The following is a 288,358-nucleotide window of genomic DNA, read 5'->3' as shown; positions in this document are numbered from 1 at the left end:
AATTTCAGTGTTTCTAACGCGATACCATTAAAGAGCCCGTCATCGGCAGCATAGGTTGCGAGCGAAAAATCGAGACAACTTGATGCAAAAATTCTGGCAGGTCCCACGCATGGTGGGAACCGATGTCATGCGAAGCAGGTACTCGGAGCATGTGCTTTTCCTTGGACCCAATCGTTACCAGGTGGATCAACGTATATGTGTACGCTAGGTACTTGCCGGCATATCGGCGGCTTACTAGGCAAGTCGACTACGTTGGCGCCTAAAGGGGAGCTTATGAAAGACCGCTTGTTGGGCTAGTTGGTCTGACATTACTGCAACAGTAAAGGGCAGCTCATGGCCCCATGTAACGTCGGCCCTCGCATTACAGCACATGAGTCTGTTTTATCGAAACGAGCAGAACATCATAAGTGATCTGATTTGCACATCATAGGCAGCGGTCGTTGGCGCATTCCTACAGGGTCAAGCAACGTTTGATTGTACCATGCTGAGTCATAGGTGTGCATATGAAATGTTTATTTCATATGCACTCCTATATAGCCAACACGTGAACTACAACTGACGTTGACACGATTGTGTTTTTCTGAAGCAGCTTCAAGCACTGGCGTGGCTCTGTGGTAGAATATACCTTACGGCCACGCTTGAATGTTCGGATTCGATTCCAGCTCGAACCATGATTTTTATCATTAGCGTCCGTCGGGATTTTTGGCTCTCCGATAACGCTGGCAATGCCGGCACCGGATTTTCTGCAACATAGTCTTCTAAACGCTATCGCATCGAGATTTCCAGTCTATTCTCGCTGTGCTTGGGTTGATACAGGCAGGGAATCACCTCTGGTGGTGGTGGTGGTGGAAAACATTTATTAAGCTATATACAGCGAGAGGTGTGGATGGGGTAAGCCGGATGGGCCCGCCCTACACAAACACTAGGAGGGATCCCTAGTCCGGTATCCCTGTAGCTGCCGCGGCGGCCCGGGCTCTAGCCACCAATGCCTGTTGGGCTTGGAGGTCGGAGCAGCCGAGCAGGACAGCTTCCCAGTCCTCTCGGGTGGGGTGGGAGTGGGGTGGGTAGGCAGGATTGGAGGGGCATGCCCACACCATGTGATAGGTGTCAGAAGACTCCTCCGCACAGTGCGGGCACGCGCCCGAGAAGGCCGAATTGAAAGGTTTTAATACCGCCGGGCACAGCACAGTATTGGTGAAAAGGCGCGCGTACCCGTATTCCATGGGACATGGTATGCGGGTATGTGTCATACGTTATGGAGGGAAAGGGTTTCGTGACGTACGCGACAAGCATGCCATGTTATTCACGTGATAACCACTTAATCGTGTTCGTGATATACCAATGTCCTCCCATGTTAATTTTGGTATTTGCGCACATTCTCGTCGGCATACATACATACGAGCCGCCTCTTGTGCTCTAACGCAGCGAGAAAGGCAGCTGCTGCTGCTATTTTTACTCTTCCCACTAATACACCTGCTACTGATAATATTACTAATACTACCCCAAGCTCTGCCACTGCTTATAAAACTACTACTCCGGCATTTGATGTTAGACTACTGTAGCTACTAGGCTGCACACTGGAAAACCTGTTTTGATTTCTATTTCTACTGCTGCTGCTACTACTACTACTACTACTACTACTACTACTACTACTACTACTGCTACTACTACTACTTTATTCTGCTATTTTTACTCCTCCCACTACCACTACTGATATTATTACTAATGTTACGACTAGCTCTTCTACTACTTATACAACTCCTGCTCCGGTAGTTGATATTACACTACAGCTACTTGGCTTCAGACAAGAAAACCTGCTTTGATTCCTACCTTTACTTCAACTACTACCACAACTCATAGTGCTGCGTGCTAGTGTTGCTGTTGCTACTTTGGCTGCTAGTGCTGCTGCTAATGGGTTCACTCGCAAGCTACGATTGCGCTGCGAGGCTGTGACCGGTGCACCCAACAGCACGAACGGTCCAGCCGCAGCGGACGTGGGGGCACACAGGGGGCACACAAACAAGGCTGCCCGCTGGTGCGAAGATGGGGGCATCCACCGTGCACGTATGACAGGACGCCGCCGTACATTCGCGTCGACACACACACGAGCCGCCTCTTGCGCTCGAACGAAGTGAGGAAGGCAGGTGGCCCCTCGTCGGCGCTGTTTGCCCCGCGATGCCGGGAGTTAAAGGACCGGTCCAGTGTGCGCAGGGCCCTCCCTCCTCGCTCAGCGTGTACACCCTGCTTTCGAAAACGTCGGGCATTCTCTCTCCTCGGGTCGCCACCTCGAAAGCTCGTTACAATGCGCACGTGTCTATGCCCTTTCGCCTCCTGCAGCAGCACCTGGACGTGTGCCCCTCGACGACCTCACGGTCGATTTCGAATGTGCTCGAATTGAACGGTGCAGGTCTCGTATGGAGAAATTCTCAAGAGATCAAAGCCAGTCTCAAGCACACGGCTTCGCTATTTTTGCAGTCACGTGGTGCTTAAAGGGACACTAAAGAGAAAAATGGTTTTCTCGTATTAGTAAATTATAATTTTGCATTCGCGAAAGAAGAACCTTTACATCCTTGCCTACCTGCCTACCGAGAGAAGACGCGCAAAAAGAAAATACACGTGGCGATGAAGTATTGAAGATCTCACACCGGATCGCTCTGACGTCGTAGATTCTGACGGCGTCTGCTAGGACCTCAGCAGTTGTTTATCGGTAAAAATCATTTACATTGCGTTCTAAGGTACCCAAAGTCTCACACAGCAAGTTTCAGAAAATTTCCTTGAACCAATGTGGCCAAAATACGCATAAGGACTGAAATTCATGACGTCACGCTGACATTCAAGTGTTCAACTTTTGGCGTGAAACTCAAACATAAGACTCTGACCCTCAATTCCTCTTTTAGCAATTAAACTATGATGGTGCAATCAATGACAGTAAGCTATGGAATAGTAATTTAACTGCCTAAACTGATTTTACGTTTCACTTTAGTGTCCCTTTAAGGAAACGCCATGACTATGGCATTTTTAACGCGATAGCGTTAAAGAGCTCGTATCACAGAAATTCCGCCGTCGGCGTCGGCACCGTTGGTTGTGAGCGAAAAATCATCACCTTGACCGTGACTGAAAAATCGAAAAAGCTGCAAATAAAATAAATAATAAAAATGTTCTTTCTGAGCGAGAATCGAACCCAGGTCGTCTGCGTGGCAAGCAGGTGTTCAACCTCACAGCCACGCCTCTGCTTGGAGCTACACTGAAGGTAACTTTCACGCTCCCCAAAAATACGCGTCCTGTATACAGGTGACACAGTACGAGATTTAATATCGCAGTAATATTGCGTGGTACAAGCGTACATTCCCATCGGGTGTCACACCATGTCAATATCCTAACGATTTGGTGGTTTAAAGACAGCCACCCTTTACAAAAGGCACACACATTACTGCGCGTATTCCCTTAAGGCCACGTAGTGGGTGCATCACAACTACGAAAAAGTTTCTGGTTTAAAGCATGCTACCTATTACATAAGGCACACACCTTAGTGCGCGCATTCTGTTAAACACTCGTAGTGTTCGATGTGCGCAGGGGCAGGATATCGCTATCACGTTCAACTCTTAAAGGCGAAGCTTAAGCGGCCCCCAATTTTTTTTAGGTCCGTAGCGCTGGGACCTCCTGTTTTCACGAGTTGTAGTGAAAATGATCATCATCAACTTATCTTATGATCACTGCGGGGCAAAGGCCTGTCTGAATTATCGCCAACTTACTGCGTCTTGCACGAGCTGGTTCTTTGAGCGCAGTTTGTGCGCAGTTTGAGCATACAAATTTCTTAATTTCATTACCTCGGCCACCTAATTCTCCTCTGCCGTCTTCGGCTACATTTTCTATCTCTCAATATTCAATGCGCCGCTATAACTGTCCACAGTTTATCTGCTTCAATGATCACGTGGCCTGTATTATTTCTTTTTTTTTGTGCGACCCCTGTGCATATGCTTTCTGGTCTACTCTGCTGTATTCCTGTCTCGTGATGTATCGCCTGTCATTTACCGTTCCATCTCACTCTGTGTAGTCCTTCATTTTTCTCTAGTTTTCTTTACCTGAGACTAATACGATCCGTTTGTGCTTTAGAAAAACACTACATGTGTTTTGACTGCCGTTGTACAGGAAAGTGCACTGAAGTTCCCTCAACAGCTTATTTCAGTTCAACGCCTATACAAGCACCAACGCCACAATAGTAAGTATATGTCGTCACAGATTTGAAAGTATTTTCGCGCTCCTTATCCATTACAGTTTGTCAAAAGTCTTGAAAATCTGTGACTGTGTTTACTGATACAGTCCTTGATTTCTGTATCAATTTGTTCTGTATCTGATTTTTTAAATTTCATATGAATCTGTAGTAAGCAGAAAAATACTAATACTTAATAGATAGAAAGTTAGAAACTGCCAAATCGGACGTTTTGTGAACCGATCAACAGCTTTCTCATTGGAATTTTTCACCCAGCTTGGTTGCTTAGAAAGTCGGCTAATTAATCTTGCCTAATTGAGCAGAACACAGAAAGTGCGACTTACTCCATGCAGTAGTCAGCAACATGCATTCGGTCGCGTCGTCACTGAGTGCGTCGGCATATTTTTAAACTCAGGCTAGAGTTAGCTGGGGTCAGTATCTCCAATGAACAGGCCAGTATCTCTAATGAACACTGGTGTAACATACGGGATGGCTTTTACGAATCTCAATTGGTTGTTTACAATTGGCTGTTCTCTCCGCACAAGCTCGTTTTCCTCCTCCTTCTTTTACACTGAGGGTTGATGAGCCCGAACTAGGCGTAAATAAAAACGCCACTAAGGAAAGTATAGACACAGCCCTACAGCGAAGACAAGTATCCGTGTCAAGTCCTTCTGCAACGACTTTTCATTACTTGAGGCCGCCATCTCCTGAACATTTGTCTTGTTTGGACGACACGTGACGTCATTGAAGCCGCAACCTAAACTACTCTTTTTAACTATATTTATGCTTCTATGTACTCGCCTCGCGGAACACCGCAAGTGTTCATCGCATTCTACAATCTTGAAGCCGCAGCCCACACACCCTCAGCTGAGTCGTCGTGATCCCGCGTCGTCGCATTTCAAGTTGGCTGTGACAGCGACCATTATCGGCATGTTTTTTTTTTTTTTTTTTTTTTTTGCGTATTAGCAGCCGACAGAGGGGCAGCGGACTCAAGTGGCGCCGGGGCGCGCCAACTTGTAGCAGTTGGTCGGAATTCCACGCGTCACAGCTTGGCTGATCATCGCGCTGTTATATAAGGGACCCCCCGGCATGGGCCCAGCCCCTCCTGACAGTAGCTCGTCTCGTAGCATGTGCGAGCGTTATCTTTCCCTTACCCGTCTCTCAGTCAGGCGTGTCATTAGATCGTGAGCGTCGGCACCGACATCTGCCTGCGCATCCGGTGTGTGTATATACGGTGGAGAAATTATTTTGTTGGGTCAAGTACTGTGCAGCGTGCGTAGACCCTTCGTATGACGATACATTTATGACGTCACCAGCTCGAGATATCGAGGGCACACACTGGTGTGCCAGGGGGTTGGTTTGGAGGTTTTCAAACTCATCCCCACCCCCTTGGAAATTTCTACATTTTGTATGTATACATATGTGCGCACACATACAAACATAGGCGTGAATATGCATAACTCCAACCCAAGAAAATACTTCTGACCACGTTCCTGAGAGCATATATCGATGTTCCTGTACGAACTGTGGTAATATTAATAATAATACCTTGGGCTTTACGTGCCAAAACCATGATATGATTATAATGCACGCCGTAGTGGAGGACTCCGGTAATTTTGACCGTAGCGCAGTATACGAGTCGCTAGCATTTCGCCTCCATCGAAATGCAACCGCCGCGGCCGGAATCGAACCCGCGACCTTCGGGTCAGCAGCCGAGCACGCCTGCTCAACCGCTAAAGTGTCACGGTGCTAAACTGGAGGATGCGGGTATGATTCCTGGACATGTTGGCCGCGTTTCGATTGGGGTGATAGTCAAGAACACCCGTGTGCTTATCCATATAGATGCGCGTTGGAAAACTCCGGTGGTCAAAATTTTATCCCCTGCAGCGCCCCTCTCATCACCGTGTTGTGGTTTTGGCAGTTAAAACCCCGGAAATTTTTAATCGATGCTTCTCGACGTTTAGGCGACACGCATTTGGACTGTCTGCATGAAATAGCAATGCAAAGGACTCACTAAACTGACTGCTCACCAGGATTTCAGAAAACTTTTCTGTAAGCACCACGGAGAACGAAATGAGCATTACGTCACGTAACCTGTCTTGGCGAACGACAACCCTCCGTAATATCATTCAGTTCGCTTTTTTTTAAATTAAATTTAGCATTCATTTTTGTTTTCAATCGTGTTTGGCTGGATAATAACAAGGCAGACACTAGGAGCAGTATAACAAAAGTACGTGAGGTGTAGAAGCAGAAGTAATACCGCAAGTTATTATTAATTCATTTGCGATTACTGCGACCAGCGCATACGAATGCTCAGTTATGCACACCCTATCATGCCTTACGGGTGGATCTCTGTCTGCACTCACCTAATTTTCATGATAATTAAATATTCAAATTCGCTTACTTATTTGTATGTTTGTTTTCTTTGTTTTGTGTGCTTAACTTATATCTCCCATCAACGCACATTGGTTGACTGGAGGCCAACATAGCTCCTTGGCGGTGTGTGAGGTTGCAATTTTGCGCAATATTGCGGTTCAAAAGGCCACGTGGTGAAGACGCCTAGCCGACCGCTGGCTAAACATCCCGTAAGTGACAGGTGGCAAAAGCAACGGAATGACTAACGTTTAGCTATAATTGATGCTAGGGGCAGCGCCCTGGTAAACATACAGCCGAGACCTATCGGAGCTGAAAGCAGTAGCTACGCAAGTTCTCGTTGAGTGACCATACATATCGGTTCATCTCGCAATGGGCGCGACTTTAAACTGGTCCCGCGGTTTGTGAAACTTGAGATGCCTGTTCTTTCACCAGCAGCTGCAGCCGTTTGCACGTAGCACTTCTAGCAGTACTAAGCTTAAGCACTGGTTAAGACAGTAAGTTGACCGAGCTGTAAGATGTAGAATGATAAAACAGCGATAGTTGAGGGGTTTTTCTGTGTTTGTTTTATTTGTCACTGGGCAACTTACTGGGCGGCTACTTGAGCCTTGAAGTGATATCCCCTCTTCAGGTATGAAAAAAACAAAACAAGAACTACTCAAGTCTCTGGTCGCGTGCGTACTACAAGCATCACAGAGCAAATGTTTCCTTATAGCACCGCGCATGCGTTACATATGCTATGATGGTTGTCAGTCGTTCTATCTCAGGTTTGCCAATAGGACACGTATTCTGGATAATTTAACTCCTTTTTTTCCCTCTCTCGTTCTACAAGCTGTCACAGCACCTGCACTTTCGTCTGCACTGCACACATTTATGGAGACGGCGCTTGAAATACAGGCCTTGTCAGCCTACTGGGGCGCTGTGTCAGCGAGCGACGCCCCATGGCACGCAAGTCGCCCGCTCTTTCGAGCGAGACTGGCTGCCACTAGCACAACTGGGAAGCAGTGACGGCTGGGGACTGGACGTCACCCCCCCCCCCCCCCTCGCTCCCCCAGTCGAGGTTGAAGACACCCCACCCCCCTTTCATGTCTGCCTCCAGGAATGGGGGTGGCAACACTAGGCGCGCCTTCATGTGGACCCTACTGTTAGAGCCGCTGACAGTTCCCGGCAATGGTCTGAGGCAGCCATACAGAAAAAAAAAATCTAAGAGGAAACATTACGCAACAAAATTGAAGCCAATAAAATTACTTATCCGAAAATGGGTGCGGCAGCATCGTACAGCTGCCGTGCAACAGCTAAAGGTGTTCAATCTGTAATACGGTCGTAGTAAAGGAACTAAGTTGCACGAGCAATAAAAAAAAAAAGAAAAAGAAACTCTCAGGGTCCCTTATGCATTCGCCTAAGGCATCTCGAAGGCGAAAGCGATCTTCTTTTTCTTCTCAGTCCATGTATTGATCGTCCCATCACTGAACTTGAATGGTTAGGCAGCTTGTTGCCAGGCGTAGTAAAAACCGTACAACGCCGTGTTGGTTCGCGTGTACTTTCGTAAAGACTGGCAATCCAAATACCAAGAGATATTAAGCTTTTTCTAAAATATTGCTGCTCCCAGACAGCGAGATTTGAGAAGACTATGACGACAATATGGAAGCCAGCTCCTCCCCAACTTCGTATCTGTGGAAGGCCTGGTTATTTTCGGTAAGCATTCGTTGCCACATGCTGATTGCGCGCCCATAAGCATACAGTGACAAAAAATACGTGCATGAACATGGTATACAAAAAACCGGAGCAACATTTAGAGCAGCTTGAATGTTCTTATCTGACAAATCCAGTATGAAGATGGAGGCCAGAAGATATAAACATAATGTGTAATAAGAATTGCATAAACAGGGACAAGGTGCCAGCTTGTCTGATGTCCCTGTTGATACAACATTTATTCCTTGTCACACTCAAGATCGCAGACACGGAGCCAGATAACAAAGTTTTGACGGAGACACTCTAAGCAATATGCACACTGTATCTTTCAGCCCGCACATATATATTTACACGCCAGTAAACTTGGCTCGGTGCTCAGGCTTCGTACCATCAGCGCGCCTCGTGTCAGACCATAAAGCGACGCACGACTGCAGCTCGTGACCTTGTCGTCAAATGTTCATCTTGGCTTCGGAGTTGACAAGAGACGACACTTTCAACTCGTCGCCGACTCCCCTCTGGGCCCGAACTGTCAGAGACCGCATAGACACTCCGCAGTCGATGGCCGAAGTACGCTTCCGAAACGCAGAGCTCAGCGGGGATTAATTATGGAACGAAGTCACGATGGTGCATACGCTCGAAGCGTGTCGCATGCTGTTGGCAGCTTTCATAGACGACGGACAGGCAGGCTTCCTTTTGGTCTCGTCTAAAGAGAGCCACAAGTAAGCGGTCGCCGCTGTCTGCCAAAGTCAATGTGCAGGGCAGGACTAGGACGCACGAAATGTTGGAGAAATATGTCTGAATGGAAGGTCTAGAGCGCTGGGCAGTTTTCTCAGAAGACATGTGACACGAACAGCTAATCTGCAACTTAGCTGAAGAAACGTTGTGCCACATGGCAGAAGAAAATCGCTACTCTCGAATAGTGGAGGACCTTCCTAAGCGGAGACGAATAGACCGTCGCTGCAAAAGTTGCACTAACTAAAAAAAATGCTTCAAAAGGAGGCCTACTTCATATCCTCCCATTCCCATGACCCCCCCCCCCCCTTTTCCGGAAGTTTGGGCATTTTAAAATTATGTCCACCTAATTACCCGCCTGAGAAGGCCTGCTTTGTGTACTAACACAATCAAAATGTACGTTTGGCCCTTTCCAACATATTGTCTCCTCCAAAATGGAGCAAACACCGGAAAGTAATTCAAGGTCTGTGATGTCATGCTCGCCCAGCGCTAATAAAGATGCTGCGCGGAATTATAAGTGCTTGGCCTTCATTTCGTACATAATAGGCTAACCTATTCCAGTCAAACGAATGGAAATGTGAAGAAGGAATGAACGTTTTAAATCTTTACTAGCCTATATTGTCACGCGCCATATATGAGCCATCCACGGTCTCACGCAATGCTTTTAGACAGTGACTTTGTAGTGTAGTTGCAGACTCTCTCCTCCTCTTTCGTTCTTTCGTACCCCATTTCCCCTTCCTCAGTACAGGGCAGCCAACCGGAGTATATTCCTGGTTAACCTCCCTGTCTTTCCTCTACCTTTCTCTCTCTCTCTCTCCCTTAGCCATCCCCGCTGGCGTGTAGTACACGCTTGGGGTGAATTGATGAGAACCTTTCTGGTCTGCCTCTTTCATTCCCCCCGTGACATTACTGGTAAAGTTGTTTGGTGTGGGCATCTTCGCTGCCAAGTTTCAGCCGTCACTCCTAGCACACGTGGACACTTGCCACGTCCTTCCCTGAACCAGACCAGAAACGCCCTCTTCCTCCACTAGGGCATGTACTACATACCAGCCTGGATGGCTCATATATGATGGCATGTAGCAATATCCATACAAGACAGGAGTTGCCAGCTTTGGAGGACGCGCACGCAAGAGGAGGAGGAGGAGCGCGTGTGCGTGAAATTTTCTCCTCTTGTCTGCGCGTCCTTCAAGGCTGGGTTCGTCGATTTTTCAAGCCACGTACCAACAGGCCCAACAACAGACTCTTCTAGGAATATTTCTAGGCCGCTAAGGTAAGCAGTCACTGCACGTCACGTAGAGAAACCCCTTTGCCGAAATGTTAGCTCCAGCGACATTTCCTGTTCGAAGACTTGTCGGTGTTCTCATTACCTGCCTAGGGCTATTCAGCAGCGTCGTTCTTCAGTGTCCCCTTTCAACGTCCTCTATTACTTTTCCTTTTTCAGTCTACGACGTATGCCGCAGGTGTCGCCGCAAATCTGTCCAGGGGCCGAACGACAAGCCTGCTGCAGGCCTGCAGCTCACGGAGCCGGGAGCAGTTCCTTCGTGAAGATGGCTGGTGCAGAGCCGCTACGAAAGAGCCAGAGGGCTGTGCAGGGGGATATCCTTCGCTTTTTCGAACAGCGTTGCCCCCCCCCCCCCACAGGGGTACGGAGGGGTCGTCATCAGAGCGTTTGGCCGAGGGCAGGAGGAGGAGGGTGTGCTTCTTCTTCATCCCAGTGAGAAGAAGGAGGCAATGGAAGAAGTAGAAGAAGGAGCGCCCTGGCGTGGCGCTCTCTCTCCTTCAAGCGAGAATCAAGGTCAGCAGGGGCAGAAGCAGCGCTCCGTTGCCGCCGCCCGCCGGATGGTAGGTCGGCTCTGGCTTCTAGACCTCCGCCTCCCTCCATTCCCTTTTGGAAAAAAGAAAAGCGGATGTGTACATGCCGGCGCTTTCACTCCCTCCTTCCTTCCTTTCTCACGTTTCTCCTCCTCTTCGTCTTCGCTCCGTTGAGCTGATGCTTCTGCCGCACGCAGCAGTCCTGCTGCTGGAGCAGTGGAGCAGCGAGCCTCGGCCCTCGAACTTTCCGCAGGAAAAGCGTGCCTGCTTTTGCACAGTAGCGCGCTCACTACATAGCACACGTATTTATTTAACCTCTTTAGACCCTGTGTCCACGGCCGAACACAATGGCTGCCTTCATTTTCAATGCTAGTGAGTATTGACGTCATTTGTCGGCTACTCCATTAGTGTGTTAAATAAGATTCCCGGAATTCGAAGCCATGAAGACATAATAAATACCGCCAAGCCTTAAAGCACCCTCGTCCTAAATAATACAGCAGTTTCTTTTACAGCAAGCTTCGGTTTCGTTTCCGGAGGCTACACAGAATCGTGATGTCATGAACCAGAAGGTGGTCACGCAAGAACCCCGTGAAACAAAACCAAACCTGGTTGTAAGAAATGATGTTGCATTAAATTCATTGTGATCTGAGGCTTGGCAGCTCACTTCTATAGTTAGTAAAGCCACAGACATTAATATAAAGTAACAACAATAGGTAGTATTAGAAGAATATTGTGTTGGTACGCTTTTAAACCTTGACAAATGGACTAGCATAATCAAGTGTAAAAGGAAATTTGCATGCAGTGGACGAGGTATGGCAATCTTTCAGGTTTCTTTCAAGTTTCTTTCAAAGCGCAAACGTAGGTATTTCTTCTTTGAATATCCAATGCGGAACGGCATACCACGATATAGTACATCGCGTCTAGCAGCCTACGACTTTGTGCCCTCCTGGCCATTTCATTAATGGGATGTATACCAAAATTGACATGACATAACGTGACTGTATGGCGAACATAAATGAGCAGTACTAACATGAAAATCATGACATTCATGTCATGCGCGGCATGATTTACATGCCACGGTCTCGGTGCTCCTGCGTCCGTTTCGCTTCCTTGATTTACACCAAAAGTGGTACTGCGTGAGGTGACCCTATGGCGAACATAAATGACAGGTTATAACAAGAAAATCACGATTTGCATGTCCCGCACGGCATGATTTTACATGCCACGCTCATGGTTCGCTAGCGGCCGGTTCGCTAGCTTGATATACACCAAAATTGGTATTGTGTGACGTGACTGTAGCACGAACATAAATGGCAGGTGGCAACATGAAAATCATGACATGCATGTCATATACGCTGTGATTTACATGCCGCGCTCATGGTGCGCTCGCGGCCGTTTAAATAAACGGATATATACCAAAATTGGCATGACGAGACATCTATGTATGACGAACACACAGGTGCTAACATGAAAATCATGACATGGATGTCATGTGCGGCATGCCTTACATGACACGCTCATGGTGCGCTCGCGGCCGTTTCGCTAGCTTGATATACACCAGAATTGGTGTTGCGTGACGTGACTCTATGACTAACATAAATGGCTGGTCCTAACACGGAAATCATGACATGCATGCCATGTACGACATGATTTACATGACAATGTCTTGGTGTGCTTTCGGCTGTTTTGTTAACTGGATATACACCAAAATTGGTACGGCATGACATGAGAGCGTGATGAGCAGGAATGACAGGTCATGCAGTGTATATACGAGAATATACGCTTCATTAGCATGGTATATACCAGACTGAACACGCATGAATGCATGACAAACATGCAATATATAGTGAACTAGATATCATGACATGAATCACTTTATTTGCCTCAAAGACAAACAAGGTGATGCATGCAGCACTTTGCTGGTTGCTTCGCATTACATCGATTCCCACAGTGCGTGGGATCTCCCAGGTTTTTGTGTGCATGATTTATTTACTTTTGCTAAAGTGTCTGCTATTATTTAAAAAACTTGTATTGCAACTCAGCCTTTGTGTACATGTTATATTTACTTCTGCTAAAGTGTCCGCTGCTGGGTGGTGGTGGTGGTGAAAACATTTATTACCAGAATATCTGCGGAGAAGCTCCCAGGCATTCGGAGGTTCTCGGGAGGTGGGGCCAATCAAGCTACATGCATGCAGCCCTTTTTTCCCACCTTCACAACCACATATCATGCGCAATTTTAACGCGACAGCGTTAAAGAGTCCAGATTGCATTTTGCGCAAAAAACACGAACTCGAAGGGAAGAACCACGAGACGAGCGCAGACTAACGACTGAAGGTTTATTTTCAGAAACCACACATATAAAGAAAAAGAAAAAGGAAAGACACGTGGTTATGATTACAGGTTCGATTACAGGCTCGTCTCGTGGTTCTTCCCTTCGTGTTCGTCTTTTTCGCGTAAAGTGCAATCTGGAATGCAATACCAACTCGTCCAACACTCAGTTCTTCTAAGCGTTTAAAGGGGTACTGACACAAAAATTTTGGCCTCGCGTTTTTTTGATGCAATGTGTTGCTGGGGGCCTGTTAGTCATAACACAGCACATCGTTTGCTGCAGCGCGCGACAGATAATTAATTACAGGCTCCTCATTACCGACCAGTGTCAGTTTCGGTTTCAACAACGACAAGCCTCCGGGTGCAACTATCACCACCTAGCGGCTGCAGCGCTCGATCACGTCAGCACACAGAAGTGTGACGCACTTCCGCGCTGTTCGCGTCGTCTCCTCGCATTCGCACGCTTGTCGCACGTGCTGCGCGATGTCCGTCGCCATCATCGTCCTCGTTGTCGTCGTCCTCCTCATCGTCGTCTGTTGGCGACGATTTCCTTGAGACACCAACAGCGCAGCGGCGAGCGCGTCAAAACAAAACATGGTGGCTACGACGTCATCACAACTTGTTGTACCGGCTACAACGGTTACGTAGGGGAAGTAGGGGGGTCACCTCGGGTCACCTCCGAGGGTGTCAATGCAATAGGTGCGCCCTGTAATGCTGGATCGCGCACGCGAACTTCAATATTCATATAAAATACCTTCCAACTTTATTCGCTGTCGATATTTCGCAGATGGTACACGCACGTACACGGAAATCGTCCAGCAGGTCGGCCGCGAAATTTTGTTGTAGTTTCGCAGAAATTCCGGTGTCAGCGTCGGTGTGGCCGTCGTTAGTTGTGAGCGAAAAATGATAATCTTGTCCGTGACCGAAAACTCGGGAAAGATGCGAATAAAATAAATATTAAAATCTTGGGTTTGAGTGAGAATAGAACCCAGGCCTTCTGCGTGGCAAGCAGGCGCTCTACCAAAGAGCCACGACATTGCTCAGAACTGCTACCTAAAAAAAAAACATATACGAATGTCACGTAATGCAAAGAGTGTCCTTAACGCGGTAATATTGCGTGGCAGAAGCGTAGAATCGCGCCAGGCGTCAAAACATGCAAATTGCGCAACGAGTAGATGTGTTTAAAGGCCCTTACATTACAAAGCGCTCAGACATATTTAATCATCATCAGCAGCAGCAAAAGCATAATCAAAATGAGCAGCTGCGTAGGCTCATGTGTTGCCTTACGGACGCGTAGTGGGCCCTTCGCTGATTCGCAAAAGGAAGAATTACGGCGCAGTGGGCACTGACAACTGTACTTGCAGTAGGAATTCTAGGATAGTTTGAAATGGCCAGTGTTAGCGCACAGTCGTTCGTTTCCTTACGGCCCGGCATGCACCGAGAACCGAAGCCAGGCTAGTAAGGGAAAAGGCGATGCGCACGGGGCCCGATTACGCTATCGCGTTCAAGGCGAAGTTCAAGCGTCCTCCAAGCTTTCTTTTTTGTACTTTGTGTGGTAAAATAAATCAACTTCAACTTCAAGTATGCGTTGTCGCTGACGGCGTACACCGCCGGACGGTGACACTCGCCTTCTCGTGAGCCGCTTGAGGCTTTCGCCTTAATGTATGTGCCGTTGGCTCCTTTAGACCGACCGGTCCGAGAAAGCGCTGACAGCGCTGAGCGGCGCAAAAACAAAGAAGACGAATGCACTCAAGCGAGAGGATATAAAAGCGAAAGCCGAGAGAGTTGGTGCGGACCAGCCGCAACAGGGCCGAGCACAGAGGATCGTTGAGAAAAGTTTTGTCGGTCGCTGGCACCGGTAGAGAACGACACGGTCCTTGCATCCCGAGCGGGGCCGGCGCACGGCTCGGCGGACCGCTTCCCAAGAAAAACATGGCACGTTCGAGCGTGCGCTGATAACCCGATGGGTGCGCCACGGGTTAAGGAACGTCAGCACGAACTCGCAGCTGATTGCTTCACCAGCCGCTACCGTAATAGACCTGTGTGGTAATGCATTGGCATATAAAAAAGATGTCCGGTCTTCGCTGGAATGCCACTTGTATGGATGTTTCGCAAATGACTTCACCGTGGCAGCCATGTTGGAGTACTAGCGCGTTTAAAAGCTGTTAGCCTGACTTTACATGCATTCCATCTATAGCTTTGGCCACTGGTTTACTGCGTAGAAAACACTAATTGAACTCCTGCTCAACACAGGCCCGACAGCATGGACACATCGAACCTTTTATGGTAGGGGCCTGGTACTGAGGATGTTACTGTGTTTCAGATGACTTGAATGGACAAAGATTCGATCACTTCTATTTTCAGGGAATTAGGCGTACCATGTGATGCAAGGACAGCAGATCTATGAATCACATCACAGTAGGCTCTTATTAAAAGGAAATCTCTTAAACGAAACTGCTGCTTGAGTGGAGCTGCCTCTGATATGATTGGTTTCGTGCTTGAATTCTGCGCCTCTCTTTATTTGTCAGTAAACGAAATTCCTATTAAACGGAACATATTCTCCTGGTCCCTTCAGCTTCCGTTTCATAAGTCTATAGTGTATTTTGATTGTACTTGGGAGGCCACTGAGAGAGGCGACTGTGGTGCTGGTAGTGATGATGATGGTGACGTGGTACAGAAAGTTCGTGGGGAACTTACACCACGGTGCCTCCAGCGCCCTCGTCTTGTTTCGTTCATAAATCTCTCGCCGCCATGCGAAGCTTCGACGGAGCCACCGGCGATTTACCATACTCATAATGCTGCAACAGGGGCTAGTTGGTACATCTTCATCTTGTGATGCGCTGCCATGGTATGACACGGACCGAAAAAATGAGAGACAACACAGGGTGATGCGCAAACTAACAACTATTTTATTTCGAGGATGGACAGAGTTATGTTTCCCCCCTTTTCGTGTTCCTCCTTTCTTTCTTGTACATAAGTCTGTCCTTTCTCGAAATGAAGTAGTTGTTAGTTTGCGCATCACCCTGTCTTGTCTCTCATTTTTTTCGGTCCGTGTCATACCTGGCAGCGCATCACAAGATGAAAGCGATTTACAAGAACTGAAAGACGCCCTTCCTGACTGCCTTTCCATTTCTTTCTTTCTTTCTTTCTTTCTTTCTTTCTTTCTTTCTTTCTTTCTTTCTTTCTTTCTTTCTTTCTTTTTCTTTCTTTCTTTCTTCTTCTCTTTCTTTCTTTCTTTCTTTCTTTCTTTCTTTCTTTCTTTTCTTTCTTTCTTTCTTTCTTTCTTTCATTTCTTCTTTCTTTTCTTTCTTTCTTTCTTTCTTTCTTTCTTTCTTTCTTTCTTTCTTTCTTTTCTTCTTTCTTTCTTCTTTTCTTTCTTCTTTCTTTCTCCAACCCTGGCCCGAGGGTGGTAGAATTTCGAGCTCTGAAAAGGAGCCGTTCGGATGCGCTACAGCCAGAGAGGAGAAGAGGAAGGCACGGGAAAGGGGAGCATAGTCTGAAGGAGATAGAGACAGCACCGGAGATGGCAGCGGGAATGCGTGTCTCTTGTCAGCAGTGGTTTTATGAGCGTTCGCAAACGCCCTAAATCACTTCTCGCCCGCCTGTCCGTGTACGCCCGCTCAAAAGGCATCTCGACCTAGCATGCGGAGACGACTGCTGAGACGCCACGCTGACTACAGAATCAAAACAGCTCCAAATGAAAATCTAGTGAAAGCTGACACTGTACAGTAAGCGTTGATGCACGTCTTGAATGTTCTCGGCAGTGTTCCAATACGGCGATGACAGACTGGGATCCATTCAATCATGTGGTGTTTAAACACTAATGTGACCAATGCCTTTCGGGCTGAGTGAGCGTCGAGCCAAACTCCGGATGGGTTTCGAGCCCAGGACAACGTCTTTCAGGGGCTCCGGTCGCACTGTCATTCCACCTAGCGGATTCGGAAAAGCTCTGGCCCTGGTTCGAATCTCGAAGCCGGACGCATCGTTTGTCGACTGGAAAGCTGTCTTTCTGAGAAATCCGCGAGGATTTCCCTTGTACCTTCGTGGAACAAAGGAGTTCCTTTCGTGAAGATTATTCACACAGTTCACTCAACATTTCGCGATAATGTATTGTTTTCTATTTCTCGCTTTTAATATTGCCTATTCACTCGTGTTTAAATTGTGTGCCTGTGACATAAATGGTCCTTCAGTGGCGCAGGCAGGCAGGCAGGCAGGCAGGCAGGCAGGCAGCAGGCAGGCAGGCAGGCAGGCAGGCAAGGAACATTACTGATGGTTCTCCGATGCCAGTTACATGCTGCAAAAACTATCGGACAGCCATGGGCATCGGCAGGATTTTGTCTTGGGGAGTGTAAACCTGTGCTTACATCGCGGTGATGGAGGGTGGGAGCGCTGGTTTTGCTTGGGTGGGGTGCAAGCGTTGGTGTCGCTTGAGGTGGGTAAGTGCCCCTTTTGCACCCCGCTTCCGACGCCCATGCAGACAGCGAAGTCGTAAATGCAAGAGTGGGTAGCCACTGGCTAACCTCCCTGCCTTTCCGTTAGTTCCTTCCTTCCTTGTATATGATCTAGCATGATCAACATTATCATCTCGAGCTTCATGATCATGGTCATTACGAGCATCGTCATCACCATCATCGTCGTTCTGTTTTAATTATTTCTTTCTTCACTTCCCCCTCTGGTCACGTGACCTGCGTGACAACTACTACTGCTATTACGACTAATAACTACTACAATGACAACGAAGACACTGTAAAAGTCGATAATCAAACTAACGGCCAGTTCGCGAGCCCAGCTGCACAAGGTCGCTTATAAGGGCCAACTACATTCTGAGCGAACACGTTACGTAAGCGGCCGGCAAGCTTCTGCCCTCGCCAAGGATTGCCGTGCGCTCCGGCCAAGCGATGAAACAGGCGAGCGATGCCGTGCACCGTCGTGCGCGGCGCCTGGTTTGTTTGTCGGTCGGTCGGTGGCACCGCGCGCGCGGCCGGCTGCAGGCCGGCAGGCAGCGGCGCGGCGTGGCATCCTGTCGGCGGACGTTGTACGGCAGCGGAGCGTGCAGATCGTCGTCCCCTAGCTCGGCCGACGTCATGCCTGTCGCCGGACAAACAGCTATTCCGCTGCCTCGATTCCCTTTCATGGTCGCCCGACCGCCAGGCCCTCCGAGGGGCCGGCTTCAAGTGCACCTGCCGTCAAAGCAAATCTGGCACGAGAACGAGAGGCTAGTAGAGAGACAGGTTACTCGAGGAGAGCAATGGAGTTCACTAAGGTGACTGTTTGGGCATGTTGGTAAGACGTGGTAGAAACTAAAAGCACACAAGACGAGGACAGAGAAGACGCTTGAGACCGCTGGCGTAGCGCCAGGGCGATGGTGGGGGGGGGGGTGTCCAACCCCCGCCCTTTGGACGCCCGCCCCCCTCCGAAATTTTTCCGAACATGCATACAGGAAAAGAGTAATTTACTAATATGACAAAAATCGTTTTTCTCTTTAGCGTTCCTTTTATTAAAATCGAACAGTAACTCCTCGACACTGTAATCGGGTGTTACGGCGTACCAGCTCGGAGGCCACGATCGGGGACGTCCACCCCGGCGTTCGCTTGAACACCACCTGCCACCAGAGCAAATAAGACGATGACCCGCTCGCTGGTATCGCCGTGACGCCACGCCATCAAGAGAGAGCGCCTCACGCACGGCGCGTCACGGTAGCGCGCCTCGTCAAGGCTAGCCTATTCAGCCCGCGTTGAGGTCGCGCTAGTCACTTCATGGAAAGGACACAACAAAAGCGTGGTCAAAGCCTCGACCTTGTCCGTCGTCTCTGGCTGCCTGGTCAGTGGCTTGACTGGACCCAAAACACGCGTGACCAACAGCACGGCCTTTGAGGTACGTGGAAGTCCTCGCGACCTACGGAATAAGGGATGATTCAAATGGCGCCGGCTAAAGAACTCGTTTTGAAAGAGAGAGGTTTCAAAATAAAGCGAATTTGTATGTGTATCTGACACCGCGTTGAACTATGCCTAAGGACCAGCTTGCGAAGTTAAAAATAATAATAATACACAAACTTCTGATAGTTCACTCGCACTGGCATGACATGAACCTTCCGGCTGTCCGATAACAGTGTTTTCTCTGGTCTTCACGCACGCCTTCCCGGATTTCAAGAATAAAATAAAATAAAATTTTGTTGTTTAACGTTCCAGCACAGCTCACGGGTTTTGCAGACGTTTTGAGAGGAGCGGGACAAGCAGTCAGAGAGAAGCCGCACGAAAAAGTCATACTGTGCATGACATACGTGCCATGATTTTCATGTTACCACCTGTTATTTGTGTTCGCCACACAGTCACGGCGCGCGATACCAATTTTGGTGTATATCAAGCTAGCGAAACGGCCGCGAGCGCACCATAAGCGTGGAATGTAATCATGCTGTACATGATATGCGTGTCATGATTTGCGCGTTAGGACCTGTCACTTATGTTCGTCATACGCTCTTGTCACGCCATATCAATTTTGGTATATATCAAAATAACGAAATGGCCGCAAGAGCACCAAAACAGTGGCATGTAAATCATGTCGTTCATGACATGAATATCATGATTTTCATGTTATGACCTGTCACTTATGTTCGTCATAAAGTCACGTTACGCCATACCAATTTTGGTATATATCCTATTAACGAGACGGCCAGGAGAGCCCAAAGTCGTAGGCGGCTAGATAGATACGCTCAAACTCGCAGAAGTTCGCTAAGAAATGCTTCGCATTTAATAAGCCAGGCTGTCCGCCACAGTGGTACTATGGTTACGGTGCTCGGCTGCTGACCCGAAGGTCAGGGGTTCGGTCCCCGCCGCGGCGGTCACGTATTGATGGAGGCGAAATGCTATAGGCCCGTACGCTAGGCGATTTAAAGAACAGGTCAAAATTTCCGGAACCCTCTACTACATTTGTGCACCATAATAATCACATCGTGGTTTTGGCACGTAAAACCCCAGATATTATTAAATAAGTCAGGAAGTCTGCTCATCTATGCTGAGACATCATTTTCTGCCAAAAATATAAATCTTGTTAAACAGCTCTTGTATTTTCGCTCCCTACACAAGACACTGGTTATCTTTTTTTTTTTTTTTTGTCAGGCTCTTACTTCATATTGTTTCACGTCCTATTACTCCGAAATACATAGGAACCAATCATAGGCTAGCGCCAAGTAGAGACCATTCTTCAGCACACGGAATTGCAAAGATTGAACATCCCGCACACGCTCGTCACGCGCACTGCACGCAACTCTACACACCAGCACGGCGCATCGGGGGCGCAAGCGTTCGAGTTTAAAGATCCCGGCGTGCACCGAGCACACACACCTTGGCCCCATACGTTGTGCGTCAAGATACAATCGGCAGATGCCCGGGATCCTGGCCTCCCCGTATGCACCGCTGTGCTGCGAAGGCGATGCGGAACGTGACGGCGTTGCGCGCGTGTGTGTATGCGGCGGGGGCAGCCGGATAGCTCGGAAGATGCGCGCGATCCCGGGCGTGCTCGTTCGTACGTACAGTACAGACTCGGCCGTGCAAACGAAGTGCACGAGGCACCACACGTGTACGGACGGAGAGAACGCTGCAGTCCCCGTCGGCTTGCTGCTCCTCCTCCGTGTTCGGCGAAGTTCTCTCGGTCCTGCGAGCCCGGCTCTCTTTCGGCGTCGGCGGCGCTTTTGACACGGGGTCAAGGACGAACCACGGAAAACAACGGAGGAATCTCCGGCCTCCCGCCAGCACAAGCATGGCTCGCATCGCACATGGTCGTGTTCGCCGAAGTTAGACGCACAAAACAGGACAACACAGTCACACGAAGCGCCTTCATCTATATCGTTGTGTGTCGTTTATTTCTTAGGTCTTAGAGTGAGTGAGTGAGTGAGTGAGTGAGTGAGTGAGTGAGTGAGTGAGTGAGTGAGTGAGTGAGTGAGTGAGTGAGTGAGTGAGTGAGTGAGTGAGTGAGTGAGTGAGTGAGTGAGTGAGTGAGTTAGTGACAGTTTTGCATGTGTATATATACATGCACACATATAAACGCGCGCACGTACATATATAAGGTAGGTCGAACCCCCCTCACCCCCCAGCACCCCGAAAGAGATTTTTGGCTGTTTCTGAAGTATTAGGTATGGCAGACCTGACCAACGCTTGCTGTCTAGCGCTCGTTGCACCTTCATGTCTTCTCTTGTGTACGTGTGTTAATAATTAGCGCTGCAAAATGATTGCCAGTTCCAGCATCCAACTAACCCGCATTAACGCTTTCACTGACCAACGCCATCAGTCTTTAAAGGGGTGGTGCCATCAAATTTCGAGGCTATAACAAGCCTGTTGTGGGTTTCCTCTGTATGCAAGGACATTCCACACGAAGGGTCGGACACATCAAACGTTTAGAATATATTTTAATTCACTTCCAAAGTTTACTTAAATGCCCATTCTCCCGATCGAAACCCATCGCTAGCGCGCCAACTCTGACGTAGATCTGTAGGAGGGGCAACGAAAGTTGTAGTGACGTCACACCAGATCTGCTGTAGTGGCGTGAGTGACCTCCGGACCTCCGCCGCCTTCGCAACGTACGTACCAGCTGTAGTGAACTAGAATATATTCTAGTTCACTATAGTACCATCGGTTGCTACATCACTCGCAGAGTTTCGATCACTTCCTGGCTAAGTGCGTCACAGCCTTGTGTGTTCACGTGACAAAGCCTCCTACCCTACACTTCTGCGTCACTGCCCAACCTCGGCCTACAGAAACCGAAACCGAAAGTTATCCACATCAAAAGGCGATATTAAATTATTTAGCGAGAATATATGAATCTTGGTGCGCGCATCATGCTTCCTGGAGCTATAGGAAACTTAAATGCAAATCTGCGACAGAGACCGGGGAGAAATTACATAAAAATTGTTGCGTGAAATAAAAATGGAATCTATGCAGCTGTTTGTTTAACTTGGTTGGTGCTGTTCTATAAAGGATCCAACAAACGCGAACAAAAAAAAAAAAGAAAAGATCGGACATTGTACTCCCCTTTTATTCTACGAGAGGAAGGGAAGGCGTCCGGTTGCAGTTGGTTATGAGCACCACCACCGCAGGCGCCAGACGCCGCTCCACCTTCCCATAAACCCTTCCCTACCTCGCCACTTCACCAGCTCTCCTAAGCAACCCATCCGGTGCTTGCTCGCTTCTAGCGCGGCCATCATCTCGTCGGCAAATCTCGTCCGACTGGAACCTTCGAAGTCCGGCCACAGCGGGCTGGGCCACGCATAGGCGATGCTGCACTAAAGGGCAGCAGCAGCAGCAGCAGCAGCAGCAGCAAACCACCCGGCCGGAATATGTGGTCGCTGCCGCAGTGCGAGCACTCAGGCAGGGCCCCGGTAGGCAATAACAAAACAAAAACGAAAGAAAAAAGCCGGAGCAGTTGTTTTTGGCCCCCACCTCCTTCCTCTTAGCGGCATCTTTATTCACGCTTTCTGTTTCTGTGCTTTCGTTACTGTTTTCCTTTTTTTTTTTCTCTCTCGTTCCTCATCTACCCAAAAACAATGGCCCAGCCCGATGCGGCGAGGGATCGACGATCGCCGGGGCGATCACCGCATCCCTCTTTGTTTTCATCATTTCTTTTTTTTTTTTGTTCGTTCCATCCTCCTCGTCTCTTTCACTTCCTTTCTCTCTCTCTAACCTACGCCTCCGTATCGCCCTCTCTCATCTTTCGCTCGCCCTCGTACTTGGCCGGAATACACGAACCGCAGTACCGTGTTTACGCTTTCGTAACGTACCGAGGCAACGTAGCTCAACTGTGGAGTTGAAACGGAGAATTACATGGGTGACGTTAAGGGTTATTAATGCTTGTTGCTGGGCTAGTTGGTTTTGCTGCATATTGGAAACGAAAAACAGTTCGAGAAGCATTGAAAAGCAGCGCGAGACAGGGACGGGCTCCCCATACCTGTCTTCTCGGGCTGTTTTTTTTTGTTTGTTTGTTGGTTTCAACTTGAATATTAAGGGTGACATTATAGAGAAAAATGGGATGATATACAGTCGTCAGTAAAATCACCCTTATGTAAATAAACATGGCGGTCCAAATAAGGCATGTTCAGTGGAATGTGGAATCGTGAAAAGATGGCAAATCTTTGACTAGGGAACGTCGCTGGAGCCAACGTTGTCAAGTTCCTGCCATGAAAAAGGCAAGTCTGCTTGTCGAATCCCTTGTTCCCCAAGGATGTTTCATCTCACAAAACATGGCGGCTGTGACGTGTTTCCTACTCTCGCAGGCAAGTGAATCCCACGTTTACAGCGCTCAAAGGCGATTGGTGGCTGCTACGCTCGGGGAAAGCCCGTACGCGTGAGTTTGAACACCGTGCACTTACACCAAAAAGAAAAGCGAGAAGAAACACCGAAATTCAAGAAGCCTCTGAAGCTTTTTACTCTTTTACTTCAAGGTACGTCAGATGTTCGTAGCATCGTGAAGGTGCTGAGCGTAGAGCCCTGCTCTGCCTCACAGTTTAATGCGAAACACTTCGTGAACAAATAAAGGCACGACTATAAAAAAAAAAACAAAAAAAAACAACTCATGGGCTACTTAACGCGAATAGAACACAGTTCATCCCTAAAGCGATGAGGATTTCAAAGAGAATGTTTACAAAATAGAACATAAACCAATTCCAATTCACCTGAAAAAAGAATGAGAGGCTAGAAGAGGAAGAAAATAAAAAAGACACAAGAGACGTTGCAGAATGTTATCATCATCTCAAGCGGCATACGTTGAACCTGGTACTGAGACAACGAGGATGCCAGCAGCAGACGTACTGAATAAACGTTAAAAAAAAAAATAAGGAAGAACCACGACCTCTAATACTGCATGGTTTAAAAATAACTCTACGAGGTTCTCATTTCCTCTAAAAAGTCAACAAGTGCGTAATATGCCAGTATTTGTGATGTTTCTGTTGATCACGCACTCAAAGTTTCTGCAACGAAAGCCCTTGTTCTTATTTATTTATTTATTTATTTATTTATTTATTTATTTATTTATTTGTTTGTTTGTTTGTTTGTTTGTTTGTTTGTTTGTTTGTTTGTTTGTTTGTTTGTTTGTTTGTTTACTTATTTATTTATAGAGAATCTGCATTTTTCTCGGCTGCGTTTAGCTGCTAGCATGCCGAGTATTTGCTACAGTGTAGGTCAACGCGTTATATATATTTCTGGACTCACAGGAACAAATGAGCCCTTGCTAACCTACTAAAATCATTTTGAGTGGAACGTGCCAAGTCGTAAGCAAGGCATTACCGTTACATGCTGATTACATTACGCCCTCGGATCATTCATCCTCGCATTCGGAGCATTATGTCTTCGGATCAATCTGTTCAGACGTCAAGGAATATTCTTATTTATTTTTTTAATGAAAAGGTCTTGGAATACCTAGTAAATATTTATACTCTTTTACTATATAGACTTCATTTCAATTCAATACAATTCTCTTTATTTACCAGAGTGGAATAGAAAAATATTCTGGATGGGCTCCTAACAGCCGCATGAAAGCAGCTTGACGGGCCCTGCCGGGCAACTTGTGACAGCATGTAAATGTTTACATTTCCACATGGTTATACCAAGTTATAATAATAATAATAATAATAATAATAATAATAATAATAATAATAATAATAATAATAATAATAATAATAATAATAATAATAATAATAATAATGTTTATTTCTCATCAATACATTTGATGAAGGATAGCTGCAGGTAAAAGCTGCTCTCCGAAAGAGGCAGCTTGACAAGGGCCCACAGCCACCTTTGAACACGACAGCAGTGGCAACAGTCAGCTCATATGGAGTATGAAATATATTCCACATAAATATATTTCATATTGCAACATTGCAAGTATTCACCGCACACTGCGGGCCGGAAAACGCGGCAGACCGTTCAAACCGAGCGGCGATTGACTTTCGCTCGCCGGACGACCGGCCGTTCGCTGCATCAGCATCATCTCGTTTGCCGTAGCCACGGCTGCATGAGCGCGGAGGCGCACGCACTCGCGAGACCGGAAAGTGGTCGGAAAGGGTTACGCCGCGCCTCTCTTTCTTTTTTTGGACTCGTTAATATTTATTTCGGCATGTCTTGTTTCGTTTTTCAAGGACAGGGCCGCGCATCGCGCTCTCAATCGCACCCCCTCCCCCTGCAAGGCTTTGAGGAGAGGAAGGAGACACAGGGAAGGCGATGAACCCCCTTGCCCCCCCCCCCCCCCACTACTCCATCCTTCGTGTGCAAAACAAGCCCCCCCACTCGGCACTGCAGCGACACCAGGCGATTCCCACGCCAATTAAAGGGACTCCGCTCTGCACAGAAAGGTGCGCCCCTCCGGGGTTATCGGGAGCTTTCGGTACACGAATTTGTTACGCGTGACACGGGTTTCCGTTTCTCATCTAGTAGCCTTTTTCTTTATCCTTTATTTCAGCGTGCGTTTATCTTTATGTTCCCATTACGGTCTTTTTCATCAGTGCAATCTCCGACGCCTATCTGCATTCGTTGTCCGACGAGGCGCCGGAAGAACCTCGCACGTCGTAAACAGTGCCTTAGCGCAGCTATAGCGAAGGGTTTTCGGAGATACTATCCGACGGCAGGGTACGGCACTCTTCCGAGAAGATGGGGGTCGCCGGACTTCACGAATTCCCGGCGTCGTGATCTCGAAAAGCGCATACATCAAACCACTTTGCAATGCTTTAATTAGTCTCTACCGAAACCCTGCCTTGTGATCGTCACGACGCCTTCCTGTTTGTCGTTAGTCTCAGCATGGCGTGATAGGCCGGATAGTCGCCCACTATCGGAACCATGGGCGTGGGCACGGAGGGGAAGGGGGGGGCAGGCGGCTGCTTCCAAGAGTCGTTTCGTGCTATAGTCGGATACAACTTTAGAAGACCGCAGCATTTCCTCCTCAAAGGTGGATGCACACAAGCTTGCCCCAATGGGCGCGAACTCCCAACTGACGTCATGAGCCGGACGGACGTTACCACATTTCATTGTTGCCTGGATGTGAAACACATTACCATCGTTGTTGCCTGTAGCAACAGAAGTGTAGCGCTGCTAAACATGTGGATGAAGGTCCAATTCCCAGCATGGAGGACGGAAACAGGAGGGAGCATTGTGCAATGCGTTGGGAGAAAGAAAGAAAGAAAGAAAGAAAGAAAGAAAGAAAGAAAGAAAGAAAGAAAGAAAGAAAGAAAGAAAGAAAGAAAGAAAGAAAGAAAGAAAGAAAGAAAGAAAGAAAAGTGGTACGTCAGGCACACAGATTCAAAGCTTCGCCCCATTTTCCCGATAGGGTAAGGACTCCTTGAATTTTTTTATACCCCTACTCGCCACCTCATGCTCACTAAAGCAGATACTCACTTATGGCGTCTGCTTTGTCCTGGTATCTGTCCTGGTTAACCTCTATAACTTTCATCCCTCCCTCCTTCGCCGTCTCTTTCTGTCAGGACGTTAAACCCGCAATTTAAGCTGCAAGCATAATTTGTTTTCGTCAGTTAAAAACGAAGGCCCCTGCCGAGAACCAACAGAGTGCATCGCCCACGTCTTGTCTAGGCGGGTTACAGAGGCAACTGAAGCGCATCATCATACTTATCCATAAGCAGTCTTCTTTTTTGTTGTTGTTTTTTTTTTTGTCCGGGGCAATGGTTCGCGTGACTAAGGGACATATACATGGCCAGACTAAATCCCGCACTTTTCCTGCCTGGCGCCGGAGCTCGACGATTTGTCAGAGCCTTGCACGCATTGCCCGTATATACATACATACTTCGCGGTACCCCGACTATTTGCGTGATCAGCGCAAGCGGCGCAGCGAAAGTGGATGGCTCCAAGGCTGACCCAGTAGTGGTCGTTGGACGGTGCGCCTCATTAAAAACACAACAAGCACGTGTCATCAGCTCTTCGCGATGCGCTCCGCTGCGTTCGGAGCTCGTCCGGTCGTTCGCACTGAGCTGACGTTATGAACAAACTTCGTCCGGCCGCTCCTTGCTCGCGTCCACACCAACATCCACTACTGGGATGAGGCACGGACAAACACTTGCGGTGTCGTGTTTACACGACACCGCAGGTGTTTGTCTGTGCCTTACCCACTTACCTAACTATGGTTTTCAAACTCTACATCATACCTTGCCTTCTCTACTAAAGAACTAAAGAAGTTTGGCTTATCTAACACCTCTGTCCGAGAACTTTATTCTCTTCGAAGCTTATTTCGTTAAGTGTGCATTGCCCCACCAATATATTACCAATTTCAAGACGCCCCGTCTTGAAATTCCTTTGGAAAAAGACCCTATGCAGGCGCAATGTCGGTGCAGCGTCAACTGCAGTGATTGCAGTGCTGGCTATCTAATTTTTTAACGAAGTAATAAACATTGCATATGTACTCCTATGATACAGGCGTCATGCTGGGTTAATGTCACTTGTGGTTCCAGAGTTGGTTGCGCTTTCATAGAAGTTTAATTAACATTACATTTGTATTCCTATGATTCAGCAAGCTATATTCAAGCGTTGCTCGACGCCGGACGAATACGCTAACGAAAGTTACGTATGATATTCACATCATCGCACCGTAAAGTGCACTTCGTTTCGAAAATACTCACGTCTGTGCCCTAAAGAGAGTGCTGACGTTACGTCAGACCATATGTTACCGTTTAAACGCCAGTGTAATCGACGTGCCTGGTAAGGCCACGATGTGCACACAACTATACTACGCTTACAAAAACACGTCGGTCCACCTCGTAACGCTTGGCTCAAAGCCAAAAAATTCAGCATAGACAACAACTCGCTGATTGCTTCGCATGAAACCGATTCCCACAATGTGCGCGATCTACCGATTTTTTTTTTTTTTCTGTAGCGCGAATAACGACAGGACGAAAGAAGGAACACATGGACAACATTGCGCCCTGTGTATTCATCACTCTAACGAAAAAAAAAAAAGAGTCCTCTGACTCTTTTTTGCGAGTCTTGACAGTCCTGTGTCCTGTTTCGTCCTGTCTCTATTCGCGCTGGAAGAAAAACCTACTCAGAAAAGGGCTTTCGAAGTAACCACTCATAAATTTACGACCGTTGGACCGTGAAAAGTACACATTTTTGCTTGCTGACAAACTCTGACGACCCTGTCTTGATGAGCGTTGTCGTATACGGCGTCAACACGCCGTTTTCATCCATTGCAGTAGGGGCGACCTCTAGGGAGCTTACATTTCGTCAAACCAAACAAATATGCCAACTGCGTAGCTCGAGCACTCGATCGGAAGGTTGCAGGTTTGTCTCCCACCGCCGGCAATAGGGATATTCACCGATTTTCGTTGTCCCATTTTCCCTGTTAAAATAAACAGATCCACCGTGCTTTTTTGCAGACTCATGTATACGAGTCACATATATTGTGTGAACCTTCCTGTGACTGACAAATAAATATTTGCCTTTAAAAGGAAACTAAAAAGAAACAATGGATCAGTTTAAATTGATAAACTGTACTCTGAGAACTATAATGTCGTTAATCTAGCAATCATAGGTTTATCAATATAGGAGAAAATGAAGCTCAAAGTTTCATTTTCACGTCACGGATTTCAAAGTGTACTTACCGTATTTTGGCTCCCTCAGAGGACAATGTACTTCAGTTTTACCAGTTGGGAACTACGTAGGCTCTAGTAGGCGCCATCAAAATATGCGACGCCACGCCGATTGGTGCGGAAACCTCAAGGTGGCGTCGCCACCCACATTTTCTTTTTGCGTGTTTTCTTGTTTACTAAGCGCCTTCTCGCAGCGAGCGTGGTGTTTTTGGTATGGTGAAAGAGTAGTTTACTAATACGAGAAAAATCGTTTTGCTGTTTAGTGTCCCTTTAAGTTCTCTGTGCCGTTCTCACCACACTGCTAAGAAGAAAAAAAATGTAATGGCTTGTTTTTTAACCGCATCTGCGATTCACATTATAATGCGTAGTATATTCTCCTTTATAGTCTGTTCGTGTCAGTGGGATAAAAAAAAACCTTCTTTCACCTAGCACCCCGTTTCACAACGACAGACCTTACATAGTTTCGTAATTCGAGCTTGTTACACGCAATCGCTTCTTGGACTGTTTTGTAAATGGAATAAAACTTACGAAACGTACGTCGGTGTTAGTAATTGCTTCGTTTTCATAACGTCGTATCCACTGTCTCGTGTTACGCACCTGAAGTCGCTAAATTGCGACAGCACTTCTAAGGCACACCTTATATACGTCCGCGCATCGTACAATTACGACAAAGGCTCCGCGATCGATCGCCCCTTGCGAAAGCGTAAAACCGATCTCCTCTGAATTGAAGAAAGTCTTACATGAATCGAAGTGTATACTTGATCATTTCCTTCGAACAGCTATTCTTTAAAAAGTTCACGCTTATAAGTTGTACGTCTATACCAGCTCTTTCTCAAGGAGAACGACGACGTACGTCTTTTCGACATCCTCATCCTCTGGGTTCTGATCACGCATTTTCTGTAAGTAGAAACGACCTTAATATTTCCCGATTTTATGGCTATCAGTTCACGAACCAATACCTGCCAGTAAGAACTTGATTGCCCTTGGGGTACTCCCGTTTTCAATTCGTACCTCCACTCCAATAACAACAATAGTTTCAGAGGTTATGCGTGTCAAAACCACCACCTTATTATCAGGCACGCTCTAGATGAGGACACCGGAAATTTCTATCACATGGGGCTCTTTAACGTGCACACACACACACACACACACACACACACACACACACACACACACACACACACACACACACACACACACACACACACACACACACACACACACACACACACACACACACACACACACACACACACACACGCACACACACACACACACACACACACACACACGCCTCTCCACGAAGTGAATCATGACGAGTGAGCGAAGGTCTGGGTATGGTATGGGTGAGTAACCGTACGTTACCCGAGCGTTGCCCCATATAATGTAAATAGAGTGACATAAAGTGACATAAAGAGTCGACGACAAAGCTAGGTCCTAAGGTCCATAATGTGTACGCTGAAGTCGCCGACTAGTATAAAGGGTTTGTGCTTGCGGGTGTTTTATATTGTTCCGTCACAATTGTGATTGATATTAGTCTATTGTTAAACCTGATGTTTCGATTTTACACGGTGCTGTGCCGTGCGCACGGACGCCAAACGGACGGACAAGCCTCGGCCTTAAGGTGCTTCGCCCTATAATATTAGTACACTGACCTACAGCATTTCGCCTCCATGCAAATGCGACCGTCGCGGCCATGATCGAATCCGCGACGTTCGGGTCAGTATCCGAGCTCTGACAGCCCCACCGCGACGGCTAATATCTCCCCTCTTGTTTGCACTATAGGTTACCGTTGGGAAATGTAGAAATTTAGATTTCATGCAGTTTATCGCGCTTCTCAGAGGGAGAGAGAGAGAAAGAAGAGGGGGAGAGGGAGGAATGAAAGAAAGGCATAGAGGATAATTAGACCTTGTCGAGTTTGCTCCCCTGCACGTTGGAAGGAGAGAAGGGGAGGCAAAATGCAGCGAGGGAGAGAAAGCATGCATCTGGATGATTCATAATTCTCTCGAAAGGCGCAAACGCGAGAAAGCGTAAACCAAGTGAATTCAGCGGACAATTAGGCCAAGGAAAGCATAATGAACATTAATCGTTGTCTTTTAACTGCAATGTAGTAATTACGACGTAGATTGAAATGAGATTAAAGTTGAATGAAATATCACCCTTTCCATCGGTAGGATCCGAACCCACAACCTTAGAATTAAGCAGTTGGTCGTGTCTAACAAAGAAACGAGACCCTCGAAAAAAAAAAAAATCCATCGTTCTTCTGGGGCTGTCTGCTAATACGGAGTCCGCATAAACCTTCACGCCGAAGCTTTGCAAAATGTCGCGCTTCGATCTGCAGTAAAAATCTCGGTGATACGAATCTCAAGGCACCACGGAAAATATTCGTATCATCCGAAATTCGTATCACCAGAAAGCATGGAAAATTAGCATGCGACGAAAGGAAGCTGGCGTACATTTTCATTTATTGTTTTTCAGGGCCACAACAACGTCAGGAAGAACCTTGAATGATTGTAAGTTTAGTTTTTAGATGTCGGCAATCATAGCAGCACTCGTAAATATACGGCCCGTACGCGCAATGAACCAGGTGCGTTGTGACCCGCGACAGCAGTAGCCCCTTCCAAATTTTAGTATGCTTTTTTGCATGACACCGGAGTACTGCATCGAAAGTAACAAAAGAAGCACTTTGACGCGATGGATCAAGGCCACAAAATTACAGAACCACGGTCCTGTGTTATGATTTTGTTATCGCAGAGATGTTGGGGATGTTTTTTGGGAGATTTACGGCCGTACAAGTGCGACCTCAGCGGTCGCGCGTGTTGACGTTGTGAGGCCTGACTCCTTCACCAAGACCGTCCTCGCCTTCTTTCGGTCCTCGTTCACCTTTCATTGGATGTCTGACGCATGAGGCAGGCACGTGTAAACACAGTACAACGACAGCAGCGCGCGTCGAGGCGTTAGGAAAAAAAAGTATGGCGCTAATGTCCTCTGTAACCTAAACGCGAAGGCACGCGGAGGCATATAAGAGCCTCAAACATTTGCGCGCACAATCTCGGAAGCCGTGAAGCGTCTCTGAAGGTTCATTCTGACCGTAAGAAGAGTGTTTTTCTTACACCATGATTCTGACGATTTGGCGGTGCGGCGCGCATGCCCACGCTTGCGTGTCCGCGCTCGTACGTGCTTGGCGCGTCTTCCGCGACAGCGCGGACAGCACCCCTTCGTACCTGGGCGGTAGCGTACGTTCGTATCAAACGTCGCTGGGTGAAAATTGGTTCGCAACAACCGTATCCCACTACATTGCAGGCCAATGGGCTTTGGCCGGGACCAACGAAAAATTCGTATCGCCCCGAAATTCGTATGAGCTGTGATCGTATCACCGAGGTTTCACTGTATTTACTATATACCAGGGTTTACCAAATACGAGACCACAGTAGCACATAGCAAGGGTCTTGTTGGTCGACATATTCAATGTTGAACGCAGAAGTTATACTACGGGACGGGACAGAAAGGAACACACACACGTAAGTACCAAGATGACACGCGTGATTTAATTTTGGTGTTTATGTATAATAGAACACTAATGAAAGAGAGGCCCAGAGAGCACAACAACAATGCTAAGAAGGGTTGCGATGGCTTGCTATTCGCGTATGGCGGCAAGTGTGTGTGTTCACCTCGCATTCATGAATGTTCTATTACAAGTAGGAACCAAGACGAAATCACGCGGCTGATTATTAAATCAGCCACTGTGCATGATCTACGCCAAGGGTGTGCCAGCACACCTTCATTATCGTTATCACTAACTAGAAATTAACTGTCATTCCTTCACGCCTCCACGTATACGCATGCCTGGGTGTTTTTAATCACATTTATATTTTTGATACGGCTTCGAATAAATCATTGTTGAATGGTTCTGTGCATTGTTGAATGGTTCTGCTTCTGTGTATGTTTCATCCTATCCCGTCCCTTTCATATAAGTTCTGCGCTTAACAGTGAACAAGCGGTACAAATCTCGTCGCTTGTTTTCAATCTCCCTTATTCTTGCCCATTTTCATGGTTTATATAAAGCTCCAAGCGTGTTCTAACAGGTCACTGCTTCCTTTCAGATGCAGGCAGGCCAATATCCGGCCGTACAGGTTGTGGAGGTCAGGAGCCACCGCAAACCGATGTCACCGGTGACTTCTAATGTAAACTCTTCCCCCTCTCCTATCTATATTTAGCAGGTCATTCGTACACAGAAGATAAGGCCAGCAGACGTCACCCCCCAGTCCATTCAAGTCGACGCACCTGGTGAACCCCTGATGACGTGGCGGGCGCCAATCTTTCCAGCCGTTACCGAATCACCAATTCGCACTGTTCCAGTTTTTTTTTTTTTTTTTATCAGCGGTCACTGCCAGCTTACGTATCGATATCAGGTTCGTATAACCTCCGTATTGCAGGCCATGGCGCGATGTATGTACTGACCTCCCATTAAAGGTCGGATCTATCCGCGCGGGAAGCGACACTACTGACATGGCGGATGAGGTGGCGTCGGTTTAAATATAGATCTCGTGGTATCAACGACACCGAGCCGAACAAACAAATAAGCAAGCAGCAATATCCGACAACAGAAGCGGTAGCTGACGACGAAGCCAACGCCCCTCGAAGAAACCGACAGGAAAAGTAAGCAAAAAAACCGGTCGATATACGCTTCCCAATCGTCTCGCATGCGAACTACCACGGGCGATCGCATTTATTAACGCCGAGCGCATGCCGTTCACGTTCGTACCCTCCGCGGCGGGGCGCCGTCGTCGCTAGCAACGTGATCGTCCCGTTTTGCTGTCGGCGCTGTATGAAAAACAAAAACAAGAAAAACAATCGATGATCAAGAAGGCAGTAAACAACACGAACTGCCTGCCTCTCTTCCAAGAGGCCGAAATGCATCGACGGAGAACTCCCGTGGCGCGAGAATAGTAGTAGTCGAAGTCAGGATGAGAGGATGCTAGGGCGGCGTACGAAGCCCGCGCTGGAAGAAGGCGGCTGGATGGCGCTGTAGAAGTGAAGGTAGATGACTGCGGGACCACGGCGAATTCGTGACGTGTCGGCCGCTCGCACAGCGTCCATCGGAAATTCGCTCCGTGCGGGAGTGCAGGCCAGTGTGACGGCCAGAGGCCCTCCCCACTTCGGCCACCACCCGCTGGTCACGCCTAGCTGGCGACGGCTTCACGCCTACGTGCACCGACCGTTGCTTGCTTGAATGCCCAAGAGAGTCTGATGAGAGAGAGAGAGTGAGAGGCTAGGTCCAGCGGAATGCCTTTCTCTTTCCCAATCGTTCATTCCTGCATTCTCTCCCTTTCTCTCTTTGTCTGTGCCCTTTCCACTCACACGGGCTTTCTCCTTCGATTCATTTCACACCGCAGTGAGTTTTGTTTGTACTCGATGCAAGTTGCAGCGAGTTCTCGAGCCTAGGACAGTACATATAAGTGCTTACTCCACGGCTCCCACAATTTATACCGTGGGCGGCGCGTTGAACCACACCGGAGCAGCGCACGCGCTAAACTGGGACCTCAATGAGAACGACAAGCACGGACTCGATAAATCAAGCAATAAATCAGATTAGAGGCGCAATGAAAGGGCTCGTCTTGATTTAGCTCGCACGGTGGCTTGGGCGTTATGTGACGTCACGCGCCTATTGTCCGCCAGTGGTTGGGGGCACTGGGTTGTGGCAAAACACGGCTATACATATATACGCATATGCGGGTCAGGTATACATTTCCATTTTTTGTTTGTTTTTTTCTGTCATGCAGCGTGTGGCGAAAGAAATGCGACGAGAATATGCGCGCGTAATATAGTACGCACATGCCGACGTCTCTGGCCATTTCTACGGTGCGCGTGGGTTTTCACGCATGACAGAACTTAGCTTTCTCGGCGAAAATGAACCCAGAATAACCGCTGTATAGAGAGGGCAGGCTATGGTAGCGCTGTCAACGGCAGGTGCGCGGTACACGGAGTCGGGGCTCGCGATAAACACGCCTCCGCTTGTGTTTTGAAAGAAGCGATACAGGCTATAGGAGAACACTGGAGAGAGTGAGAATGACCTGCTGCGCGAACGCCGTAGGTGGGGCGGTCGTCGACGCATATTCTCGTATAACATTCTCACTATAGCCTTCTCTTTTATTTGGATGTCTTTCCTTCGTCTGAAAGATAAAGACTCCGAAGAATTCGATCCTGATGCTCATGTCTTGCGCCGCTACTTTCGGCTCCTCGCACGAGTACCAGGTACATAAATTTCTCACGCAACCGTTAGTCAATAGCGCATGTTTCGATTTATTTATTTATTTATTTATTTATTTATTTATTTATTTATTTATTTATTTATTTATTTATTTATTTATTTATTTATTTATTTATTTATTGAAGCATGGTGTAAATTCCTCACGATATTATAACAGAAAGGACAATGATAAGAGTTGCAAGTACACAGCATACAAATTCAAAAGCGTCAAAACCACAACTTCCTTTCTAGGCTATAATGAAAGAACTTATACATTCTAAAAACAGCCGCATTCTTTGGAACGCCTTTTAATTCCAACTACAATAATCGTCGTTTTATCTAGCGTGCCCCTTTCCTTGCTCTGACGCCAGGTGCCCGATACTTTCAGATCACAAAGGCGCACGGGCTATCAGTGTGGCACAGTGATCTTGATAGTAAAGTGGCGAAAGCAGATTTTTCTACAAAGGAAACGCAAGCCGGTCGACGAACAGTATTGTTGCCAGACAGAAATGCACGCCTAAAGGTGCTAATTAATGCATCGAGGGTGTGCCCCATCTCTAGAGTCAAGATATGGTTGCTACCATTTTTTGCCATTCAGGTCATACGTCACTGACTCTGCATCTCATGCCGTCTGTATGCATGGTCATTGGCGTGCGCACGATGCAGCTATGACCATGCAGGTTTTGAACGATAATGGCGGCCGAAGGCCCCTAGTGAAGAACTGCTTACTTCTCAGAGCACGTCATCGCTCCACGTTTTTTTTAAATGCGAAGCATTTCTTAGCGAACCTCTGGCACTTTGAGCGTTTCTATCTACGTATCTATCTATCTATCTATCTAGCCGCCTACGTCTGGGTGCTCTCATTATCGCCTCCTTAACTTGGTGTAGACCAAAATTTGCATGGGAGGGTAAGAGGATTTGACGAATATGACTGCCGGGTCATGACATGAATAACGTTAAAATCCTGTCGCGTACGTCATCAAACCCTTTCCGCTAGACACGTGTGGCACATACCCGTTTACCACGGGCCGCGGTGTACGGGTATGCGCCACAGGTAATTGACAGTTTATATCTACCCACGGACGGCGAGAACAGACATTGGTAACTTATATGCTAGAGCGTTAAGAAAAACCAACATTGGCAGAGTTGACTCAATGAATGGAAAGAATGAAAATTAGGATCCCAGCAGGAATCGAACCCAAGCATTCTGCGTGGCATTCAGGTATTCTACCACTGAGCCACGCCAGGTCTATAAACTGGTTTGGAAAAACAGCCTACGCAGGCGTAATATCGGTGCAACGTCAATTGTGGTTGTGGTGCTGGCTATCTAATTTTACAAGAAAGCAATAAACACTACATGATACTCCTACGATGGGTACTCCTACGATACAGGCGTCATATCAGATTAACGTCTGTAATTCCAGTGTTGGCTCCGCCTTTATAGCAGTTTAATAAACATTACGCTTGTATTCCTATGATTCAGCAAGCTATATTGAAGCATTGCTCGACCCCGGAGGAATACATTAACGAAAGTTACATATGATATCCACATCACCGCACCGTAAAGTGCACTTCGTCCACTAGAACGACGCAGTGTCCTCTTCATTTCTTACGAGGCTGGGCGATGGCCTCATGCTGACCGAGGATGATGCCAGATTGATTGTCAGCCTCTTTGTAGACTAGGCTACGTAGGCCACATAAGCCCAGGTAGTCTACGAATACGACAAACGCCATCCACTGATGTTGGTCTACGAAGCACTATCCAGGCCTACCAGCCTCGACGGCCTATACCTCACCAACGCTTAGTGTGGCTTCAGGTTCCGACATGTCGCCGGCTCTGTCGACAGACAATTTGTCGACGAAATGACCGAGGCATCCACGAATTCTAACAGCTCTACTATACCAAATACTTCACTACACATGGACCCCTCGTTACCACGATCACGACCGGATCCAATAACAAGTCATGACCAGCTGCTGGTGCTCACTGATCACGGTGATGATGCCCTTGTTCAAGAACTGTCAAGAACTTCTTGCACACATGTACCCGGGTTCGTGAAACGTGCGTGCGTTCTCGGGACACGTATAAGCACTACATATCAGCTTACCACTTCTGGTGTTGGTAATACCCACGTTGCCATTGGCAGCGTTACCCAACCGTAAACTGGTTATATAACACATATGCTGCTCTTCAACATATATAAGTGTGCGTATAAAATTTATACAAATCTTTAGCATCATTTTGTAACGTGTCGCTCAGTAAAAAAAGTTACGCCACAGTCACCTACCCGCCGCATGCTTCGCATAACATCGACTCCCACGGTACGTGGGATCTGCCGAATTTTTTTTTTCCAAAGCGTCCAAAGCGGGGGGGGGGGGGGGGGGGGAGGAAGCAGGGGGATGGGATGCTACTATGAAACGTTGCACCCCTAATGGGGAACCCTGCGCAAGCCTATGTGCACGGTCCTCGTATCAAGCACTACGAAGGCGGCGGGCTTCTCGGAATCGGAAGCAAGGGCATGTCTTCACCCTCTTACCTATATAGCACCTAACCGGATTCGCACCGCCTTATCGAACGCCGCACGACGATTTCTTATTAGAAGGGCAGCGATGACTGCCGTTTAGATTTCAACTAGAGCGGTCAGTAGGCTGCTTCAGCTGCCGTTTTTTGCAAAGATATGCAGAGACCGACGCCGTAATGGCACCAAACATAGCCGCATGTCATGCTAGCTCCTTGTGCTATAATTCAAGCGTAAACGGAAGCTTGTTGCTAACGCGAGGTAGCAGTAGTGGACGACGATAGCGTCCACAGCTATGCGCTCAACCGCTCTAAGCAAATGTGATTCCGGCTGTACAGTCCATTCTGTAGTTGATTTTTTTTTTAAGAAGAGCGAAAGAAAGCGAGCGAAGTGCCACGTATTTTTCTCACGGAAGCCATCTCGAAGGGCGGCACCACTATTTATTAAATGGGGGGGTGCGGGGCCGGGTAACTTGTGCGCTTTGTTCTGACGATTATTGTCTTCGGGGGGTGGGGGTGGGGAGGGCAAATATTACGGGGGGGATGGGGGTGCTGCAGCACCCCCGTGCCCCCCTCTGGCGCTGCCCCTGTCGTCAGTAGTGCACAAGGTAAGGTGCAGTAGAAGAGCCGAATGGAGGACAGGAAGGGAGGCAGCAGAGATGGAAACCGATAAGTAAGGCCAGCACCCAGCCAACTCTCGTACAATCTCGCACCCAACGTACACTGCACACTACACAAGACGTGGTAGATCGAGAGAGAGAGAGAGAGAAAAGGAGACGAGAGGAAGGGAGGTAAGATGTCGCGCCCGGGGCGACCCGTTCAAGCGCGCCGCGATCGTTAGCGAAGCGGCAATTACATCGCCAGTTCGACGAAGCGAAGGCGGGGGGATTATCTGGCTGAGCGTCGTTACAAGAGACCTGCCGCCTCCTCTCAACCCGGTCAGCTCATGCGTTCACGTAATAGCACTATCGGAGACGGGAACGGCGCACGCCAGAGTTCGGTGCACAGCCGTGCAGAGGCTGAGACAGTTTTCTTGCGTGGTATAATAGAGAACACGAAGGGGCTGCTCATATAGTTGCATTGACGCCTGAAGCAAGCTCGTTACACGTGAGGCGTGTTTCACGTGTCAGGACAGCAAGGAGGAGTGACGGGAACTTAAACTTCACTGAAGTGACTGAAAACCTGAAACTTTAGCAAACAAAAAATATATGTAACTTGAGCATATTCAGCACTACAGACTCTGTAGAGCTATAGCATATTCAATATTACAGCGTATTCAGCACTAGGGCATATTCTGCTCATCATGCATGTATATTCAACACTAGAGCCTGTGCAGCACCTGTAGCATATTCGGTATACAACAACATATTCAGCACTTGAGCATATTCAGCGCTTGAGCATATTCAGCACTAGGACATATTCTGGTCATCTGAGCACATTCGCCACTGTAGAGCATATTTAGTACTTGAGCATATTTCAGCAACAGAAATGCGCACGCACCGTAGATGGAAACTCAAGGCAGGGAATGTTGACGACCATCCCTGGCTGCAGCATGTCAACATTTCCTATTCGGCAGCGAGGTATTGCGGCGACGATAACTCCCCATCGAGTTCAACTACCGTAATTACTCGCGATCTACCTTCACCAGCTTGCGTTGGCTCACGTTTGCCAATGTCTGCCAATGATGGCTAGTGCCAGCAAGTGGTGGCTAACTATTGACACCTGTTGATTTTTCGTTGTTATAACAACGCCGTCTTCATTCAATCTCAGTTCAGTGATTTGGTTTCGTATACAGTTTTCACTTCTCGTATGACCAGGATTTGGGGACATCTATACGCGCAGCCCATTTCTTCTTCTTGATTTCGACTAAGATGTCCTTAACACCCGTTTATTCCCTGATCCACTCGGCTCTCTTCGACACCTTACTCGAAGAGGAAATGGACGTGGGCAGGGCATGTAGCACGTAGTCAAGATAACCGCTGGTGATTGAGAGTAATAGACTGGATTCCAAGAGAAGGCAAACGCGCGAGGGGGAGATAGAAAGTTAGGTGGGCAGATGAGATTCAGAAGTTTGCAGGAATAACGTGGCAGCAGAAAGCACAGGACCGGGTTGATTGGTGGAACATGGGAGAGGCCTTTGCCCTGCAGTGGGCGCAGTCAGGCCGATGATTGTGATGATGTGCGTGGCGCCATCTCTCGGCAACAGCACCCAGCCGTAACTGAATGTGAAATAGGCGGGGGAAAAAATGATATCTGACGAAAAAAGCTCGTTATCGAAATCAACTACCGGTTCCATACCAGAGAGACAAACAGGAACATTCTGGTAAAATTTTAGGTGAGTGGTGAGAACTACGTAGATCCCTCAGGATATTTATTATTTTAAAATGGATTTGTTCTCGTGAAGGTAGAAACGTCACGAACGGCGTTGTTGCCTTGCCAAAGACAAGTCCATTCGTGGAATCGTCGGTGCCAACGATATTCCCTGTTCAAGATTTTTTTTCATCTCTACACACAACATACAATGTCACGTAATATTTGTTATCTAGTGAGGAACGCCGTTTCATTTCAGAAAGTGGAAGAACATTTGCCATAATGTCCCCACTTACAAGTAGAACCGAAGATAGTTAGATTACGAGTTTACATAGCGTAAGTAAGCAGTAAAGCAGTTGATACCGCGCCATACTGTTCCGCGCCGATATCGGATGCGTGGCGGGATAACAGAGAGATGAATGTTTGCTATAACATACCAGAGCAGTGGAATTATTCCTTACACAGGCAAAGCCTTGCCATAACTTACGTGCTTCGCCGCATAGTTTGAGCGCAACAAGGCGGCAGAAAACATTTTTCAGCGCGAAAACAAGCAAGCCGTGTGTACGCGTAAACAACCACAACGCAGCTATATGCGAGCTGCGCTGCTGACGCGGATAGTGCACAGATGACTCAGCGTTTGTCGACAGCAGCAGGATTATCACAAAACAAGAACAAGCAAAATAAGTTTACGTAATTTGAGCGTGGTGTCAGGACAAGAAATTCTATGTTATCTAAGTTGTATTACTCCACTAGCTCGTATTTCGTGGTAGAGTGCAAAACTTGGCTAGTTATAACAATAATAATAATTGTAGAACGTCCCAAAACCACGATATGATTACGAGGGACGCCGTAGTGGAGGGCTCCGGAAATTTCGGCCAACTGAAGTTCTTTAACGTGCACCTACATCTATAAGCACACGGGCCTCAAACATTCCCGCCTCCATTGAAAATGCAGCCGCCGCGGCCGGGATTCGATCCCGCGACCTTCGGGCCAGGCTGGAGGCCCGTGTATGCTTATATTTAACGTTAAAGAACACCAGGTGGTCGAAATTTTCGGAGCCTTCCACTACGCCGTCCCTCATAATCATATGCAATTTTGGCGCGTAAAACCCCAACATTTCCTTGTATTATTATAACAAAGTGAATACACCACCCACGAAAGACCCCTTCTTTCGTTCAATGAGTTTAGCGGCTATTCGCTTCAATATCACTGCATAAAAAATGCGCTTACCTCTCGTTCTCTGGAGTGCGGAATACTTTTCGCCCTGCTGTTTTCTTGCCGAGTTGGCGCATAACACAGCACACTTCTTGCAGTGTCTTCGGCTCTTTCTTTTTTTTTTTTTCGTGAGAATCGCGCGGCAACACTCGTCGGTAAACAACGAACATAATTCACGCTGTATTTTGAAAACTTAAACTGCTCTCGGGACGAGACACCAGAGTAGAAGAAGACAGGACGAACGCAGACTAACAACTGATTTATTGAATCCATACAAACATGCCTCCTGGAACAATGCGCGTGCGCAATCGCAGTCATGACCACGTGACGATAGTATAAACTCCCCCATCAAGGATAGATCTAAAAATCAACCTCTTTCTTGAGAGGGCCCCTAAACCACTCCAAGGTCAAAGACGAGAGAGCGCTTTCCTTCTGCCTTCACTATACCCTTCCTACAGGCGTTGTCTCCGCCTCGCCACATATTTCTTCATAAAACACGCGGACAATGTCAGCACTAAGCTTCGAGCCTGTCAGGATTTAGCGCTTTTCGGCTACACGCTCTTATCCCCACATGCGCAGTCGAAAACCCACAAAACGAAGTGAAGTCAGTTGATCGTGCACGACATTCATGCGAGGTAAGATGGAACGGAACGGGCGTACCACTGCGTGGCAAAGCAGGATAGTAGACAGTTCACAACTGATATCAACCGTATGCGGACTAATCGAGAGCTCATTTCCTCAAGACGTCACGTGCTGCTGGCGTCACATATTGTGCCGAAAAGACGGCAAACTCCAGAAGAAAATAACGCGCCGGTTCTTTGTATTTTCAGGTGTTCTTCAGGGACCCTTGAAGAGATGCACAGATGGATCGCTGACGCACCCGACCATGTCTCGCTATCCATCAAGTTTCCAAGATTTCACGTGGTCCTTCGCTCGCTGTAACGCATTCGTCTTCAATAACCCTCTTGCACTTCTTGGTATACATGTCCAGTCATGAACTGGCAGGTGCTTCCCACTGCCATATTGTATAGTAACTTCGAGTGCTCCATTAAATGCTGATTAGTACATCCCCCGGTTTGCCCCACAAAGAACGTTCCACAGGTCAGAGCAAACTCACACAGGGGGGGGGGGTGTGGTTTGTACAAATTGTGAGCAAACGTTGCCATTTGAAAGCAAATCTTTCCCCATATCTCCTATACGGATCATTTCTAAAGGTGATTTGGCGCCATGATTCCAACAACATATATCGCTACCGGTCTCCAAAATGACACGAATCTGGACTCGCATTCTGAAATATAGTTTTAAATGCGAAGCATTTCTTAGCGAACCTCTGGCACTTTGAGCGTTTCTATCTACGTATCTATCTATCTATCTATCTAGCCGCCTACGTCTGGGTGCTCTCATTATCGCCTCCTTAACTTGGTGTAGACCAAAATTTGCATGGGAGGGTAAGAGGATTTGACGAATATGACTGCCGGGTCATGACATGAATAACGTTAAAATCCTGTCGCGTACGTCATCAAACCCTTTCCGCTAGACACGTGTGGCACATACCCGTTTACCACGGGCCGCGGTGTACGGGTATGCGCCACAGGTAATTGACAGTTTATATCTACCCACGGACGGCGAGAACAGACATTGGTAACTTATATGCTAGAGCGTTAAGAAAAACCAACATTGGCAGCGTTGACTCAATGAATGGAAAGAATGAAAATTAGGATCCCAGCAGGAATCGAACCCAAGCATTCTGCGTGGCATTCAGGTATTCTACCACTGAGCCACGCCAGGTCTATAAACTGGTTTGGAAAAACAGCCTACGCAGGCGTAATATCGGTGCAACGTCAATTGTGGTTGTGGTGCTGGCTATCTAATTTTACAAGAAAGCAATAAACACTACATGATACTCCTACGATGGGTACTCCTACGATACAGGCGTCATATCAGATTAACGTCTGTAATTCCAGTGTTGGCTCCGCCTTTATAGCAGTTTAATAAACATTACGCTTGTATTCCTATGATTCAGCAAGCTATATTGAAGCATTGCTCGACCCCGGAGGAATACATTAACGAAAGTTACATATGATATCCACATCACCGCACCGTAAAGTGCACTTCGTCCACTAGAACGACGCAGTGTCCTCTTCATTTCTTACGAGGCTGGGCGATGGCCTCATGCTGACCGAGGATGATGCCAGATTGATTGTCAGCCTCTTTGTAGACTAGGCTACGTAGGCCACATAAGCCCAGGTAGTCTACGAATACGACAAACGCCATCCACTGATGTTGGTCTACGAAGCACTATCCAGGCCTACCAGCCTCGACGGCCTATACCTCACCAACGCTTAGTGTGGCTTCAGGTTCCGACATGTCGCCGGCTCTGTCGACAGACAATTTGTCGACGAAATGACCGAGGCATCCACGAATTCTAACAGCTCTACTATACCAAATACTTCACTACACATGGACCCCTCGTTACCACGATCACGACCGGATCCAATAACAAGTCATGACCAGCTGCTGGTGCTCACTGATCACGGTGATGATGCCCTTGTTCAAGAACTGTCAAGAACTTCTTGCACACATGTACCCGGGTTCGTGAAACGTGCGTGCGTTCTCGGGACACGTATAAGCACTACATATCAGCTTACCACTTCTGGTGTTGGTAATACCCACGTTGCCATTGGCAGCGTTACCCAACCGTAAACTGGTTATATAACACATATGCTGCTCTTCAACATATATAAGTGTGCGTATAAAATTTATACAAATCTTTAGCATCATTTTGTAACGTGTCGCTCAGTAAAAAAAGTTACGCCACAGTCACCTACCCGCCGCATGCTTCGCATAACATCGACTCCCACGGTACGTGGGATCTGCCGAATTTTTTTTGTTTCACGGTTACGTTTTAACACATGGTGACCACATGGAACGCCTGTCGAAAACAACGCTTTAGACCAGACATGCCTCCGTTGCTCACGAACATACTTAAGAGAATAAAAAATCACAGCATATCCACGGAGTGAATGATGATGAGTGGGCGAAGCTGCGGAGGTTCATCGGTAAACCGTGAATCTTCCGTGAATTCTGCCCAGTACATCATCACCGACGTGAGATCGGGCGCGTTTATACTAAAGGTTCGATGAGTTATGACGACTTGCAGCTCACTTTAATTTTACATGTACGCTGTGAATTTTCATTGTTAGAAAACCATTGCTTTAGAAAACACCTTGCGTCTTTCGTTAAGCAGCTGGCGTCTTTTTCGTTTTGCTTTAGAAACATCTGGCGTTCTTTCGTTTTGTTTTTACAAAACATCTGGCGTCTTTCGTTGGTTTATTTCATCAATCAACGGCGTTTTGAACAAAATTTTTATTGTTTAATCACGCACAGGAGAAATCTCACCAGGCACTACCTTGGAGGTAAACAATGGCTGCTAATGGGAATGAGAGACAGAAGAAGTCGGTTTTTAGCAAACACTTACACTTCTACAGAGACAGAAGAATTCGGCTTTTAGTTAACGCGCACGCTGCGAATTTTTTATTGTTCAACAACGCACAGGAGAAATCTCCCACCGGCACCACCTTGGAGGTCAAAGGGTAAGACTTGTTACTCACTACTACGAGCACGACGAGGGACGAACGGGTGCCGCCTTAAGGAGCTTCGCCCCTAAAAAAAAAAAAATATGGGGCCGCAAGCAAGATCGAGGTTCGCGGGCCGCATGCGGCCTGCGGGTCGCGTGAGAAACTAGCTTTGACCTTATGGTGACATGACTTGGCAATAAATGACCTCGAACATGATAGATAGATAGATAGATAGATAGATAGATAGATAGATAGATAGATAGATAGATAGATAGATAGATAGATAGATAGATAGATAGATAGATAGATAGATAGATAGATAGATAGATAGATAGATAGATAGATAGATAGATAGATAGATAGATAGATAGATGTAGCCAATTTAGACAGATAGAGAGGTAGCCAATTTATTCGCAGCACTTAAAGTGAAAGAAGATAACCTTGCTTCTGTAACAGCTGACAGCCAGCACTAGCCAAGATTTATTCGTCTATATATCCTTTTGATTTGTGGACAGCCTCTAGGCCAAAGGCTAAAAAGAACGGGGAACTTCAACGAAGAAGCTGTCGTATGACGAAATGAGAAGATGGCCATCAATGGGAAACTTCAAAAATTATTTTCTTCCTTAAAACAAGAATTGTAATGATGAAACTTGCCATATAAGAACTATTTATTTGCTTTCTGTTGAGGTATAAAGCGGATTTTTAATTGGAGCACCATGTGGTGTAAACTGCGTCTCAATGTGAACCGAAATGATGATTTTCTTAGATTTGAGATTTCTTTTCGTAAAGTTTAGAAACATCAGTGGTCTGAAAATATTTTTAACGCGAAATATACCTTCTGTAGAGTAAGTTACTCAGATATTCATATTCATATTACTCAGATATTCATATATAGTGCGATATTACACGGGAAAACATGCAAACACAGAACATTTTGGCATATTTTCTGGAGGCATGCATGACTGAAAAATTGCAGTAATATTAATGAGCTTCAAAAAAACTTAGACAAAGGGTTTTGCTTAATATCTAAGCCAAATTTGGCAATGAAACAAGAAACGATATACTTTCAGAATCATTCTTCTGACCAACAACACTGAGACGCCATTCTGCGAAATTCGGAAGGCTCCCACGTGACAAAAATTTTTTTATCTCCGAAATATTCTAGCAATTAGCTGTTTTCAATGTTAGAAATCAGCGCGATTTTTTTTCGAGTATGGTCGTCAAAATGGCTGGGACGTGTGGCGTGGAATGACCCCATATCATTTTGTATTTGTACCTCTCTCTTTCTGATAAACTAATGAGCGTTCGCCAGCAACTCTGACGTTACAACTGTAGTTGATGACGGCGTCCCTCTGAATGACAAAATAAAATACGGAGGATCCCTTTCGGCCGTTGGTTGACCACGATGCGACCCAATCGTAGCTCTCTCGTCCGAAGTCTTCCACAAGGATCGATTGTAATGGAATCAGGGGTGGGCGAGAGGTGGGGGGAGGGGGTTGGGGGGGAGGCTGTGCACGGTAACGACCATTAAGACCAGGTCGGAGCTTGAAGGGACGCTCCCTGCCGCTCTGCGCCCCACTGCTCCTAGAAGCTTTCAAGTCGAATGTGGTCTACATTCCGTAGGCTTTAGGCACTGGAGAGCGGGAGCGAGGGGGGGGGGGGGCTGTACGGCGCACTGCTGGACAGTATTATACGGAAAGGCCACCTCCTTGCCTTACAGACGAACCGTGAGCTGCGTTCAATTAGCGAGCAACTGAGTCGTGTACACACGCCTGTGCGAGTCGACACCCTCCGAGCCTCTCTCGCGCGCTCTCTCTCTCTCCTTCAAGCCCACATACACATACTTTTGCCTGGACCGGGATATCCGTGCTGCACGACCAGGCTTCGACTAGAGGAGGGTGATGATCATCTTGAAGCTTATCTGTTTCTGCAAGCAAGCCAAGTGGCGAAGCGGTGGGCGTTCGCACACCGTGGGCATGCCAATGGCGATAATTCCCGGGTTTGGTCTGGCGTGAAGACCTGGAAATGCGTGGTGGCTGCGCGATCGCTCCTGATGACGGTGAGAGGGCGCCCGTGTTGTTTTGTTATGCGTGCCTAATGGCGCGGCTCAGGGCGTAGAGCGCGGGCAGTTGTTGAAGGCACGCCTAGCTCCGAGACGTGTGCGTGCGCGCATAGTTTCCCTTTCCAGGTACAACGAAATCTCGTTGTAACAAATGGGCCGGAGCGAAGCGATAGGACGCAGCGATTGGAAGTGTTTGTAATTGCGATTATAAGAGGTGTCCGATTGTAAATGGCCGTGCGAATGAATCATCGCTTACGTTCTCTTTCGATGCTCTGTGCAAGTCATCGCACGCAGTATCCTAGCGTATAAAGAGAGGGGTAGAGGAAAGAAACGAGAAGACATAGAATAATATCTGGGTTTTTACGTGCAAAAAACACGATATGATAATGAGGCACGCCATAGCGGAGGGCTCCGGAAATTTTGACCATCTGGTGTTCTTTAACGTGCACTGACATCGCACAGTACACGGGCCTCTAGCATTTTGCCTCCATCGAAATGCGACTGCCGCGGCCGGGAACGAACCTGCGACCTTCGGGTCCGCAGCTGAGCATCGTAACCACTGTACCACCGAGGCCGACTAAATGAGTAGATATCCAGCCAACGTCGAGAAAATCGGTTTCAGTGTTATCTCACTCTTACTGAAGCGACGAGTACACGAGTCAAACGAATACCTTTCAACACACTTGAGGCTGTTTCAGGTTAGTGTTGAGGGTGCAATACTTGTGACCGTTCTCCACCATGAGCTAGCCATCATGCTCTGGGGGTGGGGTAAAAAGGTATAGTATTGTGAACATTGGGAGATAACAAGAAATGCAAGGCAACGCTGGGGCCCTCAACATGTTCATTAAATTTAATGGGCGCGCTGAAATGCGCATTGGTTCGCCTAAGCAGTATGTTTCGCATTAAACAGTCAATAAACAAATAATAAAAAAAGTTTGGCCAGCGGTGCGAAGGGAGGAGGAGAAGAAAAACGGAAAGACAGGGAGGTTAGTCAGTTCTCAGACCGGCTGGCTACCCTGTGCTGGGGAAAGGGGAAGGGGGAAGGCTGAGCAAGCAGCAGAGCTGGTGGCGTTTCCCTCCTCCACACGATCACTTTCCTTTCCCATCCCTTAATTGATATACTATGCAAGCCTTTGCTACGGTTTACCCTCTCACCTCCTCCTTTCCCTCCTCCTCACCACCATTGATATACCGCACTGTGCACGGCTGTGTAAGCACGACCAAGCATTTCCTAGAATTCATGAGTTATTGATCAAATATTCATTGGCTATCGATTGGTTATCACAATGGTCATGCAGTTATCGGTCATGCATTTCTTGGCCATGCAAAGCGCATCCAAGCATTTTCTATAATTTATTGGTTATTGGTCGATTATAGATTAGCTAATGATTGGTTATCGATTGGCTATCACTAGGCATCGATGGCTACGCTAGGAGCTGCTTGGCACATATCCATTTTCAGTAACACACATCTGCCAAAGCCAGGCAGAGTTTTTGCGAACTATGAACGGACTAACGGCCAGTACTTTAGGACACTGTCCAACATCTATGACAGTTGGTGCAGGGGCAGTGGGGGGGGGGGGGGGGGGGGGCCCGCGGCTATTTCTGAAAATGCACGGAAGGCCTGTCGGCGTAAAAAGAAGCCAGACGAAGCCATCATTGAGAGTCACACAATAAAGTCGGCTTAGCCATTCGACAAACTCCGTCATTTTACCGAAAGAAAAAAAATATATATAGCAACGATGTACTCAGGTTGAACCCCTCTTTCTGCGCGTGGTCTCTCTTTGTGCCTCGCCGCCGAGCCGTGCAATACTGACCTCCTCTCCCAATCCATTTCGGCGGCGACGCACCCGGTTCAGCCGCTAATGCACGACGGTACCCCCGCACCGTGCGCACGCCGTGAGACGGCCCGACTGAGACGCCATCTGGAGGCTTAGATTAGCGGCTCGACGAAAAAAAAGAAAGGGGGGGGGGGTTACGGTGTGCCGGGAAAGTGCAGTCCTGGCGGCGGAGTTATAGAAAAAAAAAGAAAAGAAAACCTTAACACCAGGTACGCTGTGCAATATTACCCGATAAATGCGAAGCATAAGTTTAAAGCTGTCTTAGTCTACCTTGCGCCGTCGTCTTCTTAGTAGTAGTACTAGTAGTAGTAGTAGTTGTAGTAGTAGAAACAGGCATGCACGTCACCTGGCCATAGGGGGAGTGAATAAAGAAGTAACTAAAACTAAATGATGATAACGATAATGATCGAGATGATGTTGGCTTTTTGTACTGAATGTCGTAGTCGCCATCAACATTACAGCTTCGCTGTTCGACGGCTTTCACGGCGTGGAACTGGCGGAATTTTAAATTTTTTTGTAAGGGGAAGTTCATGCCCCTTATATATATACATATATATATATATATATATATATATATATATATATATATATATAGAGAGAGAGAGAGAGAGAGAGAGAGAGAGAGAGAGAGAGAGATGTATATATACAATGTATCTAAACAGGTTAATTCTAAAGCAATGCTTAGCACATGGAGAACGGACAGAGAAAAGAGACGGAGGGGCGCCTATCTCTTTCCTCTGTCCTTTCTTCACGTTTCAGGCATTGCGCCAGAAATAACATGTTTGGCAAACTTAGGCACCCACTCGCCCAGGAACAATTTCTTCTAGAGCTTATGTATCACCCCCCCCCCCCTCCAGCTTTGCACCTGTGTGCAAAGCTGTGCAACGTTGCGCACACTGCCAGAACTGAGTGCACGGATGACAACGTGACGTCAGAGGCGATGACGGTACGACGACAACGACGTGTCAACAACAATGTACAAAAAGTAAAAGTGGAAAAAGAAAGAGAGAAAAAAAAGCGAAGCTCACTCCTGGCAAGGGCATTGGTCCCTGCGCATGCATAGTCTTACCGTATATCTCTGTGAATGCAGGCGATACGCATCAAAAAGACGATCTCTGAAGGTGGCCTTGCACCTTCAACAGGACTCGTGTTTAGAACTGCGACACATTCTGGGTCCATGGCAAAGCAGCACCTGTGCGTTACGCGCCACGAAAGCGCTGCTGACTTTCTTGCGGGCCACAAACCTGACCGAAACTTTCTTGCGGGCCACAAGCCTGACCGTGTGGTTATCAGTGTATATATAATGATTATCACCCAGCACCTGGAGCAGCATGCCAGGCGAATAGCCAGGCAAACATCTCCAGCTTTTCATTAAAACATTTCTCTCTCTCTCTAGTATTACCGAATAAGACATAACAAGCACCACAGTGCCGGTTCGTGACTTTGGTTCTGCTGTGTTGTCCGAAGCCCCCCAAGCGTGGCGCTGCGCGCACCTGACCGGATATTGGTCGGCACGGCACTGATTAAGCCGCGTCATGCACTCGCGAATTCCACACGAGGCATCAAATCGACGGTAACGACGATGTTAGAGAAAGAAAGTAGGCGATATAACAAAGGTACAAAAGTGCCCAAACTCACGTTGTTTCCCACGCGTGCGGTAGAGTATATATAGAAGCAGTTGAGCTCTGTGCGCATGCGCATAAACGTGCCTTACGCGCTGTTTCCGTCGCTTCGGCGTGGCATAACGCGGCACGGCTATTCTGTCTATTATTATGTTAATTCACCCCCCAGTAAGCCACGCGCCCACTTTTCTTGCAGCAGCTTCTTTTCTTTGTAATTGCGTGCAACACTGCTGGAAACGCAGCTGCCAGCTCCAAGTATATGGGGAGAAAGAGGATGTTCTTGTCTGAAGATACTCATTAATAATTACTGGTGTTTAACGTCCCAAAACAACGATATGATTATGAGAGACGCCGTAGTGGCGAGCTCCGAAAATTTCGACCACCTGGGGTTCTTTTAACGTGCACCTAAATCTAAGCACACGGGCCTCTTGCATTTTGTCTCCACGGAAATACGGCCGCAGCGGCCGAGATTCGATCCCGCGACCTGCGAGTCAGCAGTCGAGAACCATAACCACTAGACCACCTTGGCGGTTCTGAAAGCGCTAATTCACAGCATGATCTATAGCTTTCTTAACGCTCCGTCACCCCACGTATATAGTTTTGCAAACTTTCTTTAGTTACCCCTTTTTCACAGAAAACGGACGTCCCGCAAGTGTTACGCGGTGGCCATGCTCTGTTACGCAGAGATTATGTTGCGTTAATTACTCGCGCAGTCGCTGTTACGTCACAGTCCCATCTGGCTTCGAAGCACTCTCGGCTCATTGACAAACTTCGTTCACGCTTTGTAGTTGGTACACTATGTGAAAGAGCCACTGAATTTCAAGGCAATCGCTGCAGAGTTTTCTTTGAGTGGGCGAGCATACATGTAGATCATCGGTTGTGAGAGTGAGCTTACAGAGGCTGTCATTTCCTCATCCGTAACTGAACTTCCCCTGAGGTATCATGTTTGCGACCAGGTTTTCTTGGCGTCATACATCGATTCATGCAATACAATGTACTTCTTCTATCAGTCATTTTTGCCACGTGCCTCACGCGACTGGAATACATCATCATCATCAACCTGACTACGCCCACTGCAGGGCAAAGGCATCTCCCATGTTCCGCCAATCAACCCGGTCCTGTGGTTGCTGCGACTACGTTTGAACGCTAACTTCTTAGTCCCAGCAAGCTTGCTCCCGCGCCCTTGCGCACTTGCCTTGTCTTGGAATCCAGTCGGTTACCTTTAATGACGAGCGGTTATCCTGCCTACGCGCTACATCCCCTGCCCGTCTGGAATTACCTTCCCACAGAAATCATGGACATTAACGCTTACGAGCAGCTTCGCAATGCAACAGCTAAAACTGTATACTAAGGTTGTATTTAACTTCGTCTCTACTGCTTTTTTCCCTCTTTCATGCTGTTAACACTACTGCTCTGTAATGTATCTGGCCCTGAGGGGTAGGATAAGTGAAATGAAATAAAAGTACTCGAAACAAACAAAACATTTGTGCGAATCAGTAAAGGATTCCATAGTGTTTAAATGGAACCGCGAGAGACTGCGAATGTGATGGGAGAGAACCGACTATACACTTGAGTTGTTTGTTCTCGCCCTTCGTATTTGCAATTTTTCGCGCTACTTATTCAACACCAAGGGTACGTATTTCACGTGATTCTGGAGCCGGGACCTTTTTAACTCGCGAAAAACTACATTACAAGCTTTTTGCACCACAAAGGCCCCAGACAACGTACATCCACCCGAATAAAATGTGCTATTATTGTCTATCCAACTTTCATTAAAGCTGTCGTCTCTCTCGATCTCTCCAGTCAAAAATATTGAACTGATGTCTTCGTTCAGTGACTCAGAAATCGTAATGATTCATTTACCAGTACCCTACGACAGTTTTACACAACTTCACTTTCGTAAGTACGCGCACATGATTAGCAGGAGAAAACCAAACGTTCCCGACAGTACGGTACCTTCTTCCAACGCCGTGCCTGATCGATGCATCGCGAATGATAAGCTGCACCTTTAAGATCCCGATATTGCGAGAGCACTGGTTCACGAAGCGTTTTTAAACCCGGCGCGCGCGTTTATCTCATACAGTTTGGTTGCGCTGCACGCAATTATCGCAAGTCCGGAGAGAAGCGCAGTGCACGCACACGCCCGCACAGGGGGAGCAACGCACGTGGGCCCACGGAGCGTGGTTGCGTGTGAAATATGCAGCGTGCAACAGCGAGCGGCGCGCCACCTCGTGGTATGAACCAGGATTTCATGAATGAGGATTAGTTACGCCTGCGCCGTGGGGCTCACGAACAACCCCCCTCACGATCACACGCCCCTCCTTTTCCCTCACTCTTTTACCTCTCTCTCCTTCTTTAACTTTATCGGCTTTTATGGCGGCTTTTCTTTTTTCGTTATTTTTTACTGTCTTGTTTCAAGCCGCAACGGCTGTATCGGCCGAGTTCACTTTCGTGTATGCAACTCTGGTAAGCTTGAACGGAGGAATCAAATAATATGAGAAAGATACACCTTAGGAGTATCTCCTCATACCGACCCTCCTACTAATACCCCCATCCCGCCAGTTCCGCTCACTTCGTTTTTATTACGATGACTTCTTTAACGGGATGGCTTTCGCAGGTGTACAGAAATATCACCATAAAGAAGTATGACGCAGGGAGACGTGTGATAGACAAAAAGAAAAAAGAAAAAAAAACTACCCCCAAGGCAGTTATGAAGCATTGAAGAAGCTATACACAGATAAAAAGGAACGGTGCGATTCATTGAATGCAAAATACTCAAGCAGAAAAATAATAAGTAAAGGAGTACAGGCGTAACTCCTATACGTGAAACCACGTAAAGCGGCTGTAGCATCATCAGCACGATGGGTTCCCTGTGAATGGCGGTTTTAAAGAAAGAGCAAAGATTTTCGCGAAGTAAAGATAACGAACGGAGTTGGGCACGATTAGAGTGTTTGAAGATGCCGGGGGTTAGGAAAGTATAAAGTGAAGCGAATTAAAAGAGATAATAAGAAATAAAGCAGGCGAAGCCGGTGGCTGGAAGAGGATAAGAACACGGGCATCTCCTCTGTATCAAGCGGCGGGCCGTGCCCTTCCCCGGGCGAATTCATTAGATCCGCATTAGAGCGCAGCCGTTCCGGGATGAACACGGTAAAAAAAAAAATAATAAAGGAACGCTTAATTAGAGAGAAGAAGCTTCCAGGTGGCGCCACAACGTAGTGGAGGGGAGAAGTAGTGGAATGTCGTGAGCGCATTCGTAGTTTGCGCACCTAGCCCATTCATTTCTGTCTATTTGTTACTTAGCTGAACTACGCCTCTGATTTATTGAGCTACATAGGCGGTCATTCAATATACTGACGGTATTGCTTCAAATAACCTTTGGGCAGGAGTACCGAAGACCTCATATCGGCTAAGTCATAATGAGCGAGAGTTGGCGAGTTTTCCCTCTCCTATGATGTTGTTACGTCGTGTGGGTTTTTTAAAAATTTGTGAAATTGATGAATATCGATAACCTAAGCGTAAATTTTGCTTCATGCAGTGGGAAAAGTTTCGATTTCTTTCGTAAGTGCAACAAATTTCACTTACGTTTGTTCAGCAGCTGCCAATGAGAAGGGTTCTGCTTTGCACATTTCCTTGATTAGGCAAATGGGAGCCTGCCTGTACTAAGACTTCCTTTCAAGCAGGCGACGAACAGTACCATTACTCGTGGTACCTTCCAGCCAACAGTCCGTAGCAACAACCTCATCAAGCAAAACAAACAGCCTGCCGAGCTCCCTCATTCTTGGATCGGGCCCCGTATACCGCTTCCACGATTCTGAAGCCGCTGATGGCGACGTCAAAGCATTCCGTTCTGCCACCGGCACCACGCTTTCCATATAGTGGCGAAGGATGTGTATGTTTATAGTAGCTCACCCCTCCCTCCCTCGACCGCTTTCATGAGCTGCAAAGAAAACCTGAAACAACACTAACAAACAAAAATGCGCCATGCATTTTCACGTGCGTTGAATGTTCCTGTCACTGTCATCTCCGCACCCCTCCTCTTACCGCTCAGCAATCACCGCTTTTGCCTTTCGCGAGTTTTGTTCGAAATTCTTTCTGGCAAACAATGCGTCGTTAGGGGTGAGATCATCCAGAGATTCACGAGCCTGCGTGCGCCTGCATCCATGAGCGTTTTATGAAAACAGGCCCGAAGGCTTGGATGGCAAAAGGACGGCCGGCCGGCAGGCATTCCGGAGAAATGTTTTTCCCACAGCTCTGGAAGTTCACAAAAGCAGGACTTGATGACGCCAAGTCAGCGGCATCAACGCGCAACTTGTAACATTGTATACGTACAGTGGCCGGCTACATAGAGTTCAAGAGCCTCCGACGTACAGTGAAGGACGCTCCCGAATACTATAAAAGTTTGCGTAGCCAGTGATGGTAGTAAAATGTGGCGGCGCTGCCACCATTTCACTTATTATAAAGGCCAAATTTAAAAAATTCTGATTGATATATTGTGTTTAGTGCACGCAAAGGCCAGCTCTGGCCAAAGAACGCCAAGACATGATATGCAGGGTGTTTCAAGAAATGTGTCAAAATATTCTCAAAAAAGGGGGGAAATAAAATATTTGCTTGCCGCATTCACAGTTACTTTTTCCTGTGGCAGCATGTATTTTAAGACGTCTACAGACATCAATTACGACAATAATTAAAGAATTTATATTAATTAACGATTTAATTAACTGAGACAGATTTGGGTCTCAGTTAATTAACCTCGAGATTTCGGAGAAAAAAGCTGCCTCAGCTAATTGTTGCGGAGTAATGAAATTCGACCAAGTTCATCGACGAAACCGAAACCTAAGTGCCAATGAGCGCAACTCTCAGATTACAGTAATGACGTCACTCTTCACGACAACGATTGCAGTGGTGTTCGTCTACATTCGTTTACTTACGTGCGCCAAGGGTGTTTATAATATCAAGCGCAGCCAGCACACACACAAATCTAAGTTCACAGATGGTTGATATAGAGGCGCTCGTTCGTTTTGGGCGTCTCGAAAGAATATGGCAGTTGCGCTCTTCCGCGTTGATAGTGGTCTAAGATAACATAGTGTTGGCCTCATCACTTGATCGCTTGTCACAGGCATCTCTGGCTGTCACGTGACTAAGCTTGAGATAACGTGTAGCTTCTGCTAGCATCTAAAGCCTTTACTCCAGCTTCCAGGTGGAACTCATTAGAGAAAACTTCAGGTTGGGAAATGTCATTTGAGAAACTGACATTTTCGTGACAAAAGTGCACGAAAACAAGAGCCCCGAAGCGATGTGGTCGACGCGGCTAACACCACCCACCTTCAGTGCGTTGTTCCCGCTTCGAGAGAGCCCGCAAAGAAAAAAAGAAAAACAAAATGACATATGGACAGGGTCGTTGGGTCGCCCGGAAGTGGACCTGTTACCCCCCCTCCCCTCAAGCCCGAAAAAAAAGAAAGAAAAGAAAACATGCCAGTCACGCAGTCGGAACAGCTGCGGAGCGGGTGGCAGACGAAGGGAGGGACCTGAAACCACCGAATCTTCCCTAAAGCCTACAGATTTCGTGCGGGCTTAAAATATAAAAAGAGAGAGAAAAAAAGAACCAGCTTGGAAAAAAAAATGTTGAGAACCGTACGACACAGATAAATAGATTCGAGAGAGAACCCGCGGCTCTCGAAAAAGGAACCTTGCACCACAAATATCACGTTTTACGACGATGTTACCTTTTTATCTTTTTTTTTTCTTCTGTCCCATCTTTCGTTCGGCAATTCCGTGGAGCAGAACATTCGGTAGGTCGGCGCGCACGTCATTCACAGGCGTACACTGGTCGTAGACTAAGAGCGACTAGGGTTGGGTGAGGGTGTTTGAATCTACCGACCGGGCTTTGGAAGAACGTAAACCGAGACGTCGGACGAAAGAAGCTTCGAACTTTGAACTCAAAAGAAAGAAAGAAAGAAAGAAAGAAAGAAAGAAAGAAAGAAAGAAAGAAAGAAGTGAACGGTTCACACACGTACCCACCCTGGGTTGACCTCGCTGACCTCGCTCGCTCTTTAAAGGGCCCCCACCCCGACGAAAACACCAAACCTTCCTAGACAACTCCACCCCCCCCCCCCCCTTGCAGAACCTGCTTTCTGTAACCTCAGCTCAGACCCGCAGTGCAACCCTCCCACGTGAGCACCTCTTTTTCCGTAAACAGGAAAGCGTGCACTCCGCAATGCTCGCTTCCTGATCCTCCTCCATCCCCGCTACAAAACTCATTCCACATTTAGAACCGCGCTCCCCACGATATTGAGGAATGGTCGCACTGTCTCAATGGGTGCTGTAAAAAATAAATAAAGATAAGAGGAAACGAAAATTGGCAAGCACAAATAATACATGTATGCTTGTGGTGCCAAGAATAATTTCTTACATTTAGCGGTAATGACGGAGAAATTCGTCAGCGTTACCTTTAACTACCACCTGTATTTACGTTCTAAGAAAAAATCGAGTATTTGGGGAGTAGTTCTGTCATACAACGATAATCGTCATCTTGCTTGCTCGCGTTTTCTTTCTTCAAAATCCGGCTCTCGTCACTTTCCTATCAAGGATGCTATGTCACGCTGATAACGCGCGCGCCGTTCGTGATCGGGAAGTGCCGGAACTGCGGTGATAACGCGAGGAAAGTACGCGTGGTGGATGCCGATTATGGTTGTGTTGCAGAAATACTCCCCAAATACTCGATTTTTTCTTAGGGTGTAGCCTCAGTAAGCTTGATAGCCAGTGATGGTATTATGCGTGTAACTAGAGTACACAAGCAAAAACAAAAACAAAAAAAAAACAAGGATTTGCCGACGAATGCCAGAAGCTCGATTTTCTTCAAAAAGAAAAAAACGAGAAAAAACAACAACTGAGAAGCATAACACCGCAATCGTCGCACTCGATGATCCTCAAGCTATATAGCTGCAGTTTTGGGTAAGACTCAGTATAATACCCCATTCTCGTGAACTGCGGCAAAGTGCACTTACGCAACACTCCCGTAATGGAAAAGTCGAGGGGAGTGCCCCCTTAATCCTTCGGGATGTCTGGCAAGTGCCCGCAAGCAGATCGAAAAACGGCCGCGCTCTTCGGATCACGCGCTCAGCATCCCAGTCCACAGCAGCATCGGACACCTTTGCCTTATCTAATCTATAATCTAACGTCCCCTGTTTCCGCCAGCTTTGATACATGGAAGTGAGAACACTCATCTTCGAAGTTTCGTCCGACTCGATCATTAGAGAGATATAGATAACGACCATGTAGATTATGCCGTGTTTTTACCTTATTCATAGCCGGTTCCACGTCTTCATATAGAAGCATTCAATTAGCTGGCCATTATGGCTAGATATGGGCGCGTAGGCCCATAGGCGTGCCTATGCGTAGTCCTGTATTACCTTCAATTTGTACTTTTTGTGCTTTTTGTCGGTGTTTCAAATACAGTTCATTAGTTGATTGATTGAATGACAGGGTGCTTCCGTGTCGCCTACGGAAAAATCTCCGGCGTTCATTCGCCACGATTTCATACTCGAGAAAGAACGCAACAAATGACCGCAAAGGCAGCCGGCTGACGTAAAACAGACCCTGAACATCGTAAATAATGTTCGTGCTTCAGGGGCAACGTCAGTACAGCGATGCTTCACTTTCAAGTGGAAACACTCGGGTTAGCAAAGGAAACCACGTGGCCGCTGCGGTGCGACGTCACACTTACGTCGTCTGCCACATAAATTCGAGAGGCGCCGCCTGGCGGTGGCAGACGACAGAAGGTGGCCGCAACGCTAGCAGACGACAGGACCCCGAGACATGCTTCTTCTGTGACGCTCACAGCGCTTCCTTGTGCAGTGGCGGCACTTCAACAACAGCTTGGCGGCTGCATGTTGAAGAGCTCCAGAGACGAGAAGCTTTTGGTTCGTCTCTTTCACCTTCTAGGCGACCCGTATCTTCCCTCAACGCCGCTGTGAGAAGAAACGAAAAGCCTAAAGAAACGGGACAAAACAGAACAAGAAAGAGAGCCTGATGTCGTCGTCTGCTCCTCCGTTTCTGAGAAAAAAACATGGCCGCCGGAGCCTAGCGTCTGTCGCGGCATCCTGTACCGCCTCAGTCGTTATATGAGCACCGCTGTGTAAAGCACCACATGGAGCTCAGATGGAATTTTAACGACGCGAAACACAGATAGAGGTAAAAAAGGAAGAAAGAAACAAATAAAAGCTGGGCGGTAAAAGCCTGGAGTTGGTTTGAAAACAACCAGGCGTCACTGAAACACTCTCTCACTCTCTCTTCAAAAGGCTACATTCTATGGTGGCACTGTAAGTAAAGAACACCGCTCCTGCCGAAGAATGGCGGATACATGAAATCGCCTTTGCCATTTAGAACGACGTTGGCTATTGCCTTTGCGGCTACAGAGGCAGGGTCATGGTCACAAAAAGTGTTGTTATTGTCGAGATGCGTAGCACACCTTCAGCGTGTACAACAACTTAAACGCCGGTTCGATTCCCTGCGGTGACGCCAGGTTTTTGTCGTCCTGAAAGAATCGAAATGTTGAAATGTTCCCAGGCTTATGAAGCTGAACGCATCGATTCCAAGCAAAGTTGCTTTTCCTGCACCAACCCCCAACATTTTGTTTTACGACCTGGTCTTTTCCGCGTCGCTTTAAAGAAACAGCTAAGCTTTTTTGGTCGAGGGCCTGGTACAAAATATAAAACGAACACAATGAACTAGACAAAGAAGTTTGGAGCAGCCGGTTTCGAGATGCTTCGTTTCAAATGCGGGAAAAATAAACACTATAACAAACGAAGAAAAGTGTCTGCGTGCAAGCACGAGCGTGTATTGGGCAAATCTTAAAACCAATTGCGGACAACGCATAAACCACAAGTCGGACCGCGGCGCGTGCGCCGTAGTAAAGGGCGAGACAGACGGTACGATTTTTCATGCGATTCGACGTCCGACACGGCGGAGGGGCAACCGGAATGGTGACCTTTCATAGCATCGTACAGCCACCATTCCCTCTCCCCCACCGCGGCGTCGGCCGTCGGATCGCATGGAAAATCGGACCCTTCTGTCCCCCGCTTAAACCTATCCTAACCTAGCCCAAGCTACGCTATCCTAACCTAAACAAGCCTCAGCAGGCACTGATAAAGAAATGCAACCTCTCTGCCTTCGTCTCAGCCCCATCGTATTCAGTTGGGAGACATACAGCAACATATAAATATCACACTGTCAGGATGCGTAGCACACCTTCCAGCTATCCATTGCGCAGACTGCGGGTGCACTCCGCTCCTGAAGAAAGCCAAATTGTTGCGCCGATAGAAGCACAATCTGGCACGTGAAATTTTTGAAACGTACACCATGATGTGCAAAGGCGTGGATTGTGTCAGTGCCCCTTCGCTCACCCGTACAGACAAGGAATTCCGATATCTCAGGCAGTAATCAGAAGCATCTTGGTATAATGTCATTGGCACACCCATGCGCATAACCCCTCTTCCTTCCATGTCCCCCTTCCTTCTTTTTCTCACCCTCTTTATATATGTGAACGCACAATAAATCAACTGTTGGCAGTCAGCGCCCGTACTCGTTCTCGCCCCATGTGTTTCTGTTCTTTAAGCGCTGCATTCTAATGGACCCGTACCAACGAGCTCGCCTAAACACCCTCTTATATCACGCTGAGCTCCGTTGATCGTGTATTTGCACTAAGTCTTCGTCGTCATCGTCGTCACAATCGACATCATTCGATGCGTTACTTTCAACCACGTTCTTTCCGAGCGCTAGTTCTATGTCTGTCCTATTTTCTTGCAGCTGCTCAGGGGGTCCATCTTGTTATTCCTTTAATGGCGTGCTCGTCGTCCACTTGGCACTCTGAGCCACAGCAGGTGGCGTCGCCACGATTTTGATTGACTTTTTCGTACGTTTGACCGTTTCGTGGAGTTGGGAAAGAGAGAAAGACAGGAACGGAGACTTTTCACATCAGTTGTGGCAACGTTATATGGGGTTGCTTTGCGCGAGGCAGCAAGAGAAATCGCAAACATGCAATGACCTTGGCCTCGTCTCGGCCCCGTTAGGCTTCCCTGATTTCGTTAGCTTTTTCCGCTTCAGCATGACGCCTTGTCCCCGTGTTTACCCGGGGCAAACATTTGGCCACTTTGGGCCGTTGTCTTCGCTGCTGTGTCGCGGAGGGGGGTACGCTCGCGTGCACTGCTTAGCCCTTGGAGAAGCATTGCGAGTGTGCAGTGTGACCTTGGCTTAGTCTCCCTTAGGTTTATTGTGCTCTGGCTTGTTTCGCTTCGCGGGGCGCCCATGCCGGTCGTAGCCACTGCAGGGACCGCTTCCGGCCTGAATGTCCAACGAGACGGAATGTACAACGAGACTGAATGTCCAATAGTGGACATTCAGTCTCGTTGGACATTTCGTCTCGTTGGACATTCTGTCTCGGTTGGACATTCAGTCTCGTTGGACATACAGTCTCGTTGGACATTCCGTCTCGGTTGGACATTCAGTCTCGTTGGACATACAGTCTCGTTGGACATACAGTCTCGTTGGACATTCAGTCTCGGTTGGACATTCAGTCTCGTTGGACATTCCGTCCCGGTCACAAATTTCACTTTTCCGTTTTCGTTCCACACATCCCAATATTTGCTGTGAAAATTTTCGGAATGTGCCCTAACATTTGCGACGTGCGTGAAAATTCGTTTCGTCGTGATAGGACGTGGCGGTGACACTGCGTATTACGCACGGCGCGTAATACTGCTCGATACCCAGGCTTGTACAAATGGCAGTGATATATATATATATATATATATATATATATATATATATATATATATATATATATATATATATATATATATATATATATATGTATGTATGTGGAGAGAGAGAGAGAGAGAAAGCGCAAAGACACGAGGGAATAAAATAAGGACACAAGACGCAAAAGAGAAATATTTAAAAATGAGAAAAAAATATTTAAAAAACTTCCTTTTCCACCCGTTTGCTCGTGTTCATATAACTTGATGCCTTTTCAACTAATCGAGTTGAAAGTTTGCGCTTTTCATGCTTTTGTTATGTGCGTCCTCCCTAAAAATATGTACCTCTAACTTTAGCAAGCACAGTTTAACAATTATGCAAAACCATATAGCCCGGTACCTCACCTTGTTGAGTAATCGATTAGCTTTCAGTTTTTTCTCCGTAATCCGTTAGCTTTTTTTTTTAAAAGTAATTGTAATCGCTGACGCTCCTTCACTGTAATGCGTACAAGTCTGTTCCCGACCCAGTTTTTTTTTTTTCACTTGAGCTTCACAGCACTAATATCGACGCCATTGGAAGAGTAATAGAAAAGCTCGTGTTCAGGCCGGTTCTGAAAAGTTCTCAAATGATTTTAAACATCATAAAAACGGTTTTATTGTCGCCAACGATTACCTGTATGCTATGTGTTGTAATGAAAAATTATTCACGCGAAGCACTTTGCAAAATGCGAGCAAGATTGGCTACTTCGGCAATAAGCTCAGAAAAAAATGAGCAGTTCGCAGCGGATGGCCTGATGGTCTCTTGACTGGCCCGGTGCAGCGGAGCTGTAGGTCACCGCTCATTGCACGTCACTCTAATGTGGTGTGACGTCACTAAAACTTTCGTTACGCTTCCTACACAGTGACGTCGGTGTCAGTCGCGCTAGCGATGGGTCTCGATCGCGAGAATGAGCATTTATACAGACTTTGGAAGTGAATTAAAAATATATTCTAAACGTTTGCTGCGTGCAATACTTCGTGCTGAGCGTCCTTGCTTACAGAGAAAGCCTACAGCAGGCTTTTTATAGCCTCAAAATTTGGTGACACCACCTCTTTAACGGCATGGTCTTTCCTAGACTGGCCTGCAGTACTCTTGTAGCCGAAATGCCATGACATGTTTCCATCAAGGTAGTCAAAACTAAAACTGATATCCCACACTCAGCATGCTTCATAACCATTTCTTGGTTCTGGCGCGTAAAACCCAAGAATTTGATTTTAAAGGAAAATTTCCTCCCTAGCTTCTTCGACTCGCCTTCTTTAAGAGGAAAGAAGAATTGTTCTAGGGGCTCGTAGAAAGCCAACAATTAAGCCAAGGAAAGCATAGGTACGTTATTTGTTGATGTTTTTTTAACTGTAGTGTAACGAATATGACCTAAATTGAAAGGACTTAAATGGCACGAAAAAGCACACTTTCTTTCGGTGGGATTCGAACCCACAACTTTCGCATTACGCGTCTGATGCTCTAACAATTAAGCTATACGACGGAGGGCGCTCCCTCGTCCAATTTATTGGGTATTTACGTGAGCTTGATCTCTGGGAGTGTTAGCAAGCGCAAATGTCCGTCGCCGTAATTATGAGGTTGCGGGTTCGGATCCCACCGATGGAAAAGGTGTTTTCTCGTCTACTTGGATTCCTTTGAATATGGGTTAAAATTATTACATCGCAGTTAAAAGAAAGCAACAAATAATGTCCCCAATGTTTTATTTGGCTTAATTGGCTGTTGGTTTTCTAACTAATAACTGAGTCTCTCGAACTATTCTTCTTTCGCACTTTCATAGCAAGGACTTCGTCCTGCCTCGTGACGCTTTCTGGAAAAAATAGTGTTTCACACTCGCCGCCTTAGCTACGAGTGGCGCTGGTAACACTCTCAGGGATTAAACGCACATAGATACCGCACAGAGTGGACGAGGGAGCGCCCTCTCTCGTAATCCTTTAAGGGGCTGTGATGTCCGATTTATGACAAAGATAAACAGGAACAGCAAAGTATGCAAACAAACAAAATAAATCAATAAAGTAACATACTCAACATACATATGAAAACTAAAACTACAAAATAGAAATAAAACTAACAAAACTTGAAATTATGATAAATGCAGTAAAGTGAATACGGAAACAAAAATACGACGCCCGACGCCACAGACAGTCAATATTTGCAAAACACACAAAAAATGCGATCTTCCGTTAGGCTATCTTAACCCAATGAATCAGTTGCCTGAGAAATTTCAAACGAGGGCACGTTTATCTCTTCTAAATTGGACATTCCGTCTCGTTGGACATTCAGTCACGTTGGACATTCAGTCTCGGTTGTACATTCCGTCTCGTTGGACATTTCGTCTCGTTGGACATTCCGTCTCGGTTGGACATTCAGTCTCGTTGGACATTCAGTCTCGATGGACATTCCGTCTCGGTTGGACATTCCGTCTCGTTGGACATTCAGTCTCGCCGGTCACGTGACCCGTTGGACATTCAGTCTCGTTGTACATTCCGTCTCGTTGGACATTCAGGCTCTGAAGGTGTGGTAATGCGTGATTCCGAGCGGCGTGGTGTGAGCGCCCAGCTGGCTAGGCCAAGGTTATTTAGTCTCAGCCCCCCCCCCCCCCCCCCCCCGGAAACTTCTCGCAAACTATGTGCGATGTGCAGAGGGCTAACTCGTAACAGCAGCCGGATCCATATTTTTTTTTTTCAGAGAATGTGGGGAGGCTCAGCCTTTGTGCACTACCGATACACCCGCGACAGCTTAATTTCAGTCATTTTCGTGCTAGCAGCGATCAGAGGAACCTTCTTTCGGTTTTCTTTTTCGATTGGCTTGGCTTGGCTTACACGACCCAGCTTTATCGCTGCCCTGTCATGGAGTTATATGACGTAGTTTATAACTTCTATGTGGTTTAGGTATCACTCTAAGGCTCCATGGCTGAGTCCCAAGAACACGTCTCGATAACTGCTCGGTAATGGCTGTCTTTGAGGACAATGTCATTGTGGTGCTTTTCCACGCACCTTGGAACGGGTATGTGTGAGGATATCCACGATAATGTCGACGATGATTTCTGACGGAATTTAGCGAGTAGAGGCCTTCCTCAGCTAGTTACCCTAATTACTCGCACACTACCCGCACTCAACGGTGTTGGCTAAATGACGATAACGCTCGCTTATGTTGACTAGTAATGAGCAATGCTGTCTATCTGTTGCTTATAACGGCAACAGTCTTTTTATTCAATGTCGACGGTGCGATTCAGTTGTCTACCAAGTTCTTCTGCTTGTTTTTTTTTAATTATTTTTAATCTCTCATGGCAAAGAATTTCAAACTACGAGTTGCTGTCGCTGTGTTGAATCAGCCACAGAGTGGCTTTGATGTGATCGTTCTGTTATGTGGTCATTCCCGTTTCTCGAGACCACATGGTGGTCTCGAGAAAAGGGAAAAAAAAGTTATTTCTCTCTCCTGAATACATCTTCAAAAGCTTCTAGTGCTGAGTCTCGTCACCGCGTGATGCCCACGGAAAGAGAGGCTGTCTGCTGCACACACATGCGTGTTCAGGTCGTTGCAGCTCCGACCTTCTCCCCCCCCCTCCCCCCATCCTTCCCCCTATCCCCTGCTCCACGAACACGAACCGTCGGGGGGTCCAGGCACGCCCTTTTCGCGCTCGACCATCTGCTCGCGCCTGCGTAGCCTGCCAGCGGTGTAAAGTTCATCGAGAGAGAAGGAAGAAAGAGATAGACTGTATGTCAGAGAAGGAGAGGCTGTGTATGTGAAAGAGGGAGAGAGTTTATGTGAGAGATGAAGCGAGCGATGCCGAACAACACGACGCTTTTATCGCACGGGCCACGGGGGTCGCCTTCTCTCCGTCTCTGCAGCGACCCTGTGCTCCCACAGAGCAGTGCACGAAGAGCCGTATTTATGGACGCGGGTGTGTTGTACCCGAGTCGCGCGACATGGCGTTTTCTCGTGCTCCTAGACGAGGCAACCGTGGGTCCGGAGCGCGTGTGATAGTGCGGCCCTTAGTGATAGGCTTGGTGTGTTCGTGAAGGCCACTGCTGTACATACACTCACGAAACGACCAGCTGGACAGGGCCAGGCTGCCTGCTGCGCGAAACCCCAGGCGTCCCGAGTGTCCCAGAAGCCGGATTAAATGGCTTTGGTGACGGGCGGGCGGGGAGGTGCGTGATGGGATGTCAGCGTGGCGTAAGAAACAGTAAAAACAAGGAAAAAAAAAAAGCTTACAGCCTGGCGCGTAGGTGCGCGTCGTTATTGCCGGGCCCTCGCACGTTGTCCAGCTATTTTATTTCTGGTACTCGGGGTTACAGACAGGAAAGATGACGGCACACTTGAATTAACGTGAATAAACGTTTGTTCATAGCTAGGCTGTCCGTCACTGGAGGAAGTAAACATAACGTTACCATTATATCCTCACTGTTACCTCGGTCTCATTTCATTCGCATGGAGCTTTGCATGGAGGTTGCTCTATGTCCAAACAGTCAGAGACCGTAGACATTTTTAAGCAGTACACAGATTTTTTTACGAAGTCCGTGACGGGGGTTTGACGTCACACCGGAAGTTTGAGTTCAACCATCGGGAACCCGTCGTGTTAGCTAACGAATTGTTATTGGCATTAACAAAAAGAGCTAATTACGTGAGAATGCCCCAAACCACCCGGCCAACCCAGATTACCCAACCCCTCCCTATCAACGTGGGAATCCGCTTTCTCCAGCACAGCCCAGGATGACCAGCGAAGACTGGTTGACCGGGCCAGCCATATATACTGCAGCAGTTAATGGTGCCCTGGACTGAGGGCTGAGCCATCCGGGACTAAATAAACGCACATAACAAATAAAGTTCTCTACTACTACTACTCCTACTACTACAACTACTACTAGTAGTACCACTACTACTGCTATACCATACTATTACCACTACTACGCCCACAACTACCACTACTACTACTACTACTACTACTACTACTACTACTACTACTACTACTACTACTACTACTACTGCTGCTACTACTACTACTACTACTACTACTACTAGTAGTACCACTACTACTGCTATATCATACTATTACGACTACTACGCCCACAACTACCACCACTACTACTACTACTGCTACTACTACCGCCTCCACCACAACTACCACCCCTACACTACTACCACTGCCACTACTACTACTACTACTACTACTACTACTACTACTACTACTACTACTAACTGCGTGCGGAGATGGCGAGCCCCATGCCAGAATTCTTCTGGCAGAAACAAATAAGGCTGTTCAGAAACTCCGGGCGTCGACCCTCGGAAGTGCAACGAACCCCGACAGACCTCCCGGCCTGGGTCTTCCCCATTCTTCATCGCCAGGCTGTCCGGAACCGATCGAGTCACCTGCGGCAGCCGATATTTACGCCTGTCTTCAGCATGAATGGATCCTTCCGTGTTCGAGACGCTCGGAAGAACTTGCTTCCCCCCTCCCCACCTTACTACGCTTATAAACAACAACGAAAGAAGCAAGAGTTACGGAAACGAAGTTTTTTAAACGGAAATAAATAAATAAATAAATAAATAAATAAATAAATAAATAAATAAATAAATAAAAAGTCGACCTTTCCACCGGCGCAGCTCGCTCGCACGTCTGAAGATCAAAGCCGCGCGAAGGGCAAGGGAGTACCGGTAGCGAGTTCGCGACCTATACCCTGTCGGCAAAGGACGTAGAAAAGCTAGAAATACAAACTTCTATAGGCGCCCTCCCTTCTTCTTTCCAAAGCCACTTCGGAGCTTTTCTTCAAAAAGAGCGGGAGGGGAAAAAGGGAGAAGTTGATGGATATCATCGGTCCTCTGTAAAGTCCCTAGATTTTTTCCTGTCTAGGGACTTTAGTCCTCTGCAGGCAAGTACGCTTCAATTCTCACTGAACACACAAGGTAACATACAGACGTGCGCACACATGCATCCTCTCATCGAAGTTGTGTATATATATATATATACCCGTCCTTACTACTGCTATTACTACTACTACCTACTGCTACTGCGTGCAGACATGACGAGCCCCATGCCAGAATTCTTGTAGCAGAAATGTGTATATACATATACACACACACACACACACACACACACACACACACACACACACACACACACACACACACACACACACACACACACACACACACACACACACACACACACACACATATATATATATATATATATATATATATATATATATATATATATATATATATATATATATATATATATAAAAGCCTGGTAAATTTCATCCTGATTAAGATCGGTCTCCGATCGAAACGTCGACAAATAAACAGTTTTTTTAGAAGCGTATACCTTTTTCCTAATTATTTTACGGCAACCGAAGACAGACTCTTCATAATCTATATATATATATATATAGAGGATACATGCTTATGTACACAATATGTGCCCCCTGTCGTAAAAGCGAATAATGAAAAAAAAAAAGGTTTCGCCGGATCTTGCTTATAACACTTCTAGACTTTGTACGTTTAGTAAACTTTGGCGAGAAGCTGCGTACTGCTTTATAGATGGCGCCTGTGACAAATACACACACAGACATCGCGTACTTGATTCATACACAAATACACAACCCTGCGTAAACGTATACGCGCGTGCAGATAGACGCAAATACGCACACTAGGACATACACGTACGCAGGTACATGGTGACAAAGTCGCGGTTAAAGAAGCCGCTGTGCATAATAGGTTTGCCCCAAGTCTCGGGGTCCCCCTCCCTCCGTCTTATTCATCCTCAGAGACACGCGCGCAACGGAGATAGACACGCCGAAGATGGTGGCCGTGACGAGCTTTATCGCGCCACTATTCGCCGGGTGCGCGCTTTTCAAAAATTATTTTATCACTATGATTTTCTTGCGTTTGCCCCCGTTTCATTTTTTTTTTTATCTTTCAAGTGCCCTACTTGGTGCGTTGTCACCTGAGTGTCCCGTACCTTCTCTTCTATAAAGCGCTCAAAGCAAACACTCGATGAACCAGAAGAAAACAAAACATGACAAAAAAAGTAAATAGGGGCCGGGGGTGAATCCGTGTAGAAGACGGCGGGTCACGCATCCAAATGCGCACTGCCACGTCTCAGAGCTCAAGTCCGCTTCTTTACAGGAACTACCGCTGATAGTTTGGAAAGGAATTTACGCACAACCTTTTAAAACGTTATTTTGTACGGATGTGATTCTCGTACGCACCACACGTTACGCGAACTTCGACGTTACAATGGGTAGGTACCTGAGAAGTGTGGAGTCGAATGTAACATGAAAAATAAAATAACGAATAAAAAAAAAGAAATTGTTTGCTCATAGATGGAATCAGCGTAAAGAGGCCGACAAAGAAAATGTTAAAAAGGAGCTGAAAGCGGGGCAACGCAAAGCTGACTGAGTCACGTCATCGGTGCTGTTCGTGTTTGGCTGTTTGCATCGTTCCTGGATGCGGAGGTAAGCATTCTACGGGAGCGGCGTCACAACCGCTAATGTGTGCTTCGCAGCTTGTGAAGTTCACACACGTGCGAGTTGGTGAAACTGCGAACTCGCTTGCGCTTGAAATCAGACTCACGGTTCCTGATAAAATTTGGCAGACACTTCTTACAGGAAAGTGTTTTGTGACAAAGAGATTTGTCATTCACATGAGAGTTTAGCACAAAACTACAAACTAATACCACATGGGGTAATCAGAAAGAAAGCTTTTCTGTGGACGAGAAATCGCTCCTTAACCCCTTGTAGGTTTGCCTATATTTTTTACACGATGATGTAAAAACCGGCTGTGGTATATTGATATAAACTACAAAGAAAGGTATAAAACAAATTTCATCAAAATCAGGCCAGTAGTTTACTGAAAAAAAAAAAAAGTGCGACATACATGTTCCACTGACTCATGAGAGTGTTTTCAAAAAGTGGGAAAACATTGTCCCACTGTCTCATGAAGGCACCATCTCACGATTTCATCATAGGGTATTTGAGATGGAAACGGCCGAAGCAAGTGACACAGGGTATCCCTTCTCAAGTTGTGCTAAGGAAAGTTGTACGGACCTCATTTCCAGCAGTAGGACACCACCTGCACCTGCGCCTCTTGTTAGCCTTCATAAAGCACCGTGGTCTATTCCTGTAGAGCTTACTTCACCGCATGCATAAACCATTTTTTCGTCCATTTGCCTGTCCTTGCTCTGGCTGTCGAAATTTTTGAGTACGGCTGTGGTCCCTGAACATGCGCCTACTTTTCAAGAGTTATATGATATCATCAAGAAAAATATTCCCACGCGCCAATATCTGCAATGACGCTAAGGGATGAGCGTGGCAATTTCGCAGGGGATTGGGTTTCGACGCATTTATCGGTCAAGTTATTGCGCAAATTTACAAAAACACAAGATGACTGGAAGCTAAAGTCGCCTCTCTGAAAAAGCAGAAAAAGAGGAAATTGACCGGCATTTAGATTCGTAGGTTCTTTCTATATGAAGAAGAGGAAAATTCAGAACCTATCATAAAAAATTTGTCGAAATTCAGTGTCATTTTAACACTACTTCCTCCCTTCGAAAGCGTGGTAAAAGATTTTTTCTTGTGATCACGAAGACTTGGGTAAGATATGAGTGTCTTAGCGTTGCCCTAATTGCAACGGGTGATGTGGGATAATTTTTTTCCTGCAGTCGGAAAAGTGGGAGGTATGTGTCCCACTGTCGCACAAAGGGTTAACGGGTAATCGAGCCCGAGACCAACGTATTTTCCAAGCGATCCCAAAAATCACAGCTCGCCGTCACGTGCTTGCACGTTATTTTCATGATAACTCTGAAATTTCGTATGACCATACTTCAAGGTTGTCTTCTGTCGCTTTCTTTCTCACCACAGAAAAATAAAAAATAAAATCTGCGAGAACCAGGCCAAGCGATGGACTGTGTGTTTGCCTGATAACTCTTAATTCATGGTGATGGTCTAGATCATCACAGCCTTCATAGCTCGGGCGGTGGAATTAGCGCACGACCACACTGCCACCACTGAGTTCATACTTACGGCTTCAATACACTGTGCGGTGTGCAACTGCTGTTAGCCTAATACCGTCATTATCTGTCGTCCGCGGCTCCAGGAAAACGCTATTCCGCCGACGGAAACACGTCTACGGACAGCCTGTACTCTTCAACTTGCCATCAACATTCGCGTGAGGCTATTTCACTTAAATGTAGAGAGACATGCGACTGCCGCACCTCCGGCGATTCGCAGTGCATACATCCCTGGCCAGACATCCTTCTTGCAGCGGATGTCTTCCCTCTCTCATGTTTGCCCCCCTTCCCTTTCCCACCATCCTTCCTTAGGCTTAGCTCCACGCCCCTATATACGGGCTGGTGTGCATGCGCCGAGATCACAATGGCCTACTTATGCCCCCACCATCTCCGTTCCTGAATGCACGGCGCCCCGTCCTGCTCTAGACCATAGACTTGCCCCTCGCATCATCAATGTGCTTCCCCCGAAACGTACCTCTCCCCCTCCGTTGCCCCACTTCCATCAAGCCATACGAATAAAAGCCACCCCACGCACACCTCTGGATCGAATGCCCGGCTGCCCCTGGGGCTTGGCAAGATAATAATAAAAAAAGAAAAAGAAAACGCAAACTTTCCTAATACGCCCATAGCGTATCCGGCACCGTTTTCTTTTAAATCTAGGTCGTGATGATTGTCGCGGGCACGACCTCAGACCTTGTTGCCGCCTCCCTTGCGACACGAGCTGCAACACCTTGGCAACAGCACCGCCACGCGAACGTGCGTCACACTATGTCGTCCTAATATCCTCAGCTAGTTTGTCACGAACAATCGTTTTCCGTCAAATTACAAGGGCGTTGAAATGGTAAAATTAGGAGACAGTACCTCCACGTACAGACACTCACACACAACGAATTCGGCAGATCCCACGAGTTGTTGGAATCGGCTTCATGCGAACCATGCTGCATTTTTTGGCCTTGAGCCAAGCGTTGCGAGATGGATCGACGTATTTTTGTAAATGTAGTAGTTGTGTGCACATTGCGGACTTACCAGGAACGTTCACTACACTGGCGTTGAAAGGATAACTCATGGTCTGACGTAACGTCAGCACTCACGTTAGAGCACAGGCAGTATTATCGAAACGAAGTGCACTTTAAGGTGTGATGATGTGAATATCATACGTAACATTCATTAGCGTATTCCTCTGGGGTCGAGCACCGCTTGAATATAGCTTGCTGGATCACAGGAATGCAAATGTAATGTTTACTAGACTGCCGAAAAAGCGGAGCCAACATTGGAACCACAACTTACATTAACCCAACATGACGCCTGTATCATAGGAATGACAATATGTAGTGTTTATTGCTTTGTTATAAGATTAGATAGCCAGCACTGCAACCACATTTGACGTTTCACCGACATTACACCTGCGTAAAGTCTTTTTCCAAAGCAGTTTCAATACCTGGCGTGGCTCTGTGGTAGAATACTTGACTGCCGCGCAGAACGCTTGGGTTCGATTCCTGCTGGCATCCTGATTTTTGTTCTTTGCATTCGTCTCGTCAAGGTTGCCGATGTCGGCATTTAAATTATCAATGTCTCTTCTCGTCGTCCCTGGGTAGATATAAACAGCCAATCCCCGGTGGCGCATACCCGCAAACCACGGCCCGTAGTATACGGGTGTGTGCCACTCCTGTCTGGAGGAAAGGGTTTGACGACGTACCCGATAGGATTTTCACGTTATTCATGTGATGACCAGAGAGTCATATAGCTGCAATACCATCGACGCCTGCAAATCCTCTACTGACGCTCCCCACACACCACAGCCTGCTTGAAGTAAAGGTCGACAATGTTCCTGTGACCGCCCTCGTTGACACCCTCAAGCCCTCTTACCCAGCCATACCAATTTTGGTATATAGACTAAGCAAAGAAGGCGATCACGATGCACCCAGGCGTAGGCTGATAGATAGATAGATAGATAGATAGATAGATAGATAGATAGATAGATAGATAGATAGATAGATAGATAGAAACGCTCAAAGTGACTTTGGTTCGCTAAATGCTTCGCATTAAAAAGATGTAGACGGAAAGAAAGAAAAGCGAAGCTTGCACTAAGTCGCGCAAGGCTTGAAAGAGCGAATCTGGACGTTTCTGAACTCTAGCCTGGTTGCTCATAGGTTGTTTCTAGGCCTTGAAGCTAGGTGACACACGTTCTAGGTTGCTTCTAGGTTGGCTTTAGCTAGGTGATGCTAGGTTGTTTCTACGTTGATTCTCAGCGCAGGGAGGTTCGACTTAAACCACAGACCGTCACAGACACGACACGGATGTTCAAACTCCAGAGAAAGAAACTCGCACTGAAACGTATACCGTTCGCACCTCCCATAGATCTACGGGCACGTCGTCGTTCGCGTAGGGCTTCCATCGCTTCGGGGTCTTCTCGCAGCCGCCGTTGCCTTTTCCGTTCCCTATTCTCTCGTTGTAGTACGTACCGCTGAAGCACTCTGTACGGATGCTTCAGCGAAGCTGAAACGTGCGGCCACGGTGTTTATCACTGGGTTAATTCCGACGGTTTATTAAAGCTTTTCACAATGCGTGGTTACGCCTGTCCAGAAACCTTAATTGGTGTTTGCCGCCCGTCTCTTGCCTTCTTAATTTTTGGTGGACAAGCGGCGAGTAGTGGGATTTTAACCGTTCATGATGATGCTAGTTTTTTGTACACATTTGTACGCACCAAAGTTCTTACGGCTGGCTTAAACCACCTCTCTGTTAAAAAGCTGCAGACATTTTAAAATAGACTATGCAATTTTATGTGCCAACACCATTATGTGATTATGGGGAAAACGCTCAGCTGGTGATAAGAATTGAGCGGTATCGATTTTGGCCACGGCTGGCCCTTCGATCGCGGCGAGGCACTGCGCGAAACCCGTGGCCACTCTGTGAACACGACAGTTAATTGTAAATCTTGAAGCGTATACTGTCAAACAAGGCGATTGTTTCCGGCTGCCGCAGATGAGTTCGTATACAAGCAAAGTTGACAGAACCTGCCGCTACGCTCGTTGTACCGCCTGTACACGTTCACAATTCAATCATTTACAGTATTTCGGATATCGACCCACCGCGATAATGCAGTGCATAATGCGTTGTGCCCGAGAAGTTCATGAAGGAAGTTCACGGCGGTCGTACTCTGAAAAACGGTCTGCAAAAAACGCTTGTGCCTCATGTGTTTATCAGTTTCGCTCCCGTTAAAGCTACGTTAATATGTGCACGCGCTGTCATATTTTAACGAAGCTGTTCTTCTTGTTCTTTATTATCATTCTTGCGTTTCGTACTTTGCTTACGGCAGTATGTAACTTTCACACTACGAACTACTTTCCATGAACAATGTGTTTCGATCTGCACTGCTTCGACGCAAAGAGCTGCTTCACATGGTGAAGACCGAACGTCATTCCTGAAGTACTTCCCCACTCCAATTCGCCGTGTTGACATCGCATGAAATTTAATAGTAATTTCTGAGGTTTCACGCGTCAAAACCACGACATGATTATGAGGCACGCCGTAGTGAAAAGCTCAGCAAATTTCGACCAGCTGGGGTTCCTTAACGCGAACTTGAATTGAAGTACACGGGCCTATAGCATTTTCGACTCCATAAAAAAATTCTACCGGGTACGAACCCACAGCGTACGGGTCAGCAGCCGAGCACCGCAGCCACTGTACCATAATAAACATCTGCTACGCACGAAGTCTAGGTAGCGAACAAAGCAACGAGGGGCGTGATCACAGCTACGTGCCGAAAATGGCACAGAAATGCAGATAAAGAAATGCCGCAGGTTAGCTTACCTGGTTCCCTTTTTGCACTTCGTTTTCTACGATGGCCCTCTCATATCGCTGGACGGCTGTGCTTGAGGCTGACGCTACCCTTCTGCACACTCACTCATACTGCTCACGATGCTACACCACAATGCACAGTTATGCTATTGGCCGCGGACACACCACTGGACCACCGCATCAACTCTGGTGACGGCATCTTGCCACGCTGACAAAGCAGTGCACGCCGCCACGCAGTAAAGGCGGGAAACGTTGGGCACGGCAGCAGTGACGCGAGAAACACCGCTTTCAGGCGGGTGATTTGAACTGGGCTAACGCGATGCGGACCACTAAAACGTGATTTTATTTCAAAATAAGCACTTCCTTGGCACAATAGTAGCACTACAAGGTTTCTGTACCATTATTTAAACAATCAACGTCGACTGAATATTTGCCTTTGGTGTCCCTTTAATGTCTATGCCAATGTGGCAGCATTGCAGTGGTACAATACCGTCGCCTATAGTTGCGGCATTATATCGACCCTCTACGGTTATTTCTTGCGCCACTGTAGATCGCTCTACCAACGTAGCTGTCGTCCAGTCATCTCACGGCTCATCTACCGTAAAATATATAGTTACACGGCTGCGGACAACAGAGGCCCAGCCAGATTTTTCGGGAAGGGGGGTAGGGGGTGGGGTACCATTTTTTATGTAGGTTCGAATGCATTCATATATACAGGGTGTTTCAAGAAATGTGTCCAACCTACTCAAAAAATCAGGAAAATGCGATATTTGCTCGGGGCTTTCAGAACTGCTTTTTCTGTAGCGGCAGAAATCTTAAGGTAGTTAAGGACATCATTTAGGACAGTAATTAAGAAAGTTACATTAAGTAACTTTTTAATTAGTGGAGTTGGGTGATTGTGTCAAATGGGAGAATTGAAGTTCTTCATGCGAGGAACCCATCCGAGCTTTGAGATTTCGAAAAAGCGTCCTCTAGTAATTGTTGTGGCGTGATGAAATTCAACGAAATGCAACGGCTTTTAACAGCGAAAGCCATTGAATTCGGTTGAATTTCATTACTTCGTAATTATTACTAGAGGCCGCTTTTTCGAAATCTCAATGTTGGTATGGGTTTCTGGCACAAAGAGCTTCAATTCCCCAATTTGACACAGTCACCTAACTCCACTAATTAAAAAGTTAATTAATTTAACTTTAATTACTATCTCAAGTCATGTCTCTATCCATCTCAAGATGCCTAGCGCTACAGAAAAAGTCATTCACTCATTTTCGAAGTCTCAGAAGAATATGGCAGTTGCGTTCTTCCATGATTCTGTTTAGGTTTCGCCATTGAATTTGGTTGAATTTCATCACTTCGTAATTATTACTAGATGCCACTTTTTCGCAATCTCAAAGTTGGGTTAGGTTTCTGGCATGAAGAACTTCAATTCTCCCATTTGAGACAACCACCTAACTCCGCTAATAAAAAGTTAATAATTTAACTTTTTTAATTACAGTCCCAAATAATTTCTTTAGCCATCTTAAAATCCCTGCCACTACAGAAAAACAAATTCTGAAGGCAGCAGTCAAATATCGCATTTTCCTGATTTTTTGAGAAGGTTGCACACATTTCTTGAAACATCCTGTATATATATGCACATGCAAAATTTGCGAATTTCGGGGGTGAGGGATTATGTGGTAAACGCACCCCCCACAACCTACCCTGGCGACGCATATGGCGGACGATCTCAACTTACACGATCCATGAAGCTGTCTGAAATCTAAAACATGACACGAAGGCAAAAAAAAAAGTATCTCAAATATGTCACCTTTTATAGTAAAGCGAAAACTTCGTACTAATGCAACATGCATAAGCTAACGAGATACGGTGCAGTGTGCCGGGTAGAATCCTCTATTGCGCCTTATCAACAGGACCTTGAAGCGCTCATTCGTGTCTTACGTGATCCCTGGCGGATTGTGTATTTAGTCCTGCTTCTTTCCCTACGTAGCCGACGCTGCATAAAATATCTGCTGTACAATCAGTTAATGACCCGGGCAGAGACAGAAGCCCGTGCCTTGTAGAATACGTTCTATAAAAGACAGGTTTCCGAAATTTCTTACGCAGACTGGTATGCATGTTGCCATCTTTATGTTGATCTCAATGATATCTGTACGCGTTTATTTTTATCTGGCTATGCACATTACCTCCACGAAACCTATCACCATATCTGCTCCTTAGATACATATCGATCTGAATCGGTCTGTTAACTTAAAACGAAATCTTTCTTACATAAGCATACCTCCGTGGCCATGTTAAGAACGTAAGAACAAAGAAAACACTTACCATCGTGCTTGTAGTTTCGGCTTCAAATCACACCGGGAAGGCGAAGGAAAGTCGAAGAACGCAGAAAAGTGCAGACCTTTTGTAACGATTCACCAAAGACAGTGTTCACATTTTTATTGACTTTTCAAGCAATGTGCAAAGAGCCATTCGAGCATATGGTCATGGAAACTTATCGTTTAATACAATCTATGCAATAATTGTACATCATTGATTATGCCTCATGGGTTATTGCGGCGCGAGGGCCAGGTGGTGAATAACAGTCACAGCTGAGGAACAGTCCGATGTACAAACAGCTGACATAAGAGTTACAGACGACAAATATTCCACACGGCCCACTTCGACAAAACAATATGCTGACCAGATGCCTGATGGTGTGGCGTCTACGACACAAATTGGGTAAGGTTCCATGGTCCAACGAACTTAGGAGGAGGAGGAGAAGAAAAACGGAAAGAGAGGCAGGTTAGCCAGTTCTCAGACCGGCTGGCTACCCTCTGCTGGAGAAAGGGGAAGGAGTGAAAGATGATAGAAAAGATTATTTACCTGTAACAAACAGTACGGAGTGCACAGATTGAGCAGCACGACATTTCAAAGCGGATGCTTGTGCACATCCATCGAAGCGAAATGATTCACAGGAGAAAAATTACGAGCACGGTGGGCTAGCACCGCGAACCAGCTTTATTGCGAGTCTCAAAAAATGGAACCCCTTGCATTGGCCAGAGTGTTTGTTGGTGAGGGTAAGCACCCGCCCCTTTCCCACTTATTCACATTGTGCACTTTTGCAGCAGCGTGTTGAGGTTCTAAATTTGTGATGAGCGACATGCAAAGACACAGGCCATGTAGGAAACTCTAGCGCCCGACAGGAGAGTATACATGAAAGAAACATGTCAGATTAACACGCAACACCAAACGAGCACTTCAAACTTTCGCACAACAGCATCACATTAAACAAATCCACTTAATGTTTCAATCAATCACTCCGTAATCAGACCACTAGTCAAAGCTAAATAAACAAGTGCACTAACAGATTCAAAGGGAGGATGTCAACTGAAAGTGGCGATCACTCCGGACCAGTGTTGTACGGAACGGCGTTCCAAGGAACGACGTTCCAGGAACTAGTTCCTTTTGGGAGGAACGGAGGAACGCCACCGTTCCATTTAGGATCGGTGGAACTGTAACGGCAACTCGTTACCTTTACGAGGGAACGGCAGAGGGAACGGCGTTACTTCTGTAAACGTTCCACCGCATTCAACAGGCACACGCATGCAGCGCATCGTGCAGAACAGGGCGGATGGGCGACCGTGTGGGGCGCAAGAATATACCGCTCGCTAGAGTTACTGTATATGCCTAAAGGTAGCATATACAGTAACTCTACCGCTCGCCTGTCCCGTGACTATGAAGCACCCTGGTTTTCACTTGAAGGCCCTCGCCGGGGCGCAGGGAAACGCGCGACGCCGAGATCGACCATGTACGGGAGCAAATGCGTCCGACAACGTTAAGAAGGACACACAACGGTATGGGATTCGCATCGCCTTCTTGGCGCCTTACAAACTATAAAAGTGCGCCCACTTCTGACAAGAACAAACAAGAGATGTCATGCAAGAAGCACCATCAGACGAAGTTCACCAGTTGCGTTTCTGACGTTATATACGCGATGCCCTTTTCGTGCAGTCGGTCTTACATAGACCAAACAGGCCGATGTTTCAATGAGTGTGCGCAAGAGCACAACCGATCTTTGCGCACCGGCACGGACAGCAATATGGCCTAGGTGCATTGCAAGAAATGCGATAGTAAAAGCTGTTTGCCTGATCTAGAGTATAGAGCTGAAAGGGGAGTCATCAGGGTGTTTTACATCACAAAAAGGCGCGACAGCTGTGTCAGCTCTCCTTCCATATCACTATAAAGAGATGAAATGGAATCCTTAGATGGACACATCAGGTCACTCCCGCGTACGTGATGAGCACGCGTTCTTGTTATTTTTCTTAACATTGTCATTGCGCGATTGTTCCTTGCTCTTATGTTTTGTTATTTTGAAGAACACGTAACTGACATTCTTTCCGCAAATAAAGTCAGTGGGAAGTTCTGCGCTTGTGCGTGCGTATGTGTTCCTGTTTTCGTCCGGTCTTCTTCGCGCAGTTTAAATCCTTGTTGAAGGTATTCCTTCAACATTCGAGTTATTCTCGCGGCTATCGGTCTACAATATTATTAGAGTTAAATTCGACAGCCGTCATACTGGTAACGTCTCTGTCATGCAATAAACAATACGCGTACATCCAGCGTTATATTCTTGTTGTGCCCGCAGACCCTGCCCTCGCCCCTACGACCTCGGTTGACTTTGTTCTGATTTGTGTACAACGCGGTAGTACCCTCAAGCATTTCCATGGAAAGTTCTCAACGAAGTGCTGACGAGATGTTGGTATCCGTCTGACGGATACCAACATCGAGATGCAACTGTTGCTGAGTGCGAAGAAGGGACTTTACTAAGTTGCAAATATGTATCGTGGACATTATTTTCTACTCACACTGCAATATTGAATCAGAACTCTTTAAACGCCTGTATATTGTCCCTTTTGATGAGGTTTCCCGCGCAATAAATTTAATTATGTTTGTGCATCTGTGGAAATTTCTATTTTCATATCTCAAGCGCAGTATCCTAACTGTGCACTTGTAGACCTATACGTGGAAAGTGCCACATGTGTTGCACTTTTAATAGACGAGCACGAAAGTTGCAGTTAGACTGTGTGTTGTATGGCCGGTGGTCTCTAAAGAAATTCGACTAGGAGCGTTTCTTTATATTCTTTTTATGTACAGGTCGGTCCACTGTTAAAGGGAACACTCGAATGAGCCCCCTTCATTTTGCTGGCCCCCTCATTCCAAGTGGATGTGGAAACGTTGTTCGTTCAAGGTACTGGTCTGTCAAAGGGAGTCGGAACTGTCAACCACCAGTAGTCTTATGTAAATCTAAGCCACTGTACTGTTGCAAGAGAGCGATATCCTGACATGCCCTGAACGCAATTGTTCCCTTTAACAGTGGACCGACCTGTACGTACAACCTGCTTCCGGCGATGTCAAATTCGTACTGTATATGTACCTCGATGTGAGCTACATGTTGTTAACTTTATTTCACCTCAGGATTATCCGAGACAATATTTTGATTAAAAAGTCAAATGTAACGTTAATGTAACGACACGTTCCAATTTTCGAAATGTAACTGGAACGCGTTCCTTTCGCGTTAGGGGAACTTGTAACGGGAACTCGTTTCAAAATTGGGAAGGAACGAGGAACGAGCTGTCGTTCCTGTTTTAGAGGAACGTGTGCAACACTGCTCCGGACACTAAACCGCCGTGATGCTGAACACAAAAATGTGGGAACTTCACAAACAGAGCTATAATGACCCACTCAAACATGCTTGCGGACACAGTCAGAAATGTGCGAGGACAGAGGACTTGTATGAAACCCTTGTTATTAACAAGAAAACTGTTTTATAACAATTTCGTCGAATTGACGAGAAACCGCGTTGCAGTACACTATCAAGCCAAAGCCAAACAGGTGCTTCCAACGATAAAAGCACAATGACGTTTTGCAAGATATTGATGCAATTGTCGCAATAACCACCACGAGATCAAACCTCGGAAAAAAGCCAAACAGGCTTCTACCTATGCGACACGACGAATAATGTGCAAATAAGTTCAACAAACGAAAGGCCCGAGTTCTAACCTCGGGACAAAGCCAAACTGGCTTCTACCGATGTGATGAATTCTGGGCAAGCAAGTACACTGAATGAAAGGCCCGAGTTCTCACCTCGAGAAAAAGCCAGACGGGCTTCTACCCATGCGACGAATTCTGGGCAAGTAAGTTCAATGAATGAAAGGCCCGAGGTTTCACCTCGGGACAAAGTCAAACGGGCTACCAACGATGCGACAGGACGAATTCTGTGCAAGTAGGTTCAAAGAATGAAAGGCCCGAGTTCTAACCTCGGGACGAAGCCAAACGGGCTTCTATTGATGCGACAGGGCGAATGCTGGGCAAGTAAGTTCAATGAATGAAAGAGCCCGAGTTCTGACCTCGGGACAAAGCCAAATGGGCTTCTACCGATGCGACAAGACGAATTCTGGGCAAGTAAGTTCAATGAATAAAAGAGCCCGAGTTCTAACCTCGGGAAAAAGCCAAACGGGCTTCTACCGATGCGACAGGACGAATTCTGGGCAAGTAAGTTCAATGAATGAAAGGGCCCGAGTTCTAACCTCGGGAAAAATCCAAATGGGCTTCTACCGATGCGACAGGACGAATTCTGGGCAAGTAAGTTCAATGAAAGGCCCGAGTTTTCACCTCGGGACAAAGTCAAACGGGCTTCTATCGATGCGACAGGACGAATTCTGGGCAAGTTCAATGAATGAAAGGCCCGAGTTTTCACCTCGGGACAAAGTCAAACGGGCTACCAACGATGCGACAGGACGAATTCTGTGCAAGTAGGTTCAAAGAATGAAAGGCCCGAGTTCTAACCTCGGGACGAAGCCAAACGGGCTTCTACCGATGCGACAGGGCGAATGCTGGGCGAGTAAGTTCAATGAATGAAAGAGCCCGAGTTCTAACCTCGGGACGAAGCCAAATGGGCTTCTACCGATGCGACAAGACGAATTCTGGGCAAGTAAGTTCAATGAATGAAAGAGCCCGAGTTCTAACCTCGGGACAAAGCCAAACGGGCTTCTACCGATGCGACAGGACGAATTCTGGGCAAGTAAGTTCAATGAATGAAAGAGCCCGAGTTCTAACCTCGGGAAAATGCCAAACGGGCTTCTACCGATGCGACAGGACGAATTCTGGGCAAGTTCAATGAATGAAAGAGCCCGAGTTCTAACCTCGGGAAAAAGCCAAACGGGCTTCTACCGATGCGACAAGACGAATTCTGGGCAAGTAAGTTCAATGAATGAAAGAGCCCGAGTTCTAACCTCGGGAAAATGCCAAACGGGCTTCTACCGATGCGACAGGACGAATTCTGGGCAAGTTCAATGAATGAAAGAGCCCGAGTTCTAACCTCGGGAAAAAGCCAAACGGGCTTCTACCGATGCGACAGGACGAATTATGGGCAAGTAAGTTCAATGAAAGGCCCGAGTTTTCACCTCGGGACAAAGTCAAACGGGCTACCAACGATGCGACAGGACGAATTCTGTGGAAGTAGGTTCAAAGAATGAAAGGCCCGAGTTCTAACCTCGGGACGTAGCCAAACGGGCTTCTATTGATGCGACAGGGCGAATGCTGGGCAAGTAAGTTCAATGAATGAAAGAGCCCGAGTTCTAACCTCGGGACAAAGCCAAATGGGCTTCTACCGATGCGACAAGACGAATTCTGGGCAAGTAAGTTCAATGAATGAAAGAGCCCGAGTTCTAACCTCGGGAAAAAGCCAAACGGGCTTCTACCGATGCGACAGGACGAATTCTGGGCAAGTAAGTTCAATGAAAGGCCCGAGTTTTCACCTCGGGGCAAAGTCAAACGGGCTTCTATCGATGCGACAGGACGAATTCTGGGCAAGTTCAATGAATGAGAGGCCCGAGTTTTCACCTCGGGAAAAAGTCAAACGGGCTACCAACGATGCGACAGGACGAATTCTGTGCAAGTAGGTTCAAAGAATGAAAGGCCCGAGTTCTAACCTCGGGACGAAGCCAAACGGGCTTCTATTGATGCGACAGGGCGAATGCTGGGCAAGTAAGTTCAATGAATGAAAGAGCCCGAGTTCTGACCTCGGGACAAAGCTAAATGGGCTTCTACCGATGCGACAAGACGAATTCTGGGCAAGTAAGTTCAATGAATAAAAGAGCCCGAGTTCTAACCTCGGGAAAAAGCCAAACGGGCTTCTACCGATGCGACAGGACGAATTCTGGGCAAGTAAGTTCAATGAATGAAAGAGCCCGAGTTCTAACCTCGGGAAAAATCCAAACGGGCTTCTACCGATGCGACAGGACGAATTCTGGGCAAGTAAGTTCAATGAAAGGCCCGAGTTTTCACCTCGGGACAAAGTCAAACGAGTTTCTATCGATGCGACAGGACGAATTCTGGGCAAGTTCAATGAATGAAAGGCCCGAGTTTTCACCTCGGGACAAAGTCAAACGGGCTACCAACGATGCGACAGGACGAATTCTGTGCAAGTAGGTTCAAAGAATGAAAGGCCCGAGTTCTAACCTCGGGACGAAGCCAAACGGGCCTCTATTGATGCGACAGGGCGAATGCTGGGCAAGTAAGTTCAATGAATGAAAGAGCCCGAGTTCTGACCTCGGGACAAAGCCAAATGGGCTTCTACCGATGCGACAAGACGAATTCTGGGCAAGTAAGTTCAATGAATAAAAGAGCCCGAGTTCTAACCTCGGGAAAAAGCCAAACGGGCTTCTACCGATGCGACAGGACGAATTCTGGGCAAGTAAGTTCAATGAATGAGAGAGCCCGAGTTCTAACCTCGGGAAAAATCCAAACGGGCTTCTACCGATGCGACAGGACGAATTCTGGGCAAGTAAGTTCAATGAATGAAAGAGCCCGAGTTCTAACCTCGGGACAAAGCCAAACGGGCTTCTACCGATGCGACAGGACGAATTCTGGGCAAATAAGTTCAATGAATGAAAGAGCCCGAGTTCTAACCTCGGGAAAAAGCCAAACGGGCTTCTACCGATGCGACAGGACGAATTCTGGGCAAGTAAGTTCAATGAATGAAAGAGCCCGAGTTCTAACCTCGGGAAAAAGCCAAACGGGCTTCTACCGATGCGACAGGACGAATTCTGGGCAAGTAAGTTCAATGAAAGGCCCGAGTTTTCACCTCGGGACAAAGTCAAACGGGCTACCAACGATGCGACAGGACGAATTCTGTGGAAGTAGGTTCAAAGAACGAAAGGCCCGAGTTCTAACCTCGGGACGAAGCCAAACGGGCTTCTATTGATGCGACAGGGCGAATGCTGGGCAAGTAAGTTCAATGAATGAAAGAGCCCGAGTTCTAACCTCGGGACGAAGCCAAACGGGCTTCTACCGATGCGACAGGGCGAATGCTGGGCGAGTAAGTTCAATGAATGAAAGAGCCCGAGTTCTAACCTCGGGACAAAGCCAAATGGGCTTCTACCGATGCGACAAGACGAATTCTGGGCAAGTAAGTTCAATGAATGAAAGAGCCCGAGTTCTAACCTCGGGACAAAGCCAAATGGGCTTCTACCGATGCGACAAGACGAATTCTGGGCAAGTAAGTTCAATGAATGAAAGAGCCCGAGTTCTAACCTCGGGACAAAGCCAAACGGGCTTCTACCGATGCGACAAGATGAATTCTGGGCAAGTAAGTTCAATGAATGAAAGAGCACGAGTTCTAACCTCGGGAAAAAGCCAAACGGGCTTCTACCGATGCGACAGGACGAATTCTGGGCAAGCAAGTTCAATGAATGAAAGAGCCCGAGTTTTAACCTCGGGAAAAAGCCAAACGGGCTTCTACCGATGCGACAGGACGAATTCTGGGCAAGTAAGTTCAATGAAAGGCCCGAGTTTTCACCTCGGGACAAAGTCAAACGGGCTTCTACCGATGCGACAGGACGAATTCTGGGCAAGTAAGTTCAATGAAAGGCCCGAGTTTTCACCTCGGGACAAAGTCAAACGGGCTTCTACCGATGCGACAGGACGAATTCTGGGCAAGTAAGTTCAATGAAAGGCCCGAGTTTTCACCTCGGGACAAAGTCAAACGGGCTACCAACAATGCGACAGGACGAATTCTGTGAAGTAGGTTCAAAGAACGAAAGGCCCGAGTTCTAACCTCGGGACGAAGCCAAACGGGCTTCTATTGATGCGACAGGGCGAATGCTGGGCAAGTAAGTTCAATGAATGAAAGAGCCCGAGTTCTAACCTCGGGACGAAGCCAAACGGGCTTCTACCGATGCGACAGGGCGAATGCTGGGCGAGTAAGTTCAATGAATGAAAGAGCCCGAGTTCTAACCTCGGGACAAAGCCAAATGGGCTTCTACCGATGCGACAAGACGAATTCTGGGCAAGTAAGTTCAATGAATGAAAGAGCCCGAGTTCTAACCTCGGGACAAAGCCAAACGGGCTTCTACCGATGCGACAGGACGACTTCTGGGCAAATAAGTTCAATGAATGAAAGAGCCCGAGTTCTAACCTCAGGACAAAGCCAAATGGGCTTCTACCGATGCGACAAGACGAATTCTGGGCAAGTAAGTTCAATGAATGAAAGAGCCCGAGTTCTAACCTCGGGACAAAGCCAAACGGGCTTCTACCGATGCGACAAGACGAATTCTGGGCAAGTAAGTTCAATGAATGAAAGAGCCCGAGTTCTAACCTCGGGAAAAAGCCAAACGGGCTTCTACCGATGCGACAGGACGAATTCTGGGCAAGCAAGTTCAATGAATGAAAGAGCCCGAGTTCTAACCTCGGGAAAAAGCCAAACGGGCTTCTACCGATGCGACAGGACGAATTCTGGGCAAGTAAGTTCAATGAAAGGCCCGAGTTTTCACCTCGGGACAAAGTCAAACGGGCTTCTATCAATGCGACAGGACGAATTCTGGGCAAGTTCAATGAATGAAAGGCCCGAGTTTTCACCTCGGGACAAAGTCAAACGGGCTGCCAACGATGCGACAGGACGAATTCTGGGCAAGTTCAATGAATGAAAGGCCCGAGTTTTCACATCGGGACAAAGTCAAACGGGCTACCAACGATGCGACAGGACGAATTCTGTGCAAGTAGGTTCAAAGAATGAAAGGCCCGAGTTCTTAACTCGGGACGAAGCCAAACGGGCTTCTACCGATGCGACAGGGCGAATCCTGGGCAAGTAAGTTCAATAAATGAATGAGCCCGAGTTCTAACCTCGGGACAAAGCCAAATGGGCTTCTACCGATGCGACAAGACGAATTCTCCGCAAGTAAGTCCAATGAATGAAAGAACCCGAGTTCTAACCTCGGGACAAAGCCAAACGGGCTCCTTCCGATTGGACAGCTAGGACGAATTCTGGGCAAGTAAGTTCAATGAATGAAAGAGCTCGAGTTCTAACCTCGGGACAAAGCCAAACGGGCTTCTACCGATGCGACAGCTAGGACGAATTCTGGGCAAGTAAGTTCAATGAATGAAAGCCCGAGTTCTAACCTCGGGAGAAAGCCAAACTGGCTTCTACCGATGCGACGAGTTCTCGGCAAGAAAGTACACTGAATGAAATGCCCGAGGTTTCACCTCGGGACAAAGTCAAACGGGCTACCAACGATGCGACAGGAAGAATTCTGCGCAAGTAGGTTCAAAGAATGAAAGGCCCCAGTTCTAACCTCGGGACAAAGCCAAATGGGCCACCAACGATGCGACAGGACGAATTCTGGGTAAGTTCAATGAATGAAAGGCCGAGTTTTCACCTCGGGACAAAGTCAAACGGGCTACCAACGATGCGACAGGACTAATTCTGTGCAAGTAGGTTCAAAGAATGAAAGGCCCTAGTTCTAACCTCGGGACGAAGCCAAACGGGCTTCTACTGATGCGACAGGGCGAATACTGGGCAAGTAAGTTCAATGATTGAAAGAGCCCGAATTCTAACCTCGGGACATTAGCCAAATGGGCTTATACCGATGCGACAAGACGAATTCTGGGCAAGTAAGTTCAATGAATGAAAGAGCCCGAGTTCTAACCTCGGGACAAAGCCAAATGGGCTTCTACCGATGCGACAAGACGAATTCTGGGCAAGTAAGTTCAATGAATGAAAGAGCCCGAGTTCTAACCTCGGGACAAAGCCAAATGGGCTTCTACCGATGCGACAGGACGAATTCTGGGCAAGTAAGTTCAATGAATGAAAGAGCCCGAGTTCTAACCTCGGGAAAAAGCCAAACGGGCTTCTACCGATGGGACAGGACGAATTCTGGGCAAGTAAGTTCAATTAAAGGCCGAGTTTTCACCTCGGGACAAAGTCAAACGGGCTACCAACGATGCGACAGGACTAATTCTGTGCAAGCAGGTTCAAGGAATGAAAGGCCCTAGTTCTAACCTCGGGACGAAGCCAAACGGGCTTCTACTGATGCGACAGGGCGAATACTGGGCAAGTAAGTTCAATGATTGAAAGAGCCCGAATTCTAACCTCGGGACAAAGCCAAACGGGCTTCTAGCGATGCGACAGGACGAATTCTGGGAAAGTTCAATGAATGAAAGAGCCCGAGTTCTAACCTCGGGAGAAAGCCAAACGGGCTTCTACCGATGCGACAGGACGAATTCTGGGCAAGTAAGTTATATGAATGAAAGAGCCCGAGTTCTAACCTCGAGACAAATCCAAATGGGCTTCTACCGATGCGACAGGACGAATTCTGGGCAAATAAGTTCAATGAATGAAAGAGCCCGAGTTCTAACCTCGGGAAAAAGCCAAACGGGCTTCTACCGATGCGACAGGACGAATTCTGGGCAAGTAAGTTCAATGAAAGGCCCGAGTTTTCACCTCGGGACAAAGCCAAACGGGCTTCTACCGATGCGACAAGACGAATTCTGGGCAAGTAAGTTCAATGAATGAAAGAGCCCGAGTTCTAACCTCGGGAAAAAGCCAAACGGGCTTCTACCGATGCGACAGGACGAATTCTGGGCAAGTAAGTTCAATGAAAGGCCCGAGTTTTCACCTCGGGACAAAGCCAAACGGGCTTCTACCGATGCGACAGGACGAATTCTGGGCAAGTAAGTTCAATGAATGAAAAAGCCCGAGTTCTAACCTCGGGAAAAAGCCAAACGGGCTTCTACCGATGCGACAGGACGAATTCTGGGCAAGTAAGTTCAATGAAAGGCCCGAGTTTTCACCTCGGGACAAAGCCAAGCGGGCTTCTACCGATGCGACAAGACGAATTCTGGGCAAGTAAGTTCAATGAATGAAAGAGCCCGAGTTCTAACCTCGGGAAAAAGCCAAACGGGCTTCTACCGATGCGACAGGACGAATTCTGGGCAAGTAAGTTCAATGAATGAAAGAGCCCGAGTTCTAACCTCGGGAAAAAGCCAAACGGGCTTCTACCGATGCGACAGGACGAATTCTGGGCAAGTAAGTTCAATTAAAGGCCCGAGTTTTCACCTCGGGACAAAGTCAAACGGGCTTCTATCGATGCGACAGGACGAATTCTGGGCAAGTTCAATGAATGAAAGGCCTGAGTTCTAACCTCGGGACGAAGCCAAACGGGCTTCTACCGATGCGACAGGGCGAATGCTGGGCAAGTAAGTTCAATGAATGAAAGAGCCCGAGTTCTAACCTCGGGACAAAGCCAAATGGGCTTCTACCGATGCGACAAGACGAATTCTGGGCAAGTAAGTTCAATGAATGAAAGAGACCGAGTTCTAACCTCGGGACAAAGCCAAACGGGCTTCTACCGATGCGACAGCTAGGACGAATTCTGGGCAAGTAAGTTCAATGAATGAAAGAGCCAGAGTTCTAACCTCGAGACAAAGCCAAATGGGCTTCTACCGATGCGACAAGACGAATTCTGGGCAAGTAAGTTCAATGAATGAAAGAGCCCGAGTTCTAACCTCGGGACAAAGCCAAACGGGCTTCTACCGATGCGACAGCTAGGACGAATTCTGGGCAAGTAAGTTCAATGAATGAAAGAGCCAGAGTTCTAACCTCGAGACAAAGCCAAATGGGCTTCTACCGATGCGACAAGACGAATTCTGGGCAAGTAAGTTCCATGAATGAAAGAGCCAGAGTTTTAACCTCGGGACAAAGCAGGGCTTCTACCGATGCGATGCGACGAATTTTATGCAAGTAAGCTCAATGAATGAAAGGCCCGAGGTCTAATTTCTTGACAAAGCCAAACGGGCTTCTACAGACACAAACCAATGAAGAATTTTGAACAAGTCAATTCAATTAATGAAGACAGGCAGAGAAACATGTGAAGGGGGACGAAGAAGTAGACAAAGACAGGGAGGCTGGTGAAGTGCCTCAACCGTTTCCAAAGTGGATGTCCATGAACGATAGCGAACCATCACTTCGGCACCCTATACACAACCAGTATGGCCAAAAAAAAAGTGGATACGATTCGCCACTGAACTTTCAACGGGTTATGGTCGTTACCAGCGAAAATGACAAGTGTGAAAATCACAATATGCAGCGAACCCCATTGAAAGAAGTTCGATCTGTTCACGACCCAATAAGACGATCAGAGATTAGCTGCGAACTTAGGCAAATGAAAATGCACATGAACAGGCACCATCTATGCATTGCTGCAAAAGCGCACAGTGTAAACAAGTATCCTTACCCTCACCGCCAAATATTTACAGATCAGCTCATGAGAGAGAAATCAGTGCTTATTAGTTCTTTGGCCTCGTATGATTGTAACTGCTTAATGCCCCAGCCGTTGGCTGAGCGAAGGGAAGCTTTAAACATAGGTTGGTTTGCTACATTGCATTGTTAAAATTTTCCTGCATAAGCTACTGAAAGAAAAAAATTGCAGCACAGGATCTGGTAAGTGATCGAGCAACGCCGACTGCAGTCTTTCGGTTGAACGCCTACACGCAGCTAAGATAGTGCGGGATAGCAACAAAGTTTTAGAAACGCACGAAGACTTGACCGGTCCAGAGTCCCCGGCAGAACGACCAGGCTGGACGTAGTCGCTCTTGGAGGGATGCCACGGTTGTTAGAGGGATGCCACGGTTGTTAGATGTCAATGAGCGGGCTGGATCAATCTTCTGCAGCGCGCCACACGCCAGAACACACTGGGAGCCTGAAACGACACAAGAGGCGTGTTCTTGTAATTCGAGGAATCCGAAAACACACGGCCGCACTATCATTCCTGCACCCAGATAAAAAGAAAAGTCTTAACAGGCAACGCCGCTGTAGCCACCGTTTCTAGAAGCAAGTGGATTTGTCTTGGTCAAGGCAGCAAATAGACGACGTCCAAATGTCGAAACGTCGGCTCCAGCGGCATTTCCTGTCAGAGTTGCCAGTTCCGCTTATAATAGGCGGATTTGGGCTTTTTTCAGCGAGTCGTTCGTAGGATTTTACAGTATCTGGTCGCTTCATTTTTTTTTTAAACATCGGAGCTGATGAAGCTTGGCGAAACTCCGTTGTGGTCCCGAATGAACTGGTTGAGCGAGTAGCAGCCACGTACGTTAACAGAAGGGGAGCCCAGCCTACTATCCCACGGCACGCAATGTCAACAAATGAGCACAGAAGCATAGCAAGGGGTGGGAAAGGGAAGTGAGGGCATGGATGAGTGATGAGGCGAGGAGGAAAGCAATGAGAAGCAGAGGGTGAGGCATAGCATAGCCATGTATATTATAGTATAGCAAGGGATGGGAAAACGAAGTTGAGGAGGAGGGAATGGAGAAAGGATAGGCACCAACTCCACTGTTTCCTCAGTCTTCGCACCACTAGTGGGGCTGCCCAGTATTTTTTTTCTTTTTTTTTTGGGGGGGGGGGGTCTTATTCGCGCTTTTTCTGCAAATAGATTTTTTAGTGCTTTCGCGACCCCTACCCAAAAATTTTAAATATTGCATCTCTATGCATACACGCACGCATATAAACACATGCATCAACTTACACAAAAGGTGGTTTAATGACGCTTAAAAAGCAATTTCGGTGTACCAGGTCATATTACACACCACTGTACATAAAGTTCGTAAATGCAGTCAGATAGTGCAGCACATATTTAATTCCGCTAACAAAAAAAGGCAATTAATAAACGATATACGGAATGAAGTACGGCGGAGTGGCTAAATAGCAGTACTGAGTGATGCTAATTCAGTGGAAACAGATTGAGAAAAAAAAACAAAAATGCAACGCATTTGTGTGCGCAAACAGGTTTTGCGTTCGGACCGTGTTTATGACGGAAGGATCTAGTTGACACTAAGGATAAAATCCTCCGTACGAATGCTCAATATTTAAAAATAAATGGAATGAAAATTTATCCCACCAGCCTCGCAAAGCTCCGACCAACGTTCAATATTTGACAATTAGAGCATAGGTCGAGGAACCTAGGTGTTTACAATAAATATGTACAAACGGAGCTGATAGTCTTCGCACCTGTATTTCATTGACATCGATTGCTGTGTGCGCACTCCAAGGCGAGAAGGAGGGCGAAGTTACGAGGCTCGAGTGTCAAGGGTGGAGGACGATACAAATAATGAAGTCTTTTCCTACCTTCTGCAAACGTAGCAACAACGTCCCATCTCCCTGGATGACGCAATCAGCGAAGGAGTGCAAAGGTGCCAATATAAGTTCGGCCATACGATGAGTTATGCCCCGGGACCTCAGGAACGTAGGCATTCGAACCAGTCTGCAGGAGCCAGCTCCATGTCTTTGTCAAAGGTAGCGATGGAAGACAGGCACGGGGAAGCTGCAACGACAAGTGATGAAATGATTAAGCACATGTAAACACTGCTGAAAAAAAGAGTTGCGCGAATGTGACCCCTACCAACAGAATTCCACGAGTAGCACCAATGCGCAGTCTCCCTCGATGGCGCCATCAGCGAAGCAGTGCAAAGGTGGCAGCTAGTGAGTTCGGTCATGTGACGTATGACGCCCAGGAACCCTCAGGAACGTAGGCATTCGAACCAGTCTGCAGGTGTCAGCTCCATGTCTGTCACGCCGTAGCAATGGAAGACAGGCACGGGGAGCTGGAACGACAAGTGATGGAATCGTTAAGCACATGTAAACACAGCTGGAGCAAGAGTTGCGCGAATGTGACCCCTACCAACAGTAGTCCATGAGTAGCAGCAATGCGCAGTTTCCCTCGATGGCGCCATCAGCGAAGCAGTGCAAAGATGGCAGTGAGTTCGGTCATGTGACGTACGACGTCCAGGGGCCCTCAGGAACGTAGGCATTCGAACCAGTCTGCAGGAGCCAGCTCCATGTCTTTGTCAAAGGTAGCGATGGAAGACAGGCACGGGGAAGCTGCAACGACAAGTGACGGAATCGTTAAGCACATGTAAACAAAGCTGGAGCAAGAGTTGCGCGAATGTGACACCTACAACAGAATTCCACGAGTATAAATAGCATCAATGCGCAGTCTCCCTCGATGGCGCCATCAGCGAAGCAGTGCAAAGGTGGCAGTGAGTTCGGTCATGTGACGTACGACGTCCAGGGGCCCTCAGGAACGTAGGCATTAGAACCAGTCTGCAGGCGTCAGCTCCATGTCTGTCACGCCGTAACAATGGAAGACAGGCACGGGGAGCTGGAACGACAAGTGATGGAATCGTTAAGCACATGTAAACACTGCTGAAACAAGAGTTGCGCGAATGTGACCCCTACCAACAGAATTCCACAGGTAGCACCAATGTGTAGTCTCCCTCCCACGATGGCGCCATCAGTGAAGCAGTGCAAAGGTGGCAGTGAGTTCGGCCATGTGGGGTATGAAGCCCAAGTGACTTCAGAAACGTATGAACCAGTCTGCAGGAGCCAGCTACATGTCCTTGTCACGAGTAGCGATGGGAGACAGGCATGGGGAAGCTGCAACGACATGTTGCGGAATTGTTAAGCACATGTAAACACAGCTGAAGCAAGAGTGTGCGAATGTGGGGCGCTTATTGAAGTTCCTTCTCACAGGAGTATCGGCGGTTGAATGTGGAAGTGCTGCTGGACACGGCCACAGGATGAGTGGTGTTCAGCGCCACGTCCCACTTGACTCGGGCTGGACAGTCTTCGATGCACAGCTCGTTCAGGAACGGGACATCTGGAGGCCCTGGTGTATCTGAAGAGGTGCAAAAGCGGCTTGTTAAACAATTGAAATGAAAAAAAAAAACGCGCCTACACACCATTTCGAGAATAGTGTTCTGCACTCCATCGACTCCTGGAAGGTCGGCTGGACTCGAAGAAAATCCTGGAAGTAAACCTCGAAAGTGCACAGTAAGCAGCATCGTGAATAGAGGGATCATGAGAAACATAGCAACCAGGAAAAGAAGGAATAACTGCAATGGAATCGCACTGTAGGGTGAACAGTGCGTTCTCCTGCACGGCTAAATCATAAGCTGCCGAGGCAATTCCGGATGCCGCTTGCTTCCGCGAAAGCACATTTCGCTCGAGCGCACTATCGCGCGCGGGCTACTCGACACGAAATAGTGGTCGCTTCACAAGTTCATTCGGAACGGGTTCAATGTCCCTGACGAAATCGAAAGAAGACACCTGCCATATCCTGCCTATCGTGTTCGCTAAGCCTGAAGCTATGTGGTGCGCCCCCGACCCACATCCCGTCTTCTTCGATTCCGTCACGGAGAAGACCCGATATGGCTGCAACTGCCGGCCACCAAATCTGGGGGCTCTGGTTAGACACCAGCGTGGTATATCACTCATCTCACTTGCAATATTACTACGAAACTCACCGCAACGATGGATTCACGCGCTGGTGCTCGGATGATTGCAGTGGTCAGATGTCGATGTATGGCAGCCCGCAGTGACAAGGCATCTGAAACTTTCAACCAACAGTCTTTAGAATTTAAGACGGACGTATAAGAACAACTGGTATATATATACTCACCGTGACAGGGTTCGCATGCGTACGTGGGCCGTGTTCCAAGAACTCGACCAAAGCGAGCGGCGCGTCCAACCAAGTGTGCGGGGTGCGTAACACAGTAATGGGCAAACAGACTGCCCGCACACGCACATGAAGTGCAATAAGGTTGACGGCCACTCACATTGGCTGCAGCAGGAAGCGCTGACCTGCAGCCCGAAGAAGTTTCGCAGCACTAACAAAGCTATCGAGATAACGAGGTTAATTCCGCATGCCGTTTGCTTCCTCGAAACCACATTTCGCTTAACAGAAAACTACGGCTCACTTCAACTCGTACCGCGCGCGAAGCACCTAATCCCGAAATAGTGGTCGAGGTCGCAAAGTTATTCGGAACGGGCAATGTCCCTGACGAAATCGAAAGAGGACGGCTATCAAGCTAACCTGCCTAGTGTCAGCTACCTGCCTAAATGTGAGCTATGCCTGTAGGCATCGCTACACCAGCGACGCCAGGGGCGTACACAATTTTTTTTTTTTTTGGAGGGGAGACAGTCTTGACCTGAAGTGCGGGCCGGACAGGCACATGTGGTCAAGTGACATTTTGTGCTGTTTGAGCCATGGGGAAAAACATTCGGGGGGGGGGGTGCACGGGCCTTGTGTGCCACCCCCTGGCTACGCCACTGAGCGACGCGCTCCGTCCTCTCAAATTCCGTCCCGGCGAACACCCGATACGTGGCCGCAGCACGCCCAGAAAAGATTCGGGCTTAATTTTACGACGCAACTAACCTCACGTAACTTTTTGCGAGCGTAACCAAGACGCCTGGCGCGTACCAATTCGAGAAACTGAACTGACAGACTACATAAGCTGCGTACCACCCTCGCGAGCTCGGGGACTCCCTATCTTACTTGTTGACCGGTGACCAGGCACTCCGTGACGAGGGACGTTTCCACTGGTCCTCGGAGAAGTGTCGACCATGAATCAAGGCTCTTTGTCCAGGTGACGCCGACGGTTGGTGAACGAGCACAACGAAAAATGGGTCCACGACAGGCATGACTTGCCACTTGTAAGTTCGTTTCTCCGGCTTCCCCAGTGGGAGCCATTAGCGTTAGGCCTATGATAACGTCGTCGTGAACTTGCCGAGGTTTGGAATATTCGCCGAGCGTCGCATGTATTGCAGAAGCTCGCGTGAAGGGCGAGAATTGTCGTGCGGGAGGAACTTGAGGGTCGAAACAAATGCCCGTGGCAAGTTGACATTCTCTCTTCCACATGTCGAGCAGCGAGCAGTCTCTGGTAGCAACCGGAGCACACTGCCTGCGGCGGTGTCAGAAGGCTTCTCAGGCACAAAATTTTTCGAAACGTTCCTCACATTTGCAATGTTCAGAGGTTGAAGCCAGTTCTTTCGGAGTCCATGTAGAAGACGCACGGAAACACGGGCGCGACGTCGTCAAGAGCAGCCTGTGAATGCGCGTGTACGATAGCAATGCGACGCAGCGCTCAGCAGACAGACAAAGCAACCACCACGGTCGAAAGAAGAAAGCGAAATGGCGGCCCAAAACCGCGGAAAGACGCTCCCCGACCACGAAAATCACGATCTCATGATGCTTGGCGCATGCGCCGACATGCCTGGGATATTGTCTTTCTTCGCGCATTGGTCAACCTTGTCTTTACGTCACTGGCGCACGCCGCCACGACGCCGCTGTTATCACAGCGATCAGCGCGACTGGCGATGTAGAAAAGAAAATCTCAAGAAAAAAAGTCGTGTCAGCGCGCTGCGGCCGAACATGGCATGTTCTAGAAGCTACTCCCGTGTTCTCTGTCAGGAACTGCGTAGTTAGCGCTGTCGGCTTCGTTTTATCGATATAAAACGCAAAAATTCGCGAAAGGGATACATTAACGCGTGATTTTAAATATGCAATCTGGACGTTACCCTTATTTTCGGTACTTGCGCGCGAAAGGTCTGCTTGTGATGTCCGAGAGAGAGAATATATTGCCGAATGTATTAATTGCTTCAAGGCCGCCTTCGGATTCGCGGTGGCGCTCTGACCACGAGTGTTGCCACACATTCCGAATTGATTAAATTATAAGCTCTTTTACGTATCTACCATCCGCTTATGAGGCACGCCGAAAGTAGGTGCGCCCGGGTCAGTTTTGTTAGCGTAAATCTAAGTATACCAGCTAACTCGGAGAAAAGAACAGCAACCAAGACCGAGGCGAAGGCAGGAGGACACATACCAGGCGGTGACTAAGAACCAAGTTTTACTGAGTTGTCATGTTGACACTTATCTAGGAAATAATTAAGTAAACACACACACAAAAAAAGTTGGGGTAACTAAGCTCCTAGACTGGGGTTCGATTCACGGCAACGGCGGCTACAGTAGATGGGGGCCAAATGGAAGAACACCCGTGTATGTACACTATCGTCCGTTATGAAAGGGAACACGCGAGCGCGTGGCCTGCGCTAGGCGGCGGCTGCCTACAGCACCATCAACCGACAACTAAAGAAAGCACGTCTGATTTCGGCGACATCTCCCGTTGCGAGACCCGTTGCGACATCGCCCGTTGCGTAATCTGGGAGCGCTTGTCCACTGGCCATGATTCGTTATTTTGCTTGATAATAGATGACGCCAAAGCGGACGTGCTTTCTTTAACTGTCGGTTGATGGGGCTGCAGGCAGCCGCTGCAGAGCGCAGGCCACGCGCTCGCGTGTTCCCTTTCATTAAGGACGACAGTGTATATATAGTACTTAGATATAGGTGCTCGCCAAAGAACCCTAGGTAGTCAGAATTAACCCATAGTACTTATAACTACAACGTGCCTCATAATAGTTTTGATAGGCGAAATATCTGAGCTACATGGAAGAGATAGGGATAGGCAATATAAAATGGTGCTGTTGTGTGGCATGTTGCATATAGGTGCAAGATTTCATTTTGGTGTAACGATGGTGACGGCACGCTGATCCATTCGTCTCCTTGTTTTGTGGTTCGGAAACGCAGATCTTACGCTGGCGTTGTTCTAGGTATCACCCCAAGGCTGTGCTGCCAGCAAGCAATTCGCGGTTACGCTTCTCGCAGTGTTCAGTTCTTCCAGTTCAGTAATTTGCCGAGATCATTTCAACAGTCTACCGAAATACACCAACATTTTAAGTTAATTCTGTGGTCCATTGAACACGTTAGGAGGGATATACATATGCGAACACGTCGTTGTAATAATAACATACGGGGTTTTACGTGCCAAACCAAAATATGATTATGAGGCACGCCGTAGTGGATGGCTCCGGAAATTTCGAACATCTGGTGTTCTTTTAATGTGTACTGTCACCGCGGAGTACACGGGCCTCGCGATCTAGCATTTCGCCTCCATCAAAATGCGACCACCGCGGTTGGGATCGAGCCCGCGACCATCGGGTAAGCCGCCGAGCACCGTAATCACTGTATTACCGAGGCGGACAAACATATCTTGTCTTCAACATGGCTTACCGTGTGGCTTCGGACTCTTACAGTGACAAGGACTTGCTGTCCATTACGTGCATTTGCATTCCGAATGGCATGGCGTTTTCACGGCCTGCGTCGATTGCAGCTTTCGCGATAAAACTGCAATATCGTGGTTTATATTGGAGACGTACTTCACCTGACTCTCAATTAACTCTTGTAAGTGTGTTTATAATGCCCCGTTCTAAACATTCAAAGATAAACGCGTTTTACAAGGGCACCCGCTTGCGGCCTGGCGAAGAATGGGAGCGTATTGTTGTTTTCAATGTCTATTTAGCGTGTAAAGTAATAGCGTGTAACGTCCAAAGTCACGACATGATTATGAGAGACGCCGTAGTGGATGGCCAGGCTATTGCGACCCCCTGGGATTCTTTAAAGCGCGCTATCATTTTGCTTCCATAGAAATGCAGCCACCGCGGCCGGGAATCAATCCCACGACCTTCAGATTAGCTATGCAACCTGTGACGCCGTAAAACACAGCCCCTTGACATTGCGTAAGCAGCACTATGTGGCTCCTGCTCGTACGACGTAGAGTTAAATTGCTTCAATAAACGCGACGCGCGGCGAGGTCCGCGGAAGGTGCAAAATGGCGGTCCCGAGTCCCGGATGTTAGCTCCTTGACCGGGAAGCCGTGCTGCTTGCCGCACGCATCGATAAGGCCGGACATCATTTTTTACTCGCGCGTATCGCTCGCACGACGCCGTTATCACCGCGATCAGCGCGACTGATGATGTCTAAAAATAGAAGCACGGGCGCAGCTTTCAAACTCAGAAGATTATTTCGCGTTCTTTGTCAACCATGGCGTTAGCGCGGTCGCCGTATTTTTGGTTTTAACGGCACAAGACACGTCAACGGAACATCTCGTTTCCGTGTTCGCATTCGCAGCGGGCTATGGCCGCTGCATAGGCCACGAGCATGACTTGCAACTCGCGGACGCGTCAGCACGTTTAGAGGTACGGTAATTAGACGATGAGGTTTTACGTGCGAAAAGTGCGAACTCATTAGACAGTTTTCGAATAGGGTTCGTAGCGTTAGTAGCATTCGTTGGGTACGACACGCTATTTTCGTAACATAATGTGCGTATCCAATGATGCATGCACAGTGGCGACAAACGCAAGGCCTTGCGTACCCTATTCTGTAACTCTCTATTATGAGACTCGCCGTAAGTGATGCATCCGGATTATTTTTGACCGCCTGTACCCAAGTATACACTAGCGTTTTTGCATGTCGCATCCATCGTGCACTTGGCGGTTTTGCTTCTGAGTGCCATAGCGTCAAGAGCTCGCCGTCCATTAAGTATATACATCCGCATCCCGGCCGTTTTTATCTCTTCGGGGCTTAAACTTTTCGCGTACTTCTGCACGTTGAAACACTAGTGGACTGTGGCATCGCTAGCAATTTAAAGTATACTGTGAATTAAGCCGATGAAGAAGAAAAGGTAATTATATAGAAAGCCTTATAAGTCTTATGCGATGGAATTTGGCCTTGAACGCAAAAGCCGGCGTGAAAGAACTGAAGCAAAAACATATCACGTGACGTCTATTGCGTATCCAAAGCCATAACAAGCGAGTGAAAGCCCGACTGCGCGCATATATGGTGATAAAGCAAGGTAAGTGGGCAGCGAGTTGATTCGTGAAAGTTATTTATAACATGATAATCAAAGCAGATTAAGGCGAAAGCCTTAGATGCCTCGTCAAAGGCGAAAACTGACTGTCAGCGTCGGCATCCGCTGCGTCAGCACGAGTGATGCAAAAACGTCATAATCATCATCACGTGATGGCGTCACCATATGAAGTCATCATGACGACACAGCCAAAACTTTCGACGTCCCCACGACGCCTTCATGACGTCACTCCGACGTCACATGACGACGGCATCACATGGCAGGTACTTGGTCAAAGGTGGGCCGATCACGGAGGCCGTGTGAGACCAGGTGAAGCGCAAAAAGCTTGCAACGGGTGCGATCCTGGAGGTAATGCACAACCACGTTCGTTGCAGAAAGCCTTTAGAGGGGGCGGGGAAGGATCAATAGATCGAATCAGAAAAAGAAAAACGTTAGAAGGAGGCTTTCGCCTTGGAGTCGTCTTGTGCGAATGAATAAAGAAGCGTGTGATTTCTTAAATGAGCACTTAGATAATCACTTAAAGTTAACCAGTAAAAATTATTTGTGGGAGTTAAAGTAGTTAGATTATTAGCGAACGTTAATACGTCGACATAAAGCACACAGTAAAATAACCACACCGCATGGCTTTTGCCTTCGAGTTGTCGTAGCCGAATGCTAGCTTAAGGGATCCTGTGAGACCTATGTCTTATCTTACTTTTTTTTTTGTATAGTTATCGGGGCCATGAGGACCACTTACAAGGGCATCAACATCTCAGAGGTGCACGGAGGAGCGCAAGTTTGAAATATCTCGCTTTTCCCGAGAGAAACATGCCGTGAGAATCGCGTTATATCTCCTTTAATCACGCATGTCACCTCGGATAAGCGTTGCGACAAACTGGACCGCAATACGAAGCAACAACGCGGAAGATCGCGCCTGTTTCGCCGAGCGGAAGGCAATTTTATTTCTTTTAGTTTTTTTAAAACAATTTTCTTCTTGCCGAGTATCCGGCAGCATTATTTTGACGGGAAGCAACAACTCCGTACTTTCACGAGACTCCGCTACGTTGAAACGACGTGAAACAAAAAATAAAGAAAAGAAAAAAGGGAAAGAGATACAAGAATGAGAACAACGCGGGAACATGCAAGCGCCTTGTATACCGCACGAAGGCAACATAAAAGCGTGCAGCGTTGCGGAAGCTACGATACGCACTAACGACCACAGTGTTGGAGTGCGATACAAAATACTGTGCCTGTGCTGTTAACTACACTCGATACTATCTGTAAGCCTTATAGGACAGTAGCACGTTGTCGCGTAGTTTTTTTTCTTGTTGTTTTCTTTATATTACTGCAATGTAGGCTTGCCTTAAGGCATAATTCCTGGTGTGTATTATGCTTGTTACAAGGACTGGGTTGTGTACGAACTGAAGACGTGTTTTGTGGGTATTTGTTGTCACGTGCCTGTATTGTATATGTCTGAGCCCTTGCGCCACAAAATGGCTTTCAATAAGCACAAACTTGCTGCAGCATCACGCCCGGCCTTCCATCACGAATGCCTTTGAAGCCATTCGGGCATGGACATAATAAAGGATATGCGCGGTCGTCTTTATTTCATTCTTCGTATGTTCTCGGGAAAACATTTCCGTCAAGCGGAGGAGCGTGCCAGTATAACTGACCTCAGACGTATACGTTTGAAGTCAGTTAGCTGACAGTTAATTAGCTGTATGCAGATAATTAGCGCAAAAAAGATGAAGGACAAGGCGAAGGAAACGGACAGGACGCAGCGCCTTTCTTTCCTTCGCCTTGTCCTTCATCCTTTTCGCGCTAATGAGTTATTTCTCATGTCAGTAATACATACCAATTAGCCCAACTCTCATCTCCGGAAACTCCCATGGTCCCTTACGCACTCGCCTAAGACGAATCGTAGGCGAAAGCCATCTTCCTTTTTTTTTCTCACTTGATTTATTGACCCTCCCTCGACCCCATCCGAAAGCTTTCTGCACGCCTAACGTGGTTTTGCACTGCCTCCAGGATCGGAGACATTGCAAGCTTTGTGCCCCTCGCCTTGTTTTGCACTGCCTCCGTGATCGGCCCGCTTTAGACTAAGCGACGATGTTATGTGATGACTTAATGGTGACGTCATGACAGCGTGACAAATTTTGGCTATCTGTGATGTCGTTACGACGTCATACGGTGACGTCACCACGCGATGATGATTTTTTGCATCAGTCGTGTTACGCCGCCGACAGTAAATTTTCGCGCTTGATGGGGCATCTAAGGCTTTCGCCTTAATAATGCCAGCATAGCCTGTTTACGCTGCTCCCAACAGCGGACTATTATAAGTATAGGAGACGCCATGCTCATTGGAATACAGTTCAGTGACGCGGATGCTCCTCTCGTTAACGGATGTCATTTCTGGCTTAGCGCCGCGGTGCACCGATTTAGTCTGGAAGAAACACGTTCGCGCAGGAAACACGACATGATAGCGTCGAAGTACCGCGGGCAGTTTGAATAATATAAAGATGGAAAAAGGAAATAAACAACTGGTCGCATTAAAAAAGCACGTCCACGCAGGAACCGGCAGCTATACGGACGCTCACGAAAAAAGAGGACAGAACGACGAGAACTCGCCTCGGGGAATTTCACAGACTTCGCGAAAGGGGCCCGCCACCAGCGACACAAGGTGAACGAAATCAAACAAACAAACAGGACTTGGTTTTTGAAAGGCCGCGCCCGCGTACATTTAGGGCTTCCGTTTCCCGCGATGAATGAAAATGCAAGGACGCGTAATACCCTTCCTTGGCTTTTGGATGTGCGTGTCTTTGAACCGGCTTCTATATCTCGCGTTTATTTGAGCCTTCTTCCTGCCTCTTCTCCATTGCTGCAGTCGTACAGTAGCAGTGTCGCCTGCGGGCACGTCGTAAAATACCGCGCAGTCGCAATGATTAAATTCTCACGAGACTTATATAACATTCCTTCCCAGGTAAAACTCCCCTACCTCCAAGACCCTCAAGGTTCGTTCACACCGGTCTGTGGCTAGCAAAGCTCCCGTGAACAAGTTAATTGCAAAGCGACTGGTCGCAAATCGTCCTTTCGGTCGCCAAGCGACTGCTTTAGCTCAGTCGCTCGCTGCTCGATTTTTCAGTTGCGCGACTGCAGCCACGAAGCTCTGAACCGATCACGTGCGCAGCAACAGGACGTCAGCTTATTTTACGGGGCAATGGCAATGCGAGCCATATGCAAGCAGACGTGAATTCTGTGTCAGCGGCGTATAGCCAGGGGGTGGCACAACTGGCCCGTACCCCCCCCCCCCTCCGAAATATTTTTTTTTCGAAAGTCTGCCCTTAGGCATAATAATTATTGATTCAGAAATACACATACAAATTTGCGTCGTGTATGAAGTCCAGTAATGAGCGGTGGTGAGGTCCACTAATCCAGCGGTCAAGGTCGGGTGGTCGGCCAGGCCTGAGGCCTGTTGCACGTAGGTGACGACGACGGCTTAATCGTAGACCCGTGCAAGTCCACAATAAGTGTGTGACAGTTACATCGTGGATTGGGGCGTCGCAAAATGGGCACGATGTACCATACGGGCCGCGGTACTTTCGCTCTTGCCATAGGATACAGAGCACGAAATGACACTCGACCACACTTACCTGCCCGGACCCCACGTCGGATCAAGGGCGCGCCCCACCCCGAAATAAATTTCTGCCTACGCCACTGGCCTGTGTGTCTGCCACAGTTGATCAGTGGTTATGGTGCTCGGCTGCTGACCCGAAGGCCGCGGGTTCGATGCCGGCCGCGGCGGTCGCATTTCGGTGGAGGCGAAATGGAACAGGCCGTGTGCTGTGCGGTGTCAGTGAACGTTAAAGAACACCAGATGTTCGAAATTTCCGGAGCCTTACACTATACGGCATCCCTCATAATCATATCGTGGTTTCGGGACGTAAAACCCCAGAAATTATTATTGTGAATTCCAGGCGGTGACGCGCTCGCATGCAGGTGTGAACATCGGTCGCTTTGAGTCGATTTTTGACCGCCATTCGCAAACGGTCGCGCGACCGGTGTTAGTCGCAGGTGTGAGTGAACCTTAATTCCATCCGATTGCTTGCCCCTTTCGAATGCGGACCATGAAGAACGACGTCCTTCTGTGCGAGGCGTTGCCTTCTTTCTCGAAGCTGGGAACCAGATCGCACTCTTGCGCTGGAAAAATCTGGACCACCAATTTATGGCAAATCGTAAAATGGTTGAAACAAGGAAATAACAGCGCAAACACGGGACGATCGAAGAAAAGAACACGAGGACGGTTGCCGCTTGTTCAGTTCGTAAAATGGCAAACTCCACTGGGCGGTGCCTACGTACAGAAATGTCTCGATAAATCAACCGTGATTTAGGGACAAATACGCCAGCGGTACCCGTAATTACCTTCGTTTACCCTGCGAGCCAACATCGCTGAGTAGTTATGGTATTTCGCGAACACACATGGTAGGCAATATCGCTGGTAAAATAAGAGAAAATACGGTTAGTTTCACGCACAGGCGTGCGCATAACCCTGCATAGGCATTTGGTTTCTCGCAAACTCGCACATATCCTTTTTTTTCCGCGTCGACATGTCTCATGCATGATAAGCGTAGTATATCGTAAATATAAATTCTGTTCAATATTATCTTGTGTTCATTTATAAGTAACTTCGTAAATCATGTCGGGTTGGTACTTCAATTAGTAAACGCACGTGAGCGCTCGGCGAAACCGATATGGCATCACACGACAGAGGATCTGTTCGGTGCAGTAGGACCGCAAAGCCTAGCCGCACACGTGTCGCCAGTTTGCAGATTGTCACGCAAGAGCAGGCCTCGTGCCGCGATCGATATCTGGCCGCCTAACCTATATGGACATAACCGGCCTGATCACTGCACCCATTTCCAGACCCTCGCATAATATCCGTTACCGCACACCACATCGGTTCGGCCTGGACGAGCTTTCGAATAACTGGTCTCAGAAGTGTCGCGCAACAACTGGTCAATTCGGTTTAGATAAAGTGGATCCATTCGGTGTCTGTACCCTGAATGCCCCCTTGTTTCTGACCTATAACGTCGAGGGTCCCCAATATCAGGGAACCACTACACTCCTTATCGTCTTCCAGAGTAGAGACCGTCTATGCAACCGAAGCGGGACTTGCCGCAACAGGTCGCAAAATGCATTCCGGCCCGATGCACAGAATTAAAGAAAAAAAAAAGAACAAGGACCGTACCGCATGCAGAAGGGTGGCGCGAGGGATGACCGTGAAGTTGTGGCGGGGCGTTGGCCGAAGAAGCGACCGCCACGGATGTATCCGGTCCAAGGCCGAACAACGCGGCAATCCATGCATCAACAACAGGCGTAGCGAAACAAGGTCCACTGTACAGGCAACAAGCGTCGCTGCGCGGCGTGACCACACCGCCGATGCAGCGGCGACCACTGCGCGGTACACACAGGCGCCCCGGGTCGGGTCAGTGTACGAAACTAGCTGGACTCGACCCGGGTAAGGCAGCAAAAAAACAACCGGCAAAGTGTCTTAGAACGAAAGGCTTGGCTTTTTGCCCTTCCGGGATGTGTGTGTTTAGCAGAGGAGATTAAAATTAAAAAAAAGAAAAAAGCCCAGAGAAACAGGAACCAGAAATGAGAACGCCCATGCAGGTACACAAAACAGCGCTGTAAGAACGACAGCAATGCAAGAGGGTCAAGAAGACAAAAGACCGGGAGGGTCTATAGGTTAAGCGAGTGCTGGGTCAGAATAGTCCGCTCACTGTGTTACTGATCAGACAAGCGAGAACGGATCACACAAGTATAGTTGTAGTTAGCAACCACACTAGGGGTAAAGCATAGGCAGAGACCTTATCTACAACAGGCACCATTATTCTTCGAGGACAACACCCATGAATAAAGACGTATCTAATCCATTACGTTTAAAACGAAATGCAGAAAACCATAGGCAGTAACTATCGACGCATGCGTATTGCCGTGCGCCCAAGAAGAGGTTGTGATTAGCTAAAGCGTGCGCACGAACCGTTCTTCAAAGAGGGAATGGAGGAGGAGGAGGAGGAGGAGGAGGAGGAAGGAAATGAATGAAAGGCAGGGAGGTTAACCAGACGCGCGTCCGGTTTGCTACCCTACACTGGGGGATAGCGATGAAGGGATTAAAAGAAAGAAAGAAGAGAGAAGAAGGCACTATCAGGGCACTTATGCGCCTGTCCATTGAATGCCTACAAGCGGTCGCTTAAACCAGTCGATCTTAAAAATAGTAGCAATGCTCGCGTCGCTTTGTTCTGCGCAATGCGCTGAACAAGCTAGACGATAGACCGTTTTCCGAAGAGAAGATCCTCGGATCGTGGCCCTACGCATCACAGGCCAACAAAGAGGGAATGGTTCTTGCGATAAGCAACTGACGTCAACCATTGGCGTGCGCGCGGGGGGGGGGGGGGGGGGGGGGGCTGCCCTCCATACGCGCATAATTATGATGCCAAAACCGAACTTCAAAGTCCGCAGTTTATACGTTTCAGGGTGAGTGGCTACCTTGAATTACAGCGGCAGGACCCGTCTTCTAGATTATTCTTTCTCTTCTTTCAGATGGGAAGATTATTGTAAGTCTATAGCCCGCCGCCTGAGCACACAGGAAAGGAATAAACAGGTGCTATTAAATTCGAGGAGAGCAACCGTACAAACGTGATGCGATGTGTCTGCGTTTATGCAGACCGTCTCTACATGTATACGGCAACAAACTTATTTTGATAGTGGTGGCCTGCACGTAACAAAAGTGGGCCCCCTTGTCGACTTCGGCTGCCGGGATGGCGGAAACGATGGTGCCACCTTTAAGTCGAAGTCCGACAAGCGCGCAGCATCCGTCAGCCTCAAGACAAGACAGGAAGCGGCTGAGACAAAGAAGTTGAAGATATGGAAAGAGTGGCCCATGTTCTTTGGGGGGGGGGGGGTCCTCTGCCTGTTACGGATTTCTGCGGGCGCGGTTCACATAAGATAGCGTAAAGGCCGCGGTTTCCGGTAGTGGAGAAGCAGCGAGCTATACACTGCTCCACACACACAAACAAGTGGATGCGATTACACGGGATGGCATCATGTTAGCCTCAAAGATCGTGGCGGTGACTATAGAAGCAGTGATGTGTATGCACGAAGGGAGGGGGTGCCAGAAAAGCCAGAGAGTGGCTTAAATGTCTTCCTCATATACGTATACGTCGCCTTGTGTGTGTGTATGCGTGTGTGCGCGCGCGCGTGTGTGTGTGCGTGTCCGTACCTTGACGCCGAGTCGAAGCAATTAAAACATAAATGAAGACGATTCAGTGCATGACTAGCTAGAAAAAGATGCTGAAACGAATTTTGAGAAGGGAAACATAAGTACAAAGCTACGCATCTCAAGGGACATTCGAAACAAAACCAAAGCCTAGACAAACCCATCTGCTTCAGCAGTACTAAATGATGGGCTAGTCGGGTTGGTATGTTAACAACAAAAAGAGTAGTGACGTGAAAAACTCAGTTTCCCTTATGCATTCGCTAAGACGACTCGAAAGCGAAAGCCATCTTTTTCTTCTCAGACGATGCACTGATCCACCCCCTGTCACTCTCCAAAAACTTACTGCACCTAACGTGGTACTGCCTCAGGGATCGGAGGCACTGCAAGCTTTCTGCCCCTCACCTGGTTTTGCGTTGCCTCCATGATCTGCCCATCTTTGAGCAAGCGAAGATGTCATACGATGAAGTCAAAATTTTTTGGCTTTCTGTGATGTCATCACGAGATGAATTTTTGCATCACTCGGGTGGACGCTGCCGATGCCGACGGTCAATTTTCTCGTTTGACGAGGCGTCGCTTTCGCCTTAATAAACCGAACAAGTATCTACTTGCCAATCAATCTAAAGCTGCCTTTATGACTGCCGTTAACCCTGCCAGCCATAAGCGCAATACGGCAAATTGCCTTCTAAACGACTAGCGAAATTCAAGGCTGCACGTTGCACCCGGGGAAAGTTCATAGGCGATGGTTCAGGGCGTTCCTCACACGTGTCTATCCTAAGGCGAGGCCAGACACGCACGCACAGTACTGCATTTTTCTTTTCCTTGTCGGCAGGTATAACAGGCAGCAGGCAGCTATCTTCAGGCATGAGCAGAGTCGCAGCAACAAGTGCTAAGGCGATGGGCCCTGCTTGCAGGGTGTTGCACGGCGTCTTACACCTGCCGCTGGGCGGGACAGGCAGACGGGGCAACCTGCTCCACGCGTCCGTGTACACCGTGGGCAATACACGGACGCCCACGCGAACGTCGGGGAGCTCGGAGCGATTAATTCTCGGCGGGAGCCAACGCGAGCAGGGGCGTCGATTTCCGCGAAGCGAAATCTCACGACGCAGCGAGGCTTTCGGAAGGGAGTGCGTGCTGGAGGAGCGTTGAACTCCTTACCGGTTGTTGTCTTCTTCATCATCGACGACACGGAGCGAAGAAAATACAAACTACGGGAAGTGTCGTGGTTATTGAAGTACCGAGCACCGCCGCCACGCATTTATTTTTATTTCGAAAGCCTGCCCTTCGGCATAGTACTACGCGATATCATAAATACACATACAAGTTTGCTTCACGTACGACGTCCAACCTTGTGCCGTAGAACGTTGCAGAACCGTGGCGTTCTCAAACGCCTCGCAGTTTTTGGCCCAGCGAGCGCTGAACGGAATAACATAAGCGGCAGCAGCACACTACTCTGTCCTGTCGTCACTGTGTCGTTTTTTTTATGCTAAAGGTTACTATAATAGTACCACTGCTCAGTGACGTAGGCAGGAGGAGGTGTTAGGGGTCATGACTATCCGAACCCCCCCCCCACCCCTCGAAAATATTTCTCGTGCTTTAGTTTTTAGGCCAATACTGAAATATGTGAACGCCCTCACAGTGAGCACCAGTTGCCAGTCTTTTGCAGACCTATTTAAAGCAACTAATTGAAACAAATTCTCTCATGATTACATGTAAGCAGATTCCTTTACTCACACAAGAAACTAAGTCAGTGCAAGTGTTTCAAAATGGCAACCGTTGTACTCGCAAACGCAACCCCTACGCCTCCACACCCACGAAAAATATTCGTGGGTGCGGCCCTGCTACTGCGACTATTACTACTAATACTATCATAACTACTGCTACTTAGTAGACTACTGCTATTTACTACTACTAGCTATGTTATTCGCAGCACCAAATACCCTGTAGAAGCAGTAATACCCTGGACATCATCGAATTTCGCTATGCTCTCAAATTCTGTAATGGCGGCATTTCGAGCCAATCAGACACGTCGAAACAGCCCTCTGGACTAGTTAGAGCTGGCAAGATGGTGTATGTCTCTCCCCCCCCCCCCCCTTCCCCGCCTACACACACACGCACGCGATGCAGATTGAGAGCGACACACCAGCTTCAAAATTCATATCTGAATGCATATAAGGCGGATAATCATAGAAAACACCATCAGCGAGCACGTGCGAACAGTACCGTCGAAATGCCAGCGTGAATTGAAAATACGGTCATATTTCGCGCCCTTACAGTCGTGCCACCTACAGCGTACGAAAAAAAAAAAATAGGGCAAGAAATCTGGTCATTGCACAGTTCAAAAATACGAAGCAATGGGATGAGGTGTGAAGCGATAATATAAAAAATAAAGTAATAAGGACCATATGTGGTCTCAGAGAAGCGCGAAGGCACTGATCCCTGCAGACTGCCTCGGCAAAGGCTTGTCAACGCTTGGCGTCGCCGTAGGGCCATGTGACGATGACGACAGCCACGACCGCGCCGAACGCAGAACCGCACACGACGTCCAACGAGAAGTGCTGGTGCTGAAGCACCCTCTGTAAGCACACCAACAAGACGAGCGCGCCTAGATCCACAGCCAGGAGTGCAGCACGACACGGCTGGTCGAAGCCAACAAACCTGCGCAGTACGGTTATATATACTGCGGTGAAATCCACTGCTACAAACTGACATCGGTAGCAAATGGAAGTCTATTTGTACCTCAACAGCTCGGGGTCACGTGACACGAGTAGAAACGTCACCTATGACGCCAGTGGTATAGACAGGCACGTCGCTGCCTGCTCTGGCTGTGATGACGTTGGAATAATATAGCGAGAACCGCGAAGCGACAACGCCTATAGCCTACAGCCCCATGCCACACCTAGCGGCCTTCCAGCCTTTCCTTTCTCCTGTGCCTTCCTTCGTTCCTTCCTAGGAACTTATTCGCCATGTTCAATGCAATGAATCTTATAGAATGTTGGTTTGGTGTTCGGCAAAAACGGTGGTTCCGACACACTGCGAATCAGAGTTTAACCAGACAAGACACATAACTACTATTAGTGCAGTGGCCCATCACAGTATGTTTTAAGTGCTGGTTGACGGCGATGTTAAATTCACTTTCCAATTTTTGTTGAACGAGAAGATTCACGCAATACAAAGAAGAAAAAGATTCTGTGGTGATTTAGTAGTAAACGCGAAAGAAATGCCTTACTTTAATGCTTAATCAGATAATTTAATGCTTTCGTTACTTAATGTCTTACTTTAATGTCTTGACTAATTACCTTTAATTACTCCTAACTACATTCGATTACGTTGATAACCACACGACAGTCAGTGCTTGTAATAAGCGAATAAATGCGGTAGCCTTCACGCAGCAGGCTCGCCCCGTCCATTTCTGAGGTCCTCGTGCCTGTGAGCTCCGCGCGATCAAGAAAGTCATCATCAACATCAGTCTGACACGCCCACTGCAGGGCAAAGGCCTTTCAAATGTTTTGCCAATCAACCCGGTCCTCTCTGCCTGCTGCGGCCAAGAAGAGTCAATACTGAACTTTGATACATTTCCAGCGCTTAAGCGAAAAACTTGAAGACCGGCTTTCTTACTTTGCCTTTTTCTTTCCGTGTCTGCACGTTTCTAACACGAAAGTGTTTTATGCCGGGGCCCACCACGGCTCCACTGACGCATTTTCGTCACGGATATGACGTAAAATATGAAGACTAACATATGGAAAAGAATAACTATAAGAAAAAGTTCCATCACCGGGAGTCGAACTTACGACCTCTCGATCGCCAGCGCGCAGCGCGAAACGACTCCGCCACAGACGGCATGTTCTCTGCTATGCTAACGGCGAGCTATTTATGCACACCATTTGCCGGTGGCGGTACTCAGAGATCGGCGGTACAGCGTGTTTTCGTTATCACTAGCGAGATGGCGCGAAGGGCTCGAAGAGCGTTTAGAAGAGCGCGCTTTAAAATTCGTCCCCCACGCGGATTAGCGCGCGCCTCGACAGGGCGTGGTCGCTCGTGCGGGCGCTTATCTCGTGATCTCGGTGGTTTGTACGTCTTACGCTCTGCCTGCAAGTTTCCGGTGAGAGCACGAAGGTCACGTCGCTCACTGCAGCGGGCGCTTTTGCGAAAGAAGCGCGCTGCTCACACAGAAATAAGTTACAACTGTGACAGTTCGCGCTCATCGTGTGTATGTTCGTTCCGCGCGTCCATTCTGCTTGAGCAGCGCATTGCAAGTTTCGAGTGGCTTGTCGTTCTTCGCGTAACATTACAATTTGATGCTGTATCCCCTTATGAAAATGAGTCTTGAGTGTCTAGTGTCGACTAGGTGCGCTCCTAATGAGTCACTAGACAGACATTAGACATGCAAAGCCTAATGTCGTTTAACATTAAGTGTACATCGGAGAGTCAAATGACCATGTGCACTTTAATTTCTGGTGACTGAAGTGTTCAGACTTTCAGTTGCCGTTCCTAATGTCAAAACGCGCATCACAACAAAGAAGTTAAAAAGCCTTAATCGCCGCCGTAAAATCAGTTTATCACAATAGACAAGTTCGTCTTTCAGAGACTACAAGCAATAAACAATTTGTGTTGCAATGTACACAAATATCGTGTTTCAGTAGAATGCGTAAATATTTTACATATATCGCCCATGCATCGGCGATCGAAGAATTGCTGACGACCGCAGCAATGTTCATTATATTACCTGCCGTATAATAGAAGTAAGCATTTCCTTATTTTTAAAAGGCATGAGTCGATCACATATGCAAATATGAACAGATATGATCAAGTGACACTGCGAACACTCGCTCAGGGGCCCGTGTTGCCCATTTGTCCAGTAGAAATTAACGGAGGAGAGTGGGGATTACCCGCACGGCGTCGCGAAGGATTTTGGGGGGCGGAGAAGAATTGGAACTGTGGACAATGGGTGACGTACAGAAAAAAAGTTCGTTATTGTTGTGATAAAAATTAGGGACTGTTCTTATGCATGGTGCACTTATAATATATGTCCAAAACAGAATGTTGTTGGTTGCAAAGATACGCGGACAAGCGTTTTTCGCAACCTCAAACTACTGTCTCTATCTCTCCTCGCTGTTGCAACGCTGGTCAGAAGCAGCCGACAACCAAAGTTCGATTTGGCCCAACGTCGCGTACATCCTTCTCCCGCCCCGCCTCCTCGTAATGTCGTCTCCACGCGACTCTCTTCCGTTCTCCACGGCGTCAACTCCTCTCTCCCTTCACTCCTTCCTTGTCCCATTCACCTCCTCTGTGTGCAACGTTGGGTGTCGCCTATCACACCCTACCCATTCCCTCCTCCTATCATAATCCCTACCTCTTTCTATCCACGGGAGAGGGCAGTAACTTGAAACAAAAAAGCGTTTCTTTTGAGTAAGGACTCAGAGATGACCGTCGTCTGCGATGCGAGTTTGAAAACTGCCCATTTCTAACTTTCATTTCTCCAAAACAAAATGTATAGTTGTATAACAAAATCGAACAGCCATAACACATTCCCAACATGCACACACGGGTTAAAAAAAGCCATAAATACACTTTTTTTATGTACAGTGACAAATAAAAACAACATTGCTTTATTTTCTACGGAGCGCTGTTTGAAGAGAGGGTCAGCGCGCACCAAGGAGATATTTATATTTGTTTTCATTTATGCAGCGTCATTTCGCGTTTTTGCACTTGTGAAAACGTCGCACCTTTTACGTGCACCTCACAGTCAAAATAGCGCCTTCGTCTTCAAGTGAGCGCTCGTCAACCTCCACCTTTCCCGACGACTCGCCTAGGGAGCTTCTGACGAATTTCACTAGCAAATGGCTGTATAAGCCTGAGACGGCCGCTCGAACAATGAAATGGCCGTCACATGAGGTACGGAAGGTTCACAAATCAAAACTAAATTCGAAACGCGCGCCGAACCGGACTATTTCGCGGAGCAGTACATGTGCAGTAGCTCCGCCTGTACCGTAGCCTTCCCTTCATTGCCAAGAAAAGTTGTCCTTGGGGGCGCTTTAGTTGTTTGACGGGTGCACGGTGCGCGCGGTTTGTGTGTGTGTGTGTGCCATGCTGTGTTCTGCAATGCTTCGTTACCACGTTTATCGATTATGCACGTTGGTTACTTGATTCAATGTCAAGTGTACCTTCCAAGACGATCTAGGTCCTAGTCTCGTGACTGAAGGCGAGTGCGGACGTACAGCAGCCTTTTGACAGTTGTTTGACGGGTGCACGGTGCGCGCGGTTTGTGTGTGTGTGTGCCATGCTGTGTTCTGCAATGCTTCGTTACCACGTTTATCGATTATGCACGTTGGTTACTTGATTCAATGTCAAGTGCACCTTCCAAGACGATCTAGGTCCTAGTCTCGTGACTGAAGGCGAGTGCGGACGTACAGCAGCCTCTTGACAAGTCTGTCGCCGAGTGTACGGTACATTGTGGACTGTAAAGCTGAAGAGTGCACAGTGGATGCCTGATTTTGGTAAGTTCTAGAATATTTCTGAATTACACAGCTAGGTTACTTCATTACATGACGTCTTTTACGCAGGAACCGAGTGTGATCGTCTGGGCGGTGTGTTCACTCTGCGGGGATGATGGCCAGAGGAAGGATGATAGACAGGTATGTTTTACGCTATGCTCAATGCTTTCTGTGCACTTTATACGGTTGTATGAAGCACTCACCATGTGCGTTCACTACCTACAACTGCAACGGGTGGATGAAGGCGCGTTGCTTTGCGCGATACTCCGCTCGCTTCTGTAACGCAAGCGTTTCTTGTCATGGCGCTCTTCTTCCTTGGCTGTTTTTCGATTCCAAGAATGCCTGTCGCTCGGCCCGCCCGCTTCCCGCTGCTGCTTCTCTACTCGGGAACTGGTTGACCTTGGGGACGCCTGCGCGATGTATGTGTCGCAGGGAGGGCAACACTCGCCCTTTTGGGCGTAGGGGACCGGAGGGGGGAGGTGAGGTAGGAGGGAAGGACTGAGAGCATGGCTCTTTCCCGGAGAGGGGACGGGTCGCGACCGAGGAGAGAGAGAAAGTGGCCCGCTCTTGGCATTCCGCCGCTCAGAAGCGATCGTAAACCGAAGGAAGAATAATTTGCAAGATTTTTTGTATCCGAGTTGTGATTCTGTAAATAAACTTCTTAGCGTCGTCGACAGTTATTGAAATCGACTACAGCTGTATACTGCACGAGATCATCGCCTGAAGCTACTTGTACGATGGCTTATCACTTCGGAAATAGAACTGCTTTAAACATAACGTTCATCGCCTAGCCTTCTCATGATGCAGGTACAAATGAAGTAACTTTTCAGGAAACTCAGTAATAATTGGCATGTAGTACGCGGGGAGGAAGATATAAAAACACGCTGCGGCTGCACATGCGCGCGCGGTGCTCTTCAGTGGCGTGTGTTTGTGGCTTTCTCCGCGACTACTGCACCGCGCTTGTTTTTGTTAGAAGTTAGTTGCACTATGGTTAGGATTTTAATCTGACTGTGCAAGGTCGTTGCTACGAGAAACGAACTTGCGTTGGGTGAACCCACTTGAAGATAATACAAGTCAGTGAATTACGTTATATTCTGGTACTAACACCATGTGTACAGTAATTTGAAAGAGCACAAGATGTATATAATTATCAATTCTAGACAAATGTGCCAGTTGCGTTTGGCAAGGTGCCCTTTGTTGCAATTTGAGAAAAATGATGTGAAATATTTTTCCCGTCGTTATATTGCTTCCTGAAGCATACTGGTTTATATTAACAGAAGTTGTTGTAATGGTTAAGCAGCACTGTTCCAAGAGCTTTTTATCCACTGTGCTGGGGTGGCAAAAGCACACCTCAATTATGTGCTTATCTAAAGTTCATGTTTCTTTTGTGAGCTTTTCTTAAGGCAGCATGAAACTGAAAAAGCGCTCTTATTTGCAGGTTGTGCGACTAAGACGTAGCATTCATTGTGAGAGTGCTACTTTAATTTTATGAAGTAATTATTATGGGAAACAAATCTAAATTCTCATATGTAACTATGTGTGCAGAAGTTTAGAGAAGGCTGACAAAAGTGGTTAACGGTTTTTTTTTATGGCTTGCAGCACTACAAATTCAAGCCGATATTCCAGGCATTGATTGGCTTTAACACGACTAGAATTACTTTCCTAAACGGCTCAAATTCATCATATAATACAATATGTAAAGCTCGGCATTATGGAGTGTGCACATGGGCCACACATACTCTTATTTTATCAATTTATGCATTTTATATTGTGTAGCAGAGCTGATGTAATTTTCGTCATTTAAATGACCTATATCGTAATCTGCGTTCTCCAACCACATAGTGTTTACTAAGTACATAAGTTTCTGAAAGTTCGGCTTGCAATGGCACCATTACAGTTGTCTGCCATGAGCCGTTGCTCAGGTTATACTTGTTCTTATAGCGCAATCTGAGTCCATCATTCAAGGCCCTTGCTGGTATATAAACATAGACTTGCCTGAATACATTGTATGTATTGTGTGTGAGCTGTAAGGTCTGTGTGGTGTGCCAACTCATGAATGTTTTCTGGTATCCTTAACATATGTACCCGGTGATCTCACCTGTTCGTGGAACTGAAGCAGACGACAGCTTGCAGACGAAGATGGGAGCGTTCTACCTGTGAGCCTGGTCGAGCTTATATTTTATGGTAGGCATTTGTTTCAATCTTTACAAAAAGCTTCAACATGTTGCGTCTGCTCATGAACCTATTGCAACTTTTTTGAGGGAATTCTAAGATCAAAGAAACAAGACCCTAGACGTAACTCCATTAATGTATACTTGATGCTGGACTTGACCTTCTGTGTTGTTTTCCTGTTTTCTTACAGGATTTGCTGAAAGTTTCTATTGGAAATGCGATATAAGATGCAATTTTGACTAACTCTAACTTCACAAAAGTGCTTTTTGTCAACTACCTGCACGGGGCCTTGGCAGTACATCTAAGTGTTCTAATGTGCACGATGTGTTGGATAAAGTTTTCTTTGCAACTCTTATATATTTACTGCGATCTTTCGTGCAGGATACACATGCATGGATACACATACATGGATTCCCTACAAGGACCCTGCGCATCAAAAGCAATCTGTCATCAATGTTAAGTAGACAGATTAAACGAAACGAAGATATGACAGGTGTACACCATATTTTTCTTTCATTTAACCTCTGCATGTTTCCCAGTCAATAAATGTTTTTATCCATTTTCTTTTGTTGAGAAATGTCTTTGTACAGCACAAGTGTCGTAGAAGGTGCATACATGCACTTTTGTATGATGCTTGGCTGCATGTGTATCAACCAGCAAACACATTGTCAGGCACAACTAATATGTGATTCCGTACTATCATCCGGACATATCATAAATCTTATCATGCACTGTAATAGTTCTGTTTCAGGAATGTTATGAATGTCATTGGCCACGAAGCACAAGCTTGGCCGAGGGTCATTGCAAACAGGATGTTTCATACACACAAGAAAGTCACTCATAAGGACACATTAGAATGACGGTGGCCAATATGTTTTTGAATGGCATTATGAGTACATTAAAACAATTCTGAAGAAATACATTAGAGAATCAAATGAGTGTTGATGTCAAAGGTCGTTTCATGCTCACTAGACTATCACATGTTAATACGCATCGGACTATCACATGTTAATCCGCATCAGACTATCACATGTTAATACGCATCAGAATGATCGGCCAATATGTTTTTGAATGGCATTTCAAATACATTACAAAATTCTAAAGGGACACATTAGAGCGTCAAATGACTGAAATGTCAGAAGTCATTAGACTTTCTTTTTGAACTCGTCTCACATTTTCATAAGGGTCATTCATTCCTTCGCGCTTGGGGCGAAAGAATGCACAACAAACGCTCAACTACGTCTGTGAAGACACGCTTCACTTTCGTGTTATGCCGATTCCTATGACAGAAGGATCAGCTATGTTTTTCCTATTTCTCTGAAAGCGGCTCTGAAACACCTTTTGAGCATGGTCAGAAAACGCTGTCGATCGGTAGCTGAGGATTCAGAGAACATGCGAGCCGAGCATTACGGCGAAGCGTGCGGCCTGGAATAAGCAATTAATTCTTAATGTCAGCTAGAAATCGCTCTCTTGTCTCGACAAATGATGCTGTAAACCGATATGACCGCGCCATACACCCAAGGTCCACGGCAATTGGCTGGTTTGAGCATTGTGAGCTGCACAGCTGCCACGACCGCCGCGGGATGGCGCGTCGTGCCCGCGTGCTCTAGAGTTACTGTATATGCTACCTTTAGGTAAAGGTAGCATATACAGTAACTCTAGCGTGCTCGCCCGCGATCAGAGCGTTCGAAGACAAAATTGGTCGCGTATCTGCGTTCTTCGCTGCAAATGTCGTCGAAAGTAGGGGTGTGCGAGTAGTGAAATTTCACCTCGAATCGAATTCGAATCGAATAGTGCCGAATACTGGCCAAAAATATCGAATCGAATAGTATATTTACACGAAGTGTGTACCGCCAGTTACGGCAAGACAAAGAAAAAATCAGGGACGCTACGGCGTGCCGACAGTTTTATTACGCACTTGTTCGAGAGTGGCTTTTGTTTCAGTTTTTATGGGCGCGCAAGCATGTTGATAGAAGAGCCGCCAAACCACTCAGCAGCGCCACTCCAAACCTCCTAACGACTAACAGAGGGGGTTACGGTAGCTAGTTTTTTCCCCATGGTCGCGCAATACGGCTCATCTGACAACAGTAATGTTGTGCTTCATCGCCATGGGTGAAGCTCCGGGCCCAAAAATCTTCGGGCGCCCGTTCACAGCAGCGTTTTAACTGCGTCCCGAAACGATGGAAGTTTCTGAACGAGTGTTTCGGTGCGGCAGCGGCGACTGCCCAGCGTGAACAAATATTTACATGCAAAGCCAATGACCGAGGGTTTCGCAGGCCAAAGTCAAGGCGTTTTACGGCGCTTGGGGCATACGCGACCGAACTACGCAAGAAGTCCGTGCCTTCGTTTCGGGAACGAAGTTGTGAAGGGCTTGACAGTTTTCTCATGTGTTTTTCTACGTGCGGAAATGACAATCTCTTTTAAGATCAGCATGAGCTCACTTTTGAACCAGGATGTCAGTGAAAGTTTTAACGAAAGGCCTAATGTAACGACGTTAGCGTTAGTTTTTGCCACCCCACCCTAACCAAGTTGCACCATTGGCCGTTGTCGCGTTTTAGATATTCGTCCTGTCGAATAATTCGAAACTGCGAATTCGAAAGTCGATACGAATTATTCGATTAGGTACTATTCGATTCGAATTCGATACTCGAGTATTCGCACACCTCTAGTCGAAAGATGATATTCTTCTGCCGGCCGTACTACATAAGTCCTCCTCCACTATGTTGCATCGCCGCATCTGGCTCATAGCGTTGCATTTCAGCGCAGCCTAAGAAACACTAGGGTCTTTAGAATTACGTATCTATGTATTTTCTAGCAAAGGAACACGCCACCTAATACTTATGTATTGATGTTGTGCCTCAGATATACGTAATATTTGCTTTTTGATCGACAATATTCACAGGTATGAACGTCGCTACCAGTTCAAGATGGCTGGGCGTTCAGCAAGGGCTTAAACTTTGGCCGGGTGGCTGAATCGTGTGACAGACAGACACACAGACAGGCAGGCAGAAAGACAGACCAAAATTTCTGCGTTTAAGTTCCCCAAGAAAGACTATCGTCTTTAAAGAAAAGTGCTCAAGGTCATGACGCGCGCGTGGCGTCACTTCTTTTTCCCGTGCCATCCCTCTTTGCTTAGCTCCCAGCGCGCTCGTCGGGACTAGAGAGGAGGCAATTACAGCGTGCGACAAATCCACTTGTAACTCTGCTCGTACTTAACGGATTCCAAAACGTTTTTTTGCGGCAGTCGATTCGTGCGGCAACAAACTCCTTTAATGAAGCCACTCGATGAACTTGCAAAAGTATTTCAGGGCCCCTTTAAGCGCTGGAAATGCATCAGAGTTAAGTATTCCAACTAACCCAGCAAATTGCTTTAAGTAATGTCAATACTTCCCGATGTACTACGCACCTCCGAATGCCATAGACGAACATGAAAACACCCGCGAAGCCCGCAGCGGTGGCGTGGCCCGAGGGAAACGAGTTCCCCGACTTGCGGCTCTTGGGTCCCGTGCACCGATAGTTCCTGACTTCACCAGTGGGCGGTGCCCAAGCGCCGACGTGACGATATTCGGAGCGCTCGCCGCTGCCAAAGACCGAAGGAACGCCTGTGTCGAAGACAACGTGCGAGTCACCACCATGTCCAACTGAAGAAGATATATAGTTATTCACTATTGAGTGACAATAAAGCTATCAAATCTGGTTAGAGCAACCAGTGTCCTGCAACCAGTGAGCAACACCTTTTCACCCGCCGCGGTGGTCTAGTGGTTATGGTGCTTAACAGCTGACCCGAAGGTCGCGTGATCGATTCCCGGCCGCGGCGACCGCATTCCGACGGAGGCAAAATGCTAGAGGCCAATTCACTTAGATTTAGGTGCACGTTAAAGAATTCCAGGTGGTCGAAATTTCCGTAGCCCTAAACTACGGCGTCTTTCGTAACCATTTCGTAGTTTTCGGAGGAAAAACCCAAACAACATGTATTACACCTTTCCGTAGAAAATTGCATGACGACGATAGTTTAACCGCATTTAGCTGCCGTGTTTACACGCGTATACCACCAGCGCTGGTAAATGTGGGATAATTATCAGTATACTCTAATGAAACGTTCCGCATGCTATTCCAAGAATTCTGTATGTTTTAAGTGTAATTCTTACGCGAAATATACAGACTCCCTATATATAAGTATATAAGTCCACATATGTTCATAAGAACAATGAGGAAAGCGTACGTGACTATTGGAATGACATGCGGGACATTTCAGTATAATATATACATATATATATATATATATATATATATATATATATATATATTAGAAATCTGCAGGTCTATACCAGAGAACACGGGATACTATTCAGTTTGCTCCTTGTCGTCAGACTTCGCGCCGCCGGCTCTGACCATGTAAGAGCCTGACGTATTTCGAAATGGCCTATCAGCGAGGACCAACATAATAATAATAACATCTCGGATTTAGCGTCCCAAAACCACGATATGATTATGAGGGGCGCCGTACTGGAGGGCTCCGGAAATTTCGACCACCTGGGGTTCTCTAACGTGCGCCTAAATCTAAGTCTAAAACTAAAACATTTCCGCCTCCGTCGAAAATGCAGCCGCCGCGGCTGGGATTCGATCCCATGATCTTCGGGTGAGCTGTCGAGCGCCATAACCACTAGACCACCATGGCGGGGCAGGGAACACCAACATAGAATAGTATTATGCATTACGTGATACGGTATGCGCCTCCTGTTTCGAGTATTGTAGAATGCTTTAGCGCGCACCTGAGCGCAGCTCCGGGGCCACCGGCTTTCCCGAGCACACGAGCACCTCTGTCCCGTTGGGCAGGCGCACGGCAGGTTGGCAGACGTCGATGAAATGCGGCCTCTTAGCATTTACGCTTATCTGGATGATGTGGACAACGTCACCTGGGAGGAAACGGACGACGAGGCGCGGTTGGTGCAATGTATGCAGTCAGTAGTAGTGATCCTTAATGATGATCGACGCAGATAACTCTTGATATAGTGCAGCTAGGAGTCCCAAAACGAGTTCTTTACAGCGCAGCCGTATATAGAGAGTTTCCGGCGTATTGCGTCCGTAGACAAAACACACGTAGAACAAAAATTTTCAGCGCACCTCATCACTGGTTCCCTCGACCCTTTGCCACCGTTGACGCCTTTTTCACAAATGTCGCGATACTCGGCGGCGGCACGCGCCCGTGCCGCCGCCGAGCACCACGACAACGCGGACAGAAACGTGAATGGACTCGAAAGCAATATGAAGCCGCTTCGGCAAAACGTGCAGCCGCTGCCGTACGCTTCGCTAGCTTCTGTTTGCACAATAGTGGAAGGGCTGATAATTTTTTTCAATCGTAAGTACTCGAGAAACGCTGAGATGACCTGATTGAACAACGACCGATTCGCGGCAGCGCATGTTATTTGCAGAAGGTGCCTAATATCTTTAAAGCTGCGCCGCCTGCGCAGAAATTCAGCACCGACGGCACCTTCTATGTATTCAGGTGTTACCTTGATTTGTCTGACATTAGTTCGCGATATTTAGCCCCCATCGTAGGTGCTTTTGGTGACGTCACAGCTAACGACAAGCGATAACTGGCGATAACAACGATACTTTCCGTATAATAAGTATAATATTTGGAGTTTAACGTCCCAAGACCACGATATGATTATGAGGGACGCCGTAGTGGAGGGCTCCGGAAATTTCGACCAACTGGGGTTCTTTAACGTGCACATAAATGTAAGTACACGGGCCTCAAATATTTTCGCCTCCATCGAAAATGCAGCTGCCGCGGCCGGGATTCGATCCCGCGACCTTCGGGTCAGCAGTCGAGCGCCATAACCACTAGACCACCGTGGCGGAGCCATACTTTGTGTGTTCGTGTGTACGTTTGTATGTGTGCGTGCATATATATACGCAAGCAAAATTGGAAATTTTCGGGGGGGTTTGAACCCCCCCCCCTCCCTTGGCTACGTCCCTAATACAGCATCATCGTAGAAATGAGCGCGAAAAACGGAGACAAGGAAATGACGACACATACACAGCGCAGTGCTACGGACAAACAAACAATGCTGCGGTAGACGCACACGCATCAAAACGGTTGGGTTGGTGCATTCGACGTTTCATGACCTTATTAATTCACGTCGCGATATCCAAAAATAAAACATTTAACAGCCAAAAGTGTCAGCGCCCATGTGCCTTACGTAAAACCGTCTATATAAGCCACCTGAGACGATGAAGCCGATGAATAATCTACGCAGATGCCTGGCTGCCCAGTAGGTGGCATCCGTCCAACTAGCGCCGGGTCGCCACATCTCGTTCACGAACACCACGGCATGCGAAGAGGCCCCTAATACCGCCACGTAAGGAGCTGTGGGCAAGATGTCCTTCTCCTGGGGGGCCTGCAGGGACGGGTCGTCGCAGCGGAACGGGGACGAGGGTGCCTTCCGGATGACTCCTGCGTACGGGAACGACGACTGACAATCGTACGGGACGCCAACACCATATCCCTTTCCGATGTGCGTTATATGATCGACTGTGTATAATTACCTGAACTTTACGTGACTTGATGCGAAGGTTCTGGAGACTCGATTTCAAGTCCATGGAAGTGTTAGAATAAGCTGTACTGTATTTTATAGCAATGAACCGCCAGTACAACGTAATTAATTACCTAATTATTGTGCATTCAGTCGTGCCATATTTGTTCATAAAACGAATTCAGCGACCTACTCAAATTACATGCAATAGTTATCTGCTGGGGCAAGCATTCCTAAAAAAAAGCAAAAAAGAAGTTTTGTAATTCCTGCAGTGGAGAACTCGACTTTCGGTTACCCTTTCCTGCGCGCAAGGCAAGTCTCGTCCTTCTTTCCCACTGAAGGCTGGGACAGGGGAAAGCAGATGTCCTGCAGACGAAGAATGGTACCCTTTCTCGAGACATTAGCTCAAGCTACATACCTTATTCGACGACATATCATCGCTCCAAGCCTCTCTTTTCCGCTGAACTTCGACTTCGATCGTTTGCGGAAGCTATCGTGAGATGAGAGCCCCTGGTTTCTGCACAGTACTCACGGATTAAAGTGCGACAGTGAGAGCGCCTGGCCGCTGGTATACAAGGAGCTCCGCCCGAGGGCACCAGTGGAAGCAAGCTGTTGCATTGTGGTATAGCGCGAAGCAAGAGTGTTCTTTGGCGCATGATTACTGCTGCCTGTCACAAATGAGCTGTTCTATTGTTCACCGTAGCGCCAGCGGTGCGCTGTAATCTTGCCGCGCTTTTATACGCTGACCGAAGTGATTCGCCTGTGCGCACCGTCATTTGGAGCACGCCAGTTTTGCAGCGCACCGCTGGCGCTACGGTGAACACAACAGCTCCTTGGTGACCGGCGGCAGTAATCACGCGCCAAAGAACACACTTGCTTCCACAGGCGCCCACGGGCGGCGCACCTTGTACCAGCGGCCACGCGCTCCCGGTGTCGCCTCTCAATACGCGGCACTGTACCTTCTTTTCTTGATTCATTAGGTTAACCACGTTACTTTCTCCTTTTCTGTAATTATGTACTGCCGCCGCTTTGTCAGGCTTCCTGTTCTTCTGTGCCGATCTCCTAGGCAACTATGTATACTGGCTGCTTGAAATAGATATATATGAATGAATGAATGAATGAATGAATGAATGTTATAGGCTCGAGCGTAGTTCGAGCAGGCTGTTCATATAAGGTATATACCACATACCGGAGATGACGACCACGGCAAAGCCGACGGCGATTCCGACAGCCACGCCGCCCACGATGCCCCTAACGGAGCAGTCGGGCAGCACGGTTGATAAGAAGAGTCTGACCAGTCCACCGAAACTGTCGTCCACTGCGGCAGATCCTCGGTGGGGCACTTCGTGTCCCGACTGAGCACTGACGGCAGCGGTTCCCTGAGCGGCTGTAGGCATCTTCTGCGTCTACGACACAGGCACCCCCAAAGAAAGACACTGAACGAAATAAAATCACAGTTTCGCCGCAAGGGCGGAGCAACGAATGCGATAGCAACAAATTGGAATGTTGTACGAAGTAAGGTTAGCAGCTAACTCTTTTGGATCCGCGATCTCACGTAACTCTACGAAACGCTGGTTTAAGCGAATGCAGACGCTCCAGGGAGCGAAGCGGTTTTCGTGCTGTCTGTCGTCTCAACGCAAAGCAAGCGGCGAGAGCACAGTACGTATACGAGCCGTCTGCTGACGTCTGTCGAGATAGAGCGCGCCAGCGCTCGCAACCGCGCCTTCATGATCAAAGTTCGCAGTTGCTGCTCGACCGACGCTGCGCGGAGCGATGTTATCAATTTGGACTTTATGCGGAACATGACGGCAACGGCAAAAACCCGCTGAGAGCGACCATATAATTGCTATCGCAATAAAACTGCGAGAACTTCCCTAAAGGGAACCGTTGTGCGTCCTAAGCATTAACTGTCCATGCCCTGTATATGGAACGGCAACAGTTCCACATACAGCCAACAGTAGCCCGGCAGTAGCAATTGTCACTTTCATTTTGTGTGTGCACTACAAACACACGCAAGAACATAAAGATAGGGGCCAGATCTACCCCCGCCCCGTTTCCTTTTCTGGCTACGCACTTAACGGCCAGGTGCGTAGCCAGAAAAAAATTTCTGGCTACGCGCCTGGCCAATAGGTTTCGGTGTTCAAAAACTGTCAGGAGCCGTGCTAACTATGCTTCTGCATATAAACGTAGATGACGTAAAGAAAAAAAAGACAATGCTAGCAATTTCGTTTACCTTCGAGTGCTACGCCTATTCTTCTGAACGGCTTCCTTCTCAGTTATGAGTGGACCCGGCTTCAAACCTTGAAAAGCATTGAACGCTATTCGAGGTGTACGTCAAATATGATACAATAATATGTGAAACACGGCAGTCACCCCGCGCCGCTGGGACAGAGCTTCCAGTCCAACTGAATGACCGGCGATCAACAGACAGCACTGACGCAAAAAGAAAATGATGCCACGCTGTCAGCGCAGAGCCCCAAAAAGGTGCCGGCCGAAGGCGAAAGATTAGTGCGTGAAATAGAGGAGAGAAAGCGCGATTACCGGCTGTCATCGACGTGCCTGGAAGACCTGTGCGAAGACGTGCGATGCTCTCGCTCAGCGCGTAGCATAAACGGATGCCGGGACCGGGCAGGAGAACCGTGAACCGCTTTGCATTCGATCGTGGTCGCTCGCGCAATGAATGGCACCACGAGCACGGGAAACATCACTGTTGCCAGGCTCGCGGCACGCTCCCTGGCTATTGCTCATAACTTCCAGCTATGTAAATGCGATGTGAAGGGATACTAATGGCAAATATTAAGTCGACGTGAATTGTTGAAATAGCGTTCCAGAAACCTCGTTGTGCTTGTTTCGTGCCAATTGAATGCTTATATAGTTTGAAAGAAAATCGCGTTTTAGCGGTCTGCATACCGTTCGCGCAATTAAAGCTGCCCGCCTCCGAGGACGGCCTCCTGACGTAGCATACACCATGCCCGTACTGCCCACATGTCATGGGGGTGTGAACTAAGAGGTCCATTCGATTCACCCTGCACTACCTGAACTGGTTCATGGTGGTGACGTCTGGGTGCCGTCGTCGTACAGGGAACGTTTCAGAAAGAGCAGCAACGAGATGCCGGTACGAATACGAGAGTGCAGATGTCGTGCAAGCCCTCTGCTACGGTTGGCTGTCTCGCGAATTGTGGATGTTGTGATTCGTAAAAGTCGCTGCCGCTTACATTGCCTGGCATTTCAAACTACCGGTAAACGTTCACTGACGTATTTGTTGGGCGCCGTTAAAATAGCCACGAATGCAGTCGGCTGCGTCGTCTACTGCGGATACAGCCATCTTGTGCTGCACGGACTCGGCACTACCCACGAGTAAGTGCAGGGAATTCGTGAACTAGCCTTGCACGACGGCTGCACTTTTTCGAAACGAATACCGCGGTAGGGAACCGCGGTGCCGACGCCGCCATGTTGAACTCGTGGAACGAATGCCGGAGCGCAGCAAATGGAACGAATGCCGGAGTGCAAACAAATGGACCTTAAGACCAGCAGGTTTAGATGAACTTCTGAACAGCAGAATAGTCCTTAAAAAGGAGTAGTGGGAGGTACATCTCGCCAGCTGGGACCCGGAGACGCTCCTGGATCACGTGGGAGCATCGTAACGATGAAAATTCAAAACTTTAAACGAAACATGCATTACGTCATAAATGTGACCACTTAACTATAGTAGAGCCGCCGTACTTTAAGTGATGAAAAGTACAAGAAACACGGGGTGTCGCTAGAGCCAACGTTTCGATAAGCGGACTTGTCTTCAAGGCTGTAGCTGCCAACCTAAGCGCGTGCATGTTTCGTACCCTCTCCTCCAAACAAAAACAAAAAAAATGAGGAAAGGGCCCCTCCAACTCCAGCCACACCCCATGTGGCAAGGATTTTTCATTGCTTAAAGTTTCCATCTTCCCCCAAAGGAGCCACCATACTTGTGACTTTTACACATACACCAGTGCCAGAGCTCAGTCAAGCCATTTTTTTTTACTACATTGTTATCAACAAGCTGAAGAAAGCTTTCTACTACTTCACCTATTGATGAACAACCTAACTGGGCCGAGGTTGTCGAGGTAATGAGAAGTCAAGCTTGTGTGTCCTTTTTCTAGTCTCATCTATTCAATAGACTTTTCATGCTTGATAAACCACCCTAATTTCAAACTCTGCATTCCTAGAAAGTGGTTCACGTGCAACACGTTAACATTCTTCAATTTCAGTGATCACAATCGTGGGTTCACGCACACAGGATGGTGCGGTTTACGTTCGAGGCCAACTGAGCCTTACAACAACCGCAGAATGTGATTACTTCCTTTCCAAGTGTGTGTAGCAGTTATCTCCTCAAAACAATGATGGTGCGTTGCGTTATAATGGTAAAGTCCCCAGGAATATAGAGGTGTTTCTATTAAAGATGTGACAACTTTATGCTTACAATGAAGATTCTTGCAGATCGTAACATCATAGCTGATGCTACTACAAGTCCACACGAATATAGAGAAGTAGTCTGCTTAAATATGCAATAGCTCAATTACAAGATTCAAGTACACATTATTTTGCCTTGGTAAGTATCCCTAGGGTTGAAGAGTGAACATGGAGATCGAGAGGCAGCTTCAGAAAGCAACCACTCATATGAGATGACATGCACAACAGATTATGGTGACAAATGCTGTATTAATGAGCTGGGACACTTTTGCTAACACCAAATCATGTTTATTGACTAGGCAGCAATATGAGAAACAGTGTTACATTGGTAGTTTCTTCAACACACCTGCCATACAAAAGGACAGGAACAATAAAACCATGCATATCTTTAACATTGAACACTGCATCAGAATTAACCCTGCAATATACTAATACTTTGTTGACTATGACAATCGCTATGCATGAACATACACACTCAGAGTCAAAAAGAAAATGTGCGGAGTATGCCCTATGCAAGCTACATGTGAAAAAGGCATGGTGCTACATGCATCTTGGCATCGTGGATTGATTTAAGAGCAAACACTGTTTTACTTCGATGACGCACACCATGAGTGTTGTTGTGTAGGCACTTAGAAATGAGCATACAAACAGTTTATTGCAGACATTTGTATATATTAGCAACAGATACAATAACAAACATCAATCACACAGCGTATTTTTTTTTCAGGCACATCAGCCATTTCAACTTCTGCAATATATATTGAATTCATGATGCTGTGCTAGAAAATGTCGAAAATCTAGTAAAGTGGAATCAAAAAGTTTAAGCTCACTATAAACGAATTGTGGCCACAACGAATATGTTCATGTATAAGATTGTCTCATAATTCTCATTGTTCGATAAGGCGAAAACAATTTCCAAAATGTAAATGCTGTAGTTTAACAAGCTTAAAAAAATACTTCCATGCCGAGTTATGAAACACTGTTTGCCAAAGACATCACTCATTCTTTGGCTTAGACTGTTGATTGCATTAAAAAATTCAAGAAAAATTGGTTACATTAAACAAGTGAATGTTTTGTCCCCGACACCAAATCTGATGCCTCTACGAACAGAAAAATATTCTCATTCAACGAGCATAAAACATTTGAGCTGGTGTACATAGGCATTTGCATAAACATCTAACTATAAAGCAACTGCAAAAGTGTAAGGCTTCTAGACAGCTGCATTGGACATGGTAAATATCTCTTCAAAAATGTAATTGCTATGTACAGTGCTGCAAAAAACATCAGAATCTGTGAACTCTACAGCAGGTCTAGTTCAACTATACTTGCGTGAGTAAGACTAGTACATCTAAAATAGATGCTCTACAAACATGAATTGCATATCTTGGCACTTCAAACACACCTGCTTCGGAAGAGCCACAATACCAACGTCTGCAAGCAGAGTAACGGAGAATACATTAAGCTCTGTGGAGTACAGGAATGCCTGACAGTAAAAAAAAAATGCATCACGGCCAAGTTCAGCTTAGAAAAGAACGCTTGGCAACTCAGCCCAGTGGATCTGGATCAGGTGTTGAACACATGAGACCGTTGATGACTTCGTGAAAGAAGGCTTACGAAGTGAAACAGGCGTGTAGAGTTTATGAAAAGCCAGGAACTCAAACTTGAGAAGTGTATAATAATCTCTGGACGTGCAGACATATTTTGGCCCCTATCAATTCCAATAGGAATGTGTGGAATATAAAGCATGATCTGTGTAAAATATTGCACTTAGTGAACTTTCTTTACTCATGTCATCCCCAGTTAAAATTGTGATCTTGTTAAAGCCATAGAACTGTTAACATTCAATACATGTAAACGCAGCGGCATAAGTGCATTGAAAATATTCTCACAACCACCAATCCCTGTTAGGCACTGAAAAAATTCTAGTGAAATGGTCTATTTGTACTTTTCTACCTAAATTCTGTAAATAGTCATAACACCAGCTATTCAATAATGATTTGCAATGGTCCCTAACATTGTAAAAGTTTCAGTCCAAAATTAATTTCCGTGGGTGATAGCATTTACACTGAAAACAATTCCTTATCTAGAAAAAGATTCGAAACTTTTACAGCTGGTAAGCAACATATTAGCTCATTGAAAGACTAGTCTGTAGAATAAAGTCTTTCTCAACATCTGTTATGCAGGCAGTGTGAGGATATAAGAAATGATAAAGCAAGCAAATGCACTTTTAACCGGCATGATATTCAGCACATAAGCAAAATTCTGACAGAACTTGCCACAACGATTTGTGCAGTGTATATTAGAGACATCAAACAACACTCGCACATTATGAATGTCAACCATGCTTCCACGAGATGGTTACCTACGAGTACCAAGCATCTGTTCACTTGGTGTTTCTACAAAAGCATAAATGAGAACAAAAGTAAGCTTCGTGCTATGCACAACGCGTAACAAATTCTACAGTGAGAAACATGATGCACTGGCAGTGCACGTGCAGCAACTGCACAGATGAAATTCGGTTCGCATAATTATAACAGTAGCAGTGTCGTTTCAGTCTTGGCCGCAACTTGCAGAACGTAGGAACCCATCCCAAATGACATTGCTCACAGGTCGAAGCTCGACGAATCGCTAGACGACCCTTTCTTCGGGTCGTGCTGAAACAAGCATCAGGAAAAGGGCCACAGGACAAACACCACGGCTGTGACAAGACCCAGAGCTCCGCCGACACCCACATCCCACCAGAAATGCATTCGCTCCACGATCCTCGACAGCGACACAGCCACGGCGGAAGCGATCAGCAACGCCACGAGAAGCACACGGGCTGCCGCCGGTGCCACGGCGTCGCCCCTCCACACGAGATATCCAACGAGGAAGAATCCGACGAAACAACTGACGCTCGAATGGCCCGATGGGAAAGAGTCGAAGGCACGTATCACGTCTCTCGGAGGACCGCTGCAGACGTAGTCTGTAATCAATGGCGAAGCTGTTGTCACGGTTGGAAGAACGGCAACCATTGAAGCTGCTTGTAGATCCATGAAAGGACGGTGGGCCAATTCGAGCATGGAGAAAAAAAAAGGAATGTGTTAAAATATTTTGAGGCACTTATTTACTCTCCTGGTAGTTTCAGCACTGGTAGTTTCTTAGGACACACTCCAGCATCAATATTTAAGTTAAAAAGACCCGAAAAGCGCTCATGGAAGGTGCATGCTAATAATATGGCCACATGATTTTGTTGCTTTGTATACAACCCTACCACTAGTAACAGTTTGTAGTAAGAACGTCCAATGAGGAAAATTAATGATAAGTTAGAGAATGACGATAAAGACTGTGACCATCAAGTTATACAAAACTGATAATGCAGGATCATTGCTGTACACGAGACAATCGCTTATAAAAGAGTTCAGGAATTACTGCAGTCCCTTTTACAGCATTCTGACAACTGAACAGGAACTATTGGTGAAGTTACACTTACAACAACCAAAAAGATGCTGCTATTATGAAAGGAGGCTTGGCACAGCGGACAAGAAGATAGATTGATAATGAGCCAATGTTGAAATTTTTTCACATGACCTCATGGATCGTGATAGCCAGATTAGGCCTAATCAACATTTTTAATGTAAGTAGTAACGATGTTGCCCAGAACTCAACTGGATCAAATAGCTTGAAGCACACAAATCCAATAAAGTGCTTCTGCATAATATAATGAACTAAATTCAAAAAATAATTTGGAATCTAATGCCAGATCGATGCTTAAGGGGCCCTGCAACACTTTTTGAGCATGGTCAGAAAACGCTGCCGATAGGTAGTCGAGGCCCCCGAGAATACGCGAGCCAAGCATAGCGCAGCACGCGGCCTGGGATTCAGAATAAATGCTCAGCCGGCTAAAAATTGCTTCCTCTTCTCTCGACAAATGATGTCATTGACTCAAAATCACTGCGTCACTGACACAAGTTCCACGCCATTGGCAGATTTGAACATGGCGCACTCGGTAGTTACTGCGGCCGCCGCGGGAGGCCATCACTTGCGCGCGCGCGATCGCACTGAAAGTACGCCGCGCGTTCGAAGAAAAAAAAAATTTGCAGTGGCTTAGCTCGCCTATGCCAGGATATACGCAGCGTTAGCAAAGGTTCAGCTGATTATTCTTAGCTTTCCAAATTGTCTAGGATTATTAGCCTTCTGTTCATTCTTCGTACGCTGAACCGCTAATTGCCAGGCAACTACTTCGGGATCCGATGAGATAAGCTTCTCGGCTCAGGCACGTAGCCAGGATTTTTTTTCGGGGGGGGGGGGCAAGGCCTAATTGTTCGAAAGAAAGTATTTCCATGGCAAATATAAAACAAAAGGTGCCGGGGAAAATAGAAGGCCGGACGAATTTCGAGGGGGGGGGAGCCCGGGCCCCCCGGGCCCCCCCCCTTGCCTACGTGCCTGTCTCGGCTCTTCTGCGCCGTTGAGCAGCATTGCGCTCTCCTTCTCCATGGCGTTACCCACCTGCAAACGCCAGTCAGAGGCGCTATCAAGCGGCTTCAGCGCAGTGTCAGACGGCGACTGCACAGCGAAGGCGAATAGCTGCGCGCGCGCCGGCGCCGGTGTGTCTGCCGCGGCTACGACGCCACTCCTCCCGAACGCGCAGACCAGCAGCAGCGAGCCGCGCGCGGCGGTGGCGGAGAGCGCGTGAGATGCCGGCTCCGGTGAGCCCACTGTGTGACATCACTGTTCCTCGCGCATGCGCAGCACGGGTCATGAGGATCCACGCGAAATCGGCTCCGGCTAGGCAAGTGTAGCTAACGCTACAAAAGTGCTCAAGGCCACGAGGCGCGCGTGACATACTTCTTCCCCCGTGCCACCCCACCCTGCTTAGCTTCCAGCGCTTTCGTCAGGACGAGGGAAGAGAAAGCAATTACAGCGTGCGACAAATTTTTGTAACTCCGCTCATACTGGGCGGATCCTAAAAAATTTTGCGGTGGTCGATTCGTGAAGAAAAGCTCTTTTAGTGAAGCCATTCCATGACTACTTGGAAAAGTGTTGCAGGGCCCCTTTAAGCACAAGATGCAAGAAAGAAGGTTTGCTTTATTCCTACCCGTTTCAAATTATCATCTTGCTGCTAAATTAAACATGATTGAAGGACTGATTTATGTCTAAAACTAGGTCAACAAAAATGAACAACTTAGACACACTAGCAATGTGTGTGTGTGTGTGTGTGTGTGTGTGTGTGTGTGTGTGTGTGTGTGTGTGTGTGTGTGTGTGTGTGTGTGTGTTTTGCTTGAGGTTCACTCAAAATCCTCTGGACTCACATTTACCAGAATTCTACGTAGCCGGGCTCACTATGATTCACTCTGCAAAATGGTTCTCTTGCCAACTTAAAGCGCCCCTAAACCACCCAGAGGTCGAAATTTGGTTGTGGTGTATCAGCTGTGCCCGCGTGTGGAACGAACAAGTAGTCGCGAGAATTTTTCGAAACGGTGCCGTAATAGCGGAGTTTGATGACTGAATCGCGGCCCCTCGCTCGTTTCGCTCTTTCCTTCACTCCACTCCGCTCGTCTCTCCTCCTGGCCTAGTGTTCCTCCACGTACGGCGAGGAGGGTAAGCAGGGAAAGCGCGTGAGCAGACAAATAAGTTCTTGTTGTTGATGACATGACCAGATAGGCGTGGTGTCGTCACGACTAATGCTGGAGATACCGAAATGCCCGGAGAGAAGAACGGGATTTTTTTTTTCGGCGCACCCGAAACTCGTAGCGCTGGCGCGTTTGGCAGTATTGATCGTGACGGCATTTTGAACTCAATGCGCGCGATTACTTGAAATGTTACATATGGAAGGTTGTCCAGGGGCCCTTTAAGCTTTTCAGGTCAGCCTGAATAAGCTTCCCGACTGTGGTTTGAAGTGATTTCTCCTCATCAGTATCCCTTAAATACGACACCACTGCCATGCAACTCCAACCTCCACACACACCTTGGCACAGGAGAGTGGCATTGCGCTGGTTCCGGAAGACGGGCTTGCAGGCGTCCAAGAAGTAGGGGCGCTTCTCGGCGACGGCGTCCTTCAGCAGCTGCGTTGCCGTGGTGACCAACAAGAGCCCGACCAGGTAGCGACGCAGCATGCGGCCGCTCCAGAAGAAGCGGTCGCGCAGCGGAGCGCCGCTACGTCGGAACTCCAACACGAGCAGCATGGCTGGCGGCAGGGTGAACACGAAGATGGCGAGGTCGCGGGTACGAACGCTCTCGGCCAAGAACGGCGACTGCAAGCTCGGATCGTCGCAGCGGAAGGCGGGGCGCCACATTCCGGGACTGGAGCCCACCTGTGTGCCAGTTCAAGAGCCAAGGAAACGTAGTCGTGAATAATAATAATCTTTATTTTCATCTTGAATAAGAACAGATAGCAGACCAAGTTAAAATGCTGACTTGCAGGACTAGGCCCAACACATCGGCAAGCGAGAGATTACACACATCAATGTATATACTGAATAATTTGTCACGTATCATAACAAAAGGGAAAAAAGAAAGGACAAACACGTAGCCTATTTACATTACATTTAAACACAATAACATGGAAGAATCGAACCGCTGGTAGCAAAACGATTATTTTAACGGCATAATATGATGATAAGAATAGAGCATATATTAATATTATTATTATTGCTATTATAATTACAATAATAGCTGGGGTTTTGGGTCCCAAAACCACGATATGATTGTGAGGAACGCCGTAGTGAAGGGCTCCGGAAATTTTGACCACCTGGAGTCCAACGTGCGCCTAAATCTAAGCACACGGACCTCTACAATTCTGCGTCCATCAAAATGTGGCCGCCGCGGCCGTGATCCGAACCCACGACCTTCGGGTCAGCAGTCGAGCCCCATAACCACTAGACAAATGCGGCAGGTGTAGTAGTTGGTAAAACGGGCTGCACGTTTCACACTCATATAGTGAAGAGTTCCGCACAAAGCCGTCCTAAAAATTTTAGTGATGCATCGGAACTTGTAACGATGTCCCTAGACAGCACTCAAAAACAACTTTCCGGGGTGAACGCGGGCTGCAGTTTTTTGGAGCAGCTCGGGGAGCAGAAATGCTGTTTTTGAGCAGATTTCTAATGTCAAACACCACTGATAATTGAAATATTTTATTTCTGGTAAAAATTCCAATGTTTTTAATAAATATTAAATACTGAATAACCGACTAGTCTTATAGATACACGTATATGCTCCCATCATTAAGACATCGTAGCTAACGGAGTAATAACTCGGAAAACACAAGGGATAAGCGATGCTTTGGATAGCTCCACTTGACTAGACCTCAGACGAATGAAAAAAGTTCATGTTAATAAAACAGCACAGCTTACATGAACAGTACTGAAGACTAGAGATAAGCTAATAAAAGTTACCTTTGTTGTAAAGCCAATTACACTTTTATAAAATTAAAATCAGAAAGCGTATGCTCCCGTCATTAAAGCGCCACAGCCGATGAGATCCGAGAGGAAAATAGAGATAAGCAATGCACTGCGTAGCTAAAGCCGACTACGCTTCAAAGGTTTTTTTTTTTTTTTTAATGTTCCCACTGACGAAACCCAACTGCTGACATGTACGAATGCGAAGACTAGAGAACTGAAATGTCCACTTTCATTGCGATAGCAATTGTGTATGGACACTCTCGGCGTGTTTTTGCCGTCGCCGTCATGTTCCGTATAAAGTCCAAATCGATAGCGTCGTCCCGCGCATCGTATGTTCTACGCTTGAGTAAAAGCGCGCGAGCGCTGGGGACGAACGCGGCTGAAGCATAGATAAAAAGAGCCGGCCATCTCTGTTGCACAAAGGGTGCATGCGATAACATCGCCCGGGCGAAGGAGCATGAAGGAAGCCAGGGGAGAGGGGGAGGCTGCGTCGCTCGAGCAGCAACTACGAACTTTGATCATAAGGGCGCGGTTGCTAGCGCTGACGTGCGCGCTATCTCGGGAGACACCAAACAGCCCGCTTCGCGTTGAGATGCCAGGTAGCACAAAAACAGCTTCGCTACCTGCAGCGGCCGTATTTTTTACACCATGCACCAGCGTTTACGCTGGTACTTACGCTTACGCGTTGGTTTAAGCTTACGCGAGATCGGATCTAAAAGACTTAGCTGCTTGTCTTACTTCGTATAACATTACAATTTCTTGCTATCGCATTCACTGCTCCGCCCTTGCGGCGAAACTGATTTTTTTTTCACGCCGTCATCAACGTTACGGAGAGCGCGCCAGCTGATGATGACAGGAGCTCGCATGGGCGCGTCACGTCGCGGATGACAGCGGCACATGCAGGCCCCAAAGACCGCTTCGGAGCAGTTTCGGTGCAATAATGCGTTTTGGAGCAGGATAGCACAGCGTGACGCAAACGGACTAGCACTTCCACTCCTGAACTTGCCAAATGAGTTCATTCTTGCGAGAGCGAGAGACTGATAAATTATTCCTTGCGAGCTCTTTGTTTCACGGTTACAGACAGGTTCAAGTAAAAGAAGAGGGAAAAGGCCATTTTTCCATTTCTCCCTAAAACCCTAAAACTGAATGTCACGATGACATCACAAACTTCATTCTTGCATCTTGGTCCCATGGCCAAAAAATCTGCGTAAAATATGCCATGTTAAGTGTCTGGCTCTTCCCGAATATAATGTAGTTCATTTTTGCCCATAAAAAATAATGCAGACCCTTACAGACCCCCGAGACGTCACAATTTCGAAACATCCGTAAAACTGTGACGTCACGGCGAGTTCTTGCGGGAGCTTTGCTGATGCTTCGTGGCTTACCAAGCTTCTCACTAGGCAAGATTGGTACTTATGGTATTGTGGAAGGTAAATTTTGACAAGTTAATTAATTTGTTTCTCCAGTGTCCCTTTGAGAAAATCATCCGCGACAAACACCGCGACTAGGACATCCCTCACCTGGAAGGCCCCGGTGATGGAGAGGATGACGTAGACGGCGAGTGCGGCCAGCAGGACCTCGGTGGCGAGCTCGACCAGGGTCCTGGCCGGCACCAGGGCGTCGAGGAAGACCACCAGGAGGGAGGCGACCGAGCGGCGAGACTTCTTGGCGACGCTCTGGCTCCCTTGCAGTGAGGAGACGTCGTCGGTGAGTGTGCTCGCGTCGGTGCCCCCGTTCCTGAGCAGCTCCTGGTCGGTCTTGTCGGCGGGGGCCTCGAGGTCCACGACGGTTTGGTTGGACGTCGTCGACAGCTCCATGGAAACTTCTCACCTGCAGACATTGAACGAACCCGTTGAACACCGTGGGGAATGCTTGACGTATCGCTAACTTCTTGCATAAACTTACACCGCTAACCTACTCCGCCAAATTATTTTTCTTTCACCCATTACCGCACTGTAAACTTCTTGGACGGTAAACCTACACCTTAACATTGACTTACCTTTCACCTTTGAATAACACCACTGACCAACACCAAAACAAAACAGTTTGAAAACAAAACTTGTGAAGACCTGTGAGCCAGGAAGCTCAATTTCGTATTCGGCCTAATTCGTTGCCCTTTTGGATTTAATATTTTCCTTCTAAGAACTATGAATTCAAAAAGTTAGCCCTTCGCGTTTTACGGTAAAGAAGATTTCGTTTCTGTGTTAACTCGTTATTCTCTCTCTCTCACTTTTCCACCACCAATCCTCCATCAGCACCTTACCGCATCTAAACATAGGCACTGAATAACCCCCAAAAAGCAAGACATACACGTTCTTATTTTGTAGCAGCTATGTGAGACTACTCCACAGTAGCGCCGCTATTCAAATTCTACACGATGTACCCAGCCCAATTTAAGGCAGGCTAGACCGCAGAGCCTGAACTTTTCCGCCGCCAAATATTTCGCACTAGACGCCGCCGACACATTAATCATATCGGCTTCGTACTTTCACGCCACCTTGGCTATCGTCCGACTCAGAGGCGCAACATAACACACTCAACGACGTTCTCAGCCTGGACGACTGTGTGAGAACATTTTTCTGCGTACGCTTGCCTCGCCGGGATCGTTTCGCGCACCACGCAACGAAGAGGCGACGGACGACCATGAATGGAAACCCGCCCTTCCCAAGATCATCCTCGCGGCAAACAGAGAAACGCTCGCGCAAGAAGCCAGCGGCCCCGACCAAGGTCAGCGTCGCTTTTAGCCGAACCGCCCCTGCCACACACAGACACACACAAGCAAAGGCACTGAGACGACGACGCTCAGCAATTCCGCGCAGTTCGGAGAAAGGCCCACGGGTCCTTCAAATAAACTCGCAAGGAAGGAGAAGCCAAACGTACAGGATTCGTACGCTGTACGCCACTAATCCAACCGTGCTAATCCACCCGCGTTAATCCACCCGCGCTAATCCATCGGTTGGAGGGAACGATCACGGCCGGATTACAGGAAGACAACAAGAATAAAACTTCATTAGCAAGGAGACATGCAAACTCCTATAACACCGTGGTGTTATGTACTACGCTGTGTTATGCATACATTTAACACCACAAAGTGGTGTTAAACTTATTAATCACTATTTTTTCTTTCTTTTCTGGCTCTTCTCGTTCTCTATTACCATATTGAAAGACTGATGGTGTTCTAGTACTGCATGGTCGTTATTTCGCTGTTGTATATTTGTACAGACCTCATTTAAGGATAGGTGACGTCATCTGTATTAGTTTCAACTTATTTCTTCCCCGATTGCTGTACGCGCCCGTCTATAGTTTACGTGTTCCCGCTACAAAAATGTGTTCCTGCATTTTCCGTGCTGTTCGCTACAAGAATTTCTGTGACTGCTGTCTGTCGGATCTGCCCTTCAAGCCCAATGCGACTTCGGCAGACCAATTTTGTACTGATGCTCTCACAAGATAACGATACAATAACGATTGAGCTCGTTCCCATTAATGTACAGAGTACAGAATGGAAGCAGCTTGAACAAAAGAAAAAGTGGATTCCGTCATTTTGACACTTGTTACAGTCACGTAGCCAACTAGCACGATCTTCTTTCATAGCCGATCGGCTGAAGAGACCCGTAGCTTTACGAGCACTGTACCTAATTCGCGAGCACCGCAGCATAGAGGCACGCCGTCTACCTCGCATCAGCGTCTTTTCTGAAGCCAGCCACATCGACGAGGACGACGACAGCTCAAACACGCACGCGCACACACACACACACACACACACACACACACACACACACACACACACACACACACACACACACACACACACACACAAAAGCGCGGCACCCTAGGCGGTGAAGAACGTCGTTTCAACGGAAAACACGCATTACAAGCGAGCCCGCAAAAAGCCGGCCCGACGCAGGTGCTCTATGGCGGTCAAACAAATGTGACGTTAAAATAAGCAATAAATATACATCAGAGCTTCGTCGTCTTCGCCGAACAACAAACGACTTCTCTGCCGATGCGCCTGCATTCACGACGTCCGTCCGCTCCCCACTCCTCAAAGCTTCCTTCGCAAACAGGCGACGACGATGGTCATTCATGCGGCTCGCCGCTGGTCAACGTTCCCCCGAGGTCGGAGCCGCCTTCGCGCGCCGTTACGTTTCGAACTCTCACGACGTCGACGCCTCACCCCAGGTGCGCTCGACCAATCGCCGCGCTCGGATTACATGGCGCGGTGCCGAGGCTGCCCATGCAGAGCAGTACAGGCACAACACTGTTTCCGAACAGGCGCTGTTCGCTAGATAATTGAAAAGTCGGCTAAATACTCAGCAGTTTTTCCTTCTTGTATCGATCAGCGTGTATTTTTCAGCAGCGCTGAGATCAGTGTGTGATTTTTTTTTAAATTTTACATTCGTCTTAATTTGATGGACTAATGCTAGCAAATCAAGTGAAAAGATGAAGATGTTCATTTATAATAATAATAATTATTACTTAGTTTTCCACAGTTGAGCATGAGTATATTGAGCAATCAACACAATCGACGTTGAACAAAAAGAAGCTGGCTTGCGCCTTCGAGTCGTCTTAGGCAAGTGAATAAGAGACACTGTGTGCGTGCGTGTGCGTTCGTGTGTTCGTGCGTGTGCGTGTGCGTGCGTGTGTGTGTGTGTTTGTGAGCACGTGGCCTATACGGTCATTCGCTTCCAGCTGTTACGCTTCGCTCCGTTACGGCCTCTTCGAAATTCTGGACTCGAGCCAATCAGCGAAGACGGGGCTCAGAAGGAGGAGCGTTGTTATAGGGCTACGTACACATTACAATCGCCGTGTATATGCACACTGCTATCGTCTCTAACTCGACTAGCACCGTTTAACTATTAAGGTTCGCGAGAGACGACTAGTGTTTCGAGTAACTATTTACGTTAGACACGGGGTTGCCCCATCTCGTAGCCGCGTTCCAGGAGTCGCGATATACGGGCACCGTGCCAAAGAAGCGTCGTCGGTCATCCAACTCGTTTCAATCGCTCTCAGCCTTTCGAGACTGTCTTCGGCGAGTCAGCCAGCACCTCGCGTTTTTTTTTTTTTTTTTTGGGGGGGGGGGGGGGGGAGAACCGTTAGAAAGGACCGACTAATTGCTAAAGTTCGCAGTTCCAAGTAAGAAATACTCCTACTGTCTTAAGAAATCTACCTTGCGGGGTAGACTTCTCTGTCAACTCGCCACGCTCGTAAAAAGCTGACAGAAGTGCCTTTCAATCTGCGGTACAAAAGGCTACATGAAAACAAAAACACCAATTCAGTTTAGAATAACAGAGAGCTGAGCTATAGTTGGTAAGTATTCATTTTAAAAAGACAGGGCGTGCAAACACGGACACAAGAAAGAAGTCAGGACACCACAAACGCCGACTAACCTTAGTCGGCGTTTGTGGTGTCCTGACTGTTTTCTTGTGTCCGTGTTTGCACGCCCTGTCTTTTTAGAACAATTCAGTTTGCGAGGCCCCATCAGCCGCCACTGCCGCTACAACGAGGATCAGGCCGTCTTAGGCCACTAGCTAGGATAGTGCAAGTGGGGGGGGGGGGGGGGGCTCACCATCAGTGCTTTCTATACTTTATGCCAATATTCGCAGCCTTATTCCGAAAAGACACAGTCTAAGCGCCTTAATTAATGACACGGATGCGGATGTAATTCTCTTGTCTGAAAACAACCAACAAAATTGCATCGCGTGAGCTCTTTCAGTGCCAGAAAACATTCACCATACATCACTATGATCTTTCAGAAGCCACGGAAGTGGCTATTTCGCGAAAGGAAAACACAAGGGGAGGGTTGAGGAGGGGGGGGTTGAGGGTTTGCGCTCCCCTCAACCCTCCCCTTGTGTTTTCTTTGCGCGAAATAGCCACTTCCGTGGCTTCTGAAAGAACATGAACCGACTAGTCCAACAACGTGTGCTTCTGGATCGCTATGATCGCCCCGAGAGAACGGGAGGTGGTGTCCTCATTGTCGTGCATGAATGTTTTTCATGTTCGCTTCTGAAAATCCCATGCAATTTAGAAATAGCGTGGTGCTGCGTAACTATTTGTTTCCAAAAGATGGTTTTTGGCATTTGTTACCACCCGCCTAATTCCAACAGCTTTCTGCGAGGAAAGTCATGACTGCCTAAGCCATATCTCGGCACTATTTACCGGTATTCCAGTTTTCCCATCCAGGTAATATTAATTTTCCTTCAGTCCAGTGGTTTCATCCTTGCCCGTTTGCGGAGCCTGCTTCAGCCGAAACTAGTTGCTTCCTAACCACACGCATTTTCCTTTTGCGCGTTTTCTGGCTTACCAAAAGTCTATCTCACAGCAAGTGTGGCCATTTTGGAATTGTAAAAGAGTAATTTACTAATATAAGAAAAATAGTGTTTCACTTTGGTGTCCCTTTAACATAATGATATGCCCTTCACGCTTACCTTATCAATACAATGCAGTAGTGTCCCTTTAACATAATGATATGCCTTTCACGCTTAACTTATCAATACCATGCAGTAGTGTCCCGGAAGATCACACCATCGCGCGCCGGTAATACTTCCGAGAAATCTCCATTCAGCCGAGGCCGTGTTAAAAATCAAAAGATGCGGACAATGGAAACTCCTTTATTACAGTTTTCTGTTCTGTCTCGCTGACGGCTATCGGGGGATCTTGCTGTTCAACGCATGCGAAGTCCGGGCCGGACGTGCCATATATTATAGGTTCTCGCCAGTATTGCAATAACACTGAGTTATGCGGCAGTACGGAAAATCAATATAAACCCATTTCCACAAATTCCGTCGTCGTATAGTTGCGAGGAGACGAAAGGAAGTAAGGTTAACCACTGGAGTGGCAGTTTTGGCGCATCGGTAATCCATAAGAACGCCCGAAAAAGTGGACAATGTGGACAGCCAAAAAAAGAAATTCAAGAGCCCTTCGAGAAAATGGGGGCAAGCGAAGTTTGGCGTGTGCGTGCCTGACGTTCTTTCTCTTTCCAATATTTATCTTTCTTTCTCTCTTTCTACCTTTCTTTATCTTTCTTTCTGTCCCTTTCTCTTTCTTTATCATTCTCTTTCTTTATCTGTTTCTCTTTCTTTCTGTCGCATTGCACAGAACTCCCTCCCAGCTGTTTTCTTCTTCCTTTGCGGGAATCGGACAGTCATCCACGAACTTAGCAGCAGAACATTTCTGTTGCTAGAGGAAACAACTACAGTCACGCGTTCACATCCAGTCAACTATGAATTGCGGCAACGTGAAATGACAAGTCACCTCGGTAACCTCGATAAAGGATCATATTGCTATATCAGAAACGGCTGATCGCCTATACAAGCCCACGACCGAGAGAGTCAATTAGTGCAAAACGGCGCATACAAATACGCATGCGACCAACGCACCTTCGAGAGCCGCATTTTTGAACACTAGCCGGCGCGTTTTCTTTTTTTTTTTAGATGCGAAGCGGCTTTTCTCGGGTCAGTGGTCCGTCGTCGGTGGTGGCGTCCGCTCTCCACTGCGCACGCGCCTACTCTCTCTCCCACTCTCCTCCCTTACGCAGGTGCTCGGTCGCCTTCTCTCCTCTCCTCCCCCGCGCTGCAGCCGCGGCGCAGCCTCTCCTTCCACGTGATGCAGCCGCGCCGCAGCCAAATACAGCCTGTAACCCACTCTCTCCTCTCCCTCCCCCATTTCAAGTGTATATAAGCGCGTGCGCTCGGTCGGCTTCCGTCATTCTCGCTTCGCTCCCGTTCAGATGAGTTGTAACGTCAACGTCGGCGCCACTCGTTCACTCGGCGCTAACGGAAAGCAACGCACAAACAACGCAATGATAACACGAACACTAAATACAAACCTCAAACACTAACGGAAACGCCGAGTGAGCGTAACGGAAACTTGGTGTGCGCCCCCGATGCTGCTTCGCATCCCCTGCATGGTTCCCTTGAGTGGGAGATGGTGTAAATTTCTTTGTCACACCTACAACGTCAACGACACTTGTGGTTTGAGGCAATATAAGCTCTGCATGAAAAAAAAAAGACCAAGACGAAACGCACAGAACACATGCAATGGCGCCTGTGGCGTATAAGTAATGTCTATTTGATGTCTGACGAGTCCGCGCCTGTTGAGACGAAAAGAAAATTTGCTGCTACTGCCGCTCGCGTATATATGAAAAGTTCTCGAAGAAACAATTCAGCCAATTCCGAGAACAATACACTGCTCGTCTTGTGGTGAAAAAGGAACGTTTTCGATTACTAGATCGTGAAGATCAATGTCCCACCTCCTGGAAATGCAAGAAAAAGAGAGCTAGTTTAACGAGTACGATTCAGTAAACTTATACTCGGTTTTCACACAGTCTAGGCGATGGTGAGCATGCCTACATCCGAATATTTCGAATAAATGTTAGTCAGTACGAAACTTCTGTCTAGGTACAGAGATAGGTCTGTACAGGAATATTTCCCAGGTTAATTTTATACGAAGCGCGTTTCGAAGCAGTCTGTTGCACTAAAGCTCACAGAAATTGAGCAGTGCGTTAGAATGCGCATGCGTAATAAGCTTTGGCAGAATCGTTATGGCTATTTTTGGTTTCACTTTGTGCAAGCAGTCTTAAATTTGCACTAAATATTTCAACAATAAAAAAAATATCCCCTCAATCAGCGCTGTGTTCGTCTGATACCCTCTTCACTTTCGCTATTTGCGCCATATTTTTTTTTCTTTTTCCAAATATGGAATACCAAAACACCTAACGTGCAGTCCTATTAAACGAATTAAATACATTCGTATGCGACAGCATATCTCGGTATTACAAGGATGGCGTGACATATCAGGGGCGTAGCCAGAATTTTTTTGAGGGAGGGGGGCAGGAGGGGGAGGGGTCTGAACCATACCTTATGTATGTTCGTGCGTGCGTTTGAGTGCTCGCGTGTTTATATCCACATGCGAAATTGAAAATTTTTCGAGGGGGGGGGAGGTGTTGAAGGTGCTGTGCGCACAAGTTGTATGCTTACTCTCCTACCACGCCATATTACAACTGTTGACGATCATTCCTTGAACGACACGACGCCTGACTGTCTTTTTGCGAAGGAGTGGCTCTGTGGTAGAATACTGGACTGCAACGCTGAGGGCCTGGGTTCAAATCCCGCTCGATCCTCGATATCTTTTTTCCTCATTTCGCGCCATAGACGTTACGGACACCAGCGGCAGACAACGCCACGAAAATCGGCTGTCTCATAAAAGCTTTCGCTGCAAAAAGGGGCCCGACGCAGCCACAAAGAACGCTCAGACGGACGTTGACGTTCGAGAGTGCACTTAACTTGTCATTGTTCACCGTTTTCCTGTAAACGGGAACCCCCGCGTGATCTGTTGTACGGAGCGGTCAGTGTCGGGAGATTTGACAAACAACCACGCCATAAGCAGAAACATTCTCAGAAAGAAGTACACCGCGAGGTCGCGTACTCGAGTGCCTGTTTCGTAGCTCGCTCACCCTTCGTAGTCGCTGCAAGGTCGTTAGGACGCAATCCCGCAGCTGCGAGGGAGCAATTTCAACGGCGCACGAAAATAACCGGACGTTAATTAAACTCCCAGTTGAGAAAAAAACGAACACAAAAAAAACTTTGCGCTCGTTGGGAGCCGCACGCATCGAGTTACGAAACACGCCTGAGCGTGTTCTTAGACGTGTATCATCGGCTGCGTGCAGAAGTCGTGGCTGTCGGCAGGCTCATTCACGAGAACTCACTCATTGCGTAGCAGGGAAGCCTTAGAGTACCCTGCCACGCAATGTACGCAATGTGGGCATTTCAACATAGCGAAGGCCACGAAGTTCCCGGCAAAGGCTACTAGATTATGCTCGGCCTATGAATTTGGCTGAATAAGTCTACAACTACTACTACTACTACTAGATGGAATTCCGGCGCTGCGATCGTATCTGCAGCTATCAGTGGTACGGTATTAGGATCTAGAACCATACACGGCTGCGTAACTTTCAAGATGTTCAGTTCGCAGCAATTTCTTAATCTTCGTGCTTGTCGCGTCGTGGGGTTATTACGCTTTATTTTTCAGATTTGCATACAAGGCAATCGCATAGTTTTCTAATTGCAACAAGACAGTTCTGCGCACACATGCATCGCTATTGCCAGAAGTTCCACATATAACGAAATACTTCGTTGAGTACGATAAATTAGCACGTTCAAAAGGAACCTTGAAGTCAGAAGGACGAAGTTCAGGAACGTCTATGTACTACCCATTAATTAGAACTAACAGACAAGAAATGGCTTTCTTGTCTGTAGCTCAGTTGGTATACAGCATCGGACACGTTATTCGGAGGTCGCAGGTTCGGTTCCTGCCAGCGGCAAGTTATCGCTTTGTCCACTTTACTTTCTTCACATTTACATCATAATTACTACAAAGTAACATCCCCTATATTTTCTTTGGTTTTCTTGTCTGTTAGTTCTAATTAATGTCGCGTCTAGCAAAGAAAAACGAGCCCTTAAAACTGCTCTTCCTGTGTACTACCCAGTCATTACTATGCTGGCTGAACTGTCACGCTTGCAGTTCCCGAAAACGAGCACAATCAAATCGAATTTACACGAGGCGGCGGAACGACCCCCTCTCCCTATGACTTAAGTGCGGATAGCGCACACGTGGCGGGCTGCCTATAAAAATTAAGCACGGGTGTTTTTACGTGCCAATCGACGATATGATTACGATTCAAACCATAAATTACAGTTCGATTTTGTTGCAATTTCTAAGTGAAGGGGTCCCGTTTTCAGTGTTTGTACTGTGAGACACTAATATGTATAGAAGTATTTCAAGGCGAAAGCACTAGATACCTCACCAAACGCGAAAACTGACCGGGATCCCGCGTCAGCGTCCACACGAGTGATGCAAAAAGTCATCACGTGACGACGTCAACATGTCGCATCATCAAGACGTCACAGATCACCAAAATTTGTGACGTCACGTGACGTGACATGATGACGTAATCACAGGCATCTTACCTTGATCAATGGTGGGCCGATCACGGAGGCAGTGCAAAACCAGGTGAGGTGCCTCCGATCCTGGAGGCAATGCAAGACCCCATTATATGCAGAAAGCTTTCGGAGTGTGGCGAAGAAGGTGGCTGTCGCCTTCCAGTCGTCTTACGTGTGTGCATAAAGGGGTATTCAGACGGGGGAGAAATGCTCGGGGGGTAAAGGCGGAGCCTAGTGACGTCAACTCGCGAGGAGAAGTCGCCACAAATGCCCCCCACTCACACGGACGGGGCGAACGGAGGGGGAGACCAGTGTTACCAGACTACTCCTGTGGCTTGTACCGCCCGTTTCACCAGCTGCTGACGACGATGACCCCAGCTACAGATGACCCCAACTGCAGACTGGACACCCACTGCCGCTCTCTGCAGGAGCAAGTGCAACAATGTGGCCAAACAAGAGCCAGAAATTCCGCCACATCCCCCACCGCCGGGGGATTGTTTGTCCTTTCGGGGAAAACGTCCCCGTCTCCTCCGAGGAGGCGCGGGGGGGTCACGCCCACTCGCTAATCCGTGACGTCGTGGTCACGTGATCCGCAACCCCCCCGTCTCCCCCGAGCATTCCTCCCCCGTCTGAATACCCCTTAAGGGACACTGCGAGTTTTTTGTAATTGACGCATATGTAATAAACTGAACCTGAAAAAAAGAAAGGGAGACTACGGGTTATCTCTGATCATGTGCACATCTGCCTCTTTAAGGTAGGAGCTTAAAGGGGTGGTGCCACCAAATTTGTGGCTTGCGCGTTCTTTGCGGTAAGCGTTTCCTATATCTCCAGGAAGCATGATGCACGTACCAAAATTCATGTATTCTCGCTAAATAATTTAATATCGCCTTTTTATTTGGACAACTTTCGGTTTCGGTTTCTGGGCGCCGAGGTTGGGCAGTGACGTAGAAGTGTAGGAGGCGTGGTCACGTGACCACACAAGGCTGTGACGCACATGACCAGGAAGCGATCGAAACTCGGCGAGTGATGTAGCAACCGATGCTTTGCCGGTACTATAGTGAACTAGAATGTATTCTAGTTCACTACAGCCGGTACGTACGTTGCGGAAGTGGCGGAGGTCCGGAGGTCACTCACGTTACTACAGCAGATTTGGTGTGACGTCACTACAACTTTCGTTGCCCCTCCTACAGATCTACGTCAGTGTTGGCGCGCTAGCGATGGGTTTCGATCGGGAGAATGAGCATTTAGGTACACTTTGGAAGTGAATTAAAATATATTCTAACCGTTTGCTGTGTCCGACCCTTCGTGTGGAATGTCCTTGCATACAAAGGAAACCCACAACAGGCTTGTTATAGCCTCGAAATTTGATGGCACCACCCCTTTAACCAAACTGCGCGGGTGTTTCTGCATTTCGCCCTCATCAGAATACGGCCATGGCCGGCCCGGGAATCGAACCCGCGTCCTCGAGCTAAGCAACGAAGCAACTTAGGCACTACGCTACCAGGACGGGTGTGTGGCATAATAATCAATTGTTCGGGTGTTACTTCTCAAAACAACGATATGGTTATGAGAGACGCCGTATAGTGGAGGGCTCCGGAAATTTCGACCACCTGGGGTTCTTTAACGTGCACCTAAATCTAAGTACACGGGTGTTCACTGACTTTCGCCCCCATCGATATGTGGCTGCCGTGGCCGAGATTCGATCCCGCGACCTTCAGGTCAGCAGTGGAGCACCATAACCACCATACCACGTCGGAGGGTACACCTTAGGCACTAAGCTATTGGGGCGGGTTGTCTATATAGTCGCTATATATATATAACCTTTAGGGACACAAAATGACTTTACTGTAACTACAGAGTTGCCGCGGTAGTGTGCACTTTCCCAACGAGTGGCCGTTTGCAAACAAACCGTTCCACCTAATAATACGAAATTTAGCATGTTGCTCAGATGGTCTGACTTCTCGCCGGCCACTATATCTCTTCTATTGTGAGCGCCGATTCTGCTATTTCTGCCCCAGGAAAACACACGTGTCACACAACCGCTGGACTAAAGCGGCAGTACTCACGCGCGTTCACGTGTCACACAAAAGAGTACACGGCGCAGGACCGCGCCCCGGGTGCGGTTTATTCTTAGCCAAGCAAGGCTCTTTTTGCGATATTTTCTATTTCCACCATTCGGCCGGAAAAAGAAGTGTTCGCCGCCGCTCCGACCTCGACGTTACGAGAGCAGCAGCATGAATGCGACGCTCGCTCTGGAACGTCAAGCTGTCTCGAAGGCGTTCGCTCAACGCTGGGTCTTTCTCCAGAAGACAGAGCTCACGTGCGTCGTCCCGCCTCACCGTCGCCAACGCCAAGGACGTCAACAACAGCAGCGACAACACCCACCCAGGCTGCCGCGCGGTGTTATGAAAACAACGCGCTCGTGTAGTCGGCCGCACAAGCGCGCCCAGCGGGAGGTTCGGCGTGCCCGCATATCATTGGTACGTTGACATATATAGACATGTGGCATATAATTACGTACTTATTCGTGGATACCATGGACATCGGTAGGATTTTGTCTTGGGCAGAGTGGGGGTTGCAAATCCGTGTTGTATTGGTGTGTGTGTGTGTGTGTGTCGGGGGGGGGGGGGGACAAGTGCCCCTTTTGCACCCCCCTGCTGACGCCCATGGTGGACACTGCCTGTTTGGTAAAGTGTAATCTTTGTGCATTTAGTCGCCGCTACTATGTGTAACACTGTTCCTTATACCGTAGTAAATTTCTAGAACTAATCCTGTTTTTTTTTCACTCTACACTGTACTCTCTCCCTTCCTCTCTATAATGTGCAAAGTGTACCCTGACTTGGGGTCTTACTAAAAATAAATAAATAAAGAAATAAGAACTGACAGGCTCTCTTACGCATTCGCCCAAGATGACTCGAAGGCGAAAGCCATCTTTTTCTTCTCAGTCGACTGTAAAATGTGCAGACGGGAAAGGATAGTAATAATATCTGGGGTTTAACGTCCCAAAACCACGAAATGATTATGAGAGACGCCGTAGTGGAGGGCTCCGGAAATTTCGACCTCCTGGGGTTCTTTAACGTGCACCTAAATCTAAGTACACGGGCCTCAAACATTTTCGCCTCCATCGAAAATGCAGCCGCCGCAGACGGGAAAGGAAGCGCGACGGTCTAGCACAAGAAACCACGTTGCAGAAGAAAAAAACCTGCGCAAACTCAAACACCACCACCGACTATCAACAAACAACTCATTTGAAAGAGTTCCTAGTAATGCATTAGTTCAAAGCGATGGTTTTCTTTCGCCGTATCCCTTAGCGCCGTTTAGCGTTCAACGACACAACGCGTTCATCCCGTATCTTTTTCCTTTCTCTCTCCTTTATCCTGCAACTTGCGCCGCCATGGGTATCCCGCCAAATGGCTAGAACGCCCAGCGAAGGCGTCAACCACAAAACTATAAAAAAAAGAGCCTGCGTCAAAAAACTAATAACGAGGCGGCGGGGGAGGGGGGGGGGAGGGCACATCATTCTATACGTATAAGAGGGCGCGGAGAAGCACAAAAACGCACAAAAGAGCGCGCGCTACGGCGGCGGCCGCGAGTGATGGAAAGAAAAAAATATAACCCAGGAAAGTGAAAGGAGAGCAAAAATCCCATCCGCCGAAACGTCCTTCGATGCGAAAGCGGAGCAGGAGGGCAGCTTTACCCGCAGCTGAATAAAACACGAAGAAGGGGAAAGGGGGGGGGGGGGGGCATCCAACGCCGCGGGGTAGCTCGTCGCGCCTCGAAATAGCACCGCCGGCGCCCCCCCAACACTCGCCCCCTCTGGCTTAATGCCGTTCCCTTCGCTGCTTGCAACCCCTGACTACCCTTCTCTTTCTTTTTTTACTTATACATCTACGATTTTTGTTTCTTTGATGCACTTTGGACGCCAACTGAAACGTATCAGAAGACAGTTTCAGAGCGCGCGGCGAACTTTCGGTCAAACACAACGGCACAGTCCCGGGAACGGATCAGCGTTACGTTGGCACGCCTCCCTTCGCAGCAAGCGCGTCGTACTACGTGAAACGCGTCACGTATACATGCGAGTTTGCGGGCTTCGCGTCAAGTGTTGAGCCAACTTTCCCACAGGCCTAGCCTCGTCTATACGGCGCAAAGTTTAATGACGCAGCACACGAAACACCGTAGACACCTGCCGTATTGCGTAAAGCGTTGACGTTAAACAGACTAAGCGTGCAAACACGGACACAAGAGAGCAGTCAAGACACCACGAACGCCGACTAAAAACTGAAAAAAAGGCTCATAGCGACGGAAAAGAAGGTAGACACGAACACTTATCTACGCATGCACAGGAAAGAAGCGATACCTATCAATCCGGCACGCGTGGTGGTCTACGTAAGCGATAACTGTTCAGGCATTTGATTTCTTTATGCATGTTAACCGACGGTTGGCTCACGCATGCGCAACCAATGTAAAGCGTTGGTAGCGGCGTGGGTAAGAATATGGCTAATGCATGTTGATACCCTAGGGCGTAGCCATTAACTTTTTTCGGAGGGGGATGGAGTGGTTCCATCAACCTTTGTATATGTTCGTGTGGTGTTTGTACGCGTGCGTGTACACCTGCATGTACACACGCGGAACTGAACTTGTGTCCGTGTCTTGACTTCTTTCTTGTGTTCGTGTTTGCACGCCCTGTCTTTTTAGAATGAACTGAACATCTGTGGGGGAAAGGGGATGTTGTGACTTCCTTTTCTTCGTCATTCGTCTACAGATGACCAAACATCATCATTATGGATGCTCCTCAGGAGCTGACGCGTGCTCACGTAGCAGCGCTGGCTCGCCCTCTTCTTTTCTTTTTTTTTCTGTTCCATTAAAGCGGTTTTTGGCTCGATGTTAACCACGCCGCAGTTGGAAGGCTTAGAGGTCCAACACATGGTGCCGAAACCCGGGACCTTTAGACACCGCTGACATCATCGACGCACGGAGCCGCGAAAGCTAAGAAGACGCGGCGCCTGCGACCTCAGCGAGATTCCCCGACTGCGTGCGACAGAATGGAACGACAGCTTAGACGACGCAACAGCCTGCGGTCTCATCTCGATGTCCTGTTGGCCGAGGCGGAAGGCAACTTGCGAGAGAATCGAGAGGTCACGAAAGCTACTGTAAGTGTACTCCTCGATCGAATCAGCTCCTTTTACGGACAGATAGAGAAAGTTGATGAGGCGATTTTTGAAGAGACGCCAGACGACCTGTTAGACAGCGAAACGTTAGACGCTGGAAAATACCGTGACAAGGTTGTTACCCTGACAGCGAACCTACGCGTCAAACTGAATGAATGTCTGTCGCCTCCAACCCCACGCCCTACTAACGTTCACCCGTTACCTTCCGGCAAGAGCAAGCTTCCGCAGCTAGAACTCCTAAAATTTGACGGGAACCGCAGACAGTGGCCGCGATTTTGGACCCAGTTTACATCAGCAGTTCACGACAACAGCGAGCTGAGCACAGCTGACAAGTTCAACTACTTGAGCAGTCTGGTGACCGGAGCAGCCGCCTCAGCTATATCAGGATTGCAAGCTACCGAAGAGTGCTATGCAGACGCCATTGAAATTTTAAAGAAGCGTTTTGGAGATGAACAGATCATCGTTCAAGATCATCTACAAGGTTTGCTGGACCTCAAACCGGTGTCATCATCAGCAGACGTCCATCAGCTGAGGAAACTGTACGACAAAGTACAGGTTCATATTCGAAGCCTCAAGGCGCTCGGCACGAACTCGACAACTTATTGCACCATGCTGCGAGAAATCCTGTTCAGAGTTCTCCCGACTGACATGGTACTTCGGTTTCACGAGGCGCGCAAGGCATCATCATCAGCTGCAGCTTCTTCGAATACAGAAGATAACGAGCTTCAAATGCTTTTGGAATTCTTCGACCTTCAACTGACTTGTCGGGAAGCTGTGGCCGAACAAGAGATACACAGAAGTCGTCGCACACCAGAGAAAGGAGGATTAAAGCCCAGCCATCCACGAGACGTTTCCACGACAGCTGCTCTACAAAGCTCAGCTAGTAGTCAGCAGAAGTGCCTGTTTTGCCGTTCCGAAAAACATTCTGCTGAAGTTTGTGATAAAAAGGAGATCAGCCTCTGGCTCAAAAAGGAGATGCTTACCAAAGCCGGAAGATGCTTCCGTTGTCTAAAGCAGGGCCATTTGGCGAAAGATTGCAGAAGCCGGCTGAAATGTGGAAAGTGTGCGAGAAGGCACGCAACATCCGTTTGCGCATCGGAAGAGATCAGAAGCGACAAGGAGAAGGTGCTATCTGCATCGGTCAATCTAATCTCCAAGCAGCCAAGCTCAGTCGTAATGCTGCAGACTCTGACGGCCACCATATCAGGAACCAAAACATCTGGTCGCTACCGAGTCCTTTTCGATGGCGGAAGTCAGCGGAGCTTCATTACGGCGAAAGCTTCCCAAAGACTTGGCTGCGAAGTAATAGAAGAGGAGACGTTGACCGTAGGCGTGTTCGGTGGTGAAAACGCGCGGAAAACCATGCAGAGGGTGCGAGTATCGGTTCTCCCTGCGAAAGAGGAAATTCCGATTTCAATCGATGCGCTGGTGGTGGACACAATATGCAGTGAATGCATTCCGGTACCAGAAGAAAACGTTTTGAGAGAAATGAACAAGATGCAATTGGATACGCAAGCTCTCTCTCTGCAAGGAGTTGAAGACAGACTGCGGTCCTCATTGGTTCAGACTATTATTGGGATCTAGTAACTGGTACCGTGAAGCCTGTGCACGAAAAGCTGAAAGCTGTCGAGACAAGACTGGGATGGACTGTTCACGGGCCGTTGTCTGCTACAACCAACGTAATACAGAGTGCCAGTGTCGTAGTCCTTCGAGCCACGGTGACAGAGCATGACATCTCGAAACTTCTGACTCGGTTTTTGGATCTTGAAAGTATCGGGATCAAGGCCGAACACGAGGAAACGAAGGTCGCCGATTCAGTGCTGGAAAAATTCGAGAACAACATCAAGAAGAAAGACAATCGGTACGAAGTCGCGCTACCGTGGAAGGAAAGGGTTGACCTGGCAGAGAACTATGCAGTTGCAACCAAACGCCTGCATAGTTTGATGAAGAAACTTAACAATGACAGCGAGCTCTTGAAAAGATACGATGAGACTATTAGACTGTACCTCGATTAAGGATCTGCTGAAAGAGTACCGGAAACGGAAGAGCATCCACTTGGACCCCTGTATTATATGCCACATCGAGCTGTACTACGAGAGGACCGATCTACTACGAAGGTACGCATCGTATTCGACGCATCCTCTCACGAATCTGGTTCAAAGTCCTTGAATGATAACCTGGAAGCTGGCCCAAATCTAAATACTGACGTAGTGACCCTACTGCTTCGTTTCCGACGCTACAAGGTAGCGATGAATGCCGATGTCGAGAAGGTGTTCCTACAGATTGGCCTGAGAGAACCAGACAGAGATGCGCTCCGCTTTTTGTGGTTCAAAACTTCCCCACAAGTGAACGGCCGAATGCCGGAAATAGAAGTTTGGAGAATGACTAGAGTGCCCTTCGGAGCTACTTCAAGTCCTTTCTTACTGACTGCTACTTTGAAACACCACTTCAGGTCCGTAGAAACCCTCTATCCTGTGACAGCTCGACGATTGCAAAGCTCCATATATATGGACGATCTTCTGATTGGAGCCGACACAGCTGAAGAAGCTATCCAGATGCACAAAGAAATAATTGAGATCTTCACGCAAGCTTCCATGAACATTCGCAAGTGGGCCAGCAACGATCCTGTAGTATCTGCCGCCTTCGAACAAGGAATCACTTCACAGGAAAAATCTCTTTGCTCACCTTCTGGACCTCTGAAAGTACTGAGACTTCATTGGAACAAGAAGACGGATACCTTTTCGTTCAAGCCCCAGGATATCCTCCAGTTCATACAGGAGCATCGGATTACAAAACGCTTTGTGCTTCAGGCTGTTGCAAGGATCTACGACCCTTTGGGGTTTCTTTCACCTTTCTTAGTACGGGCGAAAATCTTACAAGATCTATGGAAGGAAAACCTCGACTGGGATGGGACATTGCCACCCAAGTTGTCTGCTGTCTGGCTGAAATGGAGCAAGGAGGTAACCATGCTTAGTGACCTCAGTATTCCAAGGTTCCTAGCAGCCGGCGGAGAAGGCCCATACCAAAAGGCAGCACTCCACATCTTTTCTGATGCAAGCGAGTCGGCATACGGGGCTGCAGCCTACCTTCGTACGGCCGACTACAGTGGCACCGTCCGGACTATGCTACTGATGGCAAAGACCAGAGTTGCGCCGTTAAAGACGGTCACTCTAGCGAGGCTGGAATTGATGGCAGCATTGCTTGCAGCCCAAATGTGCGCCTACATCGTGAAGAATTGCGACCTTGGAATTGGTGAAGCAACATTTTGGTCCGATTCCCAGATTACACTTTGCTGGATTAACAAGGATCCCGTTACCTGGAAGGAGTTTGTGCGGAACCGGACGCAAGAAATCAGAACTTTGACTGAGTATACCAGATGGCGATTTTGTCCTGGAAAAGAAAACACCGCCGATTTGCTCACTCGAGGCTTGTCTGCACTCAAACTGAGCCAGTCGCAGTTGTGGTGGTTTGGACCTAGATGGCTTGCAATGTCTGATACGTGCTGGCCCGTGTACGGGGGAAGGATTGACATCGAAAATGGAAAGCTCGAGGCAGCTGAGACAGAACTAAGGGTCAGTACTCATGCTGTTAATACGAGACCATTGCTGCCATCGCTGATTGAAATTGAACGATTCAGCAGCCTCACCAAACTTAAGAGTAACGGCATGGGTCTTCCGTTATGCCAAAAGGTTGAAGAAGGAAAATGATAAGTCTGAGGAGCTGTCTGCTGAGGAAATTCAGCAAGCAGAGTGCTATTTGCTTCGAGAGGAACAGAGAGCTAACTTTGGTAAAGAAGCAGACTGTGTCGCGAGCAAGAAACCGCTCCCTTTACAAAGTCCACTTGGGCATTTTAGACTGTTTATAGACGAAAACGGGCTTCTTCGGATACAAGGAAAAGCTTCCAGGGCTGACGACTCGTACAGTTCTCGCCATCCCATCCTCCTACCAAAAGACTCACACCTCAGTAAGCTGATAATCAATCATGCTCACGCAAAGGTCTTCCACGGGGGAGTTCGAGACACTCTGACTCAAGTTCGAGAACGATTTTGGATTCTTCAAGCACGACAGTCTGTGAAGAAAACGATAAGACGGTGTATCATCTGCCAACGCCTACAGAGTAAACCTGTTGAGCAATCTTCACCTTGTATGCCTCAGGATCGTGCTACTCAAGCCCATCCGTTCCTCGTGAGTGGAGTTGACTTTGCAGGGCCACTATACATCAAAGGGCATCCCCACGAGCGCTCCTACATCGCTCTTTTCACGTGCGCGGTGACAAGAGCTGTTCACTTGGAACTGGTTGAAGACTTGACCACAGTGAATTTTCTTTGCGCCCTGCGGAGATTCGTATCACGGCGGGGTCTGTCACATTATCTACAGCGACAACGCACGAACATTCGTCAAAGCGTCCAAGGACCTACAGAAGCTTTGGCGAACGATAAGACACCCCGACGTACTCGCCTTCTTTTCCTCCTCGAAGATCCAATGGAAATTCATTTGCCCGAGCGCTCCTTGCTGGGGCGGGTTCTACGAGAGACTCGTTGGTTCTGTAAAAACCTGCTTGAAGAAGATGCTCGGGCGAAGGCTTGTCAGTCGGACAGAGTTAGTTACTCTACTAACAGAAGTGGAGGCCGTGGTGAATTCTCGACCTTTGACTTACGTGTTCAACGACGTGGATGAACCGTACCCTCTATCTGCAGCAGATTTTCTCGTTGGAAGGAGACTGACAACGCTACCACATTACGAACTGAAAATCAACACCGAGTCTACCAACGCTGCACTGAAGAAACTTTGGAGCAAGCGAGAAGATGATTTGCAAGCATTTTGGTCTCGTTGGTATAAAGAGTACCTTAATGAACTCAGGAACTTTACATCCAACCAAGCCAAAAGAAATGACTCTGAAGAAAGGCAACGTAGTTCTACTCGGGGATAAACAGCTTCCAAGGCAACTGTGGAGTTTGGCCCGCATAGAGGAACTGATCAGCGGACGCGACACCATTGTCAGGACCTGCTCTTTATGCTTGCCCGACGGCTCTGTTGTGAAGCGGCCCGCACAGCTACTTTACCCGTTGGAAGCCAACTAACGTCATCTGTCGGCGCGGGAGACTGTTGTGACTTCCTTGTCTTCGTCATTCGTACAGATGACCAAACATCATCATTATGGATGCTCCTCACGAGCTGACGCGTGCTCACGTAGCAGCGCTGGCTCGCCCTCTTTTTTTTTTTCTGTTCCATTAAAGCGGTCCATCTTGCAAAACGTGTTTTTGGCTCGATGTTAACCACGCCGCAGTTGGAAGGCTTAGAGGTCCAACAGGGGATATGACACCCCCCCCCCCCATCCCCCTGGCTACGCCGATGTTGCTGCCAACGCTCTTGCACCATAGGTGGACATTGTTTTAAAAAGCGCCACACAGGCAGACAATGTTTCTTTTTTTCTTGGCGCAATGTACGCTATTGTTCACGCAATAGCCGCAAGATGGCGCCACCAGCCTTGATATGGAGGTCAGTGCCAGCGCAGTGTATACCGTTACCGTCTCTTACGCAATTGCAGAGCACCGGAAGCACAAACAGCAACATTGCTTGTAGAGGCATTCTGCAGCGTCTCAGCCTTCAACCGCTTGTTTGCTAGCGTTCCGAATGAGCAAGCGGATCTGCAGTCTTTCCGGAGTCGAAAGAAACGGTGTGTGGAAGCTGTCGGCACTCACGGACGCAACGCTTCCTTCCGTGTGCGCAAAAGTGGGAAGTACCTTCGGCACAGCCTTCGCTACAGTCAGAAACCGCGGAAGCAGGGCCAAAATTATTTTTACGAGCGCGGTCACGGGAGACAGTGGGGGAGTGGGAACTAGGCGAAGGACGGGGAACACTTGCGGAAAACCTCTACCGAGAATAAACTGAAGAGGCGTATACCCGGCACTGACAGGTGAGCCCCGTAATGCCTCGCTGTCATCAATGACAATGTAAACACGGTAGACTAGGGGTACTCACATTCGCTACCGAGCCGCAGTCACGAAATTTAGTCTCACAAACTGCCGGGACCGTGAAGAAGTTGGAAGGGTGGGGGGACGGGGGTGTTGAACAAAATGTTACCTAACGCTGCCATTTGAATGAACTTTCTGATATCTCATATATGGGTCATTATTGGAGAGAACTTGGCGTCAGGATTCGAGAACATATCGATACCTATATCCACAATGACTAAAATCTGGACGCCGACCCTGAACAAACCCATACTGCAGCACTAGATGAATGAAGTATCGAGCTTTTGTTCCGCCGTTATGTTTCAAGACAAGGTGACCGCACGGGGTGCCTCACGAACAAAGTATTATTCACGATAGGCGAGAAAATAATGCGAGCACCATTTAGCAATGTAATGTAACAAACAGTCACAAAGTCACCAATATATATATATATATATATATATATATATATATATATATATATATATATATATATATATATATATATATATATATATATATATATATGGGAGGACGAAGACTCATGTGCGGGCCGCTAGCCAAAGGTCGGCGGGCCGCGTGTTTGGTCGTCAGGGTGGATCGGGCTTTGGCATGGCGTAAAAAAGACACACCGGCGTAAAAAAAAAATTCAGAAACCCTTGCCCTGCAGGGCAAATAATAATGATATCTGGGATTAACGTCCCAAAACCACGATATGATTATGAGAGACTCCGTAGTGGAGGGCTCCGGAAATTTCGGCCACCTGGGGTTCTTTAACATGCACCTAAATCTAAGCACACGAACTTCAAACATTTTCGCCACCATCGAAAATGTAGCCGCCGCGGTCGGGATTCGATCCCGCGACCTTCAGGTCAGCAGCCGGGCTAATGGGATGCGTCTGCGCGCCTGACGTACTACTTTTCTTTCCACAGCATTCTGCAATGCTCCCTCCTAACCGTTTCCTTCCCCCATGACTGGAATCTGACCTTCATAGACGTGCTCAGCAGCGCAACAGTTCGGTTGCTACAGGCAATAACGACGGTCATGCGTTCATATCCAGGCAACAATGAAACGTGGCAACGGGAAATGACTAGTAACTTCGATAACCTCGATGAAAGATCACATTACCGTATCAGAAACGACTGATCGCTGACAAGCCCATGATTGAGAGAGCATCAATTAATCGAAAGCGCCGCATACAATCAAGCACGTGAGCGGCGCCGCCTTCGAGGGCCGCATTTCTGTACGCTCAAAGCACCGTGTTTATTTTTATTTTATTTTATTGGCGTACGACAACGCCGGCACCGAAATCTAGCTCACAAGCTTCGCTCCAAAAAGAAGCCAGAAAACGACGTCAGCCCCTTTTTCCTCCTCTTCCACGTCTTCGCATTGACGCCCTTCCATATTTTGCCCCCGTCAATGAGAGAGAGAGATAGACGGCTAATGCTTGCCCGCATTCCTCTCCTCCTCCTCCTCAAGCACCGAGCGACCGCGTGTCGACTACTTTTCTTCCGGCGCACTTGTATCCGTTTTCCCACGGGCTCCGCTGCAATCTGCACAACTACGGCGCCCCGGCGGCAAACGATCCACCCAAGGAAGAAGGAGCGGTGTGGGCAACCAACGCCGAGCACCCAGTGCAGCCAACCAAGCCCTCTACCAAAAGCACGAACACACACGCACACGCACCTACGACGATCCCAAAGTTCTCCCACAGGGTCGGTGGTCCCCCGGAGCGGTAGTCCGGTCGTGCTTCTTTCACGAATGAACGGTCTCCGGAGAGACGACACCCCCCCCCCCCGAGTAACTAAGAAAAATCACGTCACGTCGACCAAGAGGCCGAGAGCAGTATAAGAAACCACCAAAGTAGGGGCGACCAACAGAAATAATAAAAATATACAAGAGAGCAATTCAGAGAAAGTATAAGATGGTGGCGCCATCTCGCACCACCGCTCGGGAGCACACCTGTTCCAAAAATACCGTTCAGATTACCGTTGAAATACCGTTTTTTTTTTTCCCCACAGTAATCCGAAACAGTTTCCGCACCGTCGTAATCTTTTCAATTTGAAAACGGCACTTCTCGCCCGCACGGTGTAGCACACATAAAAGGGAGCAGCTGGTGGTGATTAGAGACTCAGAATGACCCTCACGTAGTTTTAAAGACTGCAAAGCAAAAAAAAAAAAAAAAAAAACGGATCGAAAGCACTTTCCTAGGAAGCTGACACAGTGCGTAAAACAGTATTTGAAATTTCATTTAACAAATATACGGCAACACTAACCACTAACGGTCATAAGCTATCATTTATCCAACATTGATCATAACTAGCCGACATTAGCTCCCATTTCGCCATCACAAGCCTGTACGTTATGGTCAGTTATTGCGGAAACTGAATACCAACAGAAACAGTTTCTGATCATAGTTTCATGATCACCGCCGAAGTAAGCACAAACACCGGAAATAAAAATACACGCGGTACCAAGGCAGAGAAACTACACAGTGGCGCCATCTCACACCGCTCGAGAGCACATCTGCCCAAAAAATACCGTTCAGCTTCAGTGCGCGCACGTGTGTGTGTGTGTGTGTGTGCGTGTGTGCGTGCGCGCGTGCGTGTGATTGTGTGCGTGTGTGCGTGCGCGCGTGCTATACGAAGAAGTCAGGGACTGAGAATGACCCTCATATGTAGGTCTTATCACTGCAAAAAACAAGAAAATAAAGAACAGAACAGAAGCTCCTTACTGGGAAGGTTTGGAAAGGATTTTGCATCGATTCAAGATTCCACCTTCCCCTGAACTCACTAGTGGGCTGACCAGAGTTGCCAGTTCCGCTTATAATGAGCGGATTTGGGCTCCTTTTTTCCGCCGAGTCGCTTGTAGAATTTTTCAATCGCTTGTCGCGTTTTTTTTTTGCATTTTCTCAGCAAATATAGTTATTTTAGTGATCATCACGTTCACCAATGATACGTTTGTCGTTCACTAATAGCGCATTTGTCGATGACTGAGTAGTTTAGTGTTGAAGTCAAACATATTTTGGGGCAATCAACAAGTAACGGTAATTATGCACTGGCAAACGTGCATTCAACCGAATGGAGACCACCCTGGAGACAATGTTAAAAATAAATATCTGCTTTCGTTGACAGTTGTGCATATTTTCGCTGTACAAAATAATTCGTGATTTTTTCAACGCCCCTTCGTATTTCAGCGACATTTTTTATTATAATTTAAAGTATTTTCAAGAATGGGGAAATTCATCAAATTTCCGCTTCTTTTGGGCTTCTCTTGTGGTGGGTATTCGCTTGTTAGCTCGATAGAACCTGGCAAACTCTATAAAGCTCACAGATAATGCGGATACAGCGTCTGAAATTTAGTTATTTAACAATTATATATGGCAACAGTAACCACTAACGGTCGTAAGCTATCACTTAGCCGACATTAATCGTAGCTAACCGACATCATCCACCATTTAGCTGGCATTAGTCTTCACAAGCCTGTACGGTATGGTTAGCTGTTGCGGCAACTGTAGCAGCCTACTCGCTGCACTGACTGCATGGTAGGGTTGCTTGCCGTGGCCAGTGTTGCGACTTTTTGCAGTTAATACTAGAATAGCCCGGAAAAAGGCCAGTTAGTTGTACAACTCACATAATAAACACGTGACATGTGGTTTGTTATTCCACAGTCATCGATGCGGCTGATAACTGCTCCTACTACGGATGCCTCCATACAATATATATTGACACGTGTATAAACATAAACGACGATGACGATGGCGAGGTTTCAATGACTCCGGCTAGTGGGACAGTAGGTTTCGCAGGGAAAGACGAGGAAGACGTTTTTCTGTTCAGCTGATTTGAACACGCTGCTTCTCTGTCGCAAGTTGTCCTTCTCGTTTGTTCGCGTTGCACCGCGACACTGGTGGAGGTGCTGGACCGCAACCCTGCCTGATGCTCCACACTCCCACTGGCAGTCGTTCATCCAGCCCGGACGCACCTATCGCAACTCCCGTGCATCGCTTCAGTCGTCGGCTGCGCGGCCTTGCTCCCGAGCTCACCCCCTCGCCGGAACCCTCCACAAGGCGCCGTTTACCACTACCAATGGCCAACGCCAGCCCGCAACAGGTACTCCAAGCCAGCGGTCCTCCCGACCCATCTCAGGTAACGCTTTTTCAACCACTGGTTCCTGATCGCTTTGGTGGTGGCGCACACGAAGACGTTGAAGACTGGCTTGAACACTACGAACGTGTTGCCAAGATCAACCAGTGGTCTGCTGAGCAAAAGCTCTCCCGCGCCTATTTCTACCTTGACGACAGAGCTCGTACTTGGTATGAAAACCGCGAAGGCAGTCTGTCAACATGGCGCGACTTTCAACAGCAGATGATTGACACCTTCGCCAATGTCGATCGACGGGACCGCGCCCAGCAACTACTGGAGTTACGGGTTCAAAAACCCAATGAAACAGTCGCGATGTTCGCCGAGGACATGGCCCGTCTCTTTCGTAGAGCTGACCCACATATGACAGACGATAGGAAGTTGCGCTACCTCATGCGCGGCGTAAACAAACAGTTGTTCGCCGGACTTCTGCGCAACCCGCCAAGCACCGTGGCGGACTTTATCAAGGAGGCTACGGCTATCGAGCGGGCACTTCAACGATGCCGACAGTATGACCGCTTATCCAGCAGCGCCCAACTTCATGCCGCCACCATGACGTTTGACAATCACAGCTCCTTGCGTGACTTGATCAGAGAGATTGTTCGCGAGGAGCTGCATAAGTTGCGGACTCCGGTAATGGAAACGCCCATAGCGTCTGTCGTTGAAGTCGTCCGCGACGAAATCCGCCAAGCATTCTCGACGGCTGATACTCCTCAAGATCAGCGTCCTATGAGCTACGCTGCCGCCACTCGACGCCCACCACCCGTTCCACCGTCGTACCGCCAGCTATCTGCCGTCATTCCTTGGCCACCGCCGCAGGAGGACACATCGAGGCGACCTGCCGTCCTGCCGCCATACGACCAGCCAGCCATCCGCTGGCATGCCATGGCCTTCTCCACAAAAGGAGCCGTTGCGACGTCCACAGCTTCGCAAATATACAAGAAACGCAATATACAGGAAACGCCAGATAACTCCAGCCAGTCTTCAAAAATGTGTCGAAGCGACCAAGTGCGCGTCACTATTTCATGAAGTACGTGACACCATTTTTGTGCTCTGCGTAACTGGTTAATTAGGAAAATTAAACCAATTTGAAGCAACGAAGCAGGGATAAAGGTTTTAATTAGGAAGTTGTAGATTGGTTTGCAAAATTTCCAATTAGACAGTTTCTAACTTTCTGTTTATTAATTAATAGTATTTTCCTGCATACTGCAGATACCCGCGAAGAATAAAAAGAATTAAATATAAAACACGCGACATGCCCGCATGCACGCCGTGAATGCAGTGCCCCATAATGTTCCGCGATTTAAAACCATGATTTAAAATTGATTATGTACAGAGGAATACGTGTAAAATATATCGGCATAATTCTGTTATGTCTAAAAATAAATACTAAAGTGGATACAAGGCCATCAATGCATTGGCTGTAGTCACTGACCATGAATGATTATGCGAAGGCCGATTCCCTCAAAGCCCAGCTCTTGTCTAATAAGCAGGTCTGTCTTGAAAAGAGTCAAGGTTATGGATAGCACCTAGGATCGCCTAATTCGGCTAATGGCGAAGCATCGTGTCATCCCCTGCGACGCTTCCCAGTATTAAGCGCCGTATCAAAAAAGGGCCTCATTACTAAACATAATCGTTACGGATATCCTCGTGCAAAAACTATAACCCTCTCACACGTGCGACTCAACAAACCAGGGGAGCAAGAGCACCGAACAGAAAAAAAAGAAAAGAAAAAAGGACGGAATAAACAAGCCTAGGCAGTCTCCTCCCCTCCCCATCCTCCCATCACGGTCGCCGACTCTGGCGCGACGTGGAAGAATCTTTTTCCCACGGAAACCAGGCTGGGCCGCTTGCCGCAGAAGAAGCAGCAGCAGAGCAGCAGCAACCGAGAAGACTGCATCGCGCAGCACAGGGGCAACTTGCGGGGCCGAGTGGGGAAGGTCATCGCACCCCGCGATCATGCGTGTCATCATGTATATCCTCACGCCGGCGCTCCCTTCGCTGCCGCCGCCGCCGCTCTCTGAATAGACAAGAGAGTCCCTGTGCACACGAGGACCGGACGTTGTCGTCAGGAGGAAAAGTAAAAACACTACCACAACGCCAACCGTCCAACCAGCTCCAGCACGCGAAAGAAAACCGGCGGCAGAAAAACCAACAAGACAAACAGTCTAGAGATCGATGGACGCATTAACGAACACGAAAGGTTCAGCTTCTGTTTCTCCCTGTTGTTGATACTGCAGCGACGGCCCGCAGTATACCGTGTTTGCGCATGCGCGGCTTCGCCCGCAAGAGCGTAGAGAAACAGTTCAGAGACCTGACAAGGATTTTGTTTTTGGTTTCGGGTGACTGACCTATACGCACAGATATGTTTCGCTCGCGTGCTGTGTCAGTGCTGCTTCTGTTTCCCGTTCATATGAATCTAGCCTAACACAATAACGAGCTGTCACCTAACGAGGAGCTTTTCCGGTGGTTCGTGACGTAACCGCCTCTTTCCCGGCGCACTGGCTGTGATTGCTTGTTGCGCTGCTAACCGCAAGGGCGCAGGTTCGATTCCCGGACGCGGTCGCATTTCAATGAGGGCGAAATGCAGGACATGCCAGTGTAGTACATAGATTTATGCGCGCGTCAAAGAACCTTAGGATAACGAAATTACATTGGTCCGGAGTTCCTCAGCACGGCAAGCCCCGTGTTTCGGTGCGCGTAAAGCCCAAATTTAATTAACTTGGCGCGCTTGAATATTAGGTCGCGGCTCCTTCCCCCGTGCCGTGATGATGACGGCGCGCAAGCGCCTGATTGTACAAATATCGACGGGTGACTCGTGCTGAGAGATTCCAGTGGCGCACGTCCTGAACGGCCTTATGGGAAGCAGGTATAGCGACATTTTGACAGGCTTCACCTAACCTTTATATACGAAGCTCCTCGAAATGTCCTTTGATACGCTTTCGAGTTTTGTGAGCGTTCTCTTAAAAAAAAAGCAAAAGGAAAGAAGGCAAGATGCAATGGTGCCTAAATTTACGTAACTGCAGGGGTTTTACGTCCCAAAACCACGGTGATTATGAGGGACGTCGTAGGGGAGGGCTCCGAAAATTTCGACCACCAGGGGGTTCTTTAACGTGCACGTAAATCTAACCACGGGCGCGCCTCTATAGCATTTCGCCTCCATCGAAATGCGGTCGCCGCGGCCGGGATTCGATCCCACGGTCTTCGGGTCAGTAATTAAGCACCATAACTACTCGACCACCGGGGCGGGTCCGAAATTTTACAGCAGCGGCGAAGTAGAACTGGTCACTGCTATGTGAGCACAGTAAAACACAGTTCAGTTGGGCGCCACCAACCCGTAAACACTGAACGGTTTACGGCCCTGGTAACTCGGCTATTCGAAAGCTGCAAAAACTTTGCGGACAAACTAAACCCCTCCATACTATACTGCTGTACGCCTTTACTGGCTATACAGTCACCGATTCGAATAATTCGAAGGTTTTCTCAGACTCCCGGGCGTTCAATCTACGTTATTTTTTTTTTCTCCCTTGGGTCCCAGTGTGCAGATCATTCGGCATAAGAGAAGCACTTCACTGAGAACGAACCGTCCGCCCATTCGTTACAGAGACCTCGGTTTTAAAATATGCGGCTCCCTTTTATTATTTGTGTCCCCATCAACTCTCCCGGCTACAAGCGCGCGAGGCCACCAATCGCCGTCGCTATCTAGCGGGCTATCGTCGGAAATGGGCTATACGTCGTGAACATCTCGGCGCTTAGTTTCCCATCGAGAGAACCGTGAGAATCCCGCGAGAAATTCGAACGACACGCCTGCGTCGAAAGTAAAGCACGTCCTTCGAAATAATGCCTCCCGTGCGCTTAGAAGGCACGCACTCATTATGTCACTTTAACCCTGTAATGCCTAATGTACCATATATGCTAGTTGTTTCTACAAATTCAGATGTATACATTCAAAACGTAAGCACAGCCTGTAACGTAACCCTTTTGATAAGCTGGAGAGAGTTAACTTGCAGATAGCTCAGCGAACCAATTAGTATTTCATTAATTAGCAGCAACTCCAATAACAGTTTAGTCTGTTTCTTGTACTGATATACACGAACATTTGAAACAATATGTTTCAAATGTTCGTGAAGGAGGACACTGCCTTACAGGGTTAACAAACAGATCAGGCAGAACAGAGGACCGGCGGTCCATTGGAGTAAAATGAACTATAGTGCAGCGGACGCGGAAGATATCGCTGGGGAAACTGACATGTCAGTGGTAAAATAATGTGACAGATTACTATGACTTCAAGAATGTGGGTAACAGCACAAGGAAGGGCACCAACACACACACACACACACACACACACACACACACACACACACACACACACACACACACACACACACACACACACACGAAGCGATGCGCTTTTAATTGTTCTATAGTATGCGCCAACCAGCCCAAATTCACACTTTATTATAATTACATCCTTTAAAGCAGTAACTGATTACAGTTAGCGATTACCAGCACACGATTTTGAGGGTTGAGTATACTGAAAACCGGTTCCAACTTATAGCAATATTGTACGAATACATTCTCATTGCATCATTCTGCAACCATTCACACTTTATTTATAATCACTATCACATTTCCAGCTCTTCCTTAGCTCGTCAATGTCTTTCTTCGTGTTCATTTAGTTTGTTCTGCCCTGTTCACCATACGATATTGTATTGTAAGCTCACTAAGCAATGTAACCTTCAGGTTTACATTGCTTTTACTAAACGATATGAACAGCATACAGCAAAAACGTTACTTGCGGTGTCACAAGGCAACTAGTTCACCGTAGTAAGGCGTCGTTACCATCGAAGCTGCTGTCTCACGCTTTCTCCTGGATTCTGGTTCTGAAAGTTTTATGGAAGCAGGATCCGGGAACTACATTGTGGCCAGTCGTTAAACTTGCCGAAGTTTACAGTACACAGTGACAGAGACGTACAGAATAGCGCTGGTGGCGCCATCTTACGGCGTTGACGAGCGTCGAACACAGTGTGTGGCCTCCGAGAACAATACAGCGGCCTTCGCTCGACCTCGAAGGATACGCACGGAGTGACAGTTGCCGCAGCATGCTATACCAGCCTGTTAAAGCGAAAGCCATGAAAGCAACGAGCATTATTGTACAGTACTATAGATTGAATTTCCTTTTGTGAAACGTGCAATGAGGCAGAAAACCTAAACGGGCAGCGGTTGCGTGGCAACATGCGTCGTAAAATGACGTTTACCCGCACGACCCATGCTGCAAACGTCTCAGATGCTCCGGTATTCCTAGGGCTTATTAAAATTCATTTACGAATATGTGCTACGACTATATCAGAACACTAACGCTACAGGAAACAGTCACGTGCCAACCAAACTACGAATGACTCCTGCGAAAGTAAGTGTTACGGCCGCCTGAAGCATCGCTTGCCACCGGAATATTTTATTGGGCATTTTCAAGCGGCTTTTTAGGCTTTCCACGGTGTCCCTGATCTGTTCTTTTCAGCCTACCGACAACTCTCTTGACACGTCGGCAAACAATCCGACGTGGTTAAAGAAAGACTGGAGTTCACGACGGGCGAACGTATTAGCTAACCTAAGTGGAGCACACGAAACAGCACTTACCAGAAAGACAATGCACCACGCTCGCTAAGATGAAAAAAAAAAAAAAAAAACAGAAAAGAGAGGGTGGCAACAGCAAAAATTAGAACGCAGAAGAAAAAGCAACAGGACACAAATGCAACGATTGCCCCGTCCCCGCTGCTAACGCCGTGAATGCGGAGAGCATTCGCAACAAGGAGAGTCTTTTACGAGCAAAGCAACAGTAAGCGGTACTGCAGAAGACCGACAGACGTTCGCCAATAAGGAGAAGAAAAAAAAAAAAACCTTTCCTTGTCCCATCAAAAGGAAGTAGAAGATACGAAAGAGAAATACAAGAAAAACAAAAGAAGAAATGACACCTAAGAGACCGGCCTTAGCAGCGGCCGTTGCGAGGCGCGTAACTGAGGCGCGAGAAACGGAATGGTAATAAATAACCAATAAAAAAGCCAAACAACAATCGCGTCGCAGCATCTATCCTTTTGCGCCGTTCTCCACCTCGCGTGAACGATAGCCGAGAAAAACAGAATATCGTCTCCTGCTAGCGAAGATCGGCATCACTGACGCTAGCCACTGCCTTTGTACGCGGAAAGAAGGTCTGGAAGAAGAAGACGACGAAGAAAAAGAAACACTGGCGCGAAAAGCCGATGAAGGTTGCGTAAGAGCCTCGAAGCAACGAAGGCTGCAGCTACGCAAACGTGTATGTAGAGCGGCGATGAGAATAAAATAAAAAGAAATAATAAGGAGGGGGCGCGTAGGACGGATGGAGAACTGAAGGCAACAGAAGACGACGGTGTCGAATGAAAGACCTGGGGCATCTGGAGAGAGAGAGAGAGTGAGAGAAAAAAAGGAACAAGAGGAGGAGAGGAAGAGAAGCTTGGGAAGAATGTCAAGGTCTGCGAGACCATCTCGTGAGTGAGAAACGAGCAGCAGCCGGGAGATGAAGCCGGTTCCTGCCCGTCGTGAAAAAGAGGAAGGGGAAGAAGAAAGAGAAACGGTGCAGCGGACTGCCGTGACTGCAACATCGCGGAGCTTGGAAGAGCGAGAAGCGATCGTAGCGTTTATATATGCAGTGTTTGAGGGGATGCAAACGTACTCGATACCCTTCTGAAGCACTTGATACTGTCTCTCGCACTACATGTCGAGTGACTGTTGCACGCAACTACGTTTGTTGCTACACGATGCGCGAAAGTTCGTTATACAGCAACCGTGTTCAGTGCTGCCTTGTAAAAGCGCGCCTGCACTCCTTCGAATGAAGCAAACTTTTTTTTTTTCTAGTGCCCCCTTATGGTTCCTCTGTGAAAACGGGATAAAAAGAAAAATCAATACGATCTTGTTCGCAGTGTCCGCCAACGATACACTGAACCTACACGTCGAGGTAGACTTAGCGAAAATGTACGAACCTTAGAGACTTTTTTGTTTAAAGAAGAGTCGAGTAATGTTCTCTGCTCGAGTTAGTTCTCGAGGCGAGCGATTGAACTAGTGGAACGCGCGAACATTTCTCAGAAGCTATAGTTTTCGAATACATCGCATCGTGAAGTGTGATCAAGCAAAAGCAACAACAACAACAACAATAATAATAAAAACAGTCAAAGTGAACACGCCCCGTCTTCTAGCGCACCCACACCGTTCCGGGCAAGCCGCGACAATGTGTATTCACATTTCATCCAGGCATCGTACTCGGCTGTCGTGAGACCGAGTTGCTAGCACGCGGTTGTAACAAAGACGCCAGGGAGATCAAAGATCATCAAAGCTGCAAAATATCATTGAATAAGCACGTCCTCATTACAGCTAACTCATGAAGAAATCAATTTCCTATTACTAACCTGCATACTGTTTCAACTCGCTCACGAAGGCATCAGCTGCTGCATATCTTACGTTATTTTAAACGTGTTTCCACCTTTCATCTTCTCTCCTCCAATCTGATATGACACGACCTGATATGACCTGATATGAACTTTATATCTGATATGACCTCTATATGACACGCCGCAAGATACGAGTAAGCCAGTCGTGAGTGCGCATCATCTGTTCTTCAACGTGTCCCTGTATGTCGTCCTCGTTTCGTAGTACCAGAGTCCTGCTGCAAGTACTCTGGTAGTGCCCAGCGCAAGAAGTAGGCATGAGATCCCGTATTTCGCAGCAGTGCACGCTATTAGCGAGTACATACGGTATGGCTGCAGGCGTAGCATACCAGCCGGCAACACGAGTTGAAAAGAAGTGGAGGAGGAGACTGAATGGAAGAAAGGGAGGGTTCAGCCGCGGCACGATGATCTACATCGGCGACGGGTCCCTCGCCGGCGGCGCCTCGATTTCGCCGTCCAGCGGTTTTCGCTTTCCGCAATGCCCAAGGACGCGCCGCACTGCGCCTGAAGACGAGTCGTGCAAGACGGCCTATACAGAATGCAATGTCGCCGTGAAAAGTTATATTCAGTGAACTGAGACCAAATGAAAAATTCGGGCTCTGAGACTTGCTAAGCCGGAACAGAACGCGAGACCAATAGAATACTGGAGCTCAGCGTGCCATGACGTCATAGATTTCTTGGGTGGTGCAATTGATAGCTCACTGTTAAAGAAGGAATACAGCGGATTCTAAATGAGCCAGGGTTTTACAAATAGACTGTTTCGAAAGCTTTTCCCGCGGCCAGTCATTCGCTACTCAGTTAACTTCGCGATCACAAGCTCATCTGTAGAAGAAAAAGAAAACGAGCGTGAATGTTGAACTTTTCAAAGCTTATTTCGCGCCGTAACGCCAACATCTGTACTGTGTGACGTCACGCACTTCATAGCACGTTTTCGTATTTTGATGACGCTAGCTCCAAAATAGTTATGCTAAGAACTCAAGTCATTGCCTACCACAGATTTCAATGTAATCTATGCCTGAATAAGCCAATTTATATATGTATATATATGCCCCAGCAGGCACTGTCAAATTCTGCGACGTCACGGTAAATGTGCGAGAGCTTCAAAACAACGTCGCCAGCGTTTTTTTTTTTTTTGCGTGTTTCCTGGCTCACTAATTGTCTTCTCGCAGTGGGAGTGGTATTTTATTGACATTACGAAAAAAAATTTTTTTCCCTCTTTAGTATCCCTTTACAGTGGGCCTTTGGTATATCTGCCGGACAGGGGCGGCGTTGGCAAGAAACGGGTCGGCGAACAAATATCTAGCAAAAAAAAAAAAAAGCACTGCGACACACCCACCACCACGAGAAGCGCGCCTAGCTGCTCCGAAAGGCAGGCAACTGCGACAAACGCGACCCACAGGTTGATTTGTGACACGCTGAACGAACGAAAGATGCGTACGCCAACAAACAACCGTTGTTTATAACACGGCTGAGTCCACACGAGGCACGGCTAGCCGACGTTGAGATGCGTCAAATATTTGCAGCGCCTGCCAACGCGACCACAAATAGAATAAATAAGTCGGCGGAGGACCATACGTGGCGCGCTCGTGAGATATTATTAACGCGTCGCTCGAGGCGCGAACGAAGGCTGTTACTAAAAAAGAAAAAAAAAGGGGCGGAACCCAGAAAGAAAAGCAACACGGCGACAAAAAAAACAAAGGATCTCGATATGCAAAAATAAGGGCTAAAGAAGAAGACGGAAGAAGCATAAATGAAGCACGAAATAATTTCCGGGGTATTACATCCCAAAACCACAATACGATTATGAGAGACGCCGTGGAGAGGGCTCCGGAAATTTCGAGCAGCTGGGATTCTTTAACGTGCGCATAAATCTAAGTAAGCACAAGGGCATCGAGCCTCCATCGAAATGCGGCCGGGATTCGATCCCGCGACCTTCTGGTCAGCAGCCGAGCACCATAACCACTAGAGCAACGTGGCGGGGATAAAACACGAAAACATGCAAGGATACAAAACAAGCCGACGACGTAAGCGTATATCATAACCGTTGAAGTAGTGCGTACACTTGGAAGAAAAACACTAAACAGTCGAGGAAATAACAGAGGGAGGGAACGAATAAACATTAATCAAGATGAAAAAAAAATTTGTCACGTAGCAGACAGAAACAGACCGAGTCGCAGAGGCAAACAAAATAACACGTCGCACTCACCAACACACACGGTCGACGGAAGGTCGATGGCACCGCGGGATAAAAACCGCACGCAGTCAGTCCTCCACACCGCAACAAACCAGTCAAGCACCGTACACACAGCGCACCACCACGCGTCTGTGTTTTTTCACGGTCAAGCAGTGTGTGTGTGAGTGACGCAGGATGCGGCGCGGTTACCGCACCAGCGGCCAGTATAGAAGAAAGGTCGACCAGGGGCGGCCCAGCCGAGGTCAACGCGACAATTAGCGCCGCCCGACGCAGGAAAGCAAAAATAATAACTTCGGTCACCGCAACGAGTCGGCGTGTAAAGTACGGCTGGGCGCACTGACCGGTCACGCGACTCGAATCAGAAAGCAGTGCCCGTGGCGAAAATCAGATGATGAAAAAAAACGAAAACAAAACGCGTTATACCAGATGGCCGGTGGGATAAACAGAAAAATGTGTACAGCGCCGCGGTTTTTTTTTTTTTTTTCGTGCACACGCGGCCTTACGCGCATGCGCCGTCGCCGTTGCCATCCGCACGTTATAACAGCGGCCGTATCACAATGCCACTTCTTAATAATATATCAGGGGTTTTACGCGCCAAAACCACTATATGATTATGAGAGACGGGAGGGCTCTGGAAATTTCGACCTTCCGGTGGTCTTTAATGAGCAGTGACATCGCACAGTACATGGGCCTCTAGTATTACACCCAGTGTTGGCGGTAACGCGTTACAAGTAACGGCGTTACCGGTAACGCGTTACTTTTTTCGGTAACTTAGTAACGTACTCGTTACAATTTAGAAACTGTAACGGGTAACGTACTTACGTTAACATTTTTTTGGTAACGTGTGGTGTCACGTTACTCGTTACTTTTTCATCCTGGGGGTGCCGTTTTCTCAGAGCTCGCCCCGACAAATTCTTTTGTCGCAGCGTCGGACTGCTGTCGGCCTGCCAGGCATTCACCAAGAAAGCGCGGGCGGAATCGCTTTTTTTTTTGTGTGGAAATTGTGGGGACCAATTTCTTAAGACGCGCATACTCCTTTTGTGGACGTTTGGGCCATCGCCACAAAAAGCTTGATGAAAGCAGCATAATTCACCACGAGAAACTGTACGGACATGCTTCTCGTGGAAGTGGATGTAGACGATGGATTGCTGACACCTGTGCCCTTTCATGCCCAAAAGACAGGCCGTCCGAAGAGAAAGCGCAAGGGCTGGTTTACTCCATACCACGTGCCGATCGTGAAATGTTTTACGTGGGGGAAACGAAGAACTCCCCCGAGAGGCTGCTACAACATAAAAACGATGTCCGCAATTTCGCGTGACAAAGGAGTACACTCGCTGAGCATAGCATGGTAAACGACCACCGCATCGAATTCGACAACTCCCGCGTCGTCGACTTAAGCAGCTTTCTGTGGAATTCTGGCCCGTCCAAGCGACTGCCGGTAACGTCAACCGGTCTACAGGTGCGCTGCCGATCGATATTCTGCCTTATTGTGGAGAATAGGCGTGACCCCCGGCAGGAAGAAAACCCTGAAATAGAATGCGAGCGGGACGCGAAACGTAGAATTTTTTCGTGTAACGCAAGAAAAAAAAATCTTTTTTTTTTTACTCACTACCTTAATACCGCTGTCACACGAACAGCCTTAACAGCTAGTCTAGGTGGTGTTGCTTAACCGCGGTTAAGCTAACTACGGTTACGGCTAACCACGGTTACAGGTAGCTACACGGCAGACATTACCGCAGTTAGTGTACTAATCGTGGTTATTGTAAACGGGTGATTCCACGAGGGATCGACACGGATCCGAAAATAGATATTTTAGATTTGATTGATTATTTTATATTTTATGCATGTCCCATGCTAGTAGCCCGAAAAGGAACTTAATTTCCTTATTAACTGCATAATTTACGAGGGAAAAAATATCAAACATATTCAATCTGGAGGGACCAATTTCATTGCCTGTCGTTCTCGAAAGTTCACGACGTTGCAAAAAACAAATATTATCGTTACAAAGAAGATATTTTGTGTATGAAATGTATGCGCAACAAAGAGTAAAGTAACAATATTTGAAACTTGTAGAGCTAAGGAAACTGTTTTTGAAAAATGTCTAAATATTCGACATTTTATAGTAGCTACAAAGTTGATAAGGCTTATCAACTTTGTTTTAAAAATAAATTTTGCTTTTTCTATCTGCAACTGCAGCGAAGTTTCTGGTTATTGAACTCCTGAGCCAGTGAGGCTGATGTTGAACACCCTCACATAAACGCTCGCAATTTTTGCGGTAATTATACAGGTTAAAGTGAACAAAAAATATTTATGCACAGATATTTTTTTACGTGACTAGCGCATTTAAGCATTTCTTTACTACTACAAAATTCGCCCATCTATTTTGCTAGCAGAAGCACACCATCAGAATTATTGTAAATTTCTTGAGATTTCATTGATGCTTTCTTTGCGAATAGCGTTGATGATTGAATGTCATATTCTGTATAATGTCACATTGAGAAAAACGGCTTCACCATGTGTCAGAGTCAGAAGCCATCACACGTAACTCTAAAGGCAACTTTAAGCCACTATACCATTGCTAACGTCCGGTACATTGTGAAAGTAATACTCGTTAAATCAGCATTTTGGGTATATTCGTTGTTTGGGTTAGAAGTTTTATGTGAAACATAAATTTCAGATTTAAATTATTGTTATTGTGGGTTCCTGCGGCAAAGATAATAATAATAATAATAATAATAATAATAATAATAATAATAATAATAATAATAATAATAATAATAATAATAATAATAATAATAATAATAATAATATCTGCGGTTTAACTCCTGCGGCAAAGACACATCGAATAAAATTTATGATTGCGGAGTAACGGCAGAGGTAACGTCCGTTACTTTTTTTCGGTAACGGTAACGGTAACGCGTTACATTTTTTTGTAGGTAACGTAGGGCGGTAACGCGTTCCTTTTTTTATAGTGTAACGAGTAACGTATTTAGTTACTTTTTTTCAGTAACGCCTGCAACACTGATTACACCTCCACCGAAATGTGGCCGGAATTAGATCCCGCGACCTTCGGAACAGCAGTCAAGCCCCATTGCATCAAAATCCTACTTATTGAGACAGAATATGCCGCAAGAAACGCATAATACTTTTACGAAAAGTCAGAATTAATATTTGAATAATCAACTAAGTATCAGTAATTAACCTACACTGAAAACACTATACTGTATGCATCTCAATACACGAGCTATATAGCCAGTGACTTCGAAAGCACTTGGAACCAAGTCTGACGGTGAAACTAGTTCGAACGTATTCGAACAACAATCAAGCAAATTAGGAACGACTGGAAGCCTTCAAACAACGTAGATGCAAACGGGCAAAGCAGCGCATCGCTTCAACTATGGCAGTGGTTCTCAAATGGGGATCCGCAAAACCCATTCTAAAAAAAAAAAAGTCACAGTTTCGCTGCAAGGGCGAAGCAATGAATGCGATAGCAAGAAACTAATGCTATACGAAGTGAGGCTCGCCAATGGATACTCTCAGTTTGAACAGCGCTCCTGTTGCAAAGGCGGCCGAAGCAGCGAAGGAAACTAGCGTGCTTCAAGTGTCGAGCTGTGACACTTGATAGTTCGCGCTCATCTTCTGCTTGTTCGTTTAGCGGCGTCCCTTGAGCTCGAGTGACTTTCGTACGCTCCGTAACATGAGCGCGGACATCACGGTGAAAGCTTGAAACATTCGTCTTCCCCTCACCACGAGAAAACCGCGTGAGCAGACAGCGGAAGGGCAAGGTTCTCCCTGCGCAAATATAAGAAGAAGCGAGCGAGCTCGCCGACGACTTTTAAATGCGCCCGTCGCGCTCCTAGCGCCATCTCGCTGGTAATGAAGAAACGCTTATTAGCGCCTGCCATCTCTGAGTCCGTCCAGCGGTAAAGGGTGTGTATATAACGCTCCCCGTTAGCTACGTGGAGGATCTGCGTTTCATGGCGTAGTAAGCGCCACTGGCTGCGGAGCAAGAGGTCCCTGGTTCGATTCCGCGCTTCGGAAGGATTTTTCTGAATTATTTTTCTTTGGGGCTTTTATATGTATATACATACTTATGCATATACGGTGCATGACGGCGGCGACGTCAAAATCCAGCCGAGACTGTTCATATAATTGCTATCACAATAAAAGAAAAGTAAAGAAAAGAAACGCGGTGTTTGGAGGCACACTATGTCCCGTGACAGAGGCCCCTTGTTTTATTTTTGTATGCTTCACCGCACAACACCTTTGTACTGCAGCGGAGTTGACTAATGTTTCTCTTTCTTCATGAGATGGCTGTAAAGCTTTTGTTGCAGTTTTCTAAAACATATGCACGCGAGAATACTTTTTCTAGGCTTGAAATATCTGAAGAACAAACATAGCTAGAAACGAGTTCAATGTGGCTGCAGACCCCACAACTTATTCACAATCTGTTGAGATCGAATTGGCGTGGCACTTCAGTTTGACCATTCTTTGCCAGGGAGAAATAAAAGGCGCCTATTTCACGCTGCATGTAGGATTAACTTACGACCCCCCCTCCCCACCCCCTCCCCTCCCGTATTTTTTTTCTCGCTGCAAGGGTCCTTCATCCCTTCCACCGGTCCACAACGGGTCCCCGAAACATCCATGGCAGAGAACCACTGAGCTATGACCAGAGTTTATAAGTAGATGGTCAACCATGAGACGTTTCCGAGCAAGTTCACGCACAGCTGTCACGTGGTTCACATCTGCGCAGGACCGCGCAACAGCTGCACGAAATGGTAACGCTTTGACCAGGGGCGTAGCACCACCCTGGCGTAGCCAGAAAGTTTTTTCGAGGGGAGGGGGGTGGGTTAAACCACCCTTTATGTGTGTTCGTGCGTGTGTTTGTGCGCGTGTATATAAACACGTGCAAAATTAAAAAAATTCTGCGGGGGGGGGGGTTGAACCAACCCCCCCCCCTCTGACTATGCCAGTGGCATTGACTGTAGACAACGTAAGAAATGAACCTGGAGATAAGCCGAGTCCGGCACGAACCGGTACTGCCTTCGCCTAAACTTACAAAACGTATTCGATGGTTCGCTTCCCAAACATCTTTTGTGCCCTCAAGTGGCCTGAACGCATACAGGAAGCGGGCGAAACGAAGACTCCCTGCACTTCCGCGTACTAGATGCGCGGCGCCAGCTCGAGGAATAGTACATGCCCTGTGCCAACCCCGGTGGTCGCTTGTGGAAAAAACAAAAACAAAAAAAAAAGCAAGAAACCTCGAAGTCGAATGCTAGGCGTTTATAGGCGACACAGAGGATATGCCTTTCGTAACGCAAAATGGCATTTTCCTATCCACAAAGAAAAAAAGAAACCAGTTCACGGAGCGGTTTCCAAGATGGGCGTAACAGTCCATTAACAGGATTTCGCGTCGCGGTCAACCGGCGTCGCACCGCACAGACCATTGAGTTTCTGACTTACGCAACCACCAACTCTCCTCTCCCTCCTCCACTCAGAAACTTCCGCCACACCGCTTCCTGAAGAAACCACGGGTGGCCAGCTATAGCAGCCACTCCCGCCCATGAACGCAAAAATTCGCGCACACCAGTTACATAACTATGCGACGCTAATGCACGGGATGTTTCGGTTCGAAACCAGCGTTAAGGCCGCTACAGGCCAGTGAACCTATAGAAACAGGGCTTTTTGAAGTTTTCTTTTTTTTTGCCAACAGCGACACATGAAACTCTTTCCACACATTCGTGACTGTTTTGTCGGAAGCACGAAAGATGCATCAAGTCTCCCTGCGACCTAAGTTTAGGTCTAACTAAGCTAAACAATACATCGGACTTGTTTTGTGTCGCGTGGAATATATATATATATATATATATATATATATATATATATATATATATATATATATATATATATATATATATATATATATATATATATATATATATATTGTGATGCCGAGAGAAACAAGACACATAGACACAACGCCTGTTCAATAGGCCGGCTGTTCTATTCTAAACGTCATCTTTCTCTGCTTCGCCGTAGCCGCCCGCGCGCCAGCCTCGGTGCCGCTTTTCGTCATCACACTCGGCCATGACTGCGACTCGCGGACCATCCGACAATGTCTCCGGTGGGCGGTGTTGGCTACATCGCGGTGGTCGGGTTCGACCACGCTGCAACTTGTTTGGGAGACCTGCCCGAAGTGCCTCTGGTGGGCGACACTGGTCGAATCGCTGTAGCCGGTCTCGACCACGCTGGGGCTTAGCCTGAAACTTTGGCGATGCTAACTTTGAATGTTGGTCTCGGCCATACTACACCATTGCACGGGAAGCTGGCTCGTTTGTCTCTTGTTGACGAAATTGGCTCTTTCGCGGTAGTCGAAGTTGCCTGCAACGACGCGGCTTGGCTCGTCGATCTGCCGTAAGTGGGTCTGGTGGGCGACCCTGGCCGTGATGCAGCGGTCGTCGCACGCCAAGCAGACAGTCGTTGTGCCGCCTCAGCTCGACGCTCTGGTCTTTATCTGCGTTTGCGTGCAGAGCCGGCGAAGACTTGCGCAACGCAGAACGCGTGCGAACTCGGACAGGCAGCGGGACGGGATCGTCGTTATTTGACAGAGCAGCATCTCCCTCGCGGTCATCGTACTCTTTTGCTCTGCGGTGACTGCCCGAAGGATCAGTGGTGAGTCCTGTAGCGACGAGAACAGCTTCGTCTTGATCTGCGCGGCGTTCAGGCGGTACGCCCGTAATCAGAACGAAGTGCGTCGCGTCATCAGCAGGCTCGCACGCCATGTAGCCTGAATTGTCGATGCCGACACCGTCTGCATCGATAGGCCCGGCCATGCTGTCGTCAGGAGATCTTGACGAAACGGCCAGATGTTCGACGACTGTGAATTCGTTTGCATTGGCTTCTGCGAGTGAAACGCTCGCACACTCGGCCAATGACTGCCGCGATTCCCGGGGCTGTGACTTCCAAGTGAGGGTCGAATATGGAGTGGCGGTTCGTCCATTGTTTCCAACTTGTTGCGAGGAAACTGACGTCAGACAGCAGGCCGACGGCTCCGTGCGCTCTAGTGCTGACCAGCTTAGAGGCCGCGTCGGGGCCCGCTGTGAATGGGATGTGGTCTCTGCGTCTATCCGGGATGGTATGGTGTCAGATATCGGGGCAGGAAGTGGTGCGCCTGGTTTCGGAGGTATGTGCGGACCAGGACAGGTTGTCAAACTGCCCGCCGGTGAGCTGCAATGCGCAGTTGCAGCCTCGAGGTGGTTCTCCTCCTGAGCTCCATCCTCGGTCGCAGTCAGATTGGCGCCTCGGTGGTCGCATAGAAGTTGGAGGGTGTCCGGCCAAAAGCAGCAATGAGCTTGAAGCTCCACTCCGCCCAGGACTGCTGCCGCACGCCTTCGAATCTATGCCACGCCGCGGCAGCATGCCGAAGGTGGTCAATGGCCACGCACCATTTCCGTTGGTCCGTCCACGCTTGACGAGCTCCTAGAGCGTTGACGGTGGCCACCCAATGGTCTGCGTCGTCCTGGAAGCCGCGGAACTCCGGTAGTTCGCAGGCAGCCGGTGATGGTGATACGGCAGCCGAAACTCCGGAGCATGACGACGCCAAGCAGCCTAGTTGGTATGAGAGCTCCGTGAGGGAGTTCAGGAGCTTTCTGCGGCTCTCGGGTGAGCTCTCTTCATGGTCTTGCGAGGCGGCGGCGGCCAACGCGGCATGGAGTGAGTGCAGTGCTGGCAAGGCGGCAGGACATAGCACGGAGATTGACGCTGCCAAGGCGTTCACCGTGACTCGGAGTCGCGTGATGGTGGCGGAAAGCTCGGCGGCGCTCTCGGGCGAGCCGCCCGTGGAGCCAGTGGTGACGTCCGAGGAGTTGGACACAATCGGTGTACTCACATAGGAGGGACCCTTGTCCGAGGGAGCTTGGACAGCACCCCTAAGCGGCTCGGGTGCCGATGGAGCACCGAGTAAGCCGTTGTCGCTGCGGGAAGCGTGGATGGCATTCCCAGGCAACGGTAGGCCGTGTACTGTCGTGGCGGCGCCGGGAAAAGCCTGCCCTTGAGCCACTGAGGAGGCCTGGACGCCGTCCTTGAATGGTGGCACAGGTGCTTGCGGCAGAAGTAGCGAGACGGGCTCCATAATCGTTCCTTGGAGGGAAGGTCCGCAGCGCCGATAAGCCACGAGGGCGCGCTTACGGTTGACAGTTCGTAGACTGCGCCATTGTGATGCCGAGAAACAAGACACATAGACACAACGCCTGTTCAATAGGCCGGCTGTTCTATTCTAAAAGTCATCTTTCTCTGCTTCGCCGTAGCCGCCCGCGCGCCAGCCTCGGTGCCGCTTTTCGTCATCACAATATATATATATATATATATATATATATATATATATATATATATATATATATATATATATATATATATATATATATAATGGTTATGAGGGACAGCATTTTTTTCAAACACCGGATTAGTTCTGGCCATAGAGTTTCCTACAATTACTTCGAGGGAACTCTGGCGCTGTGATCGTTCAGCCACCATGTGAATGATGGGTAGTACAAGGATTTGCCTAATCTTCGTGCTTACGGCTTCGAACGCACTTGTGGATCTATAGGAAACTCTACGGTTCTGACCACCTCGGCTTCTTTCGTAAATCTCAGTAGACGGGTGTTATTGCTTTTCGCCTCCGTCGAAATGCGGCCGCTGTGGCCGGGAATCGCGCCCACGACATCGAACTTAGCAGCGTACACATGCATACAATGCAAGCCATTGTACGTGTACCTAATGACAAACGTATTCCATCAATTTGGGAAACTTGCACTAATCTGAAACTGCCATTCCCATATTGGCTCAACGGCCCCCGTAACCTCTATATCCCATGATTTTAAAGCGAAGCATTTCTTAGCGAACTTCTGTGACTTTGAGCGTATCTATCTATCTATCTATCTATCTATCTATCTATCTATCTATCTATCTATCTATCTATCTATCTATCTATCTATCTATCTATCTATCTATCTATCTATCTATCTATCTATCTATCTATCTATCTATCTATCTATCTATCTATCTATCTATCTATCTATCTATCTATCTATCTATCTATCTATCTATCTATCTATCTATCTATCTATCTATCTATCTATCTATCTATCTATCTATCTATCTATCTATCTATCTATCTATCTATCTATCTATCTATCTATCTATCTATCTATCTATCTATCTATCTATCTATCTATCTATCTATCTATCTATCTATCTATCTATCTATCTATCTATCTATCTATCTATCTATCTATCTATCTATCTATCTATCTATCTATCTATCTATCTATCTATCTATCTATCTATCTATCTATCTATCTATCTATCTATCTATCTATCTATCTATCTATCTATCTATCTATCTATCTATCTATCTATCTATCTATCTATCTATCTATCTATCTATCTACTATCTATCTATCTATCTATCTATCTATCTATCTATCTAATCTATCTATCTATCTATCTATCTATCTATCTATCTATCTATCTATCTATCTATCTATCTATCTATCTATCTATCTATCTATCTATCTATCTATCTATCTATCTATCTATCTATCTATCTATCTATCTATCTATCTATCTATCTATCTATCTAGCCGCCTACGACTTTGTGCTCTCCTGGTCGCTTGGTTCATCGAATGTGCACCAAAATTGGTATGGCGTAACATGACTGTATGACGAACATAAATTACAGGCCATAACATGAAAATCATGACACGCATGTCATGTACAGCATGATTTACATGCTACGCTCATGGTGCGCTGGCGGCCGTTTCGCTAGTTTGATATACACCAAAATTGGTATTTTGCGACGTGACTGTGTGACGAACATAAATAACACGAGTTAACATGAAAATCATGACACGCATGTCATGCACAGCATGACTTACGTGCCACGCTCATGGTGCGCTGGCGGCCGTTTCGCTAGCTTTATATACACCAAAATTGGTATCTTGCGACGTGACCGTGTAACGAACATAAATAACATGAGATAACATGAAAATCATGACACGCATATCATGTACAGCATGACTTACGTGGCACGCTCATGGGGAGCTGGCGGCAGTTTCGCTAGCTTGATCTACCCCGAAATTGGTATTGCGCTACGTGACTGTATGACGAACATAAAAACTCGAGTTAACATGAAAATCATGACACGCATGTCATGTACAGCATGACTTACGTGCCACGCTCATGGAGCGCTGGCGGCAGTTTCGCTAGCTTGATATACACCAAAATTGGTATCTTGTGACGTGACTGTGTAATGAACATAAATAACGCGAGTTAAAATGAAAATCATGACACGCATGTCATGTACAGCATGACTTACGTGCCACGCTCATGGAGCGCTGGCGGCAGTTACGCTAGCTTGATCTGCCCCGAAATTGGTATTGCGCGACGTGACTGTGTGACGAACATAAAAACTCGAGTTAACATGAAAATCATGACACGCATGTCATGTACAGCATGACTTCCGTGCCACGCTCATGGAGCGCTGGCGGCCGTGTCGCTAGCTTGATCTACCCCGAAATTGGTAGTGCGCGAAGTGACTGTGTGACGAACATAAAAACACGAGTTAACATGACAATCATGACACGCATGTCATGTACAGCATGACTTCGTGCCACGCTCATGGGGCGCTGGCGGCGGTTTCGCTAGATTTATATACACCAAAATTGGTATCTTGTGACGTGACTGTGTAACGAACATAAATAACACGAGTTAACATGAAAATTATGACACGCATGTCATGTACAGCATGACTTACGTGCCACGCTCATGGGGCGCTGGCGGCGGTTTCGCTAGCTTGATCTACCCCGAAATTGGTATTTCGTGAGGTGACTGTGTGACAAACATAAAAACACCAGTTAACATGACAATCATGACTCGCATGTCATGTACAGCATGACTTACGTGCCACGCTTATGGGGCGCTGGCGGCGGCTTCGCTAGCTTGATCTACCCCGAAATTGGTATTGCGCGACGTGACTGTGTAACGAACATAAATAACACGAGTTAACATGAAAATCATGACACGCATATCATGTACAGCATGACTTACGTGCCATGGGGCGCTGGCGGCGGTTTCGCTATATTTATATACACCAAAATTGGTATCTTGTGACGTGACTGTGTAACGAACATAACTAACACGAGTTAACATGAAAATCATGACACGCATGTCATGTACAGCATGACTTACGTGCCACGCTCACGGAGCGCTGGCGGCCATTTCGCTAGCTTGCTCTACCCCGAAATTGGTATTGCGCGACCTGACTGTGTGGCGAACATAAAAACACGAGTTAACATGAAAATCATGACACGCATGTCACGTACAGCATGACTTACGTGCCACGCTCATGGGGCGCTGGCGGCCGTTTCGCTAGCTGGATCTACCCCGAAATTGGTATTGTGCGACGTGACTATGTGACGAACATAATAACACGAGTTAACATGAAAATCATGACACGCATGTCACGTACAGCATGACTTACGTGCCACGCTCATGGGGCGCTGGCGGCCGTTTCTCTAGCTTGAGCGACCCCGAAATTGGTATTGCGCGACGTTACTGTGTGACGAACATAAATAATAGGAGTTAACATGAAAGCTATGACACGCATTTTCCTCAATGACATACAAGACGATGTATGCAGCTCTTTGCTGGCTGCTTCGCATTACATCGATTCCCACATTGCGTGGGATCTGCCGGCTTTTTTCTTTAGACGTATGTATGTATGTATGTATGTATGTATGTATGTATGTATGTATGTATGTGTGTGTGTGTGTGTGTGTGTGTGTGTGTGTGTGTGTGTGTGTGTGTGTGTGTGTGTGTGTGTGTGTGTGTGTGTGTGTGTGTGTGTGTGTGTGTGTGTGTGTGTGTGTGTGTGTGTGTGTGTGTGTGTACGCACGCACTTGAAACGCTAAGGCAGAAGCGCCGATGTGGAGACATACCACTATATCAAGGTGCCGAAGTCGTCACGCTAATGGTTACTGACCGGGTCTTTTTTGCAAACGACACATTTTTTTTCTACGCAATCATTTCCTGCAGACGACGACCTTCACTTCATAGAGGATTACCGCCGGTCCCTCATCCAGAAACAAACAAAAAAAAAAACACTAAGGCAAGAAAGAGACCACCATGTCCGTGCTCGCCAAAGCATAAACGTGGCACAGTATATACGTAGATATGTAGTCTATACAGAGAAAGGAAAGGAGGTGGACTGAGAATGCATTACGCGTTGTTTGCGCGCCCGCGTGTGCGAGCGATCGCGTCTTGTGTGTGGGTGGCGCGATGGTACGAAAGAGACGGCGACGAAGGGGGGGACGACCTCGGAGATCCTTGACGCACCACGCCACACAGGCTGCGAGGTCATCCCAAGAAGAGCACAGTTTTACGCGCGTAAACGATGGGCACTCACGTCTGGGCGCACACACGAGATTGTAGTAAACACCCGTACAGAGTGTCGCTTCGTATGAGAATTCTAAAGGCGTAGTGCACAGGCGAGTTAGTTTTTTACCTGAAACAAATAACAGTAGCGTCATAATAAAGCCCCGGGAAAGAACTAGAAGCATCAGTCGCAAATTATTACACGAATCCTGCATTATACTGAATCATTCCCTTTGTGGCTAATGTACGTTACTGCTCCTCGTGCGGTTTAATGACGGGGACGTGCTGACCCGAAGGTCGCGGGTTCGATCCCGGCCGCGGCGGTCGCATTTCGATGGAGGCCATATATGCTAGAGGCCCGTGTACTGTGCGATGTCAGTGCACGTGAAAGAACTCCCGATGGTCAAAATTTCCGGCACCCTCCACTACGGCGTGCCTCATAATCATATTGTGGTTTTGACACGTAAAACCCCATATATTATTATAATGATGGGGACGGGTTACGGCACTCTGTCAGGCGTTAAATTGCCTTTTTGCCAACCCTGCCCACTAACCTTACATGTATGATCAATGTACGGTACACCGTACGATGTAAATTACTGATTGACTAATTGATTGATTGATTGACTGATTGAATAATTTGTTTATATAAGTTACAAAAGATCAGCGCCCTGGATTTGCCCAAACAATTTTCGTAGGAAAGTAATAGAAATCACGGACATCATTTTTCATTGCAAATACCAAGGAATGTCTCGCTCAAACTGATTCTCACAGCCGGTGCAATGTGCATAACTTCAACTTGTGGCACTTTTTTTTTTCTAAAAGAGCCAAATCCAGAAAACGTAACTGGGCTAAATTTCACGGGAGCGTAAAACGCGCCTAAGTATCTTCAATTAATATTTTGGGACTAACGTCCCAAAACCACGATATGATTATGAGAGACGCCGTAGTGGAGGGCTCTGGAAATTCCAATCACCTGGAGTTCTTTAACGTGCACCTAAATCTAGGTACACGGGCCTCAAATATTTTCCTACATCGAAAATGCAGCCGCCGCGGCCGGGATCGCCTAAGTATCTTCCACTTTTACGACAAATTTAAAAAAAAAATGGGGGAAGGGGGGCAATTCCTGACTGTAACGTGAACTCAAAATGCAGTTTGGAATAAAATATGAGCCAAATCCTGCACCTGTTTGGATTAAACTGAGCCAGATCCATTAAACCAGCGCTGCGTCAAAATCATGACCAATACAACCTACATGGCCACATCCTATCTGTTTCATTTTTGTAGTTGCTTTCCTATCGCGCTTTTTTTTTATTTCCCAATGAGCTTTTCTTGGGCGAGTTAGTACTTACTGAAGGGCATGATGCTCTAGGCCAAACTCGAATATAAAGACTAAGAGGCCGACTTTCCTACTTCTTTCTGCCTTTTAGTGTTTCTTTTCCGAGTTTTGCCCTACAGTATCATGCGCTACAGTATCATTGGGCACGAATGTATTCCTTGAAGAAGAAGCAGTGATCCGAAACGGCGCGGCATAAAACGAGCTAAGAAGAAAGCATTTTTTGAAGGCCTTCAATAGATGCCGAAACAAGAAAACGCCGACAGCCCAGAATGGTGCGGATTTTGCCTGGAAGAGCTCTACAACTCTAGTCATCGCCATTACGCACATACAACAAAGGACGGCACCGACGGAAGCCCAAGGATGGTGTCAATGTCGCAAACTATTGCTATATCGTAAATTCGCTGCGATTTAAACTTCTCTTACGAGCTAATTCAAGCCCGAATTAAATGTTCAATTAAGAGCCAAAACCAAATTTAACTCCTGAATACCGACGATACTGGGCTATATAGAATTTAGCAGCAATATATATTTGTGACGTTGGAGCACGCCCGACCATATTGTCAGTAGCAAAAAAAAAAAGTAAGCTTTTCTCAGTTTCAGTTAAAGTGTAATTGGCTCTTTTATATAAAAAACAAACAAACAAACAAAAACAACGCACTCCTTTTTTTCTTGCGCAAGAATTCATACGCTTCGGGGGAAAAAACGTCAGGAGTGGCAGGCACTAGTCCGCCTACAGAACCCGTGCAAGCGTGCAATTACCTAACCCGATTACCCGCGAATTCCCGATGAAGAGAGGAATACTTCTTTGTTTTTGTTTTTCTTTTTCACGTGATAAAATATTTAAAGTGATATTACCGGTGCTGTCTAGGTGCCAAGGTATAGTTACTAACGGTAGAATCCCTGATCTAAAGAGAGAAACTTCTTTTTTGGTTTACATGTCACAGGCTCCACGTCATAAAATATTCAGACCGTAATTGCCGGTGTTGCCTAGGCGACAGAGTAAGTTACTAACGGAACACTCAAATCTCTTCCTCGGCTTACCGCTGGCGAGGAAGAATCTAACCGCCAATTACGTCAGAGCGAACTTCCAAAAGTCGACGGTTGCCGGGAAATTCCCGCGAGAGCACCAAAAGGAACAGGCGGCAGCAATTTTCGTTTAATCCGACACAAAAGTCACCGTTACGCAATACACGAAACGCACCGTTGTCAAGCTAAAAGAAACGCTGTACCAATTAGCTTCCCATTATCTCTATATTCTTTTTTTTTTTTTTCAAGTTTAACGAGAACGAAACGCGCAGTTCGGACCGAGTTGCACAATGAGCAAATACATCACGCTTTCAAAGCACTGACGCAATGATCGCGCCAGAAAAAGAAACAGGAGAGACTCTTAGATGCTACGTGAGCAGATTACAACCGACCCCCGACACTAAATATACACGGCATAATAAATCATTGCGTAGCGGCGGTGTTGAAACGCTTTATACAAACGACGAAATAATAAAAAATATATATAAAGAACACCCGAATCTCCCATTTGTACGCGTCACACACAGCCCCCCCCCCCCCTCTCTTCTTGAGCAACCATGCACTGCGTCGACAATGTTTCGCAAAAGAACCCTCTCTCAGTTGCTTCCCTATTCCTCGCAGAAAAATGGAGAAAAGGACCGAAACTACTACACAGAGGGGCAGTAAACCGAAGGGGCCGACGCCAAACCGGTGTAACGCCAGGTACACCACCTCTAGTTGCCAACGCGGCGTTAACAAAGTTACCCTTGACGCAACCCGCAGGCGAAGGCATCTCTCACGTGGGCGCAAGCGAAGGATCGAGCGGGCAAGCATCTCGGCAACAGCAGCGCACTACGTTTCACTAAAGAAAAACGCGCGACAACAAGCAGGTGTGTACCCCTCCTCGAAAGATGAGGCATCGACTGCGTAACTTCGTTTAAATTCACTATACGGCCAACGGCTCTCCGCTTCCGCACCAATCACCCCGAGGCGAACATCGCCACTTCCATCTTAGTCAAAGAGGTACTCGCGATTCATCCAGAAAAAAAAAAAAAAAGCCAGAACACGAGAGCAGCGCCGCAGAAGAATCATGGGGAAAGCCCTGTTGGGGAGAGGAGGAAATACGGGAGAGAAGGGATTCGATCGACGGAAGAAGGGTGAAAGATTGGAGATGACGACATTGCGGGAGACGGCCAGCCAGCCTTGTCGGGGGAATCCCCCTGTCGTCGCCACCTCCTTCATCTCTCTTCTCTCCAGGCGGGTCTCTGCCACCATCCCGTTTCCATGGTAACAACAGCATCCCTCCTCTGGAGGAAGGAGCAGCGCGCGTAGAAAAGCGTGTATCCCCATAGCAACAGCGGCAGCGCGGGATGATCAGGAGGAGAGATGAGACCACCGCCCGCCGGGTCTGCGAAACGAGCTTGCGAGATGAGATACAGCGCGGGAGAAGTAGAACCGTTATTGCGGCGCAGTATTAAGAGTAAAGATTTTTGTACGCGCTGCGGCAAACGGTGCATTCGCGATCCTCAAGAGAAAAAAAAAAAAACAAGTAAAAAGGTGTCCCGCTGGCAAGTTTGTGAAGCCCAAGTTTGTAGAGAAGTGTGTTCCGTGTCCTGTACCTGGCTTTGTATAAACGTTTACGGTGAGCTAAAATGTATAAAAAAAAGAAAAAAAAAACAAAAAAAAACCGCTATTTGCGTCGACCTAATACACGCAGGTTTCTTGGGGATATAGGAGTAGAGTAAAATTAAGTTCTCAGACGACCTTCGAAAATCGATAGAGTCCAATATCTAACATATTTACTTTCTCTTAGAGAGACTCGTTAAAGTCATACTGCCTTTTTTAATTACTTTAATAACAGCTGAGAGGTTTGTAATACAAAAAAATAAAAATAAAGAAATGTGAACCTATCTGGTGCGTGAATTACTGCAATAATAATTAACGTCGGCATTTATACATGTCTTTTCTTCATTTGAGCTGTGGCACCTCACGTGATACGCCACGCCGCCAGCCGCAGATATTGCTCTTCTGTGGGCTGCCGGACGTGAGATCCGGCTGCGTAGAAAACTAAAGCGCTAGAACCGCCGCTTGAAGGGATGGAAGTGGGCACCGCGATCGACGAGTCAGTTCGGCTTCTTCCGCTTCCCCTCTCTCGCCGCTGCTTCCGAGGAAGCGGAAAGGATCCGTCGATCGTATAAGACTTCCCCTTTTCTTTCCTTTCTTCGCCACCTTCTTAATCTTCACCCTGTTCTGCGTCCGGGGTGACCCTTGCGCAAAAATGCGCTTTCGCAACGGCCACCCTCTCCGCCCCCCCCCCCCTCTCTCCGCCTCCTCTCCCTCCGCTGCTGGGCACTCGTGTGCGTAAGTGATTGGTTTCGAAACGAACGGTCGACAGAGGAGGGGCGAATTTTTTTCCCGTGACATTCGGCCTTTTAACAAGCAAGACCGCGTTCGAAGGAAGTCTCGCGTTGCAGAAAATATTGTTACTGGTTTCGGATGTCGTCACCCGAACGACTTGCGTCGTAATCTCTTTCGACTCCCACGAGCACCATGATCGAAGAAATCGAGGTACAAAGACGAATTCACTTTTTTAATTTTGTTTATTCGTAGACAAAAACGTCTTGCGATTTTACACGAACCACGAATGACCTCTCAGTTTTTTGCTCGTCGCGACGTCGAATTAACGAGGTCTTGAAATTCCGAAATTATCCGTACAGACTCTTAAATACTGGATAGCGCAGCGGATTCGACACGGGACATAGAAAGAACACCCGATGCACAGGACAAGCTCTACTCGCAACTAATGTTTATCAAAGTATAGAGAGATTAGTTGCGAGTAGCGCTTGTCCTCAGAATCCGTGTTGTTAAGTGCGGAGCACTTTAGGGGCCCGGGCTGTCGTATATGCTGTCGTCGTATCATGTAGCTTGGCGTAACGCTGGCAAAACCACGAATACCATAACCATATGTAGCATATTGAGCGCGCGCTCGCGCCAAGGAGAAGTCTTCTCTTCGAGCACCTTGATGATGATATCACGTACGGAGCACTTTAGGGGCCCGGGCTGTCGTATGCTGTCATCGCTTGGCGTAAGGCAGGCAAAACCACGCATAAGAATAGACAAAAAGAGGAAGCAAGCGAGAAATAGAAAGAGAAACAAAGAAAGAGAAAAAAATATGAAGAAAAGTAGAAATAAATAGAAATAAAGAGAGAAAAAGATAAAAAACATGGCTGATCCCTCCGTCATAGGAATCGGTAAAAACACGAAAGTGAAAGGTGTCTTCACAGAAGTAGTGCTTATTGTGTAGTGATATATGAGAGCTTGTACAATGTCTATTCGTGTTTGGCAGCCGTTTGACGTGGATGCACCCATGTTGACAGCATGTCTCTATCGCGACGACTAACGCCCATGATCATGATTAAACCGTTGTGGTAGCTGATGGTGTGAACATATATTTGGACACAGCGAATCGTGAATCCCGCGTAAGGATGATAACAAGCTCATAATCAACACTGGTACCCGGTATGCACTTCTTCATAGCGTCGTCAATTAAGGAGAGAAACGGCACGGTGTGCGCTTTCTAGTAATGGGTAGCCGACGCCTGTGCTCATGCATACACTAACACACACTGCGCTTCAGCAACACGGGAGGTAGAGGTTCGTAGCCTGAGCCGCAAACGCGTGCGTCCCGCTGGTTTCTGTCTCGCAGGCGCTGCTCTCGCTCCACCAAGGCACGACATTCACCCGTCGAAATCGCGTCCTTTCGGCAACGCATATTGCAGCAGTTTTGTTAGTCGGTGCTCTCGCAATTGAAGCAGTCGGCGGCGGAGAAATCCCGTTGGTGCACGTGGAAGCTGCACTACTCCGATGAGCCGACGCACGCTAACACGAAGCCAAAGGCAAAGAACGTAACTGCGTCAAGGGTGCCTCGGCAACGCCAGCGCGGCCAGTCTACCTCTCTGGTATCGAGACGCTTTAACCATGACCTCCGATATCGCGTGCAATCTCGGAGTAAGCGCTAGTAAGTGGCGATCGTGAAGCATTACTTCTTTTCACATCTCACAGACGGCGGCACCGCCTCGCTCCGCCCGCCGCAAATGAGAATGTGCGAAAGATATAAGGCGCGTTCGCGCCGTGTCTAGCATCTCCCGAGTTAGCTTAGTCGGTAGGGCGACGGGCGCTTGCCGTCGCGGCGGCAACGTCGTTGGTTCGATACCCAGCGGGGTATCTTTTTCTTGGTTTTTTTCTTTCTCGCCGTTGGCGTTCGTTTTATCAACGTCATATCCGTGACGAATGTACTTGGTGGACCCCGGCATAAAACACTTTCGTGTTAAAAACTGGAAAAGAGAGGAGGAAAGAAAGAGAAAACCGAAGAGAAACAAAGAAGGCTGCCCAGCTCCGCACTTCCTTCAGGCTTGGCGCCACCAGTGCGAAACTGCCTTTATTTTTTTTTTCTCTGTCTTGCGTCGAATCAGCGCCATCCAGTATTTAAGATTATGAGCCAACTAAGAATTTTGTTAATCCATACAGACGTTTTCATGCGTATCGAATCTGCTGTGGTAACGATCACTAGAGTTGTGATCAACGTTGAGAGCCTAAGATGGCGGTACTTCTAAAAGTTCTAACCATATGTTGGCAAAAAGTGCGGAGCTCACTCAGACTCACTCACGAAACATATCTTGCCCTCAAAGTCACTAAATTTTTTCTCAACCGGACTCACTCGGACTCAAACTCAGCAAAAGATTACCCACCCGGACTCACAGCTCGACCTGAATCTTAGTGAGTCTTAGTGAGTCGACTCATGAGTGAACTTGCCGACCTATGCTTCCAACGCATCCGTATACAAGTCAACTTCACGAGGTCATTTCACGGCGCGACATGGAATGTAGGCACGGGGAAACTGCGACGGTCTTGCGACCGAAGATGAACGGACGAGTTCGCATAAGGTGCCACTAAAGATAAACATCGAGATAGACACAGATAAAAGATAGTTAGTTGTATTAGTAAATTATCCATTTAGAGCGCAGCTCTTAGGCGCTTGTTCCTGCGTTGAGCGGCGTCGCCGTTGGCCGCCGTCGGCGGCGTAACCGATAGAACGAACGAGGACGAAAGAGATCGAACGCGGAGTCTGTCGATAAGACGTGCCACTGGCATCTAACCTCGCTTTCTTCCTCCGTCACGCGCGCTGGCCTCTCGGTCGGAGCTCGTGCGCATGCAGGGCTGGCACGTGCACTGCGGCTGGCTTCGCTTGTCGTAACGGGGCTGTCGGCGTTTGGCTTTGTTCGCGACGCCTGGAATGCACAGAGTGATGTGCGTAGCACTCGAGCGCGGCAATATGTCGCGGCAATATGTCGCGGCAATATGTTTCCGTGGCAATATGTCGGACGTTACATTGCTACAACTGCGGAAAGCCAAAACTTCAAACACAGTTTACGTTGCCCTAACACGAAGCTGCGCTCAGAATTCGCATTAGGCAGTATCGTAATCATCGGTGAATTTTTTATTTTGTTTACTAGCTTTCTTTTTTTTTTTCACATTAACCGTTCACGGTTGTTGGAGGAGGCTAGGTAAGACATAGTAACCAAATAAATGCTGGGGTTTTACAGTCCTAAAACTATGGTCTGATTGGAGCACGCCACAGTGGTGAACTCCGTGTGGCATCCGCACGGTCCTTATTCAGAGTGTGATGTTGGGCGAGTTGGTGCGTTGTTTAATGAAAGATTACTGGCGCAACTGAAAAACAAGGAAGAAAAACGAGAGAAGACAGGATCGGGCGCCAGTCCTAATGATTTGTCAAAAAAGAAAAAAAAAGGAAGGAATTTTACGAATAAAGATGGACCAAGTCGCATTCTATATGAGGCAAAGGCCGAACATATATGACACGTTTTTCAACATGTTTACAGCGCAATAATTCGAGCTAAACACTGAAAAACATCGTGAACGTCTTGACACAACTTCGCCGCATGAGCCCGGAATTTCGGCGCCAATCTTCAACAGAAATGAATGTTCGCGTTTGCTTAACCTAGAGTAGGAACACGTTACACCGAAATCACAAACATTCAAGTTTCTAAAGAATGCTTTCCGAAATCTATTCAATGTTTCCCAACGCTTAGGCCAAGGGAGACAGACAGAAGACACACGAAGCCCTGAACTTACAATTGAACTTCGTCTTCCTATCTACTTGGAAACAGAGAATATGCCGAAACAATTAGCCTAACGCTCAACCTTCATTTCTAAAGAGATTTACGGTTTCTGCAGAACAAACACCGTGCCGACAATATGGGGCCTATACTCGCATAACTTCATTCTCCCGGCTCGAAATCCGTTTTAAAAAGTGTATCCGACATCATCCCGAAGGAAAATTGATAACGGAAATGAGGGGGCTTTCAAGTTCCAATTCCTGTCTCGATCGCTCGCAGTGTCGTCGTCGACGCTCCACCAACCCGTCGCACTGTCAGCGTTATTCGCCGTCGGGCTCGTTCGTATCTTACAGGGCTTCTTTATTTGATTACGCGACAGGCCTGCAGTGTAGGCGGGTCATCCCCCCTTCCCAAGATTGGGGGCTGTCAAGACCAATCCTCGCAGCCACTCAATCGCAGCGCCGCGGGACGAAAAGCACTCGCACAATGGAAGCGCTGGGAGTGCTGGATTACACACAAAAAAAAGGGGGGGGATGGAAGCCAACTACTTTTCGGTGCCTCTCTCTTCACGTCGCATTCACAGTTTGCCGTACAATGAACGAAAGAGACACAGATACGCAAAATATTCGCTGCGGAGCCTCGACAAATACTGTGGGGCACGCATCAAGAAGCTTTACTGAGAAGTGCATTTGTCATAGAAGAACGCTATGCAAATTTCGTCGGCGATTACGATCTGTATTGGCATCACTGCACTCCCCAGAAAAAAAAAGACGGGGGGGGGGGGGGGGGGAAGAGTTACCTGTTCCTTTCTTGTTAACGCGTTCTACGCCTACAGGTTACTCTTTTTTTTTTACTCTTAGTTACGCGTTAACACTCCTTGCAGAGTCGTGCCTCCCACGGCTCTACGAAGAGATAATAAGTGCTGGGGTTTAACGTCCCAAAATGAAGATATCATTATGAGGGACGCCGTAGTGGAGGGCTCCGAAAATTCTGACCACCTGGGGTTCTTTAACGTGGACCTAAATCTAAGTACACGGGCCTCGAGCATTTTCGCCTGATTCGAAAATCCGGGCCCCCGCGGCCGCGACCATGTCGACTCTCCAAAGAGAGTATAATGAGTCGCAAAGGAGAGTTAACATGTATCTTGTAATGGAGTTTTATACGTGACGAGTCAGGACTAAAAAAAAAGGGGGGGGGGGTAGTTTTTTTTTTAATTAGAGCGTAGCGAAGCGAATCAGCGCCAAATAGTCTCCTAGCCTGCTGGTGCTGTTCCAATTGTTTTATTAGGTCTGCTTAAAACGTAGCACTTTGCTTACATCTGTATGATCTTCCTTCGTCAAAACTTTTATCTCTACCGTGTTCAGTTACTTCCATGATCTATCAATCGCCGCTGTAATCAATTCCGCGGAATCCCGCAAAACTGATAATTATGAAAGGAAAATTTCCCTTTCATGACTTTTCCTCCACCATGCGGGATTCCACAGAACCTATGTGCCACATTCGCTGCTCATATACTTCGAAATGTTGATTAATTCGCCTTAATTAACTGTTATATATAATTAATTGTGATATATTATCGCGCACTTCTCTATATTTGCATGCTAAAAAGAATTCGGGGGGTTAAAACCAGTCTAGAGTTTACACTATGCCGGCTAGCTCCGTTGGTAAAGCGACCGCTCTGGAAAGTCATTAGGCCCGGATTCGAACCCGGGACTACGACGAATTTTTTTAGTAAATTAAAAAACCTTTTCTTTCCTAGAAATCCGCGTGGATTTTCTTGTACCTTTGCGCTACAAAATGAATGGATAGTAGTGTTTCCTTTCATAATGATGTTACTTTGACTCTTTAGTGCACTTGCTTCAGCTATATTCAACTTTCGACTTTATTGCTCTGCTAGTACAAACTGGAAACGTATTCCGAGGCTAAAAAGCTGCCGTCATCAGCTTGACTGGACCCAGGCGGCGTTGTACATGACAGCACCATAACAGTGAGCATTTTTAGTACAAAACTAAGCATAAATTCGGCACTCTAAGACATACGCATTATGACACGATATGTAACATTAAACAAGAGAAAATGTTGAGGCTTTTTTGTACGAATAGCGAAGCAATGAAACATACAACGTGGTCATTTTTTAAATGCATCCCCATACATGAATATATATGATTACAGATTAACGAAATGCATCTTCAGCTCTTTGCGTGATAGGCTCGTAGCGTGAACACGATTACTTAGAATTTTCGACGAACTGTAACGTTAATTTGTGATCTGGAACATTAAACTTTTCGTTTAATTCTCACGGGGCGGCAGCCGCTATTTCAAGATTTAACATTTCATTTGAACCTCAAACCAATGTCCACCAATTTCGTCCATGCTCACAGTATCAACTCGCCCAAAAACCTCACCGCTTTCGTGTGGCACACTCAAACGCGTCAAAAAAGGAAAATCTTTCAAGTTGAAAAGCATGCTGCGATTCACGTTGGAACACATGCGCGCAGCTCCTCTTTCAAGTTCCGTTTTCCACAGCACGGGGCCGCCTCATGCGGCGGCACCTTTTTTTCGGCTTGGCCGCCGTCGTCTGTGGCGGCGGCCGCACCTGGATTCAGTCGAGCGGAACGGGCCGCTGCTGCGCGCCTGCTGCCCTGACGTGGCCGCCCATGAAAAACACGCATCGTGCCCCACACAAGACCGAAGAAACGAAAAAAAAGAAAAAAAAAAAACAGAGCATACGTCGTTCACGAACAAGACTGGAAACCTGCGCTTGGAAGACCAGTTTCGCCTGCTCTTTTCCTTACAATGTGAAACGCGTTCGCGGCTGCAGTTGAAGCGCCGATTATTATCAGTGCTCAAGTAATTACTCAGTCACGCATTCCTCGTTAAAGATACATTAAGGGGTCACTAAAAATTAATTTCGACCGCCTGGGAACCTTCAGTAATAACTGTTGGGGTATAACGTCGCAAAACCACGATATGATTATGAGGGACGTCGTAGTGGAGGGCTCCGGAAATTTCGACCTCCCATAGGGTTCTTTAACGTGCACCTACATCGAAGTACACGGGCCTCAAGCATTTTCGCCTCCTTCGAAAATGCGGCCACCGCGGTCGGGATTCGATCCCGCGACCTTCGGGACAGCAGTCGAGCACCATAACCACTGGAACACTGTGGCGGGTAACGTGGAAAAGGCCCCACGCGACCACGTGGTGCGATACCAGCGGACCTGTTGCGTCACACACACACACACACACACACACACACACACACACACACACACACACACATATATATATATATATATATATATATATATATATATATATATATATATATATATATATATATATATATATATATATATATATATATATATTACGCGAACGCTTACTCATTCCGGCCAGTCGGCGACATCACCCAAAGGTCGCCCCTTCTACTCCGACAAACTTTTCTTTCGCTCTCTTTTTTTCCCAGTTTATTTATCGGAGATCGCCCGGTTGTACAGCGATACGCACGTAATACCTACTCAGCAAAGCTACGCTATGGAGCCAAATCGTTATACGAACCGCGTGGGTTCACCAGCCAGCGGAATCAGAAGATTGGGTCCTACACTGTCCGCCTTCTGATCGCCCGAAGTAGGACGCCAACTTAAAGGTGCACGTCACGTTATGTAACGTCACAAAATTTTGGCTGTGATGCTGACGTCATCGCGTGATGGTGATTTTTTTGCATCACTCGTGTCGACGCCGCCGACGGTCAATTTTCGCGTTGTTTCATGAGGCATCAAAGGCTTTGACGCGTGGTAGTACTGAACAGGTCACTGCGTTACGAGCGAGAACCGCCGTATACGTACCCTCAGAATATCACACGGCGTGATAAAGCTCGTTCTGGGTGATAACATCACTATAACGTGGCCCCGTCACGGTGGTATAGTGGTTATGGCGCTCGACTGCTGACCCGAAGGTCGCGGGATCGATTTCCGGCCGCGGCGGCTGCATTTTCGATGGAGGCGAAAATGTTTGAGGCTAGTGTACTTATATTTAGGGGCACGTTAAAGAGCCCCATGTGGTCGAAATTTCCGGAGCCCTCCACTACGGCGTCCCTCATAATCATATCGTGGTTTGGCGACGTTAAACCCCAGATATTATTATCTCTATAACGTCGACGACAATGCAGGTTCGGCATTTCGATGCCAACTTCAAGCACACCGAATTAAAGAACAAAATAGTTTTTTTAAACCTTCAGGTTTCTGACTTTGTTCGTATGTTTTAGCAATCGTCTCTATAACCTTCAGAATTGTCGCTGGTTCGGCATCAGTAACAATTTGCAGCGCAGTTAACACGGGCACAAAATCAGACACGAGACGACAAACGAGCGCTGACTATGCACGCCTAGTTAGCGCTCGTTTGTCGACTCGTCTCTTCTTTTGCGTCCGCGTTAACTGCGCTACAATTTGTTACTGACGTCTGTATAAACTATCCCTTTCAAGTGAAGCATTCAAATGGCAGTCAGCGCTTGTCATGCGTTCCGCGTCGTCCCTTACTCATTTTCGCAGCAGTAACAATTTCATGTTAACATACCAACGTTGCGATCCTTCCTAAACTCCCACGGCCTCCTCTTCGCTGCACGCAATTGGTGAGACGAGAGTGCACCCAACCAGGGGGGTCAGCGCGAGAAGCGAGAGCACGGCAACAGCAACGCGCAAGGAAACAGCGAGTGCGCCAGCCAATTTCGAGGACTGAGTGCGCAATCGATCGGTGCGGAAGTGTAGGAGGAGGAGGAAGGAAATAGCAGGCCGGGAAGAAACGCTTACTACACCACCCGCACGTGCTGCGGAGCGCAGGGGTGTTTCATAAACGAATTACGACACACACGCCTGGTGTTAGGGCACCTTCGCCGCGATGTGAGGCTGCTCTCGGCAAGCCTGTACCATATATGCTATACATACTCCTTCAAGTAAATAATAATAGCAGAACTCTGGACGTATGGCTTTGAGAAATGTGTGAGCGTCGGCGCTCCTAGCAACAGTATTTGCATAAGTCTACGTTGAAAAGCAAGGAATTCAAGTTAGTGTTTTTTTGGCCGCTTACCGACGTTTTCAGTGACAGGCTTGAAGTATAAACTGGTTTTCAACGCGGATTTTCTTTTTCCAGTCGTCGTAAGAAACACGCCTACAACGATCCCTTACGAACGAAAAGTCGTGTGGACACAGTGCGCGCTTTCTATTTTTATGGAAGCTGAAATATCGCAAGTGTCGCCCACAAATAACGCCAAATAAAATTCAAACATAAGCTTAAATGAGTGCAGGCCTGTCGCCGCAAACCCAAATCAAACCGCCGTAGCGAAAGGTGTTATTTGTGACAGATCCGAACCACCTGCGCCTGCGCTTTTTTTTAATGAATAATTTTAATCAATAAACAGCACAAACTGACAAGAAACGAGTATTATTAATATATCACTGTGTTTAAAGACTTCGCTGTTGCCGACTTAATAATAATTATGTGGTTTAACGTCTCAAAATCACGTTAAGTTATGAAGGACGCGCTGTTGCCGACTTGAAACACTTCTGGTGTTTAATTTTTTTATTATTTTTTGTTTTTTGCCATCAGAAGTTCAGAACCCCTTCTAAGGAAGCTCCAGCAAAACCTTTGCGCGATTACAAATTTCCTTTTCGTAAAGCTTGATGTAAATAAAGCGGAAAGCGAGCCCGAATACGTATAAAGTTTACCGAAAGCTGACCGCCATGCACACTCGTCGTTATTGCAGGAAAGCGGTAAATCTGAACTCAATCATTCGAAGAAAAACGTTGTTAGGCAAATCTCTGTACTCCCAAGCATTCTGCACGCCACACTTGCCGCTTACGTAGGAAACGGCACTCGTTCTAGTTAAAGGGACACTAAAGAGCAAAACGGTTTTTCTTGCATTAGTAAAGTAGTCTTCCACGATACCAAAAACACCACGCTTGCTGCGAGAAGACGCTTATTAAGCGAGAAAACGCGCAAAAAGCAAATACAGGTGGCGACGCCACCTTGGAATTCCCGCACCATTTGCCGTGACATCACATATTTTTGACGGCGCCTGCTTGGGCCTACGTAGTTCCTAATCGGTTAAATCGAAGTACATTGTCCTCTGAGGGGGCCAGAGACTTTACATAACGAGTTTGTGGAAATTTCGTCGAGCCAGTGGCGCCAAAATACGTTAAATGCTCTTGGAAATCTTTTACGTCACGAATTACAAAAGTTCGGCGCGAAATTTAAAAATGAAACTTTGAACTTAGTTTTCTCCTCTAATAATAAACCTATGGTGGTGAAATAAACTACACAAGAGTTCTCCGAGCACACTTTATCAATCTAAACCAATTCATTGTTTCTCTTTAGTGTCCCTTTGATGATGATAGATTCTTTTATTAGGCAAAGGGAGGACCGAAGGCCACTGATGAGGAGGTTGGGGGTGGGGGAGGGAAGCCGCTACTAACTCCGAAGTGGGCTAATGTGATAAGCTGGTGAGGGTGTTCGAATATGTCCTTTTGTACTGCTTCCAAATCGGGATGCGTAAAGATGGCGCTGTTCGTTCGATGAAGATGGAGGGCAGGACAACGTAAAATGAGATGCTCCATGTTGGCTATGCATGGAGAGTGGCAAAAGGTACATATGCCGGGGGCGGAGGTGTCTATGCCCCTCTTCCGGTCAGCAAGAGTCTGCCATTCATAATTATGTGAGGGGTAGTGGCTGTGTTTGCTTTAAACATGTCGCGGTCTGTACTGTCTCCCTATCCACCATACTTCGTGCATCTTCGATTTCCAGTATGGCATACTCTAGTATGGTAGAGAAACAAGTTCACAGCAAAGTGATTCCCTCCACTACCCAAAATCACATGATTATGACGGATGCCGTAGTGGAGGGCTCCGGAAATTTCGGCAACTTGGGGTTCTTCACCGCGCATTTATACCTAAGCACAAGGGCCTCTATAACACCTCGCCTCCATCGAAATGCGGCCGCCGCGGCGGGGATTCAATCCCGCGAACTTCAGGTCAGCAGTCAAGGACACACATTTGTGTGACACGTTGATGGCACATTTGGTAATCCGCGCCACTGCAGTACTGCGCCAGTGCTTTTCGTACGGTCAACCACACTAAGGCATTTTCAATTCCTTTTCACCATGACGTGGCGCAAATCGTACGGCGCACGTGTTGTCGAGCGGCGGTGGCGGCCTCCTCGTGACGGCCAAGGAGCGAAGAGCAGCAGAACAAGAGGAGGCGCCTCTTCTTCTTCGAAACAATGGCCTCCTCGCGAGGTCACTGCAGGTCAAGATCAAGACCTCTTCCTCTCGCCTCGGAAGACCTCGCCCACACCCTTCCGCCATCACTCCTCCTTCGCCTTGGCCCCTTCGTGGTGCTCGCCCTTCGATCGCCACAGGCGTGCCAGGGAACCGCCATGTGCTCGTGCGGGAAACCGAGCGGCTGGGCGTGTGGCGCCACCTGTCGGCGAGCCACGACACTAGCGGCACCCGTACCGTCGTTGTACGTTCCCGAGTTCGAAAATGTAGGAAGTGTGGTAGCTTGAGCAGTGCGAATGTTTGAAATATCGAGTCGAATAATTGGCGTAGCCTGTGGAGGGGGGACCGGGGGTGAATGCACCCCCGCCTTCAGATTTTTAAATTTCGCACGTACATAAAGGAAAGAATATGACTTAAGGGCTCGTTTTTCTTTGTTAGACACAGCATTAATTAGAACTAACAGACAATAATGCCAAGGAAAGTACATAAAGGTTGGTGAAACCTCAGTAAGTCCTCCTGAAAGGGGCTTTACCTGAAACACGTAGTAATAATAATATCTGGGGTTTAACGTCCCAAAACCGCGACATGATTATGAGAGACACCGTAGTGGAGGGCTCCAGAAATTTGGACCACCTGGGGTTCTTTAACGTGCACCTAAATCTAAGTACACGGGCCTCAAGCACTTTCGCCTCCATCGAAAATGCGGCCGCCGCCGGGATTCGATCCCGCGACCTTCGGGTCAGCAGTCGAGCACCATAACCACTAAACCACCGTGGCTGGTGGCAATGGATTCCTTCGCTGCATGGAAAGCTCGACAAGCCCCAAAGAGACTCAAGAAAAAAATGAAGTTGAACATGACGCCACCAACTATATACTTGCGGGATAAAATAAAACGTACTTTAGCCTTCAATGTGCAAATTACTAAATTAGTTTCAGTTTAGCGGTCTTCTTCAGTTTACGCTTAACAGCCGAGTCAGTGAATATAAGGCGGCGCTAACCACAAAGAGGCGGTTACTCAACAAACGCATCCCACCAACACCACCTAGAACGAGTTTGTTCTGGGTGGTGTTGATCTCACTCACGAAAGATCTGCCGACGTTTTATGACTTACGAAGCCTCAGCGGTTTGTTTTCAAAGGCGAGCGGCCCCACACTGCCTCATAAAGTGTACATACGCACTTTTCCTAGGAGCGTTAAAAAAAAAAAAAAAACACGATCACTGCGCGCGCCCACGTGCGAGCTTATTCGAGCAGCGGGTTCAACAGCACCAAGTGTGTGCCTGTGTTTTCTCTCACGTTCCTGAACTGCAGCGGCGTCTGGCACGTGCGAAAAGTCGAATACACAAAACGACGCCAGCTGAGCCAAAGAAGCGACAGCGATAAACACGAACGTAGTACTGGAGGAGGAGCAGCAGCATCGCTCGTCATCATCAAAAGCTGAGCTCGGAAAATCTACGGAGAATGCAGATCGACCCTGTCGCCTAGAGTCTTGAAAAGCAAGCGCGCACACTACGCCGGCGTCATAGAAACCCTGGCGCCATCTTTCCGTGCTCGCTGAAACTAACCCGTCGATTCAGGATAACTTCTTGGGCGAGTTTGTGTTTACTAAACATAACATATTAGCTCGAAGTTTGAAAAAGAAAACAGAAGAAGGAGAGGAAGGGAGGACAGGCGCTTCTTCTGCTTCCTTTGCGCTAATACAGTATGTGTGTAACGCGTCGATTAATGCAAAGTACTATCTGTGTTGGGATTGTAGGCGCATGCATATTATAAGGAACAAACGTGACAGAAGCATATGCTCACAACTAACCACAGGCGTCCGCACTTGCGCAAACTGTTCACCGCAACAGTCCCTGCCTAATTAATCGCACTTGGCAAAACACGGCCCCTACAGTTTGCTCGCGATAAACCGCAGACGACAAAAACCACACTCTCCGCGAAAATGCGCGTAGTACTCGTAGAAAATGTGAGTAGTACTCGCGAAAGTGCGCGTAATTTTTTTTTCCCCGATCTATATAAACTCGGGATTTTCTTTTAATGAAGACATCAAGACTGCTTGCGAACACAGAACGCTTCAAACTAATTCCGCATTAATACTGGTCGCTCCGCAATCGACACGAAAACGTGACCGCCCGGACTTCTCAAAGCAGCGTATCTAGTGCTTCAACCCAAAACCGTAATACACCGTAATCGAGCGTCGATTGAGGAATGAAAAAATGAAGGATCACCATGTGACGAAACACTGCGCTACATGCGCCGGGAAATGTTGTACCCCGGCCTGACAATTCCCTTGCGCAACGTTGCAAGAGTGGCGCTTACGAAATCCTTATTAAGAGATTCTTTTAGTCGTCGAACTTGAACGGAGATCGCGGGCGCGATTTCTAAAGGCGCACTAAAAAAATTAAAAAAAAATTGATTGGTCTCGCATTGCTAAACTAGTCTTTCAGACATCAAAAATCAGCGCTCTTGCCACGAGAAGGCGCTTGGTAAGCGAGAAAACGCGCAAAAAACAAAATACAGGAGCGACCCTGGCTCGGAGTTCCCGCGCAAACTCGTCGTGACGTCACAGAATTCGATGGCCGTCTGCTAAGGCCTACATCATTATTCAACCGTGAAAATAAATTAAGTCGTGTTACATGCGGCCAGAGTTAACGTAGCAAGGTTTGGAATATTTTATAGAGCCAACATGTCCAAAATACAAAAGAAAAGAAAGAAGACAGAGATCCATGACGTCACAATGTTATTACTATGCTGAAGCTCTGGCGCGCAACTCAAAAGTAAAACAACGACCTTCATTACGTCTTTAAGTACGATGGAGAAATTAAACGAAAATGCAGTTCTCAAACGATAATTCATTCGTTCAAACTGATTTATTGTTTCACTTATTCAGGGTCCCTAAAGCGTGCAAGGTTCAGCATGCAGCTGCTTTAACTACTGCGTCTCTTACGTGAAATTATCGTAACAGAAAAATAATTGCACGGATTCCTGCCACTATGTGAAAATAGAAGAGCCGGGTTCGTGCCATGTTTGGTGGCTTAATGCATGCTTCCTCTCTTTACGTATCAGTGCAAACACTGGAATTCCTTTAACGATTCAGCTGCGCTCTTTCTTTTTTCGCTCGAAGCAACACTTGTAAATCAGTTTAGGCCAGCGAAGAGCTTTTCTTTAGACGCATATTTATATTCGTTCTCGGAAAAAACAAACAAAAAGACTGATCACTAGTGGTGCAATTTAAGGCCGCAGCTTGAATTTATTGCGTAAAAAAAAGTCATACATTATCAGGGTACGTTGCTACAGAAATGTTTTCTTTTTGTCTTATTCTGAATGTGACGTGGCCGATTTACTCGGGATTTTACGATACTTTTGTGTAAGTTTTCTGCCTTAACAACTATTTTCTGCCGATAACAGGGATCAGCTGGCAACTATCATAACCGCAATTCGCTAGTCCAGACTAACCCGACATTCCCATTGAAATACCTGCAAATATGTGAACTTTTAAAGAGTCGCAGGAATGCTGCGGACACTACACCAGAAGAGTTGTCTAAAGTTGGCCACTGTCGTCTAATTTTGGCTATCGGCTAGTGTAAGAGTCACATTCCTTGTGTAGATGATTACTCGCGCCCTATCTTCGTTGAGTTGTACGATTCACTCATCACTTCTCACTGCGCGCTAGCTAAGAAGAGCGGCTTGGGCCGCGCGCGCAGGCGGTATTCAGACGGGGGAGAAATGCTCGGGGGGTAAAGGCGGAGCCTAGTGACGTCAGCTCGCGAGGAGAAGTCTCAACAAAAGACCCCCACTCACACGGACGAGGCAAACGGAGGGGGAGACCAGTGTTACTAGACTACTCTGGTGGCTTGCACCACCCGTTTGACGAGCTGCTGACGACGAGCTGCAGACGACTATCCAGCTGCAGACTGGACACCCACTGCCGCTCTCTGCAGGAGCAAGTGCAACAATGTGGCCAAACAAGAGCCCGACATTCCGCCATATCCCCCACCGCCGGGGGATTGTTTGTCCTTTCGGGGAAAACGTCCCCGTCTCCTCCGAGGAGGCGCGGGGGAGGGGGGGGGTACGCCCACTCGCTAATCCGTGACGTCGCGGTCACGTGATCCACAATCCCCCCGTCTCCCCCGAGCATTTCTCCCCCGTCTGAGTACCCCTTAAAGGAAAACGACTCGACTCGTTGGAATCCGTTTCAAGACTGATTTATTGTAAACAAGGGCTAGAAAGTTCGAAAGGAAACTGAAAGGGAAAATAAGAAGGAAGAAAGGTCAGAGACTGTTCCACGGAGGAAACGGTGCGGGCGCAACCACTTTGGTCCCGTCGGCATTGTGTTGGTGGTTGGTCGACGTCCCCTTCGCGACCCGTGTAATCTGGCGGCGAAGATCAGTGCTGTCAGTCTGCTTCGACGGCGTCCTTGCGGCGGGAAGGTCCGCGGAGGCCTTCGGAATTCTCAACACTTTGCATGCCACGTTAAATGGACATTAAAGTGGAACAATGAATCAGGTTACACTGATAAATTATACTACAGACGTTCTACGGTCATTCATTTCACCGTGATAAGTTTCTTAATAGAAGAGAAAAGCAAGAGCAAGGTTTCATTTTCAAATTTCGCGCCGAAATCTCCGCAGGTGACGTCACGGATTTCAGTTCTTTTTTTCCCCGTATTTTCGGCACATTGGCTCAACGAAATTTTTTGAAACTTGGTGTGTTAAGCCTTTGTCCGGGCTTTTAAGTACTCGTAATCGGTACAAATTAAGTACATTGCCCTCAGGGCAATGTACTTAATTTGTACCGATTACGGAGTACATAGACACTAGTAGATGCCATCAAAAAATATGACGTCACGGCGATCGGTGCGGGAGCTTCAAGATGGCGTCGCCACCCGCATTTTCCTTGCGCGCATTTTCTCGCTTACCAAGCCCCTGTCTACTCGCGGCAAGCGCGGTGATTTTGGCATTGTGAAAGAGGGATTTACTAATACGAGAAACATCGTTTATCTGTTTTAGTGACCCTTTAAATACTGTATGTTTCGGTGCCTCATTACAGCCTGTGCACTGAACTGAAAGCGAAGAGAGATGATACGAGTATGCTTCGCGCAAAACACGGCGGAAGTGGAGTTCCGCGTTGCTTTCCGCTTCAATCCCCGCCGAGACCTCGTGAAAAAAAAAAGAACCAGAAAACAAAAAACAAAACCCCAGTACGGTGAGGAAAAAAAATGTGCGACTCACTGCGCGCGAGCAATTTTTAGGTCAAAGTAAGCAAGCCCAACCACGCGTTGCGCGCTCCCGAAGCTCCGGCTAATTTTAAAAGCGCCCCTCCCTCCCTTTCAGGCTCCACCGCCGAGATAGCGCGGCAACCAGTCTCCTCCGGCTGCACCCACGAAGATGACAGGTCCAGCCGCCCGCATACGATACGCAAGGTGGGGTCAAGAACCGGTAATTTCCCGGGGGACAACATCCTGCCACCGGCGCATATTTCGCTCTTCCTTTTTATACAACACCACCAAGGTGAAAGAACTGGGCAAACAAAACGCGCCAGAGGTGTGTGCTGCCTGTATCTGTGCTTCAAGAACGCCCAGTCGCAGCGAAGAAGAGACGTGAAGACTCGCGGGACGTTTGATCGCAGATTTCAGTTCACACGCTTGCTGCGTTTACACGAATGCGACGGCATTCGGTGTGCCTACATTCGTCTTTTTTTTTTTTTGTTACAAGCAAACCTACTGGTGTGTTACCAGCAAGCCCATACCGCATCCCTCCTGAGCATCACGGCACTTAGAGTGAGGCAGCGGGAGAGTCTATTTGCACCTCGACGGCTCGCGGGTCACGTGACGTAAGCAGAAACGTCACTTATCACGTCACGCCACCAACGTACAATTTGAAAGGGAAGGGTTCTGCCTGGCGTCGCGTAATGTCGCTATTTTGTCAGTGACAGTGGTTGTCCCTATAGTCACTGGGGGGCCAGAAACCTGCGCCGTGTCTCTTCGCTGTTCGCCCGATTTTGCCAGCATCACTGCTGCCAGAGCTAGGGTCGGCAACGACGCGCCGCTCCACCAGTGACATCAAACGTGATGTTTTCTGCACACGTCACATGACTACGAGAGGGGAGTGTTTATTTGAGGCGCAAATAAACACTCCTGCTTACATATACACCACAACAGGTTCACTGAAAAAAGAAAAAAAAGCCGGCAGATCCCACGCATTGTGGGAATCGATGTAATGCGAAGCAGCCAGCAAAGAGCTGCATAGATCGTCTTGTATGTCATTGAGGAAAATGCGTGTCATGGTTTTCATGTTAACTCCTATTATTTATGTTCGTCACACAGTAACGTCGCGCAATACCAACTTGGGGGTCGATCAACCTAGAGAAACGGCCGCCAGGGCACCATGAGCGTGGCACGTAAGTCATGCTGTACATGACATGCGTGTCATGACTTTCATGTTAACTCGTGTTATTTATGTTCGTCACACAGTCACGTCGCAAGATACCAATTTTGGTGTATATCAAGCTAGCGAAACGGTCGCCAGCGCCCCATGAGCGTGGCACGTAAGTCATGCTGTACATGACATGCGTGTCATGATTTTTATGATAACTCGTGTTATTTATGTTCGTCACACGGTCACGTCGCAAGATACCAATTTTGGTGTATATCAAGCTAGCGAAACGGCTGCCAGCGCACCATGAGCGTGGCACGTAAGTCATGCTGTACATGACATGCGTGTCATGATTTTCATGATAACTCGTGTTATTTATGTTCGTCACACGGTCACGTCGCAAGATACCAATTCCGGTGCATATCAATCTAGCGAAACGGCCGCCAGCGCCCCATGAGCGTGGCACGTAAGCCATGCTGTACATGGCATGCGTGTCATGATTTTCATGATAACTCGTGTTATTTATGTTCGTCACACGGTCACGTCGGAAGAGACCAATATTGGTGTATATCAAGCTAGCGAAACGGCCGCCAGCGCCCCATGAGCGTGGCACGTAAGTCATGCTGTACATGACATGCGTGTCATGATTTTCATGTTAACTCGTGTTATTTATGTTCGTCACACGGTCACGTCGCAAGATACCAATTTCGGTGCATATCAATCTAGCGAAACGGCCGCCAGCGCCCCATGAGCGTCGCACGTAAGTCATGCTGTGCATGACATGCGTGTCATGATTTTCATGATAACTCGTGTTATTTATGTTCGTCACACGGTCACGTCGCAAGATACCAATTTCGGTGCATATCAATCTAGCGAAACGGCCGCCAGCGCCCCATGAGCGTGGCACGTAAGTCATGCTGTACATGCGTGTCATGATTTTCATGATAACTCGTGTTATTTATGTTCGCCACACGGTCCCGTCGCAAGATGCCAATTTCGGTGCATATCAATCTAGCGAAACGGCCGCCAGCGCCCCATGAGCGTGGCACGTAAGTCATGCTGTACATGACATGCGTGTCATGATTTTCATGATAACTCGTGTTATTATGTTCGTCACACGGTCACGTCGCAAGATGCCAATTCGGTGCATATCAATCTAGCGAAACGGCCGCCAGCGCCCCATGAGCGTGGCACGTAAGTCATGCTGTACATGACATGCGTGTCATGATTTTCATGATAACTCGTGTTATTTATGTTCGTCACACGGTCACGTCGCAAGATGCCAATTTCGGTGCATATCAATCTAGCGAAACGGCCGCCAGCGCCCCATGAGCGTGGCACGTAAGTCATGCTGTACATGACATGCGTGTCATGATTTTCATGTTAACTCGTGTTATTTATGTTCGTCACATAGTCACGTCACAAGATACCAATTTTGGAGTATATCAAGCTAGCGAAACGGCCGCCAGCGCACCATGAGCGTAGCATGTAAATCATCCTGTACATGACATTCGTGTCATGATTTTCATGTTATGACTTGTCATTTATGTTCGTCATACAGTCATGTTACGCCGTACCAATTTTGGTGCACATTCGATTAACCAAGCGACCAGGAGAGCACGAAGTCGTAGGCGGATAGATAGATAGATAGATAGATAGATAGATAGATAGATAGATAGATAGATAGATAGATAGATAGATAGATAGATAGATAGATAGATAGATAGATAGATAGATAGATAGATAGATAGATAGATAGATAGATAGATAGATAGATAGATAGATAGATAGATAGATAGATAGATAGATAGATAGATACGGTCAAAGTCGCAGAAGTTCGCTAAGAAATGCTTCGCATTTAAAAGAACTAAATGGGGAGTTGCGGACAAAGCCCCGTGAAACGTGCGAGGACTGCGGCCCGCGCCAATGAGATCCTGGACTAAGGATGCCACTCGCTGATCTTATCAATGAAAACTAAATAAATGTTTAGATTCTCTCTCTCTACGACGTGATCACGAAGCACGCCTTAGAAGCGGACTACTAATCAACTTTTGAAACCCGTCTAAACACACGGGTGTTTTCGCACGTTTCTTCATGTCGAAAATGCGAGCGCCGCGGCCGAGAATCGAACCCGCGCCTTCGTACTAAGCAACGCAACACAGCAGCCAGCCGCTGAGTTACCATGGCGAGTGGGTTCACAGGAAGTAGGGTCTAAGAACAAGCTTGGTCAGTGTAGACACCTGTTACGTCATTTTGCAGGTCTTTTTCCGCGTGCCGCGACTGGCCCGAGGACGCAGAAAAAAAAAGAGTACGTTCCTCTTCTGCGTACGTAATTATGCTCAGTATTTCATACACAAATTCCCGCAAACATCCCCCAGAATTAACACCCCCCCCCACTCCTTCCAAGAAAAAAATTTCTGGTTACGCGCCTGTTCCAGGCCGATTCTGTCGCCGTCGTTACACGCCGAATTATACTTATCGTCAAACTCGTCTCGAGAGAATGAGCGGTGCAATCACGTCCACTTTTCAAGAATTGGGAAATGCGTCGGGGGCAAGCAATTTGCTGCACACGTGGCTCACGCATAGCCGCCACCCAACAAAAAAAAAAAAAAAAAAAAGAAGAAGAAGAAGAAGAAGAATGTGGGAGGAAGTTTATTTGAAGGCCCACGTTGCGAAGGGCCAAACTGCAGGAAATCACGACCTCAAGTCACGCCGAACGCCATATCCACGACACGCGCAGGCAAATTTGACGATACATATGCCTCTAGACTTTTTTTTTTAATATAAGGAAATACATTGCCGCGGCGAAAGCTACATTAAGAAGGCTAATAAACGATCGCCTGAGGGCAATCGTTTATATGGAAAGTTGTAGGTCGTCACAACTTATGTCATATAACCATTTATGAAAAATAAAATCAAATCGAACTCTCTGCATGTTCGACGTATGATTCAATCCAGCGTTCAGGTCTTTTTCTGCAACCACACTGAACGTTCACTGCCGACCCACCACGTGATACAATGTTGAGTGAATTATATAAACATTTGCTTATTTCGATGTCAAAGGCGCACCTAAGCCAGAAAATAAATAACGCACAGAAATTTCAGGCAGTGGAACGCGAAAAAGAACAAATACAACCTAGCACGAAACGAAATCCAGCTAAACACGACTTGTCAGTCACGGAAAATAAAATGTTTTCGGGCAATGTGGGCCGCTGCTCCAGTTACGAAATGCGGTAGAGCGCTGAAAAGATTTCACAATGAAGCAATTGATAAGCGAGCACCTTCTTCAAAGGAAAGATTATTGACAGAAACTCCAGCCTCCGCAAATCGGGAGCAGCACAAATCGGCGTAGTCTCGCAGAGAGAGAATAAAACGTTCATTTGATGTTCTGAGAGAAGATCGGTGTTTCCGTCTTTCGAATCTTTCGTGCTGTAGAATTTCTGGGTGAGTAGCGGGTCCGAGGGTGGATGCGATATGCCGGGGTACGTCCACCTAAAGCCTCTCGTCCACCAGTGAGCTAGCGCCACCTTCAAACTCATGGGAGAACGAAGAGCCAGCTTCCGCAATGCGCGCGCACACGAAAAAAGACAAACTGATCGCAGAGGCCGTGACGATGATGATGATGAGAAAAAGCGAGCGCCATCTTCGAACAAAAATCGGAAAGATAACGTCGCCTCCGCGATGTGCGCGCAAGAAGATACGCAATGCATGTCTCGGGAGCTATCAATACGCGAGCGCCATCTCGGAGCAGAAAATGAAAAGAAAGAACAGCCTCCGCGATGCAAGCACGAAAAAAAATTGCACAAATGCCAGTCTCGGAGGCCAGCATCAAAGAAGCGCCATCTCCAGTCGAAAAAGTGAAATAACTGGCCTCCGAAATTTGGGAGCAGCAAGACAACATGATGTCCATCTCAGAGGCGTCTATACACGAGCGCCATCTGTGAACAAACGGTCAAACGAAGAATCAACATCCGTGATGTGCGCAGGACAAAAAATGAGCGGCGTTTATCTCGAAGGCTATGTTAACAGTTCATCAGTTGTTCCGGCGTACGACAGATGACAGCACTAGCGGAAGCAAAGCCAGCGCTCTCTATTGAACGTCGTGCAACTTGTTTGGCGGATCGTTCCGAGTTTCGCCGACAGGAGCCGCGCGCGTTAATTTCGAAACCGAGCCACTGAGTAACAGAATTCGCGGATGCTGACGCGAGCATATAACAGCGTTTAAGGATCTCAAAGCCTATTGCTTTGATGCTTTGAGGCTTCACTTAGTACAGATATTTCGATTAATCATTACAAACAAGCCCTAATTTGACGGCATAACAGAGCAAAGTTATTCCGTAACAGGCGCATGACGTCAATGAAAATTTCACTGCGCATCTTTCTGCCTGTTTTACGAAAACACGTCTCGAAAATTATTCATTTACTCAGTTCTCTTTCTGTGTTTTCAAGGTACTTGGTTCTAAGGCACCCAAACAGTGACGTTAAACTCAGTGCCCAGATATTTTAGACGAACTTTAATAATCCAGATCAAATATCGCACGCGTTCACCTTACACGGCAACGTTTCCTTGTTTCAAATGCACGCTTTGAAATTAATTTGACATCAAGACACCTTAAACGTAAGACGTTGTCACATAACATTAAAAGGTTAGACAAACGGGTTCATTAACACGAAGCTTGTTTATTAACACGAAGCTTGAAATCTCAGCGAGAGAAAGCGTATCGAATAGAGTTTATTGCGTTATTTAACCGAAACCGTAATTAAAACAGTAGACAAGGCTAGCGCCATGGAGCTCAAACAAGAACAAGGTTACAAAATCAAAGCGATCGGGCGACCCCATTGCGCGCCACGGAAGCCCATCAAAAGCATCCTCATCAACACTTCAGTGGCGAAACTCTCCTCTCGTCCTCTTGCCAGCAAATGAAGGGACGCCATACAAGGCCGAGCTTATTGAAAGCGCCCGATCACCACCACCACGGGCCCGATAGCAAACGAACTTCGAACAAGCTATCCGATAAACCGCGCGCGCTTCACAATACGTGCGGCCTGCGCGCGTAAAATGCTTTGCGTTACGGTTGAAGAACCAGAAAGTCGTTGGTTCGGTGAACAAAATTTCCTCCATAAAAAACACGTAGGCTAAATATATACCGATCACAAACGAGGTAGCGCGAAATGGAACGCGCAATCACTGCGAGCCAGTGAAAGCGCCCAGATAGGGGTCATTGACACCAAAGGAGTAACTGTACACCAAAATAGCGGTGGTTTCTAGGTTAAAAGGGAAAAAAATCAAAGCAAACACGGTACCTGTATCTCTGCTATCACGTTAGCTGTATTTTCCGATTAAGAACTACTCCGAGTACTACTCGGATGTCAATGACCTCAGACAACGTGCGACGGCGACTACCAAGTCTGTAAGAAAAGCTCAACAATGAAACACTTTAGAGCAATTCGAAGCGATCACGCCACCGGAGGTTCAGTCAAGCTCTCTAGTCGTTATCTCGAGCCAAGGCGTGGCATTCGCGATGAATAAACTGCCACAATAAATTTGACATCAGACAAGGACACAGGACGCGCGCGCGCGGTAAGCAACAAGTAGGCGGCGAAGCGACGGGACAAAGGACGCGCGGACCAAAGCGACGCCCACAAAACTGACGCTGAATAAATTAATAAAAGTGTTACGCTGCGTCGGCAGTGAGGTCACTGATGTCTCTTTCTAGCATGAAACGCTGCTTACTGGAATAATGAGACAAAAAACACGCTGGCTTATCACTAGCTTGTGTAACAAAGGGATGAAGTTGGAAGCGTCGGCTGTGTAGTGGTACGTCAAACGAATCTCGGTAACGCAGGGATGTGGAGGAATTAGAACATCAGCTGGGTACTACGCCACTTTCGCAACGCTTCGAATGGACTCATGAGATTTAATCTAGGATCGATTGTTACACACAGCAAAGCCGATCAAGTACTGCGCGAGTGCGGCATTGTTCGCTACGCTTCAACCCGATGATGCATCGGAATTAGGTGGCGCATCTTTTAACCCTACCGCATTCCGGTACACAAAGGCATTTCACCACCGCTGCCGGCATAATTTACAACATAACCTGGTACCACGAGAGCAGTGCGATCGCGCCTAGGAGGAAAACGAGAGCAAGATGTTCTGCTTTCTCCGCTGCTCACCTGAATTCCGTAGCATCCAGGGACGGATTTTTTTTCCCTTTTTGTGGGAAACAGCGCCGTTAATCCGTAAATCCCGGGGCACACAACATTCGAGCGCGCGTACACACACCTCACCACACCAGAGCACAAGCACTTCCGTCAACACAAACCCCTTCGCGCCGGGCCGGTCACCATTCACCGAACAAAGGCCGTCACTCACGCTTTTTCCCACATGCCGCCATTGGCTTTGTTGCCGCGCCAGCCGCGCCTCCTTCGGGCGTCGCGCCACTAGGAAAGCGTCGTTTACAACCCAGTTCCGGAGCTTCCAAAATAGTATTCACCAAGCAACAATGAGCTAAAGATTGTCCTGTTACCTAACAACCTCTGCTCTACCAATAACTTGCATATTTTAAATTAAACGTAGGAATTTTACTTATTTTGTTTGACGACAGATGTCGCGACAATTTGTACATACTTGTATTTGCGTTTGTTAAATGGACGTCTTGAGGTGCAGTTTTGCAACAGACGATTAACTACTAGTTTTAATTTACCAATTTTATTATTTGCTTATGCGATATCTTCAGCAGCGATATTACGCAATAATTTTAACAGATATTGCTTTCTCTCTTTGAACCAATGTCAGATATATTTTAGTATAACAAAGTACGACGTAGCTAGTCGTTTAACAATAAATAGCGCTGCCGGCGAATCGCGAAACGCTTGAGAACGAGAGTTTCGTGCATGGTGGTAGCCGGCGTGGTGACGTTGCGCTGAGAAGGATTTGTTTTGGGCTTGGATCTTCCACGCAAATTTCAAGGTTTGTGGTCGTGCAAATGACTTCTTAGGCGTTCAGAGTGTTTGATGATCGATATGTTTGCATGCCTGCCTTAATCATAAGTTGCTAGTCGCAGAAGTTTAGTTCGAAAGCGAAGAGGGTTGCCGTGTTGGCGACACGTAGACCGGTGCTTCGCTGGCGTCTATCTCATGCTTCGATGAGCATTTAACTGTTTGTGTGTGAATATTTCGAACCTAGATCTTATACCTACCCTTCATGCTCACCGACTGTCCGCGTAGTGTGTGTGTGTGCTTGTGATCTGTTGAAGGTGTGTTTGTTTTCTTGTTCGGTGGGGTCATGTCTATAGCGGAGGCTCTGCAAATAGCTGGTAGCTAACTAGTAGTGCTGTTCTTTTGGATAACGTATCTACAGAAAACAGCAGAAGCATAAGTACCTGCTCAATATGGTCCTTATGATTTAAGCTGAAGCAACGATTTATCAGTTATCAGGTCGCTAGTCGGCCTAGTTAAGCAGTGTAACACGAAACCCAGCAATGTTATGTAACCGTGTTTCGACTGAATATCACGCGCGTGAGTTTTTCGTGAGCTAAATCTGCTAAACAATTTAAGACGTTATAGTCTTCTGTCTTTTCTTTTTTTTTCAGTTGTTTATTCGAATAATTCTAAGGATTTATACTGCGTTCCTTACAAGCTTACAGAGAGCAAAAACATCGTAATGCGATTTTGTTTGACTAGTCAGGAAAATGAGTTCTATAACCAAGGCACATTGCCCGAGCACCACATCCTACAGTGCTTTTTCTGCAGATTAGTAGCGTTGAAATATTAACCTGCATTTCAAATGCCAGCCTGCATTGCACTAAAAATAATTGCCCTACTTCGTTCACCTTGCATTTTATAAGTTCCGACACTTCCTATGCGTAATTAATTTTATATGTAAATGTGTCGTAAACAACGGTTCTTTGCAGTTCTCGCCATCATCGTTGTTCCATCATTTTATTAGAAGCTACGTGGCATATCAATATACCAGGGCACACACAATTCGTGCTCCAATTCACCGAATCTACATGCTTCATACGTACAGCGAGTTCTACAAGACCCATTGTTGAACATAAGATGGACTTAGCTCACATCTACAATGCACTTACCACTGTGCACTTTTGCACAAAAGTTTTGAAGTATATGATACCCCACAACTTCGAACTTCTGTGCTATTGCTAAGCCATAAAAGTGTTATGTACTCGTGAATCCGGTTCATGTTTCATAAACTTTGTTTTCTTACTATTGCTTTATTCTGAAATTATTGAACACCATGAGGAAGTACAGAAATAATGTAAAATATTTTGTGTGTGCTCAGGAAACGAATAGCTTGTGAAATTGCGGAGGGATGCAGGATAGTCGAGTATGATAACACATGTGCTAGCCATTCATCAATTGAGCATAGCGATTAAGTGACCTTTCTGGTTACATGATATGTGATATAGCAGCGCACTCCTGGTTTCAGAGATAGGTCATCGAAGGAAAGCTAGTGGCATTTGAGTACAGGCTGTTTGTGTGCAGGTGTGGGTTTTAAGGATTGATGTTGGTGTGTTATATATTTTTCTTGTGTAAGAGAAATCTCACCCACTAGTCCGCACTTGTCTTGAGTTCTTTCTTAAGCCCATGTTGCAATTGGTGCCCTACATGATGTATCGTATTCCCACATCCTCATAAATTTTGTATTACACGTTCTGTGCAGGTCACCATGATCACCGACATCCAACTGGCTGTCTTTGCAAACGCCCTCGGGGTGTCGTTGTTTCTCTTGGTGGTTCTGTACCACTACCTCTCTGTAAACAACCCAAAGAAGAGCGATTAGGTATGCATTCGTAGCCATGTTCCAATTGCGGCCTGCATTTTATGCATTGCCACGTAACGTTCTGCACGCATTGCAGCCAAGTGTGTGCCGTGGCTCTTGCAAAACCATGGCGTACATTGCGTAGTCTTGGAAACCAATGGTGTGATTAATTTGAGGTCTCTATTGGCTGGCAAACCAATGCATGATCGCTGTGGAGCGCATGGCTAATACTAGTCATAAGGGCACAGATTGATTTGTAGCTGCACTAAGCATTTTATTCCCCACTCACTCTAAAGGTTTTTTTTTTTTAACACATTGTATTACAACAGTGGCCGTACCTTTACCTGCTTTCCTGGGTATCTGATGGCATGTACTAGGTCTAAATGTTCAAGTGCATAATTATATCCCCCTTTTATATGTTCACATTTATTTGGTGTCATGAGTTAGCCGTTCGGTTAAAGAGGCATGTGAAATGAGGATAAGATAAGGAGGCTTTTGAAATAGTGTGCATTAGTGGCGACATCGAGTAAGCATGCATTACATAATATATGTAATGACCAAGAACTTCTCGTGTGTATTTCTATACTGCGTTGTTTCCAATGCACATTGAGTTCTGGCTAATTAACCTCAGTAATTGTCAGTAATTGTATTGTAGTGTGATGCCATACTGACGCATAAACTTGAGTATATGTGAAGTGTTATGGGATATTATGGTCATAGCTTCCTTCTTGTTGCTTTAGCATTAATAAAGGTGCTTTTTCTTTCAACCAGTTACAAGTTTACCATCTTTTAGCATGCCTGAGGTATGTGCATCCATCTTGTTTTGCAGGGGATAATGTGTGGCTGGTGTGCGTTCATCAGGACTGTGCCTGCATCTGCTTTGATTTGACTTTTTCATGGAGGGAAACCCACCAGACTTCAACTAACCATGCGAGCGTGTGTGCTGTAAATAAATGATGTGCACTGTTTCCTGACCTGCCTCTTTTGTTTGTACAATGCCTCATTAAGTAGGACGGAATTAGAGTAAATTCTGAACAGGAGGTTGTATGAGCGTGTGACATGGTAACAGAATGTTCGAACTTGCAAAAAAAAAAAGACCTGTAAAGGTAGTTGCAGATTACCATTCCAGTCTTGGTCATATACGTCATGCACATCCCGCATTTTTCGCGCATTGTAATTGGCTTCTTAGTTGAGATAAAATGGCATATTAAGTATTAACCTATTGGTCCAGTCATTTGGCAAAAAACGTAACATTTTTGGCATTGAAAACATAATAAGCTCTCTGGACCGCAGTTCCTTTACAAAGGTCATTATGTTTTGACAGTTTCAATATAAAATCGTGAGACGAAATTACGTAGTGGCGACCAGTTCAAGTTAATACCAAATTTCAGCTTAACTTCTTGCGGCACTTGATCGTGTGTCGGGTTAGTAGGTGATGTAAAAACACTCATCGCAGTTCAGCATAGTGCGAGTAAATTTTTGCAGGATGAATTACCTTGCTCGTGTGACACAGCAGGCTTTTTCTTGTCTTTCAATAATGTGGCACTGTAGTCAAAACTACAATGCTTGTCTTGACACTTAGGGTAAGCTCTGGATTGCAAGCAAGAAGACAGCGGAAAGGAGAGGTCACCTTCTCGGCAAGTGTGCCCACACCGTTGAACATCAGGCCGGTGCACCTCTACCCCCAAAAAAACAGTCAGTGCCCAGCGGCAATGGAAATCGAATTCACTACCTCCCGCATCAGAGGTGGACGCTGTATTCCATTGAACACCAAGGGAAACACTCTAATCGCTACCCCCTGAAAGAAAGAAAATATTTTTGTGTCTGAACTCTCTATGGTCAATTCATACAACTTCCAGCGTACAGTTTAACTCGTTAAAAACAATAAGTTTGACATATATTATAATTTGATATAAAACTCTTATTAAAGATTTTTCTGTATTTTCGATGCTAATATTGGTGCACAAGCTGGCTTCACAAAACTGCTTCCTGAAAATGCAAGGAAGGCGGCTTAGGGCAACACATGGGATTTTTTTTTTAATTCTTATTTTTGCACAATTTATTGTAGGCGAGAAAATCCGGTATCGATACGGCCCTCGTAATCACATCGCTCAATCTCGCAAATGCATGCGGGAAAGTTCCATTCCGTGAGAAAAAGCCGGCAGATCCCACGCATTGTGGCAATCGATGTAATGCGAAGCAGCCAGCAAAGAGCTGCATACATCGTCTTGTATGTCGTTTAGCAAAGTGCGTGTCATGGTTTTCATGTTAACTCCTATTATTTATGTTCGTCACACAGTAACGTCGCGCAATACCAACTTCGGAGTGGATCAAGCTAGCGAAACGGCCGCCAGCGCCCCATGAGCCTGGCACGTAAGTCATCCTGTACATGACATATGTGTCATGATTTTCGTGTTAACTCGTGTTATTTATGTTCGTCACACAGTCACGTCACGCAATACCAATTTCGGGGTAGATTAAGCTAGCGAAACGGCCGCCAGCGCACCATGAGCGTGGCACGTAAGTCATGCTGTACATGACATGCGTGTCATGATTTTCATGTTAACTCGTGTTATTTATGCTCGTCACGCAGTCACGTCGCAAGATCCCAATTTTGGTGTACATCAAGCTAGCGAAACGGCCGCCAGTGCACCATGAGCGTGGCATGTAAATCATGCTCTACATGACATGCGTGTCATGATTTTCATGTTATGACTTGTCATTTATGGTCGTCATACAGTCATGTTACGCCATACCAACTTTGGTGTACATTCGATTAACCAAGCGACCAGGAGAGCACAAAGTCGTAGGCGGCTAGATAGATAGATAGATAGATAGATAGATAGATAGATAGATAGATAGATAGATAGATAGATAGATAGATAGATAGATAGATAGATAGATAGATAGATAGATAGATAGATAGATAGATAGATAGATAGATAGATAGATAGATACGCTCAAAGTCGCAGAAGTTCGCTAAGAAATGCTTCGCATTTAAAAGCGAACTTCTTGTGAGGGAAGGCCAACTTTTGGGGCGTTTCGCACTGCCCAATATTCGATATGTCAAGTGTTCCGGCTATTTTTGTTCGATGGAGCCGCAGGTTTTCCTATGCACTGACGTTGAAGCATTGACGTGCTCGAAAATTGTTCGATATAGAGGATAATTCGATTTAGCCGAGTTCGATATGGTAGGGTTTGGCTGGCGATGAACGCGTCCATCGGCAAGCGCTTAATCATCATCGGCTCGACTCGCAAGCTCTTTGCACGTGCCCGACCGAGAGAGAAGCGACGAAGTCGAAGATCCTCCGCTGGGTATGCGTCTGCGACGAAGGATGCTTAGAGGCTGGAAAGCGTTTTTGCTGACTTTCGGCGTGGCTCTCCTGGCTGTCCTCGGGTGAGTACACGCACAATTTCACCCTTCAACAGCGGAGTATTGCGTTTTCTGCTACGTCACGATCGGCCCTGCCATGCACTACTACACCGATCTGATTCGGACGTCCGCGATGCAGGCCACCTTTGTGCTTGGTTATGTTTAGTGGCCCTAGCACCGAGTGACGTTCTTTACCATAGGCGTGCGCACAGGGGGGGGGGGGGGGTGCGGACGCTTCCGTAATAACCTAAGGGGGGGCGCAAGGTCTGATCCATACATTGACCCCCATAGTCACCTAAGAGGAGGGGGGCGCAAAATCTGCCTCGTACATTGACTTAGTATAGGAGGGGGGAGGCGCTGCGATGACCCTTCACCCCCCCCCCCCTGATGGGGAACCCTGCGCACGCCTATGTTCTTTACTATCTTCCGTACCACCCTGTCTAGCGCCGGTGCGAGTTGTCAGAAAACTCTGATAAAAACAAAAACGTATCTAAAGGGGGGTGGAATGGGTTAAGCTAGGGTTGTGTATATGATAAGAGTGGATATTATGGTTAAAATTGGGGTCATATCATTAGTAGAAGTTATTGTAAACATAGAAAACGTCTAAGAAACCCATCCGATGGGGCTAGTTGCAGCGCCTTGAAGGATCAGATCTGAACCACGCGCTGCCTTCTAAGTGGGTTCGGTAGCGCGCGAAACACGAACGCCGAAAACGAAAATACATAGCAGGTACGGAACCGGTAAGAGTGACGCTCCCCCAGCCCTAAGTCTTGCATTAAGGTCACTTTAGGTTTTTGTTTTTCTACATCGACGCTCTTTACCTCTAGACAATGCGTTTCCAGGGAGTTACTCTGGCGGCTGGCGCCCGTATCGGGAAAATTTCGGGAAAATAAAAACGGAAATAACAGAATCGTATTGCTAATTAAGATTCGCTCTCACGTGTAAATGTTATCACACAGTGCTTCACAGGCGCTGATGCGTTCCCTTTTACAACGGCTTGTATTGGCCGCGAGATCGAGCAGAGTCGGCACCTAGCGGCGAACGGATGAAACCCCGTTGTGTGGATGGCTTCATGCGTCGTCTGCTAGACACACCGTGTTCGCATGTGTGCGTACGTCATGCACGTCCTCAGATTACAGCTTATTCCATATTGCTAGCACAGTATCAAATGCTTGTACGTATGTCTACACTGTATACGTTAACATTTCGCCTTACGATACTTGTATGCACTCTAATAAGTGAGTACATGCCCGTGTCGGTATGGCGCCAGGTCTAACCATCGTACCGTCCATTCGCCCAAATCCCCAAAGTGGGTACCACTTTATCGTTCAAGCACATCACATACTGCTTTGGCGCCGTGCTAAACGAAAAAAAAAGTACTAAATGTCGAGGTGTGAATGCAGAATTTTAGCGACACCACCTCGTGATGTGATTTGAAAATCCTTGTGATACCGCAAAGCATGAACTAGCGTCTGCAGAGGCCGGTTAGCGGTAAAAAATACCTGAAGCCACGCATTTCTACCGCAGTACGCGTATTCATGCAAACAGAAAAGCAGAGTGCACAAAGTTATACTTCATCTAATTACGCAGAAATACAGGCTCCCTTTCTTTGTAGCTGCTAGAGCAAGAAGTAAATACTTTATTTGCTCAGTCGCGCAACACTGTTTATATTGTGGTATAGGCAAAACACAATTTAAACACGTGCAAATAAAGCAAGAAAAAACATCGGTCACAGTGCAAAACACGAATGTGACCGAAGGCCAGTACCCCATTGATTGGCAGATTGCACTTCTCTTACACGTAATAGGTACGTTAGGACGGTTTCGTGCATTGATGTGGCAATGGAGGGCGTATACATCACCATTACGCTGTAGTCAACGCGCTTTATTCGCTGACAATCGACTCAAACCGCCTACGGCGAAGCGCCGCTGCGTACATTTCTATACGCGCGCCGACCGCCTATCCACACAAACGCAGCGACGATACTGCCACCTATAGCCCGATCTCGCGGCGAATTCACACAAACGCAGCGACAATGCTGCCACCTATAGCCCGATCTCGCGGCGAATAGTTAATTTGTCAAATATGGCCCAATGATCGTACGCCCCAGTCTTGTTGGTCTTATTCATCCAGCTGAAATTTAAGCAAGCCAGCCATCTCCATTGTGCTTTCTTATGTAGCTATCTGTTGGCGCCGTGATGTCGCGCGCAGCATCCTCTCGTCGAAGAAGCACTCGCTGTGGCCGTCCCCGCCGGTGACCCGTGAGCCGCAGCGGGACGTGTTCTTCCTGAAGACGCACAAGACGGCCGGTTCGTCGGTGCTCAACCTGCTGCTTCGGAGAGCCGACAGCGAGGGCCTCAACCTGGCGCTCCCTAAGGACGCCAGTAGCCACATGATGGGCTATCCGCGGTCCTTCTCGCCGCAAGAGCACATGCTCAACTACTCGCAGTGCGGGCTGCGGCCCAATCTCATGGCGCTGCACATGAGATTCAACGAGACCGGGGTCAAGGAGGTACGTTACTGACGGCGCCAAATGACCTCACCCACAGGCGTGCGCACGTGGTGGGGGCGCCTACTGAATTATCTAAAGGGGGGTGGCGCCAATTTTGCCCCCATAACTTTACTCAGCCGTATCTTTCAAGTCATTTTTCAATGCGCACTAGGGTTTTGCCCACCCAAACGCATGCCCGCGGCCTCACCACTGCTTCCACGATAGCGTGCGCAGTATTCTCTATTAGGGGGGAGGGGGCGAAGATTCACCGCAGCCCCCTCCCCCCTCGCCTCAACTTGGTCGTGTCCGGAAGAAAGGAAGCTTCACAATGTACGCAAAAATTAAAGTTAATTAGCGATGACGTGCTTCTGACAACGGCGTGTGACTGGTCCCCACCTTTCCGGAGGTAAACAGTTCTTGCTTTGCAACATCTGTGGCCCTCGGCCGCCAATATATCGTCAAAACCCTGCGTGGCCATAACTTCGAACATTAAACAATGACGCGACAAGTCCAAGTGAGCAAAGCGTATATTATGGCAGACTTGGCGCCTTCCTTGGATGACCAGGGGGGAAACAGCTCCCTTGACTCCTCCCCTCCCCCCCCCCCCCCTTGTCATCAGAAAGTAAGGAAGCTTGGCACGCCTTTGTACTCACGCCTACTATAAGATAGCCAACTGCTTTTGGCCCAGTCTAATGTTCACGTTGCGCGGCAGATACTAAAAACGGAACAGACGCCAATAAACAACCCTAGTAATGCTCACGAATAATGGATCCTTCATTCGTTTATTCATTTGACACATTCTGCAATCACCAAGTGACCCGTACTGCGGTGTTACTGAGACGCGATTTCGTCCTGCGCAGGTGATGCCCCCCGACACCATGTACGTGACGATACTGCGACGGCCGACGGACGCGTTCGCCTCGCTCTTCTACTACTTCGAGCTCCACAACATTTATGACGCCAACCTGACTGCCTTTCTCAAACAGCCATTCTTCGTACAGGTTAGACAATAACGTCTCACTAACAGTGCTGCTGCGCGATGTACCAAGTGAGGAGGGACACAACACGACCGATGACTCACGTCTGAAGGTTCTAAGGAAAAAGCCTTAAGGCCTCATCAAATTCGAAGAGTGACCGTAGGCGTCATTATGAACAATGCAAGGAAAAAAGGCGCATCATGTGATGACATCGCATATCACCAAATCTTGAGACGCCATAATGACGTCACTATGGTGTCACATAACCTGACGTCTCAGGATGAAGCCATTACATGACATCGTCTCTTGGTCAAGGGGGGGGGGCGATTTTGGAGGCACTACAAACACACGTAAGGTGAAGAAAGCTTGGAATGCCCCCGATCTTGAAGCCAGTGCAAAACCACGTTACATGCGGAAAGCAGTGGGGAGGGGAATCGATACAGTCGGCTGGAAAGAAAAAGATAGCTTTCGCTTTCGAGTCATCTTAGAGAATGAATAATAGCAGACCAGCGTAAGGAATTGCCGACGCCCTCAAGGCTTAAAACAGCCAACAAATGGTTTACAGAATAATGAGAACGCTCGTCCAAGCAATTTTTTTAGTTGTATGTAACTATATCGACGCCTCAGTTACGCAGTTTTTCACCCCCATCACCCCCTCCTCCTTTTTTTTTCTTTATCTGGTAAGTCTTTTATATGAGGCGAGCTTTTTCGCTTTCCTCAAGTTCCTTCCAATGGTTAGTTATTAATGTAAGTCTAAAGAATTTTGGTATAAGGACGATGAAATAGACTGAAAACGTCGAAGTAGTGGGAGCATAGGCTGTCGCCTTGCTGTTCTTAGCATCGCCCGAAAAAAAAAAATGATGAGTGTTGTACTAACAGTATTTGGCTATGCCTCACTCGTGCAACAGTGGGAGGCCCAGCTTTCAAGCTTGTAGACGTACGAGCAGCGCAACCTTAAGCTACCGAGCAAGGGTCAACGGTTTACTGGACTAGGAAAACAGGGCGAGTCCTTTTGCCTGTTCTTAATGTCTATCGGGGTATCTCTATTTTAACAGCGGAGATGTTTAAGGCCGAGGTAAATCCCTGGGGATCCGTCGTCCGCAGTTTCCAACCCAGCTGCGAGAGCTAAGCCTGACGAGAGGGAGAGCATGGTTAAAGCTGGTAGGGAAAGGGTAGCGACGGGGACAGGCAGAGAGGAGGGGAGCAAAGGCGAAGCTACGGCTGGAGAGGGGCAGGTGGCGTGGCGAGGAGGAGAGAGCAGGAGCGCGATTGACTGTGGCCAACTGTGGCGCTGAAAGGAGTCGACCAATAGTAGCGCGCGCTGGAGCACAGGTGGTGCTGGTGAGAGAGGAGGAAGGGCGCGCCGAGCGTCTGCACAAGTGGAGGAAAGGCGCGCTGATGCCACCAGATCCGCTGTTTAATCAGCCTTCGAGACGTTGAGTTGAAGCTGCGCATAATATTTTTTCTCTCTCGGTTCGTCCTCAGACGGTGCGCGATTCCCGTCTGCATGGGTCACTGGGCTTCAACCAGATGGCGTTCGACCTCGGCGTCGACGGCGACGACATGGCGGACCGCGGCAGCATCGACGAAATCTCCCGGTTCGTGCAGTCCGTCGACCGGTGCTTCCAGCTCGTCATGATCGCCGAGCGGTTCACCGAGTCGCTTGTGCTGCTGCGCGATCTGCTCGGATGGCAGCTGGACGACGTGGTCACCTTCAAGCACAACGTGCGCCTCCACCGATACCCGACGCTTGACGAAGAAGCCGTCAGGTGCGGAGAGAAAGCACAGTACAGCCACGGCCGCTGGATGAAAACCTTGTGCACTTTGATTCAGCGGCCGTGGTACAGCATTAAGCGAAGCTTTACGAGGGCTATTGACACCAATTTTCGAAGCTGAGTTTGCTCTTCCATACAAACCTCGGGTATATAGAGACGGCTGTGAGCAAACATCATCATTATCAACCTGACTATGCCGACTGCAGGGCAAAGGCCTCTCATATTTCGCCAATCAGCCCGGCCCTGTGCTTGCTGTGGCCACATTATACCCGCAAATTTCTTAATCTCATCTGCCCATCTGACTTTGTGTCTTCCCCTCGCGTGTTTGCCTTCTCTGGAATCCAGTCAGTTACTCTTAATGAGCGTCGGTTATCTAGCTTACGCACTACATGCCCTGCCCATTTATTCTTCTTGATGCACTCTTCTGCATGCACTCTATAGTATGCATGCATACTATAGAGTGCATGCTAGAGAATGTATACCATAGTATTTTATAGAAAAAATTCGCAAATATTAATGCGAAAGCCTTAGATGCCTCATGAGTCACGAAAAGTGACCGTCGGCGGCGCTAGCAGGAGCGATGCAAACAATCATCATGTCACCCCATGACGTGGCAAGTAGCCGAAATTTGTGACGTCACGATGACGTCACAAGATGCATGGGCTCCAGGCAATCGACCGAGAAGAAAAAGATGGCTTTCGCCTTCAAGTCATCTTAGGAAATGCATATACGACCCTGTGAGTTTTTCGTGGGACAAGAAGACACACCAAAGACAAGTATGCATTTTTTAAACACCCGGCTAGAACAGAACAACTAGCCCAGCTACACATTTTGTTAATGTGTAGTACAGAGCATAGGCGTCATCTAAGGATGGGGGCAGTGAGTGTGGAGAAATGATCGCCCCCCTTCCCATATTAGTCCACAGAAATCAAAGCCACCCCTCCTGGCCATTAAACTTACGGCTTGGCTAATAGTCGACCAATTCTATTCTACACGTGTAGTATGGCTTGAAGGAACCTTGCGTAAGTCTACTCCAGAATTTAAAATGAACGTGCCAATTAAACAGGCCGAACTTCTCATCAACGTTTTGAAAACTTTGTGTGGATTCCCTTTACGGCTTCGCGCGACGAAAAGATGAATGACAACATTGCCATTTTTTGAACCCTCCTCCATTGTGCAGGCAATTCCGCGTGTTATTTGCCATATATAGACGATCTTACGTAAAGCACCAACCCAACCGTTTTCATGTGTACACGTTCACCGTAGCACTGTTCGTATCAGGGGCGTAGCCAGAAATTTTTTCCGGGGGGGGGGGGGTTCAACCATACTTCATGTATGTTCGTGCGTGCGTATATATATACGCAAGCAAAACTGAAAAATTTCGGGGGGGGGGAGGGTGTTGAACCCCCCCAACCAAACCCTTGGCTACGCCCCTGGTTCGTATAGTTTTTAAAGATGCAAAACGTGAAGGTTAACAAACCAACATGGCGGCACTGAAACCCATCCGTAAAATAGTATATAGAGCGATTCACCGTTTTGACCCATAAGTGGGTCGTTAGTGTCTCCCTGAAAGGCGGTTATTAAAAAAAAATATATAGGAGTAGGTTAATTTTTGAAGGCACTCATTGACTCGTAGCTTTATTAGGACTTCGACATCGAAGACCGGCCGTTTTAGTCAACAGCGTGCGTTTCGCTTAGTCCAGAGTTTATGCGCAGTAAGCTTGGGATTGTGAAACACTTAGCGCGACACTCTGTTGCTGTGTATACCAGAAAGTTCATACTGAGTCGGCCGGTCCCCGTGATTCCTTTACGTGCGATCTCGTGCTGTGGAACTCGATACGACCAGCTAATCTTATCTCTTCCTTGGGTGGCGCTAAGATGGCCAGAGTTATGACCTCGCAGCGCCTGACAATCACGAAAGCGGGCTTTGCCGCACACTGTGTCTTACTGCGGAGAAGCTTGCCTCAACCGATTGTGAAAGGTGGCTTTGCCACTCAAAGTAGCTTATTGCAGTGAAGCCTAACTTTAATAAAGGAAGGATGTGCTAGATCGTTTATATTTGCTGCAGTTAAGCTTTTTAATTAAATAGTTCTCGCGTTTCCTTTGCGTAATAGCCTAATAGGTGATCTCTAAAACATGGCGGTCATGACGTATTTCTGGCCTCTGCGATGCGCTCGCAGCATACAAAAGCATATAGCCTCTGAGATGTGTGGCTATTAAATATGCGAGGAAACTAACGCTGGGATGCGAGTTAGAATACCCCCTAATCTTTAGAGAACACATCTCGCAATGTCACGTACGCAGATGGTGCGAGTAGATTCGGCATACGCGTGTTGTCCTATGCTAAGCTACGTTGGGCAATGACGTAGTTTCCGTGAAACGGAACTTGTGACAGATCTCGTTTTTTTTTCAATTTTTAAGTATTACAAAATATGCAAGATATGTAAGACTTAAACCAGACGCTAGCTAGTAGGGGTCCTGCATATACGTAATTTGAGTTACTGCAGGTAAATATAAATATATGACTTTTAAGCATGCATATTTTACAGGAAGTATGATGCAGTATAAGAAAACGTGCATTTAATTATTACAACAGAGCTGTTATAGTCGAGTTTTGCCGTGTGTCGTAGATAGAAAATTATCACCATGAACCGGCACGCGCTTAATCGCATCAGCACCATCAGAAGGCGAGCATCGTAACCACTAACCACTTGGCTACCCAGGCACGCTAACAGAGCATATCATAGCCTTGTATAGTAGAGCAAGGGTGTGTGAAAGTGAGAAGGGGAGAACGAGTACAGAGAGAGAAAGAAAGAGAGAGTGCACGCACAGCTGTGTGAAGTACTGAAAAGCAAGAGGTGGAAAAAAAATCACGCCATTTCCCGCTAAAGGGAACCATGAGGCGATGCAAAGCAGCGTTTCGGCATGTCGAGCCAGCGTTTCAGAGGGGTAGCGGAGAGGGGGAGGGGAGAGGGAAGTGAAGCGGTGAGGGAAGTGGAGAGGGAGAGAAGAGTGGCGAGGGGAGTGGAGATGAAGTGTGTGGAGAGGGCTTGCGCATGCGCAGTAACGGTGGTCACGCCGCACACCGCCGGTTTGAACTCCGTCATAAGATGCTTCGCATCTAAAAGAAAGAGGAGAGAGGGAGGAGGGTAAAAGCTTCTCACCAATCCAGGACCAGCTAGGTGACTGCTAGCTCTGCTGTGACCCATGCCTTGCGCGACTTAGTGCAAACTGCACCAATTTTTTGCATAGATAACTATGACACTATCACAGCACTTCAATTCTCAATTGTTCTGCGTCATTGCGATCCGACCGGCCTCACGCAGTATCCTGGAGAAGGCGAACCGCGTGGACGAGGCACTGTACAGACACTTCGCGGCCAAACTGGATCGCCAGATAGAGGAGTTCGGCCGCGGCCGAATGGAGGCCGAGGCGGCTGCGCTGGAGAGTCGCACTGCGTTCTGGTATCGGCGGTGCGTCGACTCGGTCAGGGTGTCCAAGGTGGCCGTGATCGAGTACTCGCCGCTCACGAACGTCTCCAAGATCGAGCAGCGCATGTGCAGGCTCCTGACCACGCCCGAACAGGCGCTTGTGAAAAAGGCTCGCCAGCGACTTTTCGCGCTCTGTCCGCAGGTGTCGCCACCTACGACCACCACGGCGACGCCGGAGCACAGGCCCAGATAAAGGACGAACGAAACAAATGCGCTTATCTTCGCAAACGAAACGATTGTGCCGCCTTTTTTTTTTACCTATGCTTTTCTATTCGCTTCGTTATTTCATTGTGAACCGGAATTTTATTTTGATATAGGCCATGTTCAGTGTATCGTTATTCGATGGAACCCGTCGTGGTAGCTCAGCGCTCAAGGCGTTATAGACGATGATGATGATGAAATGATGAATGCTATGGGGGACAGAAGCTTCCCTTATAACGGGGGCGGTGACATGTCTGCCACCAGGCTCGAAGGCGAAAAAAAAAAGCGCTTCCTTGTTTCATGTTGTCCTAAGCCTTTCTACATTGATTAAATCTATCTTATTATACCAAAAAATTTATAAATTCACGGTCCATCTCTCTGCCTCTTAAGGCAGAATGACCTTATTCCCCCCCCCATTATTTATTTTTGTACTTTATCTCTACTCTTCTGCCACCAATACTCTAACCGTCTCTTACTTATTTCTATCGCGGACGTGTTCAGCTTTCCATTGTTGTCCCTAAAACCCAAGGCTTCCTGTAGACTCGTGCCACACGTATACCTGGGTGAATATCGCCACATTCAATCAGTACATGTTCCATCGTTTCCTTAGTTCCCCCGCAGCATGTACAGTGTTCGTCTTCGTTACTGAATCTCGCTTTATAACTTCGCGTTCTAAGGCAGCCCGACCTTGCTTCAAACAGTAAAGCGCTTCCCCTTGAATTATCATAAACCTTTCCCTCCTTATTTCGTTTTTTCCCTTTCGGTAGTTACTCAGAGCCGGCTTCTTTTCCATCGCTGTCATCCAAAGTCCTCTCCGCCTCCCTGACCTTCCGCTTAATGCTCCCTGTTGCCATATCGCCCGCACTGCTAGCCGTATATTTACTGGTGAGCCTCCTAGTTCTCTTTCTCCACTGCGTGTCAACGCTTTTTCTATACAAATACCTGAAAACCTTCTCTGCCCATCTACTCTTCTTCATTTTCCTCAGCCTCTCTTCGAATCTCATTTTGCTCTGCTTCCCTCACTTCAAAGCCTGTCCATCCCATATCACCCTTTACAGCCTCATTGTCGTCTTCCCGTGAGCGCCCAACGCGAGGCGGCCCACCGTCCTTTTGATTACATCCATTCCTGATTGCACCTCTGACTTCATGCACACCACTGAGTTCCAAATGTAAGCCCCGGAACCAATCACCCCCTTCCACAGCCCTCGAAGCACCTCGTACCTATTGTATCCCCATAAAGCTCTGTGCTTCATACTTGCAGCATTCCTCTTTCCCTTTGCTACCGATGCGTTTCTCTTGTACCTCACTATATCTATCCCCCTCATTTACTCATACTCCGAGGTACTTGTACTCGCTTACCCTCGGTATTTTTGGCCCTGTATTAATACCGTATGGTCTCCGTGATCATTGACACCATCAATCCACATTTTGTTGCACTAAATCCTAGGTCCTAGAGCTCACATTCCCTTCCGCATATATCTGCCAGTCGCTGTATATCATCTTGACTGTCCGCAAATAAGACAATATCATCAGCAATAAAATAGACCTGGAGCTTCTGCTCAACCATCGTGCCGACCTGTTTGTGTGACAAATTAAACCCAATGTTGCTACCTTCTAGCGCTTTTTCCATCCTCACCATGTACAGCATGAATAACAGTGGGGACAAAGGACATCCCTGTTCAGCCCCTTGCTAATTTCAACGCTGCCTGGCTACTTATTCCTTCCCATTCTATAACAAACTGTATTTTCTCGGTACATTTCCCTCAAAAGCTGTATACAGTCGTCCCCTATTGCCCACTTCTTTCAATATATCCCACAAAATTTCCTGCGTTAACGTGTCATACGCTCCGGTGATATCTAGATAGGCTATGTATAAGGGCCTGTTTTCACTATTTTCGATATTTCTATACACTGGGTAGAACAACAGATTATCGTCTAACCGCCTGTCGATTCGAAATCCATTCTGAAGTTCTCCCAAAATATCATTTTGTTCTACCCACGCTTCTATTTTTAATTGTACTGCCTGCATCGCCAACCTGTATAGCACCGATGTAATGGTTAGCGGTCTATACGAGCGAATGTTATCCTTTCTCCCCTGCCTTTATAGATTAAGTTCATTCTACTTTTTCGCCAACTGTCTGGTATTTCCCGCTCCTGTAAGCACTTTTCTACGGCTTTCAGCAGTGCTTCTTTAGTGTTATGTCCGAGTTCGTTAATGAGGCTGACGGGAACCCCATCTAAGCCCGGAGTAGTGCGCTTAGGAATTTTTCCTTCGGCCTTCTTCCAATTGAAATTCTCTAGTACTACATCTTCGTCAGTTGCACTCCTTTGCGTACTATTACCTACCGGGGGAATCCCCTGGGTGACCTTTTTAAACGAATCGGCTGTTATCTTTCGGATGTAACCTAGCGCTTCATGCCCTTCCAATTGATTTCCTCCTTCATCTACCAAACGTTGTTGCATTGTGACAGACTTCCTACCTAGCGCTTTTAGGTGGCTCCAAAATATCCTAGGCGCGGCCTTCTTCTTTTCGCGAATCTCTGTCATCCAGCGTTCACTTTCACCTTTAATTTTTGCCTCGACTAATTTCTGCACGATGGATTTTTGCTCTAAATATATTTCCCATATTTGGTTGACTTCGTCCTGTGGCCGCTTCTCTTTTTTGCCTGTCTGTGCTCCCGTGATGCCTCACGTCGCTTCTCGATCGCCTCCCGGATTTCTTTGTTCCACCAACTTTTTGGCTTTCTCTTTCCTTTCCAACAAATAGTTTTCTTCTCTTTTTCCATTTCTTTTGTGATTATATGTAGCAGCTCACTATACTTCCAGTCTTTGCCTGGCAGTTCGTCTACTTTTTCTTCGACTCTTGCGGCTACATTCGTTATTTGTTTGTCATTTAGATACAAGCTGCCAAATTTTGATTCTATGTTCTTATTTTCAGTTTTATATCCCATTTGTAATATTATGCGTTTATGATCACTACCCAAGCTGTTAATGCCTTCCTCGTCTATTCTCATCTCTCTAAGTTTGTCATATATTCCTTCTGTCATGAGACAATAATCAATGCTCGATTGCCTGTTTCCGACTTCCCACGTGATCTGCCCCTCACACTTCGGCCCCACGTTAACTATCTCAAGACTATGTTGCTCGCAGAGATCTACCAATAACTTGCCATTGGTGTCTGAATATCCGTCAAGGTCACGAATGTGAGCGTTCATGTCCCCTAGAAGGATTATTTCGGCATCATGACCAAATTCTTTAATATCGGTGCTTATGCATTTCACTATCTCCAGATTCTTTCTCTGCAGTTATTCCCGTCCACAAGTATGCTACACCTAGCCACGTTTTCTTTCCAACTACTGTGCCCGAAACCCAAAGGTGCTCTGAACACGTCTGCTTCACTCTATCCCATTTTGTTCTGCTATGAATTAGCATTCCAACACCCCCACATCTCCTTTCTGATGTGATCCTGTTACATCCTTCCCAAATATAATTGTCAATATGTGGGTGGCTCTTCCAATCTCTAAGGTGTGTTTCTGTAACCGCATAAACACCTATCTGTTCCTTGTTTAACTGTCCCTCAATCTCTAACCATTTTTTCCTTTTTTCTGCCACCCTGCATGTTAATGTAACTAATTGCAACACGCGCCTTCTCCCTTCTTTTACCTTTTCTCTGGTTTTTCGCTATACTGCCTGTCAAGAGTCCCCCTGGGTTGTTTTCCTCATTACAAGCTACCCTGGGCACCGAAGGGCCCGCGTGCCCCCCAAAAAAGCTACTGCGCGTCCCGCAGTCGCCAACCCACCTCATGACCAAGCCTCCTATCGAAGTGTATTCCGTCTCTTTGAAAACCACCCCACCTGTGCACCTCTCTGTTATTTCCACTACCTCGATGCCTTTCTCTCGACTCATATGCCATATCTCTTTGTTTGCGTCGACAACCGCTCTTTGCAGGTTGACGTCACGCACCGGTACCTCCGGTATTGTGCCTACCACTATCTGCACCTGAGGGGAAATGGCGCGCATGTCATCTACCCCTTTCGCTAATGTGGTCGCTAGTTCGGCTGATTCTTCATTCAAGACGTGGTTTAGACCTCCCGCGATTATCACGAGGTTACGTCCCATTAGCCTTAGTTGCGAGTTTTGCGCTAGCTTGTCTCATCACTGATCCCAGCCCATGGTCCCGGGAACTTCCCTATTAAAACTCGTTTGTCGCCTCTCACCCTTTCCTTGACTGCTTCTGCGCATCTAACTAAATTCGAGTCCCCGGCGATTATCACGTGTTCCGACTTTTCTGCTGGACTCTCCCGCACCTGGCCACTGCCTCGGTTATTAGCGCGTGCCACTGCTGCTGTATTGTCCCCTCCCCTTCCCAAAACTACTTGGAAGCTAGGTCCTGTGACCCTTGCACCTGTCCTTTTCCAAACCTGTTTCCCCCTTCGCGTCTACCACTGTGGGGGTCGATGCCCCTCTGTTCCCGCTGTCGCTTGCTTCCTTGTTCGCCATGACTACCTTTGCTAACCCCTCCTCGGCTGACTTAAGCCTTTCCCCCATAGCCATCGTTTTTTTCCCGCTCTGGTCGCCAACGCATTTTCCAGCTCGCGATTCTTACCATGAGCTCATTCTGGGCAGCCATCATTATTTCCATTTTCGCCTCTAACTCGCATCGCATTGCCCTGGCTACGCCCCTGCTGTCAACAGCAGCGCAGGCATGCGCGAGTAGCCGCTATGCAGCTTTGGAGCTCGTATACGAAGTCGGTTTGCCTGTGCCCATAGGCGTGCGCAGGGGGGGGCAAGGGGGGCGAGAAGGGGGGCGCAAAGGCAGCCGCATACATTGACATAATAGGGAGGGGGGGGGCGCTGCGACGAACCTTCGCCCCCCCCTGAAGGGGAACCCTGCGCACGCTTATGCCTGTGCCTGCAAAAGTACACGGCGCGAAAACTGTCTCGTTCTGGCATGACACGAAAGGGTGTTCTCTGATGAGTGCCGATGCTGTCACATACCGCATCTATTAAGAACGGCGAACGTAAATACGACGTTAATCGTAAGCAGTAGCCGGAGCAACGGAACGATCTGCCGCTTCCCCGTCGGCCGCAAGAAAATCTAATAACACATGGAGGCTAGTTTCCTGCTAACCTTTTTCAGTACTCCATTTTCCTCAATCTGAGCAACACGGCACACGAAAATATGTCGGCATTTGCCGTTCCTATCAGCCGCCACATGTCGATAAGTACGCTCCGTGTGTGCACATGCGGAGCGCGCTTGGCCTTCAACATGGCGGAAATGCGCACTGCGGCCGCTAGATGGCAGCAATTTTGCATAAGGTCTATCTAGTGGAGATCAGTGGTCTATACGCTGCTAAGCTCGAAGGCACGGGTTCGACTCCCCGTCACGGATGCCACGTTGTCGCACCAACTAACCCAAAAGGATACGATAAAAAGTTCTCGACATGTGGTTATCTAGAAGCGTTTCCGAACTGCAAATCGAATCGTTGCCATGAGAGTTTTTCGCGAACGTTTTTATAATGTTACATTCCCAAGAATTTTACACTTTAAAGGGTGTTCTCTTGCTCCATGAGTAACACCGCTGCATATACGGCAATAAAAAATTTAATTACAGACGGCAGTGAGCTCGAACTAATAACGCAGGACTAGAAAAGACAGCGTTAACAACTTTGTAATGTACCAAAGGGACTTGTAGAGTGAGTATCAACGAATCGATCAGGCGATCGATCCCATCCAACCGCCTGCGTCTTCGTGCTCTCGCGGCCGTTTCATTAACATAATATATACCAAAAATTGGCATGGTATGACAGGAGTGTACGACGAACATAAACTACAGGCCATGACACGACAATCACGTCATGCAAGTCATGATTTACACGAGACGTGGCATGGTGATTTAGCGGCCGTTCCATGAACTCGATATTTGCGACATTAACTGCGCATGCGCAGATAAGAGAAGCAGTCAGGCTAATCCGCTTCTCCTTTTCTCCAATGCGGGACCCAATCTGGACACAGCGCACTTGCAAAGCAGTGATCGCGAACGATCGAAGAATGCTTCCAAATGCGTTTGCCTTGGCTGGGGCGATGGAAAACTGAGCAGCTGCCTCCCTTCAACACATGCAGGCCCCCCGTTTTTAACGCAGTTTCTATTGCAAGCAGGCAAGAAGCAGGCATTAAGGAAATCTCTAGATTTTCACAGCACGGGCCTCGAATAAATGTATTTAACGCGAATGCATAACAAGAAATAGGTCGGATAAGAGAACATGGACACGGTTTGATGTCTGCACCTGGCTTTTAAAAAATCCTAAGATATTTGTATGCAATTAAAAACAGTAAAAAAAACGAGTCTTTCAACATCTGACAGTGATAGCACGAAACTACGGTAGAACCGCCATAGGGCAGTGGTTCTCGGCAATGGATGTTTCGGGGACCCCTTGCGGACCGGTTGAAGTGATGAGGGACCCCTTGCAGTGAGAGAAAATTAAAAAAGAAAAATGGGGGGTCATAACTTGACACAACATGCAGCGTGATAGGCACCTTTTATTTCTCCCTGGCAAAGAATGGTCAAAATGCCACGTACGTCAATTCGATCTCAACACCTTGTCAATAAGTTGTGCGGTCTGCAGCCACATTGAACTTGTTTCTAGCTATGTTTGCTCTTCAAATATGCAGGCCTATAAAGAGGAATCCTGGCGTGCGTAGGTCCGTAGAAAATTGCAACAAAAGCTTTACAGCCATTAATGGAGAAGACTGGGAACATAAGTCAGCTCTGCCGCAATTCGTGTTATGCGGTGAAGCATACCAAAAATCAGAAGGGACCACTGTTAGGGAACAGTGTGCCCCCAAAAACGAAGTTTATTTTTTTTTCGAGGATGGGTTTCGCGGACACCCACTGCCCTAGGGTACACGTATAAACACCACTCCAGACGTAACTTCCTTCTCGCAATATGTCTTACTTTTGATGAGTTTTATTCTACCGTATTACATATTATAGCAGTTACTTCCACTCCGTAGCGTGTGTCCTCTCCTTTTCCTGCTGAACAAGCCTATTTTATTCTTTACAATGCTTGCTTTGTCGTTATTTTTCCATGCTCTGTAATGCTGCCTAATAACCCTTCAGTGTTGCCCTATGGATCGTCTTGCATATTTGTTCCTGCATTACATGTCAGTAACTCAGAAAACGATTTAAGCTACGCCTTTACTGCGCATACGTGTTGTACTCTGCGGAGCACATGAACACCAGAGACGTGGGCAGCAGATATTCCATGGCCTCTGGTGAACACTAGTGGCACTGTGTTCATAACAGCATCATGTCGCCTTTTATGCCCTAACCCCTGCGCAGATCTAGGAATGACGTTAATGCAGTCAAACCTCAATATAATGAATACGGATATAACGAATGGTCGGTTCTAACGAATTTACAGACACACCGAAGCCATTCTAGCGCCGGATGCGACGTTGTTGTAAAGAGGTTCGTCTGTAACTCATGACTCAAAGGCACATGCGTGCCTAGAGAAGCATTATGCGTAACCACAAGAACCTTGCTGCTAGGTAATGACACTTTGTCACGTCTTTGGACTTGCCAACAGAAAAGACGTGAATCTTTATAAACAACAATACTCTTTATTAAAAACAACGAAAGATACGACATCAGCGGGCAGTACTTGCATCTCTGTCCAGCCACTCTCTGAATATGCAGCAATGCGGCATTTCCAACGTCCAAAAAAGACCACCTAAATGCAAGCACATGGCCACCACAGTCGACACAGGAAAAATACGTCTTCAACTCCAAATGTACGAACTAGAGAAACTCGTTAACGGCAAAGCAGTTAGTATGCACTCCAGAACAAATCTAAGTGCAACAATCAATGTTGCCTGCGCCTAGCAATGCCACCCGCCACAACACATCGACAATAAAAACAGAAGCCCAACAGCATCAACACTTCTGTCTTACAAATACAGCTTACAGAAATGAAATGCAAGTGCCAATCTTGTAGCATTCGTAATACCAGAGTGTGAAAGTGGATTTGTCACATGCAGTACTCCTTAAACAGGGCCCTGTGACATAAGTTAGGAAATATAATAAAATGACTTACCAGAATTAAGTTATTTTTAGTGCTTGTGCGAAATTCTGGCAGACGTTCGTGCATGGTAAACCTAAACTATCGCTCCAGTGACATGGCCAGCAACGTGATTGTGCCAAAAGCAAACATGTAAAAAACCGACTAACTAAGTGTTTACGAGGTCTGCAAATAAAACACTTTTGCCAAGTAGCACATGCTATGTACATGAACAAAATGTTGACCATGGTAACGGCTGTCAACACAACACTCATAAAAAGAACCGTTTCTAGCCTCATGTCTTAAAAAGCACACTCAGCTTTTCGATGCTTAAAGAGTGTACAGAAAAAGATATATATATATAAATACTGGCATCATACTTCAAATTCTGTTGTGATCTTGTAGAATGTGCAATTTTTGGTTTTCTATCAAGAAGAAAAAATCGCAATACTTGACCGTGCATGAGCATGCAATAAAACATTACATGTTTCGCTTCCAAAAAAACTGTGCGACCTTAGAACTGAGACGAGTGCTTTAGCCTTAAAGCGGCAATGTGACACGCGCACACACAAAAATGAAACGCTGACAAAATTGTAGCTTTCAACCCTAAGAGGGGCATGTCGTACCTATAAAATGCAGTGCAAGCGCCGACTATACGTAACAAATTGAGCATCGAGCGAACATTTGTGCCAAGACTCTTCAAACCAAGTCAACAAAGTTGCGTCGACAATTACACGCACACAGTGTACACACACATGCACAAAATTACCATGTACTCTCAGCTTCCTACGCAGCTCGACACTTAATCCACTCAGCAACGATACAGGAGACGGCGAATGCCGTCGACATACATACATGTCTGTAGAGTACATTTGTGCGAAATATCTATACATGAAAAGACCTGCACTCGAAGTCACAGATGTGCAAATGGTATCGCGATCTTGGAAAACACTGTAGCGCACGAGATAAGGATGCCATCGTGCTCCACTTAGAAATCATTGTGAAAATACTGTCATGATAACAAGCTAGATTTGGCATCAACTTAATCCTGTTAAGCAAAGTTTAATTGGAACTTTATTACATGGTCCCAAAATCCAATGGAGTGTGATCATTTTTATCAAGTAAGGTAAGCAGAAGGTGGCCAAGGCAAACGCTACAGCACAAAACAAATTTACTAGACAAACTAAATCAGAGATGCTTCGGTGTCGACCTGTTCAAATGCGCAGTACCACGTCTTGCCAGGTTTATTTTCAAAGTGCAAATGACACGCGTCTCATGCAACGAGCTTTGTGCAAGGATACTTCACATTTAACGAGACAAAGAGGAGGCCATGAGAGATATAATCATGTACGCTTCCACAGTGAGTCAATTAAAAGCGATGCAAGATGGTATGTATAACTTTTTGTGACCCCTGCCCCATCCTCAACCTGAACGCTGCAGTGCTTTCCATGTTTCTGTACCAACCAGCTAACCAGTCTGCACTCTCATGACCTTGACCATAGAACTAGCAGTCACTCAGCTGAACAAACTTTGTGCTCTTTCAATGGTGCTTTTCTCCAGAGAATAAGTATGATACCTAGAAATACTGACGCGACTTTGCAAGCCTTTGTGCAGGGTCCTCTATATGAAACTAAAGTGCACAGATGCTTAATGATTTCGTTTACAGAAGTGATGCGCATTACAAGTTGTCATTCGTTACACGATGGAAAAAAAAGTACACGCGTGATTTATCACATTACATAGTGATGCACAAAACAGAGCCTCCACTGCAGTTGAGTAAGAGTCCTTTCAAAAAGATTACATAAATGAGCCAACAAAGATTCCGGCAAAATCACATAAAATCATCTTCGATGTGCAAATACTCGGAAGAGTTCAGAACGAGCCCTCATGAACACTGATTTCGCGCAACATGGTAAAAAAACATGTGACAGTACGATACATTACGAAACGTGCAACACCACCGTTGACAGAGGTTACCGATGCGCTGTTGCAAGTTGCAAAGAAAAACAAGGATAAAATGGGGAAAACAGAATGACTAGCATCTTATAAAGAAAAAAAAAAGAACTGGGACTTCAAACGGTGACAACAAAAAGGAAAAGAGCACAAGAGCCCTGCCAAATAAAAAAAAAAAAAGGAAAGTCCAAAGGCCACGAACGATTGAACAAGTAACCACAGCGACAGATTAGCAATAATGTCATAGTATGTATACTCTCACAGAGAGCATTCAATCAGGCCTGTAAGTTTTTTTTTTTTTTTCAGTGCTAAATAGCCACTACTGTTCACATCAGATGGTAATGACAGTATAAAACACAGTTAGCAATAGCACACACATGTAAGCAGCAAACACGCACATTTGTGTAAGATTAGCACTGTTCATCTGAGCATGCACAAAGAGCTGTAATGAGTTTTACAATGTATACAGGATTAGTAGGCAGTAGACCATTGCCAAATCAAAATGTGACATCAGAAACTATGCATAGCTTATGAATAGCAGTCATCATAATACACACGATCAATTACAGTTAGTTACACTACAACGATGTTCCACTACATAATGGTACGAATGATGAACCACTCTGCAATCTGACCAAATGCTTCTCAAAACCCGCCTTTTCCTGAACAGCTACAACAATATGCAAAACAGCCGCCAGATGAGGCTGCAGCCAAAACAAACAGATTTCATTTGCACATTAAATTACAAGTGTGCTGAAACGTCTGCAACATGAAATGATGGAATCAAAGTCGTTTTCCATCCTCTCGCAATGACAATGATGCTTCGCTCAAATAAGCAGTGGTTTTCTTAAGGTGAATTATAAAAACTGTGAATTAACTCTTTTGCCATTTTTACATTGTGAATGCACGCACAGAGCATGAAGTTTTATCAAGTCATGATGGGTGCTTAAGGTTTGTCAAGGCAGTGCACAATCTTTACGCATTTTGACTGCCTGGGTTTCTTTTAATAAGCAAGTAAACAGACAAGTGTTTCTAGATTCCACCTACATCTGAAAGTGGCTTCAACCGCAGAGAATCGAACCCCTGACCCTGAGCTTTGCAATAGAATGCTACTTAGCCACTTGGCCAATGTGGCAAGCAAAAAATAACTTAATAAATTGACAGCTGTTCGGCAGTAAAGAAGACCTGCCTTCCACTTAGCCTAAACTGCACTCAGAGGGTTGAGTTGTCAATGGTCTACTGTGGACAGAGCCTTTCTTTCAGCACACTCGCATCAGTCAAAGCCTCAGGCATCACCGACCTTGCAACGATACAGCCAACTTTTCTCACAACCCAGCCACCTTCTCGACATCTTTCCAAAAATAGCACCTCTCGCTACATGCCTACGGTACGTGCAGTGACAACACCCTGGTCTCAAAATGGCTGCCACAAAGTGGGTGGGCCACGCGTGATGTTCAGGCAGGAAAAACAATGCCTAGACAGAATGAGTGGTTTGGCAGTATTTTGCTTTGCAATGCGTTTCCTCTACAGAGAGCTTTGCGGAAGACGTTCTGTTTCTCTACAAGTGGGAAAGGGGCTTATTCAGTGTCGATGCAAAACTATTAGTCAAGCATAAGCATGACATGCTCCTATATGGAGTTTCAGATTTAGGACTTCTGTGCAAAGGAAAACAGCTCACGCTAACCGTTTGGAGTACAAAGAAAGACCCAAGCTAGTTTACAATAGAATGCAATCAGGGGCTCGGATGCTAAGCAGCATAGCGTCCTTGTGTTAACACTAAGGCGCTAGATCTAAGACACCTTAGTAAATGACTACTTTTACAAGATTTCACAAAGCTTAGACGCTTGTCTGAACGCCACCGTCAAGTGCATAAACGTGCACAGGGTTCCCCATCAGGGGGGGTTCGTTGCAGTGCCACCCCCCCTCCTTACTAAGTGAAAGTATGGGGCAGAATTTGCGCACCCCCCTCTTAGGTGACTAGGGGGAGGCGGCCACCCCCGTGCGCATGCCTGTGGTCAAGCGTTATCGCAGGCAGTTCCAATTCTGTACATTCTACGCATCGTTAAGAGAAAGAACATGACATCTATGCAAGTTGAAATATAATTTCCACAAAAACGACGCACAAATGAGTGGAAGATCTTTAACTGCATATGGACCATTTGAGCAATAAACTTTTAGGTTACGGGGCAGCAGCTACTGTGAAATTTTAACTAAGTGTTACGTGTGCAGTTAATACACCCATCATTTTGCACCGCTCAAAGAGAGGCACCCTGTTTTATACGTTGACTAACCCTGTTACACCGCTACGTGAGAGCCATCTATGGGGTTTGACCACCAACCTCCAAAATTCAATATCCTTAATTATATCACTCTTGCGTCAGATCCAGACTTCCCTGAATTCAAATTTGCGAAACAATGTCACAACAGTGCCTTCTGCAATGTTCCACACGCTGAAGTTCGTTCTACGTGGTAAAAATTCATGAAAACAGTACCTCGTCGATACGTTTTCAGCTGACATGTGAGAATGCGCTAATTCTAAGCCTCCTATCAGAAAATGAGTTGAGATAGAGTTTCTCGTACACTGCAATAAAAAAAAATGGTGAAAGTTTTGTGCAGCAGTGCTTGCAGCTCGATGGCTGAAATTGATATCTAATGCTGTGAAGATAGTTAATCTCCCATGTTTAAAGGCAAGTGCAATCCCTCTTCAGATGATACACACTTGCAAAACATACGAGTATGTCACTAATCTCGCAGCTATCGTAAAGTGAAAGTTGTGGGTAATTGGCATGTCGCAGCTCGCACACATTGTTCGAAAGCCCAGGCGCATCTTCCATGAAAGAAGAATAATAATCTGGAAATCCAGTCTCTGTTCTGAGTAAATACACACATATCTGATCACATTTCCAGCCACATTAGTACATGTAAAATGGCTTGCTCCCCCATTGAAAATTCACATCTAAACAATATAGGGTTTTCAAGCACACTACATGTGGCCCAAGTATAAAAAGCTTTTCAGTGTGTCCTAAAGACTATTTCCATAGCATGCAATTCTTCAAGACACTCGTGGGCTTCCACACAGCAGCACTCTGTAGCTAATGAAGGAAGAATAACTTCACTTTTCTGTAATTACGGCACAATTGGGCCTTCCGAGCCACAAGGAGCTCATCTGACAAACAATACTGTGGTTAAGAAGACACGCCCGCAAACTGGAGCTACATTGGTTGCAGTTCAGATAAATCTCACAGTCAGGTTACTTTGTCACGTAACTGCGAAAGAGCCTCCAGTATAGCATTAGTTTCATCAATGACAGTGTATATTATCAAGTTATAAGGAGGAGCACATGAGCACATGGAAGACAGTCTAATCAATCCCCTACCAGCAATAGCAATGAAACTGAAAAAATTTGTATGAATTCACGTAGAAAAATTTGGAGCATAAATGCACAAAAATGTAGGAAAAAAGAAGTTGCTCTTCCTAATGTCTGTTTATGCACCAAATTTTATGACAATACCAATGATTATTTGCGCACCAGACAAAACCCGAATCGGGGCGTAAGAATGGCTGACCTTTTTTTAACCCTCTTTCAAAGTTTAACCTCAAGTGCGTCGCAAGTGACAATGCGATAGGCTATCTGCCATGTGTGCATATGTTGCTTTGTCACAAAGCATGCAACAGTACAAACGCAGAATTGCAGCCACTGGCATTTGTGCTACTGGCTAAGATGCCGCAACGTTTCACAGGCTACCTGCGCATACGCTCACACATTGAAGGCATTGTAGAAAGTCTTCTAAAAAGTCTAGATACAAGAACCTCTAGGTAAACCGCAAACCCCTACACCGCTTTGCAGCCATAATGGGTAGAAAGTGACACGCTGAATGTCAAACACAGTTGATGCACGAGGTGAATGTCAACCGATCGCCTCTGGTCACAGGCCACTTAATTCACAATGAGAGAAACGGGCTGACCACTTCAAGCGGCAGGAACAGAGAAATAATGTACAGGATGTAGCCGCAACGTGAACTTCCAACGTAAAATAGGAAGCTAAATTAAAAGTTTTTCCACAGCACACACGTCAAGGTCGAACCTGTGGAAACATAAAAACACTGCATCACAAGTTGCAGAAATAAAGGAAAGCTAAAAGGCCGCTACCGAAAGCTGGAAGTTAAAGGACACAAAGCACACAAGAAGGCTATGAAATAAAGGCATCGCACAGATGACACAATGAGAGTAGTTCTCTCCCTAAAAGAAAGTAAAAGGGCACCTATAAACACTAAAATTTATCGCCGCATAGTGAAACAAGTGGAACCCGAAAGCGGCGTCCTACATAAAACTACATGAAATGCTGTGAAAGTCAAGCGAAACTTAAAATTTCATACGAGGAAGGGAGACACCTAACTGAGCACAAGTCGATGACGAAAAGCTCTGAACATTAGACGAGTGAGCACCAGCATAGGAAAGCGTTAAAAACATTGTCCATGGATAAGAGAACTCAGTTTGTCGTCCAAGTAAAATCTGTGAGAGCTTCAGTTTTTACAAGGTTGGAAAGATCTCGCTGTGGCCAATCCTGTCTGCATCTTTCTCTGCCCCAAACACATTGCGCGGTTCACCCGTTTATCCCTGCAACGTCACATCGTCTCCAATGCAGTTCAACACAGTTGTGACCGACAAACAAACAAACAAAAATTTAAGTGGTCTAGCTCACTTTCGTCAACGAAGTTCCGCCACTTTTCACGTTGTGACACAAAAACAAAAATCACAGGTGCTACTGAAGAAAAACAAACAAGCATTGTGCATAGTACGGCACGGCACATTGCTGTAGCACTGAAGTGAAGAGCGACATCGTCGACGACGACCGGAAAACGTGTAAATTGAACACTCAAGAGATGACTACCACAGCGCAGTCCAAGTCAGGCCAGCAAACCTTTGATGTTGCGCGGCGTTGTTTCGTCGTTCAGGTGACGTGTTGTGTACCTGAAGTGTCATAAACATCAGTCGGTTTTTCAGTGACTCTCATAACAGCCCGAACAAACTTCGGGAGATTACAACAAACAGGCAACCATTGAAAAAAGTGCGGATTTCTTCGGCCAGCATTCTCGATACGCACTGCATCCAATTTGTAGCTCTCAAACCGGCAGAGTGCATTTCTTCCGAACAGAAATCATTAACGTACATGCTTCATCAAGTGTCAAACGAAGCTGCTGAATTAGCTGAAAATTTCTTGTGTCATGCGATATTTAGTGCTCAAACGGGAAAATACTGTTGGCAGGAAACAATGCAATCTACCTTTTAGTGTTACAGTAGCAAAGACTAATTGGCACGATCTACTAATGCGCTCAGAACGAGCTAGCGCAATGCGGAAGTGCTTGCACAGTGCTTTTTTAGGCTGAACAGCGGCGTAGATGGTGCCATGTCGTTGACTTAGAGGGGCCCTGCAACTCTTCTAAGTAATCATGAAATGACCTCATTATCGAATCATTGTCTATCGAATCGACTGCTGCAAAAATTTTACGAATCCGTGAAGTACGAGTGGAGTTTCAACGATTATGTCATATGCTCCCAAGAGGTTTTTCTTTCTTCGTTCCAGAGAGCGTGCTGAAAGCTACACAGAAGAGGGGGAGGGGGGCATGGCAGGGAATACTTTATTTTGTTTGTGCAACGTATAAACGTTGCACACCGATCACTTGCCTGTGGCACAGGCATGTCGCAGGACACCGTGGCAACCATGGCAACTATGCAGCTCGTGATGTTCAAATCAGCCAATGGCCGTATCTTTTGGGTATGTGACGCAGTTGATTTGGGTATATGGCATCGTTTGTCGAGAGAAGAGGAAACTATTTCCAGCAGACTTCGAAATTTAATTGTAAATTCCATGCCGCTTGCTGTACTGTAATGTTTGGCTCACATGATCACAGGAGCCTCGACTACCGATTGATGGAGTTTTCTGACCACGTTGAAAAAAGTCCTTATTCCTATAAGGTTAGGTAGCGCACTTTCGACGGGGACAAAAGAAACAGAAAGGACACGACACTCGCTACACTCGCTTCTTTGTTTCTCTGTTTCTTTTGTCCCCGTCGAAAGTGCGCTACCTAACCTTATAGGCATAATGATCAGTCACCAACTAGCCCAGCTCTCAACCTTATTGAAAAAAGTGTTGCAGGGCCCTTTAAGGAGGAGGGTTCAAGTGCTTTAGTTTCTAACACCAACCCTTCATGCCTACTTTCGTCCTTTTATTCAGTTTAATCCTTGAAATCTAGGGTCTCGCAAAAATGGCACAGACAGACAGTGGCCGCCCTCTGCTTAAGCCTTTCTTTGCTCGCAGTTCTGCAAATTAAAGCTGACTTCACCTCAAAATTTGGGCTCCGTGTTTATCTTTTTTGGTGTGACAACAAAGGTGTGATGTCTAAACAAGAACAGTGCAGTGTCCTCCTTTTTGGCAAGTTGGAAACACGATGCGATCGTCACCATTACACTCCTGGAAGAACGCTTTGCCAAACACTCGTGCATTGTAGCTCATACCGAGCATGACCGTACTTGTACAGACAACTGCAGAACGAATTAACGATGATTGCCAATCAAGCTCACCTTAGTGCATTCAGAAGTCCCTCGACAACATTTGGCGGCTGCTCCTTGAGGACCCTTATTGACCGTTTGACCTGAAAATGGAGAGAAATTATTTCGACTTCTAAAGTTTCTCTTGGTACGCTTTGAGAAACATAAAGAGCTACAGGCTCATGGCGCATTTTATCTGCCCAAGTACTGGTGGCATCAGTCATCATTCAAATTGTTGAGTTGTGACGTTGAACATGGCAATGTGAAGGGTAAGTTAAAGAACTATATTAGGCAAACGTGTGCCCAGCAAAACCAAGAACACACTTAGTACAATGGTAGTGGTGAGCGCAACAGTCGAAATCTGATCTGTGAGTGAAACACATCCACATTTTGTACACGTGTCATCAAACATTCAAGCCAGGGGAGTAGCCAGAATTTTATTTTTTTTAGGGGGGAGGGGTTTAAGTATTCGTTTTAAGCATTCGTTATGTGTGTGCATATATATATATATACACATGCAAAATTGAAAATTTTCAAGGGGGGAGGGGGGTGGAACCTCTCCTCTCTTGGCTATGCCAGTGATTCCAGTGTAATCACCGGTGCTCTAGAATGTGCACTCGCTGTTCACACTGCCCATTGTAGAATTAGACTAGAATGTCTAATTCTAGCCTAATTGGAAGCAGTGATACGGTACGGGAAGGTTTGAACAGATCAACATGTGGCCTATGGCGAGCGATAAGATGTGAAGTTGCCTTTGCCAGGTAAGTGCAGTGACTGAAAAACGAACAAGCGCACATGTCAAAACAAAGCCGAAGCGTTAGCCGCTCACAAGGGGTATACATCTCTTGAGCGAGGTTTCACTGCATGAACCACATCCACATCTTTCATGCTGGGGTTCTTGACAGGTGAAGTAACTTGCAACGCCTAAACATAACACTAAATTGTGATAGCGTGCCATACGTCGGCTGCGCTGCGAACCAGCGAATTACTGCACGAATAGTTGAAGTAGAGTGTACTAGAAGAAGGAAGTGCTTGGAACGAGCTTCAAAAACTGAAGCCCAAACAGGGTCAGTCCGCTTGCGGCGCTGCTATCGGTAGTCTAGAAGAAGGCAACTCACATCAATATGAGATGTCTTGGTGAAAGCTCCCTGGGGGTGAACGTGGTCGTACAGTATGATCACGCCTACCATCACCCGCAGCACAAACAGGATGGTCTCCTCGTTCTTGAATCTCGAACAAATTTCTCTGCGCAAGAAAGCGAAATCGTCAGGACTGTGGCATTCACTGGCCTGCAGCATCACTAGTAATCCAGCTAATATGAACAGCGTCAGCCTCTGCATGAGTAAAAACCACAAGTGAGACGCCGTACAGTGCCCAGAGTGACCTTCCGAACTATGTCTGTATGAAACTCTGACGCCGGTGAGACCTGAGCAACAGAGGTTTCTGTGCCGCTCAAGTTTTCTACTCTGCCTCCTCAAAATCAACATGAAGCAAAATGCTGCTTCTAGCATGGTCTCCAAGATTGGTAACGATCTGGGATCATGCCTGTGGCGAAGTCAATCTCCTTTTGTTATGCAAGAAATGTTGGATGCACAAGACCATGCATGGCATCTGTTTGAGTTGTGTAGCCTGTCTGCCCTGTTTTGGCTCGTCTTGTTGGCTGACAAGACCAACAAGACGAGCCAAGACAGGACAGGCAGGCCACACAACTCGGGCGGATGCCATGCATGGTCTTGTGCATCCAATATTTCTTGATAAATGTGGTAAAAAGCGAGACTGGAATTGGATCACTTTTATGAGTCTTTTCTGACTGTTTGTTGCTCAGATTCTTTAGCCAGCCTCACCCTTTCTGCCTCCGATGCAGGCCGAGGCTAGCTCGTGTTCAAGCTCTTCTAAACCACCCACCTGTTGTCGACCATCCGCTGGCACACCTTGGCCATGGTCCCCAGGGTCTCAGTGGTGTTCTCAATGGGCAGGTCCTTGTTTTCAGCGACAAAGCGCGTCGTTGCATCGCTGAGCACCTTCAGCATGGGCGTCGCGTGAGCGTAGAACAGCGACATGTGGTTCGCGAGCTCGTTGGGAACCTCCAGACCGTCCTCTATGTTTTCCTGCGTTTTGTCACAAACAAGCACGAGGAAGAAATGTGGTCAAATAAAGCAGTCAATGGCAAAGATGTGCTCGTTTAAGGGGAGGCAAAGGACTCTCAACAAACACATTACATTTACTTTAAAAACAGTTCTGCAGAAAGACAGCAGCACCATATGTGAAAGAAGGCTTAGCATAAAACCAGGAAGGTGAATATGTAATTGAAAAATGGTCGGAGACTATCGCAAGAATGGCTGTCGAAGTCATAGGACATAGAATTACAACACTCATTCTTTAGCTAAATTAGTTAATGCTATAAGGAGCATGAAGTTGACGATGTGCCGCCTCCATGATCATCCCATGTCACAAATGAATGGGATGAGCTAGGTTAGTTGGTTAACAACCATTATGGTGTCTGGTGTGCTTAAAAGATGTGTCATCTGCAGTTAAACCTCAATATAACGAAGTGTTTCAGGTTTTTTGCATCATGTCTACAGAACACCATGTATTCTTACTTGAATCCAATGAAGCACTTTTATCCCAGCTTACAAAACAATAACATTGAAAGCCTTGCAAAGAGGCATTGTACACGGGTGTAAAAATTGGTGTGCCAAGTCAATGCCTTCAATTACACTGTCTCTGAGATAACCCTATTTGACAAGGTCAGGCAGCTGTCCGTGCAAAGTGGGGGGGAAGAGCCAAAGAGCTTTTTAAGACTGCAAAATGCCCAGTCCCTTCCTATGCATACATTTGCACTCTGCACCTTTTGACCTTTCCATGGTCACAAGGGCAAGTCATCATCACTATCAAATAAGTGCCAAGTATCTTCGAGCACCTTGTCATGACACACCCTTTGTTTTCCGTAGCTTGTAATCGCATGACCGACACACTCACCTGGTTTGCCAGCCGTAACCTGCTAACCGTCCTGCGGTAGTAGCTGAAGTCGTTTTGAATTGCGGGGTTCGTCATCTGCAACAAAGGCGAGATGTCAGCTTCATAGCTTGAGTTGTTAATTTATACAGTTTAAACATATGGAAGCAACTTGTGAGCCTAAGAAGCTGTAGCAGGAAATATTTTTAACATCCGTGGTGCCTTCAAAAACCTGCGATGGGAATATTCTATTAAAAAGATTAGCTGAAAAGCTGTTAGATGGCCTTTTGTGCCGAAAAAGCCATGAACTAGCCTCACAAAAAACTTAATAGTGTAAACTACAACGTTCCATCTGTATTACGACGTGCTAGCCCTGTCTGGTCTCCTTTCAGCCAGATTTCATATAGGCAAATCAGCAAAAGTTCAGAGAAAGGCAGTCAGGTTTATGTTTAATAAATACAGATTTATAGGTACAATATACAGATACAGAAGACCCACCAGCTGTCCTCCTTAATAAACACGATATGTAATAAAATGGATAACCTAAATAGATACCCTACCTTTAAAAAGCAGATGCCCTACGTAAATGAGCAAAGTTGGCTCAACAAACTGATGCTTCAGCTTTCATTACATCCCAATGTTGCAGCTTTTAGAATGTCACGGTACAGCTAGATGTCACATTTGAACAAACATTGTGTTTGAAATGGCAGCAGAGAGGATGCCTGGCAGAGAAGCTTCAGTGAGAACTTGAGCGACGATTCAAAGTGGCCATCTCACCTTGAGGTCGTCGAACTTGAGTACAAAGTCCAAAATCTCTGCAAACTGCTTCACAAGGGCTTGCTGTGTTTCCAGGTGCTCGCGAGGGGTCCGCGGACCTGAGCAAAGCTCCCACAGGATGCGAGGCACAACTTCCTCTGAAAAAGGGTGCGAAGAAGAGCTTAAAGGGATACTGAACGAAAATTGGAAAAAAACTGATGAAAGCATCAAAATTCAACTCAGAAGACGCGACTGTTCTGATAAACAGAGTTTATCGATAAACAGTTGGCTACATTTTGGGTGGAGTGTCAGCGCATCACATTCACCGTGGAACAAGCAGGGTGCACGTGTTCCTGTCCTGCTCTTCCCTTTCTCCCCCGTCCTCTCCTTTACATCTCACACACCCCCTTTCCACAAAGGTGCTAAGGCATGCCCCACCATTTAGGGGCTTTAGCCCAGCCCCTAAGCGATGGCTGGCATTGTTGGCATGCCCGTTTCCGGTGCATAAAACGTCGCCAAACGTCACCTCCTCCAGTTCATGGCGCTGCCTCTAGATGCGAAACTTTGTGAAAAACGCATTAAATTCATTATTTTCCCCTAGTTTGTGCCTGAAATGAAGGTTGTGTATAGATTTCAGCACCCAATGTCAATTTGGCTCTAAATCATGGCAGCAAAAATTTTATTCAGTATCCCTTTAACCCTTTGAGACACTGTGTACACAATTGTGTACATCACTTGTTTTTGCTATTTGTATCAACTAGGGGGCTATTTAGCTTTGGATGAATTGGACCTCAAAGTGATAACCAAGAAAGAAACCAGTGTTTGCTTAGATGTCAGGCTGACGCCATCACGGCGAAGCTTTTGATAACAATGTTAAATAGGCTGCCACAGAATAAACCATGTGTATGGCTCCCATTCTTGTACGAGCGTTATTACATCCCTTGCTGCTTGACCGAAGGCCATGGCATACCAGCAGGGTTATAGTACCGTGTAATAAATGTGTCTTCATTTAACTTCATTTTGCAGTGTACCGCTGCACATAATTTTTCAGAAGGCACTACAATACTCGATGAATCGTTCGACAGCCGCTTCGTGCGAGCCACGTCGAAAGCATAATTTTCCTTTCCTCAAACGGACATAACCGAAAAAGAACTTGCACTATATTTCTAGCGTGAGATTTAATCCTTTTGATGTAAAACAGAGCACGAATGAATTCAGACTAAATATATATTAAATGAAAATTTCATTAGGAGTAATTATGATAACACATAAGTTAATTTATTAGGACATTTTTGTTTACAATAGAATGTCTAGTGCCTTGAAACAACGCATTGATCTGACACATTTCCCGACAGTTCTTCACAGGTGGCGCCTGAAAGGGTTACGGCTAGTTTGTTAGAAGAGTTGATAAGAAGACCTTGGGTGGGCTAGTTGGTTAGCCTTATGTCAGTCCTCAGCACTTATGTTTGCATACTCCCACGTTCTGTCTAGTCCTTGTTACTGATGTGCACTGCCAAACTAAGCTATTGCAAAGAAGAAGGCAACACTGCCTGTCAGTCAGATGCCTCAGAATGCTGCACATCACACTTGGAGAAGACACGAGTAGCCCATAATACAGACGAAAGTAGACACAAGTAGCCTTAGGCAAAGATGTCTTTAAGTTGAGTAGAGCAAGCGTGGTACACCTATTATTGAAGCAACATGATCCAGTATAGGATTCAAATGACCACTTTTGAGCAGACACTGGCCCTGCCTTTCATCCTGGAGATTTTCCGTAAAGCTTCCCTACATTTCAACAACAAATTGAAGAAGTTTTCTAACCATCAATGAAACTTCTATTTAGGAATAAGTGCTATACTGACAGGTCTCCTCTCTAATGGATAATGCCACAGTAATTCATTGATGCATCAATGGGTGCATTTCGAGAGCCAGGTATCTCTACTGCTTCTACAGCTGACTAACATTAGTTTCATGTCAATTTAATCAATTGTAGAGGTTTTATGTCCCGAAACCCCGATATGATTATCAGAGATGCCATAGTGGAGGGCTCTGGAAATTTCGCCCACCTGGGGTTCTTTAACGTGCCTCTAAATTTAAGTACATGGGCCTCAAGCATTTTTGGCTCCATCGAAAATTCAGCCACCGTGGCTGGGATTCGATCCCGCAACCTTCGGGTCAGCAGTCGAGCACCATAACCACTAGACCACCATGGCGGGTGCATGTCAATTTACCATTTTTCACTTAACATGTACAAAACGCAAAGTCATGGCAAGAATCTATACTTTGCTATGGAAGGAAACTTCTTGACAGAAAGTTGAGGCAGTTTGCATTGATTGGTCATAGAAGAAACTAAGGCGCACGCGCACACCCACCCACCCACACACACACACACGCACACACACACACGTGCAAAGAAAAACTGCATTTATGTTGCCTTTCTTGTGTCCGTCTATGCACGCCTTACTCGCTTCTGCAATAAACTTCAACTGTTCGATAACAGATACTCCTCTGTTAAATACGCTGTCTTGCCGAAGGTGAACTACTTAATAGACTGATTGGTCTTGCAGTAATGACGCTGGCAATTTAATGATGGCAACTTTGGGCAAATCGAGCAATGCATGTCATTCATGGCAAGCACTCACCAAGACTTTGCGAAAAGATGTAGAACTGCTTCAACTTGGAGACCAGGGGCAGCACTGCCTCCCAGGCTTTCATTTGACGAGCTTCACTCCTTGGGTTGGCTATAGCCTGGGCAATGAATGTCGGCAGCCAATACACAGTGTCAGAGTGGAGAAAAGAAAGGAGAGAGAAGGGGGGGAGAGACAAAGAACGCCAAAACTCATAATAAAACACTCAGATGGTTCTCATAGCAAAGAGCACTGTTTTCTAAGAACACCTTGTTCCTTGCAATGTGCACAGTGTTGCCCTCATCTGCTACAGCACTGCCAAGAATTGGATCCAAAACAAGTGCACAGATGCCACCACACCGAATAGGTACACCAAAATCACACTTAGGTTACCATGGTGCTGATGTGTGCATGGTGGCATATCCACAAAGTTGTGTGGGTATGACAGTGATTTGTAGTGAAATGCTTGTACTTCAGGCCTTTAATGTAAACTTTTTTGTACACAAAACCTAGCGAGATCTCACATAAACATACTTTTAAAACAGCTGCTTCGTGCTATCCTGTGTTAATGACAAAGCATTTCTCGGCTACAAAGGCCACCTGGGTGGCCTTCGTAAAAGCCGTGTTCAGAACACATGTGACCTCTCCACTGGAACTGACCGGCACCAACAACAGCCGCAGCAAACACCTGCACCTGAGGCAGTGTTTTTTGGCTAGGTTTGCGAAAACACTTTCACGTTCTCATCTCGTAAGAATGTATTTAGGGATCCACTGTAACTTTCTTAACTTGAGCTTGTGTTTTTTTTTAACACCTATAGCGCACCAAAGGGACAGGGACACAAGAGAAACGACGTGCACGCAGCGCTAACTTCCGAAAAATGTATTATCTACGAAGCAGAGACATGAAAATATAGGAAAAACCAAGCAACGCATGCAGGTGCATCAGTACAAGATCATTAATTATCATGACACATGTTGAAGATGTGTAGACAACGTAAGCATGAGAGTAAAAAAAATATATATTTACAAGATTAATGGGCCACGTGGACGCAACCATCCCCCTCAGGTCACCCTATCACCTTTAAGAAATCAAATTCCTTTCTTGTCAGCTCTACTGACAGCGCGCTCACACACATGTCCCCCAAACTCGCTATCTTCGCCGCCTCGATGGATTACCAACATGCCCAAGCTCACGTTCTTTGAGCTTGTGAACTTCCCGCAGTGTTTGCTATAGTGATTAGTGGTACGGTCGAATGTAGCGGGTGACGACGGTAGACAAGTGGCCTGTGCTCACCTCTCTAATCTCGCTGCCCGCGCCTTTGTACGTCTGCAGTTCCAAGAGTATGTCCCTTGAGTGTTGCAGCACATCCTGCACTACGTAGTACGTCTCCTGTTCGGATTCTGAAGGCTCAGCATCTGGAACGACGAGAAAAAGAAGGACACCAGTAGAGCTGGTTTTAACGCAGCACAGAAGCACAATTTGTGCAAGAAAAGAGATACAGATGTGGAGATCTCTCTCTATATTTGCAAATAAAAATGGGCATATCCAGTTCAAAGAAGTGTGGCCTTTTCCCTTTCCCACCAGACCCACTATGTCGCTGAATTCCAAGCAAGCAAGCAAGCCAGCCTTTTCCCAGAGACTAGATGTCTTGATATCAATCAAGGACACCGTATTTAATGCCACTAGACATTAGATGCAAGTTACAAACATGTAACAAATCGAAACAGTCAGAGACAAGCCATCGTTATGAACTATCTAGACAGCTGTAATACAAACCAAACGACGTCTTGCCTGTAGCTTTAGAAGCTGCATCTACATGACACGTTTAATGTTAAGCTGCCAGTCTGCAAGCGGTTTAGCATGTGGTTTCTAAAATATCATAAAAGGCACTGAACTTGATGTTCTGCGTTTATAATGCAATATCTCGCTGCAAAATGATCATAGAGGTCTCTTGCAAGTCGATGCTATGGCACACAACTTACTTTCGAAGTCAACGAAGACGTCGTACTTCGGGGCATCGTCCCTCGACAGCAAGCGCAGAAGGTTGCCCATTTCACATCTGCACAAATAGAAAAAAGTATATATAGCAATGAGTATAATATTTATTATAGGAACAAGAATAAAGTTACCAAACATTACATGTAGTGGCCCGTGCACTTCGACGGTGTTTCCCATTGTGCACACGGCACAGCAATGTTTTTTTGGTTAGAGTTATACAAGCTTGTACATAGGCTATGAGGTAAAAGTTGTCCACATTCACAAAAATATGCGTTTGTCATGACACCACCCAACAGACAAGTGGCTATGCTGCTACAATGATGACACAACAGATGTAGTTGATAGTTCTACCGCTGCTAGAGCTCAAGGAGAGGTTATAATAGCCAAACTTCCTACACACATACACAACTGCATTTTGGAGCTCCTTTATCTCATTTGAAGGACACAGCTCTGCCAACACCAACCGTAGCAATCAAAACTTGCGTTAAGCCAGACGGGTGACAAACTCAGCTTCTTTGGTTGCAACCTAGGCATCCCACAGACACTTTTTGCTTTATGAACTCCAAAAAAATGAAAGTAAGTCAGCAGAGCTCTGATCACCATGTCTGAATGGCAGAAAAAAAAAAAGACACTGGTGCAACAGTGAGAAAAGGGATAAAAAGAGGTGTGCTGAGCTAGCAGCTATTGCTCATTAAAATGAGAGGGAGAGATTTATTAGACTATGATGAAGAATGTACACATACACAACCAGCTTAAAATCATGCATTCCCCTCACAAAGCTAAAAAACAAACAAAGTTCAAAGTCTCGTGTTCAAGAATTTACAGAAAGCGGGTAAGTGCCACACTTCTAAATTATGTTCCTTTTTTGTGAGAACTAACAGACAATAATGCATTATTATCTGTTAGTTCTCATTAATATTGTGTCTAACAAATAAAAACGAGCCCTTAAAAAGTCACGTTCTTTCCTTCGTTCCTTTTCTGTGTAACATTGGTGAACAAATAAACATTCTGAATGAAGAAGAAAAAACAATGTACCAACTGAGCTATAGCAGTGTACTTGCATGCATTTCCTACGATATTTATGCGCACAAATTTATAACCTAGTCTTCCCAATGTTAGGTAACATGGCTTATGACCTCGGCAGAAGGTACTCATTGGATTTGTGGCATTGAATGGTGAAACTAGGGCTGTTCAAGCCATGAATTTAAGTGTTACGAGGGCAAGTCTGGTTCCTTGGAAAATCCCAGACAGAGAAAGTTCCAGGGTACACAAGAGTTCAAGTGACGTTGCAGGCTTTGCTCTCTAACAATGCACAAACAGGGGGCAGCAAATGCTGAAATGTGGCACCTTATAAATGCACTGCCGCAATAACAGGCGTTGATATGAAGTCAACACTTCAGCCAACGTCGAAATCACGTGTAAGCTGTTCTTGCTCCCTGGCTTAAATATGCACATCATCATGAAAGAGAGTGGGGCTGCAAAAGAAACACGCAAACTGACAACAGCACATTCAGGAGCTCGTGTCCCACAGTCATGTGTTATCAGTATTCATGAGTAGCATACCACAACTATTTGATAAGTCTGTGGGCTTCTCTCCCTATCTAAACACTGCTCTCCTTCAAACAATGAGACTTTTTCCCACTCGATGACTTCATTCAAGAGCAGTAATTTCTCCACAATGGTAAACATGTTTGTGGAAACAGCTGCCCAGGTAATTGCCCTATTCCTGATGTAGCACTTAAAGGTCTGTGGATTAAGAACTATTCAGCTACGGTTACAAACTCCACCTAAGAACATGGATTAAAGAATAGCTGGTGGCCAGTAGGAATGTAATTTGTGCTCGGAACAAGGCAATCGTCATTAGGTAAGGTTACAATGCATTCGGAATAAGTTATTTTGCTTAAAAAAAAAAAGAAATTCACACAAAGTAAAACTGCATGGGCTCCGAACAGCAGCATGTGGTACAATATAACATGTACAATCAAATGTATGCCATCTCTAACAGAGTCAGAGCTTTTGGCAGTGTTTCTTAGTTGTCACCTGGTAATTAGCCATTCATTGTTTCTTTTTGTACTTAAAAAATGGGCGGTATAAGATATCAAGCCTAACATTTGATACGAACCAGATCACAGCAGCAAATGTGGTAAAAAATATGAAGGCATGCATTCACATCCCGCGGGTAGTACACATGCCACTAAAGCTTCTACACCCGATGAATTAAAACTAGCACCGCTTATAAAGTAGGCAAAACAAACATTACAGAGAAATAACATGTCAAGTAACTCTCCTGGTGCATATAATATACCGATGAAGCAACGCCAAATCCATCGCCTTTGCGGGGTCCCACAAACTATGCAACGTACCTGAAACAGCAGCGGCAAGTACGGGTAGTCATGTGTATCCGAGATAAATCTGGTTACCGCACACATCACAACTATCTAGTAACCATGTCAACACAGAGCCATCTGCAAGCTACTTTTGGCTATTCCGTAAGGAATCGTACGAAGTGGCTGCAGCAAGGCACATTCATTCCTCCTGCGGAGGAGCCTCCAATGATCTAGCGAGTGGAGAGACACCCTGACCCCAAAACACGAGCAGCTAGCGTGACAACAGAACCCAAGAAAGTAAGAGATCAAGAAGAAGAAAACTAGAAGAGAGACACTGTGGTACGGCCGCCCCCGCCCCCCTGCTGTTCTGCTCTGTCTCCTCAGAGGTCACGCGTCATTTGACGAGGCAGCAGGCAGGTCGGGGGTCCCTCTCTGAAGGAGGACAATCTCCCTTGCAAATGAAGCCTTGGCATTCAGCCAGAGTCAAGGCTTCTCAGCCTTCCGGCACGTGTTCGCGATAAAGATGTACGCCGTCATCGTCGATGCGTACACATGTTGCTATAAATACGCGTCAGACAAGATGAACTTGCAGTCTGCAGCGATGTGCAAGGTATTGCTATCAACAGGAGCGAAGTATTTCGTCCCCTAGATGCAGTGAAGGTGGATGTGTGAAGAAGCGAAACAAAAAGAATTAAGGGATGACCCTCAACACAGAACTTAATGCATAATTGCGCAGTCTGTAGAGATAGCTGAGCAATGCACAGGAACACATCAATGTGAGATTTGTAAATGGCTTGATGAAGGACTGGCAAAAACAAAGGAGTACAAAATGTGCTCCAACACATGACAAGGCACTGGTCCGTCTGCTCTTTTATGTGACACTTTATGCAATGTTTTTCCATCGTAATGCAGTGTACTAGTACCGTGCCGAACAAACAGATGCAAGAAACCACAGTTCTTTAAAAAACTGTTAAAGCTGTAAACAGTCGCTACCTCTTCGAAGCACCTGTTGCTATCATGAAGGCTGGACGGCTACAAGTGATACCTCAAGTTTGAGTATTGGCATCAATTACTCACATCAGTGGGTGGATCAGGCACCATACCTGCATAAAAACATTCCTACTCATGCGCAGGAAGCAGCTTGCCCACGCTGATTCCAGTCTTTACTTAGACATAGGTCTCATGGCATGCTGTCACGCTGGCGTGAAACTTCATTCCAACTCTGTGGCTCTTCAGATAAGCACAGGAAGGCACGGCAGGTCTTGGGATTACCAGTAGCACAGGTGACTACATCGGGGACAGTAACGAGCAGCCAATGGCAGGTGTTTCAGAGGCATCAACGTGACGGGCTGCTAGGAATGAGCTCTCCGCAGCCACTGGAGCCGCGAACTCTTCGTATGCACTGGAACCGAGATGATCGTATTCAAACCACGGGGCGGTGTGGAAAAAACGTTCGCACGTGCCGACGCGACACGCCAGATGGAAACGAAGTCGGCGAGGTCTCTCTGAGCGGGCTTTCTGAAGGCGGCGGTGAGCTTTCTTCCAAGATCGCGCGCACAAAAGAGGTACGAAGGAGTGGAGGGAGAGGGGGGGTGTCACGCGAAAATTAACGCAGGCCTAAAAGGGCATACCCCTTCCTGCTATTTGCGCTGCCCCGGAAGCCAGTGGCAAAGCGCCAGTTTTTCTTGTACGCCGCTGCCACCCGCCCGCCCGATGTCGTTCACCTCACCTCTCGAAACAAACAAAAAATCGCACAGAAGCGACATGCAACCTCAACGGCACGGCTTTCTTGCCCGCCGGCTACACTCAAAACACGCGCGCAGTGTTTGCGTTCGGTGCGATTTCTTACAAGGTCGCGAGCGATTTGGAGCTGGATAAAAAGAATGGGGCGTTGGCGGTATCGTGCGCGGGAGCCGAGCAGAAAGACTCCGTAATATAACGGAGGCAATTAGGAGCAAAGTCCTTTAAACGACCAACAAAAACGCACATACATACGTCCGCGGAGGTGGTTGATCAATCTCGCAGCACACGAAATGTCCTTTGATATTCAGCCGACTGCCGATCGCGACAACTATCTAGACTTCAAAGCAGAAGTTTTCCAGCAGAAACGGAACAACATCTGACTCACTCACTCATTTTTTCTTTAATGTCCCAGCTACTGTGTACAGCATGATATCCGGCGTGACCGCTTTGCCGTCCAGTACGCGACCTCCTTGAATCCAGTGACCGCTGGAGTCGGTGGGCGACTCCTAGTCTTTCCGAAACTGATATGTCACGCGAGGCAATTTCTAGGGCATTGCGTAAGTTTTTTTTTTTTTTCTCGGGCACTGCTACGTCGCACGGGGCATTCACTCCCAAAAGTTGGCAACGGCAGGAAACCGCTCGCCTACGTGCTTTTCCAGAAACTGACGCCACCCCGCATCCTGAGACGAAAAACAAACCGAGCGCGCTTACGAATCAAAATCTAAAATAAACACACTTACGTCGCATTCGCGCGGGAAACCGTCGAAGCGGTAAACCCAGGTCCAGAACTGTGACGTCTTGAGTTGAACACCGTGTAGACGATTTGATTCCGTTGCTACGCCGCACAACTAGCACGTGCGTGTTGGCTGTGAAAAGCAACGTGGAATCACGACAGCGAAGCAGTCGGATCAGGCCAACGAACTAGTCACCGAGGCACGAGAGAGACCACATTTAGAAGCTCCAGCCGCGATGGTCTCTCTTCATAGCTCGCTTGAATGCAAGCAGTCCCAGATGAAAGGCACGGTGTAGTAAGCTAAGGTGGCTGCAGATCCAGAATAGCGGCTCACTCCTGCATGCCAGCCCGACTGTGACGAGTAAGGGACCGGTGGGGGGAGGGTGCTTAGAGTGAGAGAACTAGAACTTGATGACAAAAACAAGCCGCGCAACAATAGGAAGATGAGGGACGTGAACTGGGCAGAGTGAAAAACACACGAGAGCTTGCCGAGGCAGGCAGGCGCTCGCGGTGACCGCGTTTTCGGTCCTTTTCAGGAGAGTTACGCTTTTCTGTAGCACCGACGTAGTGAACGGATGAGAACTAAAGCAGGGCCTGACGTTATGACAAAGAAAGGATATACTACGCACGGTGGATAGACAAAAAGAGGTGGCCCTCTCCTTGTAGTACGTGGTGCAAAGACAAAGGCAGGTGAGTGTGTGTATGCAACGAGTGCGAAGAGGTTACCCGGCAACTTAGCGACGCCGTACTACAAGTCTCGACCGGAAACACCTGCTGCTTTGCGAGGAGAGCGAGCACGGAGGGGGGAAGGAGAAGAGGAAACAAAACGAAAAATAATAAAGCAGTGTTACAGAGGAGAACGAGACGAGACTCAAGAAATGCGGCGTTACCTCGTGCAGGTGGCTGCAGCCGTCACCACCCTCCCAACTTATTTGGCCTGCGCCACACAGGCAGCGACTGCTGTACGACCGACTGACTAGCTTGTTATTTTCTGTTTTTTCACCTCCCAAGTCCACTACCCAGGAACATGCACCCGGAACACGACAAGGGAAGACGACAAGCACGAGCACGATTGTTACAGCAGAGGCTAGCGACCTATAGCAACAAAGAGAGCGTGCGTTACACGGATGCTGCTAAGTGTCGAGGGGTAAACAAATATGTTGCTAGCGTGGTGGATGAAACAGGTAGGGAACTCACTGCCGCTTCGACACATGCAAATGACGCAACTACCGCAGAAGAACTTGGCATTGCGTTAGCAATAAGTACAAGTTCTTCTTCAGTAACCATAGTGACGGATTCGCAAGAAGCATGTCGAAGATTTCAAAAAGGATCAATAAGTAAATCAACCCTTCGAATCCTCCTAAAGTGCGACTTCGAAGATGCAAGTATCCTCTGGACACCGGGGCACGAATCCCTAGCGGGGAACCGAGCGGCACATGCCGCAGCCCGAGAGCATACACACCGGGCTACTCCGCAGCGATATTCGGACTCCGAAAACGAAGAGGAGCCAATACCAAGAAAGTACTCCGACATACTCGCGCACTACAGGAAGCAGCGACGCCACTATCCAGCGGCTCATAAAAGGCTTACTAGAGAGGAAGCAGTGACTTGGAGAAGGCTACAGGCGGGTACCTACCCGCACGGTACACTACTCCACGCAATGTACCCCGGCAACTTTAACAGGCACTGTACATACTGCCCGGCCACTGCCAACACCCTGTACCACATGGTATGGGGATGTCGCAACAACCCAAGTATCCCGCCCATAGACGAACTGAACGTGGACGAAAATCCGGAAGACCAGTGGGAGGCGCTGCTGACGTCCGCGAACCCTGAGGACCAGCTCCGGTTGGTGGACAGGGCTCGAGCGTCAGCTGCAAGCCATGGCTACCTGGAATGAGGAAGTCACCCACCTCTGGGCGAAGAGCACGCGCGCCTGGTCCCTCAATAAAGTTTAATTCTCTTCACCTCCCAATAGAGGTTTCTTTATCGAAGTCCCAGCCAGCTACGCGCCGGACGTACGAAAAAAAAAAAAAAAAGGGAGGCCGGTTGAGAGTTACGTGAGTGGAATAGAGTTCGGAAAAAGTTGTTTTGGAATGTCGCGCCAGCAACTGGGCCAGGAAGAAAAAAAAAAGTTCGAAATGAAACACGCTCGTGACCCTGAAGCGCCGCGCGACACCAAATAAGCTACGCGACTGGGATAGGAATGACCCAGTGATGGTTGATGTGGGTGCAGAGAAAAATCGAACGAATTCGAGCGTGTAAAAAAAAAAAAGAAAAAGGTCCCGCCAAATGTATTTCCCTCCACAGACCCACCGGGCCCGCCGTCATCGCCATCTGGTTCGTTGGAAAAACAAAAATACACGAGCGTGCTTCGTCAGATAGGCGAAGAAACGAGCTGCTTTTCGTCGAACCAGCCGGGAAGGAAACGGGGAGTGTTTATATTTTGTTTTTCCTGTTTATGAAGACAACGGCACTTTTCCAACCTGGTCAAAAGTCTGTGGTGAGGCTTGCATACATACAGGGCAGGGGTGCGTGTTTTTCTTGGCCGGCGAAAACGGAGCTGCAAGACAGTCCGTGGATAGCTGCCCATTCAATGGACGAAAGCGCGCGTTTGTTTAGTTTTCGATATATAGGTCGGGGACTGGCTCTTTTTATTAAACTACAACGGAGATTCTCAAGGGCCCTACATGGCTAGCGAAGCGTACCGGACATTCCCTACGGCACACACTGCCATCCGGTAGCACGAGGAAGTCTCTACAAAGCGAGTAGCGAGAAAGAAAAACACAGAAAAAAAATTTGTCGAATCGGAAAGCACGCTAGGCAACATCACTCGGGATGTGGAACCCGGAGTCTTTTAAGCGCGCGTTTTTCTTTCTCGCTCGTGAACCCCTGGTCGAAATATGGAAGGCGTAGCGTTACTCACAATTCGTAGCTGGCTCTCTCGACAACTTGCGAAGGCTTCGGCAATCGTAGCACGACTAGGAAGTAACATTATCAGCGACGACTCGCGATGGTCCTTCGACAACCACCGCCCGCTGCCATTTCGCAGGAAGTGGGGCACCGCCACCGACGCTAGTTTCCGGTTATGGCGAGCGAGTTTAAGGCGCAGGTGCGTATCAACGTGAGTAGTGCTCATTTCAGCACAAAAACAAATGAGGCGCAAACAAAAATATAAGTTGCCCTTACGCAGATCTAGTTGTTACAACATAAACTACGGAGCTCAGTACTGGCATAAGTTATATAATATTTCTCGAGCAGACGACTCTTATCAGTTGCTGTTGCATCGTTCGCTGAGCTTCTTCGGAACCGTAACTTCACACGCGAGAAAATTGTCTGAATTTTATCGTTAACGCACGAAAACACTACAGAACTTCAGAACAAGCTATTGAAGGGGTGAGTTTTTGTGTGAACAAAGTCACAACACTACCTACTGACTCACAGAGTTGTTTTTTTGTGTGCGCAGAGAACCTTCGAATCGGCAAACTCTGTTTGTACTATTTTACAGGAATGCACGACTCTAGGGCGTCGCTGTCGTAAGAGTAATTAAGTTATAGCTAACCTCAATTTATAATCAAGGATGAGTTATCAAAATTAATCACGTTTTAGTTGTAGAACTAGAGTGACCTAGAATAGGGGGAGTGTCCAAAGCGCCGCGCGAATACATGGGAGGAGCGAGGGCCTTTTGCGGTGAACTTCCGCGCCGCGGCGCTGCCGTGCCGGACCCGTGGGCTTTCTCCGCGGCGGAAGCCGCGTCAAAGCGGCGAGCGTCTGCTACGCGCGTGATATTTTGGCCGCTATTAGCTAAAATTGCGGAAATGTGGGCAATAATTAATACTGCGTCACTGCAACATAATACAGCAGCGACTCATCACACAGAAAACGCGTTTGTTAGTTTGTGTGTTGTGAAACGGGAATTTTGTATATATTCTTTCAGCTGGTTTGTCACCGCATTGGTCAACACTTCCGCGGCTGTTTGAGGAACGCATCCTGCGCGCACTTCAGCGTGAGAAAAGGCGCTTAACTTTCTTTCGTGTGGAATGACGAACGAAAACTTGCTGCAGGAAAGAATAAACTGGAGATAACCAGGAGAACGGTAGCACATAATGCACGTAGTAACTAGCTCATGCATGCTAACGCGTTTGCACCCTTCATATCCCATCTTTTATTTCGTGCATTCGATTTGTTTTACAAGGCTGCCTACGGCGCTCTGCTGTTTCAAGCCATTTCATGCGAAGCTGAATGTGTCAGTCAGCGTTGCCGCGGTACCAGAAGTAAAAAATTACTCGCGTCTCGTTCACGCGGTATACACGAACATTGGCACGGAGGGGCACGAATGTACGTATGCCCAACACGACCGATAGGTCATGGCATCAATAACTTGACATGCTTGCCATTTGCGTAACGACTAACAATAATAATATGGTGTGTGGCGTGCAAACCCGCTTACTGTAGCCAGAAATAATTCTGACGATGTGTGGTCTGACGATTTGTTTCCGTCAGGTTATAAAAAACGTGGTGGTCACCTGTATCAATGTAAACATGTTAGACATACCTATACATTTTGAAGAACTGACCGCACAGGTAAAATGTATGCGAAAAAATTACATGAAAAAAAAAACATGGTCTCTTATGCATTCGCCTGAGATAACTCGAAAACGAAAGCCATCTTTTTCGTCAGTCGATGCATTGATCCGTCCTCGCCCCTCTCCGAAAGCTTTCTTCTGCACATAACGTGGTTTCGGGCTGCCGACAGGATCGAAGGCATTGCAAGCTTTCTGCACCTAACCTGCTTTTACATTGCCTCTGTGATCGGCCCCCGATCAAGGAGGCAATGCAAAGCGACCGTGTCACGTGATGGCGTCAGCATATGACGTCACGTTGAATGACGTCATAGTAACGTCACAAGTTCTGTCGACGTCATCGCGTGATGATATTGTGCATCACTCGTGTTGGCTACGCGGGACGCCGACGGTCAATATTCGTGCTTGATGAGGCATCTAAAGCTCTACCTTAAAAAAAAACAAGACAAATCAAAGTAAATAAAACGAGAACAGTCCATCATCGTGTATGCCTCACTTCGCGTTACGAGCGATTGCCTGAAAACAAACGTGATTCTCAGTTCAGAGCAGCTGATTGCACGTGTCTGCGGGACAAAAGAGGCTTGCTTTACCCGTCTGGTCATCTTTTTATATTTATTCAAGAGATGACCAGACTCGCTATTTAAGTACTCCGGAGCTTCAGCACGAAATTGTGGCGGACGCTATATTGAGGTCATCAGGAAAAAGCGGGAAATTGCGGTCGAGTGCCCTGTTGACGCGCACTCAATTGCCGCGAAAACAATTGTATTTTATGTAACTACTCGTCCACATCTTTTTGTAAAGTCTCTGAACCGGGCGAACGCTACCTCCGAGAACCGTGAAAACATCTGAAGTTGAGAAAAGTTGAGAATAAGTTGTTTGAAACTGTTTTCATTTCGTATAGTGAAGGTGAAGGTAGTTTCATACTGACGTCAGCGATCCAATGCAACGTGCATTGTTTCAAGCCTTCACTATACGAAATGAAAACAGATATATATATATATATATATATATATATATATATATATATATATATATATATATATATATATATATATATTTATATATATATATATATATATATATATATATATATATATATATATATATATATATATATATATATATTAACGCATGTTGCATTTTTTCAGGCTAGGTACATAAGGGATCTCTGCATCTGAACAATTTTCTGAAGTGATTGAGATATTACACTTCTATTTGTCAATTTCTTACCGTATTTTCGTTCAGGCAGCTTTACAGCAATAATGGGGGCATTTGTAACTTTGCTGCATTATATCTGGATATTTGTAAAGCATTTTCTATATTACGCCATTAATGCAAAATCTTGTAGAATAAAGTTAGTTTACCTGTCATTGCTTTTCTTTCAAATGTTTGCGCACGGTGAGCCTTGTTGAACGCTACCTCAGAAGCCAGAACATAAGCCAAAAGCATTTCGGTCGTATGGCCGTCTCTACTCTCTTTTTTTTCTTTTTTTTGATTCCCTTGCGTCTTCCCGGTGTGCTCGGTCTATAATAAAGATCTAGTGGAGTCTAATGAATTGTCGAATAAAGCGGTGTGCGTATGGCTAGCAAGCCAGTGGCGACCATGAGTAAAAGCTCGTAGTGTGAAGCGGTCACTGCGCGCAAGTATTTCAGCTGACTGCACGTACAATTCAATTTTTTTTATTACTCTTAATTCGAGAATGCGTGATGCTATTGCCCGATTACTCGTTCGAATAAGGTTTTTTTTGTTTTCGTTCTTTGCGTGTGCATGTCCGTTTTGCGCGTTTTTACACACGTACCAACGTTCTCGAACTCTGTGACCGGAACTAGGCCACGCTGATGCCCCTTGACACATGATTTTTTGCATTCTGTTGTCTCCCCAGCACTAACACAACGCTTAAAGATGGATAAGCTCCATTCCACACCACATTACTAAAGTTAAGTAGACTTCAAGTGCCCTGTGTGGAAACGCGGCGCAAAAAACTACAGCGCGTAGCAGACGCCCCTCGCTTTCCGCGCGCTTCCCGAGCGCGGAAAGCCCACGGGTCCGGCGCAGCAGCGGCGCGGCGCGGGAGTTCACGGCAAAAGGGCCACGCGGGAGCTGGCGCTTTGGACACTCCCCCCATTCTAGGTCACTCTAGTAGAACTTCGTAGTCGGTAAAAAGACATGGTTACTGGTGCATGCTTGAAAATGAATGAATGATATTTGGGGTTCTTTATTTTGCCTTATAAAGTTGCACCAAACGATTGGTTACAGTAGCGCAAGCGATGTTTCCTTCGCAGGCGCATTCCATGATGGCCGGCGTGCGGAGGGAACTTCAACTCGAAACCGAAACTGAACGACGGGCCGCCGCGCAAGATGGCGCAACTTTTGAACTCAGAGACGGAGGGTACCGACTCGGCTCGCAAGAACGTCAAGGCCAGCGACGCGCCGGCGCTCGAAACGGCTCGCCGCTCGTCTGCGGCCGTTCAATTGAAGAGGCCAATTGCACTTCGTTGCCCTTTCGTTTTGATGCGACGTCGTTCTTCGCACCACGCCAGCTCGCGACAATGCGGCCAGCTCCAGCCTTAAACAACGACGCTTCTACGAACTTCCCGTCGGCAATGGAGCTGGCGCTCGACGCTGAGAACGAGCGAAACGTCAGCCGCTCTGTGCGCGCCACCTCTGACGCGTTTACAGAACTTTCAGCGCGTCACTCAGCGTGTCAGCATCACACGGATGACAATTATGAGGTGTCTGATAAAGATCCTAATGATTCAGTCCCCATTGATGACCAAAGCGTTGAAGATGCGAATAAACACGCTTTCCCAAGCGTATCAGCTTCCGGGCTTGACGATGAAGAGGTTAACCCTAACCTGACCCTCGAAAATGCCAGCACCGCAGTCGCCACGTGCGATGAATTTGCCAAAAAGGTCCCAGGGTGTGACTCGCTAAACGAAGACAATGTTCTTGAAGTCGACTCAGACCAGAATACGCAACTAGGACGTTTCGTCAGTAAAGCGCTGTCGGCATCAAACGCTGGCAAAATGGTTACAAGGGTGCAAATGAGGAACACTCTTTGTCCGCTTGAACGCATTCTTGAGCCTTTAGAAGGAATTCCTGTCGGAGTGCAACATTCCTTGGACTACGGTAGAGAGGCGATCGCTGAAAACTGCGCAGTAGCGCGCAGTACTGTAACGAGGGTTAATTCTGTTGACTCGCTACTACCAGGCTACTCAATCGAAGAAGCACTTTCGCGGGCTTACAACGAAGTCTTCCTGACACCGGAGGCGAGGAGCACGAGAATCGTGAGAATTTTCGATCTGAGGGGAACTCGCACTGTCAACAACAGAACTCACAGGAACCTCGCGGATGAACTGTTGATCATCGGCGGCGTTCCAGCGGGGACGTGGTGGAACAAAGATGGCGTGTTCAACTTCAACTCGGCACGCGAGGTATGCTTGCCCTTCGCACTCGAAACGATACCGGAGTTGATTGAACCTCCTCAATGGGTAGACGTCAGTCCGGATCTTGCTCGCGGAATGGTTGTTTCCATGAGTGGTGCAGGGGTCACCACTGGACCTACGAACGCCTCGTACGTGACAAGACAGACTCCGCTCTTTTCTGAAGGGTTATACCACAACGACGTCAATCGACAGTCTGACCATGTCCCGGCTTTATCTCCGATTGACGAAACAGGAAGCCGAGAACCTCCTGCTTTACTTCCATTGGCACCTCCGCAACCCGGACGCCATGCAGATTTCATATCTCTCGGTAGCATCCACGGTTGTAACCGGGTACCTGTGCTCCCAGCGCCCTTGTACCGCATGAATACACTGATAGCCGACTGTCGATGCTTGCCCCAAATCTTCGACCATCCCTCGGAGAGCTTGCCATCAAATGTCTTGAAGAACGAGGCCACAGTCACGACCTACCGTACAATAGAAGAGAAAAGGAATTCTTTCGATCACAACACAGACCTCGCAGCCTCTGATATTGGCGCATGCGTAGAACTTAAAGACGAGACCACGGAGCACGAAGAAAGCACAAAGAACGTGGCAAGCTTTGTTATAGACAACGCTTTTGCTCCTTCCGGTGAAGCTTCCTCAAAGCGTAGCTCCATAGAACTCGTGACTCGACCCGCCAAGAGCGCTCGACTCGATCTGTCTGGAGTAGAACCCTACACTCAACCCTTGCGAGTGTATGACGGCTTTGTTGACCCCCAAGCTCGTCGGTACGACAACGCAAGCACCCCCGTCGTCTCATCGTCCCGAAGGGACGACACAAACGAACTTGACAGCGCTGGGCAGTATCAGAACTGCCGCGGTTCGAAGGTCAATAGCTACGTACTTTCTTCAGATGGACATATGAAGAATGAAGCCAGCCCTAAATTTGAACAAGACACACTCGCGCTCTCCCAGTCGGCAGCGAAGAGCGACTCGTCAGGCTCTGTATTCAGAACGAGGAAAAGTGACGAAAGCTACTCTGTGCCTTGCGCGCAGAACTTGCTGAACGAGGTTGAAGAACAAGAACGAAGCTTTTACGAATGCGAATACTCGGCGCCCCACGTGCTCAAGAGATGCTTGCCGGAACCGGCCGGAGGCGTCGATCTCGAAGTCGATCAGGGCGGCTACTTGGACGACCTGTCTCCTACCACGAGCGCCGAAATCGAAGAACGCCGCAACCAGATTCGACTGTTAGTTCAGAGCCAGGCTCTGCGTCCGAGTACGCCTCTGATGCGCGTCAACCGACGTACAGGGTCCGTGTCAAGCTGCAACGTGGACGACGAAGAGAGCTACCAAGAAGACGACAGCGAAGGCGACAGTTCACGCACTCTGCACACGACCAGCGACGAGTCGGACCTGTCCGAATACGACCAGTTGTCCTGCTACTCGGTTTATTCGAATGTATCTCCGTCTTCTTCGGGCGTTTCCGGCGGGGCTTCGAGTCCATTCGACCGGTTGGCGCAGTACACTCACCGCGATGCTGTACTCTCCGAAGATACGGAGTCGAACGACGAACTGTTCACTCCCATTGGCTGCTCGGTGTCTTCATACTGCAGAAAGAGGAAGGCGAACTTCTCGCCTGAAGGGAGTCCGGAATCGCCGCTGGAAGATCCATTCGCTGGACTCATCAAGAAGGCTCGCCCCGTCCAGCTTGAAAGTGAGGTACGCGCCACCTCGCTCGCCGAACGGAAATCGAAGGACGACATTGGGAAAGCAGGATCCGTTACGGCACAAACTGAAGACGTGGGTAGTGGTGTAACAACGGCAGATAGCGGAAGTTTGCACAGGGCCGCACTGTCGCTGCACAGTTATTGTAAATACGGCTCAAACTGGCCACCTAGCTTTCGCCGCGAAGAAGGTCTAGATGAGAGATACCCTAGGCGTTCGGGTGCTGGTGGCGATGCGATGGAAGTGTCGCCCGTTTCGCCTGAAACAGACGGCGCATGTTTTGAACAGCGGAGCTACGAAGATTCATCCGACCTGAGCACTCCTCGCGAGAGCAGGGCCAAGCTAGTGGACTACCCCCAAATGACTCCTCCTGAAGAGGAAAGTAACGCCGATAGCACACCGCCTGGCCAATATCAGCGCGAGGATTCGCAAAGGCGCCCCCTCGAGGACATGTCGGATAACAACCGTAATCTGCTTCAGGGCAATCGTGAGATCGGGGCAGGGGCTTACAAGAAGGTCATGGAAATCTACTTCAACGAGGACTCCAGAAACTTCGTGGTCGTTCCGGCGTATCAGGAATGTCCCGTTTCCGATAACAGCGAGAACATACCCCCGGAAGAAACAGAGTCTGAGACAGAGCCTGCCTCGCATGGAAGCCGAAGTTGCGAACCGGGAGTCGAACCCTGCAAGATCCAAGCCCTGAACGAGGCAGAGGCGCCTCGCAAAAGCATTGCGGCCGACGTGGCAAGTACGTCTGAAGAAAAAAGCAAATATCAGAGGGAGGCCGACTGCGAAGGTAAAATAGGGCAGTTCTTGACTTGAAGTCACACCAGTCTTGGTTTTGAGTTTGTTATGCGCTCTTTGTTTTGCAGAGCTTGCTCGCGCGACATTTTTAAAACTAACTAACTAACTAACTAACTAACTAACTAACTAACTAACTAACTAACTAACTAACTAACTAACTAACTAACTAACTAACTAACTAACTAACTAACTAACTAACTAACTAACTAACTAACTAACTAACTAACTAACTAACTAACTAACTAACTAACTAACTAACTAACTAACTAACTAACTAACTAACTAACTAACTAACTAACTAACTAACTAACTAACTAACTAACTAACTAACTAACTAACTAGCTAGCTAACCAACTAACTTAACTTAGACTTACCAACCGACTAATCAATGAATGAAAAGATATAATATATAGATAATGAAAAAAAAACGAGCAAACACATATTTCATTTTGAAATACTCTTTTAGAAACAGGTAGTTAAACAGGTCAAGTGCCTGACTAGCTAATCAACCAACTTAAATTAATAAAGTTGCTACCAAACACAAATCTCTAAGAGAGTTACCGACGTACTTGTTGTCCGGAAAAGACGAAGCTATCTTCACAATTATCAAGTCACAAAGCATACTATACTGTGTTCTTCCAAGCGACGCTGATGCAATGGGCCGGTAAAGGTAAGGGGAAACACTGAATATTCGTGACAGAGCAAGCCCACACTTTCACTTATTGCCACTGTAATCTACAAACGCATCCGCTGACACAACACAAAACTGTGACAATGTAGATGTTCGTGCAGAAAAAAAATCAAGTTACAGGTAACACAATGCTTCTTTCATCTCCGTCATCCTTCAAGGTCCAAGAAAGAAGATCCGCAGAATTGGTCTTCCCAAAAGCTTCAAGGTCCAAGCCTTGCATCCCAACTGGAAAGCAAATGTCGACGAGTGATGCGATGCTGCCATGACCGCTTTTTTTTTTCTTTAACAATTCTCGTTTCTTCGTTCATTCTGTTCCATTCACAAATTGTTTCTTTATTATTATTATTTTATTTTTTTTTGCAATGTATGTCTTGTGAAATAAAAGCTGCTTTCTGTGTTCCGGCGTCAGGAACATGCCGGATTTATGTTTTGTATTCTTTACACTAATGCGTATTATTGTGAACTTATCAAATGATATGCTAATCACTCGCCGTGGTAGTTTACAACGGCTAAGGTATTGCGACGCTAACCTCAAAGACGTGGGTTCGATTCCCGTCCACGGCGGCCGAATTTCAAAGTTGTCTAAGTGTAGAAACGTCCGTATGATTAGACTTGGGTTGACGTTAAAGAACGCCAGGTGGTCGAAATTAATGTAGAGCCACCACTACGACAAGCCTCATATTTATGCATTGGCTATGGCATGTAAAACTTCAGAATTTTTTAAAACGCTCCTCACATCCACGAAAGTGCAACTAACAATGCAATGCGTGCTTCTCAGCAAAGCAGTAAAGTTATGTGGCAAAGAAAGCTTGACAGAGCCCTATATAATAATAATAATAATAATAATAATAATAATAATAATAATAATAATAATAATAATAATAATAATAATAATAATAATATCGGGGGTTTAACGTCCCAAAACCACCATATGATTATGAGAAACGCCGTAGTGGAGGGCTCCGAAAATTTCGGCCACCTGGGGTTATTTAACGTGCACCTAAATCTAAGTACACGGGCCTCAAACATTTTCGCCTCCATCGAAAATGCAACCGCCGCGGCCGGGATGCGATCCCGCGACTTTCGGGTCAGCAATCGAGCGCCATAGCCACTAGACCACCGTGGCGGGGCATTGACAGAGCCCTAAGTATGCAACTTGGCACCCCAGTAAGTAGCCCTCTAATACGGAACGCCTACGTTGGTGCACAAAGGCAGAATACTACGGAAATATGCGATACAAGACAAAAACACATAGGTTAAAAAAATCACAGCATATCCACGGAGTGAATGATGATGAGTGGGCGAAGCTGCGGAGGTTCATCGGTAAACCGTGAATCTTCCGTGAATTCTGCCCAGTACATCATCACCGACGTGAGATCGGGCGCGTTTATACTAAAGGTTCGATGAGTTATGACGACTTGCAGCTCACTTTAATTTTACATGTACGCTGTGAATTTTCATTGTTTAGAAAACCAATGCTTTAGAAAACATCTGGCGTCTTTCGTTAAGCAGCTGGCGTCCTTTCGTTTTGCTTTAGAAACATCTGGCGTTCTTTCGTTTTGCTTTTAGAAAACATCTGGCGTCTTTCGTTGGTTTATTTCATCAATCAACGGCGTTTTGAACAAAATTTTTATTGTTTAATCACGCACAGGAGAAATCTCACCAGGCACTACCTTGGAGGTAAACAATGGCTGCTAATGGGAATGAGAGACAGAAGAAGTCGGCTTTTAGCTGACACTTACACTTCTACTTCTACTAACGTTTCCTACTGGAACATGCCAATGGCTGCTAATGGGGAATGAGAGACAGAAGAATTCGGCTTTTATTTAACGCGCACGCTGCGAATTTTTTATTATTCAACAACGCACAGGAAAAATCTCCCACCGGCACCACCTCAAGATCTGGTACTAGCGTCAAGGTCAAGATCAAGGTCAAGATCTGGTACTAGCGTTACGACTGGTTACGCACTACTACTACTACGACTACGAGGGACGAACGGGTGCCGCCTTAAAGAGCTTCGCCCCTAAAAACACATTTGTTGTTGAAACATGCCATGCTAGCCTGGTTTCCCATGCGAACACTTACGGTGAAGAATATAAACCAGGTGATCAGCTTGCCGGGTTTCAATAGTTGATGCAGTGAAACGAGTGAGAATAAGCAATAAATAAACATAAATTTATTGCACTTGTCTGACACTGGCACTAACATAGATAAAAGACGGTCGTGCTGGTCATAATGAAGTCGACAGCCGACACTGCGAAATAATCAGCGCATATTTAACAGAAGATTTTCCAACAGTAAACATCATGCAAAGCATTACAACAAACGCTGTAGTTTTGCTACTGGACGTTAACTTCGTTTGGCGCATGGGCGAACCAGCAGCACGATACACACGTTTAAGAAAATGCGCCAGCAGTACGACGGACAATGACGTCGGCAAGAAACACAACCACATGAGAAGATGGACGGTATAAGTGTATTGTGACGACACCCCTCGAATAAAGGTTAGCTCTTAGAAACAGTGAACGGTGGCGGCCTTCATGTATGAAATGAACATGAAAAAAAAATTAAGTGAGCTTCGCACTAGTGCCAAGCCTGAAGGAAGTGTGGAGCTTCTTTGTTTCTTTCTATTTTAAAGACGATAGTCTTTCTTGGGGAACTTAAACGCAGAAATTTTGGTCTGTCTTTCTGTCTGTCCTTCTGTCTGTCTTTCTGTTTGTCGGCAAGTCCCTCGATTCAGCCACTCGGCCAAAGTTGAACCACTTGCCCAAGGGCCAGCCATCGTGAACGGCTGAATAGGTTCATACTTATATACATTGTTGATCAAAAAGCTAACATTACGCATATCTGAGGCGCAACATCACTAGGTAAGTATTAGGCGGTGTGTTCCTTTAACAGAAAATACATAGATACGCAATTTTAAAGACCTTGATGGTATGCGTTTAACGTTGAGACAGTAACGCGTTTATTAAAAGATTGCCACAGCTGAAGCGATCAGCGGTCCAAGCCGATTGGTTGGTTGGTTGATCCTAGAGGAATGGCACAACCCACCACGGGGGATCGGCCACGAATCGTGCGGCAGTAGGATGTGTGAGTGAAAAAAAAAAAGGGGGGGGGGAGAAAAAAAAAAGGATAATTCTCAAGAGATAATTTTAGGTAAGCGAAAATGTTATTTGTGTTCGCGGTTTCCCAATTGAATGCTAAAGAGATAGAAAAAAAATGGAAGAGAAAGAGTTAGTTAAATAAAAGCATTAAATAAATAATGAACGATAAATGAAATAAATAAATCACCGGTGTGTACTAGAAATATTAGCATGGCAGTCTTTTTGATTCGTTTATATAGTTAATTACTGCCTCACATATGTCCCTGTTGCAGTGACCCAGTGCCGACGCCCCCAGGGAGAGTAATGCCGTTACGGAAAGCTCAAGCCCAAGTTTTCGGAAAGGAGGTTCAAGAAATCTTTGCCTTAGATGTTGATATCTGCGACATTCTGTGAAAAAATGCTCTATGGTTTCTGCTTGCGAACAATAACAACATTGAGGGGAAGGAACAAAACCAGGCCTGTGTAAGTAAAAATTTAAAGAGGGAATTCTGCATCGCAATCTAGTTAACGTAACTTCTAATTGTCTTGTGCCACACCATGAACTATGCCATGGAAACCTAAGGTGCTGAAAGTCTGCCCCGTTTAGAACAGAAGATCGTGTGTGTTCCTCTCGAATACAAAAATATCGAAATCGTGCGATAGTATTTTGGGAGGAGGGTCTTAGAACCTTCAAGACCGGGCCCTGAATTGATGCCGCCGCTAATGTGTCCGCTGCTTCATTTAGAGTTATTCCAGTATGACCTGGTACCCAAACCAAACGGACAATACGTACATGATTGGGCATATATGTATATAATTCTGACAGGCAGCTCGATGACTTTGGTACTGTCAAAGCAGTGCAAACTGACAAAGAGTCGGTCAATATAACCACTGAAGAAATAGATGCTGGGAGTTTGCGCAATGCCAGAATAATTGCCATTAATTCTGCCTGGAATATTGGCGTAAAATCGGGCAGTCGAAGAGAAAAGGACCAGTTTAAAGCTGTTGAATAAATGCCCACTCCTGCCTTCTCATCTGCAACGGAGGCATCTGTGGCTATGACTGAACTTATCCGTAGACTCTTAAGGTGGTCGCTCAACAAGCCGTTTAAATATCTAATAGGCAATAGTTTAGCATTTTTTGGAAATATATCATCAATTCTATTATTGTTTTATGATTGAGTACACTTGGGAAACTTATTTCGCGCATTGTTACTTGTAACGGCTCCAACAGCTGCTGTACGAAAATTATTTGAGGGCGATGTAACCGAGACCACTCACAATCAAAAATCTGGACGGTTCGCAAAGAAATATATATTGCGAGCGTCTCTGTGGGAAGGCATAGATGTTTAGAAATGTCTGGACTGTTAGAATACGAAACCTAGTTTGCAGAGACGGCAGGTATGTTTCATGGTAAAGGATATTATTAGCTACAAACTTAGGAAGACCTAAACATATCCGTAATGCCTCACGTTCTATAGTTAGGAGAGGGCGTAATTTATAAGCGGGTCCCCCACAGAATAACACACATCCAAACTCTAATATTGGTCGGATGTACATGCTATATATCATTAACAATGTTTTTCTACGCATTCCAAAACGGACGCCGCTGATTCGCCTTAACAAACCAAGTGCACGTAATCCTTTGGATGCAATATATTCAATATGTGGGCTCCAATTAAGATTGGTAGTGTATACTATGCCTAAATATTTTAATGAATCTACCTGTGGAATAAAATCCTGCCCATACATCAGTGCGATTCGCACAGGAGCTGTCAACGGGAACGTGAGAAGAGCACTCTTGTTAACATTAAGATACATGTGCAGGTCACTAAGCCATACTTCAATCTCATTCATATATGATTGTAGAATATTATATAGCAAGTGTATATCATTAGAAGCTGAAAAGAATGCAATGTCGTCCGCGTATACATACACTTGCACGTCATTGTGAGAAGGAATAGAGCTTAGTAATATATTAAATAAAATAGGCGAGAGAACCGATCCTTGAGGAACTCCCCTTGTTTGTTTGTAGTGTTTAGAAGATAAACCGTTCTGCGAGCAATAAAATGTGCGTCTGCTTAAAAAATTTTGTATCCATGCAATTATATACTCAGGAACGTTAACATTTCGGAGTTTATTAATCAAGATGGCGTGCTCTACACTGTCATACGCCTTAGCAATATCTAAGGTTACCAGTGCGGCGTACTGCTTTTTGTGCCGAGCAAGTTTAATTCTGCTTTCTAGATCAACATGTGCACACCATATAGAGCACCCAGGTCTGAATCCAATTTGGGAATCACTCAATATGTGATTTTCTTCTACCCATTCTTCAATATGCCTATATAAAACCCGCTCTATTAGTTTTACAAGGTTTGAAGTGAGCGAAATAGGTCTAATATTGTCGATTGCGTAGCCAGCGCCCTGTTTTTTAAGTAGTGGAATTACTTTGGCGACTTTCCACTCGGGATGAATCCATGCGTTTTCTATAGAAAAATTTATAAAGTTAAGAATATCGCTGGGAGACAAATCAAACAAAATTTTTATCATGCCTGTAGTTATATTGTCAGGACCTGGAGATGAAGCTGGCAGTGACTTTACTATTTCTGATATCTCTTCTAATGTGGTTGCCTTATATTCATTAGCTTTTCCTGTAACTGACAAATGATAGGGTAACAACGATGCAAAGCGATCTTCCAATCCCTTCCCAATTGCCTCCAATGACTGCAACAAGCTAGCGCGAGCGCCAACAACCGTCTTCGTCGTCTTCTTTCGCAGGCGTTCTTGTCTGCGCCCTACCATGTTACAAATCACTCCCCCACGGAAAAGGAGCCATCCTGGCCTCCTGGCGACCTAAGGAACAGGTACAACTGGTGGGTCATAATGCGGCTTCAGTCGATCGACGTGAACAGTCTCGCGGCCGCGACGACGGCGGTCCGTAGATGATTGAACAGGCTCAATCAAATAGTTAACTGGGGATGCTTGACGTAGGACGCGGTAGGGGCCTTCGTACTTAGGCAGTAGCTTTGTGGAAAGGCCAGGAGCGGAGGAGGGAACGCGAAGCCACACCAACGTTACAGGCGAATACGACTGAGGAGGCAGGTTTTCGTCGTGACGGTCCTTCTGGCCCTACTCGCCCTACAATGTTACAACCCTAGTTTCTTAAGGTGCGCTGAAAATGCGACTGCGCTGAAACTTGTCTTCCTCCGTGCCCTCTGCACAAGCTCATGTTGTGTTTCGGTTTCGGTTCAGTATTGCATTGTACGAATGACAGGGGGCGCCGCTCTGGCATTCCTGTTTTACCCAGGCGACGTGTAAGTAAGAGAGTTTGTGGAGAGTACTCGTTGAGTGCGGACGTTTCTTCTCCTTCGGCGCATCGCGCCAAACAGCGTGTTCGGGCTGGCCGGCGTCCCCACCGGTCGCGTTGGTCACCGCCGGTCTTCGCCTGCCGCTGCGCCGGGACTACCAGCCCGCAACACAGCACTCGTGTTTCCCGACGTATTGCCAGATGGCGTCCATATCTCACGCAGCGCCTCTTCTATCGTCTTTAGACGACATTTGCAGCGAAGCACGCAGATACGCGGCCAATTTTTCTCTTTGTTTCTTCATCTCTTTCTTTCTATTTCTCGCTCCTATCTTTTCTTCTCTTTCTATCTCTCTATTTCTTTCTTTTTCTTTCTCTTTATGCTATGCTTTACTCTCTCCCTTCCTTCTTTCCTTCCTCCTCACCCTCTACTCACATCTCTCCTCCTCATCCTCACTTCCCTATCCCACCCTCAAGGTATACTATACTGCACAAGGCTATGTTATGCTCTACTAGCGTGCCTGGATAGCCGAGTGGTTACGATGCTCACCTTCGGATCGAGGGTACGCGGGTTCAAATTCCACCTCGTCAAGAAATATTTTTAGCCAAGAATTTTTTCCTTTCTTTCTTTACATCTATTTATTTCTATCTATCTCTTACTTTCTCTGTCTCTTTTTCTGTTTCTGTGCTCGTTGTCTCACTCATCAGAGCATAGGCGTGCGCAGGGTTCACCATTAGAGGGGGCGAAGGTTCATCGCAGCGCCCCCCCCCCCCCCCCACCCTACTAAGTCCATGTATGGGGCAGATTTTGCGCCCCCCCCCCTCTTAGGTGACTAGAAGGGTCAATGTACGGAACAGATTTTGCGCCCCCCTCTTAGATGATTAGGGGGGGGGGGCCGCCCCCCCCCCCCCTGTGCGCACACCTATGCATCAGAGTTATTCCAGCGTACGCCGGACAAATCGGTGCATGTGTTCTGGAAGAAGAGGACGAACATAGCGCGTGCCGGTTCATGATGATGACAGTTTTTTTTTGTTCGCGGACTACAACCAACGGCTGGCATAAACAGCTGTTAAAAAGCTAACGCATAGTCTCGGGAACAGCGTGCATGTATTAAATAAAATCCATTACAATTGTAGAGCCGTAACATCCGTAAACTTTGGATTGCCTATTTGTAAGCCTATTTGCAGCATAATAGACACATGTTTCAGTGAGCGATATTTAGAACAACTTATGAACAAAGCGCAACAGTACAAACTGTTAGTGTTAAGGTATTTTTGCAGGAGAAGACGCAGGCTGTTTAGAAGTCAAGACGAATGCAGATCTTCGATACGTATAGCGTCTGTTGTGTCTCTCTTTTTTTTTTAATTTGTAGGTAAAAATTCGCCTGTGGCAGATATAATCGTTCTTCATTTTGTCAAATTTACGCAAGAGGTAAAATTGCATGAAAAATCGGAAGAAGAAGAAGAAAACTTTTATTAATTTCCGGCAGATTGCTGGGCTGGGCTCCCACCTAGGAGCTAACGGAGACACCGTGTCTCCTGGCAGCTTCCTCGGCCTGCTGGATCGCCCAGAGTTGCTTGTCCAGGCCCGAACTGAGCAGCGTAGTCCGCCAACGCTCCCGAAGGCCTTCATTGGAGGTCGCGACCCTAGTATTGCTGATTAATGCTGGACATGCCCATAGGATGTGATCAAGCGTGGCTCTGATGTTACAATACTGGCATAGATTAGTTGGGTATAATTCAGGATATATGTGGTGCATGATGACGGGGTTCGTGTATGTTCGTGTTTGTAGCTGCCGCCATTGAACGGACTGGGCCCGATTTAGCTTGGGGTGTGGCGGAGGGTACTCCCGCCTTTGCATTCGGTAATGCTGAGTGATGTCACAGAATTTAGTGAGCCGATCATCCCATTCCCATACAGCCGCGGAAGAGTCTATTCGGGTGGCTGTTTCTTCTAACGCGGCCCGGAACGTGAGACCTCGAGCCACGTTGTGCGCCACTTCATTTGGATTGACCTCCTGGTGACCTAGGGGAGTGTGGGCAGGGAACCAGAGTATTTGTACGCATTTGTCTGCCTCATGAATTTTGCCTGTATTTAGGATCCGCAATGCCTCGGGGGAGATTCTGCCGCTTGCGTAGTTTCGCACCGCCGTTTGCGAGTCGCTGATGATATAGTAGGCGTTCGTGTGGGCTATGGCCATCGCAATAGCGACTTCCTCCGCCGTTTCTACGTGTCTTGTGGTAATTGGTGCGCTTGTTTTGCATTAGAAAGATTATTAAGCATTCACTAATTTGCCTTTTCCATTATTCACTTTGGGGGAGACATTGCCATTGAAAAACCGTAAAGATTAACGTTATACTTTCTATATCAGCTGCGATGAATTAAACTGACAATCCGGCTAGTCCCCCCCCCCCCCAAAAAAAAGAAAGAAAAAGAAAAACGTGGGCCTCGCAGTCTCAGGCCTTAAGTGCAATGTCAACGCATCTTTTAGCAGATCTTCAACATCAACTTCAACTTCACTTATCCTTCTCAAAAATGGAATTAGTCTTAGCATATCTGTTAAGTAGCCATGACTATACGTCTCGGTTCAATTTACCAATTACAGCCCATGCCTGAAGCGAATAATTGAACGATTATTTAACTTATTATGCGCAAGGCGATCTTCCCAACTCGGCCTAGAATAGTCGAACTTAAGATGCTGAAGTGTTTGCAAAGGAAAAACAAAATCGAAATAAGAACAATATCAGTTAGTGTTGTAGCTTCTGATGGTTTATACATCGTTCGATTGAACTGGGGTGTCCACGCCCTTTCGGTTACGTTAACACTGATGGAGGGGAGTGCCTCAAAAATTGCAGTAAACAAGAATGAAGAAATCTCGGCAACAGATTTCCTCCACGGAAAAGCACAGATTTGCGAGCGGCACGCATGACAACGGTGGGTGTTGATAAAATAAATAGTACACCTATTTTTGATATAAATAGCTCCATATAGACATGTCATGCTAACGTTCCAGGCAGGTGAGGTGCATTGTACGATGAGAAACTGAAAAAAAAAAAAAACGCACGATAATCGAATATCACGAAAAACGTTTTTCACACTTTACAAAGTACTCTGCGGATACTTCACCAGTATCCACAGTGTAACGAGGAGCAGTACTCAATCGCTTTAAAAGCGGTTCCTTACTCACATAGGAGTCTGATACATATGTATTTGGCACAAACCTTGGCATTCTTTACTAGCAGGTCAATCTTCTCTTCCTAGAATATCGCGCGAAAACCACAGCGTCGAAACGTAAGCGCCACGCCACAAGCTCTGGTAGGCGCTTATGTATTAAGGTCATTGTATCAGAAGGTTATCAAGACTTTCGAGACTAATCTTTCCTGCCTAGACGTGGTTTGGCAGTGCGTCCGGGATCAGTACATCTTTGAACAAGTCACGATGACGCCATCGTGAGACATCACGTTAAGTGACGTGACGATGACGTCATAGGGTGATGACGTCATTGGATTATGATGATTTTTTGCATCACTCGTACTGACGTCCACGCCGCCGACATCGACGGTCAATTTCGATGAGGCACCTAGGGCTGTCGCCGTAAGGAAAGCTCTTCATAGTTACCACGTTTTGGGCATCATATGCACTATTAATGTTTCTTCACGAAGAAGACAATATAGAAGGTGCTTAGGAGGAACACAAGGGTCTCTGACTCGTTATAGCCATAAAGCGGCCCGAGTATGAAGAAGGGTGTGCAGGTCCCGAGGAACTGTTGAGGTAGTCGAGGAACGAGTCGAATCCATCGTCCGCAGAGGAAGCGGACGGGTATCGATGGCCTCCGTGACACGAGGTTGACTGCTGCTGGTGATAAGGCTGCTTGCTGGCGGGTCGGTGGGGCGACGCGGGAGACGCTGCGTCGCCCTCGAACATTCGACAGGAGACGCCATGCCGCACCTTGGGCTCCGCATCCCGACCCTCGGGACTCGGGAGGCGATGGTTGAACGAGAACGGCCACGTCTGAAAAATTATAATTGCCTCATCATCATTTCTACAGGAAAAATTGCACAAGAATGGGAGAACGGAAAGAGAGGAGAAACACGCAGCGCTGACTATAATAACTGGATTTTTGTTATCGCTTGACAAGCAGCAAATAGGAATGGACGTGTGGCGTTACAAAAAGAACACAGCGTGTAGTTTGACCTGTGACAGGCCTCCACTAAGAGTTCCATCACAAGCACAATCACAAAGATATCTATCACCAGAGAATCAAGGCGATTGTTCTGTGGGCTCTCACTGCGTTGTCCCGTTTTTCGATCTGTTTCACGCTGTTATAGGATGGATGAAGCAGGAGAGAAGGGCAAGGCAGGTATGTTAATTTGCATAGAAAAGCCGGTATGCTATCCTATACTGGGGAAAGGGATAATGGAATTCGAACGTTAGACGTAGAGAGAAAGAGAGAGAGTGTAAGAGGGAGAGGGGAAGCACACAGAAAGTCACACTCCTCACAGTCACAATATCGCTCTTGGTCTATAACCCCTAGTGCAAGTCGGTTGCCTTCATGAATTTGAGCAATGCCTTCGTAGCCTTAATCCGGGTTGACTTCTCAGGATGGCATTCTGAAATGGTTACTGCCGTCATTGGTCTGCGGTCAAGTCATGTAATACTTTTTTTTGTATCACTGTAAAGGTAGGGCTATTAAACACGGTGCAAAAGTACACCTCTAAGGGCGTAAGAACTCCAGCACATCAAGCGAACCCACCAGTGTCAGCGGGTGCAGGCATCGCGGCGAACCGCAGGCTGCTTCTTCGGCGGCCGAAGCGGGCGAAGACGACGACGCCTCGTCGTCGTCGATCAGCACTCGCCGCAGGTGCGCGATGTAGCCGGCCGCCAGCCTGAGCGTGTCCAGCTTGGAGAGCTTGGTGTCTTCGGGAACCCAGGGGAGCGACGTCTTGAGACGCGAGAAGGCGCGACTCAGGACGCGCATCCGGGCCCTCTCGCGGGCGTTCGCCGCGTTGCGCTGCAAAGGACGAGGCTTGAGCCTCGGCGATACGTCACAGCCACCGTCGGAACCCGCCGCTGCACGACGCCGCGAGGTAGCGCAGGCTTCGTGGGGAAGACGACGCCTTCGCGCCATGACGTCGACTAAGATGGATTTCGTCCGCAGTGACGTCCTTGTAGACCGCGGACACTTTGGCGGGAAACCCTGCGCGTGAGATCGGTGTCACTGACTTGCAGTGACGTTGCGAACGCTCGAGCTTGGCCGTGCTACTGCGTAATCGTTAAATAACAACAATACAACGCATGCAGGCGATCTCATGAAATGTTGGTCATGCCATGGGTGTCTGTCATACGTAAAGCTGCGTCGATTGCTGTGGGTGACCTTGCGCATGGTAATACGGTTGGTTTTATGCTGAAAATCGCAGCAGATTACATAATTTGTTTATAATTATTTCAAGCTGAGAGTTCCAGAGCGCAGTTTTAGACATACAGTTTACTTGCTTTCGGGATCTTAGATTAAAGGATATAAATGACTTTTGAAGATAATTGTCATAAGATGTGTATTGCCTGGTCGTTCGTACAGTTTATTTGATATGCAGAAAAATTCTGCTTTTTGTTCAGAGAAAATACGAGGGCTTTTCAGTATGGCATACGCTTCTAGTGCTGTGACGGATTCGGCTCCGTAGACAGCGATATAGATCGTCCCTCGTCTCGCACATCGATTGTGCGTGTTGCCTCCGTCATTTCGCATTTTGTTTCCATGTAACTGAAGTTTCCACTATGAAGTTTCCACTATGAGACAGAAAATTAGGTGGGTAGATGAGATTAAGAGGTTTGTAGGTATAACGTGGCAGCAGAAAGCACAGGACCGGGTTGGTTGGCGGAACATGAGAGAGGCCTTTGCCCTGGCGTAGACAGGCTGATGATGATGATGATGATGAACTGAAGTTTGTTTTGTCATCCTCGTAAACGTATGTCTAGCAAGCAAACGTTACGGTGAATTGTTGTTGACGTTAACCGTCTGTGATATTAAATTTTTCTAAACACAACTTTCGTGTTACTACTGAGACATGGACAGCCTATGGTTCTCCCATAGTAGAGTACAAAGTATTCTGAATCGTTCACCGCTTTTTCAAAACACACACACATGCTTTGACGGTTAGCCGCATTCTATACGCCACCCCATACCTCAAGTTTAACCGCACAGGAACTGAACTCGTGAACTCCCTGATCCGCCTCGCAACTAAGGCAGCCCTGCAACCTTCCTCGTAGCACAAGCCCAGCCAAACTCTTTGAACTGGGCATGCGTAACATCCTTCCTGAGCTTGTTGTCGCGCACCTTCAGGCACAGTAGTTAAGACATTCCACGAGCTCCACTGGCCACCATATTATCGTCTCCATTTGCGTCAACATACCCGCTAATCAGCCAACCTTTATAGCCATTCCTTGACACATTCATGCTTCCGTCATAGTTAAACATGTGCGCCGCAATGCGCATCCTCAGCACCACATCGCTCGCCGTGCAGCTCGCGCAAATGCCCTTCACAAGAGTTAACGATGAAGCTCAAGATGCCATTTGGGTAGACGGCGCTTGTACAGCACAAGAAGCTGTAGCAGCTGCCTACAACTCTACTCTACCCCATCCCCTGATTCACCGCCTTTCCTCAGGTTCTACACCTGAGGAAGCAGAGGAGATCGCCATCGCCCTAGCCCTTGCACAATTCGACGCAGAGTACATTTTCAGTGATTCCAAACCAGCTATGTGCAACTGGCAGGACGCATGCCCCGGCCTGGCAGTTGCTGATATACGTAGGCAAACTCACTCATGAGTCGACTTAGACTTCCTTAGACTAAGATCGAGCCGCGAGTCTGAGCCTTAGCGAGTCCACGTGAGTAATATTTTGGTGAGTATGAGTCCGAATCAACCCTAAGGGCAAAATATATTTCATGAGTGAGTCTGAGTGAGCTCCACACATTTTCCCGACCTACGGTCGCTGAACACCCCCCGCAAAGTTTATCGCGCATGGTAGAGCTCCAGTGGGTGCCGGCTCATTCAGGGAACCCCTGAAACGAGGCTGCCGATAAACTGGCCCCAAGTTTGATTTGCCCGGCCCAGGACAGTCTCGATTTGGGCTTCTCGAAGCAGCGGGCGCACACTTTCGAAGAGTTCGCAAAAATACCCCGTTTGAACCATCGCACTAACCCACCTCTAAATCCCTCCCTTGCCCCCTCCCAAGAAATCCCATGGAGACGTCTCTCTCGCTCTACAGTTTGTCACTTCAAATTGCTGGGAGGGCATACTGCTCTTTCATAGTAGAGTACAAATGGTACTCTAGATCGCCCACCTTTTGTTCTAAGCACGCTATACTGTCTGTGGTGGAGTATACTCGAGATCGTTAAATATTTCTTCCAAAAACGAAAAACCGCTTCTTTCAAATGCGCAAGCGTTTGGATATGCCGGCTAATCCAGAAAAGTGTCAGCCCTTCCGCGACATAAGACGATCATCGTTGCAAAGAAATTAGTTTATGACGATAAACAGCGCATAAGACAAGGGACGGGTTGAAAAGGAAACAGGACAGACGCTGTCTCGCAACTAAGTTTAATCACGTACGAAACGGGAATATATACGGTGGCACAAAAATAAAACAAGAGAAAAAAGAAGACTGTGGTACACGCAACACGTGGTTATACTGGTTCCGTCATCCCAATGTGACGTCAAGATGTGCTAATTTCCGCTCGGATAGTGCTATCGGTAATGTAACAATTGTTCGTGTTTTACATCCCAAAACCACGTTATGATTATGAGGGACGCCGTACGTCAGTTTTTAATGCGGAGGGTTATGCGTGCGCATGTTTTTTGACGATAACTGCGACCACGGACCCGTAATGTTTCATTCAAAGAACTGTTTGCTTCCCACGTTTACCCCGAAAAGTCGGGGAGCAATGGCAGGCCTTTGTGAGAAGGAGCACGTCATGACGTCATTTCCATTTGAACGGCGAAGCTGTTCAGCGAAGCGTTCCTTGTTCACCCCGTACCAAAAAAACTATCATCATCATAAACGGGTAAGCGCCAGAGATATTGGGTAAATCCCACTACTCACCACTGGTCCACTAAATAATGAAGAAGGTAACAGTTAGCCCAACAAATCGCGTGCCCGTTGCCATAGCCACACTACTGCCACGTGATACTTTGTACAGCTCGCACCTCACCATATACGCAGCCATGAATCGCCCGAAGGTAAATCGCACTCCCCGAGGAAGAAGCTGCGATCCGAGAAGCAAGGCTTGCCGCTGCGCGAAAACGGCAACGGCAGCGTCGATCGCATCCGGAATATCCGGAGCAAAGTTCAACCCCACTACAGCCAAGTTGAAGCCAAGTTCAAGCAGAAGTTCAACATTGCTACAGCCAAGTTCAAGCCAAGTTCAAGCCAAGTTCAATCAAAAGTTCTACATCGCCACAGCCAAGTTCAAGCCAAGTTCAAGCAAAAGTTCTACATCGCCGCAGCCAAGTTCAAGCCAAGTTCAAGCAAAAGTTCAACATTGCTACAGCCAAGTTCAATCAAAAGTTCTACATCGCCACAGTCAAGTTCAAACCAAGTTCAAGCAAAAGTTCAGCATTGCTACAGCCAAGTTCAAGCCAAGTTAAAGCAAAAATCCAAGCAGAAGTTTTGCCTAGATACAGCAATAAATAAGCATGAGACCGATCGGCTTTGCTGTGTATCGAGCACTGCGCGGCTTAGTGCAAGCTTTGAGATTTTTTTTTTTCTTGCATCCATTTGCTGGGATCGTTTTCTTTCGGACTTGCCCAACGGGGGCGGGAAAGGGGGCGCTAAGACGAAACTTTGCCCCTCGCCCGCCTTCTTCTCTGATGGGGAACCCTGAGCACGCCCATCGGCAGAAACATCAAGACCGGCGAAATAAATGTCACATCTTATCGCACCTTCTCATAGAAGGTGCGATAAAATAGATGTCGAACTAGAAGTCGATATGGAAGTCGATAGAAGCTCACTTGCCCCCACTCCCTAATGGACAACACTGTGGAGGAGGAGGAGGAGGATACAACTTTATTGACGCCATGAAATGGGTCAGGTGAGGGGGGGGGGATGGGTGCAGGGAAAAGGTAGCCGATGGGCCCTCGGGCCGCTTTAGGTGGCCGAAAGTCCTTGCGCTTCGGCGACCCCCATGGCCCAGCACACTATCCGGAGTTGGTCGTCCGGTCGTGAGCTGCGCAAAGCAGCCTCCCATCGCTCCTGTCTCTCAGCCCCCTCAAAGGGGGGATTTGGCTTGTTTGGACAATGGCGATACATGTGATTAAAGTCAGCTCGCGGACTCGAGCACAGACGGCAATGGGGTAAGGCGTCCCCCTGATGAATTTGGGAATTGATGAAGTGGGATAAAGTGCCCGTTTGGAGTCGGCGCCAAACGATTTGCTCAGCCTGGGACAGCGATTTATGGGCTGGTGGGTAGATCATGCGGGAATTGCGGTAATGTAAAGTAATTTCATGATAGGTGACTAGAAATTCCCGCGCGCTGCGAAAGGAAGGCAGACCGTCCACTGCCCGGTTGACGAGAGCTCGGGCTTGCTCATGGGCGGCTGTATTCCCGGGATGTCCACAATGCGCTGGAACCCACAAAATAGTGATTATTTGTTTAGGAGGAGGAACGAATTGTAGGACACTGCGGACGCCTATGCTTCCAGAAGCGCACTTTCCGTCAGAACTTTGCTTCCGGTTTCCAATGCTCCAGGTTTCTTAATTCACGTCCGGTTAAAGCCAGGCTAAGGAAAGCCCCTTAGACAAGTTCGATCAGAACTGACATTCGACATCGTGTATCCTGTAACAAAAGAAAAAAGAAAGAAAAAACTCTCGCCGAATCTTGCGATGCGCAAGCGTAGAGGTTCAATGTATATATAGGTTGCAGACTTCCTTAGGACGTTGTTTTCGGACAGTATCATCATCACTCATAACCTTTCCAGCGCTCGTCCGCGTCTAGAACGGCCCATACACAGTAGCGGGTGTTTGGCGTGAAATTTTTCACAAAGTTGGAATTTTTCCTGATGTCTACAATCCGCCATGTCGACTCTAAACGTTGCACTATAAAGGGATTTGATTTGAGAGAAAGTGTGCTCCTTTCGCATTTGCTTCGCACCGCAGGTACAACGCAGTCATACGGTTCAGATATATTCACCTTCTTCAAGCGTGGGTTAGTATTCCACTGGTTAAGACACTTGCCTTCGGGGCGTGTGGGCATGGGTTGAAACCCAGCCCCGCCAAGAAAATTACGGATTTACTTCTCTATGGCGGTGATCGTTTTGCGTGAGGGAGAGACGGACGGACAGTTCTCTTATTCACTGGGCATACTAGTGCTTACTTGCTTACTAATTTAAAAATTTACGGACGACTGCTAACTTAGAAGAGAGGAACCCACTAGGCGCCGGCGGCCCACAGCTTCGGACGGCTGGGTCAGAGCTTCCTTATCAGTGCCGGACGGACTGTGGCTGACTCTGTGTGTGTGTGCTGTGTTATGTGCTGTCTTTCTCTCTCTTTCCCCTACATCTTTCAATCTCCCTCATTATGTTCATATGAGTAGGGTAGCAAACCGGTTGTCCTAAACTGGTCAACATCCCCGCCTTTTCTTCTCCACTATTTCTTCTTCTTATCGTTCCATATAGTGTTGAAGTTATCACGCAGAACCAATATTCATAGTCATGACCAGGGTTTGGGGACATATGCACGTACCACCATCTCTCGTCGGTGACTGCGGTGGCCTGCCGTAACTGAATAGGAAATAAGCGAAAACAAATTCTATCTGACGAAAAAAGCTAGTTGTCAAAAACGACTCCAGGTTCTATACCGTAGAGGCTTATTTCTTATTTGAACAATCTGTTAAAATTACAGTGTCGCACCACAAACCGCGTGGCTTCCCGGAGTGTTTAAAGTTTTACAATAGGGCCCCATTTGTTTCTAATGGGCGTTGTTCAATTGTCCTGGGAAGCCACACGCTTTGTAGTGCAATATTGCAATTTTACCAAAACGTTCCAGTACGTGTCTACTGTATAGAACCCCGAGTCGTTTTTGATAGCTTGCTTTTTTCAAGAGATATGATTTTTTTTTTCTGCCACTTCCCATTCAGTTATGGCAGGACGCCATTGCTACCGCCAAGAGTTGCCGCCGCGCGCAAATGTCCCCAAATCCTGGGAATGGGAAGAAACGGTGTGTATTTCGCAATATCTTTCGGAGTAATGGCATGTGAAGCTTAACGCATTAATTTTAAAAGGCCGCGTTAACTGTTATCGTGCGTTTAGTGGAGTAACGTAAGTGCATAGCTGCAGGGTTCGGTGCAGATGATTGCATTTTGGTTCGTACTAATAAAGCAGTGTAACATTAAAAATGACGAGTGTCACGTTTGGCCTTTGGCGTTAGTGGTAGTTGTTGTATATCTGATATTGGGTGACCTTATTTAACCGGCTGCGGTGACAGAACATAGGAAATTTGTTGACACCAATGCACTTTCCGCAGTATTATAGACTCGACATTTATCATATAAACAGTCCATGATTACGTATAGACATCTAAAACTACCTCTTGAACGTTATTACACTAGATCCACATATAGAGGTCGTGAATTTGTTAACTTTAAGTAAGGCCAGAAGACCATAACTCGCTAGAGACTTTACTTGGAGTGGGCATATTGACAGTATATATACTGTTATGCACATGCATGTATACATGCATGTATTTGATTCACGCCCCCCTCATTTGTTGTACGTGATAGCCTGATGTGACAAACACACCATGAACAATTTTTAGTGTACTGAGCACCGTCATTTGCGTGCATGAGACACATCCACACCAATTAGAACCCTCACGTGATGATGGCCAAGCGTTGACGTAAGCGCCATATAAGTTGCAGCAAAATACATTGTTGTGGCGCTTATCTATTATTGTACAAAAATTGGGAGCCGCTTAAACTTCGCCTTTAAGAGTTGAACGCGATAGCGATATCCTGCCCCAAGTGCGCACTTCGAACACTACGAGTGTTTAACAGAATGCGCGCACTAAGGTTTGTGCCTTATATAAGGGGTACCACGCTTTAAACCAGAAACTTTTTCGAAGTTGCGATTAACCCACTACATGGCCTTAAGGGAATACGCGCAGTAATGTGTGTGCCTTTTGTAATGGGTGGCTGTCTTTAAACCACAAAGTCGTTAGGATATTGACATGGTGTGACGCCCGATGGCAATGTACGCTTGTACCACGCAATATTACTGCCATATTACATCTCGTACTGTGACACCTGTATACAGGACGCGTATTTTTGGGAAGCATGAAAGTTACTTTCAGTGCAGCTCCAAGCAGAGGCGTGGCTGTGAATAAATAACATCAAATGTTGTCCGTCCTACTGGACAGACATCAATTTTAAAATTCCTTGTTTGTGATGTGGTTTATGTCTGGAAGCAGGCAATAAAGCAAAAAAAAAAAAAAACAAAAGAGGCGTGGCTGTGTGGTAGAGCACCTGTTTGCCACACAGACGGCCTGGGTTCGATTCTCACTCGGACCCAACATTTTTATTATTTATTTTATTTGCAGCTTTTTCGATTTTTCGGTCACGGACAAGATGATGATTTTTCGCTCACAACCAACGGTGCCGACGCCGACGGCGGAATTTCTGCGATACGAGCTCTTTAACGCTATCGCGTTAAAACCCCTTCAAGATATGGAGTGCGGGTGAAATTTAGCCGGGTCATCTATGAACTCCGTCTACCAATAGGGGATGGCTTCTTATATATATATATATATATATATATATATATATATATATATATATATATATATATATATAACCTGTATAATGACTATTTTATCCCCAAATCTAGGAGGCAGTGGAACCATGCAGTGTAGCTCTACACGATGCTCACTATTCGCCGAAATTATCGTTGTCATTATTGTTATTTAGCCCAGTATTATGTTACGCCCCTTCTTCCTGTAATGTCTTGAGGCCTAGGAAGTACTTGTAATAAAAAGAAAAAACAGTTATGCCTTGCGAACTCCCCAGCCTCGATTAAAACGTTGACACATCTTCCATAAATTCATTAGTTTAGTGAACAAAAAGCAAAACTTTTTCCATTACTGAGATTTGCTTTTAGGTTTCTTGTGGAAATAGTGTAGGCCTTCGAGTTGTAATACTTGACGAGAGTGATTTCGTAATTCATTTCTTGTCAGATTGTAATGAATGAAAGAAAAGTAACAGTTGAGGAGTCCCATGTGATTACATAGGATATTTTGATATGGAAGTTACGAAGCACAAGATGTCCCTTTACGTCGAAGCTTCGGCAAGTCTCGGAAGACTACTTCGAGCACAATAGTGTTTCAATCTCTCAAGGTCAGCGCAGTCTCTACTGACCACTCGACGACCGACAGGCTCGTTGCCGTAAAAACACATCGTGCCGCTTTTCTTCTCTTACATCATATAAACGCACCCACCACTAAAGAAGAGAAAAGAATGAACAAAGAAAAAGAAAAGTCAGGTAAAAAGAGAGAAAGGAAATCATCCACTCACCTCTGCCTCAATTAGCTCTCCTTTCGGCCCACTTTCTCGTCAGCTTCGTTTCGCAATCACGCACAACGAGATGGATTCGCCACAGCAGCAACGTTCGAGGTATCGTCCCACGTAAGAAATCAAACTCGAGCACTACTCTTCTTCAAGTGGAGGCCTACGAGCCATGAGTAACGCATAGACGGGTAAGCGGACCGGGCAGAAAAAGAGAAAACAGCTCTACTCCTACAGTGCGCGTGCTTTTAGCGAAGATGCATCTTATCGAGCGACAAATTGAGCTCTCCTCGCGACTAGGAAAAGACCCTCGCTGTCTTGCAGTGTCTTTCAAGGGACCTTCTGTTTCACGCGTGCGGCAAGGCGCCTCTGTGAGAGCTGTCAGACTTTGCGCTTAATTTCATGTTTTTTGTTTTGTTCTAGCTGTCTTCGTTCTGTATTTCGGTTTCTTCGCCACCATGGCGCTGCATGCACCTCCCCCTCCACTTCTTCGCACTTGATGTGGCCGTGTCGAAGGCAACGACTACTAGACGAACAAAAAAGTTAGCGCCGAACAAACGGTCCTTACAAAATAAAACGAACCGAAAAGGAGCTAACAGGGGGGGCGCGGGGTTACGCTACCAGGAGGGGAGGGGTTAGGCCCGTAAGTTGGCGCTTGTTTTAGTGTGTGCGTTTGTGTGTTCGTTCCCTACGATTACGAGTGCAGAGAGGCATAGGAGAGAGGAGGAAACAGAGGGAAAGGGGGGTCTTGGGAACGCGCCCACAGTAGCGGCGGAGGAAAACCCTCGGCAGGCGTTTCGAAGAGGCCGGATTCGAACCCCAAGTCGTGGGGGCGTGTCGGCGGGAAAGACACAGCCCCTCCCCTTTAGCGACACCCTCACTCCCCCATTTCTCATTTCACCACTTCGTAGCTTCTACTTTCCTACGCTGACTTCAGACACTGCACGAGAGGCCATTTCACGTGGCTTCTATAAGACGCTTCCGACACTTCATTGAGGACATAATTGCAACTGCTAGTGGCACAGGCGTACGCAAGGTTCTTTATAAGGGGGAGCCACTATGTGGGGGAGCAGGAAAGCGGCGCTCTTATAGGATACCTCATCGTCCCGTTCCGAGATTCGAACACACGACCTTTCCTTGTAGCTTCGCACTACAAATTGGTGGATACCAATTTTTCCTTTAATAAATCTTCCTCTACCTTCAAAGTTCGCGCAGAACTGATTTCCCATTATCACAGTCTCCATGCCTCTAGTTGTCATTGAATAGGCCCTTGTGCTGCGATCTGCCAGACCACTGGGGAGCTTAGATGGTAGAGCGACAGCGTTGGGTAGGTGTTGGACTCGGGTTCGAATCCGGGAACTGGGTGAGCTTTCTGAGAAACCCTACGTTTCTGCACCTAACTTTCCGCTACAAACGAGTAAATTACAATTTTTTTCTCTTTCATAAAAGTACACATAATAAATAAACGAACCATCAAAGTATGTCCCAAAGTGCGCGTGCCTTCAGTGAATGGACTAACCCGTCGATTGCTTTGTACGCCGACATTGGTCTGCAGCAGTGTTCCGGGCGTATCTCCTCGTACTAATGATGATCGGCCGTACATGTAAGGCAGCGGGAACGCAACGAAACACAGGTTGAACAATTACGCCGCAAGAAGATGCATTACGAACATTGTCATTTATATTGTCATGGTGTTGCTTAAATTGCCTATTGTATGTGTAATGCATAACTTGTGTTTGGTGTTACTGTGAGAACGTGGTTTGACGACCCGCCACGGTGGTCTGCTGGTTATGATGCTCGACTGCTGACCCGAAAGTCGCGGAATGAAACCCGACCGCGGTGTTCGCATTTCGATGGAGGCGAGATGCTAGAGGCTCGTGCACTTACATTCATTGCGATAAGCTTCATTAAACTGCGCGAGAAGACGAAGACAAAAGCAAGAAAACATTCAGAACACCGCTGCGCTCGTGATGTTCTGAATGTTGTCTTGCTTGTGTATTCGTCTTGTCGCGCGGTCTAAGAAAGTTTATCGCAATGAATCAACTAGCCTTCCAGGACGTATTACTTAGATTTAGGTGCACGTTAAAGAACCACAGGTGGCCGAAACTTCCGGAACACCCCACTACGGCGTCCCTCATATTCATATCGTGGTTTTGGGAAGCGAAATCCCAACAATTATTATTTATTAACGTTGTTTGACCTGTATGTGTGGTTTTTGTTTTCCATGTCCTGGTTTTACTGCAACAACTCTGACAGTTTTTAATCGCCATGCTCTGTTGCTGCTTGTGTTACTGTGAGAAACTTGTCCCTTCAAGAGCTGTAGCCGGCGCCTTGTTTGAGCGCGAACATCTCCTTACATCATGTAAAGCAATAAAAAAGAGATACGAGATAGACGGTGTACAGTAGACACACGCGTAGTTTTACACTACCTCTCTAATAAAAGACTTCCGTCTCGTAGAGCGCACGTAGCGAATGAGCCCCTGTTGACGTAACTTACGACGTCGCGACATGCGATACTGCTTCGGCGAGCGGTACCGCGGCAGACACTCGGAATAAGTTTCCCGATGCGCGCCGAAAGCCACGTAGACTGTGTTTCAAGTTGTGAGAGGAGAAAAAAATAAGAGTTTCGCTATCGTATTTCCTTCCCACAGTACACCAGGAAGCATATATATAGTGTGCTGCTATGTACCGTTGCTTTCTGAGGCACGGACATCATGATGTATACAGTGTGCATGAACGTGCGAGTTACGATAGGGATTAGAAAGTATATACGACGCTGGGAGTCGCGGATTTAGTTTGCCTCCCGGCGTCTGTCCTGAAGCATCATCCGCGTGAGCACCGGAAGCACGGTAATCTGCGCGTCAACCCTATATTATTACTTCCTTCAAAATTCGGAGCCCTTCCGTAACTGTGAAGATGGGAACATAGTGAAGCCAGCGGCTGCGGCTGCACGTCATGCGGCAGCGGCTTCACGACGTTCGGTATCTGTCGCACACTGTGCACCATTCCTCAATTTTCAGCCATACCGATCTAGAGTATCATGCTAGACGCGCCTTCAGGCAAACCTAGTGATGCAGTGCTCATCAAGGAATCTTCATCTCACGAGTCGTAGATGTGACGCGCACGGTACAAACTATGGACAAACGAATAGCGCCGCGGGCTTTTGAATGAGTAACGCCTTTACTTCGGTGCTTACATATGACGCCAGGCAATGTGCAGAGCGAGCGCACGCACGCGTGATTCAGATTTACATACCCACACTGATACACGCGCAATACCTACATACACATATCAGGCACGCAGGCACACCCGCACATCACAGGTGGCAAAATTACTCCTAAAACGTAATTAAATTACGTTACTCATTTCCTTCCTGAAAATTTTAAAATGTAGTTAAACTACATTACAAATTACAGCTGGCCGAGAGTAATGCCATTCCATTACTGCTACGTTTAAATTTATTTAAACTCTTTTGAAATTACTTTAGCAAAAGTTCATCTTTCATGCAGAACTCCTGTGCACATTATTTACTGTGCAAATGCATTGAAATCTCAAAGCTCTTTGTACAAATTCCGAAGCTTGAAGTTCGGAACTCAGATTAAGTTATCGTCGTTAATTTTCTTTTGTTTTCTATTCAATTTTTTATGCCATAAGGGAAGCGGACGTGCGATGTTTCAGTCCGAAATAATTGTGAAAATAATGAGCAATTTTCTTGAAGTTACTCGCTCAAAGTAATTAATTCATTTAATTCATCGCATTATTAAATAAGCAACCCGCTAGAGTAATTCATTACATTACTCATTACATCCAAATGTTTTAATTTGTGCAATTTCATTACTGCCAAGTCTGCCACACATAAACGATAACAATAACTGTTGTGGCTTTACGCCCCAAATCCACGATATATTTACGAAGGACACCGTAGTGGAGGGCTCCGGAAATTTCGACCATTTGGTGTTCTTTAACGCGTACCTGAATCTAAGTACACAGTACATGGGCCTCTAGCATTTTGCCTTCATCGAAAATGCGGCCGCCGGGATTCGATCCCGCGACCTTCTCGTCAGCAGCCGAGCACCATAACCACTAGACCACAGTGGCGGGTCACACATAAACCAGCGAAGAAAAAAAGAACACACGACCACGAATGAAAGCAGCGGATG

The 288,358-nt window shown here is 47.1% G+C and overlaps 6 protein-coding genes and 2 long non-coding RNA genes across 11 annotated transcripts in view; 4 read left to right on the top strand and 4 right to left on the bottom strand.

Annotated features, from left to right (window-relative positions):
- Window positions 1–107,239: 107,239 nt before the first annotated feature.
- Window positions 107,240–122,713, bottom strand: LOC119372436 (uncharacterized). Of its 2 annotated transcripts, none has more exons than XM_037642914.2 (5): window positions 122,546–122,713; window positions 121,194–121,410; window positions 119,695–119,925; window positions 116,872–117,067; window positions 107,240–107,457 (listed from the first exon to the last, which is right to left on the bottom strand). In XM_037642914.2, exons 2-5 carry the CDS (start codon window positions 121,399–121,401, stop codon window positions 107,265–107,267), a joined length of 828 nt encoding a protein of 275 aa, XP_037498842.1. In that variant the 5' UTR covers window positions 121,402–121,410; window positions 122,546–122,713; the 3' UTR covers window positions 107,240–107,264. The 2 variants fall into 2 exon arrangements, with proteins under 2 accessions (XP_037498842.1, XP_037498843.1); XM_037642915.2 differs by having other exon boundaries at window positions 121,194–121,404.
- LOC125760031 (uncharacterized) lies at window positions 111,252–114,005 on the top strand. The gene is made up of 3 exons (XR_007417693.1): window positions 111,252–111,434; window positions 113,413–113,477; window positions 113,847–114,005. It is a non-coding gene; the product is annotated as an uncharacterized LOC125760031 (long non-coding RNA).
- Window positions 122,714–124,713: 2,000 nt separating the features above from the next.
- LOC119407049 (phospholipid phosphatase homolog 1.2 homolog) lies at window positions 124,714–208,667 on the bottom strand. 2 transcript variants are annotated; one of them, XM_037673886.2, is made up of 4 exons: window positions 208,419–208,667; window positions 133,347–133,656; window positions 130,395–130,740; window positions 124,714–127,466 (listed from the first exon to the last, which is right to left on the bottom strand). In XM_037673886.2, exons 2-4 carry the CDS (start codon window positions 133,641–133,643, stop codon window positions 127,114–127,116), a joined length of 996 nt encoding a protein of 331 aa, XP_037529814.1. In that variant the 5' UTR covers window positions 133,644–133,656; window positions 208,419–208,667; the 3' UTR covers window positions 124,714–127,113. The 2 variants fall into 2 exon arrangements, with proteins under 2 accessions (XP_037529814.1, XP_037529813.1); XM_037673885.2 differs by lacking the exon at window positions 208,419–208,667 and adding an exon at window positions 167,706–167,981.
- A 437-nt stretch (window positions 208,668–209,104) lies between these two features.
- LOC119407048 (uncharacterized) lies at window positions 209,105–212,000 on the top strand. The gene is made up of 3 exons (XR_005186605.2): window positions 209,105–209,214; window positions 210,928–211,047; window positions 211,856–212,000. It is a non-coding gene; the product is annotated as an uncharacterized LOC119407048 (long non-coding RNA).
- Window positions 212,001–214,361: 2,361 nt separating this feature from the next.
- Window positions 214,362–223,326, top strand: LOC119372351 (galactose-3-O-sulfotransferase 3). Its single transcript, XM_037642826.1, has 5 exons — window positions 214,362–214,423; window positions 216,611–216,911; window positions 217,751–217,891; window positions 219,353–219,636; window positions 222,969–223,326. Exons 1-5 carry the CDS (start codon window positions 214,362–214,364, stop codon window positions 223,324–223,326), a joined length of 1,146 nt encoding a protein of 381 aa, XP_037498754.1.
- A 7,610-nt stretch (window positions 223,327–230,936) lies between these two features.
- Window positions 230,937–256,112, bottom strand: LOC119407047 (CYFIP-related Rac1 interactor B). 2 transcript variants are annotated; one of them, XM_037673880.2, is made up of 10 exons: window positions 255,964–256,112; window positions 248,219–248,295; window positions 247,530–247,651; window positions 246,251–246,356; window positions 243,630–243,766; window positions 242,877–242,951; window positions 241,803–242,005; window positions 241,016–241,142; window positions 239,931–240,001; window positions 230,937–238,319 (listed from the first exon to the last, which is right to left on the bottom strand). In XM_037673880.2, exons 2-10 carry the CDS (start codon window positions 248,286–248,288, stop codon window positions 238,256–238,258), a joined length of 975 nt encoding a protein of 324 aa, XP_037529808.1. In that variant the 5' UTR covers window positions 248,289–248,295; window positions 255,964–256,112; the 3' UTR covers window positions 230,937–238,255. The 2 variants fall into 2 exon arrangements, with proteins under 2 accessions (XP_037529808.1, XP_037529807.1); XM_037673879.2 differs by lacking the exon at window positions 255,964–256,112 and adding an exon at window positions 250,598–250,769.
- Window positions 256,113–263,156: 7,044 nt separating this feature from the next.
- LOC125760201 (uncharacterized) lies at window positions 263,157–264,552 on the top strand. The gene is made up of 2 exons (XM_049419972.1): window positions 263,157–263,569; window positions 264,427–264,552. The coding sequence occupies exons 1-2, from the start codon at window positions 263,224–263,226 to the stop codon at window positions 264,516–264,518; spliced, it is 438 nt and encodes a 145-aa protein (XP_049275929.1). The 5' UTR covers window positions 263,157–263,223; the 3' UTR covers window positions 264,519–264,552.
- A 9,637-nt stretch (window positions 264,553–274,189) lies between these two features.
- LOC119407046 (neurogenic differentiation factor 1) overlaps window positions 274,190–288,358 on the bottom strand; it is a 46,751-nt gene continuing 32,582 nt past the window's right edge. The window contains exons 2-3 of the mRNA XM_037673878.2: window positions 275,409–275,852; window positions 274,190–274,666 (exon numbers count right to left, since the gene is read on the bottom strand). Of these exons, the coding sequence (XP_037529806.1) occupies window positions 274,337–274,666; window positions 275,409–275,783 (705 nt within the window). The 5' untranslated portion in view covers window positions 275,784–275,852 and the 3' untranslated portion in view covers window positions 274,190–274,336. The remainder of the gene's footprint in view (window positions 274,667–275,408; window positions 275,853–288,358) is intronic.

Source organism: Rhipicephalus sanguineus, chromosome 10 (assembly GCF_013339695.2).
Source record: "Rhipicephalus sanguineus isolate Rsan-2018 chromosome 10, BIME_Rsan_1.4, whole genome shotgun sequence".
NCBI classification, from domain to species: Eukaryota; Metazoa; Arthropoda; class Arachnida; order Ixodida; family Ixodidae; genus Rhipicephalus; species Rhipicephalus sanguineus.
Note: the sequence above shows the minus strand (reverse complement) of the source record. Positions and strands in the feature narration are given on the sequence as shown.

Excerpts from the sequence above, each read along its gene's own strand:
- LOC119372436 (XM_037642914.2), bottom strand. The coding sequence starts at position 121,401 with ATGCCTACAGCCGCTCAGGGAACCGCTGCCGTCAGTGCTCAGTCGGGA. Across the intron at positions 119,926-121,193 it reads TGCCGTGGTCGTCATCTCCG|GAGTCATCCGGAAGGCACCC; the intron begins GTATGTGGTATA and ends TCCCGTACGCAG. Across the intron at positions 107,458-116,871 it reads TTCGTCTATGGCATTCGGAG|GTTTGTTGGCTTCGACCAGC; the intron begins GTGCGTAGTACA and ends CGTACTGCGCAG.
- LOC119407049 (XM_037673886.2), bottom strand. The coding sequence starts at position 133,643 with ATGGAGCTGTCGACGACGTCCAACCAAACCGTCGTGGACCTCGAGGCC. Across the intron at positions 130,741-133,346 it reads CCATCACCGGGGCCTTCCAG|GTGGGCTCCAGTCCCGGAAT; the intron begins GTGAGGGATGTC and ends ACTGGCACACAG. Across the intron at positions 127,467-130,394 it reads TGCCACTCTCCTGTGCCAAG|CTTCAATGGTTGCCGTTCTT; the intron begins GTGTGTGTGGAG and ends ATCTACAAGCAG.
- LOC119372351 (XM_037642826.1), top strand. The coding sequence starts at position 214,362 with ATGCTTAGAGGCTGGAAAGCGTTTTTGCTGACTTTCGGCGTGGCTCTC. Across the intron at positions 217,892-219,352 it reads AACAGCCATTCTTCGTACAG|ACGGTGCGCGATTCCCGTCT; the intron begins GTTAGACAATAA and ends GTTCGTCCTCAG. Across the intron at positions 219,637-222,968 it reads CTTGACGAAGAAGCCGTCAG|TATCCTGGAGAAGGCGAACC; the intron begins GTGCGGAGAGAA and ends GGCCTCACGCAG.
- LOC119407047 (XM_037673879.2), bottom strand. The coding sequence starts at position 250,629 with ATGACTACCCGTACTTGCCGCTGCTGTTTCAG. Across the intron at positions 243,767-246,250 it reads CATCTTTTCGCAAAGTCTTG|AGGAAGTTGTGCCTCGCATC; the intron begins GTGAGTGCTTGC and ends ACCCTTTTTCAG. Across the intron at positions 240,002-241,015 it reads CCAAGACATCTCATATTGAT|GTCAAACGGTCAATAAGGGT; the intron begins GTGAGTTGCCTT and ends CTCCATTTTCAG.
- LOC125760201 (XM_049419972.1), top strand. The coding sequence starts at position 263,224 with ATGTCGGATAACAACCGTAATCTGCTTCAGGGCAATCGTGAGATCGGG. Across the intron at positions 263,570-264,426 it reads GAGGGAGGCCGACTGCGAAG|GTCCAAGAAAGAAGATCCGC; the intron begins GTAAAATAGGGC and ends TCATCCTTCAAG.